Source organism: Rhinichthys klamathensis, unplaced genomic scaffold (genome assembly GCF_029890125.1).
Source record: "Rhinichthys klamathensis goyatoka isolate OS25496 unplaced genomic scaffold, OSU_Roscu_1.1 h1tg000370l_1, whole genome shotgun sequence".
Classification (NCBI taxonomy): domain Eukaryota; kingdom Metazoa; phylum Chordata; class Actinopteri; order Cypriniformes; family Leuciscidae; genus Rhinichthys; species Rhinichthys klamathensis.
In genome coordinates this window covers 682381-920528 of record NW_026606878.1, presented here as the reverse complement: position 1 = coordinate 920528, position 238148 = coordinate 682381, and the positions used below count along the sequence as shown (strand labels likewise).

Below are 238148 nucleotides of genomic sequence, written 5' to 3'. Positions count from 1 at the left end.
TTAGCCTGTGGCACTGCTGAGGTGTTATGGAGGCCCAGGACGCTTCGATAGCGGCCTTAAGCTCATCCAGAGTGTTGGGTCTTGCGTCTCTCAACTTTCTCTTCACATTATCCCACAGAATTTCTATGGGGTGGTTCAGGTCAGGAGAGCTGGCAGGGCAATTGAGCACAGTAATACCATGGTCAGTAAACCATTTACCAGTGGTTTTGGCACTGTGAGCAGGTGCCAGGTCGTGCTGAAAAATGAAATCTTCATCTCCATAAAGTTTTTCAGCAGATGGAAGCATGAAGTGCTCCAAAATCTCCTGATAGCTTGCTGCATTGACCCTGCCCTTGATAAAACACAGTGCACCAACACCAGCAGCTGACATGGCACCCCAGACCATCACTGACTGTGGGTACTTGACACTGGACTTCAGGCATTTTGGCATTTCCTTCTCCCCAGTCTTCCTCCAGACTCTGGCACCTTGATTTCCGAATGACATGCAAAACTGAGCAACAGTCCAGTGCTGCTTCTCTGTAGCCCAGGTCAGGCGCTTCTGCCGCTGTTTCTGGTTCAAAAGTGGCTTGACCTGGGGAATGCGGCACCTGTAGCCCATTTCCTGCACACGCCTGTGCACGGTGGCTCTGGATGTTTCTACTCCAGACTCAGTCCACTGCTTCCGCAGGTCCCCCAAGGTCTGGAATCGGTCCTTCTCCACAATCTTCCTCAGGGTCCGGTCACCTCTTCTCGTTGTGCAGCGTTTTTTGCCACACTTTTTTCTTCCCACAGACTTCCCACTGAGGTGCCTTGATACAGCACTCTGGGAACAGCCTATTTGTTCAGAAATTTCTTTCTGTGTCTTACCCTCTTGCTTGAGGGTGTCAATGATGGCCTTCTGGACAGCAGTCAGGTCGGCAGTCTTACCCATGATTGCGGTTTTGAGTAATGAAACAGGCTGGGTGTTTTTAAAAGGCTCAGGAATCTTTTGAAGGTGTTTAGAGTTAATTAGTTGATTCAGATGATTAGGTTAAAAGCTCGTTTAGAGACCCTTTTCATGATATGCTAATTTTTTGAGATAGGAATTTTGGGTTTTCATGAGCTGTATGCCAAAATCATCAGTATTAAAACAATAAAATACCTGAAATATTTCAGTTGGTCTGCAATGAATCTAAAATATATGAAAGTTTAATTTTTATCATTACATTATGGAAAATAATTAACTATCACAATATGCAAATTTTTTTTAGAAGGACCTGTATTTCCTCAAGTAACAGTAAGTTGGAATAGGACATATTAAAGCCTGGCAAACCCATGATTTGCTATTGCTAGTCACTGATAGGTATTAGGGGGCAATCTCATATTAGTGCACATTTTATTGGTCAAAACATTCTATACGCTCTTGCAAATAAGATAAATCATCAATATTTTTAGTCTAAATCATATTTTTAATTCATTCATTAATTAATTCAGGAGTACAGTAGCAGAGGGTTTGTTTTGGTCATAATTTTTGTCTTTTGACAGAAATATTCTTTGTTTAGTCAGTATTTTGTTATGCCATTTTTATTCTGTCAGATTTACTAAAATGGCCTTTTAATCCACTAAAACAAAGAACATTTATCAAAAAACAGTTAATGTTGTGAAAACCTATGCACCGGAAATAACATTGTAGTAAGTACATAATCGAAATTATATGATTTTTGCTTCATTTATTCATTGTCCGTGTTAAGTTGTTACGACAAGCGCGCATTCACAACGCGTTTTCCGCATTCCGACTAGCAGCAGGTACGTTTACTTTTGCGCGCTTGTCGGTTACAGTCTATGGTCGTACTAGGCCTACGTTTACGTGTGTGTTGTTGTGTAAACAGGCTATCGTGTAGGTAGAGTTTGGGTGAGTTTCTAACCTAGCAGACGCTTCAGCTCAAGCGAGGGAATCTTCTGCATTTCAATATCGTACGTTGTTTTTCCTCATCATATTCTCTTCAACACAGTATTAACCTTCGTTATTAATGACCATAGTTTCAGTCGTAATTTGGTTGAGGGGGTTCCAATCAGTGGTGTAGTCTAGTTTTTTGTAGTGAGTATACTGTGATATTACACAGTATAGTATAATGTTCTTAATTTTAATTTGTATTTATTTACATTTAGTCCGTTTTTATTTTAATCTATTGTAATCTAGGCTATTTAGATCACTGTTTTTTATTTTCACATTTTTAATGTTTTTATTGTCTTAATTAATTAATTATTTACTTATTTATTTTAATATCATATATATATATATATATAGCCAAAAAAGTTTTTATTTATTATTATTATTATTATTAATTTCTATTGGGTCTCAAGCCAAAATGCAATAACAGCCACTTGAGGGAGACATTACACTCTTTTTATGTTCAGCAGAGCTAAAGATCAAGTAGTCAAAAGTGTTATAGTTTAAGGTTATGTTGTCCAGATCACTCAGTCTTTCCTCCACCTCTCCTCTCTCACCCTCCCCTCATCTACGCTCTGTAATCTCTTTAAGAAGCCTCCGTCCCGGGGCAAATCAGATTAGATCTAGGGCTTCTTTCAATAACACTCCAACACTAACCACCAGCAGATCCACTGCAATAATGAATCTGTACAGTTAACATCGGCTGGCAGGAAGATGCGAATCATCTACAGTGTGTATGTGGCATAGAGATGTATACGTGTGTGTTTCCTGAAAGACAATGTTTGTGTTTGTTGCCTGTTTGAAAGCGTGTGTGTGTGTGGAGGCGGAGTCAGCATGTGCCTGGTAGCTCCTTCCTCTGACCTTGGCTACAGAGAGATGGTGGAGAGAGAAAGAGGGCAGAGTGTGTGTGTGTGTAAAGTGGTGGAGCTAATTCCTGCACTGCAGCTGTGTATATGACACCAGAGTTAACAGCTCTAGATCCACTTGGGAACTTGCCAGAGAGAAACACAGCGAGAGAAGAGGAAGGAAAGCATGTCAGCAGCATGTGCAGCACACAGAGAAACAGCACGGTAAGTATCACTTGCTAGTGTTGAATTGAATGTATTTGTGTGCGTGTCACTCTGATGCAGCAGTGTTGATGCGTTGTGTGACAGTCTGAAGCAGCCTACATTGATTCAGATGCTCAATTGTGATATGGAAAGGGCTGAAAAAGGCATATGACTGCAGCTGTTGGATGGTCATTCATGGTACATGTTTACATGGGAACACTTTGACTCTACTGTGTGTATGTACTCAATGATTAGCTGTATAGTTTCATTAATATGTGCATATGCCTTTATAGTTTCACGGTGTAATCAATGTCTGAATGGCTGACTAGAGGAAAAACTGATCGATCCTCTTTCTGCAGCACTTTCCTTGCTCTCTGTAATCCTCTGCTCTCAGTCGGCACAGCAGTCAATCACTGAGACATTTGAGAAGAGAGTTATAAGGATATTGATGCAGGTCATTCATTTTTATGATGATGCTCCAGGGTTTTGCCCTCCATTTATGGTGGACATGATCATGCGTAAATGACGTCCAATGCAGTGGAATGTCTGTTTTGAGAGTCACTTGCTGTTCTTCTTCTTCTTCCTATAGAGAGTTTACTTGAAAGTCTTGTGAGTATATTTATTGCTTAAAGGAATAGTTTACTTAAAAAATGAAAATTCTGTCATCATTTACTCACCCTCAAGTTGTTTCATACCTGTATGAGTTTTTATCTTCTGCTAAACACCAAAGAAGATATTTTGAAGAATGTCAGTAACAAACAGTTGATGGACCCCATTGACGTATCTTTATTCCTACTATGGAAGTCAATGGGGTCCATCAACTGTCTGGTTACCGACATTCTTCAAAATTTCTTTCGTTTGGGAAAAAGAAAAAAAACATGAGATGGGAGGAAAAAATAGATTTTAAAACTTTTGCATTAAAACTTCACCATTTAGTTTTCTAAATGATGACAGACTTTTCATTTTTGAGTCAGCACAGTCAGTAATGCTCATAGTAGAAAGATTAGATTGACAGTCACTTTCTCCCAGTGGGTGGCATTCCCCAGAGTTAATGCCAGGCTGACCCCATGCATCCTATTCTAGATGTATCATATTCTGTCTTAGAGACAAGACAGATTCATTCTGGCATAATTGAAAAAGAGTTCTAGAGAGAAAGAAAATCATCTATAAAAAGGATTCGGAAACCAAAGTCAGTGTCACACTTAAATAGTCTGCTTATCATTGCATATAATCACGAGGTATCAAATCAGGCGTCATCTGCAAACTCATTTATTGAGTCATTCTTATGTAGGCGCTTAGAGGTCAAACTATTCATCCAGGCTGGAGTGCACAGCTGAATGGTAGTGCTGAATGAATTGAGTCAATGCATTTGCTGTAATCTTTTGTAATGTGTGCAATGAAGTGGTTTACTGTCTGTCATATATTGATGACTCCACAGAGCACTGCAAACCTTTTACACAACAGCCAGTCAGAATTAGTGCTGGAGCCACTGCAAACACATTTAAGCTATTTTATACTGTTTATGATACTGTTTAACTGTTTATAAACAAAATATATTATAAATGTGTGTACAAATAATTTAATCTATTCCCTGATATAACATAAAATATATATTTAAGATATAATCCAATATATAACCATAGCAGATAAGACTTCCAAAAGGTGAACAACACATTTTTTTATTATTTAAATTATATCACTATAATCTATTTTATATTTACTCAAAATTCACTATTTGAGAACAGAGATTTTGCATTATTAATTGACAAAAAAAAAATTTTTTTTTTTTTTTAGAACTGTCAATAATGATGATCATAATATATGTCCAAGTATTAGCTAATTCATTTCTCTGAACAATATATTATGCTATATTATATCGCTAATTATTCATTGCACTTATATAATAATTTGTCAGATATTGATCAAGTATTGTGCATGTGTGCAGCACCGGAGTATGAGACATACAGTATTATATTTCAATTCAAGTAATTCAATTTCAATATAAATATTGTCCTTGAGCATTTTATTGACATTTGTATAAGCAATGACAAACTGATTTGAGGAGCTATAATGAGGGACGTGTGTCTGAGTAAAACATGATGTGCAGATAAATAGAGAGATAGAAGAATGTGGCAGAAGTTTTGCTGACACATCTGCTTCACAGCCTATCTATGCAAATTGCTTTCCTTTATTTTTATCTCCATCAGAGACCGATCTAGATACAATTCTCTATTCCATATTACACGTTCATCTCTTCCCTGTCTGTCTGTCCAAAATCAGCCCTGTAAACAATTTCTCTTTCTCAGATGCCCTGTGTCTGGTGCGTTCTGGAGGTGAGCTGACTCCTGTGTGGGTCTTGAGAAGCAGATATGTGGGACGGACGGTCTGAGACGTGTCATGCACATGCCCTGTTCGACGCCTTCGTGCAGGCTGGCACGTGTAGAGAGACCCTCAGGGCCTTCCAGGAGCTGTGTGAAGAGCTGAAGCTGCATCCCGTGGGTCAGCCGCAGTTCTACCACACCCTGAGGAGCAGACTGCACTACTGGAAGGCCAAAGCACTATGGGCCAAACTGGACAAAAGAGCCAGCCAGAAGGAGTACATGAGAGGCCACGCTTGCACCAGCACCACGGTACAAACACAGGGTCACCCCCAATGCATTACAAGAGAGAGTTCTCTGCACTAGCGCGCTGAACGCTGTTTTACATGTGAGTTTTGCTGTGTGTTCAGTGTCTGATCATAGGCGCCGGTCCGTGTGGACTGCGGACGGCTATAGAGCTGGGATTTCTGGGTGCCAGGGTGGTTCTTGTGGAAAAGCGCGATGCTTTCTCACGGAACAATGTTCTGCATCTCTGGCCCTTCACCATTCAGGACCTCCGTGGTTTGGGGGCCAAAAAGTTCTACGGAAAGTTCTGTGCTGGAGCCATAGACCATATCAGTGAGTAAACATGAGATCAAAATGGAATCAAAATTTGATTTACTTAAATTTAAAAATGACTTTCTTAATACACATTCATTCCCAGTGAATCAATAAATGTCCTGACTTTTTTCTCGTTTTTTTAAATGTTACATTAAATGTTTTGGATGGCATTTAATGATCATAGAGAAAATTGTATTTATATAGAATTTATATATACATTTTATAGATTTTTATGTTAATTTGATTTTAACAACATATGTTGAACTATTCCTTTAATGTATTGGTTGATATTTGATGTTTAAATTAGTATGAAATTTGTATTTCCTCTATTTTTATATTTTTCCATTTGTATTTACCATTTTAATTATTAAAAACATTAAATATTTAATAAGTAGATTTATTTATATTTATAATTTATATTTTATGTATTAAATAAATATGCTAATCTGTAGCAAATATCAAAATGAATATCCCTTTTTTGTACTGTACATTATAATGTTGTGTTACCTAAATTCACGTGTAGTATTTAAACTATTTATTTTTGTTTTTAGACTTGTATTTTTTATTTATTTAGACTAAATAGTACAGAAAAAAAAAATCCAAACAAAAATGTAAAAAATAAAATCAAGCATTTTAAAACTTAGCCATAACATAAAATTAATTATTGGCTAAAAAGTATCAGCCAGAATTTTAATATAGCTGTAATTTGACTTGGCAAATGTAATCTTTTATTCATATATTTCATAACTATTTTTTACAGTTGAAAGTTTTACATATGAAATAACATAAAATATGCTTTGAAAAATATGCAGTTTTGCTTCTCAATTTAATCCTTTTTTAAGAATGTTTATATATTTATATAAAAAAATAAGACAAAGACAGTGATTAACAATATAATATTTTGTAGTGTATTCTGAAAGCGTTTGTGATATTCTCATGAATTGATTTTGTGGATTATGTATTGTCAACATCTATTTCTGCTCAGGTATTCGTCAGCTGCAGCTGATGCTTTTGAAGGTGGCCTTGTTATTGGGTGTCGAGGTTCACGTGAATGTGGAGTTCAAACATCTACTGGAACCTCCAGAAGACCAGGAGAAGCGTAAGAGAAATGTAACAATTTCGCCCTAGTTTTATCTGCAAATTAATTGACATATATTTTCATGTTCATGTCCTGTTCAGGTGTTGGCTGGCGAGCAGAGGTCCACCCCAACTCTCATCCAGTCAGACAGCTGGAGTTTGATGTGGTTATTGGTGCAGACGGCAGAAGAAACACCTTACCAGGTATCTGCAAAAACACAGTCTCAGACCTATTGTACTCACAGAAATGTACCAAACAGATGCTTCAGTCGATGGTTCATATAAACCCTTATTGGTCATGATGGCAATGTCTTCCTAAGTTCACAGTTTATAAACTACCGGTATAGTTCCTCAGTTTTCTGCTATTTTTCACTTGTCTTCCTTTTTCTCATACATGCATCAAAACCCCAAAAATGTGTTGTGCAGACAATTTGTTCTCTAATTTGTACTTTACATTGAGTCAAAGGAAATGACGCCCCTCATACAGTCATCTATAACAGACAGTTCCCCTATTCTAATTTTACCCTGCTTTGGACATCTTCACATCACTAATTCGTTGTTTTCAAAAACTCCTGTGTAAGGGTTTGATTTGTCTGTGTCCGGTAGGGTTTCGCAGGAAGGAGTTTCGGGGGAAACTTGCCATTGCCGTCACAGCGAACTTCATTAATCGCAACACCACCGCTGAGGCTAAAGTGGAGGAGATCAGCGGTGTCGCCTTCATCTTCAACCAGAGGTTTTTCCAGGACCTCCGGCAAGCTACCGGTACTGAATTATTTCACTGTAACTCAAACATTATCAGAGTCCAAAGATACCAAGAGCATATGTATTGCACTCAGCTGCATTTTAAGCAACTAATATTCATTTTTACACAGTTAGGCACCTTTGTCTTCTCTATGAATGAGTTTATCATATGTTTAAAATGATGTACCGGTAAACACAATGAGTATCTGTCAATATCTTTTCTGTGCAGGAGTTGATCTAGAGAATATAGTATATTACAAAGATGACACTCACTACTTTGTAATGACCGCCAAAAAACAAAGTCTTCTGGACAAAGGAGTCATTCTGCACGTGAGTCGTCACATGATCGAATGTTGTGTGCAAATATCTGCTTATCGTACACATACCATTGTGAGTGATTCTTCTTTTATTTTTGTTTTGCAGGATTATGCTGACACCGAGACGCTGCTGTCCAGGAATAACGTGGACCAGAATGCACTGCTCTCGTACGCTCGTGAAGCAGCTGATTTCTCTACCAATCATCAGCTTCCTTCTCTGGACTTTGCCATCAATCACTACGGGCAGCCAGACGTGGCCATGTTTGACTTTACCTGCATGTACGCCTCTGAGAACGCAGCACTGGTGCGTCAGCGCAGGGAACACCCTCTGCTGGTCACTCTGGTGGGGGACAGTTTACTAGAGGTGAGAGCAAGAAGAATGAGCAATGCAAAAAAAAATATATTATTAATTATTATTCTTGTTTTGTAGTTAAAATAACCGAAACCTTAAAACAAGATGAATTAACCCGAGAAGAAAAATTATATTCGAAAAACTGCGTATAAAGTTTATCGGTATCATATATGTTATCAGCATATATTGTTTTTTAATTATTTATCAGTATAGTTTTTTTGTTGATATTGTATATTTAAATTTGTACTATATTTTGAAATGTACAGGATTTAGGAGTTTGATTCTAATGTTTAGTTAAAAGCATCAATAAATAAATAGCTCATGATATATATAAATCATTTATTGATTTTTATTCACACTATATTTATTTATTAACAATTTATTTATTAAAACTGTATCGTATAGAATTTTTATATTTGCCATCTATCAGCTAGAATATGAATATATTTATTGGCTAAGTGGTATCGGACAGAATTTTAATATCGGTAGATTTTAACTTGGCATATTTCATCACTTATTCATATATTTCAGTGCTAATTTTAGTGCATTTTAGGAAGTCTACAAATGTAAACTACAGTTTAAAAACTAGTTAATAATATCTTATGCAGATATTTATATTGAAAATATAAAAAAAACACCATGATTTTTTTGTAGTACATTCTGAAAGGTTTTGTAATATTTTCAGGCATTGTTGGCTCTTATTTTGTTGATTTAAAAAATGTTTTTCCTATAGCCATTCTGGCCAATGGGAACAGGAATAGCTCGGGGCTTCCTGGCAGCCATGGACACGGCCTGGATGGTTCGCAGCTGGGGTCAGGGCAACACCCCTTTAGAGGTTCTGGCTGAGAGGTCAGAGCTAAAAAGGGATCCAAATGATTTATGAACATTCAGTTTTGACAATGTAGGAATCATAATTCTGTTCTAATATTCCCCCTCTGTTTCTTCCTTCTCTCAGAGAGAGTCTGTATCGGTTGCTTCCTCAGACAACACCAGAAAATGTCAGTAAAAACTACAGCCAATACAGTGTGGATCCTGCTAGCCGCTATCCCAACATCAATATGCAACTCATCAGCGCTGCTCAGGTTAGAAACATACAGTCCTAATCGAGTCTGAACCAGTAATGATGCTCATGATAATGCTGAAAATATGTGTACAGGTGTGTCATCTCATAGACACAGGTGAGGGTCCAGTTTTGCGTCTTGATGCTGTTAGCTCCCCACATCCAAGACTTACGCGACAAGGTGTGTGTTACTTCATAGTATAACATCTCCCACATATACAGTCATACACAAGCTCACATGTTGTGTGTGTGTGTGTGTGTGTGTGTGTGTGTGTGTGTGTGTGTGTGTGTGTGTGTGTGTGTGTGTGTGTGTGTGTGTGTGTGTGTGTGTGTGTGTGTGTGTGTGTGTGTGTGTGTGTGTGTGTGTGTGTGTGTGTGTGTGTGTGTGTGTGTGTGTGTGTGTGTCTGTGTCTGTGTCTGTGTGTGTGTGTGTATAGAGTCAATGGCTCGTTACAGTAAGCTGCTGACCTGGTGTCAGGAGCAGACGCACGGTTACATGAATGTGTGTGTGACGGACTTTACAACTTCCTGGAGGAGCGGCCTGGCCCTGTGCGCTCTCATTCACAGATTCAGACCTGACCTCATGTGAGTCCACACTCTGTAATCTGGGTATGAATGAGGGTTGTGGCGTAGTGTTTACACATAAGGGCTGGTAACCAAGTGTATATTACAGGTTGGCAAAAGTATGAAATTTGTATTATGTGACTGCGACATCAATATTTTTTTTATCTATTTCCCAGAGGAGAAAGTTAGTTTTAAATATTTAAACATTTATATATTTGGGAGTTTATCACTATAAATTAAATACAAATGATGAAATGTGTCAATAAAAAAAAAAAGACATATAAATAAATTTTCCCCATTTCACAATAAAAAATTGTATTGCCGTTTTTATTTATTCGTTCATTTATTGACACATTTCATTATTTATCTATAAAGGGACAAATCTATTAAAATCTTATAACTAAAATATTTATATATTAATATATAATTAATATTGATGGGCTCAAACTAAAAGCTGGAAAACATTCATTGGAGTTTTAAAGTGGTTTCAATGCATCAAAAAGAGATTTAGGAACTAAACGTGGGCTGACTGTATTATTACATTGAGTTTTTCTGAATGTGTGATTCTGATACTAGCGCCTTTGTTTCTTGCAGTGATTTTGCGTCTCTGGAGGAGAGTGAGGCGGAGTTCAATGGTCAGTTGGGTTTGAACATGGCGGAGCAGGAATTTGGTATTTGTCCTATAATGACCGGCAAGGAGATGAGTGCACTGGAAGAGAGTGACTCTCTCTGCATGGTCATGTACCTCAGTCAACTACATGAGCTCCTCAAAGACATAGCGCCACCTAGTGGTCAGAATAAGGCATTATCTGTTATTTTCTTTTTTATTTGTGTCATATTTTTGACCCTTTATATTTTTTATGTAAACAAATGCTTTTTTCCTCCACACAGAAAACCAAAGTTCAGAAGAGAGATCTATTCTGTTCTCCAGCACCAGGTCACCCATCTCACTGCTCAGCAAACTGGGACAGAGTCTGTCCCGCAAACGCAATCCCAAGGTACACACACACTCACACTCACTTACTCAACTGCAGTCTGTAACCCATATGTTAAGCTGTTTTTCATCTCTATCAGGATAAGAAAGAGAAGGAAGCAGATAGTGTTGGAAAGCGGAGGAGAACAAGCCAGGCTGGCCAGTCAGAGGAGGTGAGTCGTTTTTGAGACAGTCACATTTACACATTGCGGTGTAAATGGCATGACTTGTTTTGTATAATGAACTGTAGCTACATTATAATGTGTTTTTGTTCATCTGTCATTTGTTAAACCTCGTTTTTCCCAATTTCTTTTATTATTTGTGATATTTTCCTGATTTAGGAGGACGTTCCCTATGATACCAAAGAAAATATGACTTCAGCAGTAACTCCCGGGTCAGAACCGAAGGTCTCTGAGGGTCACAGCAAGGTTCGGTCCATGGCAACACTATTGCTGGCTAAATTTGAGGAGAACTCACCATCGGCCTCAGCCACTGCACTGCGCAGACAGGTGTGTGAGTATTTGTGTGATGCATGTGTACTTTAACATGCGTATAAATTAAGTTACACCATGTCCTGACCTGGTGCAACACCATTTTTCTGTCTATCCTTAAAGCAAAATATACAATAATGTGGAGTAGGATTTTAGACCAATAAGATTTCGCTGTGGGCGGGGGCTAGGAAGCATGAAATGGATACCAAGCAAGAGATATCGCATCAAGGCTGGTTGGGACTTTTTGTCAGTCATTTAGCTTGATTAGTTACGTTCTGGTTCTGACAGTATTTTGTTTTGTTCTGATAAAATGTCACAGTGTCTCTGTTAGCCATTAGATGTTGTGATGTATTCCTAATATAGAGTGAATTAGCTCATCTTGCCTCCAGCAAAAGCTGCTGACCCAACCTGTGGCCCCTGCGCAAACACACTTTAGCGTAGCCGCTAACAAGCTGAACTAGAATTGGCAAAGCCTCTTTGACATACATTAGCCAGCTTTTGTCAGGTGTTTTATTCGATTAAAAGCCATTTAGGTGATTGACAGTAACAGCTGCCGCATTATAAGATGCTTCATTGGATGTTTAGTTTTACTGTACAGCCACAGCGCATAACATTTTCATGTCCACTCTCCCTACCGAAGAAAAAAAGCACACCACAACAGGGTTTACTCTACAGGGAAAAGATTCAATCTCTGCCAATTAGAAGCGAAAAGTAAAAAGACACCTGTACTTTGAGATCCAGTAGGGTAACTTTTTACGATAGAAATGGGTAATCTGGTTCTGTTTTAAGCTTCTTTGGTCTCTGGTGTAGTTCAGGGACTGTTGGCCCAGGACGAATGGGTTATGAAGGAGCTCTGTGTACGAAGTGGCCTGTGGCTTAACATCCTATCAGTGACTGTAGGTCGTGGGACATGTGATTTAAGGGTCTTAACTGAAGAATCTCAAACTCAGACAGAATGATTTATTAGCTCCATCTTATTTTCTTTGATACTGACTGACTGACTTTTCCTTTGACTGACAGTTTTTTTAATTGATTTTTTAATAGATACTACTGATGACGAGAACTATAAATTTTTTTTTAAAAATCTAATTCGATGGGAATAGGGAAATCCACACCACAGCTATAACAATAACGACAGGAACGATTCAGAATGATTTTTTCACCTAACTTTTAAGAACTTGACCATTTAAAGTTGCAGACATCATAACTGCAGCACACGCTTATAATAAACAGAACATTATCATCCGTTGGTGTGGACGCGACGCTTACATAATTATTGCTATAGTTATCTTTATAGTTATCGTTCTAGGTTCCTTTATTCTCTACTTTCCAAGACCAATCTGTCAAACCCATTTACTTTCATATTATTTATTGTCTTTGTGATGGTTTTCATCTCAGGAGCATTTTCCATTCCTGCTTGTTTTCCATGCTCATCTTTTAATTTGTAGAGCTGCATTCAGATGTATACGGGCGGAGTGAGCTCATTGGCTCAGCAGATAGCCAATCAGATTCAGAGTCAGCAGGATCAAGCTCCCAAGCTCCTTCACAGGAGGGAGTTGGTAAGAGTTCTCCTGTAGTGCTGGCAACAAATCTTCCCTAACATTGTGAATGTTCTTGTGTCCCTTTAAGTGCCTGTATTACTGTGTGTATGAGGCCTGTAACCCAGCATTGAATTTTGTTATATATTTAATAATTACTGTGAGTGTGTGATGAGTTCCTGCTGTAATCCAATTTCTCTAATTAGGCTCAACGCTTTACAGCTTTATTAGACTGATCACACTCAAAGTGTCGGTCCATGAAAGTGCTGCAATCAAAGGTCTTTTGTTTGAAGCATTTCATCATGTTAGCCAAACATAATGAAATTATATTAAAACAATTTTATATTTATTAAAATAAAATCTAATATATTGTAATGTAATGTTAAAATAATAATGATAATACATAATAACAAAATAATATATTTAATGCACCTTGTCACCCCGGGTATGTAACTACTACTGACCCGTGTGTGTGTTAGGCATCTTTATTCTGACTATTGACCTTTGACTTCTCACCTGTAGGGATCTCAAAAGGAGTTTCCTGTGAATATGGGCGGCAGTGATGTGTGTTATTTCTGCGGCCGTCGCGTTTATGTCATGGAGAGGCTAAGCGCGGAGGGAAAGTTCTTCCACAGGAGCTGCTTCCAGTGTGACCACTGCAGCTCCACATTACGCCTTTCCAACTACGCTTATGACCAACTACATGGTGTGTGTGTGTGTGTGTACAATTAACCATTTAATACTTCCACTAATAAAATTATCATTATCATTACTTGGTGATTCTAAGATTTTATGCTCCTAATACAGATAATAGGCGTTTAGCTTTTCATAGATGTTGTCACAAGATGGGACACAAAGAGTGTGAAAATTCCCTGTTGTTGCCGTGGGCTACTGTTTTCGGCCAAACAAATTGCTGTTTTGTTACCATTGCACAGTCATAAGGTCTGCAGTGTGTATGTGTGTGTGTGTTGGGACAGGGCTTTTATTGTTGTCCGACAGTAGGGCACACACATAAACTGAAGGCCCTCAGCAAATTGCCACTTAAACATTTTCGTTTAAAATAGGAGTCAAAACAACAAAACATTCTAACTGATAGGGTTATGTAGATCACATGACTCAAACACTTCAAGTTTTAAAAAGAGGCGGCATTTTGGCCGACTTCTGCTACAGTATAAATAAGACATTTACTTCCTGCATCAGCTACTTTTTTATTTTCTCGCTCTCTCACTTCTTTTCTTGAATTTCGGTGTGTACAGGGAAGTTTTACTGTAAGCACCACTACAGCTTCAGACTGGCTAGCGTGAGAAAGAGACCGGCCCCATCTGTGGCCCCTCGGCCTGCTCAGGTAACCTCATCTTTCATCAGATCACCAGTATTGTGTGTGTATATATATATATATATGTTTTATAGTACACTTGCAATATTAGTATAATGACTATTTATGTCATTATAAGTAAAATTAGGAAGCTCTTTTATATATAGTATAATCAACACCGTTTTTTTTGTAATAAATGTAATACATTTTATTTACACATATATACATATACAGTATACCTCTATAATTTATGTATATACTGCATTCAAATATATGAATGTATTTTACGCTAAATAATATTTTGTAACAATTTATGTGAAATATTATTTGCATTTTATAAATACAATATATTAGCATTATATAATTATTATATAATATACATAAAAACCTGTGCGATTACAAAAAGTAGAACATAATCATCTGTTGTTGTGGTAGCTAATGTAGTTATAGTTATCTTTATTGTTATCATTCTTGGTGTCTTTATTCTCTGTGTGTGTGTGTGTGTGTGCATGCGTGCATGCATGCATGTTTGTCTGTGTGTGTCTGTGTTTCTATCTCTTCAGGCTCCCCCTGCTCCATCCTCAACTTCTACGACTTTGTCCTCTCCCGGGTCAGTGGGCACAGCCACTCCGCCAGACTGCTGGTCCTCCAGCGCCCACGCAGACATGGCATCCAGCCTGGCCAAGAGACTGTGTGGTACACCAGAGCGCATTGAGCTGGAGAACTACAAACCCTGCCCACAGCAACAGGACAGCCCACTGCAGGAGGTTCCAGAGGAGACGCTCGCACAGCACAACCTCAGTGCTAGCCTGCAGGAGAAGAACACAGAGGAGCAGTCTAGGTATCCAAAACACGCTCTTGTTATGCTCCTAATATTTACTGCCATGCTCTGTCCTGGTAAATATGTTTCTTTTTTGGTCTTCAGTAGCTCTGAGTCAGACCTAGAGGAGGAGGAGCTTGCCTGGAAGAAGGGGGAGGGGTTGCACTCCAGGACCAATGGAGAGAGAGAATTAGACCTGGGGGAGGGGTTAAAGGGGGAAGAGGGAGGGGAAAACCAGGAAAAACAAGAGGAGGAGGAGGATGAGGAGGAGGAGGAAGCAGAAGTTTCAGAAGAAGAATATGAAGAGGGAGTGTCTAGTGATGGTGAGTGTATTTTCATATTCAATATCTTTAGAAATGACTAATAAAATGAGCAAAAAAAGTTAAATCTTATCTGAAATTTCTTTACTATATAGCTTGTTTATTTCAGAGAAATCATCTTAATATAAGGTATTGTTCAACTTGTAAATTTTTTGGTGTCATAATCTCACAATATTTTGGTCAGTGTATTTGTGTGTGAGGTAAATATTGTCATGCTTGTTTGTATGCGTTTATTGTTGTGTATTCACGACTGTATGTGTGTATTTTGGGCTGTTGACACAATGTGTATGTATGTGTATAGAGGGTGAGTACTGCCCTTGGGAGAAGGAACGGCTCTCGGGGGTGTGGCTTGAGGAAGAGGAGGCGGGGTTTGTTCAAGGTAGCACCACCCCCGATGACCATTTATAGCCTTCTTTAGCATTTGCTGCATTACTTTAACCCAAAAGATCTTGTTTGCAGGTTATTTCATTCGCAGGCTGTGCATGAATAATAGTGTGTTTTAATCTGTGTATATTTTGTAATTGCATTGGCTTTTATGTTTTTGGGTTTTGCTGAATTTTATTGAAATAATTTGCAGTTGTTTAAGTTTGGCTGTTTTAAATATTTGGCAAATTATTCATACATGTGTCCTAACCAGGCATGGCATAACAAGATTTCATGTAGTAATTTATCTGCCCACGCCGAAAGCAATAATGCTGCCGTATGTAAACAATCAGAACACATTTGCTGTCCACCTTATTTTAACATACGGGTGAGATCGGCTATTTGTAACATGAATGTGTGATGCTTCCGGTTTTACCCATTTCCAGTTATTTTTAGCTGAACAAAACAGTTTGTTATGCTGCTTGATATTGCAAACTGGTATTTCTTATCATATTATTTTAATGTATTTTCATATTTACAAAGACACTGGTATGTAGAGCAAATAGTTTTACCATTTACTGCACTTTTAACCACAGCACTGTTATTCTTAATAAATCAGAACATTCACAGAAAATAGCTAGCTTCCGCATTGCAAAATAAGGTGGATATATATATATATATATATATACTGTATATAAAAAAAGCAACTGGCCAAGTGGCCAATAAAATGTTTTGTTGCTTTAACGGACTATGCCTGGTTAGCACATACAGTAGTGTGGTGTTAATCACTTTTGCATTTTTTGAAGTATTAATGAAGAAATTTGCCTACTTTATAGATCCCAGACAGTAAAAATCGATGCACAAAAAAAACATACTCAAAAATACAATGTTTCACATGGTACATACATATATGGATAATATAGTTGGTATCTGTCAAAAGTGAAAAACCTCCAAAATTATAAAATGACCCATACCATCTTTATCATCTTATCTTTTTCAGGCTGCTTCATGTTACTGCTTGTTTAAGAACATCTGAAAGGATGCACCGCTTCCCCCGCAAAGCTATTTTGTTAAGGTTCTAGAACTCTAGAATTTTTCTAGATTCTAGAATTCTTTCACATTCTCATTAGATTTTTTTCTTTATCCTTTCATTCTTTTATTAACTAGAGTCCAGTGAAGGGTACAGTGACGACCCAGACATAGATGCCAGCTCAGTCAGAGAGTCCAAACCATGTGACCAACAGGAAGAGTCCATTCCATTCCACCAATCACCTACCTCTATAGAGTTCCTACCCTCCTTGAAACAACCACAATCAGGCCACACACCCACACCTGAGCTGTCGACAAACCCCGAGATCCCACCTGCCAAGAGGTCAGAGGTCGTGGAGGAGTTCTGGCTGAGGAGTGCTGAGATCAGGAAGAGTTTAGGCCTGATTCCGCTGCCTGGAGAATTCCTCCCCAAACATAAGGCAGCTCAAACATCAAATGCTAAAGAAAGCTTTTACACCTCAGTCACATGCAATAACGCTGCTTTGGATTCTGCCAACCAAATGGCAAGAAACTGTGACTCCAGCACACAAACTCCCTCTCTGACAGACTTTCAAAGTACATCCCCACCTGGACCATCTCCCACTATGGATGGCGATACAGGCGTCGCTTTAGAAGAGGCGATCGGCCGCTGTTCTGTAATCCACAGACTCAGCATCACTGTAGAGGGTTGTGTGATGGCGGACAAGCAGGGTTTGGATCTCAATTCCACATCATTTGCCAATGAAAGTGTTTTAAATTCAGACGCAGGTCTTCCGACACCTCCCTACAGCCCATCTCCCTCCCCTCTTGTCAGCAAGCAGTGTCGCGCCTTTCGCCACTCCGAACCCATACTGGACCGAGAGGTTATGGCATTCACATCTACCTACGCTGCTTGTGTCCCACAGCGGGACGGTTTTAAACCAGAACTCGATCAAGCTCTGAGTCTTCCCCCGGATGAAATTGAGATCCTGTGTGGGGATGAGGCGGAAGAGGCTTCTGGACTGCCAGAAAGTTCTGGCGTTGTGGAGACCGGCGACACGGTCAGCGCGACGGACAACCGTAGGCTAGAGCACAGGAGGACGCTCCCGGACCGGCTGGTCGCCCCACTGCTGGCAGGGGGACCCGAGGTCAGGCTTCGTAGGTCAGAGATAAAGCTGTGGGGGGCGGACAAGGGTGTGGAAGAGAAGGAAAAAAAGCGCAGCTTGTTGTTTTCGCCCCGTAAAAGCAAGAAGACCATGAATGCAGCAGCTGAAACCCAGCAGGAGCCAGGGAAGCACAAGTCCCTCTGGAAGACTGTTTTTTCAGTGTATAAAAAGGACAAAAAGAGGAAGGAGGCAGTGGTGGTGGCAGAAACTCTACCTGCCGCAGCTAACACTGAGAGTAAGCGGAAAGTGCCGGGTATCAACAGAACCGCAGGTGAGATTGATGGATCTATAAATAAAAGGTTTCACATGAACTAGTGGATGCAAGGTTTTATGTCTTTCCTCATCTCAGACCTGTGTTTCCGGAAGAATCCAAGTTTTTCTGAAGACACAGACTTGTCCTGCCATGCTCTTCTAGAAAGATGTCCTCTCAGAGTTCAGGTAGAGTAAAACACTCCCTCTTCTTGGATTCTCACTTTATTGCCTTTCCTTATTTTAATATTTTTTAAATATTTTTTTATATTTGTATTATATATATATAATATTGTATTATAATGTGTACATATTTCAAATTTCTTTTTTTCCCGTGGTTCACTTTAATGTTAGCCTATTTTTTGTGATATATTTGTATCTTATATTCTATATTATATAAATACTTTTCTTTGCACAATTTTTTTTTTTTACTTTTTCATGACCATTTCACCCTTTTCTCTGATCCTTGGACTTAAATGGACCATTTTTTCTGCTGTGCCTATAAAACTTGTACAGTACCTGTACTGTATGTAAACGTCCTTTTCACATGTGGAGCTTTGTGTCAGAAGTCTAAGAATTTCAGAATGAGTCTTTTTTGCAGCTTAGTTCCAATAAATTGTGTTTTTATATTCTGAAAGACAGTACATTTTATAGTACAATGGACTCTTTTTGTTGAAAAATCAAGCACATTATGATTTCTCACAATATAGTTATAATATATAGTTTTTTTATTTTTGCCTCTCAGTTTTCTTTTGTATTGATCAGTATTGATTTTTGTCTTTTACTGTACATATTATGGTTCTCTTCAATCTTCGAATAGTTCAATTATTCTCTTATGGCATCCGACAATAGGACTCTTTGTCTGGCATTCATCCGTGACTCCCCTAGAGTTGTATAGCTGGACTGATGGAAACATTTAGCGCTTTGTGAAACTTTAGAGGCAATCAAATGTCTTTATTTCTGGCTGCTGTGCTCTCAGATGAGGGAGGAATTGTCTGACATCAAGTCAGACCTTCTGAAAGAAACAGTATATGAAGAGGGACATGAAGGGGAAGAGGTATCATATTATTGCACTGAATTCTCTTCAGACTTTAGATTGTGATGCTGAAACTAGCTTGTAAAGCACAGTTTTCTGTGGTTGGTAGTTCATAGGTTTGTATTTTGTATTGGTTTTACCTGAAGTTTGTGCTGTGGGTAGAACTGTTTACCTGTTGTACTCGAAATACAGTTTAGATTAATACAATTTCTACGTTCTCTCTCCCGAGACGCTTTACGTGCCTCATGCGTTGGCGTTCAAGAGGGCGTACGCTGTTAAGGTAGCATCTTTTATTTAACATGTTTTGAGCCCCTTCAACCTTTAATCCCATTGGCTGAATCAGAAACACTCAGGATCTTGTTCCTCAATAGAAACAGAAAAGTGTTTTTCCTGAGCGGCCAACCAAGGAGGCCACCCAAGTGTCATCATGTCCGTCAGAGGTGGTAGGTGTTTGGGTGGTGTTCCCGGACCCCTCCAGCATAAGTATGTGTACCACGCTGTTTCAGAGAGCAGGAACGGAGGAGGAACTCAATGCAAAGCTGACACGGCGAGTTCAGAGAGCAGCGCGCAGACAGGCCAAGCAGGAGGAGCTGCGGAGGCTGCACAGGGCACAGGTGTGTGTGTGTGAGACATCTTTTGAAGCTTCATTGTTTGTTTGTCTCTTAAACGGCGTGTATTTATTTTTGTGTATGTCGTCTCAGATAATCCAGCGTCAGTTGGAGCAGGTGGAGGTAAAGCAGAGACAGCTGGAGGAGAAGGGGGTGGCTGTGGAGAAGGCCCTCAGAGGCGAAGCAGGTACCTGTCAATGACCTGTCACTTTCTCCTCAAACATCAGCCTTAGGAATAATATTTTATTGAAAATTGTTAATCAATTTGGTCATTTAAAGATACAGATAACTGATTGAGTTGCATTCAGATATTTAAATTATATTATTGTCAGTTATAACTTTAATAAGCACTTGTCTGTGTTGTTTCAAGAAGATTATGATGACATTTTATTATATGATATAAAATTATATTATATAATAAAATAACTAAAAATACCTCCATATCTAAATAACTTTCATACAGCAAGGATGCAGTAAATTGATGAGAGTAAAGACAAGGATTTTATTTCAAATAAATGCTGTTTTTTAACTTTCTATTTATCAAAGAGTAATATAATAAAATAAATAAAAGTATCTAAATTATCTAATAATAAAATCGTAAAGCGTTGCATGAGACATTAACCCTGCTGAACCCCCCCCTCCCCCCCAGCTTATACCCCCAAGTATATTTTTTCACTTAATTTAAGCTTAAATCATGTATAAATTATATGTATTTATTTAATATTTTAGGCATTTTATGATGTACTGTGAAATGTCACCATCTATCACTGTTCATACCCATTATATATCTGTTTACAAAGTCTTGTGTTCATCAAAAACACCATCTTCTATTGCTACATTAGCATATTTGCTGAAACACATTGTAGAGACAGAGCAGCACAGGGTATTATGTTTCCTGTGACTTTTAAGGGTCACGGTCCTCATGATGTGTCCTTCCTCATGATATAGACTTCTGGGAAGACTCTAGTACCTCTGACCTCTTGGACGTACATCTGGGTGGTATGTACAACACATTTGATTCGAATGAGCGCTGAAGACACTAACAAACAGCTTTACCGTCTTACAGGCTCATTAGTTATGTGTTAACATAAATTAAACATCCGTTTTAGTATCTTTATGTTAACATGGTGGTGTTTTTCCCCGTGCTGTGGACACTGTCCTGTCTGCTTGCTGTTAGCTTTGTGTCTGAATTGAATCTAGATGCTCGTGGTAGCATTATTTGGTTGGTATCGTCTGGTGGGTGTGACTGTGGGACATGAGGTTTGAATGGCAGGACTGTTAGTAATACAAATACTGACTTTTGTCAGGGTAGATGGTGTATTTCGGTGCTATTTTATTTTAGAAAGACATGGGGACGTTTAGGCAAATCTCTCTAGTGGCCTACTTTCTGAGACAGCAGGTTTTCAGTCAGATCACTGCCTGGACATGAACATCCAACTCGACCCATTTCAGCTTCGCACCTCCCATGCCTCCATTATTCCCTCTTTCGGTTTGTTTCCCTCCTGAATACCTCCTCTCCCTTTTTTTCTGCTCGTCTCTTCGGTCTTAGTCGAGCCTTTTCTGGGTTCTCCTCGTAGAAGGCCTGTCTATCTCTGTCCTTGCTGTTCCCCTGAAGGTAACGCCACCCCAGCTTCCCGATTTTACCCGATTGTAGATTTTTTTAGAGCTATAATTACTAAATCCTCCTTTTTTCTCCTCTCCTCTCTTCTCTTTCTTCCTTCATCCTGCTGTACACAGCCAAAGCTAAAGGGACAGAACACGATCATTCAATTTATGTGTGTACAGTCTTTTTTCTTTATGTAGTGCAAGAACCTCCACTACACCAGCTAAGTATGTTATTGCTCTCCTGCAATCTTAATTTACACTCTCTAACCTTTCGTGATGGAGTTGCATGGGCATGGCATGTCATTGGTCTGCATGGCTGTCAGTAGATCTAAAATGTCAGTAGATCAATCAAGTATTATTCGGGAATTGCTATATGAAAAGACACAGTATGTGTGTACAGTATGTGTGTGCTGATGTTTTTGTATTATTGTCTTGTCTGTAGCAGTGTCCTGTTTGGTTTTGTCTGCTTGCACATTGCTATTAATTTATGTAAATACTGTTCAGTGTTCAAGAGTTAGGGGTCAGTAAGATTTTATTTTATTTAAAAATTTTTGAAAGAAGGACGCAAGGACGCATTAAGGTTATCAAAAGTGACATTTGTAATGTTACAAAAGATTTCTATTTCAAATAAATGCATTTCTTTTGAACTTTCTATTTATCAAAGAATCCTGAAAACAAATTCCATGGTTTACACAAAAATATTAAGCAGCAGTTTTCATCATTGATAATATTAATAAGAAATATTTCTTGAGCACCAAATCAGCTGATGGAACATGTGACTCAACTTCAAGTTTAACCATGTTATATTGAGGGATAAAATCTAAAGCCAATTTTTACTTGTATTTCAGTGCTCGACAAGTGTTCATTTGACCCTTTTATAAGCATTATTCATGCATGTGAATGTTAGCGTGTCCATCACATACAGGGTCCCATCCTCATCCTCTCTCTCTCTCTCTTTCTCTCATAGGAATGGGAAAGAAAGATGATCCTAGTTTAATGCATCAGTGGTTTAAGCTTGTGCAGGAGAAGAATGCACTCGTGCGCTATGAATCTGAGCTCGTGATATTGTGAGTATTTTACGTTCAGCTTTCCGAAGTCTCTAAACTGTGGATTGATCTGGCGATGTGTAATGTGTGGTCAGGTGTAATGTGTAAGTGTGTTCTTCTCTATCTGGTCTAGTAATGTTTGATTGCTCTGTGCTCATCTGTGTGGTCTGTCCGCAGTGCTCGTGAACTGGAGCTGGAGGACAGGCAGAGCCGTCTGCAGCAAGAGCTCAGAGAGCGCATGGCCGTGGACGGTTAGTACACACAGAGGATATAAATCGTTCCTCCACTGTGGTTTTCTCACATAATGGTTCTTCAGTTAATAACAATTCCATTTCAGTCACACAGCTTCGTCTGTCTCTCTCTCTCTCTCTCAGACCATCTGAAGGGAGAGGACGAGCTGGCGGAGGAGAGGCGTATTTTGAGCGAGATGCTGGATGTGGTGGAGCAGAGGGATGCGCTGGTGGCCTTGCTGGAGGAGCAGCGAGTGAGGGAGAAAGAGGAGGATGGTGACCTGGAGTCAGTTATGCTGTCTAAGGGCTTCAGTTTGCACTGGGACTGACTCGCACATGCACGAATCTCATCATACCGCTTGAAGGGCTCCAAAAATATGCAGCTGCTGTTTTCATTGGTCCAAACAGGCCCGTCCACCTGCATTCTGGGCCGCGTGTGCAACTACATAGGTGTCTAAGTAATGAAAACCAGAACTCAGCAAAATATTGGCCCATAAGTGATACTCAGTTATCTGAGGTGCAAAATAAAGCCTCTGATTAGAACGAGTGGCGATGTCTTGCTGCCAAATAATGCTCCTCTAAGACTGCTATGCTACTATGCAAAAGAACGTCTTTTTGTCTGCTCTCCTGGTTGTCTTATTTCAAACAGCTGGGTAAAGTCAAGCTACAGCTGTAATTTTACCCAGATTCATCATGTTTTGACTTGACAGAAATGAATATGAAATGGCATATATAACCACATTGTCATTGTGCAGTACAGACTGACGCATGCAAACGTATATACACAAGATAAGGCCTGTCTTAATGTGTGATTGAGATGTTTTTCTTTTTTTTCTTTTCTTTTTTTTTTAACCTAATTTACAACTGTTCCTGTTGTTTAACCTACATAAGCTAACCTCACACTGTCAATTCTCAGTATAGAGACATTAATTTATTGGCTGAAATGTTTTTTTTTTTTTTATATTGATTTTTTCAGCATAACTGTACTTTACATTTTGTTGTTATATTCATTCTGTAACACTTCCTTGCATTAAACAACTTTTTATTTGAGAATAATTTGTGGACTATTACATTTTCATTTTTTTATTTTGTTTTTTGGCATGAAAACCATGAATATGGTACACTTTGATGTCCTATAACTTTTTTAATGCATTAGTAATAATACTCATACTGATAAGTACTAAAAATTATATTATATTTTTTGTAATAACCAAACTTATTTATTATTATTAATTTATTATTTATTTGTTATAAAAGGCCTAGTTTTTTAATCATTTGTCTGTTTAATTTTAATGTTGGCAACTGGTGCAAAAAATGTAAACACCCAAAAAATAAAAAAAATAAACAGCTCATATAAAATTTAGTTTGACCTCTTGAGGCTGTCAGTCAAAGATTTCCCTTAAAATTAAATAAAAAAAACAACTCTGCATTTCTCCTCTAGCGTACTTCCTAATCTAGTTTATTGACACGTTGCTTTTGCTCCTCTTTTGTAGGCTAAATCGCTTTGGATAAAAGCATCTGCTAAATACATAAATGTAAATGAAGTCTATGCATCGCTTTACATAGCCTAAACCCTTTGTCGAGAGAAAGGTTTCAGGGCCTAAATGTGCCTTGTGCACACTTATTTCTAAATTTAACATATTTTGGGGAATTATAAGTTTAGTTTTTTTAAAATATATTTTTAATAAGCCTCGTGACGTTTTGAACTGCGTGTGAACGGGCGCCCCCTGCTAAAAAAAGGCCAGTAGTGTTTTTTTCCCTGTGGATTTCCAGCAGTGACGGTAAACGGACGGAGTGAAGTCACGCCTCTCCATCTTTCCTGCTGTTACACTGTTTCCGTTCGTGGGAAAACTTACTGCCTTTCCGATTTTTTCGAGCTCTTGAACTTTTCCCGACCACCATGAAAGCAAAAATCTGCTTACCGATAGTTTATATGCGTTTAACTTATATTGGTCACAGTTAAAACACCACTAGACCTCTATATAAACAAAAAAGCAAACGAAAGTGAGGGAGAGTTTCACTCGGAAAGAAGAAAGCAAATCGGAAATCCTAAGTTGTGCTTCCAATAAGGTGAGTAAGGCTTAAAAAACGACGAAAACGTTATACTTTTGTATGAAAATGTTTATATTTGTAATATTTACAATTGTGCACTAAGACACTATTCTCTTAGCTTGTTGTTGCTACTATTGATGTTTATCAGTTGCTCGTGTAGGCTATGTTTATATCAGTTTAGGGAAATACTATCAGTTTTGTTTTGTTATGTGGCTGTAATGTGTTATTTAAACAAAACAAAAAAGTATATGGAAGTTTAATAAGTGTGTATGGGATAATTTCTGCTACTACGGAAACTAGTTTTCTGTTATGGAAACTGGAAAGATAGCTAATGCTTATTACGCAGATATAGACGTACAGTAGATTGAGTAGATTTGTCTGTATTCACGTAGAAGGAGTGCAGCTGTGTTCAAGACCTACAGTTGAATAGCATTCAGGAAACTTCTTCTCGGTTGTTCAGAGAGGTACGATGCGCCTCTCCACGCGTGCGCGAGCCCGCAGGCTGTGATTTGCGCTGCACTGGAATGTGCAGAATTGGCGCAACTAAAAAGCGCATAGTTGAAAGCAGCTGCTGCCTGTAGACTCATGGAAACATTGACAACATTTGCATGCACATCATTTCCCTATTAAGGTCTGTGTTTACTTTTAGCCTTTAATCTGGAAGCTCTGCAGCTTCTGAAACATTACTGTAAATCAATCTGCCCAATATGTAGCCTACTAAATCGGATGGATTAATAGCCTACAATTTAAATAATTCACTTTAAATATTAACTCAATATTCTTAACATAATTTGAGTAATTTGCAAAGATAATAAGTAGGCCTATGGTATAAATAATGTAAACACACACACACACACACACACACACACATATGATATATATATAACTTGATTCTTAATACATTGTGTCGTTACCTGGATGATCCACGGCTGTTTTTTTGTGTGTGTGTGTGTGTGTGTGTGTGTGTGTGTGTGTGTGTGTGTGTGTGTGTGTGTGTGTGTGGTTTTTTCGTGATGGTTGTTCATGAGTCCCTTTTGTCTTTAGCCGTTAAACTGCCCAATGTTCTTCAGAAAAATGCTCCAGGTCCCACAAATTCTTTGGTTTTCCAGCATATTTGAACCCTCTCCAGCAGTGACTGTACGATTTCGAGATCCATCTTTTCGCATTGAGGACAGTTGAGGGACTCATTCACAACTATTACAAAAGGTATAAACAAAATTTATGGAGATGCTGGAAAACCAAAGAATTTGGTTGACTTTATATAAATGACTGTATATACATGTTCAGAACATTGGTTAAGCCTGTGGTCTTTACAGATCAAATTTGACCTATTTATGACCTTCCATTCACCATTTGGCCTTTCGTCTTTTTATGCCATGTTGAAATACATTTTTTCTGGATCCCAGTATATCTCATCAATTACCGCTCATTATTCTGGCAATCGGTTGTTAAATGTTCACTCAAGCCTCTCTGCTTTACATACTTAAATTACCACTTAGTATTCATATCAGGCTGACCAAGCCACTAGCAGCCAGCCAAGATAGTAGAGATAGCACAGTATCCGATTCTAATACCACTAGAGGGCAGTGCATCACAAAATTGCTTGCACCTCTAAAGAGGTCACGTGATTAGAGCTAAATAGTGTAATTAAAACAGAGAAAAGAGATCAAGTGTGAACTGGAGCAGGTCAGAGCACAGCATCTTTTGAATAGAAAGCAGAATAAAGCACTAATAACATAATTAAGGACCGAGACAACACAGAGTACGTCCTGTGCTGAATGTTCGCATCAAGGGCATTTTTACAATAACTGATTTTTAATGCTTTATAACTTTATGCTGTTCTTGAACTAACCTTAAACTTCACACTCATTCAAAACAACTTATGCACATTGGCTTGCTTTTTTTGTTAGGTTTCAGATGCATGAAAGGGAATTCATTTACCTGTTAAAGGTAAAATCTAATTTATCAAAGTCCTTCTTTCCATTCTGACAATGAAAATGTAATTTTCTGCATGGAAGGCATCTTTAATATTCATACGTGTGCAGGGAAGCTAAACATTAGAAATGCCATTGCTTGAAACAGTTGGTCTAATGAAAACGCCATAAATATATTGGACAGGCTGTTCTGTTATTGCTGTTGTTTTAGTCATGCTGCATACAGTCATCATATAAGTCTTCAGTTCAATGTGACTCATATTACTCTCTAGCGTGGACATGATGTGCGTTGACAGACATTTCAACAATACAAAAGTATTGTTAATATTTGTATAGGTACAAACCCAAGAGAATGGCCACTGTCACCTGCCCATATACGGGCAACCTATATTTACTTCACTATATTACTATTAAATCCTAATCTAGTCATGACAAACTATATATCGTTGGAAAGGTCTAAGACTCCTTAATAGATATTTTAGTGCTGTTTTTTTCTTACAAATTATGCATGAACAGTAATATATGAATTTATGACAAGAGTGCGCCTCAAAAAATCGACGTCATTACAGGAGTTTCTGACCTTTGTCACAAAAAGTTGACGCACACACTTTTAATAATTGAAACTTTGGTTTTTAATGCTAAAAGTTCATAATAAAACATAATCTAGTATTTGTCAATAAAAAAAGATAAAATTATATTTTAAAAGTATAATATATATATTATATATATATATTATTATTATTTTTTATTACTATATCACATAATCACATATTTTAGTTGTTATCATAAATTAGGTATCATTTGAAAGCTTACGAACTCAGAATTCATCCTTTTTTTAATAGGCCCCTCCCCTTTTGGGCATCATCTTTCATAATTTATTATCAAAAATGTTCTAATCTTGACAAAACACATATTGTCAGAAAGGTCTGAGTCTCAAGGTTACATATTTAGTAACAGAAGTGATATTTGGATAGAAATTTATTAATTTGTTATGGCAGAATGCATACAATTAAATTCAATGGAATGCAATGGCACCCGGTGGCTATTTTTGGTATTACGCCTAAACAAAATCTCATGGGAACTTCAATGTTTGTGATATCAACTTCAAATTTGGAACACAACTTGGTTAGATATATGGCTTTGACTTTCTGTCATTTTAAGGCTGAAACCTATATTAATTTATGTATATTTTTAATAATATATCATTTTAATAATTCTATTAATTTATTCCACTTCAGCAATAATCTGCCAAGAGTCTTCTTTTAAAAGAGACCAACCATAAGTCTTTAGTACAAAGGCTTCATGAATTACAACCGATTAAGTTTGGGTATAGTGCATTTTCACGTCAACGCTCAAAAAGGGGGGTGACAGCTAAAGGGTCAAAAGGCTTTTATGTGTGAATGCAGATGTGTTGAAAAACATGAGTGTGTAGTATATTGCATCATTAAATTATACCACACCTCAGACATCTTTGTTGCAGACCTTGATATGTGGCCTTGTTAGGAGATGATCGACGATATTCACTTCTCCTCTGACTGTTCATAATGATTTGGCTCATCAGTGTACATTTGCATCCGAGAACCATTAGAAAACCTGTGCTTATGGGTTGTGGGCAATATTAGCCCTAAAAGCATGCATATTCAAATGCATACTTGAAAATGGTATGCATGTGGGTTACCTGTAAAAACATATTATGATTTGGGGCCGGCTAATACTAAACTGGCAGGCTGTACCCTGGTGAAAAAAAAAAAAGCTAAGTATACTTGCAGCCAGACTAATTATCAGTATACTTCAAGTGTGTTAATGATTAGTTAACTTGACGTGTGCTATTTTGAAACAACTCATTTTGTACTAAGTATATTTTAGTTTTAATTAAATTGTAGTAAAGCATATCTTTAAGTGTATTTAGTGTACTAAATTGGACCAACTTACTTATAGTATACGCCTCTGTAGGGACTAATTACATGCTTGATTAGTGATATTAAAGTGTACTTTATTTATGTTTCAAGAACGTTACAAATCCATTACGAGTGTCTTCGAAACAAGCAATATACCATAAGTGTGTTTTTTTGGGTGTTTTCGCCTTTTATTAGGATAGGACAGTAGCTAGACAGGAAGTGAGGTGGGAGAGAGAGGAGGGATGGGATCAGAAAAGGCCAGGACTCGAACTCGGGTCTCCCGAAGCACATGTCGATGGGCAAGTGCATCGACTAATAATGTACATTATTTGTCTAATAATGTACATTTGTTATTGAAGACAAAGTATATTATTAGACAAATAAAACTTAGCTATACTTTGTACAAAATACTATAATGATGTATTTTGAAAGTATACTTTCAATGCATTGTTACAATGATCATTTCCAGCACAGTTAAAATATACCTAAAATATATTTTTAATAAAGTGCAAATAAATACACACTTTTAAAAAATAAACAGAATTTTCACTTAAAGTATATTTTTCGAAAATACACTAAAGTACAATTATTTTAAAGTGTGTTAAAAGTTGTATTGTGAAAATAGGTAAAATAATGATGCTAATATTTAAAATATTTAAAGATAGTACAATTTTTGTTAGTATATTTGCAATGTACTATTTAAAAAGGGAATATATTTCAAATACAATAAAGTATACTTTTTTTCACTAGGGTAGTATGTACAATTGGACAGTTAGTATGCAAATAGTGATTCATGCCAGGTAGAATGGTTTTATTTTAGGCAACTACTTGTGTAGTTCATTAAGCCGTTGCTTATGACACACCATATGTGACTTCACCTGTTTTTTCGTGCTCTTTATTGACTGTAGCTGCTGTTTAATTCTTAGAAAGAAAAAGTATAGCAGGTTAAAATAGCTTTTTGCTTGCTGGAGGAGGAAAACAGCACTAATTCTCTTCCTTCTTTCCCAGTACGCAACTTCCATTTCCCATAGAAAGTGTTGGAAAGTGCTTTTTTGCCAGCAAGTCAACCAGCATTCCCTGGATGGAGAGTTAATGGTAGTTGATTTACATATAGGGCAGACTGTTCGGGAATAAATCCCTCTTGAGTGCCCAGAGAGTGCGCTTTACATGCAAGCTGGCGTGTTCATCTGAACAAAATGGCCTGTTTGTAACCACAGTCATGTACAGTGAGAAACGTTCCTATAAAGACTAGAAAAGTTTGTTGTCTCAGAGGGATCTAAGTGTGTGTGTGTGTGTGTGAGCAGTATACTGAGCAGATCGGCAGGCAGATGTTCATTATAGCGTTTTATTATTGTGCTTCCTCAGAGTCTGTTTAAATAATATTCCTTAAACACACATCTGGGCATCTCAGCAGTTACTACATACTGTGGGATCCAAAACCTAGATATAAACAGCAATTTAGATTTTTTAAAAACAAAGAAAAATTCTAATATAAATTTAATGAGAAATATTAAAGATTCTGTACTATTTTCCCCACATATAATAATATATAATATACATTATGATTATAAAGCTATAAACAAAATCTGAATAAAAAGCTAAATAAAAGCATTTTTACCACTCAAACTAGTACATATGTGATTGAGTTTAGAAAGAAATTGAATCTCCTGAAGCATATATAAAAAAAATATATAAAGTTCTCCAGACATAGTACTTTTCTGGCATGATTTACATACTGACAGAGTACCAACATGTGAACATGCACAAATGATGCAAGAAATGGTCATAAAAACAATAATAATATGCAATAAAATACACGTTCAGCAAGACTTTGGTAAATATTACGAAAATCAATTAACTTTAAGAATACTTCTGTTACACTCTCTCTCTCTCTCTCTCTCTCTCTCTCTCTCTCTCTCTCTCTCTCTCTCTCTCTCTCTCTCTCTCTCTCTCTCTCTCTCATCAGATGTCTTGCAATCCTCTCTGTCTTCTATTCTCTGTATGTATAATAAATGACTGGTTCCTGCCTGTGGATGCGTTAAGTACCTGTGAACAGATATTTTGCACTGCTTCTCCTGTTATGTTCTATTCAGGCACCCAGACAGCTGCCACGTGAGACGCACAAGCCATAAAATATTCCATAAGAGCACATAGTGTTATGTGCTACTTTTTGGGTATTTAGACATGTGGTACTACTACATGTGCTGTTCCTGTAAGAACAGATTAGAATCAGGAGTTTAATTTTAGCAAATAGTTCACCCAAACAAAGTATGTTGCAGTGTACTTGTTTCGCAATACCAAAATTATGATCTTATAAGTTATAATCACACTGAAAATTTTGGAATCACCATTACATTTTTATTGTTTTTGAAAGAAATGTATATTTACCCAGTCATGGCTGTCTGTCAGTCATGACAAATGTCAGTTCTGGTTGTATAAATTAACATAATTTAATCTTTAATGAACGAACATGATTTAACAATGGAAAAAAAAATATTTAGAAATTAATTTTAATTTAGATTATTAAATGGTTGTTAAAAAATGCTGCTCTAGATACCTAATGCATTAACTTATTATTGCAAAAAATAGTTATTAATCTTATTTCAAAATGTTGTTTTGACTATTTTTTTTTCCAAAAAGATAAATGCTCAAAATATTCAATTTATTTATAAAGCATAAATTAATTTTCTTAGTGATTCCAATGTAGTGTATTGTATAGTGAAACCTCACAGTTATAACTTTATTTTATATTGACTTGTAATGAAAATCCCCATAAAAAACTGTGCCAAAATAGGCTAATTAAAGGAACAATTTACATTTATGGGAACCCCTCAAAAGTATTGGTGTACAAATTTGCTGGCAGTGTGTGGAGCTGTGAGAAATTGTTATCCACCATAACAGCAAAATAAACACTTTTCAGTTAATAAAATCCTGTCTAATGAGTTTCCTGAGTACATCAGATCTCACAAAACATCCTCGGGGTGAAATACACAGTCAGCTCCATACAACACACACACACACACACACACACACACACACACACACACACACACACACACACACACACACACACACACACACACACACACACACACACACACACACACACACACACACACTGTTACACAATGTCACTATGCCATTTAATTAGAGTGGAAAGAGCACTGGAGAGAAAGAGCAATTATAGCTAACAAAATAGTAAAAGGAGGATCTCTACAGAAATATACACACACATGCATGTTTAGTTACGTAAATACATTTTTTGTACATATATTAACCAAATTATAATAATTCAGGCTAACCTTGCTTCAGGCTTCACTCTATCTCACATTAGAGGTCAGTAATCCTAGCCAGTGGTTAAATCAGGATCACTATCAACAGGAAAGACTCTCTTTGAATGTGACTTTGGTTTGATAGATTGAAATGGGAATGAGAGACTGCAGTCTGGACTGGCATCCGAACGTTTGTAACTTCAAACCTCTCAAAGTTAATCTAATTATTATCTATTAAGTTAATGCTGTTCAGGGTAGAGGGTGTTTTGTGGGGTTGTTGGTAGCTGGTTGGTTGGGTGTTTTAGATTCTAGGGGTTTGTATATTTTCTAACAATGCAGTCAGGTTTTTTTTCTTTCCATTAAGGGGCCAAACAGTAAAATTTGGCAAATGTCAATGTAAAGACAAAACTGTATTAAACATATTTAATTAATGTACGTTTGTACATTAACTTTGACAGAATTAAAAAAAACAAAATCACATTTTTACAGAGCACCAAATTCATAACCCAGTTTGAAAAGCCCTGTATTATTGGTTTCATATTTTCAGCAGGCAGACAGTAAAACAAAGCAAATGCATGTTGTCTTTAAAGTTTGTTTAATGTGTAAATGTGTGTTTAAAGTTCATGAAGAGCACCATCACATAGCACCCAAAAAAAAACAAAAAAAACATCAGATCCACTCTCTAAACTTGGTAGGCTATTACAACAGCGAAATGATTTGGAAACATTAGCACTGCACAATCTCTCTGCAGAATTGCTCTTAGGCGAGATGGCATGCGCACACATGCAAACTCGCAGGAGTTACACATACTACTGCACACACATGTGCTAGGATTTGTTTTATTCCCTCAATCAGCTTTCATTTTCTCGCTTGGCTTGTGATACTTTCAAAAGGTACGTGGGAAGGGAGATAACGCATCCATTGACCTGCAAACAGATTGCCCAAAGTGTAGGAGGAGGAGCCAAAGAGAGAGAGAGAGAGAGGGGGATGAGTGGATGAAGGTAGGTGGATGCAGAGAGAGTGACGGAGCGCTAGTTGGGATGGAAAAAGCCGGGAGAGCAAAATCTCTAATAATAGCACTGCAGGGAAGCGAGAGCGTGCAGAGAAAAAAGTGGTACATGCAGCAAAGCGAATCATGCTGAACCAGAGCAGTGAAAGAATGCGATGGAGCGAGAGCGGGGAAAGTTGAAAACGCATGCTCCACATTCCCACACGCAGGATAGAAAAGGCAGAAAGAAGAAAAAGATAAATACCAAGCACAGGGAGAAAGGCGTGCTCAGTGCAGAAGAATTACGGATCAAAGACCCGTTGGAGAAGAAGGCACTTAGACATCTGTAACCTCCAAAGTTCTGGTGTTTATGCGAGCGCGTCTGTTTCATTTAAATCTGTTTCCTTCAAATGGTAAATTTGAAGACATGTGCTAAGTTGCAGCTTGTGTGAGTCTGTGTGTGAAACATGCCCTCTGCTCTGCCTTCATCCGATGATGCAGAGGTGTGAGAGCCACGAATCCGAGGTCCAGCGTAGCCCCTCATTGGACAGCGCAGAGTCAGAATTCACCCGGGCGGCCCGTCGGGGTCACCGCCTGGCAGTGGGGGCTTTCTATGGCTCCCGGGGCTCAAATGTCAAAGATCAAACAGCACAGAACGAAGGAGCCGTAGTTGCGGTCCCGCCGGGAGGAAAGCCTCAGGATACACGCGTGTCTGCCCGTGGGAAGTATGTTGTGTTTTACCTGGACTTGTCGTTTGTGTTGCTCCTAGAGTTCGAGAAGTTGAAGATGGCTCGTGGATGCCTGTGCTGTGTCAAATACATGATGTTTCTCTTCAACCTGCTGTTCTGGGTGAGTATACAGCATGTATTATCCAAATGTACTTGTTTAAAAAAAAATGCTTTCTCTTATCCATCTTTGATGTGCAGAGACTGTTGTTGTAAGCTAGTGTGTGTATGAGGATTTCTCCCAAAGTTAACATGGTGTCTCTGTGGCACTTTCGAAACAATGCGCTGTTTGTTTGAATGGTTCAGCAATGTTAATTTCTGGCTCAGCCACTGATGTGAGTTTGGGAAAGAGTATTAGTGTTTGATAAGCATCACTGCCAAGCATCACTATTATTACCTCTTATACTTGGGATTGTCTATTATAGACAGCTATTTATATCTTTGTATTATAGCTATATAGCTATTTGCACTATTCTGCTGCTATTAGTTGTGCCCATGGTGGCAAAATTCTTATGAGAGGAGAGTATGTGGGTTTTCAAACAGTGGATGTTCATGTGAGATTATTGGCAAATGATAAGATGCGTGGTGTTTTTGTTTTAAATACTGTGTTTTTATTTTCTCTCACAATCGTGAAAATATTAGATAATATAAAAACAACATTTGATTTAGAAAAGTAATAGAAATTAATTCAATCTTTATGTAGGCTGAAATTGCCATCTAAAGTGCTTCAATAGCTAAAAACTGGTAGTTGTGAATGTGGTCTGTATAAAACAGTTTCTAAAGATCCCAATAATCACAAACAACCTGAAAATCATGCAAATGTCATGTAACCCTTAAAAGAAATTCCAATTTCCGTCAGAAATGAATTTTTAAGACACTAATTATTTGTATTTAATTATTTATACAATTATATTCAAAATGCACTTAGCTCACAAATCAGTTTGAATGGACATGACGCTCTTGGTAATAACTGTATATTGTATATTGGTGAAAATGGATACCATAGTCAATGTTTGTAAGGGTTTGTCATGTGAGCTGAGGAAAGGAGGTTACTCATGAGGTGTTAAATGCTCTTAGATCAAAGGCAGTAATACATATTCATCTGAACCAGAGTATTCAAATGAACCACCCTCTTTTCCTCTTGCTCTCTTTCATTCTAACATCCCTTATAGGCTCACCATTTAACTTTTCATTCATCTGTGTTGTTGTTGTAGTGGACATACAACAGGAAGTCTGTGTCAGATTATGGTTCTGTGAGTTGTGAGATTTCTCTCGTTTGATCTGCTGCGCCTGTGTGTTGTTGTTTGTTTGATTGTGAGCGGGTTTAATGACGGATGCACCAAATCACAAGCAGGAAACTTGAGAAAAAAACTCCCGACTGATCTGAAATCTCCCACTGCACACACACCCACATATACACCCATATAGCGATGGAAAGGGAACATAAAAGAATAGGGAAATTATGAAAAGATCGCAAAGGCCTGGAGATTTTACACTGGTAGACTTTAAACAGTGGGGCGGAGAGGGAATAAAAAAGACGGAGGAGGGAGAGATAAAGATAAAAGTGATTTGAAAATGAGACGCAGAAAGCTTTATATAGAATTACCTTGAGATGGAACGGTTTGTCTAAGCACTTTGGTTTTCTTTTGGTTTGCTGGAATTTAATTATGGAGTTCAATTTTTCTATTTGAATCGAAATGACTTTCCTGTTCTGAATTACAAGGTTTAGAGAGGCGTTCAATAAAGTCTTCACATAACATAATACAAAAAAAAAACTTGATCTTCCTGCTTATGTGAAAGACAGTTGACAAATCTTGTGCATTTTTATTATATTTTGCCTAGGATGTAAATGGGATGGTAATGATGTTTCTGAGTTGAGTTGAGGGGGTGTTTTAGGTTGCTGTTAATCTATATTTCATGTGTTTGACATTACTGAGCCTGATGGCTTTCAGCTCCATGTTTAATACATGAGTCAGAAAGTTAGGGCCTTCACTTTTCATAAGGTCACAAACACACAGTACACTCATTAGTGAGTGTGAGGTCAGTTTTGCATAATATGTGGTCTGTTAACACAACGGACTCAACTGACTCTCTCTTGTTGTGGCATCTTATTTCTAATACTTATTCATCAATGCTACCTACATTTTGTTCCTTTGCATTCTACCTTTTCCCCTGTCCTTTCTATTAATTTCCTTTCTTTTCTTTCCTTTTTAATTTCCTTTCCATTTTTCTTTGCCTGTCCTTTTCTATCTATTTCTTTCCTTTCTTTTTTAATTTCCTTTGCTGTTCATTTTCCTGTACTGTCTTTTTCCATTTCCTTTCCATGGCCTTCTTTTCTGATCTGGTCTTCTTTCTTTTCCTTTCTTTCTTTCCCTTTTCCTATTCTTTGACCTTTCATTTCCTTTTTAATGTTACTATTCCATTCATTTCATTCATTTCCTTTTCTATCCTTCTCCTGTCATTTGCCCTTTCCTATTTCCTTGTTTCCATCTTTTTCTATTCTTTTCCTGTCCCCTTTTTCAGCGGCGCTGGTTCCGGAAGTATTTTTTTCCATTCATTTCTACCATAGGGATTTAAAAAAGTCTTCTATAAAGCATTATAAGCCATGACCAACCAGCAGCTACAAGGTGAATCATTACATTGATTTACAAAGATGAAAGGTACAAAACTGTGTACGGCTATAGTGAGGGAAAGAACTACAATCCCATGAAGCATTGCGTACAGCACAATCAAACTAAAAGTGATGGAAATATATAAAACTATTCATTTAAAAATGTTGATTATATAAAAACAATGTTTTTGCAAAATATGCATATATATACGAATTATTTTGAGATCGTAGGGAGGCCGACTCGATTACCATTCGCAGTGCTGAGTGGGCGGAGCTAACAAACTCTTGGCGTGTTTGGCTTCTTTCGACTCAGAAGTTTCTGTGCAGCATCATGGGTATATGTAGTTTTTCACAACTGCTGTTAAACACAATTATTTTAAAACCTAGTTGAAATAATGCAGGCTGGCGGCTTAACAGAAGCAAATACCATTGATTAAAAACCTCGTAGCTCACAGTAGGTCTGTCTTTAACATTTTACATGTTATCATTAAAAATCCATTTCCCTATGGAGAAAATTAATGGCATTTTTACTTCTGACTGTTGCCCTCTATTCCTTTTCTTTTCCCTGTCCTTTTCTGTTCATTTCCTTTTTCCTTGTTCTTATCTTTTTCTTTTTTTTTTTCTTTTTTCTGTTCATGTCGTTTTCTATAATTTATTTTCGTCTCTTTTTATTCCTTTTTTCATAGTCCTCTCCTGGCCTTTGTCTTTGTCTTTTTCCTGTTATGATGACAGTTCATTTCTTGTCTCAGGCCATTTCCATTCATATGTCATGTCCTTTCCCTTTTTATTTCTTCCTTTTTCTTTTTCTCTTGTTCTTATCCTTTATTTTTTCCCCTTCTTTCTATTGTCTCCGCTGTCCTTTCTGCGGTCTTCTCTTCACACACCTTCAATTGTGTTCAATGCTGGCTACTTCAGGTCATTTATCTAGTGAATGTGTGCTTCAGTCTGCGTGTGTTACATCACAAACAAACCGTCTCCCAGTTTGAAATGCAGGATTAGATTAAGAACAAACCCATTATGAAGGATTTTCCAAAGGCAGAGAGAATAGGTTGAATTCAATTTGATTTGTTTGTGTGTCTTCATTCTGGTAGTGCATCGTGAATACTAAAATTTGGGTTAAAAGCTGTTTATTATCCAGCATGGTCTGTCTGCTCCTGTGGACAGAATAGTATTATTCTCTGCTCTTCCTGTTTATGTTTTATTTTGTTATTTTCTAGTTTGTGTGCTCTTTGGCTTATTTTTCTTGCTTGCATTTGCTCCCTAATTATTTCCTCTCAGACGTTTTGATTACTGTGCCACACTTTTCATTTTCATGGCTTTTAAAAGTTTTGATCATCTTTAACCTATTTTTCTGACTCGCTGCTCTCCCCTCTCTCTCTCTCTCTCTCTCTCTCTCTCTCTCTCTCGCTCACACACACCTGTTTTATCTCTTATTATTCATACTCATAATTTTCCGAGCGTAAGGATTCTGGCTCATTTTAGATTCTTCGTGGTTCTCAGAGTGCATGCTGGGTATTTTCTCGAGGGAACTGAATGACACATCTTTTCACCTTCAGTTAAACTCAAAAGAAGAGTGTGTGGGGAGCCAGACCGCTGCACTCTAGGGCATTTCGTGCAATGACACACATAATGTTAGAGAGGATTAACAGAGAACATCTTGCCCTGCACATTTTTCATTTTAAAGACTTTATATTATATTTTTAGATTTTTTATATTATATTTTAACTTATATATTATATATTTTATATATATTAAAATATATAATATATATAAAATATCTAAAATATATTTTAACATTTATTATAAGTTAATATTTAAAAACACAAATGATTTAGCATTGTTAAATGTAATCTTATAATCTTAAAATGAATGTCCATTTTTCATACTATAAATTATAATGTTGATGATGCCTAAAGTCTCTTGTAGCATTTAAAACATTGATTTGATTTTAGTTTTAATTGATTTAGTTTTATTTATACAAATTTTATATGTTAATATTTATTTTAATTAGTGCTGTCAAATCGATTAATCGCATCTAACATAAAGGTTTGTAAATATATATTTGTGTGTGTGTCAGTAATTTATCAGTCATCATCGGCCATGACATAAGAGTTTAATCGTCAAGATAAATATGTTTAACTTTATCTTGCTGAAAGATTATATACAAATGTGATCTTAAAATGTGAATGGCTTATTTCTATTTGACTCTGCTTGGTAAATTGGGATAAAGCAGAGCATTTTGACATTTTTGTTTAAAATTAAATTTTGCTGCAATTAAAAAAAAAGAACAGCAATTTTTATCTGACATGCACACACACGTACCATCTTGTTCTGCAAACACAGTATTCTGGGGTTTTTGGAGCTAGTGCAGGTTTGTTAGCTAACTTTCTCCTTTTGCCTGCCTTTAGCAGACTGGAATACTTTTACATTTCAGTTACCTGAGCATGAAATTACTACTTCACACCTTGTACGGTCTAGACACACACACAAAATTCACACTTCAATACTCAACAACCTTTATTGCGGTCCTATTAGCATTTATATTGCTCTCACAGCAGGGAGAGCTGACACAGATATCATTTTGTTGATTAGGCCTGCAACACTAACTATAACTTACCTTGAGTGATATTGAGTTCACAAAGTGGTGCAGGTGCTTCTGAGACCTACTGACTACAGAGATGGAAACTGAAGAGTTGCTCTAATACTTTATAAAACTTTTGCACAAGTAAAAGCCTGACGAAATACTACCGAACTGAACGGTTATGCGTGTTTGATCTAGTTTCTGTGTGTTTATTTATATGAAACACTCTCTTTGTCTCTCCTCAGTTGTCGGGCTGTGGGTTGTTAGGCGTCGGCATCTGGCTGTCTGTTTCTCAGGGCAGTTTTGCCACATTCTCCCCCTCTTTCCCCTCCCTCTCAGCCGCCAATCTGGTCATTACATTGGGTTCCGTCGTCATGGTAACGGGCTTCCTGGGTTGCCTCGGTGCCATCAAGGAGAACAAGTGCCTGTTGCTAAGTGTAAGTCGACACCTACATCTCCCACAATGCACACTGTATAATGAACTAATTTTTAACCCAGGATTGTTTTAACCATGGGTTAGTGTAATCCTGGGTTGTCAGGTTTTGAGATTTCACAATTGCAAAACCTGTCTTAATTATGCATGTTATGTCCTCTACAAAGCACATACAAATTTGATTCTGTAGTTTAGGGATTCACAAAAACTTTTTTTGTCAGCCAAGACCTAAAATATTTACTTGAGTACCATCTGAGATTAATATTTCAGTAATGTAACAAAAAATTTATATTGTTCATGGTTCTTTGCTGCCGGTTAATGGTCACATGACATGCATGTAAACAAATAAAATATATTTTTTTTTTAGTAAGCATTTTACTTTGAATGTTTTTATTTGAAAATTATTATTTAAATTATTTAAAATTTGACATTTTTATGATTTTAATTAATTATAAGCTTTTCATTAACTATAAGCATATAGGCCTTAAAGTTTCTCAAACATGCAAAACAGCTCAAACATGCATTTTAGTCTTAGACTAAGCGTAAGCTTTGTCTGTGAATCCGGGCAATAGTGTTAAACATTAAAACAAGATATTTACAGACCTTTGAGTATGTCTATATAGTAAAGCATTTTTACTTGTTGTCCAGAAAACTACTATGGACCAATGTGTACCTCATGTAAATGATTCACAATACGGCGTGCAGCATCAGGGGTCTTTGTAGCGCTGCGTTGATGGAGAGTGTGGGAGTGGAGAGAAAGCTGCGCTGATGAGATGCTGCGAGTGAGGAACAAAAGCATGCCTATCTCCATTCCCACGTTCAAACTGCTACCATTGTTATGAATGGTGCAAAAACATGTCAAATTCCACTCGCTTCTAGTTTCTGTCAGCCTTTGGGTGACACTTGTTGAGTATTATGGCTTGAAGCCTCCGCTAAGAAAAAAAAATATATATACATGGCCACGCTTTAGTTTAGGGTCAATTCTCACTATTAACTAACTATTAACTATGACTTTTGCCTCAATTAACTCCTAATTACTGTTTATTAATAGTTAGTAAGAGGTTGTTAAGTTTAGGTATTGGGTAGGATTAAGGGATGTAAAATATGATCATGCAGAATAAGGTTTTATAAGTACTAGCAAACAGCCAATATAATAGTCAAATGCATGCTAATAAGCAAGTAGTTAATTGACAACTCAATGGCACAATTGACCACTCGCAATCAAATATTCCACAGTATAAATATGTACTGTATGTCTTATGTAAAGCACTTTGTTGTGTATAGTTTACTTACTTTTACTCTCTTTTGACTTGTAGTTCTTCATTGTTCTGTTAATCATTCTTCTGGCAGAGCTGATTTTGCTCATCCTTTTCTTCGTGTACACAGAAAAGGTACAGTACGAACACCAAGCATTACACACCCTCTCAATCTGTCTATTTCACACACACAATCACAGAACTTACCACCCACCGTGCCCAGACTCTCATTACCCACACCAATCCTGACAACACCAACAGCCCACACACCTTATATTTACTCTCAGTAATCTTAAAGTTTTCTTCATTTCCAAACATCTGCTCTGTAACTCGTGAAGAAAATGTGATTTAAACTCTTCTGCAGGTGAGTGAGAATGCTAAACAGGACCTTAAAGACGGCCTGCGCCTCTACAACACGGACAATAACGTCGGCCTCCGCAACGCCTGGAACATTATCCAAGCTGAGGTGTGTGTGCATGAGTGCAGGTGTGATATACTGTCGTCAGTGACAGTAATGGTGGGTCACTGAGAGTTCAGGTAGTTGATTGGGCCGTCTATCCACAGCTGCTCTCCACAGAATTGTGGAAGATAACTCATGAAGTCTCTCTAGTATTGAACAATATGCAGACGTCTGCAAAAATTTTGTTTTTGAAGTGTGGGAATGATGCATCTGAATATGTACTCTTTCTCTCAGTGGGAGTGCTGTGGTGTAACTGGGCACACAGACTGGCATGATGCCCTGCAGGAGAAAACAGTGCCAGACAGATGCTGCCAGGAGCACTACAGAGAGTGCGGTCGCAACGCCACTAACATCTTCTGGTCACAGGTACGATTGTTTTATTTTATTTTATTCTTTAGTTTTATTTTACTTCGTTTTATTTTATTACTGGAACCTTATTTTAATGCCTTTTTTTTAAATTCATCCTTTATACTATGTTTTTATTTTATTCTATTTTATTACTGGAACCTTATTTTAATGCCTTTATATTAATTAATCATTTATTCTATTTATTTTATTTTATTACTAAAAACTTATTTTAATGCCCTTATATTAATTCATCCTTTTTATTTTTTATATTTTATTTTATCTCTTATTTAAACCTCAATAGCAAAAAGTAATTTCAACCAATCAAAATGATTGTTTCAGTGAATCGATTCAAAACATTCATTCATTTGTACTTTCATTACACTGTTTTAGTATCGATTTATGTCTGTAAATATTGCAGTTTATTGGGGCACATGCAGTTTATCGAGCATATTAAATGAGTAATAATCAATTTAACAATGATTCATTTAATTAGGAAATTTTGGGATTATTTTTAACTAGATTTTACTGTATTGTACAACAACAACAAAAAAGTAATTAATACAAAAATATTTTGTTAAACTAAAATGTTTTTTATTCAGTTGTAGAAATGAATCAAACGAATCTCCTTTTTTAGCTAGTGCTAGTAGTTTACAAGTTATTTAGATGAAATTTCCCTTGACTAGTCACTCTAAATGAGGTCATCATAAATTCTGTGATCGTCCAGATTAATAATGTAACTGAGTTATATATTTTATTCCCCCTTTGAACAGCTTTAATGTAGTTAGCTACTCTTTCTTACTAGCTTGTACCATAGCTGACTGCTTAAAAAGTAGTACTTTTAAATTATGAATATCATGCACATTGTAAAAAGTTTCAACATTTTCAAACAGTTTTAAAGCCGCCCCAACCTGACTCATAATCTTATTGCACTTTGCAACGCACCTCTTCTTTCTTACCTTTAGGGCTGCTACGAGAAGGTTGAGGAATGGCTGAACGACAACAAACATTTGCTTGGAACCATCGCGATGTGTGTGCTGGTCTTACAGGTACAAGCATTACGATTACACTCATCCTGGCATAGTTTTGCCTCTAATGTTGTCACATCCTTTTTGATGCACACCCATGCTGATGTCATTTCCTCTATTTTGCAGCTGCTCGGGATGGCCTTCTCCATGACCTTATACCAGCAGATTCACAGGGCGGGAAAGAAGTATGATGCCTAGAGAAAGCCCAGTGTTACACGACAAAAAACACTTTGAACACCTTATGTATTATTTCAAAGCCCCGTTTCATGCCATCACAAACTATTACCATTGAAAATGAAGCTTTTTTCGGACTCTATCAGATTTAATTATGTAAAACAGGCTGTAGATATTTTTGCTCAGCTGCTGAGTGGCTTTTTTTTTTTTTGGCCTGAGGTCTAACTGCAACTGTAAGATGAAAACTATACTAGTGAAGGGAATAGATTGTGAGAAGCAATTATGGATGTTTGCAACCGTTAAGCAGGTCTTGGAAATAGGCCATTATGAACTGTACAAAAATGCCCAAGTCATGTAAGATTGGACTTTGGAGATCGCAATGCACATAAAAGGATACGTTCACTATTTCTCTCTTGGACTGTTGCGTACACGTAGATGCAATTTCCTTTGTTGATGTAATATATCAATCGCATGCTGTATATATTTTACATTGACATAAGCGTACTGTACAATTGCACACAAACAATCCTTTATCTGATGACTTAAGTGTTAGGGAGAGTGGGGTAAGATGCGTCAATTCCTTAATCTACCAAAAACTGTGCACAATTTTTGTAATATTATTAGATAATCAGAAAGGCTCTAAATGTATGTTTTTAGCATGTTAAAGTAAAATGCGTGGCAAGTAAATTAATTTATGTAAAGTACATTTTATTCCGAATATTTCTCAATTTTGATATACAGTATATAGTTACATAAATTATTTGACTAAATTTGGGCTTTACATATTCTGGATATTTTCAAGATATTTCTATCATTTGAAAAGTGTCACAGCTTACCTAACTCTTTCCTACTTTCAGTTAATACGAAATATGAAATTGTTTATTTGTATGAGAGAGAGAGTCTAGGCTAGTCATCTGCTCGCTCTGGGGCTTTGTGTCCTGGTGACTCTCTTCTCGTCCTTGTCTACTCTCTTTGTTTTCTCGCTCACTGATCTTTTCAAAGTGCATCTGTACTGCCAGGAGGCAAACGAGCTATCCTACTCCGCCTACCGTCAGGGAAGAGAGGGAGATGAGATCAAAGGATGCAGGATATAGAGGTTAGGAAATAGAGAAAGACCTAATAACGGCCTCTCCTGAAAACAAACAGCATCATGCAATGACACCTGAAAGAGTGCAATGAGAGTTAACCTATAAGCCATAACCTCGGCGAGCTGTTTCTGTCATTTTCCTAAAATACGTTCCTACTCGTAATCAGTTTTTGAGGTCTAAAGGTATATTTTAATCCACAGATTAAATAGCTGCATCATTACAAAGTATTGAATTATCTGGATAATTTATTACCATGTGATATATCTGCATTACTGTTTAACCAACATATTATTTTAAATAAAAAGAAAAATGTTTTAAATAAACTGTTCTTGTCTGACATAAATATATTACAAAATATCTGCCTCCAAAAACTAGGAAAAATATTATTCATGTTTTATGAATTATTCATATTCCAGCATACATTACAGTTAAGCACTAGCAAAGCTGAATAATAATGATGTAATGTAAATACATTGTGCAAACATGTTAAATCAATGAATGTCAGTGGCCAGTTTGATGTTTTGTTTTTATGCCTTTATGCTAATTTTATAGAGTGCAAACTGTATTTGTCTATTGGTTGTCTAGTAACTCTCACACCATGGGATGTCCAGATAATTGATCTCTTTCTCAAACTTAAGGTTTTTCAATTAGGTAAACAAGGAATGAGCTACTGTAGGTGAGTCACATCCTGTTTTTCTATGATAAATATCCTTGCTGGTGCGTAGACCGTGGACCTTTATTTATTTATTTGAAGGATCTTCTGGTGAAATGGTTCAGGTAGCTTGTAGTCTGGAGTGCGTTTCTGTACACTTTAACACACTTGCTTCACGTTTAAAGCGCTCTTAAATTTTATTAAAGCATAAACGGAATTAGGGAGTAAAACAAAACATATATTATAACAACTTTATACAGCTCAAAATACACAACAATACAAAATACAAAGTAGAAAACTGTATTGTCTCTTGTTCTCCCCAGAAGAGAGATGTGGAGAGAGGATGGACCTCTCTGCAATACATGAAGGAAGGGCCTTTGTTGTCTCTTTTAGATCTGCTGTGTGATGTTTGGCATTGAGATGAAACTAAAGCTGCTGTTTGGTGATTAGTCTCTGTCTCCATCTGTTGGCCAAACACTGGATATAGTTGTGTGAATGTTAGTGTGTGAAATATATAACTTAAAAGATATTCTCTCAAACATACTCTTATTCGCATACATGCAAACATATGGTTTCATCATTGGTTTCAATTGTTCACACACACACACACACGATTCAAATGTGTCTCTGATGCCCCCGTGCTTGGATGGATGTGTGTGGTATATTGTTATGTGTTTCAGAGAACAATGCCTTGTGGTATCTTTGCTTTTGACATGTCCTAGCAGTATATATAAATATATATGTGACGCAGTTACTTTATAGGGTTAAGTTTAATTTTAGAGAGAGAGAGATTTCCTGCTTTTTGTCTCACAAAACATTGTATTGAGTCTCTACAGAGATAGTTCTAGGACTTTTGACGGGGGATGGCTGTAAATATTGAGAAACTGAAAAAGGAGTGTCAAAACACTGAAAACTCCATGAGTATTTGTCTCTTTTTCTCCATCAGCAGTGGTCCTCTTTTTCTCCAGTTATCCCCAAACCCATCTCTCTGACTGAGAAGACTTCAGCTGTACTGACTCGCTGTTGTCTCCATCTGCCTGCAGCCAAACAAAGGTAAATAAAACAATGAAATGACAACACAAACAACACAAAAGCTCTGTGTGGTATGCTGTCAATTACCACAGAAAGCTTGTACCATCTCTCAGTTTATTACAGAAGCTCCAAGATGCCATGAATTATTTTTGATGTCTTATTTTGTCAACTTAATTTTCTTATAATCTCAATTTCAACAAAAGTTGTTTTCTTGAGGTCTTGTTTCCTTTTCTGCTACATACCCAAAACAGCCCCCCAAAAAAGTCACTGTTTGGATTTAAATAGGCAAATGCTTAAGAGTTTATGACTGGACCATTATTACTGTGATGATTGTGTTTCTAGCATGTTATATGTGTATTATATTATTATACCCTAATTGATGGAGCATGTAGCTTTTCATTTCTTCAATAACTATGTAGGAAGACACATTATGGCCATATTCCAGAATCACAAAGTCAAGATTCATCTGGCTCAAATTTAAAGCTGCAGTCCGTAGCTTTTTTGGGTTAAAAATTATCCAAAATATTTTTTGGAGCAAAATACATAACCAGCCAGTGTTCAAAACTATCTGCTTGCCTTAGCTCGATTCAAAGCGGTAAGCTTGTAATAATGTTTTTAATTCCAGTGGTACTGGTGGATTTCCGTGGGAGATTCGAGCATGTCTTTGCGTCATTACGTCACATCTGTACACATAGGATGAGTCTCGGCTAGTATAAGCTATATTGCATGTGAGGATGCTGGAGGTGGAGATTTATAGACTTTTCTCACAGCACTTGATATAATTAAACTTATCAATTTGATGGTGGATCCAGAAAGGTTCAAACGACAATCACCAGTGACAACTGGAGATTCACCCGTTGTAAAATGCAAAAGACTTCGGAGTGGCTACAGAAAAAAAGACACTGCAACCGGCCCATGCGAAAACAAGGATAAATATCGGAAGGGCATTAAATGTAGTCACGCAATGCTGATGTTGAACACTAACAGTTTGAGAACAAAGTATAATTTGCACGGTTTTACGTGATATGATAAGCGATTGTTAGATTTAATCAGCGCGATTTACTGCAATGATTTTTTCCCCTTAGTTGGTTAGAACCAGTACAAAAGTGGATGTCACTTACATGTTCAGATGAAATTTTCCGGTGAAAATTATTATGTTGGTCATACTTCCAAAAAGAATAATCTGTGATTCTGAATGCCAGTATCCACACCGGCGCGGCGACTGACAGCCGCACACCGTCCTCAAACATTGGATTCATCCGCGCTGTGCCGTGTCGCGGCACAACTCACGTAAAGTACATAATTCTCAGAATAACTGCAATTGCAGATTTTGAACAGAGATGGCGATAAAGAGGAAAAACTGAAGACTGCAGCTTTAAATCCAAACAGTGACTTTTTTTTTTGGCCAGGCAGTGTATATACTGCTGCCTCATGAGTGAGCGAATTGGTGTGGTTTTTTTTATATTTCTAAAAAAATACTTCTTGTTTTTATTATATAATATGACTGTAGGTGGTAAAATTTTGTTGCGCTTCCAGTAATATGTTAATAATATCAGCTACCATATAATACCCATTCATTCAAGTACATTTGTTTACTTGTTTGTTTACAATTTCTATGCATTACTCTACAAAAGTTTAAGATCAGTAAAAAAAAGTTATACTTTTATTCAGCAAGGATGCATTAAACTGATCAAAAGTGTCAAATAAATATCATGGTTTCCACAAAAATATTGAGGAGCACAACTGTTTTCAACATTGATCATTTTAAGAAAAGTGTCTTATGCACCAAAACAGCATATTAAGCATTCATAACATATATTAAAATAGAAAACAGTTATTTTAAATTATATTTCACAATATTACTGACTTTACTGTATTTTTCATCAAACAAATGCAACCTGGCTGAGCAGAAGAGACTTCTTACCGACCCCAAACTTTTAAATGGTAGTGTAAAATATATATGTTTTTAAATCACAGAAATTAAATTTGACAAGTAACTGACCTTGCTCGCGATAGCTTTCAGTTTACCCAGTAACGAAGGAGTATTTGAGTAAACGACATCGTCATCATTCTCCTCCCCCTCCCCCTCTGCTAGTGCACAACTGTCCGCTGCTGGCAGCTCACAGTCCTTATTGGCTGACATCACTAGTCTGGAGTATTTATATTCAAGCCTATTCAAAAAAGAAAAAGATATACAAAATTAAAAAGCACTTTTTATATCTGAAGCTAAGTTTCCATTGACAGCTTGTTTACCTCTTGTTCTTTTTCCAGAAATAGCATGTGAGAGAAACCAAGAGTGCGGCCATGAAGGCTCCGCCCCCAATTCCGGCCTTCAGCCATTGGCCGACCACCTCACAGTGGGCAGAGGTCTTGTTCAGGAGCGGAACTCCTTTAGTGCAGAGTTTTGGCTCGTTCCACACATAGAGAGTGTCCTGTTATGAGATAGACGAATGAAAGATCATAAAAGACGTCAAATAAATTGTACTAGATACATTTGTGGTACAGTTAGAGATGTACCTGCACTCCTCCTTTGCACGCTCCTTCTATTGAGTGATAGTCAGCTTCAGTGCAGAGAGGACAAGCACTAGAGCTCTCCCAGAGGAAATGAAACTCACAGCCATTACATGTACCTGCTGGGCACTTGCTAAACACACACAAACACACAATCAAGAAATGTCACACAAGCAAGAGTGCTGTTGCTTCCGATCAAACTCTTTTTATATAATTAAACATTTAAACGAAAGAATATTTTAGACACAATATCGGGAGTTACTTTGTATATTTTTTGCTCTGCTAACAAAAATAGTTCCAAACTAAGCCAAAGTACTAGAATTGACGATTACGCGTCTCCAAAGACACACAAAGTAGTGGTGAGGCACTGCTGATTGAATCAGTGTTCTTGAATGAATCTATTAAGTGAATGATTTCACTCATAAAAATAGTCACTTGTAACCACTTATATATAAACTTGCAATTTATATACGAGTTATAAAGTCTGAGGGAAAAATTGTGAGGTTTCATTTCAGTTCTCGCAATTGCAAGTTTATATCTCTTATATCTTAAATTCTGACTTTATAACTCGCAATTCTGACTTTATAACTCGCAATTGCGAGTTATAAAGTCAAAAGTCACAATTATCTTTTAAATAGTTGTATTCCGTGGCAGAAACAAGCTTCCATTAAAAACTTTGTGATTAATGTGTCTTTTCTTTAAGCAAAGAAAATGTTTGTAAATGTAATTAATCGGTCTGGCAATTTTATATTCATTGCATATTTGCAACTGGCTTGCAAGCCTTCACTGGTATTCGTATTAGCGTAGATATTAATAACTGAATTTCACTCATGGGTGATATTTCATTTGTTGAGCTTTGATGATAATTCACCCTACAAATAATGTAACTGACTTTTGTTACACGTCCTGTTTGGGTTTTATTTAAAAATAGATTATCCATTTAAAAAAAAAAACGTTTTTCTCAATTTACTGAGCTACTCTGCTATGCACATTTTAATGGAACATTAAATGGAAAAGAGTTATGTCAAACTGAATAAATGCACCTTGGCACAGTGAGCTCCCCGCGTGTGCTCTTTTCAGGACTGCAACGCAGAGTCACGACTGTGCTACGGCCGTTCAGACAGGATGCTGTGGGCTGTGGAGAGCTGAGAAAAAAACATTCATGTTATTAATGTAATATCATTGCACACATCAACTAAGAATTTTTAACAATCTAATATAATCTTTCTTCATTTACCGATAGAAGAAGTTGATATCTGGAACTTTCCGTGAAGACTCAGAGAAGAGGTCTGTGCTGGCAGTGACCCCATCCAGACTGTTATCAACAGAAGCTCCTGAGAAATGGAAGCATGAAGAAAATGAGACACATGTAAGCAATTCAAACACCTCTATTCTGAAGGGAACTAAACACAAAAGTGCAGTGAAAAACACCCTTTATTGTAGATCAGGGGTTCTCGACTCTGGCCCTCAAGGTCTGCCGAGATTTGCTCTAACCCAACTCAACAAGCTAATCAAGGTATTATTTTTTTACTTGGGCTGTGTCTAAAATTGCCCCCTATACCCTCATTTACCATTCCCTACATTAGTCCACTAATATAGTTCACTTGAGGGAGTGAATGACAACGAGTGAGCGAATTCAGACACTAAGTGTGCCAGAAAGGCTGCCGCTTTTGCGTAGTTTGTAGATTGGTTGTACACTCGTTGTTGCAGTGCATTATGGGATTAAATGAGTGCGCTCGATAAGGTCCACTATTGTTTCGAGCACCATTATAAAAGTCTGTCCCCTCACATAGTGCCCTATTTAGGGGGTGATTTCGGACACAGCCTAGGAAGTTATAGGCAGGAGAGTTTGATCAAGATTGGAGCTAAATTCTGGAAAGTGGATCTTGAGGACCCCTGAGAACCCCTGTTGTAGATTATTGCAGGTTAAGGGTTTCGCTGTGACAAAGGCATTGACACAGGCTTGACACTGATCCCTGAGCAGACTTGCTTAGTGAAGGAGATAACAGACTGACATCAAATTACATTCAAGTAATTTAACGTACACTCCCATTTAAAAGTTTGGAGTCAGCAAGGATGCATTAAATTGATCAAAAGTGACAGTAAAGTCATTTATAATGCTACTAAAGATTTCAAATAAATTCTGTTCTTTTGAACTCTCTATTCATCAAAGAATCTTTTTTTTTAATCATGGTTTCTACAGAGCAGTGGGAGTAGTTCAGAGTAGCAGAGCAGAGTTTCTTGATTGAATGATTTCTGGAGGATCATGTGACACTGAAGACTGGAGTAATCATGCTGAAAATTCAGCTTTGCAATTACAGGAATAAATTATATTTTAAAATATATTAAAATAGAAAACAGAGATTCCATATTTTAATAATATTTAAAAATCTTAATCAAATAAATGTAGCTTTGGTGAGCATTAGAGACTTGTTTCAAAAACATCTCACCGTCCCCAAGCTTCTGAATGGTACTGTTTGTTAAATAACATTAAATAAGGTTACAGACCACATAATCTCACCAAGGAAAGTGTCAGCCAGGCTGATGGACTGAGACGACAGGGCTGTTCTGAAGCCCCGCCCATCTGCAGGAATGATGGTAGATTGGCACACAAAAGTCTCAACGAAATTGTTGAGGTCAGCGGATTCATTTTGCACGTCCTTACTAGACAGATCTGTGACATTGTCAGTGCATACCGCCACCTTCTTCCCCTGCGACAGAGAGTAAAAAGTGCAAGCTGACTATAGATCCTCTTAAGAAGTAAAAAAAAAAGCAATTGTTCCTGTTTCTATTTTCTATTAAAGCAATCTATTATTAGCTAGACTGAAGTCAGTTAAAAATAGAGATGTTTGTATGTGAGAGTACCTCAGCCCCACATAGACTGATGTTAAACTGGTGGTAGTATTTGGTTCCCTTGGAGGTGAAACTAGGCCCGTTCATGATTGACCCCACTGAATTTAAGGCACTCAAGTCGTAGGTCAAGGTTCGGTTCTGATCCATGTGCGAGAAGGTGCAGTCGTTGAAACACACAGAGTGTTCCTGGACACAAACACACACACAAAAAAACACATTTTGGATGTTATATATAGTTATATAGTCATGCATTTCTTCTGATTTTACTCTTACCTTGTTGCTCTTGCTACCAGGACCGCAGGGCTGACAAGCCTCGAGCCCATAGATGTGATGCCCGGAGAGGAAGGTGTTGGACGGGCACTCCTGGCACTGGTTAGTGTCTTTGTTGATGAAGTGTCCGGCAGGACAGGGGACACAAGAAGAGCCGTCCTGCTGACTCATCATTGCACAGGCGTGGCAACCCGACGCTGAGCCATCCATCGCATTTGTCACCGTGATTGAGTAGATCTTTGCGATGTCATTTACATAGTGACGCATCTGGGAGAGACAGACAGCGAATGAGAACGTTTTCCATGCAACAAAAAGGTACTTTAGACTCATTTCCGGTGAACACTTACATCAATGGCTTTGTTGGTACGTTGGAAAGCCCATGTGTAAGACACAGAAGCATTTTTGGTCATAATGTGGGTGTATGCTTGTCTGAGTTTACTCCCTACCCATGATTCCACAACATTTGTGCTCTTCCTGTTTACATCCTACAGAGAAGACATTGATTCATTAAAGAACTTCATGTATCATAATGATTGGGCCACCTGCTGAATTAAATATGGAACATTGTGAGGTAGCATACTACATTTTTTATTTATCTATGCATACTGCATAATGTTTTTCACATGCTATTTATGTTATTGTTTTGTCTTACTATCATGAAATAGAGTTCACAGTCTGCGCTGCAGTTGGTCTCAAAGATAAATGTGATTCGGCCAAACTCAGTAGCTGAAGCATCGTCCACAGAAGTAGGAAGTCTGAGAGAGATAAAAGGTGAACATCTGTAAATGTTAGGTGCACCGCCAGAATTTTTACACTAGAATTGTAGATTTGACTCACTTGAATCCAGGCACTCGTAAATTTAAGATGAGGTAATCGTTATCTGAGCCACCCACTCCACTACGAATATGGTCGCCAGCCACCTCCCAACCTACAGAAGCAAATATGATATACATAATATGCTCTCTCTGTCTCTCTCTCTCTCTCTCTCTCTCTCTCTCTCTCTCTCTCTCTCTCTCTCTCTCTCTATATATATATATATATATATATATATATATATATATATATATATATATACAAATTTGTATTACACTTACCATTCATTTCATCACATTTAGAGTTGCCCACATTAAAACAAGATGTTTTCATATTCCTCGGAAGGATGTTCCACCACTTGTATTCATATCCTAAAGAAGGTTCAGTTCCTCCCGGGCATCTTTGACATTCTGTGCCAAATTAAATCTCCGTTACAGTACCAGTATACCAAAAGTGTAACTTAATAATACACACAAGTATGTATCTATGTTTATGTGTGTGTCTATATACCTGCGGTACCATCCGAATAAGTCCCTTTTGGGCAAGGTAAACAGGTAGAAGAGTTGTGCATGTAGAAGCCTGGATTACAGGGTGGACAGTCCTCTTTCTCTGCAGAAGGTGGCAGTGTCACCGCACCGGTCACATTCTCCACACACACCTGAGGCTCCACCCACCTGTACAGTATCTGGGTCTAAAATGATACCGTAATATTAACAATTAACAAATGATCCACACAACATTTACAACAAAACACATTCTGCATTAAATCCTACCTTGCCTTCACCATCACAGGCCGTGTGGATCTGAAAATAATCTTTCTCTGAACAAGGAGGCCTCTCTTTACACCGCGACCATCCCTCCTCTAGAACATGCACACATGTAGAAAAACATCACACACAAACGTGCGCTGAGAAAGGTGTGTTTAAGTTACTGGATTGTATTTGATTCATGCTAAAATGAACTGTTAACAGTAAGCCATATGTACAGTAGTTCGTTTGGCACAACAAAGAATGTAAGAAATCATCTGCATTCGTACGGGAATACTGTGTCTCGGAGCAATGTGTACACGAACTGGCTCCCTTTCCAGAGTAAGTATTCCTGAGACAAAGGTCACATGAGGAAGAGCCTGGAGTTTTACTGAAGGTGCCCGGCCTGCACGGAAAACACTCTGACGTGTACGCCACACCTGCTCACAAAACATGTAAAAGTATAATTGATTTGCCATTAAGAAGGGTATGAGTCACACAATTTGACATTATATTGGTAGAATCTCACACCTTCGATCTGGATGCTCTTTAAAAGGACCGGCTTCACTGGTTTGCCACCCAAGAGCATTCCCGTGGTTCTCCAATACAGAATATTCGTTCCCGTCTTCAGATTTACCTGTGACATACAAAAGCTACATTAGATGTCAATTTACTTCCAAATTATTCAATATTAATATAATATGCAAGATTCCTAACCGTATGTGTTCCCCATTCTCCGCTGGTGGTGAGTTTGATCCATTTCTCACTCCCTGTCTGGTCCATCTCCTGACATTGGTCATTCTGAATCTGTACCAAAGGTTTTTTTTTTTTGGAGTTATATTTTCGCTTATAACGCATTTGTAGAATAAACTGCAAGATGTATAAAGTAAAACACACAAAGAACTCGAAGAAGACGTTGCTGTCGACATATTGATAGTCAAAGGAGACGGATCCCTGCTTCATGAGATGCACCGCGTACACCAGCGACACTGTGCAGTCGTCACGATTGGATTCCAAGTGAGTTCCCTGAGCTGTCCATGAAGAACTGCAATTGAATAACACAGTGTAAACAGGTAGATCCAAGCCTAGAAAAGAATATACTGATATATAAACAGAATATATATTTCAGATTGGCCTGCAACTTGGCACTGACTTGTTGCAGGTCATTGAGTCGTCTCCTGAACCTCCTGAGTCCATGTATGTGGCCAGACTGCTGAATCCTGCAGGGATGGAATCCCACTGGTCGAAACGCACACCACTGCCCAGCGAATAAGAGCCAGCCGCACATGATGTGCACTGCTGGGAGGACATCTCCAAAAACTCCCCAGCTTCACAAGAAAAAGCTGTGCAAACAAATAAGAACAGACTGTGTTTGCATACTGACGCAATACACTCTTCAAAATAAAGGTTCTTTATTGGCATCGATGGTTCCATGTTCAACTTTTAACATTCATGGAACCTTTCCATAATTGTACGAATGATGATTAAAATGCCCTTCACACTAAGAAAACGGTTCAATTAAAGGTTCTTTGAGGAACCAAAAATGGTTCTTCAATGGCAATGCTGTGAAATCCTCCTTTTAAAACCTTTATTTTTAATAGTGTACACATGCCATGAATGTTATTGTTATTGGGGGCAGTCGTGGCCTAATGGATTAGAGAGTCAGACTGGTAAGCCGAGGTTGCGGGTTCGATTCTCAATGCCGGCAGGAAACGACTGAGGTGCCCCACTGCTCTGTGTGTGTGTGTGTGTGTTCACTAATCACTGCTCCTAATGTGTGTGCACTAACTTGGATGGGTTAAACGCAGAGGACATATTCCGAGTGTGTGTTGCCATACTTGGCCTGGCCGTCACTTCACTTGACAAGTACTTTTGATAACTAACTAAATATAAAACCAAGGAAATGCTCCCAGAGCTTTTCTCAAAACTAACTTCAGCGTTTTTTTATGATCTAGTTTTGCAATTACTTTTAAAAACCTGGGATTTTATGTATGCATGAAGTAAAAAATATTAAAGTATAAAATAATAATTATGAACATGAAATACTTCAAATACTTAAATTACTATAATTGATCCAAATACTTTTTTATCTTAATTTTGAGCATGCATAGTGTGGTTTGACTTTAAATTAAAAGCCACTTGGTTTGATATGTCAAGTAATGTAGTGCATTTTCATTAAGCGTGTCTATATTTGGTTGTTTTCTTACTGCAGTCTGTGCCTCTGACTGGCTCTGGCAGGCCCGTGCAGCTCCCCTGTCTGTGAGGAATGGCAACTCTCCATCTGGAGCCTGTGCTGTCACACTCTGTGTACTCAAAGTAGTAATCTGTCTGAAACACACACAGATATCGACATATTCAGACATACTACATCAAACACACGTTACGGTCATTAAACGGGACTAATTCTGGGGGGGTTTTTGGGGCAAAGAAAAGATTAATATTTATATAAAGATTAATTAAGGGGTTTTTTTTTGTAATGTTTGTTACGACTACTCAACATATGTCTGAAACATATACACATTGACCTATTCAGACATTTACAGCAGTGAATTGTTTTTGCACATTTTGTAATAGTGTTTGATTTAGTGGCAAAGCACAATGATTATTTTATTTGAGCCAATGGCACAATTTATCCCTTTACTGCACAACTATCATTCTGTATAAAACAAAACAAAATAAAACATTTAATTAAAACAAAATAAAGTAATTAAAATAAAATATATATATAAGGGTAATCTTTAGCAAAATAATTGGCATGGTTGTACATTCAGCAGCAAGAAATATATATAATCCTGGATACATGTACCTTTCATATAAAAAATGCTCATCTTTTTTCTCATGTGCTCTAATCAAAAACACAGGCAGCTTTACAGAATGTGGCCTTTCTAAACATATGGTCACGTGACAAAATTTCTGACATTTTTCAGATTAAGCAGGTGACACATCTTACCCCACTCAGCCCTATCTGATCTTTTCCTGTTTCCAAAACACTCAAACTCCCAGGCACATATAACAGATAGCCAGATATTGTGTGTGTGTGTGTGTGTGTGTGTGTGTGTACGATGGGAGGGGGGATTGGTACAATCTGTCTGTCTGCCTTCTGTCCCCGGACAGTCACCAGGGCAACAGCCAGGAGCCCTGCAATTGTTGTCATGACGATCACTCATTGCTATTGGTTGTGGATGGTAATGTATTAGAGTCTGATTTACACTGATAACAACCTGAAATAATGAGGCCACTAAATACCTCCTGTGTGTGCTGCGTCTTTGTTGACAGATGTGTTATGCAAATCAGTTTGTGTTCAATGCCCTGAAACACACACTGATTGTTCTCCTGTCCTTTAGGGGCCTACTACACACACAAAGCCACTGGATACACACACACAAAGGAAGAGCATATGCCATGCATTAAATTACATAACTTAGTATAGCACCAAATGCTGTATAATAGAGTGTAATGAAGTTGTTGGCTACACTGCCTTCAGTAAGGTGATAAATGCATCCCCATGGAGGTGCTTGTCATCTGGTAATGCTTGGTTACAGCACACACATTATCACTAATGATGCACCTGCACCTGCCACTATTGCCCCAACCAGCCTCCCTCACATATGCTCTTAAAGGAACAGTTCACCCCAAAATTAAGATTCTGTCATCATTACTCACCCCATGTTGTTCCGAACCCGTATTTTAGATATAAAGAACGTTTTCTATACATTAAAAGCAAATGGTAACTGAGGCTGTCATTCTGCCCAGAATTCATCCTTTTTTTCTTTGTGGGCAAACATGGATGAGGCAAATCAGTGTACTTGTACAAGAACAACAGCAGTCTTTTCAAATCAAATAGAGGGTGGAGATCCAGAGAGCTCATTCGCGTTGTATAAAAATGTTATAAGTTCGTATGAATCCATTTTACAAGCTCTAAAACAACTGCAGCGCATAACGCACAGTAATCGAGCTGTCATCTGATTGGTCAGCTGAGACCGCGTCATCATATTATAGGATCCTCGTCAGTCTCGGATCTAACCATTTTAATGTCAATAACAAGATGTTCTTTTTTCTTTTTCATCGCGTATAATGTTCAAAAATAACCGTTATGTTTGTGTATTAAAAATGAATGATACATAATAACAATAAGCATTTTAGAAGCTCACAGCAATATCATCCGTATAACATTTTAGAATGCATTTTAAATAGTTATATCATAAGCAGGAACAAGATTTGTATAGGTTGTGACTGGTTTAAAATGGTCGTGATATTTAAAATATTTTACAGAAAGGTGGCATGTTGTCGTTTACCTCTTTACACTGTGGCAGATTCACTGACGCTCGTGCGCAGAGGAAGAGGGTTACAAAGCGCACAAAATAACAGGGTGTCCAAAGCGCCCTCTTCTCCATCTCATAAAGGCAGGAATTACAGAAATACAAGGAATGCCAAGGATCTAAGTAAAGATAACGAGGTTTCGCGATGTCTATGCATAAACTACAGACTGAGATGCGAACACGCTGCTCTCTGTTCAACGATAAGCTCCTACTGTAGTTGCGCTTACGGGGCTTTGATTGACAGGGAGCGTCTGACGTCACGCTAGTCTAGTCTCCCTGTGTCAATTCACATCTTTTATTTAGGCCAAGTTAATCTTTTTGTAATACCTCAAGCATTAAGGATTCACAAATGACAATGTACCACTAAAAAAACCTAACTGTGTATTTATAATATAAATACAATAGCTTATAAAATGCCTGGCATATAGCATTGTTCAATGGTCTATGATGCTTTGTTAATGCATAAAAAGTTGAACACTCACACGATGCTCTTTTATTATTTACAGTGACCCTCAGTAAGACAGTCATGTTGGAAGGGCACCAGAGAGACAATGCATAATAAATAATTCAGTAATATTACACCATTACACAATCTCATTTATTTACTGACTGTCATGATCTAAACAAAACAAGTCAACCTCTCTCTCTCTCTCTCTCTCTCTCTCTCTCTCTCTCTCTCTCTCTCTCTCTCTCTCTCTCTCTCTCTCTCTATATATATATATATATATATATATATACACTACCGTTCAAAAGTTTGGGGTCGGTACGATTTTAAATACTTTTAAAAGAATTCTCTTCTGCTAACCATGGCTTGAAACAGTTGTTGAAACAGTTGTTGGTCTGTCAGTTGTACAGTTTTTTTTTTTTTTTTTGGATTCTTCGATGAATAGGAAGTTCAAAAGACTTTTGTAACATTATAAATGTTCAATCAAATCTCACTTTCGATCAAATTAATTATTCCTTGATAAATAAAAGTATTGATTTCTTTCCTCCAAAAAATAAAAATAAAATTCTCACTGACCCCAAACTTTTGAACAGTAGTGTATATATATATATATATATATATATATATATATATATATATATATATATATATACCGGTATATATATATATATATATATATATATATATATATATATATATATATATATATATATATTCTGTATGACTGTAAAACAGACCCTTCGTTCTTTATTTTATTTTTTTTGCAAGAATCTTGTAAGACTATCACCGGTGATCATAATAACTTTCACACTATAACAAAAGGAAAAGGAAAAGGAAAATCACACATTTTCATTTCAAAATTGTTGCAGCAAAAATATTTCGTTGTTGATTTGAAATCAAGTAAAGTATTGTATATCAAATTTCAGCTCATAAATGTTCTGACAGTGTTTTTCTAGATAAATAAACAAATGAATAAATCAATATTTGATTTGAACAAGCCCCATAATAAACAGCAGATGGCGCTGCTGATACAGCCACCAATCTGATATCGTTTCAATGCATCTGCTGTAATTCGAATACGTCTGTTTAACCTACATAGTAAAAACTTTAATTCTACAGACGAGTATTATGTAGATATAAGGTGACAAGTCACATAAACGTGCACTTTAGACAGACTCACACTCGAGCAAAAAGAATAAATAAATAAATAAACGGAAGTCACCACCGGGCTTCTGTAGATACTTCCGCTCTGAATGAGGAGAGGAAGAAAAAAAAGCGTATTTTCCTCCATCCTGGTATTTGCCTTCATCCTGGTCACTGCGAAGTCCCCGTACCCAAAACAGGAAGTAAGTACCAAAATCATAGCTAAATTTCACTTTCGCTCGCCCCTGTGCGCTGGACCTGTATTGTTTTATTCTTTACGTTAAAAAACAATGCTCCCACATCGATTAAATGTCGTCGCTGCTTCAAGGCGTCATGATACACATAAAAATGGCGTCTCATTATTCCTCATCTGCTTATTAAATGAGATGATAGGAAATTAACAACAAGGCAATACTCAGAATGGTGTATAATATTATTTAATGCTGATATTATTCACTTTGTCCACAAAAATGTCCTTAACATGGTCTCGAGTCGTGCATTTGTGTGTTTCATTCAAGTTTGCAGTGCACTGGCTTAAATGTCTTGTGGATCTATGGTGAAAATATATACAGTAGCAAACTGTCTGAATTAAAATGGCAACATTTTACATTAGTTTAATGAATATACAATTCAAATAAAGTGATTATGCTTACCTTTAGCATATTATAAGTGAGTCTGTGTGTGTGTGTGTGTGTGTGTGTGTGTGTGTGTGTGTGTGTGTGTGTGTGTGTGTGTGTTTGTTTGTTTGTGTCAATTAATTAACCTGTAGGCTGAGCATGAACACAGGGGATGTCCCGGCAACTGTGACCATTGAATCCATCAATTCTGTCACATTTACTCAGGACACTGATGGAAACATAATTCTGCACTGCCCTCAAAATGGTAAAACTAACCTGTGACCTCATTCTATTGTGCTTTACAAGACATTTTGTCTTGTATTGAAAGTATTTGTTTCTATAATATTCTTGCGTGTTTTGGACATGTAGATGTGGAAGACCTGGGTTCAGACGGGACCACTGAACCTGTTCACAAACGACTGCGGCTTTCCCATGAAGACGGAGAAGACCCTCAGGACTCTACCTCAACCGAGTACTCTGTTGTCACTCTGCCAAGTGAGTAGAAACACACATGGACATGTGTGTGTACACAGTTTATGCCAAATGATAATGCAAATATTGACTGGTTTTAAATCATTTTCCTGAAAATGTTCCTGTCAGCAATTACAAATTTTAATGTAATATTTATAAATGCATGTCTATGTGGTGATGCAGCCTGAATCATAATCACACCGTGTTCGTTCGTATAAAGCGTTCATTCTGTATTGTATAAAGCGCTATATAAATAAAGGTGACTTGATTTGACTATATCATGTCTAAATAACAAATAATGACATTTATTTACTGATAATATTTTAATATTTAACTTAAAAATTACACACACAAAATCATTTGGAGAAATTGCACCCATCACTTGCACTAAACTGTAAAGATGGATATTTTATGAACTGGTTTGTGCTGATTTCAGTTACAGAAGGTGATGAAAGCTTCGAGGTGACAATGACTGCTACAGAGATGAGAGATGGGGAGCTGGAATCAGATGATCCTTCTGAAACACCGGTAGGAACCCAAAATCATATGTTTATGAGTATCACCTTTCAGTGCTAGCTTTGCATGATTTAATATATATTATTTATTTATTTTAAATAATCAAGACAGATGTAAAACTTTGTCTGTCAACAGGATAATGATTCTCCTGGGCAAAAGAAAGGTGAAGATGTATCCGCTGTCAGTCAAGCCTGGTTCACCACGAAAGAGGATAAAGACACACTGGTTAACAAGGGTACGTTTGGCATATTCTGCATATATACAGATCTGTATTATCATACAAACTCAGCATTAGAAATATCGGACCTGATATCAATATGCGCAGTCATAGTATTTGTCATATACCCTCAGGTCACAAATGGAAGCAGGGTATGTGGTCAAAAGAGGAGATTGATCTCCTGATGAGCAATATAGAGCATTATCTAAAGGTGAGTATGGTTTATGAATGCATCACATTTGCTGGTGGTGCCATCTTTGATTTGCACCCTCACTCTTCATCCGTCTGTGCTTCCAAACTCAGAACCGAGGGATCCAGGACCCTGCGGAGATCATCTTTGAGATGTCAAAAGAGGAGCGGAAGGATTTTTACCGCAGTATAGCGTGCGGTTTGAACAGACCACTGTTTGCTGTATACAGACGCGTACTACGAATGTACGATAACCGAAACCACGTAGGCAAGTAAGGACATAGTAGATTTTATTTCTCTGTTAAAACAGATTTACAAACCATATATACACCAAAAATGTCTGTTGTAATATTTCATATGTGCTTTTCTTGTCATTTAGATACACTGATGAGGAGATCAATAAATTGAAAGAGTAAGTTGAACTATCAATCTTGAACGCCATTAGTGTAATCTGAATTTGTGAGTCTACATTGTCAGATTTCGGTGTGTGTGTGTGTTATTAGGCTAAGGGAGAAACATGGAAATGACTGGGCTACCATTGGGGCGGCACTTGGCCGGAGTGCATCGTCTGTGAAGGACCGCTGCCGACTCATGAAGGACACATGCAACACCGGTCAGTTCCCCCAAATGTTCATTTTAGTGTTTTCTATTATATTAGTTTCATTTATATTAGTTTCTATTATACTAGGAGAAACATATCCATTTGAAAGTATATTAAAGATACATTTCTATGTTTTATTTAAATGTATATATAATATATAGAACATAAAAATGTATAGTATTATTTTTTTATAAAATATATATATAATGGATTAAAGAATTTTAAACATGTTTGTGTTACACATAAATTTTAATTTATTAATTAATTATTACAAATAAGTATCATTATATAGTATAGTTCTAGTAATTATTAATGAATAAATAAATAATAGTGTTTTATTTAATCGTTATATATATATAATGTATGTTTATTAAAACTAATTTTGTAATAGTTTTGTATTAATTAAAAAATATAAAAAATCATTAGTATAATATTATTCTAAATTATAACATTTATTATACATTTTATATATAAAACCTATTATTCGTTAACATATATTATATATATATATATATATATTAGGGCTGTCAGTTAAATGCGTTATTAACGGCGTTAACGCAAACCCATTTTAACGGCATACATTTTTTTATCGCGCGATTAACGGCCTTTTTGGCCTAGCAAACTTTGTAGTTTTTTTCACATGCTTTTCCAACAGGATGCGGCATGCGCGACGCTGCGCTATGAAACCCATTCATTTCAATGGCTGCGCGAGGACGTTTTGTTGCTTCGTCGACCAAAGCGCAAGCAGAGCTAGACCGTAAACAAAATAACAGGCACGCCGCACACACTTGTTTGGGCTTGCGAGCCGTGGATGACGAGCGCGAGACGCCGAAATGGATGCCAATAAGATTCTGAATGGAAAGTTTAATTTTAAAAAGTTGCCAAATGGTTCCATTGGCGAGACCAAAGTGATCTGTGTGTTTTGTCGTTGTGAACTGAGCTATCATCATCGCAGCACGTCCAGTCTGAAATACCACTTGATGGCCAAGCACACACACAGCTGATGCTAATTCTCCGCCCTCTCGTCAATCGTCAGTATTTCTTTCAACCTTTTATTGATGGACAGTGTTACATTGTGTGAGAGATTATTTGCTCCAAGTGAGAATGTTAGTGTGAAATTGAACACAGTATATGCCAATGTTGTTTTCAATAAAAAAAACATTTGCACAAAGCAAGCCGATCCACCTTTCCATGTTGATAAGAGCATTAAAATGAGAAAAAAACAATGGGACAAAAAGAAATCAAGAGACATTTAGAATAGATAAAAATGTGCGATTAATTGCGATTAATCGCGAGTTAACTATGACATTAATGCGATTAATCGCGATTAAATATTTTAATCGTTTGACACCACTAATATATATACACAACTATAAAAAAATGTTGCTTTTGAAAAAGGTGTGGGTGACACTAATATCTTCTTAAACTCCCACGCGTTAGGAAAATGGACAGAGGAGGAAGAGAGAAGGCTGGCAGAGGTGGTCCACGAGTTGACTGGCACAGAGGCGGGTGATGTTGTAACTCAGGGAGTCTCTTGGGCGTCCGTGGCTGAACTTGTCGGCACTCGTTCAGAGAAGCAGTGCCGCTCCAAATGGCTCAACTACCTTAACTGGAAACAGAGCGGTGGGACAGAGTGGACCAAAGATGACGATATCAACCTTGTACGCAGGTCGGTCACAGCAAAAGGGCCAGCATGGATGGCACTGTAAATCTGTTCACAAACTAAATGTGAATCATTAATCGTAACTCTGTATGAGCAGGATAGCCGAGCTGGATGTGGACGATGAAAATGACATTAACTGGGACATTCTGTCTGGTGGGTGGAGCAGCGTTCGCTCGCCTCAGTGGCTCCGTAGCAAATGGTGGACCATCAAAAGACAAGTGGCCAATCACAAGGAACTTCCCTTTCCCAGTGAGTCTTCAAAGTTCAGCATGTGTGCTATAATGTGAGTTCAGACTCTGAAGCAATGTTCTCCGTGTGTGTAGTCTTGTTGAAAGGGCTGCAGGATGTGGTGGAGGCACCGCCGTCTACGATGAACAAAGTCGTGGTGGTTGGTTCCCGATCGGCTAATGCGTCGCCCAGCCCCGTCACTGCACTGCAGATCCCGGTCCAGATTCCAGTGCAGATCACACATGTCTGTGAGTAAAAGCATCATGTGACTGTGCTTTCAGTGAACCGCTTGTGATGTTTCTTGCAGGTTGCCGGTTGAGGGGACATCTAGAGGAATTATTGCGGTTATGTGAGTTTAATAGATGCGAACTGTTACAATGCTCATTTCCTCTTTACACAGCTTCTTCAGACGGTGCAAACGGTACTTCAGACAGTGAAACCATCACATTGAACTCCGGAGCCTTACAGACCTTTGAATTACTGCCTGTGAGTGTCTCAGATTTAATTTAATTAACAGAAAAAAAACTATGATTATTATTAAATAATTTCAAGCTGCATTTATTAATAATTCGTGTCATTTCCTCCCTAGTCATTTCACCTGCAGCCCACTGGCACCCCTGGAACTTATTTCCTCCAAACAGGAACCAATCAGAGCCTCCCACTCACACTCTCAGCCAATCCCACGGTCACACTCACAGCTGCAGCTTCACCGTCTTCACCAGACCAGATTATTTTACACAGCCTCACGGTAAAACTTTTGTGTGCATAAGGGCTATTATAGTGAACTAAAACTATTAAAAACACATTTGTTCATTGAAATAAAACAACATTATTTTCTCTTTCCTCATCAGACTGACACTGAGAATGTGACCGTTCAGATGTCCCACCCTGGCATTATCATCCAGACGGTGACCTCAGAGGACCTCTCGGACCCTCTCGGCCAATCAGAGCTGGAGGGAGAGCAGGAGCTTGTGAAGGAAGAGCCTTCGGAAAACCAAAACAACTCTGGGGAAGAGGAACAGAGTGATGAGAGATCAAATGATATACAAGGAGAAAAGGTATCATCTTTTTCTAAACTCCTTCCAAAAATTCTCATGCCTCCTTCCTGTTAATATAATTCTTCTTCGTTGGTTTAGACTCTAGACTCTTCTAAAGTGGAGGAAACGGTAGAGAGTTCTGGGATGGGTGAAGGAGCCGTCCTCATGGTTCCGTCTACAAGCAGCTTTAATCAAGACCTCAGCACCAATTCTGTCCTGCCCCTTGGAACGCTGACAGGTACTGACTATGTTTGATAAGTAATTTAGAAGGCTAACAGGGAGTGAAAGTACTCTGACCATTTGTTTTTTTCCATGCAGATCCCATTCTGGAGAACCAGGAAGAGGGATCAAACTGAAGCATCACTACTGGAACAACAGAACTGTTGCCATGGTAACCAGAATGGGAATTCCAGCACAACAAAAAGACACAAAACACTGACTTTAGTGGATATGTTCCTTTATATAGGGACAAATGCCGCATGCAGGATCGTCCAAACTTCATCGAATAGACTTGCGTGCATCAAAACACCTTTTCAGTATTTATCCATCATGCAAGTTCCTGAGCCTCATCTGTGTCTCGGTGCAGTTAAGAACATGAAATAATCTGATTAAGCAACTCTTGTTTTTTATGATGTATTTAAAATTATGTAATGCGTTCATTATTTTAAGTGTGTTTTTCTTTTTTTGTCTATGTATATCTAGATTGACTAGTTTTTGTAGCCTACTTTCCTGCTTAACAGTAATACTTGATGAAGCTACGTGAAGCTGCACTGTTGATATTAGAGAGGTTGTACATGAATGTTTGTCATTCCAAATGTCCACTAAACTAGATGGCCATAATTTATCATCAAATGGTTTGAATATTTACCTTACCTGTAAATTAGTGCCTGTGTGTTTATTTATTGAATAAACAAAATGTCACCACTTGCATGTCATTCATTGCTGTTTACCCATTCAGATGATCTGTTCTTATTAATAAAATGAATTGGACTATAAGAGCTCAGAGATTAAGTAACAGGGCAGTGGATGTGAATGTTATTGGTTAAATCTCCATTTGTCCCCAAAATTTACCTAAATTACTAAACCAAGAAAAGCTGAAGTGTTTTTTGTTTTGTTTGAGGTCTTAAAGGATATGTGTAATACTGCACCATAAATTCCAAAAATTGTGATTATGGGGGCCGGCTTGTGAACATACATGATAAATATAATTTTAAATGAATAAAAATCCAAACTCGGATGTCTCACCTCCGAGTCCTCAGTTTTGTGGTTTAATTTGATGCAGATACACTTATTGGCCACGAGATGAACACCTATTTTTCACCTAGTCTTAGTGTACAAAATATACAGAGACTTTTGCTTTGAGTTTGCAAATATTAAAGCAGGCGAGATGTTTTGGAATTAAGTTAAAACGTCAACTCCACCAACTTTCAATCTCTCGGCACTAACACGAATCCGTTTGACAGAAACTGGAGTGCAGTTTTCCATCCTCTCCACTAGGCGGCGTAAGTAGAAGCACGCTCGGTCTGACTGACACCTTCGGATGCTTGACAACAACATGACGCCGCTTGATGACAGTCACCACAACACGTGCAGTTTTAAGTACAGATTTGGCAGATAACAGCTCAGTGAGAGACACTTAATGTCTTTAAACAGCACATATTCCAGCTCCACAAACAGAGAGACCCGCTGCGATAAAAAGCGGGAAACGAGTGTCACTAGTAAGTATCCTTCAGCACTAAGTGACATTTTCTTATCAAATGACTTGCACACGCTATAAAAGTCCTTACGTTTTGTAAAAGTCATTGATACATAGTTCTGCTGAAATGTCATAGGGGCTCGTCTGTCAGTTCGTTTAGATACATGTTATTATTATGGATTGTGTTGAACACTACAAAATGAACGCACATGGACTAAAAGCAACTAAATTAATATTGATGAAGGTGTCCTTAAATCTGGTTGTTTCCCAAGGTACTTGTTATTCGACAGCTTATTATGTATGAAGGCAGTCGCATCTCATTGAAGGTTTATCACAGACAGACAGTGTTTACATGCTGAACTCACTGACAGCTTTAGAAAAACAAATGTTGTTACGTTAACTTACATGGATAAGCTGTTAATGGATCGCCATCAGATATTTATAATATAAAGTAATAATTAGTGGGGGGGGGGGTTTGTCATTGCTGTTGTTGTAGTCTTACTGAAGGCAATAATCTACTGGAATTATGTTTGTTAATAGAGTCAGTTGGAGTGTTCACTTAGGTAAAGTTGCAGTGATGTGTAATCTGAATTTGGAAACAAACTTCACTGTAATTCTCTGTATTGTTGCCAAATTCAATTCACACATCACTGCTGTCCTGCTGGTTATATAACAACACTTTGTTTAGATAAATGCATTCTAATTGTATCATTTTTCATAATTACAAATCATAAAAATAATATATAATATAGCCTAACCATCAGGAGGACAGCAGTGATGTGTGATCTGAATTTGGTGACACTATAGTGTGTGTTTTTGACTGTTACTGACAGGACCCTTCGGATCTGTCTCTCAGCCGCCTGCGCATAGAGATCAATGTATTTTGTCCACTGTGAAGGAAAGCTCGTTTTGAGGAAAATTAGTAAACATTATTAAAACAATATTATTTGTGTAGTAACAATATTCAGGTCACGAGATATTGAACACGGAAGTCCGCAAATGTGCGAATATAAAACCAACTTTACCTAAGTCTGATGTTCCTGCTACTTCATGCTTTAGTAGAGCTGCAGTGCTTAATATTTTGTATATGTCTATTAGGCAGCATAAAGTTATGTCATCTTATATTTATGAACTATTATTTAGACTGACTTTTAAAATCTGATGTGCAATGGAGTAATGTCTGTGTGTATGTTTCCTCTACAGAATACTAGATGTGTTTGGAGTGTCCAGTCATCAGAAGCAGAGCTGTGGGACGTGTGGACAGACATTGACTGTAATGATGGACTTCTGCTGATGGACGGGTAAGACTTGTAACGTGTGAATGTTGTTGTTTGGCACTAAACATGTAGGTTGCCATCATTTTCTTTATGGAGGGTCACCCCTTTAAAAAGCAAATGATGAGAACTGAAATAGGTGGGGAAGGGACGGCGGGCCCAAATTTTGAGTCTGCTAAATTTTTCTTTTTGATTGGATCAAGAAGCATAACCCCTGCTGGACATTGTGGCGGGGTTCAGGGGGGGACCCGACGCGTCCCCATCCCCTTCACACATACAGCATTCACTCGTATCGCAGAGATCTGGCTGGGATCAAACCAGCATCCTCTGAAACCATGAGGCAGCGCTCTTATCTGTGAGCCACAGATCTCTTGCTGAGACATGTGCTGGAACTTATATTTCACTATTCACCTGGACAAGCCCTGTGATTTAAAAGCTGAACTGGGGTTTGAATCCTCACCTCATCACCAGAGAACGTGTGTTTAGCCACTGCACCACTGTGGCTTTCACACTCAAGGCTGGCGTTTCGGGCACTTTGTTGGTTATAATGACTTTAATTTAATGTAAACAATAGTGGGGTTTGAACCCATGCCTCTATCTCAGGCTTCATCACCAGAGAACGTGTGTTTAACCACTGCACCACTGTGGCTTTCACACTGAAAACTGGCGTTTGGGCCACTTTGACAATGACAGCAATTGAATGTAAGAAATAGTGGGATTTGAACTCAGGACAGGACTCCAAGACGAAAGTGCTACGCTTCATTTCCTGAACCACAGAGTCTGTGGAGTGAGTTCTGTGGAGTGAGTTCTGTGGAGTGAGTTCTGTGGAGTGAGTTCTGTGGAGTGAGTTCTGTGGAGTGAGTTCTGTGGAGTGAGTTCTGTGGAGTGAGTTCTGTGGAGTGAGTTCTGTGGAGTGAGTTCTGTGGAGTGAGTTCTGTGGAGTTCTGGAAGGGGTTTTATTAAAAGTTTGATCAAAACTTGATCTCTGGAAAACTTGAAAAATTTGACCTCGGGATTTCACATAGAATAAGCAGCTGATCGCCCACTGATCTTTCTTCTTATGTTTAGTTTGAGCACCTGTAATCTGTATTAGAGTGGATTTGTGTTCTTGACTTTGTCAGATTTTACTGGCTTAAGAACATGAATCACCTAACAATTTCTTGCACATTAACTGTGTTCATTTGTATGACAAGAATTCTGTGTCATTTTTAGATGATTTGAAAAAAATCTTTATGACACCGACTGAGTCACATGTACATCAAACGATTAAAAATTAGTCAGATTACTGAAATGAGGAATGAGTGACTGAAATATTACCAAATACTAAATGTACACACAGTCATAAGTGCTGTTATTAAGAACTTTATTCATTAATTACATGTCAAACTTAAACTTATAACACATGCATCACTTGTAAATAGCATATCTTGTTTATTCAAGTAGATCGTTTTATTTGAATAAGAAACACCTACCTGGAAGTTTCTAGTAATCCTCAAGACTTTGATTAGCTTCAGGTGTTTTTAATGAGGTTGGAGCTAAACTCAGGAATGTACTAGTGATGGACGTTTAGAAACACTGCTTAGTGAATCGAGAACTTTGCGAATCATTTGTTTTGAACCAGTGATTCAGAGCGAGTATCAAACTGCCAAAGTCACGTGACGTGAGTGATCTCTGCGAATCCATGTCTATATGGTTTTTACCTGATCTCGGTTCAGTTTTATAAATATGTAGATATTTAATGACACGTTTGCATTTGCACCAGCATACATGAGCCGTAACATTTTAGACACAATAAACAGTGATGGTGGTGACTCTCAATAGTACTAAAGCAGCTAAGTAAGAAATGCTCTCTAACATGTCATCACATGAAAGACAATTCAAAGAAACAACAGACAAAACATTTTTAAAGTACATCATGAACTGATCAGTAAAGGTGAACAGTAAGGCCATCTGTGATTTATTTATGCTCTAGTATTTAAAAATTTCCAAATGAAAACAGTGAATTACTTTTTTGGCTCTTTTAAGTGTTCTGTGTGTGCCTTTATTCACAGTGCTGGAAAATCAAATCGCAACAGTGACTCTTTCGTGGCTAGATGGTAACCCTCATTCTGTGAAACTGGTGTGACTGCAGCAGCAAATGTGTCTCACAAACAAGTGGATTGCTGAAGGGGTTTGTATTAAAGTCCCCATGTTCAACACATAATGGCGCTGTTTCCCGTGACCCAAGCTCCCTTTTTTTTTACTTTATTACATCTTTTCAAATAATAAACAGGCATTATCATATTATCATTGTTAAAAAACATCAACAATAAGATCAAGCAGCATATCGTAAAAAAGAGCGTAATGCAAATGTAAACTAATTATAACACAAATTAAAATACATTTCAGGGGGGTAAATCCGTGTATGTTGCCAGTAATTTGGAGTTTTAAGGCCCTCCTCGTTTTAAGTTTTTTTCAAATGCCTCAAAACATGTATGGTGCTTCTAAACAAACTTGAGATAAGTGAGAATTCAAAATATAATTCAATAAATACAATATATTTAGATTTGTTTTACATGTACACCCGCTTCAACGCAAAAATAATTAGAGGAATGCCTTAAATTAATTTATATTGAAAAAATATTTTTCCGTCAACAGTGGATTAATCAGTTTTGATGTAGATGCGTGTCGAATGTGCGAACGGTGAATGACTCTTAAAGGCTCGTGCACGTGTCTGTGTGACACGTCATTTAGTAGCTCGAGCACGGAAGTGTTTCCACGGATTTTCCGTCAGAAAGACAGCGTTGATATAGTTTTTCATCTAAAATGGGTAGGTCTACGTGATTTAAAACATATTCTGTTGGACATTATAGACAGCTAATGCATCTATCTTAAAGTGTAATTTACCGGCACACCTTTTTACGTGCTTACAAAGGGACATTTGTTCATCACGTTGGTGATGCTAGTTTGTTTGTTAGCATTGCGGATAACTAAACTCATGTTATTGGAAAAACTCATTATAAAACAGTTTTGTTTTCATAATTATGTGTTTTATTCGACTGTGTTTGGTATAAATCCTATATGCGTTTAGTATTATGGTCGTGTTGATTTAAAATGGTGTTGAATGTTGGAAATCTTTTTTTTTTTTTTTTTAAATCTCTAACTTATTTTCACAAAATTATTCAATTTTTTACAGGGGGGTTCTTTTCCAGCCTCTTCTCTGGTCTGTTTGGCACCAGAGAAATGAGAATCCTCATTTTGGGTCTGGATGGAGCTGGAAAAACCACCATATTGTACAGACTTCAAGTGGGAGAAGTGGTCACAACAATTCCTAGTATGTGTTTATGACAGATTTATATACACAACTTTTGACATGTCATGATGTACTGAGGACTAATGTGCAATTTTTTCAACTCAGCAATTGGATTTAACGTGGAGACTGTTACATACAAGAACTTGAAGTTTCAAGTATGGGACCTCGGTGGACAGACGAGTATCAGGCAAGAAGTTATTTCTTTCGCTATGTATTCTATTAAGATAGAGAAACCAAGCTGAAGATGTGATCACTGACGTTCTTCCTCCCTAGGCCGTACTGGCGGTGTTACTACTCCAACACAGATGCAGTGATTTACGTGGTGGACAGCAGTGACCGCGACCGGATGGGAATCTCCAAATCTGAGCTGGTGGCCATGTTGGAGGTTGGTCAGATGTGGTTTCCATTACATCACGTTCTATTGTTATCAGTGCATTTGAACATGATATTTCTTGTCTTTCAGGAGGAGGAGCTAAAGAAAGCCATCCTGGTGGTGTTTGCAAACAAGCAGGACATGGAACAGGCCATGACCCCTACTGAAGTGGCCAACTCTCTCGGTTTACCTGCGCTCAAAGACCGGAAGTGGCAGATCTTCAAGACATCTGCTACTAAAGGCACAGGCCTGGATGAGGCAATGGAATGGTAGGTTTGATTTCCTTTTTAAACATTTAAATACAAATATTTTGCATCGTGTTCACCAAATACCACCTTGTTCTTTCATATTTCAGGCTAGTGGAGTCACTGAAGAGCCGGCAGTAAATGCACTAAATATCTTGTATATAGGACCTTCAGAGACTTCTTATTGGGTGTCCTTTGGACCAGTGACTGCTTCTTCCTATTGTGTGAAGACCATCCTCTCTCCTGTCTAGTACAGAGAGACTGAAGTGAGGCGAGTGGTGTTGAATGGACTATGGACGAACTCTTCAAATGTTTTCCCCCCTTTTGCTTATCGTTTTTGGTGAACTGTATCCACTACATTTGAAATCTCAAAGGTGTTTGTTTTTTAAATTGAGCCTTTTCCCCCCTGATTTGGAATAATCGTTGCAGCTGGTATATGAGTTCAGTTTTAATATTACATGGGTAGATATTTAATTATGACTAACTGTCATTTGTACGCTTTGGATTTGTAATGGCATATTTATATTTGCACGTGTACAGGGGCTGTGAAATAAATAAGCAGTCAACACATTACATCAAGCATAACATCAAACAATGGCTGGGGTGTTTTTGCAAGTTTTTTTATTTAAAAACATTGCACAAATTCATATTGATATCGACTCTCAGTCCCCTTACCACTGAAAACAGGGTTCAGGTAACGTTCCCAGGGTCCCTTGCGGTCTCCCTCTCTGCTCTACTGTGTACATTTGAAGTATTAGTTTGCTAAAAAAAAAAACATTAACCAGCAGCAAAATGGATCAACTGAGCATGGCCAAGTTCCTCAATGAGCTGCTCTTGTGTTTCTTTGCTTTATGTCCTGTACGCACAAACTCCATTTTCCTCTTTTTGGCCTCGTTTTTCTTTAACTGCTTCTTAACCCTCTTTCTTGCAGCAATGTCAGGATTTACAACAGCCTGTTGGGGGGAAAAGATATGGGGAGAATACATAGTTTAAGAAATTGAATATGGTCACTACTTAACTTTTACTTCTGTTATAAAGCCAACCAAATTAACCAACAAATGTTTAAGGCCCTTTCACATCAAGAGTTATAACTATAATAATGTCCAACAGACAATACCGTTCTGTTTATTGTAAGCGCAAGCTCCAGTTTTGTTGTCTACCACTTTAAATGTGCAAGAACTTTAAAGCTTTCATCAGCTGATCATTCTGAAAGTGATTCCAACGATATTGTTATAGTTGTAATGTGGACTGCTATTGTTTTACATTTAGAGTGATTTTAAAACCAAATCACTATTTCTTGTCCTTGGTGTGAATGGGCCTTACAGGTGTCTGTAAATAGTAGAGGAGGAAATATTTAAATGAAGACGAACAGGGCAGACTTGAATGTTCAGGGAAGACTTGGGCAGTATTTAGAAGTTCTCTGGCTCTTACCTGCACAGCCTTGACTTTCTTGCGTGAAGCTCGTCTCTGGGCGGCTTCTTTCTGCACCGCTACAAAAGCCAGAGAGAACTGCTGCAGACCGACCATCTTCTTCAACAGCTCGATCAACTCCTGAGCCAGGTTCTTCAGCGTGGGGTCTGACAGAAGACAAAGACCCAAACTATTCATGAAAGGGCAGTTCCAGCCATATAGTCACTGGTAGAGGGAATGAAATTCTAATTTAGATTAATATCTATTTTACTTCCAATAATATCAGCAGTTTTGATGGGATTTAAAATGTTGAAAAAGCTTAAATTTGTTTTACAAAAATGAAAATATAATTTTTATTTAGTTTCAGGTTGTTTTTTAAAAAAGTTATTCCATTTATTCCCAATTATTATTTTATTTCAGCTAATGTTTCCTTTTAGTTTTTCATTAACACTACAACGGAAGCATGACTTTCATCGCCGTTTATTTATCTTAGTCAATGGTAATTTCAATATTTACTAATTTAAAAAAATTCTACGTTTTGGCACTGTGAACTAACTACCAAACAAGCAATTTGATTTTTTACAAACTAATATTAACATAGATAAATAAGTACTTAAAAAAACCTAGCCCATTGTTAGTGAATCCATTAAGTAATGTTAACAAGTGATCCTTATTATAAAATGCTATTATAATAATACATTTTATTTGTAATGTGCTTTTCTAATACTTGTTGCACTACACAACACTGACCTTGGTCTGCATATGTGCTGTCCAGCTCTCTGTAGAGAGGAGCGATGATAGTGGTCAGATACGGTCCAAGCCGATCTTTTCCGAGATCCACAGCTATGGCTCCCAAGAACTTAAAAACACAAGTTCTCTAAAAAACAGAAAAGTGACAGAGAATCACTGAGCTGGACATCCTGAAACCAGCAATCCATCAGTTTCATTCGGAGACATCAAGTCTAAACACAAAGACAGATTTAACACCCACCTTCAAAGGCTCTTTAGGCGTGTCTGCTGCTTCTCTTTTGGCCAGTAATGAAAGCTTATTCATCACCCAGAGGAGAGACGGTGGCTTGTCCTTCTGCTCCTTATCTTCCTCTTCTCCTTCATTCCCCTCCGTTTTCTCTGTCGTTTCATCCTCTTCTCCTTCCCCTTCATTCCCCTCCGTTTTCACTGTAATTTTTTCCTCCGCATCCTCTACCTCCTCCTGATCTTCAGTTGGATTCACGGTATCTGACTCTGGTGAGATGAGGTAGATCACCTTGGCCACATAAAGCAAGTTCTTCACCACCTGATCAAGGAACACACAACAACAGATCAGATCACCATTACAGATGCTTTGAAGTTACAAAAACTGCTGAAACCATTCAATCACACGCCCTCCCTTCGAAGACAAGCCAGACAATCCCAACACTGCGATTCAAGTGTTTTTTTTCTAACATAAATATTAATTCAGCATGAAAATAATGTCTGTATGGATTTTGGCCTGTGGTTGAATCTAACAATTAAAATCATATTAAAGAGTTACATTTACATTTTATATGGTTGCATTTTATAAATGTCTACATTTAATCATAAAAAAAAAAAAAAAACTAATCCAAAGGTTTAGATATTTCGTAACAAAAAATTTAAAACACCATAGAAAGTCAAGAAATAAACTATTTCTTGGTTCACTATCATGATCAACATTTTCTGTTGTTAAAAAATAAATAAATAAAAAATACTCAAGTGTTAAAGTTTTATTAATATATTAAATTGAAATTTGATTGAAAAAATAGATATTTTTCATGTTAATTTTAGTTAAATTCTTAGTAATGTCATTATTTGCTTTTGTTATTTTATTTAGGTTTTTTAACTAATATTTTTATTCTATTTTATTTCAATTAAGAGAAAGGTTTTTTATTAGTTTTATTTTTTAACGATAATAACCCTGATACTAATTATAACATCAACAAAAATAATATTTAAAATTAAATTATTATATAATATTAAATAGAAATATAATTAAAACACAATAAACAAACATATTTCATTATTTTCTACCTGCTCCCCAGCAGAAATATCCAAGAACTTGGACTGCAGTTGGTAACAGAAGGACAGAACCAGCTCTCTCATCTAATGGTTTAGAAATGGAAAAAAGAGGAATTCATTTATTAAAGTCTGTTTTTGTGAAACGAGGGGTTTAAATGCATGTTCTCAGACACTTGCCTTGTGATAAAGGTTGTCGGTGATAAAAACAGTGGCTACAGGGTGTATGGTTTTATTCTCCTGAGAACTCCATAAGGCCAACAGATCCTCGGGTTTATGAGCCGCAAACAGCAAACCAAAGATCTGAGAGGCGGTCAGCCAAACCCAGGCATGAGGGTAACGCAGATGGGAATCAATATGACCTGGATGGAGAGAGAGAGAGAGAGATCATGATGCATGCCTGACAATATCTCTGTTTCATAAGTGCATGTTTATTTAACTCTTTCCCCGCGTTGATGAGATTTCCTGTCAACCTCTATTGAGGAGTTTTTCCCGGCAATCCATGGTAGGGGGCGCTGTTACACTGTTCAGAAATAGTACAAGCATCTCCGTATCCAAACACGAGCAAAGAAAAAGATCTGCGTAAACCTGGGGCCTGTACCATGATGGTAGTTGAACAAACTCAGGGTTACAGGATTAGTTTAGAAAAATATAAAGAATTTAAACAAATTTGCACAGCAAGAAGAAAACAGCTGTCTATGAAAGAGGACAACTAAAAGAAAAAGTCGTGAAGTTAGTTTATACATTTGATAAAGGTAGAGAAAATGTAACGTAGTAATTTTATAGCTTTATATATTGATTCTAAAGCGTATTTATATTACCTTTATTTATTTATTCAATTAAACTGAGCGTAATAATAATTGATAAACTAAAATTGTACGCGTGATCGATTATGGAATTCCATAAATAACACAAAATTATTATTCTAAATAAGCATTAATAAAAGCCAGACGATTTTGTCTTTCAAAATCATTTTCTGTGTACTGTGTAGTGATATTTAATTTGGAGTGGAAACAGGTGGAGTGACTTTATCGAATCAGACATGTGTCACTTTGCTCACAGCTGATTGGTCCAAGTTCGGTTTGAGATCTCTTACCTGAAACATAACCTCCCCCGGACCAGGTTAGCCGTGGAGTGCAAGTTACTATGGCGATGAACACTTCTAAAAGCCAAACCACTTTCATGGTGCCTAAAACCCAGGGTTGGCGCAAACTAAACTGAAACATATCAGGCTAGCCACCCAAACCGGCTTCATGGTATAGGCCCCAGGAGTGGATAGTTGTTGTTTACAGTTACACACATGCAAGCTAACATGATCTTCATACATTTTAAATGTGTTCATACCCCAGATGCTGTTGAGCAGGTCTGCAGGTTTGTAGAGCTCCAGAAAGCTGCAGTCTTTGATGAGTTTGACGATGAGCGTGAGGTAACTGAACAGCAGTCTGTCCGCAGCCTTCTCCTCCTCCTCTTCCTCAATCTGATCAAGCATATCATTGGCACTGTCAGACTCAAAATCATGCAAAAGAACTCCATAGGATAAAACTCTGCACTCACGTCCTCGAAGTTGGAAGTGCGGATCTCTTTCTCGATGAGAGGAATCAGGACATGCATTCTCCGGCTGAACTTTGCTCCTTCAACTTCCACAAACAGCCCGCAGACCTGAGCTCCCAGTCTCCGCAGAGCCGTCTGCAAAAGCACAAACTGTTAAAACCCAAACACGTTTCAGCGGAACTTTTTTTTTTCAACATTGTTTTCCTACTCACCTTCTCGTCTGTAATCCAGCTGTCAGCCAGGTTAAACATGGAGTTTTGACGCTGCAAATCCAACCGACTCAGCAGAGACTTGATGGCCAGAGCCGCCATTTTCTTACAGGATGCAGAATCATCGTTCAACATGGCCAATGACAAAGGCACAAAGAACAAACCGCAGTGCTCTTGCAAGAGATCCTGTGAACAAAGAACAGATTACTCCTCCAATATCATGAACATCAAGAAAAGAATAATCTTTTTGCCAGTTTACTTGCATAATGCCAGGTCAAACAGGTCGAATTTAAAGGTAGAATGGGACCTTAAATAATCCAGCAGGATTTCACTGGATCATGCTTTTTTTTTTTCCATAAAGATAACTTTTTCCTATAAAATAGCTTGCTCTGCACAATGAACAATAAGATCAGGAATGTGCATTAATGTTTATAATGTAATGTTCAGGGTTATTATAGCTCACAAAAAAAAAAAAAATCTATAAAAATAAAAATTGTTTCTTGAAATAAAATATAAAAAACTGATTATATCATGTAGTTACAAAGGCAAATTTTCTTTTCATTTTCATTTAGTTTAACTTCTCCTAAAAAACAAACTAAAAATGATGTAAAAATTAATAAATTATATAGACATGTTTAAAGAAAATATGGCACAAAAACTAAATTACTTAAAATATAAAACTAAAATGAAAAAGAAAAGTAGAAAGGGTTTGATTAAGGGTTTGATTAAGGGTTAGTTGCATGTAATTATGCATAATTTACTGTTATTTCTATGGTAAGTACATGTAACAAGGACACTGTAAAATAAAGTATTACCAAATAGAGAGTAACCCTTTCAACAAAAACTTTAATAATAGCATTGCATGACCATTTCCCACCCTCTTTCTGACCTTTCAACTGGTTTTGATACAGTACCTGAGGAAATTTCAGGAAAATGTAAGCCATCAATTCAAGGGCAGACTGTCTCCCAGTGTCATATTCATAACTGAGAATAAGAAGAAAGAAAAAAAAGATTTTAATTTGCCTCACATGAAGGAAACAATTCACATCCGTCTGGTATTAATCAGATGCTAAAAACATACGTAAGCTGAGCAACTATGAAGTCAAAATGTTTCCTCAGTTTCTTTCCCAGTGGATAGTCCATCAGGTACTTCAGGTAGATCTGCAGTCACAGGACAGATATCAGTCTGATGATAGTTACGACAAGCAGGACCAGAATAAACCTGGATGAGGATGATGATGATGAAGATTGCAATATGCTGACTGACCTGTCTGCAGCGCATGCGGACCTGTTCGTTTGACCCGTCAATGGCAAACTTGGCCAATTTTTTCATAACATCCTCCATCTCGGGCACCACCAGTTTCCTGGACAGAATCGCCTGCAAGACAAACAAACCCAAAGAAGGATTTAAAAACCTTTTTGATTAAGTCAGTTTGACTCACTAGCCCCTTTCACACACTGCAATCCTGGTAAATTACCATAAAATTACCAGAAGTGGTCATTTTACTAATTGCTAATTCCAGGTATTCCATGACCATAGGAAACCCACCAGGAGTAGATGAGTAGGTTTAACTTACCCTCAGGAGGCCGAACGCGGTGGCTTGCCGACTGCTATCATAGATGTCCTCCTCAGCATATCCCAGAAGCACTTGCAGCTGTGTTTCTGTTATATGTTTTGTCACACTCTTTACCAAAACAGTTATGGCCTATAAAACAGAACATTTCACGTTTAAAATGAGGATGTAATAAATGTGAAAGTGGTGAGGGTCTCACGCACCTTAAAGCAGTTCTGAACCAGGGGGAAGTTCTCGCCACGGCCGGCTCCAGCTTTGGCGTAGTCCTTCAGCAGGACAAAGAGCTGCTTGGTCAGCTGGTCGTAATTCTGTTCCACTGCCGGGAGAGGAAACTTCAAGATCCAGATGAAGGCCTGCAGAGCCTCGGTAATCACCTGATGTGCACAAGACACAGAATTTTCTGCTGTATTCATGCAACCATGGGTGTAAAAAGGAACAGCGGCGCAGGAAAAACTGATTGTGCACAATAAAACACATGAATCAACAATAAATTAAGTAGTACAGACCTTTACATGCATGGAGTTAAGACAGTCCAGGAGGAGAGATACAAACGGATCTAACATCTCCTTTACGGACGGGCCAGATGAGTTGATCTTTGAACTCTTCAGACTACAGTGAAGCAACTGCGTAAGAGACATTTTGGGGTTTAAAGCAATATTGCAACAAAATATAAGTGAATGTTTGTGAAATTCAGTGTTTCTTGAGCACCAAATCAGCATATTAGAAGGATTTCTGAAGGATCATGTGACACTGAATATTCCTGTGATGTTACTCCAGTCTTCAGTTTTAAAGATATTAAAATAAAGAACAGTTTCGTTCTAGAATTAGTAATAATTTTTCAAACTATTACTGTTTTTACGGTGTATTTGATACAGATACAGGCCCCAAACTTCGGTAGCACAGTCAAAATAAATTTAACTAGTCTAAATTGGTTGCTTGCCATTTAGCAAACATGATTTCATTCAATTTGGCCATGTCCCAAATGGCACTCTAAACACTCGCGGTCTTCCTGCGAGTCAAGTGTGCATCGAGGGCACATATCGACCGCAAAGGGGGCACTCGCGAGTACACTTCTGAAACCTAAATTGACCAGTGACACAGCCTACGGTCTTGTGGACTTAGCGGTCACGCGCTTGCACTCGGTGGCCATTGTAAGTCCACAAGACCGTAAGAGCATATGAAGCGTTTCATTTAAAACAGGGCAACTGATGTACAATTAACTAAACACACATGGGAAACCTCCCATACAGTCTCCCAGCAGTCAAACAAAAACCAAGGCATATCTTCTTACACTGAGTCCCGTTTCCACCAGGATGTGCATGTTTGTTCTGCTACTAATGGCGGCTTTCACCCCTACTCTCTTAGGAGTGGCCGGCAGCAGTAAACAGCTTGGCGGAGGCAGGCGAGGGTCTGGAGGTGCACAATGCTTCTCTCTAGGTAAATATAGGATGTGTAATTGTTTAACTTGGAGATTTTTTAGCACTGGTTCAAACAGATCTGTGTGTGTGTGTGTGTGACGTACTTGTTCTTGCTGGTAATGAGCGGGAGACTCTGACTGATGAGTCCATGGCAGAGCAGTAGGATGGACTGAGGGCTCATGCTCTTGTTGAGCAAAAGTCCCGCCACAATCCTCCTAAACACAGCATGCACTCGCCTGGACACCTTCAAACTGGCCGTGTTCTCAAGCACCTGAGAGGAAGATGAAGACCAGATAAGTCTCTTGAGAACTCATGAAGCTGTTGTTGAGAAGCAGCTCACTGGTCATTTACCTCTTTGAGTGGCAGAATGAGGTGGACGACGCGCTCCTGGCTGCAGAACTGTCCGAGCAGCTCGTACGAGTCGGAGCTTTTGCTGTGGCGGGCCTCCATCACCTTTGAAACGATTCCTCTGATGTCCTTCTCCTCGGCTACGGCTCCAAACAGCTCGTTGTTGAAGATCTGAGAACAGAGTTAGCCAATAAAAATGTACAATCGTTTCAAAATTATGATTGACAACGTAATATTGATGGTGCCGTTTACCGTGATGAGCATGTCCATGCATGGGTCAAGATCCCCTGCGTTCAAAGATGGTTTCAGGACAGAAAGCAAATAGTACACTGTGAAGGTCAAAACATGGACCTGTAGGGAGAAATTATACACGGGTCAATGACATGACGCTCGTTCTTTTTTGTCCAGGTCTATTCAATTATTTTAAAAAACATCACAATTACAATTCATATAGTCAATGACTTACAAATCTTCTATGATCTAAATTCATATTCATTTGATATGTTTTGAAGGTCAAAATTCTTTGCCATAAGTATGGTAAATACCGGTATGTGATAATAATGTTTTTGTGTGTGTGAGTGTCTCTCAGCTGCCAGCAAATTCGCTCATTGCCTCTTGTTTTGTATAAAGCTTTTGTTTTACTTTAAAACTTATCAGTCTTTCAATGTGCGTGTTCCCTGACAACTGCAAACAGACTACTAAAAAAAATCTACAGAACCAATAGATAAGATAAGAAGCTTCCTCAACGAGACCAGTTAGTTTCAAAATCCAAAACACAAATGTTTTTTACTTTAAATCTTTCTTAATGTTTAAAAAACACTTTTTTTTTACTCAAAACATCTAGACAATGACAATCAGACTTTGCAGGAAGATAACAGCCTCACCTCTGTTGTGTAATAATTTTTCTAATTTCAGCCCTTCCCCTTTGAATATGATGTGCTGTGTTCCGCTTCTTGCCACACTGCGCTGGTATATTAAAAAGAGAGGCTGTTTTATACCTCCTCTCCTAGCAGTTGTTTGTGGCAGGTTATGATCTTCAATACATGAACATGGCATTTAAGAATCAGAGGATTTTGAAAATAATCTCCATTCTTTCTGTAAGTACAACCGTGTTCGTCCTCTTGATGAACCATCCAGAACAAAGGACAAATTGTTCGCATAAAGAGGAGCCGGTCTTGAATCACTTATTAAAGCAGGATGTTGGAGACCTACAGGCTTGTTCTGCTATTATCCAAGGAGACATGGACGGAGTGAACAAGGACATTTTCAGGACTCTCCTGGCTTCGAAAAAAAGAAAATCCCTGCTATCAGAGTCATTCTATCTCAACGCAACCAAGGATTGTCCATCCTACATCCGAGATAGAGGGTTTCTGACGCTTTCTCTCAGTAAAGAGGAGAAAGATTTCCCCATTGCTTACTCCATGGTGATCCATGAGAAGATTGAGATGTTTGAAAGGCTCTTAAGAGCCATTTACACTCCTGACAATGTGTACTGTGTTCATGTGGACCAGAGGTCTCCTGAGATCTTTAAAGAAGCAGTTAGGGCCATTGCGTCCTGTCTGACCAACGTGTTTGTGGCCAGCAAAGTGGAGAGTGTGATCTACGCCTCCTGGTCTCGAGTTCAAGCGGACATCAACTGCATGCAGGATCTGCTCAAGTCACCCGTCCAGTGGAGGTATCTGCTCAACACCTGTGGCACTGATTTCCCCATTAAAACCAATGCTGAAATGGTTCAGATTCTAAAACAACTGAACGGAAAGAACAGTTTGGAGTCCGAGGTCGAAGAGTCCAAAAAGGCGCGCTGGCAGTATCATCACAATGTTACGAACGTTGTGATTCGGACCGATGTTAGAAAGTCACCCCCGCCAATTCAGAGCTCTATGTTCTCAGGAAATGCTTACTTTGTGGTTTCAAGAGAGTTTGTGGATTACATTCTTAAAAGCAAAGACACTCAAGATTTCATGGAATGGGAGAAAGACACATACAGTCCAGATGAGCACATGTGGGCTACGTTACAGCGAATGCCTTCAGTACCAGGATCAAACCCTCCAAACAGAAAGTACGAGCAATCGGACATGAACGCAATTGCTCGTCTAGTGAAGTGGAGTTACCATGAAGGAGATCTAAAGAGTGGGGCTCCCTACCCACCATGCACTGGGGCGCACAGACGGGCAGTGTGTGTCTATGGAGCTGGGGACTTGAAATGGATTTTGAGGCAACACCATCTTTTGGCAAACAAGTTTGATCCAGAAATAGATGATGTAGCGATCAAATGTATGGAGGCTTTTTTAAGGTACAAAGTTATTTATGGTCGATCATTACTAACAGTTAAAAAATCTGGCATTATTTTGAAAACATCATAAAAATTGCTTTTAAAATGTTTGTAAATATTGAAGAAATGGATGTTGATATATAAATGTATAAATGTTTAATACTACACTTTCTATGCTGGTCATATTATTACGATGCAAACTGTCAAATAATCTGTTAATTTGATGAAAGTGTAATGTGATAAACTTACTACCCCAGATGTGGCCGTTCTAATAACACTGAACAGACAAAACACGTATGTGAAAAAACCTTGTAACTCCAATTGAACTTGAATTTGGTCAAATGTTAATAATACAGTCACAGATGTAAGTGTCTGACCATACATAAAGCCACAATATCAACTTTAACCACAGTTTAATAAAAAAAAATAAAAAAAATGTTTTCGGCCAACAGCAACAATATATTTTATCGTAAAATATGTCCGAAAACCTTTTAGAAAAGTATTAAAATGTGTACACTCAAGTGTATTCAAAGTGGTACACATAAATATATGTCCAAATTGTGTGACACCAACATATACAAAGATTACATTTCTAAGAACTTGTAAATCTTAGAATTTGTATGATTTCTCCTACTCCATCAAATTCATCAGTGACACACTCATAATTGATGAAAGTCTTACATTACACACTCATGTGCTAATAAAGTCAATATTTTACCTGATACCCCTTCACTAAGACCGCCTGCATCTCGTTGAGCAGATAATGAAGGTATTGATGCCCAAGCGTCTCTATAATCTTCAACAAAGTGTTTCGAGCAACATCACGGATCTCCTGGAAACGGCTCCTCAGGTGGACGCACACTTTCAGAAGGATGCTGCATAAATAAACACCAAACTCCATCATTTAACACATTTTTTGCACTGATGATCACTCAGAATTACAGAAAAGTATTTGTAGTATATAATCTAATCCATCACTCCCACACTCAGACAGACACTTCCATTAAAAAGGCCATATTACCTTGATTTTGTTTTTGGGGTCTACTAGAATAGGTTTTAATGCTTGAATGTTCAAAAAACATTATTTATAACACATTTTACATTATTGCAGTTCCTCTCTTTCCAGTCTGTCAATAAAGCTCTGTTTAGTTCCTGTTTGTTTCTATGAAGCCCCTCCTTCCGAAAAAGTGCAATTGCAGACATTTTTCATGCTCAAAAAGCAGTGTAACACACTAAAGAAATTTGAAAATGTACAAAAGCATATTAGTTCCTCTTTAAGAGAATGGGTAATGATAGAAGAAATATACCCTGGCAAGTTTTCTTCCATGACATCCTTTGGCAGAGACTTCATGAGTTGAATCATGGCAAATGCAATAGGCACTCTGGCCACTTCTTCATCTTTCACCTCCTTAGACTTCACCATCTTGTGCTCGTCATCTCGCTTAACCTGCAGAAATAAACATTGGTGTAGAATAAGTTCACGCTGAACACTTTGCTCCAGTTGCGAGCACTTCTGTGGTTATAAACAGAATGTTTATCTGTGCCATTTATTTTGGGGGCTTGAGACATTAGAGAAAACACTAACACCAAACTAACGGAATCAACTGTTAGTCATTTTTTAGTTACAATAGTGGCCAAAAGTGGTGTCCGGTTTAGGAAAATTTACATCTTCACTCTTTTTTTCCAGATATTATCAAAAATTTGTTCGATTTTGTAAGCATATTGCATAGTTGTGTTAGAGTCAATTGTTTTATTTGTGATAACGCAATGAAACAAATTATGCAGACATAATGTTTGGCCAGGCTGTCACACAAAGAAAATATGAACATGCAAAAACAAGAGAACCAAAGAAACATTAATAACTGATTATGTTAGTGAATGTATGATTTTCCTACGAGATTTTGTTTTTCTATGAATTGTTTTGCATTGTAAAATCGAACCTGTAGCTGTGGTTTGCCTTTTTTCCCAAACAATTTTGTCAGACCTTTACCAAGTTTTGTATTTTATTCATCCCTCATATTTAAAAACTATAAAATATTTTCCTCATATTTTTATGGTTTAATTGAACTTGTAGGGTCATTAAAAACAAATATAGCCTCCGGACATCACTTTTGGCCACTACTGTACATCCTTTGTAGAATTTAGTCCATTAAGAGTCTTCAGTCCTGCTCAACTAAACTAAATTCATTAAGTATGATAAATGAGTTCACACCTTCGCAGTGAGGCACTTGTGAAGTTTAGGCAGGACGGTCCGAGTGACTGTGTGATGAATAGAGGAAATTAGCGCCTCTAGATCGTGTTTACTTTGAGGAAGCCCACTGCTGACTACAGGAAACACTTTCTTCGTTTGGCTCTCTGTGCCTTTATTTGGTTTGGCAGGGCCTTCAGTCTCAGCATCCAATGCTGTGGAAACGGCTACACCGGCCTCCTCAGTTTCCATTTCACCTTCAGCATCACTTTCATCCGTGTCCATAGTTTCCACTGCCTCATCCTCAGCCTCTTCCACCACAACACTGGGCTCTGTTGATAGATCACGTTAGTCAAGTAAAGCTGTATAAAGTTTAAAAGGAAGTATAATGTGGCTGTTGTGACAATCTCACCTTCTGGCTTCCTGTTTTTGGCCAGCTCAATTTCTTTACTGAGAGTCTCGTGGTCAAAGTGGAACGCATCAAGAACAATCAGCAACAAACTAAGCCAATGAAAAGAGTCAAGAAAGTCTTTCAGTGTCATAAACAGAACAAGAACATCACAGAAAAGGCACCGCAAGATAAGATATTTGTCAATCACGCTCAGGGATCCGTTGTGTAACACCGACTACTGCAGCAAGCTTACCTGACGGCTAGTTTCTGCTCAGCTATTCCAGTCTGTAAAATATGGACGAAGTGTTTTATGTAGAACAAGTACTTGGACCAGGTCAAGCGTCTGCACACGGCACCAATAACTTCTATAGCGGCTGTTTTCATGGGTTCATACTGGGAACACAAATAATTTATCCATTAAAAACACATAAAACAACCAGCATAGTGACAGAACAATTGAAAAAGTTAAAAATATCATCAAATGTAAGTAACAACCTTCAACAGTTTTTCATCAACTATAGCGATCATGGCGTAGGGCATGATGTAATTCTGCATGGAGCGTGATGACATCACAATCTTGCCCTCGGTCAGCTGCCTGGCAAACTTCCTGAGCGCTCGACCCCTTCTGTAAACCTGTAAAACAAACAGGCTGTGTTTTATCCTCAGCCAATTTCAAATAAGAGTGAAAAAAGTGGCAATGGTTTTATATATTTTTATATAATTACTATTATATAAAGTTATTAATTTAATAATAATTAACTAGCTAATAGTAATTTATATAAATTACTATTAGCTAGTTAATTATTATTAAATTAATAACTTTATATAATAGTAATTAGACTTTTTATTTAGTACATTAGTTTATATTTATTTTATATATAGCGTTTCATTTATTACATTTACATTTACATTTTTACATTTATTCATTTAGCTGACGCTTTTATCCAAAGCGACTTACAATTGCTATATATGTCAGAGGTCGCACGCCTCTGGAGCAACTAGGGGTTAAGTGTCTTGCTCAGGGACACATTGGTGTCTCACAGTGGATTCGAACCCAGGTCTCTCACACCAAAGGCATGTGTCTTATCCATTGCGCCATCACCACCCCCTTATTAATATATTTTTTTTACGCCACCACCACCCCATTATTAATATATTTAATTATTTTGCTATATATTCATACACATTTTTCTATAGAAAAGGATTGCTATGATGACAATTGAAACTGTTTTGAGCTGCATTATGCAGCGAGTAAAAAAAAGTAAGCTTGTTTCATTGAGGAAAGGAGTGCACTTGCATTCTATTAAACTACATAATATTCAAAATGCGAGACCCCTTTTCTCCAAGCTCCACCCAATTGAAGATTTATGATGTTTCTAGTTTTGAGATGAGTTTAAATAAAGTGTCCTGCCGTTACCTGTATGTGCTTCATATGCTCAAAGAAATCTGACTCGGGATCATTATGATCTGTCAGCTGAGCCAGATCGCGAAACTCTGGTCGGTTTGGAAAGGTCTTCACCAGGCAGGCCAGAATCGTGGTGTATTCATTTCGTACACTCTGCAAAAAAAGACAGCGAGATATAAATGTGTGAACTGCATGTGAAATGTTCGTAGATTAAGTCTTGTAAAGTTCTGTAAAGAATGTAAGCTGACATATCACTAGTTTTCACCTCAGTCTTGCTCTTCAAACCCTTTCGCAGGGCATCCAGTATCATGTACTGCACAATCTCCTTGTACTCGGCCTCTGGGCATCCGACTTCTGAGAGCTGCATTATTATGGCTGACAAACACATGGTGGCGCTGTCTGCCAAAGACATGTCGCCGATCTGTCTCAGAAACACACAAAGCATTCAAAACTCGAAGCAGGTCAAGACACAAAAAGATATACATAAAAATAAACTTTAGAGATCTTTGAAGCTAATAGTAATGTCACAAGAATCTAAAATCTTTGACGGTCACCTGTAATGAATGGAAGCAGTTGTGCATGACAGCAGTCAGGTATCTCATATCCAGCGTACTCATCTCTTTAATGTGCTTGGTGGCCTTCTGGAACGCCACCAGACGCACGTCAAAGTGAACCTCGTCCAGATGCCGGCTGTCAAATGCGTTGAGCTGGAGAAGAGAGAGCCGGTTAAATACAAACATGACAGGAAGAAACAAAACTAAAGCCATTTCTGATTGCCTCAATGGACATTCACCTGAATGACAACATCTGTGATGTACTTCAGTTCACTGTCCATGTCTGACAGAGTCTGTGGGGAGAGATACGGTCAGTCGGGAAAAGTTTGAAGTAGACTAAAGTGATGTTAAAGTGGCTGGAGATGCGGAAAATGACCTGGAACGCTTCACACAGAGCCTGGCGTGAAAGTCTGTTTTGGATGATGGAGAAAAGTTTGCTGAGAGGTTTGAGGAACACGTTGGGCTCTAGACACTGTCTCAGCAGGTTCTGCACAGTACCCAGGATGTCCAACTCTGTTTCCTGAAAGAAAACAACAAGGAAACAATGAGAATGATTTGAGATCTAAAGCATTGAAATATTAATATTCATTATGTACTGACATGAAGTGTGTACCTGTGCAGTTTTGGGTTTGTGGAGGTAAGGTAGAAGCAAACCGATTAGTGTTGAACTCTGTCCCTTTTCAGTCACAAATCTACTGATCCTGGAACACAACAAAGGTTATTCATTTTTTAACATTTCACTTCATTGTACATGATCGCATTCCTTATTATTATCAATGCTGAAAATGGCTGTGCTGCTTAATATTTTTCTGGAAACCTTATCTCTTTTTTTTCTTGATTCTTTGATAAATAGAAAGTTCAAAAGAACAGCATTTACTTAAAACATAAATCTTTTGCAGCATTATAAATGTCTTTACTGCCACTTTTGATCAATTTAATACATATTAATTTCTTTTTTTAAACAAAAACAAAATATTAATTATCCAAGACATTTGAATAGTAAATATAGGCAACACAACTGTTTTCAACATTGATAATAAGAAATGTTTCTTAAGCAGCAAATTAGAATGATTTCTGAGATCATGTCATTTTTATTGTTCGCCAGCTAGAAAAAAATTGTTCTGAAAACGATTCCACTGATCTCATTCCGACTTTTAAAACTTTATTGTTAATAGTTATCGTCCTTGCTGTGAATGTACATATAAACGGATTTATGAACATACTTTGAGAGGATGTTGAGCTCTTTGCTGACTTGAGCTCTGAATTTCTTCTTTTTGAGGCGTTCAGAGTTACGCACGACTCCGCTGAGGTACTGTAGTAGTGCTGGGATGTGAGGAAGGAGCAGACGGCAGCCGATAGTCAGAGGATCTACCCAAAAGAAAAAGAAAAAGACATGTCAAATAAGCAAAGAATAGTGGGTCTTCTAGTATAATCAACACCACTCACTCTCAGTACCTGATACATCGCAACTTTCAGGGATCACACAGTCATTCACAATCAACTCTGTCTCATTCTCCTTGGGTTCAAAGTCTGGAGTGCTCAGCAAGCTCTCGGCTATGTCAATCACCATGGCCACTGTGAGAGAAGTCACGTTTTTGGAGGATAACAGACCAAATACATTGAGCAGGACATCACACTCAGGGTGGCCTGGTCTCTGCTTAGCAAGCAAAGGGAAAAATCTGACAGAGTGAAAAGACAACATTTATATTATAAGATTGCGTTGCAATAAAAACTGTGCACATACATGTTTAAGAGTAAAAATAAAAAGAAGCTTGGCTATTTTAACAAAGGTGGTTCTTGCATTCATACGTTGCTTCATTTTTCTATGAGGTCCATCTTCTCCGCATGGTTAATAATAAACTTACCGAGCGTTTTGGGTCCACACACGGATGACTTTCACGAGGGGCGTTGGTGCATACGTGCTTTCAGTGGGCAGACGACACACCTAATAAACAAAACACAACCAGGTCATCATCTGGGTTACTTACTGAATCTATACAGATTCCAACCGCATTTAAATATATCAAGACTGCATCAGCACACGAATCAGATCTGTAAATTAAAATGAGTTCTTTATTTTTAGACCGCTTAATCATTTCATTATAGTTGTTGTATGTATATAGTGCTGGAATTTATTTTCAAGGGAGTACCATGTCTATTAATAGGTATAACTACAGTAAAGTCTTCAGCTAGTCAGCTTGAGATCCTGTCCATTTAAACTGGTTATATCTCTTAATCCTAGTAGTGAATGTTTTATGAGCAGTAGGACAACCATATTCATCCGCACAGTTACATAGAGCCGAAGCAAAACAATGTTCTTACGCAAAATGCAGTTTTGTTTAACCGCTAGAGGCCCAAAAGTTACATAGTTTACCATAAAATTTACTAAAGCTATCCCATCAGATTTCTCTTTTATGCACACACCTGAGGCCACACCACAGCTTGGAAAACAGCGTCCAGCTCATCTGCAGTGAAGTTGTAACACTCAAAGCCATCAAAGAAGTCTTGTATGCGCAGAATCCCCAGACGACGCAAGTTCTTCAGAGGATTGATGCAACCAGGCTTGAGCTACACAAACATAAAGAACAGTGAGCTCTTGAGATCAACAACCCAAAAATAGATTCACACAACACTCAAAAACATTATATGAGAAAACACTAATTTCCTACAAAGAAAACCCTCAAATTTTTAACTTTGAAGAGTTATATTTCATAATTTAGATTCAATTTGTAAAAGTATTAATGAGGAGGTTTTCTGCATTCAGCTCACCTGCTCTCTGTGATCCAGTATAAATGACACGGAGGCTGTGATGCACAGCAAGATCTGCAAAACTTTGGGCAGGTAGATTTGGATGAGATGGCCTAGTTTATTGATGAGCAAATCTATGGTGTTGAGCAGGCTGTGCTGGCGACCCACAGGGAGAACAGCAGACAGGTTTGTTTCACCAATGGCTCGATTTACCGCAGCTAAACACGCCCCTGCAAGCAACAAATAATTCATTTTCTGAAATCAATGCTTGCTTCTGATCCATCTTTACAAAAAGAAAAGGAGTAAAACAAAATATTTTGGTAGCTTGTCTCAATAAAGAAAAGTGTCCATTTATTAAAGTTCAAGTATGTTGCATAACTAGCATATATGGACATGAATGCACTATTGTTAGCTAGCTATTTAAGTTTTCTAATACTGAAATAAACCTAAATATTTTTTACAACCTTAAAGTGTAATGCACAAATGTAAAACCAATTATGGTCCTCTATCAAATTCATAAATGGTCCAAATAATAACCCAGGGTGTTTTCAGACTTGGCAAGTTTGGTTCGATTAAAATGAACTCGGTGCAATTGTTCTGTTAGTGCGGTTCATTTGAAATAAGTTTGAGCGCTGCCATCTGGACCTTGGTGCGCACAAAACAAGCGGACCGAGACCCCTGAAAAGGTGGTTCGACTGAAATCTGAAGCAGATCTTTGTTTTTGTGTGTGACGGAGGAATTTGGATTTTAAAAATACAATTATATTTACACACATACAACAAGCTCATTCAGCCCATCCTACAGCATTGTATTGGATTTGCGATAAGTTCCATCGCAAAACATAAATCATTTTCTTTTTTGGTCTGGACCAAAACAACCAAGAGAACCAAATTACAATTATGAACACACCCTTAATATAATGAACTGCCAATAGGTGATTATAAGGTGTATATTTGAAGGTTTTGTTAGGATTTAATAATTTGAATAAGCTTTAAGTAGTTACCTTCAGCATAATGACGAACAGGCTCCAGCAGAAGATCTATAAACATGCCCATCTCCTCTGGTTGACAGCCCGCCAGGAAGCGCAGCACTATGGAGGAGCGTGAAGCCGTGCCCGACTTACCCTGAAACTTACTCCCAGCCTTAGTGCACATCTTCCCGTACAGTATCCTGCAAGAATAAATAAAAACTACTGAATGCACATAACATTCATGTTCAGTGAAGAAACAACACTGAAGCACTGATATCATTAATATGCACTGTGCGTGTAAACACACCTCATAAGCATGGGAATGAGTTGGGGTCTATGTGACGAAAGTACCACAGTTCCTTCTTCTGAGATGTTGAAATGGACAATCTCATCTTTAAAATGCTTGTCATCCAGAAGTCTCTGCAGATTCTCTCTGTAAACAACCACAAATCAACAATCATTATGGACCTAAAACAAAGCCCTGGGGAACATCGCTGCTGCAGCAATGTTAAAAAAAGCATTCACAGTGCTGCTTAAAGCCATCATATTAATACCCCCATATAACCCCAAAAAATAAATAAATAAAAAATGTCTGCACAAATAGAACATTTTTAAAGCATCCAACCGGCATGTTTGAGGTTGGAGAAAAGCTATCTCTGATAACAGGCTTAAAATTAGGTCAGTGAGGATTGCCTCTAGGATTTTTTTTTTCCTTGCACCAAATGACAAAAGTGGCTCCAAGTAACTCGGAGATGTGAAATGAATCCAGAGATGTAAAATCATAATAGACTAAAAGACTTCCTGAGGCAATTGGTACATTCCGGTATGCCAGTAGTGAGAGTTAGTAAGGTAACCAAAGAAGTCTTTTGGAAGATACCATCAGTCTCAGCTCTGAATATAAAGCATTCTATTCATAAACTGACCTAGTTACTGTATAAAAGTTTTTACTGAGAAAAAAAAAGGAAAGCAAGAAGAGAAGGGAAAAGATATTTGGGTCCTTTGTGTTACAGGTCTTACTTGTAAGGGAGAATATTTGGGTCTTTGTATGTCATCAAACAGTCAAGTGCTATTTTCTGGATTTCTTGATCTTTATGGCACAGGAGCTGTGGGTTTAGAGAAAGAATTAGTCTCAGCTGGACGTTCACCAAGTATTAATAAGGAGAATTCCCTTTAAAACAAAGCTTTGAAACCATACCTGGGTGTACAGCTCACTAAGATTTGCCTCCATGTATAAAGATTTCGGGTTAGTGAATTTGGAGAAGACCTTTAAGTGAGCAATGAGCTGCCTGAAACAAAAACAGATCCACACGTTTGTGTAAGTTCTTCAAGTAGGTACCTAGAGAACAAAGACAAATGTTAGGAGATAAAATCATCTCTTACTTGGCTGCTGCTCTTCTTGGCATCTTCTTCTTGAATATTTTGGAATCTTCCTTATTTTCTTCATCGTCTTCCATGTCAGCATCTACATCTTCACCCATTTCCTGCTCTGATGAAGAGCTGCTTTTCTTCATGAGGTCCTGAGTGGGAGCCACCATCAGGTCAGATGGGTAGAACTCATTACTGTGAACAAAGACAACAGAGAAAATTCTGTTATGGAGAACTTTCTAGAGAGACAAATAGGTTGATGCCATAAAGCTCACACACACCTGATGAAGCGCAGCAGTAATGGGGTGAGCTCTCGGCTACGTGGCTCCACTCTTTCGGGAAACTGGGACATGGCTCGCCAAAGCAAGCCACGGAAGTTTGTGAAGTCTGTTCGCTCAATGGGATTCAACACCTGGTCCAGTTCTTCCAGAAACAGAACTCCCACATCCCCGCTCTCGATCACGCTGGTCCCAGGACCTCTGAGCTGCTTTGCGGCTTGATGTTGTCCACCACCTCCCTCATCATCGTCGTCTGCCTGGAGCTCTTCCTCTGAGAATAAAGTTTCAAAACAGTTTCATACATTTATGACTAATGGGAACATATAACAGGTCAACCTTTTAATAAAAGACAAATAATATTATCGCACTGACATTTAACTGCATTGACACTATCAAATGACAACAAAATTTGAACTGGATAATGACTAGGGGTGTAACGATACCCTCATGTCACGATTCGATACATATCACGATACTGAACTGACGATACGATATTATTGCGATACTCCAAGACATATGATAAAAGGCTAACAAAAAATGTAATGTGATTAAAATTCTAACTTTGATATTACATTGTGTGTGTAAATGAATAGGCTTGGACTCTGTGTTTTTAACCCAAGGACAATGGTGACACCAGAATAAAAATATTCATGATTCTGAAGCTGAAAATACAGAACTATTTTAGACGAATATTCTTGCACTTTTTCACTAACTAGATATATTAAAAATAATGTTGGACACTTTTTCCTGGTCAGGTAACATTTGATATTATCAGGACCCACAAATATTCCCCCATTGCATTATTATACATTATAATCAACATTATATATAGTAGTTTAATGTAGTACTGACACTAAAACTATGAAAACTTTTTCTCACATAGTCATTTTTTGGGGGGGGGGGGGGCTATCCACGATACGTATTGTCACTATCCACGATACTTATTGTTGCATTTTTGTATTGTGATATATTGTGCCACGATATATTGTTACACCCCTAATAATGACACTATTGCCTTCTGTAGAGATGCTTTCATAATTGATGAAAATTGTAAAATTGACAGAGTTATTGAGCTGAATGACACTGATTGTCTGATATATTAACACTATTATTTTCCTGTTTATTATTGTGTAGTTCTGTATTGTAAACAATCTGTATTGTATAAAGTGCTAACAAATAAATTTGACTGGTCTCGAATGCCTCATCATTGAGAACTCACCAGCTAGACCAGCAACCATCTCCAGATGTTCATGATAAACCTTCCAGAAAGATTTGTTGTCCATTTCTTTAGCGTGCGACCTGGGCGGACGAAAGCATATCAAACCAAAACTCAAAGACAGAAATAATACAAAGAAATAGAGAATAATGCTGAAGACATAACGTTAGGGTTCATGAGGGTTTAAAGGCAAAAGATCAGAAATGAAACAGACTGTGCACTCAAGCAATGCTCCACACTTACACCAACAGATCAATAACAGCATCCCAGAGAGGTCGGAAATTGACAAACAGCATTGCAATAAGATAACGAAGAGGAATCTGTAAAACACAAACATATTTATAGCACAAATAAAGCTTTCAAAAATGATTTCATATTTGATATTGAGTAAAAGGCATTAGCTACCTCATGGAAAGGTCCCTTAGGCAGACAGCGCTGCACCAGGTCATGACGGAGTTTCCGAAGATGTAGTAGTTTCTCCCTGTAGTCCTGTACTGTGGCCGGGACCTGCTCTGCCTGCAGACACACAGCGAACACCGTCTGCGCATTTGAGCTCTCCTCTCCCTGAAGAAGAAATGAGTTATTTATTAATAGATAAATACATGCATGCTTTGTTTTAGATTTTTGTTCACAAATGATACCTCTGCAGGTTTAGGAAGGTCAGCCTCAAAATTTGACAATATTCTGAGGGTCAACAAACGAATCTGTAGAGGACAAGGAAAAATGTATCCTTTAGAATCTGTATATTCATAACAGCATGGTCCACACAGACGAGTAATTAATTTATTACATTCAATATAGAACCATTTTTGGTAACAATTTACAATAAGGTTTTATTTGTTAATATCAACTACATTAGTTAACATGAACTAACAATGAAAAATACTTATAAAGCATTTATTAATCTTAGATAAAGATAATCTCGACATTTTTGCACCTTTTGAGACCTTATTGTAAAGTTTTACCCACTTTTACAAAATAATCACAAAACTAGAATAAAAGTTATGGACTATAGAAATTTCAGTAACGTTAATGTAATATATTATAAAATCATTTTTAATGCATTAAATATGCCATGTAATGCAACTTATAATGCATTGTATGGTCTCATGAATAATTGTAACCATAATTATAATACTTATTTATTCATTTAACACACCTTTAAAAAGTACAATGCATTAAAACACATAGCAAACAACAGATTAAAGATGTAACAAGAAATCTGCAAATATTATAATGCATTTTAACTGGTTACAATTATTTATGAAAATATATAATGTATTATAACTACAATTATGAATACCTTTATAATGCATTATACATAAAGGCTTTAAGTAAATAGTCACCAAAATGTCCATGACCTTACGATTTAATGAAATTATATTTAATTAAATTACAACAGCAACCCTCACTAGGCTAAACCTGACCTTGGAAATGTTGGAAGAAAAATTGGAATGCAGTTTATGGTACAATTCCAGCAGAGAATCATGGGCCAGCTGAGCTGAGGAGCCGTTGAGTGCCAGTCTGGTGTAGTACAGATCTCCTAACAGCAGTGCTGAAAGATCAGTGGGGACTTTCCTGTAACACAAACAAAAATGCAAGTTTCTTAATTTAACAGACAAGACCCTTTTTTACTGGGATGTTCAGAGCAAATAAACATGTAAATACTGAAGCACATACTCAATGATGTTTCTGACCAGTTCTACGGGCAGGAGTGACTGTACCGCTGTCGTCTCCTTGAAACTGAGCAGGGTGCTAAGAGCCTGTCGGGCTACAAACAGCCCTCCTGAGAGGACAGAAGGACGGTATTAGGAACATCCTTTAAAGGGGTCATATAATGGTGCATGCACTTTTACAAGTTGATTGTACTGAAATGTGTGTTGGCAGTGTCTGTACACAACCATCATATAATGATAAAAATCCATCCAGTGGTTATGTTTTAATCTCCTTATATGTTTTCCCCTGCCTCAAATCGAGCCGTTCGACCGTGTGACGTCACACGCTCGGAAGCCCCTCCCACGATTGTTGATTGACAGGAGCGTCTCAACACAGACCCGCTCCATTGAGAGAGCTGTCAATCATAGTCTGCGCGGACCGGCGCGGTCATTGTTGATATGCTGGCTGGAGCACTGTCTATGAGCAGAATGGCGTCTAAGCGATTGTGGTGTTCTGTTCTTGGGTGTAATAACGAACACAGCAGTCATTTTAATGTTCCTAAATCCGAACCGCTTAAGACGCAGTGGCTGTGTTTGTTTTCGAAGGGAATATTCCCCACGAGCAACGTCAATGCGTTCATGTTTGCGCGAATCATTTCTCACCAGACTGCTTTATAGACGAGGAACAGTATAAAGCTGGATTTGCTAAGCTGCTGCTCATGAAAAATGGATCGGTAGCTGCTACCAGATATTCGTGTTCCTGCTGAATCTCCAGAAGAACGGAAGTGAGTGTAACGTTTTATTAAACTTTATATTAATATATTATCTTTGCAAATCGCTAGCTGCACGCTTCACAATGAATGCGTCTAAGGTTTACACTCAGGGTACATTACGGCATGTTTTCTATGTATGACGTTCTCAATATAATTCATAATCCCACGTTTATACTGAACAACGCGTTATGGTTATTGAGTTACAAACGGTGTACGCCAGAGCTCTGGTGTACGCATAGAACAGAGGGGCGGAGTCAGCAAAGCTCATGATCATTTAAAGTCATATGCACTGAAACGGCGTGCTGAAAACAGAGCTGTTTTTGACCAGGTAAAATAAGTGTTTTCTTACAATACTAATGAGAATTTTTAATTAAAGTATATTACAAACTTTTAATTTAGACCCTAAAGAATCATATTAGCTTGTACAAAAATGGCATTATATGACCCCTTTAACATAAAAGTAAAGTAGCTTGAGACAATCATTCACACACGACTGACCTCTCCCCAGAGTTTCACTGCACACCTCCTGTAGTAACCTGTTCAGTAGTACAGTGACGGCCTGTATAACGCATGATGCTTCTAATGGCCTGTAAAACATTTTAATTGTTGTATATTTACACAAATACCAAATTATACAGCAAAAGACCATTAACCTTTAACTGTCACCCCACTTTTTGATCATAGATCTGAACTTAAAATGTTGTAATTCATGAATTCTTTGGAATAAAGGCCTAAATTTGGTCCCTTTTTTAAAGAAGTCACAAAACAGCAGATTATTGGAGATGTATTGCAAAAGTACTGAACTAAGCATTTATTTTATACAATATGATTTAAAAGAATATTATAGTAATGCATGCTATTTGACACTCTAGGATTGTGGGTAATTGAGTTTTTACCTGACGTGTGGGAGGAGCACTAGTGCAGCCCAGGGATGAGAAAGGTCAGAGAGCGGCTGATCGATGGGGATGTCAATGAGAGAAAGAATCCGTTGGGGAACAGAGAACGACTGGTCTCTTTCAGGTCCAGTTGACCTAAAAGAGAATTTGGAATTTGTGAAGTACTTAAATTCAAGACAATATATTATTATGCCCTTTTACAAAGTCTCGATTTTGTTTTTGGGGTCTACTAGAATACATTTTCATGCATGAAATATTCAAAAATACAAAATTTATCCCATATTTTCCACTGTTGCAGCACCTCCCTTCCCAGTCTGTCAGTAACGCTCTGTTTAGTTCCTGTCTCTATCAAGCCCCTCCTTCTGAAAAGCATAATGTGCTCTTATCTGTCGGCTGGCACAGTTAGTTGGTCAGATTGGTCAACCCAAGTGTGCCACACACATCCTGAAAAGTGAAGCCAAAGCATTTTGATCGCCCCCTGGTGGCTGGATGCAGAATATGTCGTAAACCCTGCCCTCTCCATGTAATCGAATGGGACATTTGTTGTATGAATATCTGAACATGCAATATATCAGAAGAAAGAACAGAGCCAAAAACTTTTATTCTAGTTTTACAAATTATTTTTTTATCACCACTTGAATATGGGTAAGTTTCATTTTTTTTAAAGTAACATTTCCGATCCAGATGTAGTCTTTGACTAAAATTTTCTCCGCTTTTTGCTCAAAAGGTTGCTTTAAAAAAAATGAAACTTACCAGAATAATGATCAAAAAACAGATGGAGTAGATCGAGTCCATCAACACCCCCAAAGCATGCAAAGTCCTATAGCTTGTCCTGGGTCGCCATTTCATCCGGTAATGTTAGGCAGTTTTGATTTATATGCTTTTTAATGTTGATGATCGTGTTATTTAACATATGCATATGATTACATATACCATCGCTTGTTTCTGCATCATCTTCACCTGTGTTTTGATCAGGAGATTCAGTACTCTTTCAAAAGATGCATAACAATACCCCAACCATATAACAGAAAAACACGAAAAGCGTCTTTGGCGGCGAAGCGTTTTCTCATAAAAGACGAGCTAAATTGTCAATAGAATTGTTAATATAATAGAGTTAATGAGGAAACAAATTTTAAAGTGCATAGAAATTCAAGATGATTAAAAAAACAGCCCAGCTTACCTGACACTCTGTCCAGTGAAGACTAATGGGTACTTCTCAAAAGCCATGGATCCGTCAGTGGGGGGCGGAGCTTTGGACAGAATCAGACCAACCAGCAGTTCTAGAACCAGCTGTCGGTTTACAGCGTCCTCAGTGCAGAAGAGCTGCTCCAGGTACTGCAGCAAACTGGGCAAGAACACCTAGAGAAACACACATCAACATTACAGACGCAAGTTGATCTTAAAGATTGTTTCACACCACAGTCCGGCTTTCACTGACCTGCTCAAACTGTTTCATGTCAAACATCTCTTTTGTAAATGACAATATGACGTCTCGGTCCATCCCGCTATGGAAGACCTGTGTGAGGGACCAGAGAGGAAATGAGGTCGACAGGAAATCAGACGGATAAAGATGGACAAACGTTTGTGCAAGTGCACACAAAACAAACCTTTTTCACTAGTTCGTGGATGCTCTGGGCAGGCAATGACAGATTCTCCCCCATCAACAGAGACGAAACCACTTGTAAAAGCATCCTGGAGCAGGAGTAGGACAGTCCTGGTGCTTGAACTAGCTTCAGAAGTGTCTAAATACAACAAAAATGGAGAAAAACATATCAGAGATGCACCAGCACTCAAGGAGAACAGTCTTTAGCCCTATTCGGACAGGACTAGTTTCCCAGAAGGACGTTAGAGAAGTCAGAGATTTTAATCCCATCCGAATCTGCCATGCCTGTGCTTTTCTCACACAACCTCATTAAAAAATCTAGAGCAAATCACCTACTGTTTTTCGGCAAACTCAACAGTCCTCTGAGAAATCTAATCCCGTCCGAATGCGAATGTCTGTGCTTCCTGATGTTGTATTATCCTAATGCTTCTGCTCATGTGTTTTTGACCTAGCTGTGCTATCGTTTATTTCAAAATGAATGGTATCCAACAAAGAAAAAAACTATATAAAACTAATAAATAGAGCCAAAACATGGAAACTGCCCATTTTAATATTAGTGTCAGGATAGTAAGAAACTTGTCTAGATTTCTCTGCTCACTTGAAAGTTTATTATAAAAATAGCCGCTTCTATAAACTTCATTTAAAGTTAAAGCACAGCACATGAACTTCTGTAACATCCACGTCTAGAAAACACACACTACCACCTATGTGATAAACACCGAGATGTTAGTCCGTCTGAATTGGTACATGAAAATAACAGATGTCGAGTGGTAAGAACTGTAACTCAAACATTGTTTAGAAAAATAGGCCCATCCAAATAGGGCTTTTGAGTGATAGAGAAACACACACATACAAACCTCACAGACAGACTGTGGTTTTGTAATTTTTGCTCCTTTGCGATGCTCCACAAGTGTGTGGTAGATGTACAGGATCCTCTCCAAGTGTTCATTAGCTTGGTCGGCATCGCTTGTCTCTAACTTTCCAAGAACTTCTTTCAGAGACCCCTGCAACACACACATTTATACATAAAGACCATTAAAAGACAAAAATTATATATAAATAATACTGGATCTTAATATTTTTGTCAGCAATGGGATTGTATAAAAATACTGATTAGTTGAGGTAGCAAAAGAATATTATAGTAATTTATGCAGAATGAAACGTATATATATGCATTTTTATATATACACACACACACAAATGGTATGATTTTTTAACGGACAATATAACGTTCATGCATACATGATGCATGTATACTATACAGAAGTGTTTTCTCTCCCTTAAAACAGTTTTAAACGGGTGAATTATTACTAAAAGTAAAAAAAAAAAGTGTTTAATTCCAGTTATTTGTGTGCACATCATCATTTGCAGTCATTAATTTAAAACAAATCATTAATATCAGCTGATTAATTGGCTTGGCTGATGTATAGGTCTATTACAAGCTGTTACTATAGCATCGCATTAACACAACTGAAACGATGACCAATCAGCATCTAGAATGGGAAGAATCACTTTTTATAAAGTGCATAAAACATTAAAGTCCATACTATATGCTTTGACAGACAAACTTCATTTAGAGGAAGAAAAAAATGTTTTTCTCACATTTAAGGAGTCCCACAGGACCATCAGGTGTTCTTTGTCAACATAGTTGGCTGAAGACTCAGCCATGTGGTCCAGAGCTTCTTTGATCGAGTCCCAAGGTAAATCAACATCCTGTCCGACTGCTGGGCCAAGCTTCTGCAACACCAGCGGAAGAGCCTGACAACAACAGTACTGTTATTAACTGACAAGCCAAATGTTAATTGTGTGATGCGTTTGGCTTTCCGTGACATGATCTCACCGTAGAGGCACAGGAGTGGAACATGTCACGGACTCCTCGACACATCTCAAAGATCAGCTGACCGGCTCCTCTGGCCTTCTGAGGATGCTCTGACAGGTTGGAGAACACGAGTGTGAAGAGCGCGTCATAATCTGTAACCTTTTGGATATGAGACAGATGCATTAGCTTAAAACAGGACATGATCATACAGAGGACATGATGAAAACAATCCGAAAAGTTAAAGACTCACCTTTCTCATCAAAAAAGAGAAGCTCTCGGCAGCAAAGTTGCGGATGTGTTCCTTCTTGTGCGCCAGAAGTTCACTGTAAAGACTGATTTAGAGAAAGTAACACTTTACAATAATTTGTTAACAACATTAGCATTTATTAATCTTAATTTCAAAATTTTCTAATACATTATTAAAATCAAAAGATGTATCTGTTAATATTTAGTGGACGTCAGCTGACATGAACTAACAATAAACTTGTATTTTTATTAACTACTGATAACAAAGGTGAATGAATACTGTAATAATGTCTTGCTTATTGTTAGTTAAAGCATTAACTTAACTCTCACCCCCCTTTTTTGAGCATAGATCTTAAATAGTTGTAATTCATAAATCCTTTGGAATACAGACCTAAAGTTGGTCTCTTTTTAAAGAACTGCAAATTATTGCTGAAGTGAAAGAACTTGAATGAATGTGTAAAAAAATGTGTTTACTGCAAAGCAAATGTTGTGTTTTGACATGTTGTGATTTGTATAGTCACAGAGTGTACAAAAAACAAAGTCACATGAGACACAGACATATTTTAACCGTATAAATACTGGGAACTATATTCTCTGAAGGCGAAGCACTGCTACTTGGGCGGAGTAATAACCGCAGCACCTGAGACGCGCCGTGGTGAGGAGGAGCAGAGAGTTCGTTCAGAGTTTGGGTACGGTACGTCTCAGGTGCTGCGGTTATCACTCCACCCAAGTAGCAGTGCTTCGCCTTCAGAGAATATAGTTCCCAGTATTTATACGGTTAAAATATGTCTGTGTCTCATGTGACGTAGTTTTTTGTACACTCTGTGACTATACAAATCACAACATGTAAATAGGAAAATGTTTGCCTTATTTTGTCACTTATTTGGATTAGTATGCTAGCTGCAACCATTTACATCCAGTCTTTGTGCTAAGCTAGGCTAGCGGCGGGTGCGTCAAACAGACTTATAGCACGCACGGAGATGAAAAAGGTATGTATGGACTTATCTAACTCTGGGGGATAAGGTGAATAGGCTAAAGTCCCAAAAAGTCGGAGTGTTCCTTTAACAGAAATATTTCACAAAATAATTTGGACTCTTAAATTGCTAGAAAATCAAAGCCATATGTCTAACTAAATTGTGTTCCAAATTTGGAGTTGATTTCACAAATATTGAAGTTCCAGTGAGATTTTGTTTAAGCGCTATACCAAAAATAGCCACCGGGTGACACCTACACTCCATTGAATTTTAATGCATTCTGACATTTCTGTCACAATATACAAAAATCAGTGGAACCCTGAGTCTCAGACCTTTCCTCCACTTTCCTCCAACCTTGATCAAACTCACTTGCCTGTAGGTTTCTAGTAATCCTGAAGACCTTGATTAGCATGTTCAAGTGTGTTTGCTCTAGGTTGGAGCTAAACACTGCAGGACAGGGGACCTCGAGGGCCAGGGTTAAGAACCCCTGGGTTAACTAATTTTAACAAATGACACCTTATTGTAAAGTGTTACTAATTACACATTATAAATCTATACACTATGACTGAGAATCCAAACATCCAACTGAGATCAAAAAGTCTGACACAGAATAATCTACTACTCACCTGTATATCTTGTCCATATCCTTCACCATCAACCTCCACAGGTATTTGAACAGGTACGACAGACACGTGAAGGCCCATTCCAACACTTCAGGGTCTTGTGTGTCCAGTATAGACGTGATGATGATGAAGAAATCAGAGAAGTGGGGGTAAAAGTCCATCTGGAGGTCCCGAGCCAGTTGAATTACAAGACTGAAAGCAAGTGTGGGGTTAACATGGCTTTGTTGGTCTGTTTATTTTAAAGAAAGACTGAGAGAAACTTACTCCAGAAGAGGCTGGTAAGCCATGTTGTTCTTCACTGACAGGTGGGTCTTCAGACTCTCCACAATGACATTTTGGTGAAACACCAGCATATTGAAAGACTGACTCTTGCTTGACACCTCTCGAAAAAACATGACTGTAGAACAGACGATTAGTTTAATACTCAAAGCAAAATACTTCAATGTCACTACACCATATACATGACAGTACAGGATGTACAGATCATCCATTAAATTAACAGTATGTACAATATCATCATAATATACAGTGTATTTTGTCATATTATAAGGTCACAGGACGTGGTTACTTACTGAAGTGTTCTGTCAAATTCAAGTCTTTCCATTTTATTAGGGCTTCATAAAAATAAGTTTCTACCTCCTGAGAAAATAAGCAGCAGAATTAATCAAAAACACTTTAAATACTATAATGTTGCTAACCATAAGTTATGTTATCTGATATAAACAAGACTCATACCTCATCATAACTTCCAGTCCTGTCAATGCGATGAATGACATCAATGTTTACTTTTGCGAGCCTTTCAGAAAACGTGGCAAACTGGAAAAGAAAAGATATGGAGATATCTTAACTGAATGAAAACTTCCTCGCATTACACTCGAGCTATATTGGACTTTATAGATGACAAGGTAATGATTAAAAGCAAAGACTTATATCGACCCAATTCAATATGTAAAATTCGTTTCGATATGTTTATGAAATAAAACATTTTCATGTTTGCCAGACGCATGAGCAGGAGTCTCCAGCATGCGTTGTTCAATAAACTTACGCGAAAAGTGTTTTCTGATTTATGAGATGTGGGCTTTGCTTTGAGCTTCATTTTGCTGTATTGTCTCTCGACCAAATACAAAAATTAAGAGTATTCCGTGGTTTAAAAAACAAGATGCGTTATCAATTGCTGTGAAATTGTTGATACACATGCCGTATCAGGGAATCGCCATCTTGAATGATGCATTATGGGTAAAAACTGGACTTTTACTGTATTTCAAAAGAAAAGTCTTACTACGTTTAGAAGTACATTAGGAAAGATCATGCCTTGTTTAGGTTTTCTATTTATTTATTATTTCCAAAAAAAAAAAATTTTTTTCTTATATTATACCAGGGCAATTATGTTATTATTACAACTGAAACTAAAACCATAAAAAATAAATAAAAAATTCGTTGCTTGAAATAATATAAACGAACTAAAATAAAATAAAATATTTAAAAAACTTATTTTATTTCATCTACTTGCCAAGGCAACATTTCCTGTTTTATTTAGTTTACCTTGATGTACAAAAAAAATACAAATAAAACTAAACCTGAAATACAAATTAATAAAAACTATTAAAAATTGACAAAAACACAACAACATTTTTTAAACTTAAACTGAAATTAAAATGAAAATGGAAAATATAAACATAAAATCGAATTCAAAATATCAATAAAAACGATATTATCTCACTAATAGGCCTACTAAAATAACACTGGTCTACCAAGGGTTTTCAGTAGAATGATGTATAATAATACAGAAATATATTATGAGATATGAAATTATGAGATAAAAATATAAAAAATACCAAAATACCAAAAATAACATTAGGCTGGCTTTGTAATAAATAGGGAGTGAATTCTCTTTCTGTGTCTCACACACATGAATAAACACATTATCTAATTACTGAGAAAAAAAAATCATTCCAGCCCAAATGCTGTAAGGAGGAATGAATATGATACGGGTGGGATGATGACAAGCATGCAGCTCCAGGAACAATCACACTCTCTCTGACTGACCGCACTGCAAAGAGGCTCCTCAGACTCTCAAAACTCAAGAGATCAAGAGATCCTGTTAAAGAAACTCAGACGTCCACCAAGATGTCCAGTGGACCCTCCTTTAGTGTGTGGGACTATGTGGTCTTCACCTTAATGCTGGTCGTCTCAGCAGGCATCGGGGTGTATTACGCCTTCGTCGGAGGAGGTCAGAGCAGTTCCGCAGACTTTCTGGTGGGCGGACGGAGTATGACGGCGGTACCAGTGGCCCTGTCCCTGACGGCCAGCTTCATGTCAGCCATCACCGTTCTGGGGACCCCAGTAGAGGTGTATCAGTACGGAGCCATCTTCATCCTCATCTGCTTTTCTTATGTTCTGATGGTGGCTGTTAGTTCTGAGATCTTCCTGCCAATCTTCTACAGACTGGGTATAACCAGCACCTATGAGGTGAGATGAGAGAAAACTGAACTGGAAGGAAAATTTGGCATAAACACCTTTTATTGCTGAATTCAGGGTTATTTTCGTTAACTAAAACTTTTCGGTAAAAAAAAAACCCTAAAAAAAACTAAACTAAATGAAAATTAGAAATGTGAGAAAATTTTTTTTAAATAACAAAAGCACAATTGCTAAAAATTAAACTAAAATTAACACAAAAACAAAAAATATAGCAATAAATGCTAATTAAATTAATAAAACTACAATGAAAATTATAATAACAATATTGCTGTTTGAAAATGGTAACTTTATTGAATATATTAAAGATAAAACATTAATGATCAGGGTTATTATCATTAACTAACAAAAACATTTCTGTTAATTGAAATAAAGCTGAAATATAATAAAAATTAAATGTTGCACTGAAAAAAGGTTAAGGTTAAGCACTAAAATTATGAACTGGAAATAAATCATAACCATAACTAAAACAAAAATCAATTTGAACCTAATTAAACCTAATAACAAAATGGAATGACTAAAAATTCCACTAAAATTAACATGAAAACTAAAAATCAAGTTTCAAGTTTCAAGTTTGTATTTATTTATATAGCACATTTAAAAACAGCAAACAGGGCTGACCAATGTGCTGAACAATACACAAGATAAAGAACAAGGACAATGTACAAATAAAATATACAAATAAAAGCTAATTCAAAATAATATTAAAGCTGAAACAAAAACTAAACTAATACAGTTGCTGATCTAAAATAGTAACTTTATTTAATATAGAAAGATCAAACAAATTAATGATGTTAAAATGTGTCAATAATCCATTCATTCAGATGAAAAAGCAACCGCAATGTAACTTAATTTCCCCCTCTGTTTGCAGTATCTGGAGATGCGTTACAATAAAGTAATTCGACTTTTTGGGACAGTCCTGTTTATCATTCAGACAGTGAGTGTTTTTCTTGCTATTATCAGTCTCACTAAATCATACAGTAAACAATGTAGTTAGAGTATTTTCCATCTCTTCTCAGGTACTTTACACTGGTCTGGTTATTTATGCTCCAGCATTGGCTTTAAACCAAGGTAGGATTTTTTGCACTTCAACAATTACCAAGAGATGCCACAGAAGAACCATTTTGGGTTCTTTTAAAAACATAATTTCTTAATATAAACAACATTTTGATAATCTAAAGAACCTTTTTCACTATAAACCTTTTGTGCAATGGAAATTATTCATGGAATTGTAGATGCCAATAAAGAACCTTTATCTTTTAACAGTGTAAAGTCGAACTGCATTATTTGTGGAGTGCATGGTGTAACAAGTATGCTTGATAATGTGCAGGAGCACTCTATGGTCAAGTGAACTCTCTCCTCTCTCTCTTGTCTCAGTCACTGGTGTGGATCTCTGGGGTGCCGTCATGTCGACTGGGGTCGTCTGCACTCTCTACTGTACATTAGTAAGTTAGTGAAAGAGAACTGTACGATTCTAAATCAACTGAGAATCACAATTTTTGGTTTTGTTTAAAATTATTAATAGTATTTTTTAAACGGTTTAAATTAATGATTCAATGACTCACTCATAAAGATTTCCATTGTTTCATTCCTGGATTAATCAGCATTTTTGAACGAATCTCTTGCATTAATGATTCAATTTTAACAGTCACCTACTGGTGCAACGATGTTTGATACAATCTTTATTTGAAGCATCAAGTTACTTTCAAAAGGTATTTTACTCTATTTTCATTGATAATATAGACAATTTTTTTTAATATCCATAATCCTTAACAAAAACAACTGGAAAAGTCACAGAGCCTTCAAATATTGTTGTGGACAACTGGGGGCCTTGGAGTGAAAAAGGCTGAATTGCACTGATACTGTCTCTTTACCTTGGCAGGGCGGTCTGAAGGCGGTGGTGTGGACGGACGTGTTCCAGGTTGGCATCCTATTGGCTGGTCTTTTGGCTGTCATCGTCCAATCAGTGCTTCTGCAGGGCGGGATCTCCACTATCATCAGTGACTCCGCTCAGGGCGGCCGGCTTAACCTATGGGAGTAAGTTGTGACATGACTTACAGGTACAGGAATGCATAATTAAACACTTTCTCATGTCGTGACTCGTGTCCAACCCCTTTCAGCTTCGATCCAAACCCTCTGAGGAGACACACATTCTGGAGCATCACAATAGGAGGGACGTTCCTCTGGACCAGCGTCTATGGCATCAATCAAGCTCAAGTACAGAGATACATATCATGCAAGTCCCTGTTCCATGCCAAAATGTGAGCATTGCACGAAAAATAATTCTTGAATTCAAACTGAAAGAGATCCAATGTGTAACTGAACCTTTTTGTGTGTTTGTGTATGTGTTTTTTTGTCGTTATCCAGGGCCTTATACATTAATTTAGTGGCTCTCTGGGCTATTTCATTATGCTCAGTATTTTGTGGCTTGTGTTTATACTCCGTTTATAAGAACTGTGATCCATGGACAGCAAATAAGGTGTCTGCACAAGACCAGGTACACCACAAACCACATGCATCTCAAATAACAACATTATAACCTGTGCATGTATTGATGCTATTACCAATCAATATGCAACATCAATGTATCTCTCTTAAATATACAATAAGCTTATGCCATACCTGGTGTTGGACATCCTGAGTGAATACCCTGGTCTGCCAGGACTGTTCGTGGCAGCAGTATATAGTGGCACTTTAAGGTTTGTTCTCTACAGATCACCTAAAAAAAGTACTTTCATCATTAATTACTTACCCCCATGTCGTTCGTTCGAGACCCACATCCTTCTGTAGAAAACAAAAGAAGACATTTAGCAGAATGTTCAAGCAGCTCTTTGCGATATAATGAAACTATCACTCATGATATTCTTCTAAAATGTTACAATAGTTTTGTTGTGAAGGAACATAATGAAAATTAAATATAAAATCATAATGAAAACACTCATCATTTGAGTAAAATAGTTAACATGAACCTGCAACGAATATTTCTATAGCATTTATAAATATTGGTTAAGGTTAATTTTAACATTTACTAATGTTTTTTTTTAAAGTTATATCTGTTAACATTAATTAATACACTGTGACCTTACATGAAAAAGCAATAAAACTTTTTTTTTTTTAAAACATGCCCATTGTTAGTTTATGTTAGCTAATGCACACAGTCTTTGTTTTACAGTGCATTGACTAATGTTAACAAATGAGACCTCACTGTAAAGTGTTACCTAAAGAAGTCCTCTCTATATCAGAGCGTAAACTTGTACCATGCGACATTATGAGCTCCCTCACAACCAATATGATACAAGTTTAAATGCAAGAATGAAAGGCATGTGGGTGAGTTAAGTGATAATTGCTTTCAACGCCCATACCAAATGCTTCACATTAGCATTTCTTGAGCATGTATTATATTTATTCTCTACAGTACAGTCTCCTCCAGTGTAAATGCTTTGGCTGCGGTAACTATTACAGATCTGATGCGTCCGTACCTCAGTCTGTCAGAGAGACAGCTATACTGGGCTTCAAAGGGCATGAGTGAGCAAATGTCTTCATTTAGAATTCAATAACAAATAATCAGTTATTCCAACTACTAAACTAGAAGATGTTTCCTAATCACAGGTGTGTTTTATGGTGCCGTGTGCATTGGAATGGCTGGTCTTGCATCTTTGATGGGAGGGATGCTACAGGTGGGTTACTGAAGAATTATATGTGAAAATGACAGGGCAAATGATGGCATAACCCTAATTTTCCTGTCTGTTTGTCCCTCAACAGGCCGCTATTAGTATTGTAGGTGTGATTGGCGGACCTCTACTGGGCCTCTTCTCTCTCGGCGTCCTGTTTTCATGCGCCAACACAAAGGTTATGGCGGCTAGATTTTAACCCGATAAACGTCACCCTTCTTTTTTGAACGTAGATCTGAACTTGGCTTGGTTGTAATTTATGAGGTTTTGAAATACAGACCTAGGTTGTTCTCTTTTCAAAGAAGACCCTCAGCAGATTTTTTCAATGTGAAAAAAAAAAAGTTATAGAAGTTTCGTTTACTGTAGCAAATGTACTGAAACATTTTTATTTTAAAATGTAAATGTTTTACTAAATTATTTGACTCTAAAATTGCTAGAAAATCCAAGCTATACGTCTAACCAAGTTGCGTTTCAAATTTGAAGTTGATATCACAAATGTTGAGCACGCTAAGAAGTTTAAAGCTATAATTTCCATGGTAAAGCAATGTCCGAATGTTTAAGCATTTGAATGATACTAATTAATGGCGATTATTAAAATATGTGATAGGGAAAAAACAGGGTTTCTGCAGGTTTTATGAAGGTAAATTTGAGACTTTTTGAGACTTCTTTAAGACCAAGTAAAGAACATTTCCCTGGTTTAATAGACAAAGCTTAAAGCTAGTCCCAGACTAAAATGCATGTTTGAGCTGTTTTAACCGAAAGCAATTTGCACTTGTTTTGTCACAAGATGCACACCAGTAATGTTTTTTTCAAGGCAATAATTATAAAAAGCCACTTAAATGTCCTGAACTAAGGCCTAAAACCTTTTTTTTTTTTAAAGATTTTTTAAGACCTTAATTTGTGTAAGGATGAATTTAGTTTTTATTAAAAGATTTTTTAAGACCTTAATTTGTGTAAGGATTAATTTAGACTAAATACCTTTGAAAGACCTAAAGAAACCCTGAAAAAGGGCATTTTTCTTTATAAAATGCAAAAATACAGTGGTCATTACAATGGAAAGTGTGTCTGTTTTAGGGAGGTTTGGCAGGGCTGTTGTCTGGTTTGGCGCTGTCACTGTGGGTGTGCATTGGAGCACAGATATACCCACCGCAACCAGAGAACAGCAGACCGTTGCCTCTGATGACACACGGCTGTAACTTCTCAATGGCACCAGAGGGCACTAACTGGACTGCAAACATGGACGACTTCATACTGAAAGAGAAGAATCTACAAAGGTGGGTTGTGCAAATCATTCGAGTCAAAATCTATTGGCTGATATGTAACGAGATCCATTTCTTAACAGGCCTTTCCTGGGTGATAATTGGTACTCGCTCTCATACCTGTACTTCGGCCCATTGGGGACTGTGACGGTCATCGCTGTAGGGCTTATAATCAGCATACTTTCGGGTATGAGACATTCCGACATGTGAAGCACTCTGCAAAATGCTGTCATTGTTCAGGGTAACTGATGTTTTCTAAATGTGTGTCTCCAAGGGGGCAGACAGACGAAACTGCAGCCTGGACTCATGCTATCAAAAGAGGACCTCACCTGCTACAAAGCCTACAATGTATTTAAAGAAAAAGTGAGTATACATTTTATTGGGTGTGTCTATATATACATAAATTGACATATATACTCACATTATTACCATAACTTTTTCCATTTTTAATTATTTGCACTAAAAGGTTTCCGGCAGTTCGGGTAAGCTTGACCTGGTGCGGGAGCTGGAGAAATCTTTTGGAAAAACCAACCTCGCTTTCTGCGATGTAGAGTTATCTACTCAAACACGTCCTTAAAACACCATTAAACTGAAAGGTCTTTAAATAAACATACATATATACCCATTGATTTTTAAATAAACATACATACATACCCAGAAACATGTCACTTTCATTACAATTAACAGCTAAATGTAATAAAGATGTAGTAATTGTAAAAAAGAAACGTTTATGTCCAAATCTGTTATAGTGCAACACATCATACAGATTTTCAAAAACTTTTGAGACACATATAGTCTGGCACTTGTGACAGAAAACATCGACTAATGCTCTGGTTCGTAATAGCGTTTCTTCATAGCTCTGTATTTCCTGAGGAAGTAAAGTGCCTCGAGTTCTTTGATCACAAATTCTCCACGGTCAATCAGCTTTTGGATTTTCTCAGGATCGGTGACGTCTTTGTTCTTCATGAAAGCGGCTTTCAGACGCTCCCTGAAGTATGTGGTGCCTTTTGGATATTCCCGTCCAAGATACAAAAGCTGCAGAAAATAAATTAATAACCAAAGCAATATGGGTGATCATTATTACAATTTTACACATCTTCTGTGTTTATTTTGTGACTCTGCTGCCATGCAATGTTGTGTCTAATAAAGATGACATTAAGTACCATTAAACAATATTTCATATTAAAAGATCAGATGTAACAAGAAAGCAGAAGGAAACTGTCAGAAGATGATACTTACATTTTTGTACAATCTGACCACCTCTCCTCTCAGTGGATTAGTCATTTTAACTTCTTTCTCTTGATCCTGAGAATACCAGACAAAGAACAAACAATAATACACCACAATATATTATATCCAATAGCATGCAACAACACACAAGAATGTGGACTGAAAATCCCCTTGCAGTCTGCATTTATATATTTTACGGTTATACGTTAATAATATGGTACTAAATGCCGACGTACTGAGGGGAAAACATAATGTTCAGTTGGGTAAGTTTTTCTGTAAGAAATAGGCTGCTTTATTACAGTGTTTGCTCACCTACAAGATCATGGCAGAGGTGTTTGTCAGGACGTGCGGGGGAAATGCCATGACATGGATACTTTTCAAAATAGAGGGTATGCGCATGACGTCACCGTCGGCCGGAGTGAATGCGGTCACGCCCACAAGTGGCAAAAAGACTGAGCGGCAGCATTTGTTTTCAGCGTGAACGCCGTGAAAATCACACAAAACACATCTAAAACGGGAAAGAGCTTTGCGATTGACTGTACAACTAGATTTGACCAGAAATCTGAGGTACTGTATATTTTTACAGACTGCAAAAAGCTACAGAACAGACTATATTCTGCATAATTGGATGTTTTTAAATAAACACTGACAAAAAACTATACAAGTTTTAGGGCTGGACGATATGATGATATACAGTATAACATTAATGTAAGTGATCACTCGGATTTAGACCTATCTATATTGTATTTATATAAAACGTTTACAGGCAAATTGTCTTCATTTATTTCCCCGGCGTCGAAATCAGACACATATAAATGTCAGGAAACACGATTCCTGGCTGCATGTCAATATCCATGGATCACTGGATCTTTGATAAGTTGTAAGGAACACTATATCGAGTCCAACTTTTAGTTTAAACTGATAATAGTTTGTTTTACTCGCGTTAACGCAGTTTCCCCTATTAACTCCAGTCACGCAGCAGCTCTTCTGCCACTCAGTCCCGCTGAGGGGGGCGTGTTCCGGCGGGGAAGTGACGTTAATGCATTCCCTCTATAAGTCTGGACCATGTCTGGACTCTGGAAGCGCGATGGCTGCTTCTCAAAATAAAAGCCAGGTCCCATTTTTCAAAATAAAAGTCATTTACCCCAGAAATGTGTTTTTTTACCCGAATTTTTTCATTTTTCATTCCATATTTTTACATCTTCAGCAATAATTAGAGATCACAGGCAACATTATTTTTAAACATTTTTATTGAACAACATCCATAAACACCACAATATAATCACTTCCAAAATATATTAATCCAATCCAAAATACTGCCCTACATAAACCCCAATCAACATGAAAATATACTGATTTACATTCTCACACACCTCTCTTCATACTTATAGACAAAATATAAATAGACTTTGGTCCTATTCTTGGAATATTCCTCTGCATTAAACCATATAGTGTCCAGTTATTGACTGCAGTTCCCAACAGTTATCCAGATGAATTGCAGCTCTTCTTCCTGTACAGAAGCAAGTAGGCCGTGTTGCCTCTAGAATGGTATACAAAATTATAATCAAAAACTGGAAGATGTTGCAAAATGAATAAAGTAATAATTATTTAGCGGATCTGTGTTTGTGTTGTTCTCTTTTAAAGTATCTGTGACAAGATGACCAGTAGGCTATAGGTCAAGAATTACCCTTCATATGTGTCCCGCACGTCTGCCCATTTGGCCTGAGACAAATGAATGAAAATAATTACTACACCGAAATAAATATCAATACAATCTAGTTCATATCCTTCTGTTTCTAGTCGGTCTCTATCTCTTACTGGTCGCACGCAACTGTCATCAGCATAGTACCACGTCTGGTCCTCCTGAGCTGGCCTGATGTAAGCAGTGTAGTGACCAAACATAGCAGATCCTATATGAACTATTACTGCATAGAGACTGTAATGCTCATCAGCCCTGTGAGAATCATTCGCAACCTAAAACAAAGATACAACAATTTAAGCATATATAAATTATTATTATGACTATTATTCTTTACAAAATATATACTACACATGCATTTTCTGATTGTCCTACAGCAAAAATGCCTGTGTTAAGATTATCAGGGAAAATGACTTTGCTGTAGAGTTTCCTGGTGAAGCCACAATCGTTTCTGAATCTTTTCAAGTGGACACACAGGATCAGAGGCAATGAGACGAGTTTCAGTCCCTACATGACAAAAAAACAAAACAGAAAATCAAACAATTAACTCCAGAGTCATGCATTGTTTCGTGTGCTGACATTAAGTTAAAATCTGGTAGCACTTTATCGTTCATATGTACTTATTATAGTAATTGCAATAACTAGGTACTAACCCTGAACCAAACATAACCTTAACCCATGTAATACCCAGTACTTTCTTAGGTAAACACTGTAAGTACATGTAAGTGCACGCACTGTAAAATAAAAGTGAAACCTAAAATCTTTCCCATCTTACAGCATAAAATAAGCAGGAAATGTACATTTCTTATGTTATTATGGAATATTGCACAATTTATTGTAAATGATTAATGATCTGTGCACATCATTATTTTTTTTAATTCATGTGCATTCATAATCTTTAATCAGAATAACTTCATCTCCCTCTTGCATCTCTACTCTTCTCTGATGATGTGTTTAATGGCGTGACAACCTGTCAATCACATGAGATTGACCAATAGCAAACCGCAACCATCCAAACAATTAGTGGACAAAATTACCTTTCACTTAAATATACTGTGTGTCAGAATAGAGAAGAAAAGACTATTGCAACTTCGGTTACCTGCTGACATAAAAAAGTTCTAAACTGTAAAAAACGTAGGCCTACATTACGAAATATTATATAGTTTGATAATGACAAGAAAAAACCTAAAAGCACACACATAAGTGGACGGCTGCTTCTGTTCACACCGGTTACAGTGATGCTCCTCACCATTCACCAGTTTTTGAGGCTGGAAAAAAGAGTTTATGCAGCTCTCCTGAAGAACACAAGAACAATACAATTTTATTACTGATGTACTGTCAAAACATAATTGATGAATGTTTAACTTGTTTACCAGGGTGTTCCCCCTTTCACTGATTGCCAAAGGAAGGCTGAAAAGAGAGTTGGGCTCTCGTTGAATGAATGAGCATTGTGAACATTGCACCTGTGTCTCCACCTTTATCTCATAGAGACTGCGGATTTCCTGAGCCTGAAAGGATGAAGACATTAACATATTGAATATTCTCATTTACACAGTTCACACTAAACAAAATTTGTACACATCTATTTTTAATGCAAACCCACCAAGTCAAGATCGGAGATCTGTTTCTGGATGAGATTGAGGATAATGTGGAATATTTCATCCGCATCCTGTTGAGTGCCTCCTACAGCACAAAACAGAATACACTCAGAATGGCACTATTTTCATAAGTACAATTTTAGGGTGATATGATGCATACGGCGGATGGCGTGACAGTAGAGGCTGTCCAGGAAGTCTCTGTGCGGAGCAGGATGTGATTTATCCCTCATGGCTAGCAAGGCATTCTTTAACCGCTGTGGGATGTTAGTCTGTTCAATCTCCTCAGATGGACACCATCTTTAAATGACAGGCATTTTTAAAAATGATTTAGCATGTCTTAGTATGGCTAGTTTTCAAGTGTGCAAGCATATTCAATAGATAATGGAGCTTTACTTGTTCAGTATGTCCAGTAGTTCAGTGGTGGCAGAGAAGGACTGAAGCAGAGAATTAACACAACAGGACAGACTGTAGTTGAAAAGGCCTCTCACTTCTGAAACATCAAATCATATTTAAGATCATTTTGTTAGTTCCAGCATTAGTTTCTGCAGTGTACTTAAAAAAAATGGTTCATGAGACTGAATTACAGTAGTTCTCAGAACACTTAAAGGGTTAGTTCACAAATGAAAACTCATCATTTATTCACCCTCAAGATTTTCCAAACCTGTATGAATTTCTTTCTTCTGCTGAACACAAAAGAAGAGATTTTGAAGAATGGGCCTTGACTTTTAGTAAGGAAAAAAATACAATGGATGTCAATGAGGCCCAACTGTTTGATTACTGCAGTGTTCAGCAGAAGAAAGAAATTCATACAGGTTTGGAACATCTGGGTAAATCAATTATGACAGATTTTAATGTTTGTGTGAACTATCCCTTTAAAACAAAATCCTATATGGGTTTTTAACAGCAAAACGCGTTCTGTGTGAACCCTTAGTTTGCCATATGTAATGAAAAAGCTAATTAAATTCCAAATCTCTTTTGAGTGTGGTTTAGTGCGAGTTTGCTATTAGCTCTGCTGACTTACCATAATCCCTGGGATAGCTGTATAATATGAAGCGGCTGAATCGTGGACGAGACATTTTACTCCAGAACTCTCCCATTCACAGACCTATAGGCTACAGTATGACAGCTTCTCAGAGGTGGACACAGTTAGCGTTAAACTGCACATTGGTTTATAGAAAACTGAACTAAGCTTAGGCAATATTTACCTTCCTCAAGACACTTCAGCTCCCGGTTTACTCGAAGCATAACAGTCAGTTGAGTTTCAGACATAAACGGCTGATTTTACTTTCACTTTCAATTCACGCGTCAGTTTCTGTCAGTCACGGTACGAAACTAACACGCAGTTTAGAATACATTAGGCAACATTTTAAAACAACTTTTGTTAACACAGTTTACAATAAGGTCTTATTAATGTTAGTTAACTAAAATAAATAACGAACTAGGCTACATACGTGACAGTATTTAATCATTTAGTTCACGCTAGTTCATATAAATACAATTGTTATTTCATGTCAGCTCATTGAATAATTTTTAAACAATCTTGACACGCAAATTTTGATTTTAATATATTAGAAATGTTTACATTTCTATTTAACCAAGACAAATAAATGCTTTAGAATTATTTTCATTGCTAGATCATGTCAATAGTTAACTAACTCTCACAGGTTCGGTTCGCGTTTTTAAAGTTTGGGTAGAGAGAACTTAAGAGTTTTCTGTTAAAACGGGAAGTGAATCAATCAAAACTAACTTTAGCTGGAAAATAACTTTATTCTAGAGCTGCCATAAAGCCAAAACAATCTCTGTTAGGCTACTTTAATTTCCTGTTATCACTGTAAAGCCGCTTTGGAACTATCTAGATTGTAAAAAGTGCAATAAATGAAGAAGCTTGACTAAAGTTAACAAAAGGAACCTCATGGTAAAGTGTTACCCAACTTTTATTTTTATTATTATTAACAAACATTAATCACCATTAGGCCTACATTTTTTAAATCAATAGAAATATCAGGAAATTCTAATACACATTTTTAGATATAGGCTATATTTTAAATGTACATAAACCTCTAATTCTTAATTTAATAAAAAAAACATTGAAAATACATAATAATAAACTTTTAATTAACAGTTTCTTAATCCTTAACCGTGACTATATATATATATATATATTCACTAAAGTTGCACGAACAAGTACAGATGCACAGGAACTCATATATTCACATATACATTTTATTATACAATTAAATTACATGTGATCTGCATTAAATATTTCTCTAAAGGCTATCAGCACTATCTTTAAATATAATTCATTGATTTATTTATAAAATAACTATATTCACCAACAAATTGAGCAAACACAGGATCTACAATTTTGGATGGCAACATTTTCTCACAGTTCAACTCCAGTAACTCTAACTTCTGTTGTTGGCTCTGTAATAAGGTCCAAACATGGTGTTCCACGTCTGCTGAAGGAGTCTATGGAGCCGGAGCAACCATGGGAAAGCTGAGGGAAGAGCTGAGAGCAGAGCATTATTTCAGGACAGGCTATAGTCGGTCATTATCAGAGTAATTATTAAGAATGCACTGCATAAAGAGAGGCCTCTTACCAGGGTCTATACGGACGAGAAGAAGATACAGCAACATTAAAGCCAGAAAAACTCTGTGCAGAGAGATGGATCTAATTCTCACACTGGCTACTGAGAGCCCTCTGTATAACAGCCTCATTATAGATTTCAGACGCTGGTTTGATCTCTCTGTCAATAACACATCGTTGAATCCATTATTTGCAAAAATATTCTACAATAAAAAATCCATTTTATACTTTGAATCTAAATATACTGCACAGAATTTGTTAGATATATAGCATTTTGACTATAAATAAATAAATAAATAAATAAATAAAAGAAAGTCACCTTGTTCTGAAGCACTAGTCGTTGCCACCACTGCTACAGATTCAGGATTTGAATTGGACGATGCTGCATTTTTCTCATTCTGAATGTCTACTAAACTACAGACTGCTTGTATCTGTTCATCACTGAATGCCACCCGACCCACATTGCTCTCCAGCATTTCCAGAGCTTCAGTTGTGTGACCCATCGGAACCAGTATGTGGAGAAAATACAGCTCAGCCACAGTGCTGAAGCCTGATTGGGTCATGTTACCAGAGCAGTGGAGCCAATCACAGACCGCATCCTTCATTACAGCCTGTTCACCCACTTTCACATAGAGTAGAATGCTGTGAAACACAGTTAATCTACATTAGGTGTTATCTAGTGGTACTTCACCCACATTCAAACTGCTATTTAATGTTATTTGTGAGATTAAATGGCAGAATCTTCTTACCACATTTGAATAATCTTGGCAGGAATTTTCTCTGTTTCTCCATACTGCTGCAAAACCCATGACAGAACTCCACGCCAGTGATTGAGCTCAGCCAGTGCTTGAATCCCCACTATTGTCAAAGCTGCTTTCAGTTCTGCATACTTGAAGCTGTGGGGACAAACATTTAGTATGAGATTAAAGATGGTAAATTAATGAATCATCATAGTGTTAAAAGCTGTTAACAGTCAGTTTAACTCACCAGCAGTGCTGGGTATGTAATCAGATTCCAAAAATTAAGTACTTGTAATTAGATATTACGCTTTAAAACATTAGTATCTAATCAACTCCTGACAAACACATTATTATTATTTGAATAATCACTCAGTGAGTAATTTAACCATGTATTACTGTCTTTTGTCTTTCAAACACATAATAAAACCCCACAAATTCACATTTCATACATGAAATGCAGGGATTCCCGAACTTTTTTGTCAGCTGAATCTCTTATTAAGCTAACCTAATATATTTACTTACTCCCTGATATTTTAAATTAATAAGTTAGGTCAATAATAAAATCAAATTCACGGTTCTCTGATATCGGTTAATGGTCTCATGACAAACAGGTAAACCAAAAAAGCAAGTGTTTGAAGGTGTTTTATTTTGCCCCCTCCAGTTCCATCATGAACCCAGTCTGGGGAACCTTGAAAGAATGTAATATTTAATGCACTTCATTTTGTTGATAAAGAAAGAATGGAATATATTTTCTTTCTCTTTGTATTTTTAAAACAATATGGTAGGCTACAAGCTTCTATTCAAAATGAATCTAAAAGTGGTTGTAAAATAATGCATTATTACGTTACAAACTACAATTTTTGATATGTAACGTTCATTTTGGAATCAGTAACCATCTATAATTTGTAAGGACCGTCATCTACCCAGCACTGCTCACCAGTTTTCCTCCTGTTCTGCAGAAGAGCCCAAACTCTCAAGCCCTTTCTCGCATGTGTCCAGAGCAGCCTGAAAGTCTTTCTTTACCATTAAATATTCAACGGCAGCGTCCACCGGAAAGGCAAACGGACACGCGGGTGGGCTGACCAGCCGAACCGAGGCCGAACCACGACTGCCCGCCAGAGACACGGACGAACTGCTCCTCATAACGGACTGCTATTGAGTTTTTAGTGCAGACTTAATATCGAAGTAAGAAATAATTTCGAATAATCCAATCTAAACTCTCAACGTCATTAATTCATTTAAACACTACACGTGGATCATATCCAGTCTGTAAACAAAAACAGTTACAGCGCCACTTCCGCAATGGAGGACTGGGAAAATGCCCGTCAAATTAAAAGTCAATTACTAAAAAGTTAAATGTCGACAAAAAACAAAATAAAACAAAATAATAATAATAATAAAGAATAAAAAAATTATAATAACAAACGATTTTTACATTTTTTTTTTCAAATTCTTCATTACACTGTGCCTTGTTTACAAAACAAAATGCTCCGGGCAATCCAGGAAGCCATTAAAATAAACCATCCACTTGTTTTTGACACTGGGATTGTGTCTGCACTGACGCAAACAAGCTGTTTAAACTGGACACACAAAAACAAATATTCCTTCATTCATCCATTTGTCCTGTCGACAGACTCAAGTGTGTGAAGCATGTCAGAAACTGAACGTGCATCTGTCTACTGTATCCAGTGTAGACAGCATCAGTGATTGTAATAGGTTCTTTTTGATTTTAATGTGACAACGCTCATATCCAGTGTAGATAAGTGTCATGTCGTTAAGCGACTGAATGCCAGTGGGTGATGATATACGTATAACTATTTATCAATGTCCTGCTCTGGAGGCAGTCATGTGCAAATGTATTTGATGTCATAGATCCCTCAATATCAAAACAAGACGGGTTTTTTTTAGCTTAAAGGGGTCATGACATGGTTTTTTTTATTTTATTATTATGTTCCCTTAGGTGCAATTATAGTATTACTATAGTTTTATTTACAAAAAACTTTTAAAATGTAGTGATTTATGACTTTTTCCCACCCTGTTTCTCATCCTCTGATTCAAACAGTCTGTTTGGGGGGTGTTTCCCCTTTAAGAGTTCAGTGTTAACGCCCACTGTTATGTTCATCTAACTTCAGTGCCTAATCTGCCTATGCATCAATTATTGACGCACCCAGCCAGGACATTTGCGGATTCAGCGTAACTGCTTAGTAGTATGTTTCAGGCACGGCGTTATGGGTGGGCCTGACGGGCCTAGGCCCACCCACTTTTCAACAGGCCCACCCAAAACTTTTCTTCAAAAATGTTTTGTCAATAATTATAAAAAAAATCGCCAATAAGCACATAATTTGTGCTAAAATAGTCTAAATGTTTAGTTTTAAAAACAATTTTAAAAAGCTGGTTATGTCTATTTTGATGTTTCTGCGCAAGTTCAGCAGACAGTGTTCGGGTTTGTTCCGATCAGAGCATGTGAGCAGAGAGCGCATTTCTGAATATTCCGCTCTGCTCACTCATTCCTCAGGGTCGCGCGCTCAACCCAGAATGGCTTCCTGGCTCGAACTTCCAAGATATGTGGAATAAGGCCTCCGACTATTTTTTCCCCCAAGTTGTTCATTTAAGCCATTAGTGGGCAAATCGCCCCTTTATATTAATTTAATTAGGCTACTTAAATAGGACAGGCTATAGGCTATAGTATACTATGGAAGCTTGTTTCCGCCAGAATAAAACATTTTAAAAGATAATTGCGACTTTTTATCTCACAATTGCGAGTTTACATCTCACACTTTATTACTCAGAATTGCGTGAAATAAAGCCGCGATTGCGTGTTATAAAGTCAGAATTGCGTGAAATAAAGTCGCAATTGCTTTTTTTATTTTTACCCCAGAATAGTTTATATCTCACAATTCAATTCTGACTTTGTAACACGCAATTGGGACTTTATATCATGCAATTCTGCCTTTATATCTCTCAATTGCGTATTATAAAGTCAGAATGGCGAGATATAAACATGTAATTCTGTGAAAAAAAAGTCAGAATTTCAAGCTATATTTCTCGCACTTTATATCACGCAATTTTGACTTAATAACATACAGTTGCGACTTTAGGCCTATATCACGCAATTCTGACTTTATAGCTAACCTGCAATTGCCACTTTATCATGTAATTCTGAGATAAAACGTCAGAATTGTGAGATTAAAAAATCGCAATTACATTTTGTATTTTTTACTCTGTGGCGGAAACATGCTCCAGTTGTCGTGCAATAAGTGATCGTGCCGGCGCCTTATTACATTGTCTGCTATATAGTGCTTCTTATTTATTAAATACGGGCAATTGCTTGATAAAACTTTGATCAAAATTAAGATACAATTTATACGAAACGAAAATCTTTAAAAAAAAAAGTCTTTCTACAAAACAAAACTCAAGTGGTCAAAAAATGTTTTACCCACTCCATGTCTCCAGAAATATTGCAGCGTCAGCGCTTATCATTACCTTGTGAAAGTGTGAAAATAATTTCCAGTAAAGGACAATGTTGCAACAGTCGTTGTTTAGGTACCTTAAACGCGCACATACAGTCTCTGAGTCATCGCTGCAACCAGGAGATGAAGGAAAGCTGAGATCCACATCACCTAGCACATCTTCGTCTCTGCCACCCGCTACGACTATCGCTGCTAGCGCGCCCAGCGCCGTTGCTAGGAGGGCGCCCGCGCCTCTGCCTATACCATGAGTCCTAATAAATGCAATTCCAACTTTTTCTGAAGTGCTTCTTTTATAAAGAACACCGCTTTTTCTTTTATCGGGAAACGCAGCCCAGGTATGATGCGTAATGGAGATTCCAAAGCGCTCTTCTTTGGTCAGGACCAAGGAGAGCGATCGCGGATAGGTCCGTCCTGACTCCATATGCACCGAAACTTTGTAACAATGCAACAAAATATTTAAAGAGCATCAAGCTATTAAAATCTAGCCTACGTACAGATATATTAGTCAGTAATTTTTATTAGGTTAAACAGTGATTGGATAACGTTTTTAATTTAAGGCCCGCCGCCCACCCACAATTGGTCTGGCCCATCCAAACCTGGAATCCTGGCGCCGTGCCTGGTGTTTGAGCCGGAATCAGAGGAAAATGAATCATCAACACAACAACGAAGACTGGATCAGCCCGTGTCCACATGTAAAGTGTACTATTTTGAATTAATAAAAAAAATTTTTAACCCGATACACTTGAAAACGGATTATTGTTGAATAATTTGCTAACAGTTTAACATTTAACTAATTTCAATGAAATGATAGGGTGTACCACGGACAAAAATGCATGCACAGGCCATATTTGAAGATGCAGCATTGATAAGGCAACATTTTTAATTTTCTATCACATGTAGGCCTACTAGAAAGGCTCCATATTTTCAAGATTATCTTATACAAATGTGTTTATATTAGCCAGTGATAAAAAGTAATATTGTAAATACCCTTAAAATGACAATTCTACATAAAAAGGTGTCATATCAAACACATTTTTGATTGCTTTAAACATTCACAGGTGCAATTGTGGTGCAATGCCCACTGAGCAAGAACATAAATGCTGCATGGAGACCCCTGAAGTATGTGCACATAATGAAAGACAAATAATAATAATAATGTTAATCTGCATGTTTGAGTATTACATGTTGGACTACAATTGTAAACTCAATAGCCTTCTCAATAGGTTGTCAGAAGAATTAACCAGGCACCAGTACCACCTACCTGTATGAATTATCACCCGGGACTTAAACCTGTTTGCCTAAATTTGTATTCGTTACAGAATGCACATAACATTTACAGGGCAGACTATGGTCCTTTGAGACTTCAAGGGTTACACCAGTAAGAAATCTGACATACACAATTGTTTTATGTTAATATGGATTATAAATATTTAATGTAACAAAATTTATATTCAAATAACAATAGTTTTGACATATATACACACACACAACACTTTCCAAAACACCTTTAAGGCCTGTTCACACCGTGACGAATTTCGCGCGCGATATTCGCCGACGTTTAACGCCTCGTGACTAAACAAAGGGCGTCAATGCGAGTGTGCACACCGACACGAAAAACGCCACGCATAAAAGCGTAATTTTTAAAAAAACGCCTCGGGTTCGTTTTTTTAGTTTGACGCGCCGCGTCAAAAACTATCCTACCAATGAGATTGGCGCTTTTGCTCACGTGTCTGGAGCTTCTGAAGTTACAGTAAAACACAACTTGGGGGCGCTCAAACACAAAACTGTCTTGCCGAGCACACATACATAACGGCGAAGAAGATATACGCCAAGTAGCGTCTACACTGCCGGGAAGAAATGAGACGAGGAAGATGCAAGGCAAGATGAATGTAGAGCTGCTGGTCTCGTTGGTGTCGGAACATAAAGAACTATATGACAAACGCGACAGCTACTACAAAAATCTTGATAAAAGAGAATGTTATGGAGTGGTATTGCAGAGCAAATGGGCACCATCTAATGTCAGGGAATGAATTTGCATGTTCACTCGGCTCATCGTCAGCGAAAATCGCTTGGGTGTGAACACAAAAAACGCGTTGAAAAACGCTGCCGAATAACGCGCGCCGATATTCGTCCCGGTGTGTACGAGGCTTTAAGGCCTGTTCACACCGGGACGAATTTCACGCGCGATATTCGCCGACGTTTAACGCCTCGTGACTAAACAAAGGGCGTCAATGTGAGTGTGCACACCGACGCGAAAAACGGCACGCGTAAAAGCGTCATTTTTTAAAAAAAACGCCTCGGGTTCGTTTTTTTGGTTTGACGCGCCGCGTCAAAAACTATCCGACCAATGAGATTGGCGCTTTTGCTCACGTGTCTGGAGCTTCTGAAGTTACAGTAAAACACAACTTGGGGGCGCTCAAACACAAAACGGTCTTGCAGAGCACACATACGTAACGGCGAAGAAGATATACGCCAAGTAGCGTCTACACTGCCGAAATACACTGCTTACACTGGAAGAAATAAGACAAGGAAGATGCAAGGCAAGATGAATGTAGAGCTGCTGGTCTCGTTGGTGTCGGAACATAAAGAACTATATGACAAACGCGACAGCGACTACATCTAAATCTTAATAAAAGAGAATGTTATGGAGTGGTATGGCTGAGCAAATGGGCACCATCTAATGTCAGGGAATGAATTTGCATGTCCACTCGGCTCATCGTCAGCGAAAATCGCTTGGGTGTGAACACAAAAAACGCGTTGAAAAACGCTGGCGAATAACGCGCGCCGATACTCGTCCCGGTGTGTACGAGGCTTTAGAATGTATAATTTTGAATGTCTTTTCTCTGTTTCCATCAGGCGCTACAGGCATTTGGCTTACAGAAGCTTTGTCAGTTGGTGCAGGGGCTATCTAGGCAGAAAGATCAGGGTTGTAATACCATCATGTGTTGTCCTGTGTATACGGCAAAAATTCCCAGATGCGGAAGGCAGCTATGTCGGATTCAAACTGCCCCTTGACTAAACCTTGACACATGCTCAGCAATGGCCTCCTCCAATGAAGGCCTGTCATACTGTGTGCATAGACTGTCAGGCACTGTAATTTTATGCAGCTCCTCCATGTAGGGAAAAGGATCTGACAGAACCTTTTCAAACAGCAGTGTCATCAGATTGTAGACGTAGCCTGGAAGTTTTTTTTTTTTACACTGTAAATTAAGTTCTATGCACTTTGTGTGTATTGTATTTATTTTTTATTTTTTTGTAAATTACTAATTAAAACATCTATTCAAACTTACAGTACGTTGGGTTGGATGTCACTGGTTTTGTGGTGTACAATCCTTTTTTAGCCTTGGGGAACAAAAGTCTGTACATTGGCTTTCCAGATGATGTAGTTGCCTTTGGACGGTTAGAATTTTCATTGAAATGCATGCCAGCCAAATACAACCTAAAACAACAGAAAAAAACATGTAGTTACTAAAAAGTAGGAGTGACACAGTGTTATTTTTACAAGATAAATTTAAAATAATAAGAAATGACAAAGCATTCGAAAAGTTATAACTGCTTTTCAAATTACGTTATAGCGTATGCTAGGCTCCCTGTATTAAATACAAATATGAAATGATATGACTTTATGGTTCATTAAATGTCAATAAGATGCTTCTATACAATTTACATTGCATACCTGCACAGCATTCCAATAAAAGGAAATACCACACTTTTGGGGGCAAAGCGTAAAATAACACTATGAAAGGCCTCCAAGGATGAGGTCTGGAAGTGAGGGCTGAGCTTTGCTACATCTTTGAGGACTCTGTTGTTAGTCAGCACCTTTTCGACTCTGTAAAGTGGTTTTGAACCTGGAATAGTAGTATGTATGAATTTGTGTGAAGGACAATGGAAACAGTATTAACACTGTGGGACACAGATGAATAACAGTCAGCCACTTTGAATGGTAATGGTAATAATATGAAATATTATGCACTCACCAGGTTTGAAGTGTTTACTGCTGCCCTTAGACTCTCGATGTGAATGTTCACATTGTGGGTATAATGGATCATCATGGATGTGAACATCCTGAATGTGATTGATGAGGGACTTCCACTTGGCTACCTTCTCTGGTCCAGAAGTAGAGAATGCTGCAGTCCAGTAGAGATGGTTTCTTATGCTGTGCTGCCACTTTTTCACTATTGAACAGTCCTTGTCTCTGGCAATTTGCTCTAACTTCTTTGACAACCCTAGAAGAAATATTGTTTATGTAATGTAAAAAAAACCTGTCCATTTATTAACATGAAATGTTTTTTTCTGAATCTTTACTAAGTACAGTTATAACCACCAGACAGACAAGAAAGCTCGAAAAGTACCTTTCTCCAAATTCCAGACATCATAGTACTGTGTGATGTTTCGTTCTCTCAGAAACTTTTGAATCTGGGGATGTCGGTCTGTCACAATGCAGTCTAGCCTTACACCACGTTCCTCCAGCATTTCCAGGCTTCGTTTTAACCCTTCTTTCTCCATGTGGTAGCTACCACCGACCTCATTACTCTGTGAAAAAATAGTTATCAGGGCAGTGAAAGTCAGTTATTTCATTCCTTTAAAACAGTAATCATATCCGACTACATCTTTGAAGTATAAAATGGTTTATTATAAATAGCAATTGTAATTTATAATACAATTATAATTTAGAATAGTTTAATTTGAAACAGGCAAGTCATACTCTGTTGCCACTTTTTTTCTGGTAATTTTGTGTGCATTGACATGATGTGATCAATGCATTTTCTCACTTGCACTAGCTGGATGTCTATTATGAGGTTCTTTTGAAGATCCATTGTGGTGTAGCTCCCATACTTTGCTGAATGGCCTGAAATGTCACAATACAAATAATATTTTAGAAAATAGTTTACACAGGAACAAATTATTAAGACTGCAGAAGAACTTGCATCACCAAGCATGACTCTTTACCTGGCGAATCAGCTCTCATATCGCCACCAATTATCACCTTGTCCGCCTCACAGAGATCCTTCACTAAATCCACCTGTTCCTTCTTCCACTTATATATTATTAGTGGTTCCAGGTACATGCTGGCATGCCTTCTGAAGGTTCTGTATTTGAACATCTTCAAATGCATTGACTCAAATACCTTCAAAAGAAAAACAATAATTATGCATTATACATTTAAACTATTTTAAACAAAAAAAAAAAAAAAAAAAACCACAAACCTTTTTCATCTGGAAGAATGAAGCTCCAGAGAAGTACAGGGAAGCAGACAGCTGGAGGTTACCAACAGGGGTACTGCCAACACAGGGTTGACTCTTCCACTGTCTGAAGTACTCACAATGTGGGCAAAGTTGATGAATGGCCAAAAAAGTCCCATTGCTACGAGGCTGAATATTGCAGGCTCTTGAACATACTGGACAGGTCTCAAACAGTTCAAGAAGACAGTTTTCAAACACAATATATTTGGTGTCTTCATGAGAGGCTTTGGATGTGTACATGCTATGACAAGAGAAAATGAATAACAAAAAATTAAGGTAGTGTATTTTTTTTCAACATAATCAGTTTTACGAGTCAGTAAAACATACAGTTCACATAAATGTATGCTAAACTTAAAATGATAAAGACAAAAAACTTACGAATGCTTTGATGGTTCAGTCACACTGGTGACAGACTGAGCAGGGTCATATGTTACATCCTTAGTGTCACAGACTTCTTCAAAAGACACACTTTCTTCACCCTCCAATTCACAGCGACGGCTTTTGGCAGGCCGTTCATCTTTTAAAGGTGTTGAGGTAAAAGGCGGTGAAGTACTCCAGGGTATGGCGACATCACCACTTGAAAGATTTGAGGACTGCTCTGTTTGTGTTTCTATAACGTTAGAAAATACAATGTAAAGTTTTATTCTATCAATTGTAATTGCAGTATTCTAAAAAATATGGACTATAAATACTTCCTTTAAGGCAATAAACGTTTAAGCTTCTTATAAATAGAATTATGATGACACAAGTTATAAATAATAAATAATATAATATTATAAATAATAATTATATAAATAATACCTTTGCTATGATACTTGGGTCTCATGGTTTGAAACGACAGCTGTGTGCCCACAGATGTTTGAGTGGGTTGGTCAGTTTGACATCCAACATCTTTTGATAGGGGGCCTGAACATGGCGATCTCTGAAAACAATATGCAAGTAAACTAAGTAAAAACACTGTGATTATTCATAATGAATGACATTGCACTTTAAAAGTAGTTTAAAGTTTAAAATACATTACTTACAGTTTGCGTCGTCGTTGTTCCCAGAATAGTCGGCACGAAATTATCTTTGAGCAACAGTTTTCTGGCAAAGCCAGGATCATATTGAGATTTGTTCTCAAAACAGTCATCCTTAAAATGTACAGAACAAGGGGGGGTGAAACACTCAGTTTCAGTCAATCTCATGTTAATCTTGAGTACCTATAGAGTAATATTGCATCCATCATATCTCCAAAAAGTCTTTAGTTTTATTATATTTATAAAAGAAAGATAGGCTGTACCGAGTCTTTCCGGAAAAAGCCGAGCGGGTGGAGGCGTGCCGTGTGGGCGGAGCTAAATAATCACGAGCGCGCGAAGTTTTAGAACATTTGTGTGTCTACTCGTGGATTATGAAGACATGATTTGGTTTTACAATAAACAAACAGACACCTACAGTAGCCACCTAAACAAATGTATTTAAACAAACACACAACATACATCGCATGCTCCATAGATACATTAACTATTCGTGATCATGTTGTTTAGCCTACTTGCTGTGCTACACGTCTAAGTTACACGCCGATAGACACACAGATATTTGAAGCAGTTCTACTCACCGCCTGCGGTTCCAATGCAAGACCGTTAACCTTTAGTGTTGGGACTGCTCCATCCTTGAGAACTAAACGATTAGCAAATCCGGCTTCGAACTGGGCCTTGTTTATAAAAAAATCATCCTCGAAATGCATGGAACAAACAAGAACACTTGCACAACTGTGTTGATGTTCTGGAAAAACAAACTCCATCCACTGGTCCCTTAACGCTTGATTCTTTGGGAATCTGTGCAGTGTTGTCTTGCCTTGGCAACCGAAAACACACTTCTTTGGTGACATATTTGCAGCGCAGCCGATGCACAGCGCTATGATGGGCATAGGTTACGGCTATCGTTCTACAGCTGCGCGCGCGCCCTTCCGAGAGAAGTGCCCTTAGGACCGTATAAGGAAATTCCGGCGCATCTGACGTCATACGCGCCCATACCTTTTTTACAGTCTATAGCCCATACTCGAAAAAAACTTTCCGAAACTTGTGACAACCAAGAAGGAGTATTTTGAGAACAGAAATACTCAATCAAACGTACAACTTAATTTTTGAAACTTTGTCCATGTTTAGCATGGGAATCCAACTCTTTAACAGTGTAAAAAAAACTCACTATGCATGAAATAGCATTTCACACCCCCTTTAATTTACCAGCGACCGTACTTCGTTCGGAAGCACTGAAAATGAATGGGGTTCAATGCTGGAACTATCAGTGTTTGGAACTATCGGCTGCTCCCTTCTTATACTGTCTGGCTGCTCCACGACACGCGTTACTTCCGCATTCCAAAGTTCCTATGGCGGTCTATGGGAGTGTCGCAACTCTTTCTCTCTATGGCTCTGCATGGACCCAGAACGAGCTGTATTTAGAGCTTGATTAAATAAATGATTCGTTTATAATGGGGAGGACGTCTTAAGCTATGAAACTTGCAGGACGTTGTAATGGTACAAAGACCTCTTATATACCAAAAGATGAAGGCAAATTTGGTTTCTCATGTCATAACCCCTTTAATTAAATAAATGCTTTGTTTATAATGAGGACATTATATGCTATTAAACTTGCAGGATGTTTTAATGGTATGAAGTTCAAAAGTTCAAGGTAAATTTGATTTCTTATGTCATGACCCCTTTAAATGTCAAGACTGTGAAATATCACAAATGGATGCATGGTAATTACCTAGACCAAATATATATATTTTTTTTTATCTTATATTTTACTAATTAGTTATTTATTTTATAAATAAATTTTAGACTTTCTCCTTTAACAAAAATATTGATAATATAAAAATATTAAAGATTATTCTTGCACACACAAATGTATACAAATACCATTTGGAAAATAAATTTAAGTAAATAATACACTGATGTCCAAAAGAATAAAAAGGTGCTTCCATTAAATAAGGCTGGGGATGTCAAAATTACATCTTTAATTCTTCACTTCTAAAGTGTCCATATATTAAATCATCACATTTGTAAGTCACGATTTCCCAAATCTTATCAACTCAGTATTGACAACAAAACAAAAAAAGTTTTTTTTGTTGACAATAAAAAATGTACTGTTTCGGTTAACTCGTGGTCTATGTTCACTCATTGGTAACTTCTGTATCTGTCAGAAGAAGCTGACCCTTGTCAATCAATAATTTCATCAGTCCTTTCCTTCGTCTCCATGTTACCCTCAGCCCATAGTCTTTCTCAGGCGTGTCCTTCACCAGGATGCTTGTGTTCTCGGTTCGTGGAGGAGTTTTTGCCTGATTTGAGGAGAAAAGGAGATGTTGAACATTGGTTGGAGAAGTGCTGGAAAAGTGTGGCATTTCTGGCGTCTCTACATTTGGTGGATCTGGAACTGTGCTTGTGTTGGGTGTGTGAATGGAAGCTTTATTCATTCCATTTCCATTTTTACGGAATGAAACGCATGTACGCCTGGAGGTAGCAGATGTAATACGTCCAGCCATCTTCCTCTCCACCCCTTTTCGAGGAAACTGAGTTCTTCTTGAGGTTTCTTGAAGTTCCTTGCGATGGCTGTCTGAAGAAACGAGCCAATCATTCTTCGTCCATGAACTACGAAGGTTTTCACGTCCTGTGGTTGCATTAAAGGACAAGGGAGTATATTTGCAGCCCCTTGTTTTTCTAGCCGGAGGTAAACCCAAAACTGACACCTTGTTTGTGATTTTCGTACCTGCCTTGTTAGCTCTCTTCCCTCGACTAACCGTCGTGGTCTCAAGTGAATTAAACTGTGGAGACACCTATAAACAAAGAATATGCATCAGTTTATTTAAAAAAAAGTATTCACTCACAACATAAAAGTAAGGGTTGCAAAGCATGCACATACCCAAGAGGTACATGGTGCACCACTTTGCTGTTGTTTTTCAGATATAAATGACCTGGGATGAATGGCGCTCCGTAGTTGTGGTCCATATTCATGCTTTGGTCCATTGATGGGCGCCTCTACAAACAACAGCTGAGACTTGTGCGGGTTCAACAGTCTCTTCTTATGTGAAGTGCGTGGCATTAGAAGACATGATATGCTGCATTCAAATGAAAACAAGATCAAATGAGGTAGAGAAAACTACTAACGTTACTACTATTACTGTTCTTCTGGCAGTGCAATGTAGTGCAGTCCAGTCACGCAGGAAGACACCTTGTAAGACAGATACTGACTAATAAAACATTTAGGGGCCTTAAAAGCCTTAATACTCATGCAAAACGTCTTATTTAATATAATTAGCATGTTATCATATGTTTCATGCATTGTTCCTCGACATACAGGTTGCAATACTTTGAACTATAGAGAAAGTTCGCACGTGGATAAAATACATGGCATGGAATGAAACCTTAGATGATACTCACGCTTCGCTTTGTATTTCTTCTTCTCATTCGCATTGTATTTTTTCTTTGGACCATGTAAATTTGACAAAGAGTTTGATAAACCGTCTGAGTGTTTGTGGGAACGTCCATCCCCCATTCACACAGTCCTGTCCCTCCAACAGAAGAACTAGAAGTGGCTTCATGAATGTTAGCTAGCCTAATAATGGAGTACCACAAGAGGCGGGACTTAGTGGCCCGGACGTTGTTTTGATTGGTCAAGTAGGATGATTCCAAATAGTATTTAGTATTATAATTCTTCATTGTGGGCTTTTTTTAAATTTCCATTATTATTTTTAATCAGTGTGTAAAATATTGACCAGACCGACGAAACATTAATCAGATATCATCAAAAATAGATCAGACTACATAAACTGTGTTACTTTTCTCAGCGGATCAATCGCATTCGTTTGTGATTATTGAATTAGGTTTTTTTAAATTGCGGTAGTAGGTTTACATCCAAGAAATGTGGTAGAAATTCATAGAATTGGTGAATGTTTCAATAGAATACAATTTTAGACTTTGTCAATCCGGGCCGCCGATCGCCCCCTAAAGGATTATAACTTACTGCACAGTAGAAAACAGCGACACTCGACACTCGATGTCTCCGCCCATGTGTAGTCTCCATTGGGCACTGCGTGATCACGTGACAAAGCTGTACCGCTCTGCGCCAAAATTCAAAATCTCACCAAATGCGCACAAGAGTCTCCGGACTCCGGAGTCTTTCATTTACCCCATCAAAATACATTTGACCTCTCAGCACTGCCAGATTAACTCGAATAAACCATCGTCTGCACGGCTGACATGATATGAAGGTTTGATCCGCTTCGCATTATTTGATATGTGTCTTATTTTTAATGAATTAAACAGTAGGTGTACAGTAGGTTAGTTAACGTTAGACGAATCACTAGGCCGCATGTCAGATAATAAAGGAAGATCGTTTACAATTTAATAATTAAGTGTATTAATTATTTCTATTCATTTTAAGAAAATAATAATCTTTAATGTGTTTTAAAACATCGATCTAAGCGAATAACGTTATAGATAAATAAAAAAATAAAAGCAAATTATTTTTACAGACCTTGCATTGCACAAAAACTTTTGTTTCGGAATGATCTGTCGTCATTATAATAACAATTACAACAATACAGTACATCAGATTGAAAGTAATCAGTTTGTAACGGTATTTTATATTCTAGAACTAGATTCGTCATTGAAGAGTCGTTGGACAAAAAGACGTTTTATCAACAGACTTTCTTATCGGTACATTTGGACATGATCTGCAAATATATGATATTTCTATATATTTGATTTATATTTTCACAAATGTGTCACATTTGTTTTGACACTTAATCTGCTTTTGATTCAAGATGTATTGTTATTTTGTTGTTTGTATGATTCATCTTCGCGCAACTGTAGCGAAGCTTCCAGTTTTTGTAGTCGAGTAACTTAGTTCCTATACACTGTATTTATAATTAAAAACGTATAACATTTTATGGTTTATGTTGTTAGACAGGCATCAGACAGATCCATTTGCTGTGAGCAAACAATGAGAGAGAGCCCGAGGAGACCCATCATCCTGAAGAGGAGGAAGCTGCCATTTCAGAAGAGTGAATCTGATGGAGGCTGCGATGAGGCAGATGGGCCGCGCTCCAAGACCACCCAGACCAGGACCCCATCCACCGCCCGCTGCTTCCCCGATGGCATCCGCATCATGGACCACCCCACAATGCTGGACACACAGGTGGTGGTGATACCGAAAGCAGCCGATCTGCAGAGTGTCATCAGCGCCCTGACAGCCAAAGGGAAGGAGTGCGGGCCTCAGGGCCGAAACAAGTTCATCCTGCTCAGTGGCAGCACCAGTTCAGAGGAAAGCAAAACCCTTGGGTGTTTTTCTACAGAACCCGGGGCTGATCTTGGGAAAGGTGAGGGATATGACTAAGAGCATGTTTGCAAGTTATTGATGTTGTGAAGAATGTAAGATGACTTTTTTTGAATTGTTGTTTACCCCATGATAATAGTGAAAAAGGAGACTGAGTGCTACCCGCTTGATGATAGTCTGACGAACATCCAGTGGCTGGGAAAAATGAGCTCTGATGGACTCGGACCGGAATCGAACCAAAAATGCCCTAGCAAGGACAATCCAAGTGATTGTAATCAGGTAGGCTACACAACATTAAAGACGGCATGAAATGAAAATCTATTGTCTATTGCAAATGTTCTATTTTTTAAAAATGTATCACGTTTTATAAACAAGTATTATGAAAATGTTTTGAATAAACTATTTTAAAGGGTTAGTTTACCCCAAAATAAAAATTCTGTCATCATTTAGTCACCTCATGTCCTTCCAAACCCGTGAGACTCTTTTTTTTATCTTCTACGGAACACTAATGAAGATCTTTTGGATGAACAGATTTAATTTAGGCTTTTATTCACATGCGGAAGTTCAGCGTAACACACAAGAATGAACCTCATTGGTCCTTGCACGTTCTCGCATGCTTGAGCTTCTGTTTACCACAACTGATGTGTGAGTTGATGGATGTTTATATATGCATAAACGCCTAAATTCAGTCTGTTCATCATCAAAGCGGTAGTTCAATGAAGGGCAGAAAGCTCTCAGATTTCCTCAAAAAGATCTTCAGAGTCTTACTGGTTTAGAATGAAATACGGGTGAGTAATTAATGACAGAATTAAACTTTTTGGGTGAACTATCCCTTTAAATGTTTACAATATGTGTTAGAAGTAGTAGTTTTAAAAAAAGCACTATTTTTTAACTCTATGTTTGAAGTATCATGACATTAGTGTCGTCGTGTATCGAACGAATCGTTATACCCCTAATGGTTTGCTTTTTTAGAATGACATTTTATAAAATTGTTTGTTTCTTTCCTCTTCATTCAGCTGCCCAAATGTCCAGAAAAGGAGAAGAACCCTCTGTCCGAGAGACCCCCGTATTCCTACATGGCAATGATCCAGTTTGCTATCAACAGCAAGAATAACAGACACATGACCCTGAAGGAAATTTACAATTGGATCGAAGACCATTTTCCGTATTTCAGAAATGTCGCAAAACCCGGATGGAAGGTAACGTGTAAAGTTAATTCATTTTCAGTTTACAAAAATTTCTAATAAATGATGTCTGAGAGTGATTTGTTTTTGTTTTTTTATTATTATTATTATTAGAATTCCATACGTCATAATCTCTCACTGCATGACATGTTTGTCCGTGAAACGTCTCCTGATGGCAAGATCTCCTATTGGACGATTCGACCGGAAGCAAACCGCTGTCTCACTTTGGACCAGGTTTACAAGGTGTGTATTAATACAAATCACACTCTCGCTTTATTATATCTCAGTCATTTACAGTGCTGCTTTTGTCCATATGCGATTTTATCCTTTCAAATGTGGTCATCTCTCATTTCCTGGCTCATCCCACAGCCTTTGGTTGACCCAGTGACCCCCACTTGCCCTCAGACCACACAAGTTGGTTACCATCAAGTAAGATCCCCTTTCGTACTCTAAGTCATCCTCTCACGGGCAGATCGACAGGGACCAGCCTTTCAACTTCTACAGGAATCAGTTATTTTATTTCAGGGAGATTCAGACAGACAGAAGGAAGCATGTTCAGCTCGAGATCATCGCTTGTTTTGTTCCTTTTATCATCTAAGATTCCTTAGAAAGACAGACAGCCTTGACGCCGTAGCTATTTTGAACGTCACACTTTGAACAAATGTAAACAAATCCTCTTTGTTCCCGTAGCAACAGAAGAGAGGTCCTCCGGAGGTGAAGAAAGCGATACCCATCGCCGGTAGCACAGGTGAGTGTTGGGCTGGATGAGAGAGATGAATGACTCAGAGCACTGGAGTCTGTTTCCTGACGGTCCTTTATTTCCGCTCGCCCTCAGAGAGAAAGATGAAGCCTCTTCTGCCTCGGACTGACTCGTACCTGGTTCCCATCCAGCTTCCTTTGGGTCAGTCACTCTTCCTGCCCACCTCCAGTCCCGTGTCTCTCGCCACTCCTCCACACACTCAAATCGCTTCCATTCCCAGCTCCAGCAAGAGGGTCCGGATTGCTCCTAAGGTAAAAACCTATATGTGTGTGTGTGTGTGTGAGAAAGAGAGAGAGAGAGAGATTTGAGGTAGGATTTACTTTGAAACAATTTTCATTCAGAAATTTCTAGTAAATTACACAAAGAGATGGCAAGGAACACATTGAATTAAATTTGAATGATATTTTTTGAGTATTATGGTAATTAATTAATGGTCAATTAATTGGAAATCAATACATCCAACCCTATCCACCTGAAAATCCACCTAAAACCAAATGGTAGATGGTTTACATGCTATCGGGCTGGTCATGTATGGTCATCAACTGATAGAAGCTAGTCTAAAGCCCAAAGTATACTTTAGCAGTCCACGTGATGTGATTTTCGTCATCGGGAGGGTCCACGGACGTCCACTCACACCATTCGTGTGCAGCCCGATTTTGTCCGAGCAGTCAGTATCGCCACTCCCTGTACACACGAGTATGCGTGATCGCAAACGTTAAAAGTGAGCGCACATTCAAAACCGATTTCAATACCTCACATATTAATAGCGGCTACCTGATCCCCCCCAAATTATAGGCCTATACACATAGTACGCGTGTTAATTGAAATGAAGTATACCTGGGCCTTAAATGGTTGATGGTAGTTCAGAATTCAACTTTATGGTCTTTTACAACAGAGAATTCATTTCTTGAGGAAAGCATTTCGTGTTTAACGAATGTGTGTCATGTAAGGTCTCGCAGAGTGACGTGAGCTCGGTGATGCTGTGTAATCCCGCCTCTCAGGAGGTAAAGGAGGAGCCTGTGTGTGTGTCTCTGACTCCTGTGGCGTCCGAAGCTCCGCTCCCCAAAACCAGACAGCGAGAAAACAGCAGCTCCCGCCGCAAACAACGCCTGGTCCGGCCAGCCACTGAGGAACCCGTCCTGCTCTACCCCGACAGCACTCTCTTCGACTCAGGCGTTGTCTCTGACGTCTCCACCTTCCAAGACACTCAGGAGGCGGAGCCTGATCCGGAGCCCCTGCCCACCTGTAAACCCGACTTTGACAGCCCAAACAGAGAATACACTTTTAAAACGCCCATCAAGGGCAGCCACCCTTCCTCATCTACTCCCAGCAAGCCACCCACAGTGCTGGAGCCCTGGAGGATCACTCCTGTCGGGAAGGGAGGTGTGCTGGACTTTAGCCCCATTCGAACGCCCAGTGGGCCACAGCTCACCCCACAGCGGCACGAACACACACCTTTCAGTTTTAACAGCACACCGTTTAAGGAGCTGCCGCTTTTCAACTCCCCTCGAGAGCTGCTCACCTGTGCCCGACCCTCCCCGAGACGCTCCACCCCGGCCTGCTCCAGAGAGCTGCTGCAGGTGGGCATCGCCAACCGCTCTCTCACCGAAGGGCTCGTCCTGGACACCATGAACGACAGCTTGAGTAAAATTCTAGTGGATATCAGCTTCTCCGGCCTGGAGGACGATGATCTCGGCATGGCAAACATCAGCTGGTCCCAGTTTATCCCTGAGCTGAAGTGACTCCTGACTTCCTTTATCTGAGCTGCTTAACTTCCTTCACTGCCTTTGACTCTTATTTACTTGCTTTTGATCTCTTCTATTTTTATAAGTATTTTCTTAATTTCTCTGCTAACAAATGTTGCTATTTCACTGCCTATTACTGTACGTGTTTGTGTTTTGGATATGTAGGCCTTTATTTGCGAGCAAAACTGTTAGTGACGAATGTACTTAGAGATAATTATTTTGCACAAGTTGTAATATATAAATGTGAGTGTGTGAGAGAGCGAGAGAGAGAGAGAGAGAGACAGACAGAGTGTGTATTATAAGCAAGTGGACAAACAGATTTAACAGATTAATTCATTTACACTACCCAACTTTACATTATTTCTTTGTTTTGGAATAATTTTGAATACCTTGGTTTAGCCAGATGGATTGACGGTGAAAATGACACACAAAAAGAGATTTTTAAGAGAATTTGGCATATAAAATAAAACCGTATGCAAAACCTTATATAAGTTCTCTTAGAATGAAGGGTTTGTTAGTTAATTGCAGATGGTCATGTAAGTGTTGCACTTTTTTACTGTTGTAGAATTTACCAGTCGTTTAGATGGAGTATCGAGCTGTTTATAACATCCTATAATGTGTTTTCATGGTTACAAGCATGTCGTAATAGTGACTCATCTCTGCTGCTTTTCTGCATTCATGTATTTTTGCTATTAAGAACAATTTAAGACACTTGTGTTCTGGATGTTGGATATGACCAAGATGAGCGTTCTAAGAGATTTTTGGTGCATTCCAAAGCTTTTAATGTTCATTTCTATGTATAGAGTGATTAGTAAGCATGCAGAGTTCAAATGCTTAGAAGACTACCATCAAATGTAGCTGTTAATTCATGTCATGTCACAATATAATTCATTATATTGTATTCTTCCAATGTAAAAACAGCAAAAAAAAATGCAAGATGTCATAAATATACAAAACTACACAGTTGACAGATTGACGGTGTTAAAATGTCAGAACACATGAGCATTAGAAGTTAAATACAAAATCCTAAAAATATAAAAGTACATTCAAGCACAGACATTTGAAAATCTGTCACTGTCATTACCAAGCATTACCAAGATACTTGGCTTTTGTAAGATTTCGAAGCTATTTATTAATCAACTTTGACATTTCTCAACAGTCAACCTTTTGGTAACATAAAAAGATGTCCCGTTCAGACCCAGCCATTGAAAAAAACCAAAAACAATAATAGGATGTGTTTTGTGATTCTTGTGAAGATCGTTTTGAAATATTAAAGTTATCTACCTGGCATTTCACTGAGCTATGAAAACCTGCTTTGACCAGAAACTACAATCGTCATTTCCAACAAAGCATACAATTTGGTTTCTCTTCCTATTGTACCTATTTCTCTTTAGAATGAAGGGATACTTTAAAAATGCATTTAAATGGGAATTAGAAAAATCCAGGGCACTTTTAATTCCTGTCTTTGACTCTTTGATTTAAATAAAAACTAGAATTTTATTAAAGAAAATGTGAGTGTTGATTGACGGAATTGATAGGGTGCCAGGATGTTGCTGTGCAGTCGCTATACTTTAAAAAATAAAAGGATCGGTTCTTTATTGGCATCAACGGTTTCATCGCACAAACGGTTATAGTAGTAAAAAGGTTCTCCTGATTATTAAAATATTCAACTTTAAAATAATGGTTCTTTTAAAAGAACCCACATTTTTTTAATTCTGTCATTTACTCGCCCTCAAGTTCTTTGGACACAACTACCACTTTGACGCTTCAAAAAATTCATAAAGATAAAAACGAATAATTCGTCAAACGAATCCATATGAATTGAGCGGTTTAGTCCAAATTTTCTGAAGAGACTCAATCGCTTTAAATGATAAACAGATTGAATTTAGGCTTTTATTCACATATAAACATTCATCAACGCACACATCAGATATGGTAAACGGAAGTTCAAGGACGTTTGCTTGATGTGCAAGAACCAATGAGGTCCATTCTTGTGTTACCCAGCACGATTGAGCTTCTGCAGGAACCAATGACATTTGTTCTTATGCATCAAGCAAGTACAGTTGAGCTTCTGTTTATGTTCACTGATCAAGATTTATATGTGATTTAAAACCTAACAAAGCGATCAAATCCTCAGAAAATTTGGACTAAACTGATCGATTCATATGGATTAGTTTTACGATTTTTATATGAACTTTTTGAAGTGTCATTGCGTGGACTGTCAATGGAGGGACAGAAATCTCTCAGAATTAATTTAAAATATATTAATTTGTGTTTCGAAGATTAACAAAAGTCTAACAGGTTTGGAATGACTTGAGGGTGAGTAATTGACCATTTTTTCATTTTTGGGTGAACTAATCACTGTAAGGTTCGTTGGGGAACCAAAAATGGTTCTTCTATGGCATCACTGTAAAAACCCCCTATTGAAACCTATGTTTTTAAGTGTGTAGGGTGGTTAGGGGTTTGTTAAAATGAGCAATAGTTATAGCAAGCACCACTAAAATGTAAAACTTTGACGCCAATCGCAACACTCAGCGCATGAATTTCGCTGGTTTGGTGATGCTCCATCAGTAGGTCTGAACTTCCTGCTGAGCCACTTCCAGAAGAATCTGCATCTGTTGACTGATATAATCTGCACACAATGAAGTTTAGGTCAGCGATTGGAGCCTTGACTGATCCCAGGAATAATTCTACTGAAGAATCATATTAAAATGAATGTTAAGCTTATGGATTCAATACATAAAGGTGCTTTGCAGTACTTACTGAAGGATTTTTTCCAGCGTTCAGGTATATATGACTTCTTGACTGTCAGGTAATACACAGGTATTCCTGAGATGGTGAGGGCACAGCTGCCCCCTGTGTTCCAAGGGTCCGAATACAAGGACAGGCCCACGATGAAGAAACACACTATGGTAAAGACCATGGCAAATGCTAGAGGGACCTGAAGAAAGTCACACCAATGTTTAATAAATTCAGTGACAAATTCCTATTAATATATCAATTAATAAGCCATTTAAATGGACCTTGAACGGTCTGGGATGTTCTGGAAATCTGTAGCGGTGGATGATCATTCCCAAGGTCGCCATGGCAATGAAGAGCCAACGGGAGAATGACGCAAAGTTGATCAGTTGAAAGATCTCTCCTCTTGCCAACATGATGATGACCAGAGGATACTGCAAACATCAGGAGGGACATGACGATCATGGAAGAACCAGATATGGCTAGAGGGATGATGTAATCTGGATTACATAATCAGATTAAAATGTTTTTTACGCAATAAAATATTTGGGGAAACAAAATGGGTTCTTCTATGGCATAACTGTGAAAACCTTTTGGAACCTTTATTTTTGAAAGTGTACTCAGCACTGGATGTGACTGTACCAGAAAAAGCACGGCTGGCAGCGGTGTTTGTCTGCGAATATGGATCATGGAGAAGATCACTGGAAAGTGACCCTCTCTGGCTCCCACGAACAACATCCTGCAGAAACAGAGTTTCAAAATCTTTTAACCGTTCAAAGCCAAAGCTATTAAACATAAATTTAGATGCACAACTTCTTTTGCCTTTACGTTTCTGAGATCCTTACCTGGGTGAACCAAAAAAGCCTCCATTAAGAGCTCCAAGGCAGGAAAGAGCGACTAATATGGGTATTGCTGGAGCTATACCCTGCAGAGCCCGACCTGCAAACGTCTGCAATGCATTTAGGACAGCACAGTCAAGACATTTACTCTCTAAACTAGATCCTGTAATACTCATCTCTAAAATTGTCTGTGGTCCACTACTACTAACCACTGCCACGGCATCTGATATCAGTAACTCATCTGCGGTCATCATTGTATAGTAAGCCACATTGACCAGAACGTAACACACGGTAACTGTAACCATGGAGAAAATGATGGCCAATGGAATGGTTCTAACAAGAATATATGAGAAAGGAATCTTAGGTGTCTTTATATATTCATAAAAACATTCTGTCAAGGTTTCAATTTGGCAATGCAAGAAGGTCTGTATACCTGTTGGGGTTAATTACCTCTTCGGTTATGAAATTTAAATAAAACCTGTAAGAAAAAACAAACTTTACATTATTTTTTTTAATCCTTTCCTTTAAGATATTTGGCACTCATGATACCCACCATCCGCCGTATGCATAAAGACCTGAATAAAAGGCCAAAGGAAGTTTGGTCAGAGATAAAGAATCAGAGTCAAAGGCATTCTGGAAATTTTCAGTTTTCCCTGAAACAGAAAAAATGAAAATAGGAAGTCAGTTTCCTTACTCTCTTCTCATAATGAAATTAATTATCAAAATGGGGTTATTAACTGAAGCTAAAACCATTTAAAAAAAAAAAGTTTTTGTTACTTGAAATAAAATAAACGTCACCTGAAATAACATGAAAAAGTCAAATTTATATTTAAGAGTGTTGCCAGTTTAATTTTATACACTAAAACTGAAATAAAAAATATTTTTAATTGTAAAAAATATATATTTTTAAGAAATTTTTTTTCAAAGTGTTTTGACCCGAATGAGGATTTACACCAGATGTTATGCAGACTTTTTTTTTTATCTAAAAAAAAAATATATATATATATATATTTGAACATATACTTTCCCATCTCACACACTTGGGACTGAATTTTAATAAACACGAATATGCATGCCTATTGAAAATTTTAAAACATTTTTTTAACAAGCTTTATGCAGGTAAAATGAATAGATTTTGTTTGAAAACATTCCAAAGTAATCCTAAATGAATAATGTATTGCAGTAGATACAGCATGCAATTCTTACCATTGGCCAGAGCCATGATGCCCGGGATGATGATCAGAATCAGAGCAAACATCTTGATGAAGGTCAGCGAGATCTGCGTACGAGCTGCCAAAGACACACTCCAGCAGTTCACTGCCACCACAAACGCTATAGATAGAATAGTTGACCGTTTTACATGACAGATTTAGTTCGCTGTACAAACTAAACGTTAGTAATCCACTGCTGATCGTAAAAAAACAGCACTCACTGACTCCAAGCACGCTGACGAGTTTAACCAGAGCTGTCGGAGCGGCACACGGCAAGAAAAACGGCTCCACTACATAACGGCCAAAAGCCAGAGACACATAGGAAGCCACTGCAGGTCTGAAATTATATTTGGACATTTAACAATTCGCTGAACACAATAAAACCCAAACACTGTTCGCACACACACACACACCTGATGAATATGAACTCAGTCCACAGTCGCAGGAATGCAGGCAGGGGCCCCAGAGTCTCCAAAAGGTAGGTGTAATGGCCCCCTGATTTAGTAAAGGTTGTGCCCAGCTCAGCATAGCACAGAGCACCTGAAGAGAACATGCAATATTTAAAAACTGGTTTGACATTGAATAGGCTAAAAGTGAAAATAGTAGCTACACACAACCAGTCAAAAGCTTTGAATAATAAAGATTTTTTAAATGTTTTTGAAAGAAGCTGCATTTATTTGATGAAAAATAGTAAAAAAGGAATATGGTGAAATATTTTTACAATTTAAAATAACTGTTAAAAAAAACCCGATGTGACACTGAAGACTGGAATAATGGATGATGTGTTTTAAATTGTAATTTTTCACAATATTACTCTTTTTACTGTATTCTTACTGATCAAATAAATGTAGCCTTGATGAGCAGAAGAGCGTTGTTGGTTGAATAGGCCAAAATGTTGTGGACAGGTTTAAAGTTTTTTGGGACTATTATCTCTGCATTGTTGAAATGGGATGATAACCTAAAAGGCATTATTTAAAAAGCCCATCCTAGGCTCTTCTTCTAAAGTCAGTCTAAGTATCTAAAGTTGTCTATTTATAGAGCAGAGATAGAAAGCGTGTCAACTTTCTCAATCACATAGTGTGGTTTGTCAACTCCACAGCTCAGCAGACGAGTCAGATTAGAGGCAAAGTACCTTTGTGTTTGTGCTCTGGAGAACGTCAAATGTTTCTATTTACAATGTGTTTCTGCAGCGGTGAGCAATGTAGCCAATCACAGACATGTTTGTTGATCTCTTGAATGCAATGGCCAATCAGAGGTGTTTAGTCAGAATCCACCCACCACTCAAAACACCGGAGTTTTTGGTCAGTGCTGAGCTCTGCAAACTCACGAATCCTCTGTTAGACACGCTGTTAGTGAGATTCATTGTGCAGTGAACATGCTGTTTTTATTGTTAATCCAACGAAATGTAAAAACACAAAACTTTTGATCTGTTCAGTGTATAAGCACCAAAGATGTTCCTCACCAAAAGTGGAGAGGACGCCACACAGAGCCCAGACCAGCAGGGACAATCCCACACTGCCCGAATTCATCAATACGCCTTTGGGGGCGATGAAGATGCCGCTGCCCACCACAGTGCCAATGATGAAGGAAATGGATGGCAGCAGCCCTATCCTCCTCCTGAGATGAACTGCATCATCTTTCATGGTTTTTTTGCTACCTTCATCGGACACATTATCAGTGGCGGGCGCTCTTTTAGAGACCCCCATCTCTCAGATCTTCACAAAGAGTACACAAATAATTTGCACAAATATCAAAAGTGACACTTTAAATCACAGTAAACAAACAACAAGGGTTACACTTTATTTCATTGGTCCACTTTAGACATTCTACTTACTACTATAAGCAACTTCACAACTATTTGTCAACTAATAGAATAGTAAACTGTTGGGGTTAGAATAAGTTGGTGGACTTGCAAAGTTACTTATAGTCAGTTGGTGTGGCGACCATCAAAATAAAGTGTTAGCAGAATTAAGCAGGCAGTCTAATAATACTCTGATGATGACTGATAGTTGACATGTAGTTGCAAATTTACCAATATAGTAGAATGTCTATTATTTTCAAAGTGATACAAATCTGCTAAAGACATTGGTCAAATATTCAAATGCAAATCTTCATTTAAGTAAAATGTGAGATCTATCAATATTTTTTTGTACTCACCAGTCAGCTAGTAAGACCAGTATACTTTTCTCATTTGCTCTATGCCACTTGTTTTTGCACCTCCTTTCATGCAGAGTAACCCTGGAAACTGACCATCCAGTTCAGAGCTCAGGCAAGAAACAAAGCCAGCAGTCTTCCCCAGATTCATCAACACGAGTAATTAAAGCCTTTTAGACGGGAAAGCCATGTGCCATTGTGCTCTGTATGTAGTGTGTGAGTGCACACAGCGGGACGCAGGAATCTGCCATGAGGACCTCCTCTTCTTGTTGAAGCAGCTGCAAAAACTTCTTGTCAACATCAACATAAAAAAACAAACAAAAAATGATTACAGAGAATGCACATATTATCCAAGAGCTGATTTTGTTAAGTCTACCAAGCAGATTACTGAAAGTCCTTTCAGAGCATGCTAAGGAGTGTTAGTTTGTGTGTGTGAGGGTGAGGGGTCCTCACTGAGGGGGAGCTTAACAGTAAACTGTTATTTGGCCAGGGGCCGCAAACTTTCTCTCTCCTGGTTCTGTCTGGCTGCATGGCTTCATTCTGTCAGACATCAGACATGTGTGTTAAAGTCTCTTTCAAACCATGAAGGGCCCCTCTTATGTTTTTGTTTTTTTGTATGTTTATTTTTTACTGTTCCTTTGTACGTGGGGGAACGGGCATCATCTTATAAAATGAGACAGACATAAACAGTGCAAAGGCATTTGAGAAGCTGTTCCCCAATGCTGAAATGGAAACACATCTGTAAAAAAATAAAAATAAAAGTTTTACAACATCTGCATAAACATGTTTTCTGAACATTGTTTACACAGCTGATAATGAACTAAAAAAAACAAACATCTGGGGCTACACCATACAAGCCATAGAAAATGTTATTAAAGTTAAGTTATTTTAAGATATAATGTATATATATATATATATATATAATAATAAAACATGATTATATTTACATAATAAATATTTTGTAATATAATAATAAGATTTATTTCATATTTATTATATCTGTGATTGGAACTCTTATTTAGAATACTATTATTATAGTAAAACTCAGTATTTCAGGAATAACAATGAACATTCTCAGTTAGCACAGGTTGCTAGCCTTTGAAATAATTAAACTTTGATCTGTGGGTTAAACCCTTTCTTTTACTGTCTATGGTTAAAATATGCAAAACGTTCCTGTGTACGTCAGTAGAGGGGGCGTGGTGACTAACGTCACTGTAGCCACGTAATCAGGGAAGCAGGAAGCGCTGCTCAGAGCTCACGCCCTTCAGCCGCAGAAACAGCAGAGTGAGTGTAAACTTCATCAACTGTCATCATAGTAAACTCATTTAATGGTAAATACTCTAACTAATTATAAGAGTTCAGTTGTCTTGTTTTTGTTTGCATACACGGATAATGTGTTGCAAAAGTGTGATTAGAAGATTCATTCATTCATTTTTAATATTTTAACAACTGTAATGTCATTATGATTATGTTTACATCTATTTATATCTGTAAGTGTGCATGTTTTATTGTTCGGTTGTTCATTTATCATTCTGGGATATATTACTTGGAACAGACAAATTACTCCTTGCTATTTATCGCGGGATTGATTGATTGGAAGATTATTGTTTTGATTATTGCAGTTTTTTAATGGAGGTGTGTGCACTTTAAATCGCAAACTGCTTTGGGTTTTTAACGTTTTTCATGTTTATAGTCCAATCTCAGCAATGCATATAACTAACTACATGAAGCACATGTTATGGGGTAACCCATTAAAAGTTACTTTTTCATTAATAGTAAAGTAATGCATTTCTTTAAATTAACAATAAAATATCTCAGTTAGCCTACTCTTTCAAATAAGTAACACAAAATACTTTGTTTTCCAATACATGAATTGACAGCTCTCCTGTCCTCATGTGAGAGAAATCTGGAGTAAATGCAGAGCAGAGGTGTTGTGTGAACATGCATTTACTCGTTTTACACAAAAACAGATTCAGTATTCCTCAAAAATGAATAAAAACAGTGAAATATTACATAAACCTGCAATAATTAAATATGTTAAATTACACATATTTATGTATTTATTCTTACTTTATGAACCAATGTCTTTGCTGCTGACCTTCGATGATCCAGTTCAACCACACGAATAAGCAAAAATGACTTTAGATAAACATCACATTTGTGTTTCATTTTGTTTATTGCTGAAGTAAGAGTGTTGAACTTTCTTCTCCTGCTTCTTATTGTTACATTGAGTTGTTTTTGTCTTTGTTTTCAGAGATGGCTCAGTTTGAGGAGGTATCTCAAAAGTCCAAGCTGCATCCGAAGCCAGAGGGGCTTAAGTTGCAATATGGCACAGCTGGATTCCGCACTCACGCCAAACATCTGGACCACATCATGTTCCGCATGGGGCTATTGGCAACTCTGAGGTCTAAAAAGACAAAATCCACCATAGGAGTCATGGTGACTGCCTCCCATAACCCAGAGGTAAGAGATGCACACATGTGTGTCCACATTTACTGTCATATCAATAGAACAGTGGTGCATTTTCACTTTCCGAGGATGTTGCTGCAATGTTATCATCTTTTTCAGGAAGACAATGGGGTGAAGCTAATTGACCCCATGGGGGAGATGGTGACAGCAGTGTGGGAGGAATACGCCACACAGCTAGCTAACGCCGAGCAGGACTCTCTCCTCAAAGCACTGAGAGATGTTATTGAGAAAGAGGACATCAGCATGAGTGAACCAGCGAGTGTCTACATCGGCAAAGACACCAGGTAAGCCTGGCTTCTGTTTACAAAGCAGGCAGGTTAACAACTGTCACAGTTGAAAGCTACCAAACCTGTAGACTTCATAGTGGCCAAGCCAGTAGATCAAGTCAAAAACACTGCCAGTGCCAACAGATGTTTTACAGTCTGAAAATGTGATTCAATATTGTAGCTGAAAGTAATCATGCTTATTGTAATCATCATTATCAGGATTTTTTTTGGTCCTCATACACATTTAGCTATACATTATCAACTGAAAAAGGTATAAGCTGAAGCCGTAGCTTATTATATTATGTTGGCAGACCATCAAAATAAAGTGTTAGCAGATATTTAGCAGACAGTCTACTAATACTCTAATGACTGCTAGTTGACATGTAGTTACTTATAATTATTTTATTAGTTTGTTATTACTTATACAAAGTTACTTATAATTAGTAGAATGTCTAAAGTGGACTATCGAAGTTATCTTTTATTTCTCTTTGTTTGTTTTATTTAGACCAAGCAGTGTCAGTCTCTCTCAGGCTGTATTGGATGGCGTTTCCAGTTTGGGAGGCAAAACTCATGGTGTGTTCACAAAGTTCCTAACATTACAAAAATTAAAGTAGTCTTGCCGTTGCATTATTTTTTAGAGTGTAGGTGCAGTTGGGAGATATGACAGTACAAAGGTTGATGTATTGCTCTGTTGGTTATTCTGTGTTGATCATGGGTGTGTGTTTCTTTTAAAAGACTATGGTCTGGTCACCACTCCCCAGCTGCATTATATGGTGTGCTGTTGCAACACAAATGGCTGCTATGGCAGTCCCACTGTTGAGGGCTACTACCAGAAACTCTCACAGGCTTTCCTTCAGCTCACCCAGAACGTAAGGGCGACATACAAGCTTCTGCATGATCTCCAAACACTATAGTGCCCTTATTACGCTAAAGGTTCCTCATTTTGTTTTGTAGGTCTCCTACAATAATTTTGCATGCATCCAAGGTCACTTTCATTTTCTCATAATATACATTGCAGCATCACCACTTTTCTCACAGTGTGTCTCTAGACCCCTCCTTTCTAAATCCCACCCTGTTGTGATTGGTCTACCGCTTTATCAGAAACGAAACGCCTATTACCATATCTGAATTTCAGCTTGATACACAGTGATAGGAATAGTAACGATGGCTCCGGCTTTACTGCATCATTTTGGGCTAGAGTCTTCATCCATTGGAAGTGCAGGCAAAATCGGCAAAACAAACCAAACTGCAACTGCAGTGTTTTAGGGCTGGTCAAAGTAGTTTTTTGTTTGCCAGCGGCCAGTGAAGACCATAGATTGGCATTAAGCAAATTTGTTACAAACCTAAATAGGTTTTTGCAGGAAGTAAGGCTGGATTTACTGACGACTCGTTTCAGGCAGTTCAGAATCTGTTCTTTCTTTTGGGAGACAATAACTTAATTTATCGTATACTTTGATCTGTGAAACTTTGCAAACCTTTTTACATTCACAAACGACTATATTTCACACTACATGAAAGGTAATGTCCAAAAAAAGCATAATAGGGGCACTTTAATGATCCTGTTTATTTCTAGCATTGAGTGTTTTTCTACTTGTATTCCAAAGGCCCCAAATCGCACTGATGATCAGAAGAAGCTTCTGGTGGATGGAGCCAACGGCATTGGTGCATTGAAGATGAGAGAAATGGAGATGTTTCTACGCTCCGAACTGCAGGTCATGCTTTCAAATGATGGCAGCAGTGGGAAACTCAACCACTTGTGTGGAGCAGATTACGTCAAAGTCCAGCAGAAAGCTCCTCAAGGTCTGTCAGAACTCTTTGAAGGATGAAAATAAAAATTCATTGAACGTCCAATGAGGAAAAAACCCTTTCATATGAGATGAAAAGATGATTAAATATTTGTGTTTGTTTAAACCGAACCAGAGAGAGTTTAATTTACAATATAATGAAAGAAGCCTTGAAAACACTTAAATCTGTTCATACCGAATAATCAGAGAAATCTCACTTTTCTCTCTCCAGGTGTGAGTATGACAGCAGGTGAACGCGGCTGCTCGTTCGATGGTGATGCCGATCGCATTGTTTACTATTATACTGACTCTAAGGGCCGCTTCCATCTCCTGGACGGAGACAAGATCGCTACTCTAATCAGCACATATCTCAAAGAGCTGCTCACACAGGTTCTACTACACACATGAATAAGGTCTAGAATGGAACTAGCCACTTCTAAATTTAAATTCGGACATTAATTTTGTCTATGTGTGTGTGTTCAGGCTGGGTTGAATTTACAGATTGCTGTTGTTCAGACAGCATATGCTAATGGGAGCTCAACTCGCTACTTGGAGGACGTCATGAAGGTGATGTTCTTAGAAATATGTCCTGTTACTATAGTACTCTCCAATTTCTTGCTACTCAGTGTTTATGAGATGTTAAGGTGACCTTTGACCTTTCAACAGGTCACAGTCTGCTGTACGAAAACAGGAGTGAAGCACCTACATCATGCGGCGCAGGAATATGATATTGGAGTGTATTTTGAGGCTAATGGACATGGAACTGTGAGTTCATTGCAAAATAATGCAATTTTCACTATTTAAATTAGCAGGTCAGAGTTCAGCAAACTTACTTTTGAACCAGCTTTTCAGTTTAGAGTCTTTAAAGAGGACCTATTATGCTTTTTTACATTTTCAACTTTCTTTAGTGTGTAATGTTGCTTCCAAAGTGAGCTATTCTCTATATCAGTGCGCACTGTTTCTGAACTCCTTGAAATGCCTTAAGTTTTTTACCGCGAACGCACACCTCACAATGTTCTTCATTTAAATGATTCCTGCCAAAGGCATATGCAAAATAAAGGGGCGGGGCCTGGATGCGTTTGGTTAGTAGTGTGTTGAAACTTGTGGTTTTACTAGTGTTTTTTGCTGATATGTTTCAGGTTTTGTTCAGCAAAGCAGCACAGAAACAGATTTTGGAGCTGGTGAAAGACCCGAACACCAACGATGAGAAAAAACGTGCGCTAAAAATCCTGGAGAACACAGTTAATCTGATTAACCAGGTATAAAAACATACGCCATCAAGCTGCATCTTCAGATGCCCTATAGATATAAATCTAGGCGTAATTTTCCATACTTAACTCCCTTGCTCTCTTCCTCAGACGGTTGGAGACGCTATCTCAGATATGCTAGTGATTGAAGCTGTGTTGGCTATCAGAGGGATGTCTGTGCAAGACTGGGATGCAGTTTACACAGACCTGCCCAACCGTCAACTTAAAGTCACGGTGTGTACTTATGTGTGTTTTGTGAGGTTTGAGTGTAAGTGTGTGTGTTTTAACTGCTGGACTCTGCAGGTGTCAGACCGGCGTGTCATAGATACGACAGACGCAGAGAGGAGGGCCGTGACTCCAGAGGGTCTGCAGGAGGCCATCGACTCGCTTGTCAAGAAGTACAAAAACGCTCGGTCCTTTGTTAGACCATCTGGAACTGAAGATGTGGTCAGGGTCTATGCTGAGGCTGACACACAGGTACACACACTGCTAGTGTCATTATAAGCACTTTCTCTTGCTTATCACTAGGGGGCTGCCTAATAGTCGACCCAACATTAATTGATGAGGAGAGGCTTTTTTAATTAGTCGGTTGATCGTCACACAGTCTGTGACTGACAGATCGTTAACACTGCTGGTCCATGATAGCCTGGTTAAAACCAGACCATTCTCAATTGTAACTGAGTTATGGTCTGGCAAAGCGTCATAGACAAATCATTTCCAGAGGAGCGTCACCAACGGACGTGGCGGATAGACCTAAAACCAATCAGAGCGATGAAGGAGATGACGTATGCAGAGCGGCGGAGAAACATCTTCGAGTGTTGTTCTTTGCTCGGTTTTTAACAAAAAGGAAACGTTCAAATCGCTTAAAACAGACGCGATAGCTGATTCGAACGAGTGATGTTCGACGGATGCGGCATCCATCTTTGTAATGTAGGCTACAAAATCTGCTTCAAAATCCCAGCGCTGTCGTCATCGTGTAAAGCCCGCCCCAACGTTTCTGATTGGTGCCTCGATTTCGGCGGATTGGAAATGGGCCTGAATGAGCTCTTTGCCAGACTAACTTTCAGAGCAAATCTAAATTTGCCGGAAGTTGTCTGGGTTTTCCCAGGCTAGGTCCATGAGGTTATTATGTCTGACAGGAAATCCAAACATTCGCCTTTCAACGTTGTTTACCTAGATAAATGTGCGCTGTTATTAGGCACATTTCCAAGTGTTCGTGTGGGGTGTGGAAGGTAAATTAGTACCGCATTTACTGTACGACATGTTTAATTTAATGTGCATTTTGCGGCGTTCACGCCATCCTGTAATTACCTTAGTCTCAAGATGACAACATGTGACGTTACATTCAAGCTGTTCGCGTCCTCGGACTGCATGGCATTTCTGTGGCAGCACTATTAACGCCTAAATGAATCTGCAGCGGTCATGTGGTACAAGTTGGAGTTCTCAGAAAATTCCAATCTTCCAAGCTGTAATTACCAGCTCTACAAGGACTAGAAAAATATTTGGTCTGGGGAAGCCCTAAATATCACAATATATTTAATTGTAATTGCAATTGCAATGTAATTTTATTTTAATTTTATTTGCAGGAAAGTGCTGATGATCTGGCTCATGAGGTCAGCTTGGCTGTGTATCGTCTCGCTGGAGGAGTCGGAGACGAGCCTAAACCTTTACAATAATCTCACTCACACACACACACGCACACATTCATGCCATCAGTCAATGAGATTCAATCCAATCAAATCATGTCAATATTAAAAATACTGTAAACTATATATTTTTTGTTGCACTAACAAATGTTTTGGAAGATGACCAATGTTAATAGTTTACTCTTGTACTGTATGAATGACCAACAATCTTTATTAATGGAAGTGTATGATTATGTGGGAATGTTAAACCATGATCCATGTGAATATTTCCTCAGACTCACTTCATCAGACCAGACTGTATAAAATGCATTTGTCAATTTTGCCAATAATTTTCACATTTACCTGCCATCTTGATAATAGAGTGAAAAAATGAAAATAGCACTACGGAACAAAAGTTTGGTGTCGGTAAGATTTTTAAATGTTTTTGAAAGTCTCACCAAGGCTGAATTTATTGGATAAAAACTACATAATACTGCCAAATATTATTACAAATTATAATAACTGTTTTCTATTTGAATATATATATATAAAAAAAAAAAAAATCTTCTTGTGATGTAAAGCTGAATTTTCGGCATCATTACTCCAGTCATCAGTGTCACATGATCCTTCGGAAATCATTCTAATGATTTGCTGCTCAAGAAATGTTTCATTATCAATGTTGAAAACCGCTGTGCTGCTTCATATTTTTGTGGAAACTGATACATTTTGTTGAGGAATCTTTGGTGAATGGAAAGTTCGAAAGAACAGTGTTTGTTTGAAATAGAAATCTTTTGATCAATTTAATGTATCCTAGCTGAATATAAATTTCTCAAAAAAAAAACACAAAAAAACTTTTGAATGGTAGTGTATGTGCAATCAACATGAGGCTGTTCTCCAATTAAAGCCTTAAATGATCTGAAATCTAAGGCATACTGGACTGTATATTGCATCATGCTATTTTAAACTGATGTTTTTTAGCTATAATTCTTTAATTAAATAAAATATTTTAGCACCATCATTTTGGTGTTTTGCTGTAAAATGTCTCTACTTTTGTTTCCATATAAAAACATTGATTCTCTTTATTTGCCATATAAGCACTTCGGACGCAGAACAACTGTACTGAAACATTTGGAAAAAAACAAATGCTGTGCAAACAAGCTTTATTTGTATTGATGACCCACAGTTAAACGCTTAATACATGCTGTTTTAGCAGATTAGTCAAAGCACAAAGGAGGTAGTAAAGGATGAGAGATTCTTTGTGATGTTTATTTCTCTGGTCTGATAGTTTTTCTAAGTAATGAACTTTGAAGGTTTAGGTCGAGGTCTCATGACTAATACAAGGGTCTAATTCAATCGTTCTCATCTGCGGCGCCAGAGATGGTGATCGTGCGCTCTTGTGTGTCCCTTTGAATCATGTCCTCATCTGTCTTAACTGTTCTGCAACCAAAGAGAGATGGGCATTAGCTTCTGGAAAAATTAATTCACATGTATTCGAATTGCCTTTTAATATAACTTGCAACCAGGATTTTCTGTAATATTATAGTAGAGCGGTTTACTTGTACCTAATGAGGACCGTTTTCCTCTCCGTCATCTCCACAGCCTGTTCATGGCTGAACTCCTCCACGGACTCGTGATGGTTGTGGTTGACTATTGAGCTGCTGGAGAGCATCTTCTCTGAGGCGGATGAGCTCACCGCTCCACTGACCCCTTGACTGCTTGCCCCGGAAACGCTGCTGACCATTGCTGCGCTCGCGCTCATGAGAGACAGACTGCTCACCATGCTGGATAAGCGACTGTCTTCTCCCTCTATCAGCTTCCTGCAGAGACACAGCAAAATGAGTTACACTCTCAGAACTTCTATACAGAAAAGTGGTTCTCAAATAGGAGTCCTGGCCCCACTTGGGGGCCTTAGCAAACTTCGAAGCAGGCCTCAAGAGTACTTAAAATGATTTTAAATAAGACAAAACAAGCATTAACAAGCGTTTTTTTGTTGAGGGAACCAGGGTGATGCGAACTTCCGGATTGGCCTTCAAAAATACATTATCACTGCAGCACTGAATTGTTGGTTCAAGGTGGAATGGCAGAAATGCAGTACCTGTATGTGGTGATTTCAATCTCCAGCGACATCTTAACATTGAGCAGATCCTGATATTCTCTCAGCAGAAGCGCAATCTTCCCCTTAATAGACTTCAGTTCCTCCTTCAAAGTCTTTATACGGATCTATGACACATGAATTAGTGAGATATTAAAATAAACTTCGTTTTGTGAGTGTAGCTTGCTCGTGCAAAACTCTTAAGATGTTCTGAGGGATTGAAGCATGTTGCTGTGTGGTTGTTAAAGCATTTTGGGTGGGTGCTAGAGTTTTCTGGATGGTTGCTTGATGGCCCAAAAAAAAAAAAAACTGGCCACTGCAGGTCTCAGTGGTAATTGAAAACCTATATAGTTTATAAGTTTGACTGGCTGCATCTAAAATTGCATAGTTTCCTATAACATGCACTCTCTTTTTTGCAGCGATGCCGAACCATTTTTGGTTCCTCAAAGAACCTTTCAAGATCTTAAAAGAACCATTGTTTCTTAGTGTGAAGAACATTTTATTGATCTAAAGAACCTTTTTACACTAAAATAACCTTTTGTGCAATGGAAAGGTTCCATGGATGTTGAAAGTTCTTCATGGAGCCATATGCCAATTAAGAAACTTAATTTTTAAGTAGGCGAAAAACAGTATGCGAAAATAGTAGTATGTCCGAATTTATTGTACGCAAAAAGTACCCGGATGACTTACTACTTCTGAAAAGTGCAGCTGAAGGACACTTTGGAGTTGTGAATGCCGGTAAAGCGACGCAACTCATACTGGTAGGTCACATGACAATTACAACGTGACAAATGTATGTCTGGTCTCTACAAAAATCCACATTAAATAGAACATACTTTTTAAACGATTGCGAAGTAATTACTTATTCAAAAGATGTACCAATTTGGGTTTTACATTGAAGGGGGCGTGTCTTTACCTGTAGCTCCTCCTCCTCTCTCTTGTATTTCTCCTGGGCTTCTTTGATCTGGAGCAGCAGTGCTTCATTCCTGTTTTTAAGAACCTCCAGTTCTCTCAGTTTATTTTGAATCTGCAAACACACACAAGTTAAATTATAAGGCCGTACAGTTTGGTGTTTTTGTTAAATGAGGCACAGGAGAGGAAAACACTATTTTCCACACCTCTTTCTTATAAGCTGTGATTTCTTCTCTGACGCTCCTTGCTGTTTCCATGTGCCGTGATGTTGCATTGTTTAGATCTTGGAACTTCGCTTTGTACCAGGCGTCCATCTCCTAGTGAACACCAGTTGGGAAAAACATGTGAGCACCGAAGGTCAGTATTAGGCATGGTGAGGTTTATTTGCGGCCTGTACCGATTACCTGCAGGTTTTGTGCGGCGATGCTGTCATATTGAGCCTGGATCTGTTTGAGAGCGGTGGCCAGATCGGGCAAAGAGAAGGCCACATCTACCTTAGCCACCGATCCATAAATCTGAGCCATCAACTCCTCGATTTCCTGACATACAGAAAATGTTGATTAAGAAGGCAATCTAACAATATCCTTTATTGTTTCAATTACTAACACATTACAATTAAACTTAGCAATCTGTACTGTGATAGGGATTTCATAATGATATGTAAATGGTCTGAACCTTTTTGTGAATCCTCTGTAGGAACTCGAGCTCCACTTCTAGGTTTTCCAGTCGTTTTTCCAAGGCAATTCGGGCAGACGTGGCTGCATCCACATCCTAGTATACAGAGGGAGTTTGAACCCCATCATTACATAAATCCAAGTGATGTTACACTTTCTGTATTAAGTTGGATCTCTTACCGGTCTGAAGGCCTCGATCTCAAGCTCCGCCTTCTTTCTGGCCTCAAGAGCCTCCTCGTATTTGACCTTCAGCATTTCCAGCTGACCTGCCATGGCATCCTTTGCTGCTACCGCCAGGTCCTACAAGGGCACAGAGGCAGTTATCATGGCGATCCTGGCTAGAGATGAGTGAGAGTCATGGTGTACATGTGTAAGTGAGTAAGGCATAATCGCCCTGTGGTCCTCCATCTCTCACCCGCTGGACTTTCATCTGGTCTGCAATCCTCCTCAGCTCCCTCAGCTGCTCCTCATAGAGCAGTCTCAGGCCGGACGGCTTCACATAGTGACCCTTGATGGCATCAATTTCTGCCTCCAGCAGCTTGTTGCTCTGCTCCAGAGAACGAACCTGCAACGACCACACCAAAACTTACAGGGCTGTCTTTAAAATGGGCACCATAAAGAAACCAAAAGAGGTAAAGTGTCTTACCTTTTCGATGTATACAGCCAAGCGGTCGTTCAGGGCAACCATCTCCTTTCTCTCACCTGTGCGTGTGCTGAGGAAAGCCTGGTTCTCAGCAGCGGCAGCGTCCAGATCCACAGCACCTCCTGCAACCCCCCAACCCATGCCCAGACACAGCGTTCCCATACTAACACTGCTGTAGAGGAAACAAAACATACATTTACAGCATTTATTATTTTGAAATAGATTTTTTTTTTAATTGGTAACACTTTAGGGTCCAATTCTCACTATTAACTTGCTTATTAGCCTGCATATGGATATTGGCTGTTTATTAGTACTTATAAAGCACATATTAATCAAATGCCATATTTTGCATGAACATATTCTACATCCCTTAATCCCACCCAATACCTAAACTTAACAACTACCTTACTAACTATTAATAAGCAGTAATTAGGAGTTTATTGAGGCAAATGTTGTAGTTAATAGTTAATATAGAGAACTAAACCCTATTAATAATCATATTATTATTATATATTATAATCAGAGTAATACGTCTATAAATAATATACTTATTATTATAGTATATTATATTATAGCCTATTACTTATTATATTTTTATATAATTTAAGGTTTTTAATATTTCATTTAAATTCTGTAAATATTTAGTAGCCTAATCCATTTTTTTGTGGATTTAATTTTAGTCAGCAATTATATTATATATAATTGGGGGGTTAATGACCAAGCTCAATTAAGCCATCAAAATGTGAGTAAACTATATGTTTTAATATTTTAAATTTGAGCGAAGAACAATATACTAAACTTAGTTAAGGTAGCCTATTTATCTGACAAAATTATTTGGCAAAAACGCAAACTAAAGCAACAGGTTTTATTAAAAATTCATAGAAAAACAAAAAGCTCACAAGAAAAAGCATACATGACTAACAATCAGTTCAAACTATTTTTTTTTGTTTTTGTATGACAGCCTGTCCAATTGCGTTATCACAAATAAAACTTTTGACTGCAAGCACAACTACACAATATGCTTAAACGAATGTAAATTATATTTGAATAAAGGGTGAAGATGTCTGTTTTCCTAGGCATCACTTGGCCACTACTGTGGCTTACCTGGTCATGCGTGATCTGCGGGATCCGGAGAGCGTCCTGCGCCCCAAAGTGCCGCTCCGGTTGTAACTGGCGGAGCGGTGGCGCGCGGGCCCACGGGTGGGCGAAGGGCTGGACACCCGGACCTGGAGCGTGGAAGACGAGGTCAGGCCACCCTCAAAGTGACGGCGGTAAGATGACATCCTTTCTGGGCTGTAACTCATGGTGAAGGTGATGGTCCTTGCGCGTCTCCAAAGATGCGACAGAAGCTTTCAGTCCGCACTCATTCACGAGGGAGCTTTATACCTGCTGTCTGGACGAGGAATGTCGAACCTTGGTCTGACACAGAGTCGAACTATCTCTGAACTATCTGACGGGCCACCGCGAAGAGTTTTACCGCGGTAAAAATAGAGGAGTGAGCTTTCCCTAATGAAGCTGGCAAGCATGAGTCCCTTATTAATAATGACATTCTATGCACTAAAACTGTCTAAAAACTTGGAGATTGTGACTTCATCAAGGAGTCACCAGTGACTTCATCAAGGAGATGCATGCTGATATAATTGGACTATCATATATTGCCGCTATGTCACTAGCCTAAGCCTATAGACTATGTTCTGGAAACAAACAAACAAATAAACAAACACAGTAATTACATGATCTATCTGTCTATCTATCTATCTATCTATCAAGTGAAGAAATTATTTTTTACATTTAAATAGTTATCAATAATACAGTAAATATTATTTATATGATATTATTTATATAATTTATTATAAATGCATATTATTTAAAGCTGATGTCAGATTTTCAGATGCACTTAGATTGTTATTAACTTATTATATTATATTGTATTAACCAGAGCCTCAGTCAGTGGGGATTGTGTTCTTCCGAGATTAAAAAAATCATTTGGTCAGTCAGTTTCTCTTTTAATGGTACGAGACTATGGAACTCTCTGCCCACTGAATTAAAACTGCAGACAGACATGATCAGCTTATTATATTATATTATATTATATTATATTATATTATATTATATTATATTATATTATATTATATTATATTATATTATATTGTATTATTATAATTATTATATTATTATTATTTAAAGGCGTTTACTGTATTTACTAATAAACTCGCGCAGGAATCTGTCCGGAACTGATGCGTAAGTTTGCCTCCTCCCGGACAGTTTTATTTTGCACATTGAAATCCTACGGAGTGTTTTTTGTGTCGCGCTCCTCGTCTGATCCTAATCAGAGCTTCGTTTCATTTAAACACAATTTAACATCACATTAAGGGTTATTTTCTACCTCAACCACCTCAAGATGGCAGGGAACTTCTGGCAGAGTTCACATTAGTAAGTAGAGACGTGTTCTGTGACATAAATCGAGAGCATTAAAGGTATTTCTAGAGGTGTTGCTGTTGCTGCGAAGCTGCAAGATAAATAAAAATTCATGGATTTGGCTAATTAAAGAGAACTATTTACCAAATCTCGGTAATTGGAATGATAAAGATTAAACACTAGATTCAATTACTTTTATTGTTTGAACAGTATACATCTCTGGATTATTAGCTTTAGCCGACTGGCTAGTGGTTCTGGACTGAAGAAACCACAGAGGAATTCAATTTATGAATAATCTGGATAAATGTGTGTTATTCAAGGCATGAGTTTCTTTTCATCCCTTTATTTGATATAAAAAATAATTATTGTAGTGTCGTGATGTTTAGATGCTTATATGAAGTTTGTATATGATTGATGTATGTGTTCTTTGACATTAAGAGTGTATTAAATCTAAACTGCAGTGTTGATTTGTTTGCTAGTATTCATTAAGGATGTCTAAATTGGAAGTAATTGATGTGCTTGTTCTCGCCAGTCTGCAGTGGGTTCTGGACAAACAGGATCTGATGAAGGAGAGACAGAAAGATCTCAAGTTCCTCACAGAGGAGGAGTACTGGAAGCTACAGATATTTTTTGCCAATGGTTTGGAGATAAATTATATATCATCTTCCTGTCTAACTGAAATGTAGAGTGAATATGGGCCTGTTCTGAATGTGACTGCATTTACAGACAGTATATTCTATATGATATTCATGAATATGTGTACAGAAATGTATGATTTGCTCAGGCTACAGCAGAGCATTAATGTACATGTTCAGGTGTTATTCAGTTGCTTTTATTATATATATATATATATATATATACATATATGTGTGTGTGTGTGTGTGTGTGTGTGTGTGTATATATATATATATATAAATATATATATATACACATTCAAAGTCTATTGGGATAAACCTTGCCTTTTAAAGAATTTACATAGTTTAATTTGTCATCTCATGGCAGTGATTCAAGCCTTGGGAGAACACTTGAAACTCAGACAGCAGGTCATCGCCACAGCAACTGTCTACTTTAAGCGCTTCTATGCCAGGTGAGTGGGTCGTTGCCATGGTTACAGCCATCATTTCCTCCATATACCGATTGATACTCATGATCTAGAATGATGGCTGTTCTGTTTTTGATAGATTGAAGAAAACTCTTGTCTTCTTTTCAGGTACTCTCTGAAGAGCATAGACCCTGTGCTTATGGCCCCTACATGTGTATTCCTGGCCTCTAAAGTCGAGGTAAATACTCTCTCAGTGTAGGAATTTCTATTAAAAGATGCATCAGATTTTAATTTTGTTCAATGGAAATCCTTTCCTTGGCAGGAATTTGGTGTTGTTTCGAACACACGGCTTATTTCAGCAGCAACGTCTGTGTGTAAGTGATTTATATTTTACGAATTCATCAAACTGCAGCAGAAATGTATAAGTATTCTGAAGTAACTAGCAAAAATATAAAGTAACTACTACAGAAATGTATAAGTGATAGAAGTGTTTTTTTTTTAGTTCTCTAAAGCTGAATTGTACAAACATATTTGCTTATTATGTTGAGAAATTAATATACAGTGCAAATCAGCATTTAATGAAACTTTTTTTAGCCATAATTTTCAAATTCATTCAGTTTTGGCTTGCAAACTTGCCACCAATGACGATAACTATAACGCCAACTATAAAGATATAGTTCTAAAAATCTATCTAAATATAAAAGAAAATCAGAATCCACACCACATCTATAACCATAATGGCACTGAGAAATAATGTCATTGGAATCACTTTCAGAATGATTTTTTCTAGCTGATGAATGATAAAAACACTGACAGCCAATCAGAATCCATCCTGCTTTAAACAGGCAGACGACAAAACTGCCGCGCGCGCTTATAATAAACAGAACAATATCGTGCGCTGGACGCTAATATAATTATTGTTCTTGCTGTGAATGGGTCTTTTACTCATGTAATCATTTCATACTAATGTAATAGAATATGTTTTTGGTGATTTATTTTCTCATTCTCTTTTTGTAACAGTGAAAACAAGGTTCTCTTATGCTTTTCCAAAGGAGTTTCCCTTCAGAATGAACCACGTGAGTCAAACTTCTGTGCTTTCTACACCACAAAACTCACGAGACACTGATCTGGCATGTAAGCGAGTGCGAGTTGTACCAGATGGCCTTGATATTGCAGTCCAAGTTATTTGTCTCTTACTGAGAATAGTTTGTGCTGAAAGACTTACGAATACACTTAATTTGAAGGTGTCCTTGTTACAGTGCAATTATACATTCAAGTACTGAGTAATATTAATTAACTTCATGTACTTACTATGGGGTAAGAATTAGGGTTTGGTTTAGGCCAGGGTTAGTTTCATGCAATTCTGCATAATTTACATGTAACATAAAGTGTTGCCAGAGTTAATTTGCTCCAGATCAAGATTTTGGATATCTGACAGCACCACTAGATAACTAGATAATAACTTCTTGTAACTGTCGGATTTATATGATAGAAACGCTAGACAAGAGTCTGAGATTGTGTGTGTGGTGATGATTCGGCCTTCAGTATCACCAAGTATCTGACACCCAATCAGGAGTGACATTCCTCACACTCCCGACACCTTCGTAGGAAAGTCTCATTATCGTGATAAATGGTTTTGGCAGCTCATATCTCGGGCTGGTGATAAGTGTTATTTGTTCAGCGTGCCACCGGTCAGGTGTTGTAAGGGAAACATCTCGGCCTTATGGAGTGCTGGAGGAACATTTATGGATCATCGTAATGGGAAAGATGATAATTAGTCCACGTAACGTGTTAGTGAGACAATTTCACAGTGAACTTATGCCTCTCTCCGTTTCTCTAGATCCTGGAATGTGAATTCTATTTACTGGAGCTCATGGTTGGTGTTGATTCTTCTTCAGTAGAATGTTTAGGTGTTTGTTCTCAGCGTGTGTTCATGGATGTTTGGCTTTGTTTTATTTTAGGACTGCTGTCTGATCGTGTACCACCCGTACAGGCCATTACTGCAGTATGTGCAGGACATGGGTCAGGAGGACATGCTGCTGCCGCTGGCTTGGTGAGGAGTGTGTGTGTGGCTTCAGACGGCACGGCAAAACAAACAACCACAGTTTACTTCTCTTTATATGTCGATATAGAGATGCAACAGAAAAGTTGCATTGTGGACCAGACTATATACCAGGTGTAGGGAGCTATTTTTTTGGAGTGCAATTTTTAGGTTTCCTAGTTATTCGCTGTGCCATACCATCAAACATTACTTGATCGATCTCAAACTTGCTTATGTGATTGGTTACAAAACTAGTGCAGAACCTTAAATATTTCTGAAGCAATTTTCCATACTTTTTAAAAATGTTTCCAAAAAGTTTGTTTTTCAAGTTTCAATTAGACTTTTAATAAATTAGTTTGCACATCACTGTCATTGTGTTAAATAGGACTCTATATACTGGAATAGTTGAAAATCGATTTATAATATAAGTAAATTTATAGCATTAACTTATTTCTCAAAGCTAACTGCAGCAAATACAGCAGAACAAACTGTTCTTGTTTTCTGTCTTGTTTTCAACGGCTCGTGATGCGCAATGGTCGCGCTAATGGTTTGTGAGATCATTGATGCTTTCATTGACTTCTCTCGCTTTTGCTCATGTGCCAGCGATTACCCTGCGTGCCAAACATTGCCAACCCCTGCTTTATACTGATAAGATTGGCTATACGAGATTCTTGCTTCTGTACATCTCCAAAAAGCTCTTTGGTTTCTGACCACCTTATTTTTTTTTTAAGTCATGAAATGAAAGTTGCGATAGTCTTTTCTTCCTTATTGTGATGTATATCCGAGTGAAACTGCTTCTCGTTCAAGAAAAAAAATGTAGGGCGGGACTTGATTTTGTCCATGGGGATTAATTGGATGGTTGTGGTTAACTATTGGTGGATCTCATGTAAGTTACAGGTTGCCCCTCCCTATTGATTATGAGGGCAAATGAATTTTAAAAAATAGTTATGTGCACAGATAAATAATTTATAATAAATAGGCCTACTGCAATATTCCATTAAAAAATCATGGTGACTAACGCAGAGAGAGTGCATCCATTTGTAGAATGTGTCATTTGCTTTGTTATTTAAGCTGTACAAAAACAGTCTGTTATGCTTCTTAACATTGCAAACTGCATTTTTTTTTTATCTTATTATATTAATGATTTTAATGTGTTGTAATCATAAACACACCTGTTTGTAGTACAAATAGTTTTACAGTTTGTTGATCTTCTAGTTATTTACTCATATCAACTAAAGAATCGGAAGTCTTGCACATTCACAGAAAAGTTTACTTCTTCTGTGTTGAAAAATATGCTGAATAAGTGAACATGTATGTCTGATGTGAAAGTTCTGTCTCTGTGTGTGTAGGAGGATAGTGAATGACACCTACAGGACGGACCTGTGTCTACTTTATCCTCCATTTATGATTGCACTTGGTAAGAAGAAACTTTCTACACCCAATCCGACCGGTCTTATGCTTGCAAGCCAGCAGAAAACTTGAAGTTTTAGATTTAAATTGCTGACTTACAGATACTGTGTCCTTCCTTCTCCAGCCTGCCTGCATGTGGCATGTGTGGTACAGCAGAAAGATGCCAGGCAGTGGTTTGCTGAGCTGTCTGTTGACATGGAGAAGGTAAGACGCATTCAGCTGTCTTGCTGTGGATGTTATCCCCCTGTGAGTGTACATTAACATTGGAGCTTTTCTGCAACAGATCCTGGAGATCATCAGGGTGATACTGAAACTCTATGACCAGTGGAAGAACTTTGATGATAGAAAGGAAATGGCCGCTGTGCTCAACAAGGTGCCCAAACCCAAACCCCCTCCTAACAGGTACGACAGACTGCTGTTCTTTAACCTCAGTTATTCAAATCACACACATGTATTTTTATTTATATGGAAATAGCATGGAGTGTGTTTATTTATTTTACCACTGCAAAGAGAAACAGTGAAAAGAGGCTGATTTCATTACTCTTTATTTGAAATTAGCTCACTTGCTAGATCTCCATAATGTCTTTGCAACTCTTAAAGGTGCAGTACGTGATTTCTGAGAAATACTGTTTAAAGTGGATCGGACCGAGCACCACAATGCACTTGTAGTCAATCAGCAGTAGGGAGTGTATACATTCATGATGGGGGAGAGAGAGAGAGAGAGAGAGAGAGCAAGAGGGGATTTGAAAAAAGACTGTAGAAAAAGAGAGATGGCTGAGAGACATTATAAAAGAGAAAGGTCAGAGGAATACCACTGGAAAAATAAGGGTTATGATCAGGGAAGAGCAATAGGACTCGCGTTAATATAAGAAACGCTTTCCAGTACTGGAGAGACCGAAGCGGGAAGGTCTGAAAAGGTCAGAGGTTGCGTTGTTTCTGCTCCATTCGTGAGTAACATTGGTTTTACTATGTTTCACAGAACCTAGATATGCTGTTGTTTTAATATTACCTATAGTAACAGAACAGCTTTGAGTGTCATTGTTTGTCTGGAGCTGCTGTGCTACTGGCGACTAACAACCAGTCGTTTATCATTTTCATTTTTTGCAAAGCATAATTTTGCTTCGCTCTGATAAAGACAAGAGACATTCACTGTGTATTGCGTGTTTGTGTATTTTGGGGGTGGAGCAATAAAGGGACGGGTGTGTTTGTTTGGGTTGATTTCAAATATCAACAGTGTTTCTCAGAAATCTCTTACTGCACCTTTACATTCTTAAAAAATATGTCCTAGATAATTATAATACAATTATATACTTTTTATAACACTTAAAGGTTAAATTCACAATTTTTTGAGTTACAAACAATTTTCGCATTTAACCCATGGTTATAAAAACTGGTGTTAGTTTAGTATTCTTTTTTTACTTTTATATTATTTATTAATATTTAATATTTTTTTAATTTTAGATTGTTTTTGTAATGTGCTTTTATTATTATTATTATTATATTTCTATATAGCTTTCATTTTTGTTAAATTTTTAGTTTTAGTACTTTATGAATAACTTACTTTATTGCAGTTAGTTGCCCATGCAACATTTTGTATACGTTGCATACGTTTTTAAAATTGTATAAAATTTTGTTTTATTTATAGTTATTAATTATTATTATTATTAAGCTCATTATTAATATTATTTTATTACAGCTTTATTTCAATTACTGAAAATGATTTAAAAAAAAATATTTTTTTAGTTTTAGAAAAGTGGAAAAGCCCTTTTTTAAGCATGTTTTATTTCATCTCACTCTTGCACTTGTATTTTCTTCTTGTTCTTAATACAGTGAGACTGACCAGAGCTCAAACGGGAGTCAGAACAGCTCCTACAGTCAGTCCTAGAGCACCACCTGGTGAAGGACCTGAGGCAGAGTGATTTGGAGAGGCAAACACAGCACATTTCGGCACATTTCAATGCTGCTTTTCACAAGCACATCGTTTTATGACCATGGGGAAACAGATTCCTGGCACACACGTCCTCTATTTCCTCTTCTCTGGGTTCTTCCACCAATCAGAGCAGATAGAATGATGCCACCTACTTCCTTTATCCAATCAGAGCAGCCCGTGTCATTCTAGGAGCAGGAGGGAAGCAGGCTGCTCACCTATAGTAAATCTGCTTTGATTTAGAGTTTGTTGCCAAGCTTAAGGCTGTAGTGTTGAATGTTATGGACACAAACACACACACACACAAACGCACCACAACCTTTGATTAAGAGAGGTGCTGTTTTCCCAAATCTTGTAAGTCGAAGGTCCTGGCTTCCTTGAAAAGTCCCATGAAGCTTTCTTTCAATGGATGCTCTTTGGGAACAAAGAAAACTTGATCATTTTCTGTGTCTGAGAGCGACGAAGAGAGAGAGAGAGAGAGAGAGAGAGAGAGTGTGTGTGTGTGTCTGTCTGTGTGTTAATTGCAAATGTATTTGTATGCGTGCCTCTCGTTGACCATCTCACAGTTTGTATTCCTCAGGGAAACGGATCAGTCCTCTCTACAAAGTGGCTGTCTATAAACTGATTGGCCACAGGGCTATGTGACGGCGATCTTTTTGAACCCTTGTACTGTGTAATCAAATCCTGGTTTGGATACGTTTTCTTTGACATGCGTGTGGTGGATGAGAGTTAGAATGCACAAGTGACACAGTTGAGTTGGTCGCAGTATGCACCGAAACTGCATTTGTAAATGTGCTTTCCACATATAGCCCTTGACTTTTTAAAATTATTTTTGTCTTATTATAAATTTACTGTATGATTAAGCTACGTGTACTTGCCATTACCCAAATGCTTGTTTTGAATTGATGTCTCTAGGTGCAGTATTCATCAAGTTTAATGGAGGACAAGCCAATATCTTGAGGGTTTTGGATAGAAATATGTTGATTAATGGAGGCAGTGAAGATCTCCTTCTTGGGTGTGGTTCCAATCATCAGCATCACGTCATTTGTTTGGGACACTTAACTATTTGCGGAAAGACCTTCAAAAGATTACAATAAGTTGATGTTTTGCTATGTTCTGAATGGCATTTGTTTTTTGCTTCGTCTCTCACTGTGTGGTCCCATGTTTAACAGTGCTTCAGGAGTGTTGCCACATCTTTGAGCATAAATGAGGCACTGTGTATGTATTATTTGCCTGTAAATATATTTGATGATGTGAGAACTGTGGGGGTGAGAGGGCTTGGAGTGTTATCTCGTTTTTTTTTTTCCTTGTTTGTCTATAACAAAGCTCAGAAGCCTTATTAAATAAAGCTGCTGTTAAAAATAGTCTGATCTTTTTTTTAGGTTCAGAGAAAAAAAATTCTTTATTTGTTTAGTTTTGTCCTACCAAATACTCTTTTAATTTTAAATAATTGCATTGTTTTATCACTTAAAATAAATACACACACATATACAGTATGCATACATAAATGGGTGTGTACACTCAAAAAACTTATATTATATGCGTTATATATGTGTTTGTGGCTAAAAGATGGAACATCTCAGTTTTAAATGTATAGAATTTTATATAAATACCTAGTTCTGGCATAACGCGCTAGATGGTGCAGGCTGAGAGGTCTTTAACTCAATTTGGTAGCATCACATCATTATCTACATAGCACAGCTGATTGGTTGTTGTTGCATCAGCGGCCAATGAGCTGCGGCTCAACATTCAAACAAATACTAGTAGTGTTGCTGTCACCTGTATAGATCTGCTACAGGGATGAATTCATGTATGTTACATGTGCAAAAGTGTGTCTTACATGCTTACATCAATGTCTGATGATGTTTTGGCAGTAGCAAATCTCAATACTTGGACTGTAGCAGAGGCAGTGTGGCAGATCTAATACTGCCAAGACCAAATACATTAACATTGCCATATCCATTACCATGCTAATCTCTATTACCATATCTCTATTAGACTAAAACTGAGGTTAGTGTCATTTTTCTTTTAATTAAATGCCGTTGGTTTGATATTTTGTTATATAGTGCAATTACATCATTAAGGTATTTTGAGCCACTGCATGCATTCACTTTTCATTAGACATTTATGTTTATATGTGTTTCTAGTCATAATGTATGTGTAAATAAAACATAATGATCGCTTCTAATCTGTGGAGTTAGTTGCAAAGCTACTTTATCCACTATTTCTTGTAGGCAAGGAATTTAAGCATCTGTACATTTATGACATTTGATTTCATGTTATAAGCTATTACGAAATTTTTGTTATCAAACTCTCTCATTACAGCAGTAGAGCTGACCAATGAGAGTGGAGAATTCGAGAATCCGCGCGCCCCCTCGCAGCATCAGCAGCCCCGCCCCTGGTGACGCAACGCGCTCAGCTGTGCGGTAAACAGCGGCGGCGAGCGGCTGCGGATGTCGACCCCATCGCGGGGACTGACGGACAGCTTCAGGAGGAGACATGCCCGCTGCTGCTCCTCACCCGCTCTCTGACACCCTCACCTTCTCCACCTCCACCCTGCGGCACCGATGAAGCCTCCCCTGTCGAACCCACAGCGGGCCGAAGGGCGGATAGAGGAGAGAGAGGATGTACTGGCGCGTCGGGTTCGCCTGGAGCCGCTCCTGCGCGCTTGAACTGGGCCGGAACAAGAGCTTCTCGCTCGGGTTGTGCGGCTCCGAGGAGCCTTTTTCGTTGTATGGGTACATCATCGCCTACCCGCTGCAGGAGTACGGAGGGATCATGTCTGCGTTAGGATCCGACTCCTGGTGGAGGAAAACGCTCTACATCACCGGGGGCGCGCTGCTCGCCGCCGCTGCATATTTGCTACACGAGCTGCTTGTCATTAGGTATTATGGAATATTTGCAGATTCTATCTATCTATCTATCTATCTATCTATCTATCTATCTATCTATCTATCTATCTATCTATCTATCTATCTATCTATCTATCTATCTATCTATCGTTATTATTATTAAATATGTCGTTTATAAAGCACATGTAAAGAGTATGTTAGTTTATTTAGTTCACCTGCAAACCTCTACATTTGCAGATAATTGAGGGAATTGTGACATATGTTATGAGGTATTGTTATGGCCCTTGGATGGAGTGAGTGGGGCATGAACGGCTTTAAGAAAAAAATAGTAACTAAATTAATATCCTGGACAAGTCAACACAGTGCAGTGCAGTCCATTCATTCCTCCACTGAGGAAGGATGAATGAATAAATACCTGGCAACTCAAGGAATTTTGAGCAGGATGCAAGAATAGGATGCTATGTATTTCCTCGTCTAAAGCATGAATGTTGTTGACATGTTGATGTGTGCTATTTCAAGGGCACGGTTGCAGGCCTAGAGGATAATGTCTACTTGTGTTATTGTGAAGTGACAGAATGATCTTGACTGACCCCTTGTGAGACTGTGTAAATAGTGACCCGTCATTATAGTGATCAGACATAGTGAATTGGGTTTAATTCTGTGCTTTTGCTTCCTCTCTGACCTTTGCAGAGATGGCAGTGCTGTTAGTCCTCAGCAAAACGTCTCAGGTTACATGTTATTCGATTTACATAAGCTATTGATTCAGACATGCATTAAACAAATATAACAACAAATGATTAATTGTTTTAAGTTTCAATAAATAAGAACAAACCTTAAGAGAGGAAGCTAATGACTAGTATGATGCTTCAATGAATTTCAGCACTAGCAAAGTGGACAGCGACTGAATCTTGCTGATAGAGAATGAACTCTGAACTTGATGTTTCTAGTGCGTTTTGAAACAAAATTGATAATTTAGGAATTTGATGAACTTGTTTTAAAAATATAAATAGTTTTAGTACACGTGTGAACTTTGATCTCCATTCATTTCTGATGCTCTTCTATATTTACTTATGCATTTAGCAGATGCTTTTTTTTTTTTTATCCAAAGCGACTTGCAAAACAAGAACAAAGCATTCATCAAGGGCCAACAATCGTTGTAGTACACAATGCCAGGTTTATTAGACAACTAGATTAGGAAGCCAGCTGGGGAAGAGAAGAAACACAGATTTTGTGTGTGTGTGTGTGTGTAAGTGCATTAAGTATATATTTGATGCCCTGTAGGAAGGACCAGGAGTTGGACTCTGAAGACGCCATCATTCTGCATCAGTTTGCCCGACCCAAAACTGGAGTCCCTAGCCTGTCCCCCTTCTGCCTGAAGATAGAAACCTACCTGCGCATGGCGGACCTTCCCTACCAGGTTACAAAATATGATGTCTGAGATTATGTTCTAATAAGAGATGGACGTTTTGGTGATTTACAAACTGTTTTCTCCTCAGAACTATTTCGATGGGAAGTTGTCTCCTCAAGGGAAGATGCCTTGGATCGCGTATAATAAGGAGCAGGTGTGCGGGACGGAGTTCATCATCGACTTCCTGGAGGAGAAGCTTGGCGTGAACCTCAACTCCAGCCTGAGTCCTCAGGAGAAAGCCATCTCGCGTGCCATCACCAAAATGGTGGAGGAACACTTCTACTGGTGAGACTGAGCTGGTTTTCCTCCACATCATGGTCTAGTATTTGAACAACCTTCAATTCTTCATTATATTCTGGACAGAGGTCAGGTACCTTTCATAATATAGGTGGATTCCAACATGAACATGGCTATTTAACCCTCATAAAGTATGATATAGTGAGAATATGGAGCTCATATTTGAGGAGGAAAAACACCTCAGCCAAAACTGAGCAAAAATATGCTGATGTTATTTATATTGCAAAAGCTTGTAGATGGAAATCTAAATATGTGAGATCTTTATAACAGTTTAGCAGACTACTTATAAAATAAGCAAATAAATATCAGTTATCACTCTATATATGTCTTAGTAAGATGATATGTTATGCTTAGTTTTATGATCAAATCTCTGTTATTTTCATTGTGCGGTCAAAACATATAATACAGCGCAATGCAATGATGTTTGAGAGATATACAAATAAACATTCCTCAAAGGCCTGATGTAAAATATCTGATGTAAGATATTTGATTCTCACATTTTAACATGATTTTTCTAAACAAATATGGATGCATAAAGTTAACCTAATTTGCTTCAATCCAGATAGTGTTCGTCTTGGAATATTAAAAACAATATTGAAGTTATTCTTAATTTTACTTTATAAAATCAGTACGGAGTTCACTGCAAAAAGACACATGTACCATTACACTACAAGGCATTTTACTTGCTTAAAAAAGGAGAAACTATCAATCAGACAAGGCAGGTTGTTATGATGATAGCAGAAGAACCCAAGCGCAGACGGTATACAAACACACAACGTTTATTATAACAGAAAACAGAGAAAACAAAACCCACGAGGGGGCAAAACAGTACAAGATAAAGTAAACGACTAACCACACTAGACTAAGACTTTGGCATTAAACTAAACAGGAACAAGACAGGCTTTTACAAGATCGCAACTTTTAGACAAAACACTCGACAAGGTACTCACTGGGTATAGACATGGCACGTAAGGCAATGAACCGGCACAGGACAGCAAACACAAGGAGATTAAAAAGGGAACACTAATGACAAAGACAGGTGAAGCTGACTAGACAAGGACAGGTGAAACTGACTAGACAATAATGACGAGACGAGGATAACAAGGGGGCGGGGTAACGTAACGAGACAACACAAGCACATGGCTCAAAACACAAGACCATATGCTTGCACACAAAACATGATTCTGTCATGATCCTGCCTCAAGACTAGAGAAAATCAAGGACACGAGGGCAGAATCATGACACAGGTATTTCAGCATTGTTTTGATCATGTTGATAATTTAGGGGCCTTAGAAATATGTGTATCAAATATGATACAGTAAGCTCCATAGGGTTAATTAAGATTTTGGTTACTGTGTTGATAATCAAGATGAGATATGTTGTGTGTTTTGCTTTAGGACGATAGCATACTGTCAGTGGGTGGACAATGTGGAGGAGACGCAGAAGATGTTAGCCACAAACGGGCCGCTGAGTGACATGCTCAGGTGGATCTTGAGTCAGGTGAACGGTGGCATCGTGAAGAGAGAGATGTACGGACACGGGATCGGACGCTTCTCCAAAGAGGAAGTTTACACTCTGATGGAGACAGACATGCGCACCCTTGCCACACTCCTTGGTATGTTTTCAATGTCTGAGGCACGGTTAGTGAGCTTTATTGAAAGGATTTAGGGTATTTTACTGATTTAGTCTAGATCATTTTAGATCAGGGATAGGCAAACTCAGTCCTGGGGAAGAGAACAAACACTGTCCTGCAGAGTTTAGCTCAAACCCTGATAAAAACTCACATGCCTTTTAGTAATCCTATAGACATTTATTAGCTTGTTCTGGTGTGTTTGATGATTAGGGTTGGAGCAAAACTCTGCGGGACAGTGGCTCTTCAGGATCGAGTTTGCCCATCCTTGTTCTAGATCAATCTGGAGATTTCAGAGCTTGTGTAACAGGTTACAAAATAATGCAGCAATGGATCTGTGCTGCCCTCTAGTGCTCAGTAAGCTGAAGTTTTCTTTTCTTATTTAGTATTTTTGTCTTGTTCTCCAGTACAAACATCTAAACACTCCTAAATCAAGATACATTAACTTGATAATGATTTAAGATGTTAAGGGGGTAATTCAAAGTGAAAGTAAGATTAATTTTCTTACCCCATTGACATTTTGTCTTGCTTCAAGCAGAAACTCACATCATTTTGATAATTTGTATAATAATAATTTAATTATGTAAGAATTTTTTTGCTATTTTGAATGTAAAACAAGACAAAAACACTAAGTAGGAAAATAGTTTTTTTTTTTTTTTTATTGCATAACCCATAAACCAGATCATACTTTGGGTACACTTTATTTTAAGGTGACGTAGTTACATTGTACTTTCTCAAATAAGTACTGAGTAATATTAATCAACTACATGTACTTACTATAGAGTTGCGGTTAGGGTTTGGTTTAGGGTCAGTTACTTGTATTTATGCATAATTTACAGTTTTTGTAGTTTACACGGAGACGATAACGGACTTTGAAAGTCTGTTTCACAAAGTTTGTGTTTTCAAGCCCACAAAACATTGTTTTCGTTTAAATGAATGGCCAAAACACATAAAAAGTGTTGTCATGTAAACGTCGCTGAAAACATAAAAATCTGTTTTTTTCCATTGCCTTATATAATCCAGTTTAATAATAATTTCTTGCACAGGCAATAAAAAGTATCTAATGGGCCCGAAGCTTTCCACAGTAGATGCTGCTGTATTTGGTCATCTTGCTCAGGCCATGTGGACTCTCCCTGGAACGCGTCCGGAACAGTTAATCAAAGGTGAGGTCAATAGGTCATGCTTTTTTTTAAATGGGAATACCATCATATAAACATTATTCATGTGTTTTGAGCGTATGAACTGCTCCCTCGGCACAGGTGAGTTCATCAATCTGGCCATGTACTGTGAGCGAATCCGGCGGAAATTCTGGCCGGAGTGGTTTGTGGATGTTGATGACCTTTACTACGACGGACTGAGCGAGGAGCCGGATTCTCCTTCCCAGCTTCCGGATTTGGGTCTCTACTCGCGGGGCGACAGCTTCCAGGAGCAGGACAGCACTCTGTCACACCACAACACACCGTCGCCGGACAGCGACATCACCGGACACTCTCTGTTCGATTCTGACATGGACACAGAATGCTCGGAAACGGAGCAGTTAAAGTGATAACCACACCCCCTCTGTGATGTATCTGCACGGGCCCCGCCCCCTTTGTTCTCCCGCTAGCCCTTTATCAGGGGAAGGGCTGATCAAATGAAGATGTTATATCATGGTGACGTGGCAACTCTGAGCGAGGGATTGCAATAAAGCAGATGGGAAAAGCATTCGGACAATTTTTATTTGACGAAAGAGGATTTTATTAAACGAGGAAAGGGCAGGCCAGGCCAGAGAGAATCCAGATCAACAGGAAGAAAAAACATCAAACAAAATAATAAAAGTGGATAGAGTGAAAATTTAAAGGAGTGAATGATGCTTCAGCTGAATCACTCCTCCCGCCGTGTGACATCATCACAGTGCTCGGAATCATCAGAATGACATCATCACATGTGACCACTTCCCATTTGCAATGTGTGTTTGTAGCTAATCAGCATTTCTTACATCCTGGGATTTATTATTAGTCAGAGAGAAATAAGGATTTTAGGTGATGATTGAAATGTGTAGATAATTATTACGTGAAACAATATTTCATTGTCCATCTAAAATTAATTTCCAGTTTTATTCAGTCAAATATTCAAAGCTTGTTAGGAAAAATCAGAAAATGCAGAGGGAGTAAACTTATGGATGATTATTGTGATGTTGGACCAGAAATCAGCTGATGTTTTGTATGTTCCCAAACCGTTGCAGCAATCTTGCAAAGTATTAGTGAATAATTAACCCCAAAAAAGGAAAATTATGAAATTTACTGTTTAACATAGACATTTGAAACATGTTTATAATTGAAGCATATAGTGACCAGGGTCAGTAAAAAAAACAACAAAAAAAACAACAACAACACAGGTATAGTGTAGCTTTATGTGAGGGTCAGATTAAATCTTCCCCACCGCTGCTGCTCTCATCATTTGTGCATATTTAAAGTCACCATGAAATCAAAATTGACAATTCTCTTTTATTTTATTTCTGGAATATTTCAGTATATTGGTGAATAATTCACATCATTACTTTTTTTCAATTCATGTGCCCTTGTAATCTTTAATCAAAATCACTTTCCCTCCCTCTTTTTTAAATATATATATATTTTAAATTCTCCCTAGGGTGGGACAACCTGTCACTCAAATGAGATCGACCAATAGCAAACCACAACCATTCAATCAATTCCCTATGGACAAATGCAGGTCCCGCCCTACTTTTTCTTTCTTTCTATATATTCTTCAGATATAGCCTACTTCACAATAGGGAAAACAGACGATCGCAAATTCTCTATTATTTCCACTTTAAGGTGCAAATGACACGATGTTAAACATCAGTGACGTCAAATGCCATTGGCTGAAATTGGTAGCTACAGATTATTTGTTTTTTTGGGTGAATTATTCATAGCCCATAGGAAGCCTATGGTAAATATAAATATAAAATTGATCAAATTTATAAAATTGGGGTTCGCAGTCTGTTTCCATTTACAAAAAAAAAGTCCATTTAATGCAGATTTTGAATCTTATTTTTTCAGTTTATCATATGAACAAACAGGAAAACAGGTCTCATCGCATCTTGTCGGAGAAAGTGTTAACAGCACGAACTGGCGGATATGATATCAATGTATGTTATGAGGATTTTATTTTTATTGACTTTATTCGATTTTTTAATATCCGAATGTTAGTAAGAAAAAAAAACAAAAAAAAAACCTTGTAGGTAATAATCTGCATATGGAGTGGACGCTCATTCGAAGGCATACAGGCCTACAAAAGACCTAAACCGGAAGCGATGCAACCTGTTTTACAGAATACGGAAGTTTGTTGCGCAGCATAACCGTGTTGAAATTTGTATCAAGATGGAACCGTCATGTATGTATGTGCAGCTGTGCTAAATGTAGGCAAAAACATAATTTGTGTTTGTCGAACAGCAAACACTTCGGATGGGTATCTGTGATTGTGCAATAGCGCCTCCTGTGGACTGAGTTATAGCTTACATTGACATGACAGAAAACACTGGAGAAGAACAGAGCAGAATACCCCGGTAATGCAGCGATTACAGAAGGGAGGAACATAACACAATACAGATGGAGACAGACAGCTGATGCCTGTGTGTGTGTGTGTGTGTGTGTGTGTGTGTGTGTGTGTGTGTGTGTGTGTGTGTGTGTGTGTGTGTGTGTCCATCTGCTGCACAACTGAGTCATCGTCACACATGAATACACTCGCAGGAATGATCTCCCAGGGGCTGGTGCACCAAATGACACATGCAAGACGGGAGACTTATGTTTTTTTTCTGTTCCGTAGAGAGATATAATCTGTATCTTGCTGTGCCATACACACAACTTTCCTGTTACCACAAATGCCCTTTTAATATCTTGAACGTAATCCTGCATTACGCTGTCTATATCGAGCTCTTGTAAGAAAGAAAGTGTCTCGCCATGTTTACGCCCTTTAAATGCACATGTAGGCTATACTTATCTGATGTTTATTCAAACAAAACAAATTCGCCAAAATTATTCGGAAATGTGTATGAAAAACCATTTTTATACAAACATCAGGACAGGTTCATAAACTGGTGCTTTATTAGAAAAATGCTACTGTTTGAAAAGGTACAATGCTAGTTTTTTTTTAAGTGCATAAAATTGGCAGGCAGTCTGATTAAAACAATCATATTCTTTCTTATGGTATTTGTTTGTTTGCTTATTTGTATTTTTTTATTGATTCTTGACTGTGCCTGTTTCTACAAACAAACAATTATTATATTTTTAAATATTTTTTCCTGAACCACTTTTTTATTTATCACTTATGATTGAGTTTATATTTTGAACTTATTCTTGACTTTTAATAAGTTTCATATTTTTATAATTTCATATAGTTGTTTTAGTTGCAAAGATTTGCTCTGAGAGCTATATGTTTTATGTTTGATTATATTGAATGAATTTCAAATTCAATTTCAAATGCAAGTGCTTCCTTGTTGAGCTTTATTTTCTAGCCAGTTTTATCATCCATACATGACAATCTTGTTATTTTAAGACTACCCAACACCCCACTCATATGCTAAATGTGATGGAAATATGGCAACACACAGATGGAATAATGTTAGAAAGGCAAAGGTAAAAATTCAAATCTCTCATATGTTTTCTTACAGTTGTGTGTGCTGATTTTAGAGCCATACTGAGTCTGTGTTGTGTTTATCATGACCCTGGTGGATTTATGGTTTTATTATGGGCTAGACATAATATTGGGGAGGGAGGGGTTGTGTACATGAATGATCACTGTAACATAAGGAACCAAAATTGTCTGGCGAATATGTTAAAGATACTCAAAATATTTCATGAAATATAGCTGTGTTAAAGGAAACGATCCTGGTTGTATGTTTGGTTTCTGATTACAGTCCATTCTTTAAATCTTCTTTACTGATATTATTTACAAGGTTTTAAAACTCTAATGTCTTTCCTTAAGCACAAAACACTATTTAAATCACATTAATTAATATAGTGTGGCACAAATGGGAGGATGCTTATTAGTGAAATTAAAGCTAAATTATAAATTATACACTTCATTATGCTTGTTCTAGGTTTAGTGGTTTTATTTGATTATTTATTTAGTTCAGTTTATTCAACTATTGATATTTTAGATTGATTTGCTGATCTCTATAGCTGTTAGACCCATCAAGTGACTTTCATTTTTGCTTTGGTTTGTTCAAAGGCAGAAATAGAATCCAACTTAAGAGTTTAGAATAACACAAAAGTTTTAAAATAAATTAAGTTTTAATGTTGATCTTCAGCCTTAAGCAATCCAGAGTGATTGATCCAAAGGTTTTTAAGTGCCACCAAGAACTTTCCAACACTAAGAACTTTTTCTCAAACACAACATTGTCATGAAAAACCTATGGTCACTTTCAAATGTATCCGCAACCAATACATTTACTTAAAGGGATAGTTCACACAAAAAAGAAAATTTCTAATTTTTTGACCCTCAAGTTGTTCTAAACCTGTATGTGTTTCTTTGTTCTGTTGAACAGAAAAGCAGACATTTTGAAGAATGTTGGTAACCAAACAGTTGTTGGTCCCCATTGACTTCCATGAAAAATACTAAGTCAATGGGGACCAGAAACTGTTTGGTTACAAACATTCTGTGTCCAACAGAAGACAAAAACTCATGCAGGTTTAGAACAACTTGAGGTTGAGTAAATGATGATAGAATTTTTATTTTTGGATGAACTATCCCTTTAAGACTTGCTGGGTTTTAGAACGTTATAACCAAACAAATCTTAATAGACCTACAATCTGCACTGACAACACACAGGCAAGATGAGTGACTATTTACACCGCCAAGTTCATATTCGACGACTTTATACCTTTATCTTTGACTAAACAGACCAAGAAAACAGATCAACTGTAATGTCTCTATTTCACTAAGAGTTTCTCCAACACATTTTGTCAGTAGATGGCGCTCACAGCACATACTCGCAATAGAGAGGACACACGAACACACAAACACACGCTTACTTATCTAAATGGGCATTTTGGGCACATTGCAGGTTTATTGTTTTTAAATGCAGCTAGTTATATATATTATATATAACCATAACCAACACACTAACCCTAACCCTACAATTTTCTGCATTTTTGCAATAACAAAAACTATTTAATTGATTTTATGCTGTTTATATGAATGAGGACGTCCCCAAAATTAGGTATTGGGAGTTTTTTTTTGTGTCCGATTTAGCTCATTTAGTGTACATATTTGTGCCCAGACTATTGTTAAGTATAGGTACACACACACACACACACACACACACACACACAAATGCGGGGTTTTCAAGGCAGTCGAAATTTCCAAGGCCTTGTGATTGTTTTTGGTCGTTTTCCTAAAATTGTTCATTGATGAAGCAGTAAATTGCATTTTATAGAATGGCCGATTATATTTGGAAAGACTGTCTGAGATACTAAAACAATAGCCTACATTTGTTATCGTTTAAAAGCTATATCAGATCACTAATGTCAGCAGTAGCCTATGATATTTTGTTTACATTTTAAAGCCATTTTTGGGTGATTTGGAATATTAAAAAGGAGTCCTATTTAGATCCAGAACAGCATCATAAAATATTCACACACGTTTCCGTTCTCTCGTTTTAACCCGTCTAATCCGTCTTCATTACGAGTGGATGGCAAACATTTGGCTCCATGGTCACGTAGAAATCGAAGCGAATGAATTGCAACGGGCTGCAATGGATCTACAGCATCATTTCATCCCGAGGCGACGTTATATTCAACAGCCTTGATGCTCACATAATGTGTGAAATTGCGAATCCGTTTATCTTGAGGATCTTCATTCACGGGGCATAGATTCACGAGAGGCACTTCTTTATATAAAAATGTATTCATTTAATGACAAAAGCCTTTTAAAAACTGTGCAATTTTTCTGTCAAAACCAAAGACGTTACTGGCCTCAATAGGGCGCACTGACAGCTTGTGCTTTGGCAGTGCCAGGTTAAGTGCACAAATATACAAGTATTCACAGAGCCATAGAAAATTAAAAATCCACGCACAATGTCCTTTTTTTTCGATGCAGGCCATCAAATAATTGTAACACAGCTGGTGTAGTATTTCTCGTAAAAAAAGAGAGATAAATTTGGGATAAACAAGAAACACAAAATATCAAACAGATACAAACATGTTGAGGCTTATACATTTAGCTGACGCACAAAACCACACAATGTTACTATAGTAAAAATTGGGCAAGAAACACTGGCCTCGCATTATTATTATTATTAATATTATTATCATCATCACTCTTATTATATTGTCCTTGTTGTTGTTTTTAAATAGCCTATTGACATTTATACGCCATAAGCGTTTCCAGACAAATTAATTAAATTAAATTAAAGCTGGTTTGTTTTTATTTGTAATATGAAATATCACAATAATACGATTCTATTTGGCTTTCTTTTAGATTTCCTAAATCAGAAAAAAAAGAGTTTTAAAATAAGGGAAGAAAATATCAAACCAATGTCTCAAATCATGGACGCTTTTGGTGGATGCTTATAGAAATTCAATCAAAATGTTAAGAAAAACCCAATTGAGTGGTTAATTACAAAGAGCTTGTATCATTTGATTTGATTTGTAAACAGACAATTCGAAGTGATCCACAGCACTGTGTGATTGTGAGGAAAGGTTTGAATGTTTCCTCAGGCCTGTGTTTTGCAGCAGCAGTGTGAATCCGTGATCTGCATGAAATCAGCCTGCTCTGCCAGTGAACAACATACAGCAGCACTTGGCAGCCTTTGTTGTGACCGAAATTAGATTTTTTGAGAATTGATCACATTTACAGTGATACTTTTACATATGTTAATATGTACATAATATGTACATACTGTAAATAATAATAATAAAAAATATTATTATCATTATTGTTGTTTTAAATTTTGTGTATTAGTAGGCTATATTTGGATCCTTTTATTTATGGTAAATAATTTAGAGCTATTTAGATAGGCCTATTATTATTATTATTATTGCCATTTATATCAGAAGTTAAATGAAATGCAGACACATTTCAATCAGTAGGCTATTAAACATTTTGTGATCATGACGGGAGATATTATAATAGATATAATAATAATAATAATAATAAAGCATTTGCCATTAATATTTGTATGAGAATGAATAGCAGACATTGAACCGGATTCATTTCAATCAGGAATAAACCTTTTGTGGTCAAGATGGCGTGCCCCTGACGCCTTTTTCACAGCTTTCGGTTGGAAGTGATATGATGCTTTCACAGATCCCCGGACTTGAAAAGAAATCTCTTAAATAAAAGTATGTTTACGTTCCCTCTTTAGGTTCGTCGCGGCGCGTAACGCCTCGGTTTTTGCCAGAGCGTGTTTTCTCGCGCCCGTGCCCGTAGATTGTTCGCGCAACCACGCGCGCTCCGCGCCCTCGGAGGTGCCACACACAGAGACGCTTCATCACCGTCGGTCCGCCCCGAACGGGCTTGTGGCCGGGACAAAGAGACAGTCGATTATGTTCAAGCCGCCCCTTTCTCACGGAACAGGTGTCTGCGCCCCGTGGTGAGGCGAGGCGTCCCCGTACACATCCTCGTTCCCGGCCATCGGTCCGTTTTGGGGCGTCATTCGCTTCTCCTTCTGCCGCCGGTTGCAGAACCAGACCCGCACCACTTCCTTCTCTAGCTGCAGGCTGTCCGCCAGCGAGGTGATCTCCACCGCCCCGGGTTTCGGGCACTTGAGGAAATGGCTCTCCAGGGCCCCTTTGACACTCACCTCGATGGAGGTCCGCTTTTTCCTCTTCCTCCCCTGCGCGGCGATCTTATCCAGGCTGGTCGGGCTTCCCGAGGTGGAGTCCGCCTCCTCCAGCCATTTGTTGAGCAGGGGCTTGAGTTTGCACATGTTCTTGAAGCTCAGTTGGAGCGCCTCGAACCTGCATATGGTGGTCTGGGAGAAGACGTTGCCGTAGAGGGTGCCCAGCGCGAGCCCCACGTCCGCCTGCGTGAAGCCCAGCTTGATCCGGCGCTGCTTGAACTGCTTGGCGAACTGCTCCAGGTCGTCCGAGGTCGGCGTGTCCTCGTCCGAGTGCAGGCTCTGCGGGTGGCCGTGCTCGCTCAGATGCGGGCTGTGGTGGTCCTCGTGGTGCATCCCCGGCTCGCCGTAGCCGGGCTGAGAGTAGATCAGGCTTTGCCCGTTGGAGGTGCTCATGCTCGGCATATGCGCGGTGGTGGTCGCGCGCCAAGCGCCCGCCTCGTGATGCTGGCTCTGCTGCACCAGATGCGCTTGTCTCGGCGAATGCTGCAGCTCCTCCACCGGCTTAATGTCCTGCTCACCCAGCGGGCTGGCGGGCCACGGCGACCCCTCTCCCCCGTGAGACAGCGCCGCCGTCAGCCACTGGTGCGCGTGGCCGAGCGTGCTCCCGCTGCTCTGCAGAGTGGTGTACTCGCTCTGCAGAAGGCTGTGCGCGTCCCTGTAGGCCGGCGGCGGCGTCTGCTGCATGCTGCCGGGCTCCGAGCTGGACAGGATGCTGTAGTGGTTGGACGCCGCGGTCGCCATAGTTTCTACAGCTACTCTGTGCCACAGGCGGCTCCCCAGCGCGCCAGAGCCGCGAAGACGCAGAGGCGCGCACCTGAGATCCGCCTCGCGCTGCTGTCTATTGGTCAGGACGGCTTGACAGATGTGGCAGCGGCGCGTTCATTGGTCGCAGTAGATTCGACACATTGCGCTCTCCTGAAAACAAGCACAGAGGGATCAGCAGTGACAGGGGCGCAATGGGCTCCAAAGGTATCCAGCCTGGCTTTCATTAAGTTTTTCATTAAGTTTAAATGTTTCAGTTCAAAATTATGATGATGCTGTAAGGTAATTATTGTGCTGACATTTATAGGATAGTCATGCCAATAGAACAAAATAATTAATTCTGTTAGCATTCGTTATTATTGGCTGTTGTGTGAGTGTTTTGTAAAAAAAAGGACTAAAATGTTTTTCTTTTTTTTAAATGAACCGTGAAAACTAGCATATGAAAACAATTTAATATTTTATTACTGTCGATATGTATTGAGTGTATATAGCCTGTCAAACAAAGAAAAAAGACAATACAACGGTGCGTGTTTTATATATTTATATTTAGTTAAAATAAGTGGATAAAAAAAATGCTTTTCAAAAATGAATAAACATACATGCGAGTGCGTAAGATATTTCATATCGAAAAAGAAAAAAGACTTAGACACAATAATGCACAGAATTCATAAATGTTACATGCCCTGCACTTTAAAATATCGCCATCATCCCATCCTTTTAACTTCTATCTAATTAATGTAATTTGTGTTTGTGAGTTTTAATTTAGCTAATTTTCTTCATCAGTAATGAATTCAAAATGGTTGACAAGTGCAGTGAGCTTTAACTTAAAAAAAACTTAAACTTAAAAAATTAAGGCAATAATTAACTGAAGGTATTAAGGTAAAGTTCGTATAGTTTTGTGAGCACAACCAAATCATCGTAATAATAGAGTTCAATGAAGTTACAGAATTAAATGCTTACAGTAGCCTACATATGGAGATTAGGCGTCTGAGAATTAATAATTATTCAGGAACGTATAGACAAATTATATAATAATAATTACATTTGTTTTATATTTGAGTTGTTTGTATTTTATTTTCATGGTTGAAATAACTGCACTATGTTCTGATGGGATTTCAGAGTCTCTCACATGGCTCAAGGAGGGGACATATTTTTCGGGCCCCTGTCCGTTGCCATGGCGAGAGGTGAATGAAACAACGCCGCCCACGTCACAGCTGCTCGAGCCTTTTCTCTCTCTCTCCTCGCGCACATAAAGCCCATTTCAAAGCCTGAAAAGCGCATGCAGGGCATCGCAGGGCCGCAGGGCCAGTGAGAGGTGAATGGCAGACTCTACCTCCACCCCAGCCACAGCCTTTTGTAAACAAAACAGCCTTTTGCACCCAACCACACTTCTCTGGACACCGTTTTTGCACCCTCTTGTAATGCACCATAAGACACTGCAGTGTAAAATATTCCACACAAAAAAACATGATCGTCCCTTGGTACTTTTTTGTGAGTGTAGAGATTGCCAAATGCTCAGGAGTTTGGGTGAAATGCAAAAAGCGGTTGTGTTAATTGAGTTGTAATGGTAAGATTCAGAAGCTTTAACACAGTCGTGCACGGCCAAGCAGAAAATACATTAGCTTAATAAATTAATATGCAAACTATGGGCTGTTCAATTACACATCCTAATAACACATAAACGATGCTAGAACCGTTAAAGGGACGAAAAGGCCCAGCGTTTACTAGTATTAAACAGTTATCTCTGTGCTATAGGTTCTCCACTCGGTGTTTGAGAGAACAAGAATTAATGGTGAATAATCTGAGCAATAAATTAGCAGTAGTAATTATATCGACCCTGTGCTGGAGTTATTTAATTTCTCATGGCTTAATTAGGACTGTTGAGTAACTAAATGTTCCAATTCAAAACATGATCATCATGGGGATTTTTCTTTTTATACTTTTTCATTTTCATAGCACGAACAGAACACTCTGGTAATGTCCTTAACAGACATTATATAATTATTTACAGTTTGCTACATTATGAATAGCTTATGAATATATATATATATATATATATATATATACACATATTTTAAATATACTATTGAGCATAATATAATTAATATAATTACATAATAAAGTGTTTATATGTTTAAGGTTTAAGGTCCTTATATTTTCCACATAGATATTGCATACATACAAATTATTCTCCCTTGTGCAACAACAATAATAAAAATAGACTATCAAGAATATGACATGAATAAAAAGAAAAGAAAGAAATAACACAATTTAAGTAGAATAGTAAAAAAAAGAAAAAAGTATAAATAAATAATACAATTTTCCAAATATACAAAAATGTATACATACACATGCATTTCTAAAACATTTCTAGAAAGTGTTGTTATAAAGTTTTGTGATTGAAAGTGCATTATGGTAATACAGGAACAAATTTCTTATTTTGTTATTGCTCACATTTATAATAAAGTGCACTGAAAAACAAATCAATTACAATTTATTTCATCATATATCTCAATTACGCTGTGTTGTGTTTTCTGTGACATGAGTTTGAATGTGTGTGTGTGTGTGTGTGTGGGGGGGGGGGGGGGGGGGGGGTTGTTTGGGGTTCACCTGTGGTAGATACAAGGGGTGGATGAGCTCCTACAGACCCTCATTCACATGTAATTAGTCTGCACAAAGGGCTCGTTAAATCTGTAATCCCACATGCCTCCTCTCCCTTTGATAGCGTTGGTCAGCTGTGAGCGAATGGCTATTATGCTCCTTATAAAAGAGGGGCAGTTCAGCTCTCTGTATTAAGACCCCCACTGTGCACAGCAAAACTGGGGTCAACAGCACCCCAAACACACATGCATGCAGCAGAAACACTGTCTCATCACATGTGTCATTAGATCAAACCCTGCAGTACCACCTGTTTCTAAAATATTATGGTGAGAAAGTGAATCTTAAGAGTTCAAAAAATAGTAAAATACTGATTAAAGCTCTTGGCAAGCATAATGGCAAACATCAAATTTTACAGAAGAAATATTTTAAAATCGAAAACATTTGAAATATAAATAAATGAGTTTTGTGTAAAAACTTTATTTGACCAAATAGCACAACTAAACCATCCGTATACAGTATCAATACATATGTAATGAAATTCAATATATTATTAATAATATTAATAAAAATACTTCTCTTCCTCTTTCTCTCTCACCGCCAGACCCAATATCTCCCTCATTTTTATTGTTTAAATATGTATAATTTTGAAGCCCAGCAGGCATGTCCATTATTACAACAAAAATGCAGAATTACATATATTTTTCACAAGGGTGTGGGATTTTAATGGGGTTATATATTGAGCTCCTGCGTGCTTCTATCCCTGCTTATGGTCTGAGCATTCAGATTTCAGCTCCATGTCTGATATTCTTCTAGCATTTGTGAGGATTATGTATTTTCCATCTAATTGTGACAAACATTTGGCGCTGGTTCGGGTGAGTGGGGAAATGACATTGCATCATCAGATTAAGTAGGTAATCCAGAGGTGTCTGTGTCTCTGGCTTTGTGTGGGAGGATATAATGAACACACTAATTAGGGGGTATTATTTAGATAATGGGTGTAAATCTTTGTCTGAGTAGCTTAGGCGGTTATGATAAAACTGTAATGTGCAAATCCAAAGTCATTAAGATATTTAGTTGATTGTCCAAGATCTTTGGAAGGCGGCTAACTGATACCGCTGATTGATTCCCTTGTTCCCTGAACTTTTATGACTTGATGGGGAAAAAAACCTAGAGTCTCTTTCTCCTGTGCAGGAGTTTGGTAGTTTAATGGCTGCTTGGATTTTACCGCCTTTGCAACAGACCATTAAAAATTCACATGGATGTTTTTTCTCCTCTTGTATCCTGATCTGTTCTCTGAAGATGTGAGAGTATAAATATAAGAAGTCATGTTGTCAGGGTCACTGTGGCTTTACATTTTCTTCCAAATAGAGGCACATGACCTTTCTTTATGTATGCTTGAACCTCAGCATCACAGCATCCCCATCATTCTAGCACATTTAACACCAAACTAGGGGAAACTTGATTCTGATCGGTCAATATCGCCATCTGATATTTCTTAATGTTTGTCATCGTCCATGGCAATGCTCTATCAGAAATCGACGTAACTGAAACAGATAATACAAACGTAAATAGCGCTATAGTGTATCTCAGTTAGAGATTGTCATGCAAATGACTTTAGTATTTAGTCTTTTCTTTTTTCAGAATTATTAAGATAATATACAAGTGAAAATATTAAATAAAATGATCAATTATAGTAGAATTATCAAATATATTAAAACTCAATATTAACTCAACATTTCATGTTCAAGGAAACAGATGACTGTTCATCATCTTTTATATTCATATATATGAATTTCAGCACAATAATACTCCAAGGATACCAGAACTTTAAAATAATCATGTTAGAATCAATACATTCCCTAGAACATTTGAACTCTCCAAATATATGAACATTCAATTCTAGAACATAAAAGCAAGAATTACAGCATCATTTCAGTTAATGTTCTATGTCGACATAAGTTTTTACATTCTAGAATATCAGTACACAATATCAGTACACAAATTCCTTACTTGAGTGAAAGTTCAGATACTAACTGGTCAAATATTACTCCGTTACAAGTAAAAGTTGCAAAGGAAAAGTACAGAAGTACTCCTTTTTAAAAGTACTTAAGTATCAAAAGTAAAAAGTAAATGTCAATGCATTGTTTTATTATTGCATTTTTGTGTAATACTCACAGTACCTTATGCCTCTGAATCTATGCCTGCCTACATCAATATTAAATTTATTTCTAGAACACAGTTCCAGTAGTGGGATTGAATGTGAGATTGCACTCAATAACGTCCACAATGGTTTCGGACACCCAAATGGCTTTTCCCCTTAAATAGTGCCCTATTTAAAGTTTTTTGTCTTTTAGTATGAATATGTTAGCCACACTGTTATCTATAAGCTAGTGTGCTCCAAAACAATGACAAAATTCCCATTTAGAAGACCAAACGCAGCGTTGAAAATGAAAATCAGGTTGATGTCAGAATCCAACGTCAGATTGACGTTAATCTCCAACGTTGGACAGACGTTGTATTGTGGTTGAAAATGAAAATCGCCCTGACGTCAGAATAAACCAACATCACCCGACTTTTATTTCCAACCAAAATCCAACGTCTGTCCGACGTAGGATGTTGACGTCAATCTGACGTTGGATTCTGACATCAATCCGACGTCGGGTTCTGATAACAAACTGACATCAGGTTATTCAATCCGACGTCGGGTTCTGATAACAAACTGACATCAGGTTATTCAATCCGACGTCGGGTTCTGACTTCAAACCGTTTCCAGAAAAAATAATGTCCTGATAAAGTACAGATTCTCAAAAAGTGTAGGCCTACTTAAGTACAGTACTCAAGTAAATACTTTGTTACTGTCCACCTCTGGATCTACAACAGTAAAATTCTATTCATGTGTGAATACCAGCATCAAACACATGATGTTCTAGATATCTATAATAAAATTTCAACATTTTAGAACATTAGAACTCTCCTAATAATGTCGTGCGCATCAGAACATTTCAGTGATCTAGAACAGTAAAATTATATTCATGTGTGATTATCAGGAACAAAATATATCCAATGTTTTAACACTGCAAGGATTCTAGAACATGTATGTTTTCTTCATGTACACTCTTAAAAACAAAAGTTCTAAAACAAGTTTCCGCAGGGATGTCATAGAACTACTTTGTTTTCTCCGAAGAACCTTTCAGTGAACAGTTCTTAAAAGTATCATTTTTCTTAGTGTGAAGATCATATGATTAATCTAAAGAACCTTTTACACTATAAATAACCTTTTATGCAATGAAATGGATCAATGGATGTTCTTCATGAAGCCACAGATGCTGATAAATAACCTTTAATTTGAAGAGTGTATAAACAACTCTCTTCATGTGTGACCTCAGCGTCAGCAGATTCTATACATTAGAACTCCCCTCATGAACCTCAGAACACTCTCATAATTCTAGAAGAGTAGAATCCTGAAAGCCCAGATGGATCGATAAAGTTGGGCTAACCTCAGATTAAACCCAGATTTCAACCCCGGTTTGTTTCTCTGGGGATTTATACCGAAGTATATCAGTCCAGATCAATAGCTGTCTGAACTAGAGGTTAAAATGGCTGTTAATCTATCTAGTTGAACACTGATGGCCACGCTAACAGCTGAAGCAGGGCTGAATCCGTGCATATGAAACCCAGGTCAGGACAGACAGCAGAGATGGACTGTGTGTGTGTTTAGCTGTTAGTGAGCACTAAATAGTTTCAATTGCACATTAAAAGAATAATACTTCTTTGTTGAGAACTTTTCCCCACTAACAGGGAATGTTCTGGCAAAAAGTTATGAACAAACGTTCTTCCAGTAACATTTATATAATGTTAGTTCAAAGTAATCTGGTCTTTAATAATGTTCTCAAAACGTTATATAGCACAAAACATTATTACATTTTTAGTATACGTTTGTATTTTTTTTTTTTTTAAATGTTACTACTTTTTTCAGAATGTTTAGAGAACATTCAAAAGTAACATTCCCATAATGTTTGAAGAATTATCAAATGTTTCCTTAATGTTCGCATGACCGAGTAAAAATGTTATGTAAAAAGTTATGAAAAAAATTCATAACTTAATGGGAACATTAGCAAAACATTCTTCGGACATGTTTTTGTTAGCTGGGTTGTGTGGGTGTTCAAATATGATTGTGTATTGTGTACATATGTACATTATGCATGAATATGCATGCAATTAAATATGCTTACAAAGTGTGAGGCAACACTTTGCAACACTTTCTGGGGGTTTTTAATACACATTTTCTCTTTTTCTCCACTCAAGTCTCACTAAAGCGTTCACCACGTTTAGGTCACTTTCCCAAGAGCCTGTCTCCCCCTTCCCAAACAGATAAAACATAGAGAAAGTAGGAAAAAAAGAATTGAGTAGTTTAAGGCAGGACACCATCTGTCCTCCGCCATAAAGGACCAAGGACATCTTGCGGTGTTTGTGTGTGTGTGAGTGGGAGGGTGAGATTGTGAAGTGGTTTGCTGGCCCAACAGAGGGGCTAGAGGTGAGAGATTTGGAGAATGAAGGGGTGAAACAGAGAAAGGCTGAGTGGCTGCTCACTGAATTCCTGCTAAGAGTGAAGCAGTCTGCGCTGTCGCTGGTGCTCCATTTAAAGCTGCCTCTGTGAGTGTGTGTGTGTGTGTGTGCGTGTGTGTGTGTGTGTGATTAGTGGACCCCCAATTGTTAGCGATCTCCTAAAGCTGCCTCTTGCAGCTGTGACCCCCGCGACCCTGTGGCACCATGGCAACCGTGAGACCTCCATCCTCTCCCAAAATTCCCATTAGTTTCCAGTGTCATCTTGTCTATCTAAAAGACCAAAATAATTCAAAATATAGGCAACTGCAAAACTGGCCTCATTTTACATCCAAAAGGGGGATTTCACAGCAATGCAATAAAAGAACCATTTTTGGCTCCCCAAAGAACCTTTCAGTGAGCAGTTCTTAAAAGAACCAATGTTTTCTTAGTGTAATGAACACTTTAAAAGTGTCTGTTTCTAGATTTGTGCACAAATACATATGTATCCCTTTAAAGAACTATTCCACATTGTAAGATGTACTAGTCATTTTCTGCCAGGACATTATTTGTTAGGTTTACGGCCATTACTTGAACCATAATGCAACACAATGCAATGAGTAATTCAAGATGAAGATTCCTTCATATTACCTCAGTATATTGTGCCGTATTATGGAATTTCTTATAGTGCAGGTTTACATAAAAATAATTTTGAGTTCTCCCTTCATTTATTAAAATCACATTTTGATTATTTCTACCATATAAAACAATTATCGTTGTAAAAAAAAAATGCAATTTCAGATTGGTTGATTAAAAACTCAACTTTTCTTTACCATTAACCCATGTATCTACCAAATATCAAGTTACAACACTTATATTAACTGTTGCAAAACCATAATAGATTAATATGAGAAACCCTTAAAATATTTTTTTGGTCATAAATGTCTTGTTTTGATGATAATGATGGCTGATTTTACAGTATTTTGGCAGAAGCTAAAGTTTCTATGGTAATTTTTTTAGGGGAGGACAGCAGAAGTGAAAAATGCCTCTGGGATGATACAGTTTGTCTTCATCAAACGGAAAGAAATAAAGATAAATTGATGAAATAGCCGTAACAGAAGGGGAACAGAGTACCATGACACATGCTAGTGCCGTTCGACTACATTTCCATGCACAAAGCAATTCATGTACACACACACATTACACACACAACCTCCCAGCAGTGGCTAATGAGATGGTTCTTCTGCTCAAAACAGTCAGAGTGTGTTTAATGAAAAGTGGTGTGTGTGTGTGTGTGTGTGTTAAATGAAAGTGTAATTACTTTGTGTATATTAACAGATGTGCTCTGTTTGCCATGGTCCAGTGCAAACGGACCGAGGGCTGTTTCATGAGATTGTGTGTGTGTGTGTGTGTGCTAATGTGTGTGTCTATGATGGGTGTGAGAATACTTCATAAATTCACTTGCGTGTCTGTGGAGGTCAGCGTGTCTCATAACGACCCTCAGTGTTAGCAATAAATGCTAACTCTTTTTATTGGTAAAATGCATCCTATAAAACGCCACCGCAGCACAGCACCAAGTGTGTCTTAATGTAAACATTATAAACGCTCTCTTTGGGATAAATCACTCTTAAAAATAAAGGTTCCAAAAAGGAGTTTTTGCAGTGATGCCATATAGCAGAACCATTCTTGGTTCCCCAAAGAACCGTTCAGTGAACAGTTCTTAGAAGAACCATTTTTTCCCTATAGCGTCGAGAACATTTTAAAAACAAAGGTTCGTGATTCCAGGAAGAACCCATATGGAACCTTTACATTGTACAAGAGGTTTTTTATAGTGGAAAATGGTTCTTTAGATTTTTTAAATGTTCTTTACACTAGAAATGTTTTTTTTTTTTTAACTGTTCACTGAGATGTTCTCAGGGAAACCAAAAATGGTTCTTCTGTGGCATAACCACCTTTAAAACCTATATTTTTAAGAGTGTAAAGACTATTTTGTTCAATGTAAAGGTTCCACGGATGTTAAAGGGTCTTCATGGAACCACTGATGCCAATAAACAACCTTTATTTTTTAAGAGTGTAGAAACCAAGGAGGTCTGTGTCCTTCTTGAATACAAATGAATGCAAACAGAAATTTGACGCTTGAGGCTTCACTCAAGATGCTTGTGTTTGTGTGCACATGAGCCAATGCGAAATCTCCTGTCACCGTCAACCGGCACACATCACATACTGTTTTTCTGGAACGTTCTGCTCTTGTTTCTGACTGTTTGTTTGTGTGCTTGAATGTTAATGAAGTGGGAGCCCAGCCGCTGTTTACAGGCTGGAACAGTCGTTCCAGGAGTCTGACCTCCTTAGAGGGACACGCAACACTTTGTATGTGAATGAGTAATGTGTGTGTGTGTGTGTGTGTGTTGTTGTGTGTAATTATGTGTATGTGTTTCAGAATGTGTAGCTGTGTGTGTTGGTCTGCGGAAGGGAAAAAAGAGGCACTCACTGCTCCTATTGAACTTGACCTGCAGGCCTGATCAATGTAGCACAGCGTGTGACGGAATGAGAGAGCCGACTTATTACCCTGGAGAAAGAGCGAGGAGAGAGAGAGAGATGATGGAAGGCAAGACACTTTAGTTAAAGGCAGAATCTTGAAGGGGTAAAGAGAGCCGACGGGGAAAAAAAACCTAGTGCAGCATTTGTATTTTTCCTTTGCTGAGTCTGTGTATTTCCATAACTCAGAAGAGGACGCTCTGTGAGGTTCATTTGCACACAAGAAAAGCTCTTTGATCTGTGTTATAGGGTGTTCAAAACTGCTGAGTTTGCCCCAGATTAGCTCTCTTGTTTTATTATCTTAGCAGAGATGAATTTAGGGATGAATGATCGTTGCAAAGGTTGTCCACCATCCTCTTTCCTTTTGCTTTTCTATATGCATCCTGCTCAATTTAATAGTCAATATGAGCATGTTTAAGACCATATTAGGTTATGTTGCTTTTTAAAGTCGGATGGATTCTGATTGGCTGTCAATATTTTTTTATTGTTCATCAGCTTGAAAAAAATAGTTTTGAAAGTGATTTCAATAATATTGTTCCTCTGTGTTGTTATCATTATGAGGTGTGGATGTCTCTATCATAGAATTAGTATTATTATAGTATTAGTTATTGTTATAGTTATCATCCTTGGTGTGAACAGGCCTTGATTCTAATTTTGTTCCTGATTCAAATCTTGATCCTTTGATTAAGGGTGTGTTCACATTTGGCAGGTTTGGGTCGAATACATTTTCATGGGAACACATTTTCAGGGGGATACACAGACCGAAGATGCAGCAGCAGATTTTTGTTTGTGTGTGATGGAGGGTTATCCTTTACATATTTCTCAGTTTTTAGCTAGTAAAAATACCATGTATGCACATACAACCAGCACATTTAGCCCAGAACACAGAATTGTTTTTGAAATTCGGTAAGTTCGGCCACAAAATTGGTCTTAAAAGCTGGGGGTTTTTTTGTATCTTTAGAAAAATTCTAAGCGAACCAGGACTAAATGTATCATTTTCTTTTGTGGCCCGGACCAAAATAACCAAGAGAACCGAACAACAAGTGTGGACACTGATTTTGATTCAGATTTTAGATGCTGTTCCTGACTCTGATTTGTTTCGTAGTGGCCAAATGTAAGTCTTTGAGTAGTTCTGATTGACTGCATCCAAAACTTAGAAAAGCTGCCTTCAGAGGACGGATTCCAAGGTAGGAAGGCATCAAGGCCCGTCCCAATCCAATGTTAGCTTCACTTCCTGTCTCCTGAAATACCTTAATCTGATTGATTTTTGAAGGCAGCATAGATGTATCCTTCACTGCCTTTGATATCCCACAATTCTGTGCTTTCCAAAAAAATAAAGATGGCATCTGAAAGTTGCCGTTGGTGGTCAGTTTGTGTGCAAATGTACGGGTTTTTTTTTTACCAACGTTTTCCACTTCTGATGTAATTTCTGGTGATACATTTCTATTGTAGTAATTAAATATTAGTTTATTTCTCACCAAAGCTCGCTCTATTTTGCTGTAGATCATTAAACCGTTATGCTCCCTCAGAAGTCTGTCTGAAATCAGTTTCATGTGGTACCTTTGTGCGCAAACACTGCCTGCAAAGTCATTGCCGAGATAAGGCAGTTAGGTAACAAGTCACATGCCTGTTTTTGGACACAGCCATTGACTGTTAATGCAGCAAAGCATCATGGGAATGTGCTGTTTTTGGTCTCTCTCTCTTGTAGTGTATTTAATTGGGTTTAATTGGGTATATATTTATATATTTAGGTTTTTAGTACCATGGGCTGCTTTGTCAAGTAGTACTTGTGTAGTCAAGGCTGTGAGAGAGATGGTTGATCTGGGTAGAACTATTTACCCATAACTCTGCATCCAGTGCACATCAGGTGTGTGTGTGTGTGTGTGTGTGTGTGTGTGTGTGTGTGTGTGTGTGTGTGTGTGCATAAGGCACTGATGCACAATCCAGCATCTCTCTGATTATCCTCCCACGGCAACAGTGGCCTGATTGTCATGGTTACGGTCATGGTTAAGGTCACCGATACGCCTGTCTGGGGCGTGATGTAAATTAGAGGTTGTGCTTTTTATCAAGGGTCACCGTCCTGGGTCCCGACCCTCTGGTGGCCTTTGGCCTTTTCTCACCTGTTTGTGATCGATGGATCCGGAAGGTTTGATTGATTGCCCCTCAAAAATGCCACAGGAGCAAACTAAGATACTGCTTATCTGCACACGCTCATTTGACTTCTTGTGAGGTCACATATGTCGGTGCATGTGCAATCAAATGTGTCTTCAAATAATATATGTTGCCCGTTTACATGCGGTGTGATTTCGAATTCAATTGCACGGCAGCCAATAGTAATTGATGTGGCTTTGAGTAGCAGAAGGCCGTCCCACCCACAAGATCCCTCAAATTGAATTTGGAATCAGAGGGCAGAGAAGAGGTGAGCGACTCAATATCTCATTCATTTCAACAACACACAAACACGCACACATCACAAATACCCCAGAAATAGACCCCCACCACTGCTACCCCACTTTAAACCTCAGATCTCAAGAGCAGGACTTATTGAAGACCACTTGCTCCAAAGTAAATCCCCCCATGCCCTACTCTCCACGCATGCCGGGTAATGACTTGGCTTGAGTTTTAATGTCTACCACTGCCCCTGGGAAGACAGCGTGCATCTTTTTTTTATTATTGTTAAGCTCACAAAACAGCCCTGGCATTCATCAGGAACGCTAAATGTTAAATACTCACTGAAAATGTTCATCAACCTCCTGCTCCCTTCACTTCTCCTGCCTGTTAGTGAGGGAGGAGGAGAAGGAGAGAGTGTGATGGAGGAAACGCTCCAGTGCTCGGAGTCGCAGTGCCCCCGAACTCTAACCCGTGATAGATTGGGTGCTCCTGCAGCGTGACAGACGAGCGATTGATGGAAGGAATGGCGGATAGATGAAGGGAGAAGCGTAGAGAGATAGTGTGAGGGGAAAACAAGGGAAAGAAGCTTGAAGCGGGTGCTTTCTTTAATTGTATATGTACAATTTTATTTGACCTTTATTGGAACAATAATGATGTTATTATTATTATATAAATTATATAATTCTAATAAAAAATTATATAATTATTGTTATTATAGAAATTATTTACATTTAAAAATGATGATCACTGTCAGATATTAAACGAATATCCCAAGTTCAAGACAAGCTGTGTTGACAGCATCTGTGAATGAAGTTGAGTTACCACAGAAAACGATTTTGACTCATTTCTCAGTTTATAAAAACAAAGTTTTTACACCAATGCACTTTCTGTTATTTCAGTGTTCTTTATTGGCATCAGTGGTTCCATGAAGAACCGTTAACATCCATAGAGCATTTCCATTGCACAAAAGGTTCTTTACATTGGAAAAAGGTTATATAGATATTCTTTGAAGAACTGTTTACTGAAAGATTTTTTGTGAAACTAAAAATGTTTTTTGGCATCATTGCGAAAACCCCCATTTGGAACCTTTATATTTAGGAGTGGTGTTCCTGTGGCTCAAACAGTCAGGGTTTGATCCGAAATGCATGAACTGATCAAATATATAACTTAAATGTAGTTCATATAAAATATAAATATATAACTCACGGGCACTTTATTAGGCAACTGCTTGTTAATGCAAATAGCAATCACGTGGCTGCAACTCAATACATTCTTTTGGCATGGACAAGACGATGCTGAAGTTCAAACTGAGCATCAGAATAAGGAAGAAAGGTGATTTAAGTGACTTCGTTAAATCATGCCACAAAGAATGAAGGCAGTTCTGAAGGCAAAAGGGAGTCCAACCCGGTAGCAAGTGGCTGGTGAGTGTAAATGTAAAAAAAGTTATTCAACAGACATTTAATTCTAGGCAGAGGAACTTCTATTTATGTGTTGCTGACATAATTCCTGTGGGTATTTTGCATTACTTTACTTGCCTTTCATGGTTATAAGATAAGCTGAGAGATTTGCAGGGACGTGATAAGTGATTTTATCACACTAATATAGTTTTACACTTCATTTATTGATTTTTGTTCAATTTACCAATTGAGGGACAAATGACAATCATTTTCTGTGGTAATCGACAGCATCTAAAGTTTGTTTTGAACCCAGACTACTGTACTGAAATAATATTGAATATTCATGATCAAACCCTTATTATTCATAGACTACCACAACATATTCATGATATCAGTGCCTTTGGCTATCATGTGTTTTCAGAGCACAGAAATGATTCTACACTAATTTCATCCGAGATCTAATCTTATCAAAATTCTGGCAGTGCGGAAGGCCCGACTCCAGGTTTGTGTGTCTCTGTAATGGAATTTGTTTCACTGCACAGAGTTTAAGCACAGCTAGTGATTCAGTGCAGCAGGGCATCTGGGTCTCTCTCTCTCTCTCTTCCGGCCTCCACGGCACAAGCGTCATTTGTTGACTGGCAGGCAGCGTGCCAGGAGCAGCATCAGTAAAATGCTGCTGAATTATACAGCTTTTACAACTCACGCTATAAAGCAGCCGTTTAAGGGGAACATTGCCATTTAAAGCAAAGACATAGTGTTGCTGTTTAAAGCTTTTATTGTCCATAAAACAGACTCACATTGATTGTCAGGGAAGGACCCTTCACTAGGTTGAGCATAAGAACTTAAAATGAATGTGATACAGGTGTGTGTATGTTTCAGGCATATGCATGCTAAACATGATAATTCCTCTGTATATTCCTAAAAAATATTTCTTTAATTATATGTTGTTTGTGTGTGTGTGTGTGTGTATATAATACATAAATTAGTTAAATGAACATACACATATCTACACACATCTCTCTCTCTCTCTCTCTCTCTCTCTCTGTATATATAGTTGCTTATATGCATAATAATTTCACACCAAAATTAAAATAATTAAGTCATTTTATTTTGTTACAGAAAATTATGATTATGATTTTTTTCAATGTGACATTTTCATTAAATTTAGAAAATTAATGAATTATTGTAATGCAAAAAAAGTATTAAATATTATTAAAGTAAATTATTAATATCTCATGGTAGTAGGCCTATTAGTTGTACTGCCATTCATAATTAAAAAGACCATTTTACTTATTTTTATTTCATTTTTTACTATATCACTACTGTATAGAAATAATGATAATCTATTGAGAATCATGCAATATATGGCAATTATAAAAAAACTCATTACGGTAATGAGAATTTAAAAGGATAATGTGCTTAATTGTTATTAATATAATGTCACAATGCAAAGAAAAAAAATCATATCAACCTAATCATATCGACTGAATTATTAATTTTCCCAAAATATAATTTCTTATTTTTTTGTCCTAAGGTTTTAGTTTCATTCACCCATGTGTGTGTGTGTGTGTGTGTGTGTGTGTGTAGGTATTTGATGAATTGGTGGCTGCTGTTTCTTACTCTCTGTAAAGCTGTTTAAGAATCCAGTCACATTCTAGACCGGCAGTAAAAGAGCCCTCTCCCCCTCCTCTCTCTCTCTCCTCCCTTCATCGTTTTCTCCTTCCCTGTAGCTCTTTCACACTCCTTTCTCTGTGTGCCCCCCTTTACCTCCCCCACCTCGCTCTCTCTCTTTCTCTCCGTGCAGCTGATAAACCCTCTCACTGCGTTTCCAGGTCTGCCACCCTCACATCAGCTAGACACTGATCTCTGCCAAGCTGTCAATCAAACACGGTACAGACGACTGATACGCAGGTGAGAGACAGACAGCGAGAGAGAGAGGAGAGGGAGAAGGAGGAGGGAAGGGCTGCTAAGGTCTCTCTTGATTCCTCACCGTCTCTATGATACACTTTCTCTCCGTTTTATGACTCTCGCCCCTTCATCTTTCTCCTCGTTTCTTGTTTGCGTCTTTTGGTTTTTGTTTAGTTTCGTCAGCCAGTATAAAAACACCTGCCTCGTCCTCGCAGGTTTGACACGCCGGTGATTGACAGCCGCACTGAGGGGCGTTCAGTCAGCGCGAGGGTCTGAGAAAGAGAACGAGAGAGCGCACTGACAAACAGTATGGCGTTTTAAATGTCATTCTTCATATCTGTCCACTTCAGAGTGTGTGTTCAACCCGTATCACACTGCTGCAGCCTCAACGCACACACATACGGCGGCCGGAGACCAAAGCAAATCTACTTATTGTGAGCTCCTTTGTATTATTTCTTTTCGTGCTTGACACACAGAAAGTGAATAATCTGGTGCAAGCGATGCGATAGCGACCGAACAAAAGAGAGATTCATTCAGCAAAATGCCAGTCATCATTTTCAGCAGAATATGTCACGGTGATATAACATGCTGGGCATACCACATAAAACCATACTATTTGTCATTTATTAATTTTGGGACATATAGCATACACGTTAAAAAACGTCAATGTGCCTCTTTCTTTATAGGTTCTCAACCTTTTTTTTTTTTTGTGGTCATCTGAACCTTAAAGGGCAAAATTAGTTAACATAATACACCATAAGATTTTAAGTAATGGGCCAAATAAATTAAAGTCAGCATGAAATGGAAAGTTTGATTTTATTTTCTCCCCTATTGTGACGTAGCCTATATCCGAGTCAAACAGGTTATTAAACTATTATCAAAATGTTTGGTTGGATGTTGGATAGTTGTCGTTTGCTAATAGAGTTCTGTGATGACTTATTTTTGTAGGCTAACCCAGAAGTTAGCATCACCCAATATGATTTTTCCATTTGCTTTTGGATTATAGCAGAAAATAAGGTCTGTGACCACACTTCATCATGATAATCTTCACAAATGAACACAACTTTAATGAATTTTGAAACCTAAATACAATCGCCTTCTATAAACAAACAAACTACGGTCGCCTGACTTCAACGTCACCATAGCTTCTGACAACTCTTTCAGTCTTTGTTTGAAAACATTTTCCCTGAATGTTCGAGTTATAGATGCTTACTTCCATACTATAGTATGTGAAAACCATATTTGAGCCGAGTAGTATGTCCAAATTAGGCTATGTGAAAAGTACCTGGATGACCTACTACCTCCGGCGAGATTCTGAAGTGTGCATTTGATACACACTTTACTGTCCCATAAGTGTCCAAGTGACACAACTGACGACGTAGGTCACACGATAATGACAACATGGCAGATGTAGTACGTCCAAATTTCATTCATACTTCACATTCATATATAGAACATGCTTTTTAACAGTCGCAAAGTAAGTTTCAAATCAAATGTAGTACCAATTAGGCTATATATATGCGATTTCGGACACAGCAATTGACTTCGGGACGATGGAACCAGAAATATAGATTCTGGGTTTTGGCCTACAAAATTACATCATCCCTGCAGCACATTACTGTGATTTCATGTAAGCGGGAAGTTGCTTGATGCGATAGATCTTTGCCAGGGAAACTGTTTGAAAACAGTAATTCTGTGTGCCAATTCACATAATATCCACCCTAGTATTGTAGATTAGTGATCTTGAACAACCTAGATGAATAGTATATGTATTGGCATGCAAGGATTAGTTTTGCGATTCTGTTTGTTGTGTTTGGTACAGAAAATACTTGTCACCTTTAGTTTAGATGTTACTTCTCACCTGAGATAACATTTTCTACAGTGAATTTTGTTCCCAAAATACCCCAAATGTTCCCAGCATGACAAAAGAAAGTGTCGGAAGCAATTACAATTAGCATTATTGTAACATAAAAAATATGATGATAGTGAAAAAGGGTGTGACTGTTGATGTACTGGTGGCTGAATAACTGATCAGTTGGAGACATAAGAGCCACCATCATCTACATATGAACAGGGTGAACGTTCACGGGGTCACGTTCAGTACAGCAATAGCATGACATTCAAATTGCACATAAAGCATAATTGTAACCCAAACCGGTGAGGTGTCTCACCATGGCAGGGGCCAAAGAACTTCACCACACTAAATTCAGCTTTATTCACCCATCCATTATGTAATTACACTCACGCATACACACAGACACAAAGACTTGAGCAAATGATCATCTAATTGCTGCGGAGCGGTTAACTGTATGTGTTGCTGTCCTTGTTGATTAGATTCTGTTTCAGTCTTTGCATCTGAATGTGATGTGTGAGGTGTTTGTGTGTTAGCGCATTAGCGAGGTGTCGGAACGAGGGGCCCATCAGCTCGTTAATGAGCAGAAACGCTAATCGTGTTTCACACTGACACAAACGCAATTAAAACATCTGTACCGCGGCGACCTGATCTTGCACGTCTTTCTCTCCTATCCCTTAATGCTAATGTTTTGCAAACAGAGAGTGAGAAATTGCCAAGTGCAGTTGACTGTTATTATGACACCTGTCAATCATATTGGCTTTAAAGTCTTAATTCAGAGCAGTGATATCTCACTTTTCATGACAAGTAGATAATAGCCAGTATGAAAGCTGCTGCCATGATGCTAAAGTGTTTAGAGTGATTGTTAGCACTTTGCTAAGTAGTAACATTCTGGTTGTTTGCTAGGTGGTCCCTTGTGAAAAATAAGTAATCATAGCATACTTTTAAAAAAGTCACATACACAATATATATAGCTACATACACACAGATACACACACAGTGTATGTACAAACTTTTATGTTAGATGCGATTAATCGATTTGACAGCACTATTTAAAATGCACTTCAAAGTAAAACTTAATATTTGACATTATTACAAATTGCCTGTCTTAAAAGTGCACTTAAGTGTGTTAAGAAACATTGTCATGAAAGTGTTCTCTCTTTAATATTAATTTCATTAATATTATACGATGTGTGCAGTACCGTACAAGTGCACATAATACAATTAAGTGCACTACTTTTTCCACAATGGGTCTCTATGACATTCTATTATGACATAAATCTCTACGGTATCTATTTTTCCTATGTGTCAAAGTCGGATTGTCTAGAAAAGTAACACGTCTTTCTTCAAAAAGCCACTTTTTGGGATAGTGGTTTGTTTAAATCCCTAACTCTTAAGCAATAGTAGTGATGATTGCGTTGCATGAAAATAAGCATAATCAATACATTAGGATGCAAGCTATTGATATGCATTTGTGGTCAAACACACTCGGCATGCAGAAAAGGCCTTTAACAACCCAAAGAAAGGCACATGTCTCTGCAGGGGAGTGGGGTTTCTCATTTATTATGACAAATTAAAACCAGCGTTTAGATTATGATATTCTAAAGCTCAGAGATCTGTTAGAAAAACCCACCCGCGCTGCCTCGCTCTCTCCGTCCCACCCACAGCCCCCCCTCCCTCATCCTCTCTAAAATGATGCATGGATGGTCGGCCCGGTGTTGTCCTTGTGATGGATTAGAGCACTTTGGGGAAAATTTCAGTTCACGACCACCCTTGAAGAGAAGCTTAAGTAAAACTCTCTTTAATATTGTAATGGAGAACAGAGAGAGAGAGCGAGAAGCACCCAAAATGAAACCCCTTTAGATGATCTAATGTAGGCTATATGATATGAATCCCATGTAACTTTGAGAGGAGGATACGGGATGATTGACGCTCATGTTTACTGTTTTCCAGGTAGATTCACTGTATCCAGGAAAGAGATGCAGATTAGGACAGTCATAGTGTGGATTTCAGGTGATTTCTGTGGACAACGAGAAGTAATTATCATACTGAAGAGATATCAGACCACCTGCTGGTGTTTAATACACTTGGATGGCCTAACACCAACACATAGACCCTGATATTATAAAACCAGCGGCAATAAACAGGCCAGATGTCCATTTATACATCAGTGGTCTTTAAAATATAGACAAAATAGCCTAATGTCCAGTTAAAGCACACATTGTAGAAATTTGAATAGTGTAGAATGAAATGACAAACAGAACGATTTTAAACCCACTACCATTGGCTCCAATATGATAATGAGATTGTAATGATATGATAATTGTATGGTAATCTGGCAAGGTTATTCAGAAGGGAAGGGGATGTTTCTGACGGAGCAACTGTCAAAATGCCACACGTTATAAACATTAAAAACACTAACTGAAATACACATATTGAAGGATAACACTGGATGAGACGGCTTCTATAACTCATAATTAGAAAATCAAATAATGCAAGCTAATAAACGGTTACATTGTGATGATAGGCTACAGTTGATAGAATTATACAGTGATAGCCTACTACAGACAGGATCAAAATAAGAAGCATTAAATAGCAAACATGCCAAGACTGGCATAAACTGGCAAATATACAGGACATAATAAGACTTTACTGTCGAGGAATAATAAATATCGAGTTCTTCAGTTTTGGGGGACGAGGGCTGGAAAATGTATGTGCAGTGCTGCTCTCTAGTGGTGAGTATTAGTAATAGCGTCGACATCTACTTCCACTAAAGTTTTTTTCCCCACAAGAAGTTTATTATTATTATTTTTTACACCAATTAGGCCTACGACCGTCTCTCAACATTGATACCACACGAGTAGCGTTTTTCCGTTACTTTGCAGCTTTAAAAAAAAAGTTTTTTTAAGTATAGGTACTTTCCAAGGAAATGTGTCAGCTTGAGATGAAATATAAGAGATCTGATGTTCAGGGTAAATGTCCCTTATTTTTACTGTATTTTTTTTTCAATTATACAAAAAGATTGAACATATCATTAAGCTGTGATAAATAAAGAGATAACCCATTATAACTGATCTTCCTCCTTCTTTTGAATCCTTACTGACCTGTTCTTATATAAATTTAAATAGGCTATGCATTCTAAAAAAAAAGGATTGTTCAAATTAAGTGGTAAAATTAAATGCAAATAGCAGGTTTCAAACAGAAGCTATATGCTGGTTTATGTTGGCCTGTTTTGTCTTTATGTCTGATATTGTGACATCGTGTCTTTGGTCGGAGTGACTCAGCAGCTCTACAGTGACGGTCAGTTGATGCGATTACAGACTTGAGGTCATTGTTTGTGCATGTGTTTGTTTATTATATCAAATCAATTACTGTTCTTCAGAGTAAGAAATATTTCTACAGCAACCTGAACCTTCAAACTAACATTTAGCACTAGCATTTAGCAATTTTGGTCTGCAATCAATCAATCAATCCATCCATCCATCCATCCATCAGCTGCATTCTGAGCCCTTCTTGTTATTTCTGACAGTTTTACAGTAGGTTGATTCAATCCCTGATGATTGAAGCGGTGGAGGCCATCAACAACTCCTCCATGTTGAAAAATCTTACATTTGGCTAGAAGATCTAGACACCTGCTCTGATGTGACCACTGCACTGCACTGCAACTCTGATGTCTTCAAGGACAAAAGTTCTGGTGGCAATTCTACACTGTAAAAAAAATCTGTAGAAATTACAGTATTACTGGCAGCTGCTTGCCAGTAACTTACTGTAGTTTTAAATTGATGTTATTTACTGGCAACAGTTTGTTCAAAGTTAAATGAACATTAAACATTAACAAGTCTTTATCTTTACAGAATAAAACTAAAATAACAGCCTCATGCAAAGCATTCTGGGAACCAAAATCTGAAGAAGGAAAAAAAAACAGAAAAAGGTTGATGAAGATTTCTGGTTCCCAGAATGCTTTGCAGTAGATTGTTATTTTATAATTTTATTCTGTAAAGACAAAGACTTGTTAATGTTTAATGTTCATTTAACTTTAAACAAACTGTTGCCAGTAAATATACATCAATTTAAATCTACAGTAAGTTACTGGCAAACAGCTGCATAACTACAGCAATTTTTTTACAGTGTATGTTTCAGGCTGTAATAGGAAATTCAGAGGTTTCCATCACAGTGGCGCGGTTTGTCACTATAGGGTTTATGCCACAGGTATGTTTTGTTTAAATGTTTCAGAATGTCATATTTTAAAACTTTTTTCAACAATGTTCTTATTATGATCACAGATCAGTTATGGTTCAACAGGTGGTGTTTTGAGCAATAAAACCCGTTTTACAATATTCAAGAGGACTGTGCTGGAAGATGACCACCAGGCTCAAGTAATCGCCTAAATTCTGCGCTATACCACAACTGGACCTATAGATTGGCATAATAACCAGACAGAGATTTTGGATGCTACGCCACGGACCGTCTTGAGGCGCACGCCAAAATCCAGAAAATGATTGTGTCGTACCGTGTCGTGCTACCTGATTTTCTTGACGATGAAAACTTAGATTCAATCAAAACTCAATGAAACTTTCAAACAAATCGAGAGCACCCCAAGAGTTAATGTCATTGTGCCCTTTGCCAAACCTCACCACATGTTTTCTTTGTTTGAGAAACTCACTCCCAACGCATCTGGACGTTTCTGGATCGCTGGTGATAGTTGGGCTAAGTCAGTCGAAGTGCTAAACAACCGTCCCCTGAATGAGGTTGGATTCTTGGAATAACCCAGCTTTTTTCAGGATACTCTCATTTCATACCTGAATAATCTACAGTAGATCTAAACCCTGATTCACATCCAAACCACACTATGTAAGAGGAGAGTTAAATAAAAGCCCTGAAGAAATAAGGGTAACCCTGATGAAAGCTATTATAGCTTAGCTATATACCTTTGTTCAATGTTTAGTATGAGCTGGCTGTGAAGTCTGTCGCTAACGTTGTTCCTGAAAAACCTGCAGTGTGGAGGCTTTGATATCCAACGCTCTGAAGTAGCCTAAGTAATCACCTCTGTTATTCTCTGTAAAATCAAATGACAAAACATTCAAAAGCAAATATATTGTCATATTTTCCAGCTAAATGATGCCTTGGCAAAAACTGGTTTAATGAGATGCATCAATTCAGCAAATCTGGAGTATTGGATACCGGCTATGAGGTCAACATTTGGGAAGAGGCAAATTGGGATACCTCAGAAAGATGTGGTGACACTATGACTGAAGACTGTGAAGCGCTACATGATCAACAATAACAGCATGTGTTTCCTGAATGACGGATACAGAAATTGGGTGAAAAAACATCACAGTAACTTAGTGTCTGATACCAGATTTGATCTTGATCGAGAACTTCATTTTGTGTATTCCTATCATATGGTAACTCTCTACCTGCTTCTGGCAGAACATTAAATACGATAAAATGCAACCACTTTTGTTTGCAACTGTGCTTTATTGCTCTTTTTGAAATCTTTTTAGGCAAAAACAGGGTTGACAAGTCTGTGGTTTTCCTGTGGAATTGGGAAACTTTTTAACTGTTGCCGCAGGTTGATCCCCCCACATATTGATATTTGACTGAAATGCTTGTATTGAAATATTTTATATTCTAAATGATAAAACTGCAGCTTGATGTCAAGTTTCGTGATCACTATAGTGGTTTTCATTTTGCATAACAGTGACTGGATATGTAATTTAGGTATGGGGAAAGGCATATTTTTGTGTTTGTGGTCATTGCGCTCGCTACTTATGGGCTATTTTTCATTGGCCATAGTTTTTAAATCTGGCAACCCTAGGCAAAAAGCACACTGTTAAAGCAAAAGCAGAGACACCATTATTCCACATCCACAAACACCATTCATTCAGGGTAAACATCTATTGAAGAGAAATCAATGGGTGCAGTAAAAGCTATTTACACTACATGACAGAACAAAATATGATTCAATATTCCTTTTAGGGCTCATTTCCATTCACTGGTAGGCCTAAAACTGGTCTACCTCTGTTGCAATTTGACCATTGTTTAAATAAAAAAAGGTACTCTAGTATAATCTCCAGTCTGAGTTGTAAGTGAAATGTAGGCCTACAGCAAAGAAAGAAGTAGATTAATGTGTTTACAGTAGTCTAACCAAGCGAAACATCTAAATGAGAGTGTGTGTGTGTGTGTGTGTGTGTGTGTGTGTGTAGACTTGACTGTTCATTTGCCACTCATGCCAGTTTCTTGACTACGCTGATTAGAAGCAGTATTCCTCAGCTGTCAGGCTGACTGAAAACAATCAAAGGCTCCATACCCCCAATCACCACAGCTCTCTCCCCGAGCGCCGCCGCCGCAATCAGCCGCTGATTAGGGAACCTGTCGCCCTTCTCCAGCCTGCAGCGGGGGTTAATTCCTGCGTCAGATGGTGTCGCAGAGGGCCACGCAGAGGGGAATGAGAACGTGAGCTGGATGATATTGGACGGATAAAGCCGCCCTGTCAATCACTTGGGATTCACTGTAAAGGCTCAAAGACTCTCTTCATCTCTCTCTTTCCCCCTCTCCAGGGCTGGGATAATCTATTTAAGTCAAATGTGTGGATGCACCAATTAAATCAGACACTGCTTGGAAATTTTTGCCTATTTTCAACACCTGAAAGCAATCTGATAACATGGTTGGATAAATAATGCATTTCCCCTGCATTGCACAAAGCATATTGTATATTTTATTTCTCTACTGATACTTTTTTTCATTGCTACTTTTTCATATTTATCTTTATGGACATATATTGTTTCTCCCATCTATCCAATATTTAAAAAAAAAAAAAAAGATTTCTGTTATTTTACTCTATTTTATTTTGTCTCTGGAGCTGAAAGAAACAACACTTCATTGCCAGCAATTGCTGTTGAATGCGGTTTTGTTTAGAAAAATAAACCGACTGATTTCACTAAATGATCAATTTGATCAATTTACTTTATTATCATCATATTAGAGATTAGAGAATGCTTAGGCATAGTTATTGTGAATAGATAAAACACTATTGTTTTATTTATGATTTATTTGGCTTATTTTTCTTAATTTCTTAATATTGTTTCTTAATTTATTTACCATATTTCTTAATGCCATCTTTCTCTGCACTGCGGGACTTTTATGATCTGCTTTTTCTTAATATCTCATTAAATAATTTATTAATTTCTCCAGGTTGATTGTGAATTGTATCAAATACAATGACAATTAATTAATTAAAAAAAAAAAATGTTTGCTTTTGTACCAGTGTTGTAATGGGACACTGGGCGGAGATTAGTGTATCTGCGCATGTGCGGATATGAGTCATTGTAAAGTTTCGTTTAGTTTAATCTCAGCTCAGTTGACAACCCGACCGTTTTTGGACAACCCAGAAGCGGAAAACCGAGGTATGTTTTTGTTTCATAACATATTTTATTTGCCAAAGTGGAGAAAGAGACACTAAATCTTTCGGTTAATGAAGGTAAGTTTGTCCAGCCGTTATACAGATGCGTCTTGACGTCACTCACAGCATGTCGATGTATGAGTTTAGTGGCACGTTTTTGTTTGTTTTGGTGTTCGTTTAAAATAACAAGGTGTGTTTACATGCTAACATGAGTCTAACTACCTTTAGTTTAGTTGCTAGTTAGTAAATCCGTTTTTGGCTTTATACTCAACCAGCGTAGTTATGACAGTTCTGACATCAGCTGTCAGTTTGGCAACAGTAAGTTTCCACATCATAAAGAAGTTGTTTCAGTCATGCAAAGTGTTGCTAAACTATGTCATAACACGAATAGGCCTACACTATTCCCCCGGTTTCACAGACAGCCTAGTCCCAGACTAAAATGCATGTGTGAGCTGTTTTAACTAAACTGACATCTTAAAATATGTCCGTGCCATTCTGTCTCAAGATGCACATTGTCTTTTTCTAAGGCATGTTTAAAAAAACTATTGAAATGTACTTGTTGAACTAGGCTTAATCTAAGCCATGTCTGTGAAACCAGGCCTATGAGAAGTTAATGTAACTGATCTTTAGAGAAGTAGAAAGTAGAAGTAGAATCATGCATCCTTACATTAGGTGAAATTATGTTTCTAAAATTAAATCTCTGCTGAAATATGTTTTGCTTTCACATCTGTGGGATTTCAAAGTTCATTCAGACACATTGCAAACCAAAGAATTTCTCACTTCTGTCTTTGTTATTTGACACATACTGTAGGATTGTGACTTGTTACTGTAAAGTGTTCTGGAGGTAGCTACACTGCTACACTATATTTTTTTATTCAGTAATTTTGTCTTGTTTTCCATTACCAATATCTAAGCAACAAGGGGTCATCGGATGCCCATTTTCCACAAGTTGGTATGATTCTTTAGGGTCTTCTTCATCAGTTTGTATTAACATACTTTGGTTAAAATTACTTTGGTTGTGTAAAACAACACCTTTTTTACCTCCTCAAAAACAGCTCTGTTCACAGCGACCCGTTTCGGTGTCTCTTTAAATGATAATGAGCAACTACCCACCCCACCCCTCTCTCCCGTGGGACGTGTTGTTGACACAAGACATGTAAAGTGCTGCCTTGGTGGACAGTATACAAATAGCTGACAGTGGGACAGTCCGTCAGTGGTCGTGGGTGGAGCATGAGCAATATGACATCCGAACGGCTTATTTATTGAGAGTGTTTAGGCTTTTTGAGGATAAAAAAAAAAAGGTGGGATGTTTTTTTTTCCCATTGTATGGTGGTTGTGTCCACAGACTGTAAAGACACAATTACATGAAAACACCATATAAAAGTGAATTTTGCATCCGATGACCCCTTTAAATCAAGATACACTTATTTTGATTAAAACAAAACACAAATTTTATTCAAAGGGAAAAACAAGATTTTTCATACCTCACTGACAGATATTTTTCCTTTTTTTTAAGCATAAACTCACTTAATTTTGACTTAATATCTCTATTTCACTGTCTTGATTTTATATTTTTTTATGTTTTATGTAACAGTCTGTTTTTTTTATCTATTTTTTTTTCAGAGCCACTTCAGAGTGAGTAAAACTCTTATGCATGACCACCGGACAGTGAAAACGCAGAGCAGTATGTAATGAGATATGATTATATTCCTTGATTTATACATGTCACCTGACCAAGTGAAAAAAATCATCTAAAAGCAGAAGAGGAACTGTAGGAGGCCCACAGACACAGGGTGGAGTGAAAAAGGGGTTAGATTATGACTTAGGCTATTTGTGCAGCCAGTGGTTATATTATGATCCTGTCTTAAATAACACATTCTTGTAGCATATAATGGCAGTACATTGAATCATTGTGATATATCACATGACAACATAAGGTTCAAACGTTTATCATGAATACAGTCACCAGTAATCCACAATTTACAGCACTTTACAGCGTTATCATGTTCACAAAGCCATCCAAACCTTTTTTGTGTAAATGGAACATAGTCATATGATCTAGACCAAGGGGTTTTCAAATCTCAGGACAGGTTTGAAAACCCCTGATTCCAGGCCATTGTGTAATTCTGTTTTGTTTGCAATAAAGTTATAAAGGATTCCCTCTAGAGTTTGAACTGAAATGCATGTGACATTTCACGTCCTTGCATTGATTTGCCATTCACAACACTGAATGGAATCTCATGTGGCGGTACCAGTGATGGTATGACTGAGAATGAGATGGAATGCTGTGATCTATTCATAGAGTAATAGTAAAGTTGGTATACTGTATATTAATTTTTAGAAATTTGTTCGGACTTACACCAGCTTACCTTCAAAATAGTGTTCGAAACCAACCTTTGACGAACCACACTAGATAAAGTAATCTTCTCAATGTTCCTACAAGAAAAAGCTCCTATTGTTCTGCGTTTTAATTTTGCTGCCCTACTGACTGGAATAGTTTACATAAATGACAGAAAATGTATGCAAAAATGCATATATTTGTTTAATCTTTTAAAAAATTGTTCATTAGTGCTTTGAACAACTGCTGCAATTGTTTTAGATAGCTGTGCTATCTAAAACCATTTTTTTACTAAAACATTTTTTTTGTGTTTTTGTATATGTCTCTGAATGTAATGTATGTACAGCAGTGGCCAAAAGTCATGTCCGAACTTGTAAAATTGACATCTTCAACCTTTATTTAAATATTAATAAAAATGAGTTAAAAGATTTACAATGCTATTACGTAGTTGTGTTTGGAGTCAATTGTTTTATTTGTAATAACGCAATGAAACTGCTGACATTATTTTTGGCCAGGCTGTCATACTAAGAAATTATGAACGCATGCAAAAACAAGAAAGAACCAATGAAATATTAATAACTGATTATGTTGTAGTCAATATATGCTTTTTCCTGTGAGCTTTTTGTTTTTCTGTGCATTTTTTGGCACAGTAAAATCAAACCTGTTGCTGTAGTTTGCCTTTTTTGCCAAATAATTTTGTCAGAGAAGTACCTTAACCAAGTTTAGTTTTTTGTTTGTCATATTTAATGATGGTTTAATGAAACTTGTAGGGTCATAAAAACAATTATACCCTCCGGACATCATTGCAGGATGATGTTTCTTTTCCTGCCATGGGTCATTGTAAATAAGAAACTGACTTGTCTGTATAAATGAAGGCGAACAAACAAACAATAGTCACCTGGGATGTTGATGGCATATGTGCCACTGAAGCAGATCTTTTCAGAGGCAGCAAAAAAGCTGTTTGTGTGCCCTGAAAAGAAATCCTTGTATAATTTGTATCTGTTTCTCCTCCAGATGGCCTCCACGTGGTGGGGGCAGCTCTCCGTGCCGGTGGATAATGGCACTGTCCATGTGGACAACAGTAGCTGTTTCAGTGCCACGCAGAGCACTGTGCTGAAGGGGGTGAATTTCGGAGGTGTGCCCATCGTTCTGCTGCTCGATTTTATAGTCTTCCTGGTAAGTTATGGAGTTAGTTGGGATTCAATTGACTTGCGCTGTTGGCGCCATCCAATTACATCTGCACCAACCAATCAAACCACATAACGCTGTGTATCATCCTGCAGGTGCTGCTATTGGTCTTCACTGTGATCAGAAGGAGACTGTGGGATTATGGGAGACTCGCTCTTGTTGCAGAGACTGAAGGGTATGTGACATGAAGGCAGTACTAGTTGCAACGGAAACATACAGTGCCATACTGTTACTATAGGGAACATAGTGTCTAAAATGTATTGTAAAATGAAGCTTTAAACTAGCCAATATTAGTATTTAAAAAGATTATTATAAAACCATTGTTGCCGTTTCAGAGACTTCAGTAAACGACATTACCGTAGAATGACATCATCCATATCCATTGAGGAGCCTGACTACGAGAAGGTGAGTTTAGAACACATCATCCTCATTATGACATCATTCATGATATCATCAACATCTTCCTCGTCTCCTGTAGGGTTGCTGCTCTTGGGTCACCTTTATCGTCAATATGGAGTAAGTGTTATGTTTATACCCGGAAAGCTTTTGCCTGTTGATATTGTCACTTATTCCTAATTTAAATGGGGAAGTGCACATGGGTCTTAATAAAATAAATGGAGAAGTGAAACTGAAATCTGTGTGTGTGTGTGCAGTGAGTCTACAGTCCAGGAGAGATGTGGGGTGGATGCAGTACATTATCTGTCATTTCAGAAGCACTTGGTCACCCTGCTCTTGCTCATCTGTGTGCTGTCTGTGTCCGTCATCCTACCAGTCAACCTGTCCGGGGACCTGCTGGGTAGCTCGCTCATGCAATTACAAAAAAATTCAATATGGTCTCAAGAATGCTTCATACAGTAGCTTGGCTATAAACCCTAGTTTTCTTAGTCGTGTGTTTCAGTCTCTGCTGAAGGCAAAAAGACTGACTTATAACTGTGTTCCAGGCAATGATCCATACAGTTTCGGGAGAACCACCATAGGGAATCTTAAGCAGGGGTATGTACCGTATGTGTCTATGCACATATGACTGCAGGTATCTGTGTGTGTGTGTCTATTTGAACTGTATTTTATATGATGTCTTCACAGTGATAAGCTGCTTTGGCTGCACACTGTATTTGCAGTTCTATATCTCATGATCACGGTGGCCCTGCTGAGACGCCACACCTCTAAAATGAAGGGAACCAAGAGAGAGATAGTAAGCCATCCTGACATTTCTCTCTCTCTCTCACGCACATATACATGCTGGTTAGTGTCTGTCTAACCCTGGTTTATTTTTCCATAGGCCAGAAACACCCTGTTTGTGAGGTCTGTACCCACTGCAGCCAGTGATGAGAGTATAAAAACTCACTTTGTGTAAGTGGGTTGACTTTTCCAATCTCTTTATTTTTAGACATTAATCCAGACATCTTTTACATCCCATCTCCATGCTACTTGTTCCATTTAGTGTGTAAGGCATGATGATCTCAGCTCCATAATGTGGGTGGGTTGGATCTCAAAGGCAGCTACTGACCAAAAGACTTATTGGTCAATCACAGTAATTGATTAACATTACAGTTATGGATTATACTTAAATAATAATAACAGTATAATTTTGGCAGCAAATGGAATGTTAATTTGAGTGACCGATTGGTTCAAACAATGGCTTGAGTTGGGCCAGTAGTACCTGTTTGGTTGAGCAAAGGTAGTCGGGGGATGTGTTTGAGAAAATTATCATTATTTTTGCAATTCTGCTTGGTGCCACTGATGCGGAAATCACTCAGTTAACTTTTAAGGTATTAACATGTCTTGATGTATATTTGTTTTCAGGGAGGCATACCCTACCTGTCAAGTGACTGAAGTTAACTTGTGTTATGATGTTGCCAAACTGATTGACCTGGACAGAAACAGGTGAGAGTGACGATTTGACCCAATATTATGTAGTTGTCCAAATATCTTATAGGACATACTCTCACAGACAATGGTGTTATTTTAGTATCATTGAGATACCATTATAGTTTTTATTTTTATATTTTCCATTTTAAATTGTTAAATTTTTAGTAATTTGTTGTGTATTTTTGTCATTTTTAAAAATAAAATAAAATATGTTTTCATTTAAATATGTAATCATTTTAGTTTTAGTTCTATCATGGCAATTCTCGGAAGAGTTTGACATGGTAATGGATATGGAAATGTTAATGTATTTGTTCTTGGCAGAATAGATATGCTATGCTGCTGATATTACGGCCAGGGCTCCAAACCGATTCAAGGAACGAAAACAAAAAACGGAAACAAACTAAATTTTAACAGTCCAGTTTAATCGTTATGAAAAGAAACACTAATTTGAAATTACCATTAACTGGCTAATAACATTATTTTATCGTTCTGTTTAATATTTTAGTTTGGCAGTCACCCAATCATGAATTCAAATGATGCATTTTGCTCATGCATAATGTTTTCAACATCTTACAGGTGGTTACAAAGTTGATTGTGTGTGGGTGCTCAGTTTTTCATGTTGTTTAATACATTTGGCAAAAATCTTGTTTATATAAAATATGAAGTCATAGCCATGATTAGATGGCAAATACCAGACTGACTCTCTTCTCAGTTCCTCAAATACATAAAACATTAGTCATTGCAAACATTGCGAAGAACCAGTTCTTTATTTACCCTTGCACTGCAAACAAGCAGTCTCGAAATTGTGCAGCACTTCATTCACGATTGTGGCGGAAGGAGTTCTGAAAGCATGCTGCAAACTGCTACAGCAAACACTGACCAACTATTTAAATGTTGAGCAGCAAGCTCATTGGCTGCAGATGAAACGGGAACCAATCAGCTTGTGCCATGGCATGTAGTAAATTATGTAATTGTTAGAAGATCGTAAGGATCCATCAGCCTGCTCCATCTAGAGTTACATGACAGAACTTGGTATTTATATTAGTACATCAAGTTAAACTAAATGAAAATTGGCAATGCTTCTTTTGCTACTAGCTTTTATTTAATTTAAAACATTTTAATTTTTTTAAATGGTTTTAATTTTAGTCAAATGTAATAACCCTGGTATGATCATTAATATTTTAGTATTATATGAGTTCAAGCATTAACTGTTTTGTTTGTGTATTTTATTTTTGTAACAGAAAACGGGCAGAAAACAACCTGCAGCATTACCGTAAGATACTCGATCGCCAGGGACAACGTGGGGTCATCAACCCGCGCCCATGCAGCCACCTGTGCTGCTGCTGCCACTGTGAGGGGTGTGAAAAGGTGAGTACGACCATCATTAGCAGTGGCCTTGTTTTGACTTTTCAAGATTTGGGCATCTAAATAATGTGTGTGTTTGTGTGTAGGTTGATGCTATAGAGTTCTACAGTTCACAAGAAGCTGCTCTGCTTGAGGAGGAAGATAAACTAAAGCAGAGTAGGCTGTACCCTCTGGGCATGGCATTTGTCACCCTCCAAAATGAGTACATGGCCGCTTAGTAAGTGATTCACACTCAGACTCAACTGTCCATTTAAGGAAACTATGCATAATAATTATCCTAGCTTATAAGATTGTTTCACATTGGTTTTACCAGAATATAAGGCAGAATGAAATGCGATTATCTCCGTGAAAATAATCCCTAAGATCGTGGATCGAGTCAAAGAAATCTTGTTTATGAATATAATTGTAGACGGAAGTATTTTCTAATGTATTTTCCAGTATAATTTCAGCTCACTTGGGTTTTAAACGTATGTCCTTTGTCTTTCCTCACAGTATTCTGAAAGATTTCAATGCTCTAGAGTGTGGAGGCGGGACAAGGGGTGTGGTTGGAGAAGAAATGGGTGGGGGAATCACGTGTGGGTGTGGCCGAGAGCCTCAGCCGTCCTCTAAGAGTGCAGAGCTGAGGGTGCACAAATGGAAAGTGTATTACGCTCCTCACCCTCATAATATTTACTGGTATGTCCTATTTTTTGGAGCAAAATCTTTAATATTACAACCTGCTTGTTATAGACAATATAATACCAATTCACAATTCTGCTTATAATAATCTCACATTCTGTCTTTTTCAGGGAGAATTTGTCATTACGTGGGTGGCGTTGGTGGCTACGTTGTGTGCTTCTGAATGTTGCACTCTTCTTCCTCCTCTTCTTCCTCACAACACCCTCCATCATCATCACCACCATGGACAAGTTTAATGTCACCAAGCCCATTCACTATCTGAACGTATGTGACTGAACACTGCACTTATAATGATGTGTGCACGTAGATGGAGTTCAGTGTGTGTTTGAAAAAGACTGTTTGTTGTTTTTGTAGAGTGCCGTTATCAGCCAGTTCTTCCCCACTCTTTTACTGTGGACCTTCTCTGCCCTGTTGCCCACTATAGTGTATTACTCTACACTGGGAGAATCTCACTGGACCAGGTAGACATCAACACAGGAACACGCACTCAAACTCAAACACGTTCACTCAATAATGCGTGTCTGTCTGTGTGTGTAGGTCTAGTGAGAATATGAGCATGATGTACAAGCTCTACATATTTCTGATCTTCATGGTGTTGATTTTGCCATCACTGGGCCTCACCAGGTAAGAGCTCTTTAAATCTTTCTCCACATTTCTATACACACACTTTTACTGTAAACTAACTAAGTTAAGGGTTAGGGATGCACGATTAATTAATTTTGAAATGTCTCACTGTGGTTATCAATTATTTAATGCGATTTAATTAAAGGGGCTATATGTAAGAATTTTCATGTAACAAAAATGAAAAAAAAAAAACGAGACTTCCTAGGTTGTTTAATGAAAGCCTGTAGAGTAGACTGATTTTTATGTGAAGGACTTACCGGGAACATTTATGTGACATTTGCTTGCGCTCCCGGGAACCTCTCTTCCGTTCAATGACACATGGAATGAATGCTTATACAATGTTTAGGATAATGAGCTGTACTATACGTTCTAAGGAAGAATGCAAAGAATTTAGTTAGTTCTAAGCAAAGAATGAAAAATAATTTCACCGTGAGTATTTCTGGGCATTGAATCATGTTCAGTCACTTGTATGTCATGAGTGCGAGCATGAGCAATACGTTGTTGGCTGCAGTTCACTTAATGGCCACCTGTGTCGCTAATGACAAGGGTTTCTGAATTCTGGATATAGCCCCTTTAAATAACCATATGAGCTGCCTTTTACAGAGTGAAGTGCAGCACTGTTCATTTACACGTGAGCGGCTCATAATTCAGTGTTTTCAAATTACTATTATTATATATTATTGTTATTTTTATTAATATTATTATTAGTAGTAGTAGTAATATAAGGATATTAGTTTTCATAAATACTATTTTTTTTTTATTTCACAGTGAAATATTACAATAGTAATATTACCAAATTTGTTAAATTTTTTTATTTATCATTATTATTAGCATATATTTAGCAAATTTGCTGCCCTACAAGCACAGCAAACCTGGAGCTTTAATAAACAGCATTTTTTGCTCTGTTGTGGATTACAATCTAACTTAACGGTTTCATTGTTAAAGGGTTAGTTCGCCCATTTAAGACATGAAGTTGTATGCAATCCTTACCAGCACTATAGTGCATACACACTGACCCACTCTGTTGTCACCTCCCTGGTCAGACTTCTGGCCGCCGGAAGTTTTTCAATGAAGTACTCCCGGTTATTTTCCGGTGCCACAAAACTGTGCGTTTTTACGTGAAAAAATGATTTGCGTTTCAAAGCTTGATTAATTTACCACACAAAAAACACGCCGGTCAAAATTCATACCTCAGTTTTAATCGGCACTATTTTCTATCCATTTCTATCAATCCGCGCTGCTGTCAACGTCAACAGTGCGCACGTTCCGATCAGCTGTTGATAGCGCGACTCGCTGACAACATGTCTGACTGCGAAACTTCTGATGATGAAACCAATTTTAGCACAATGTCAGACAGATCAGATGATGAAAGTAATTTTAGCACAACGAAAATGTTATTGATTGCAACACAAAACCTCAATTGTGTGTGTGTTCAATCAAATAGTTTTCTCAGCAAATTGTACCAATATCCCTATAGGCTATACTGTTTTTATATTAGACATCTTTTCACGTGTTTTATAATGGAGTCTAAACATCAGCTTGTTTACCGTACAGTTTAGACATAGGATCATAAAGTTAGTAGAGCTTACCCGTGGTACTGGTACAGCAAAACTCTTTAATTTTCCTTTTCCTCCTTGGTTGTAATCGTCTTCGCTGAAGTGAGCACTACACTCATGAAAATCCTTTATTCTGGATATTTTAGCTCCCGCAGAGTAGCCGATGGCAACCAGCCAAAGCTGTCTCATAGTTATATTCGAAACAGGAAAACGATGGAATCTGAACTTTGATCCCGGCACATCGTTGTGGTCACAGCCTGGGAATTTACAAGTTCGCACCATTGTTAATTTAATACTTTTTACGTCGTTGTCAATCGATTGTGTAAACACTATGGAACAGCTGATCGGAACGTGCGCACTGTTGACGTTGACAGCAGCGCGGATTGATAGAAATGGATAGAAAATAGTGCCGATTAAAACTGAGGTATGAATTTTGACCGGCGTGTTTTTTGTGTGGTAATATAATCAAGCTTTGAAACGCAAATCATTTTTTCACGTAAAAACGCACAGTTTTGTGACCCCGGGAAATAACCGGGAGTACTTCATTGAAAAACTTCCAGCGGCCAGAACTCTGACCAGGGAGGTGACAACAGAGTGAGTCAGTGTGTATGCACTATAGTGCTGGTAAGGATTGCATACAACTTCATGTCTTAAATGGGCGAACTAACCCTTTAACCTTGTCCTAAAAAAACACAATGAAATGACCATAAATGAATTCTTGATTAGTGTGTATAGTGGGTCTAAATTGTTCCCAAAGTCAGCATGTATACAGATGTGCTCTCTTTCCACTCAGTCTGGACGTGTTTTTCCGCTGGTTGTTTGATAAGTCGTCTGTGGGAAAGCTGAGGTTTGAGTGAGTATACTTGTGATTTTATTCGCTCAAATCTGAATGATTTATTCGTTTTGTGACATGCACCTAAAAAAACTATGGCTTGGCTTCCCGGCTCCTCTCTTTGTCTATCTCAGGTGTGTGTTTTTACCTGATCAGGGGGCGTTCTTTGTAAATTACGTGATCACAGCGGCTCTGGTGGGCACAGGCATGGAGCTGCTGCGGTTGCCAGGGTTACTGCTCTACATCGTGCGTCTGGCACTCGCACATTCGGCTGCTGAGAGGAAATACGTTAAACAGGTCATTTTTTTCCATCCATCCATCCCTTGAAACTGATTTAAATAGAATTAACAGGAATGTGTTTCTGATCCACTTGTAATCTTGTCTCTCTGTAGAATCAGGCATACGAGTTTCAGTACGGCGCGATGTACGGATGGACTCTGTGTGTGTTCACGGTCATCATGGCGTACAGCATCACCTGTCCTGTCATCGTCCCTTTCGGTCTGATTTCTTTCCTCAAGGCCTTGTACACATTATTAGTGTGTGTAACATTACATTAACATACAGTTCATGTTTGCAGGTCTGCTGTACTTGTTGCTGAAACACCTGGTGGACAAACACAACCTGTACTTCGCTTACCTGCCCGCCCGCCTTGACCGGCAAGTTCACCTGGGAGCTGTCAATCAAGCGTTGGCTGCACCAATCATATGCCTGATGTGGCTTTATTTTTTCTCTGTGCTCAGGACAGGTAACGTCCACTAATTGGCTGATTAAATCAATGTTTCTCAGGCATTTTGTTTATTGTATTATTTTGTTTGATTCATAGTGTGTGTTGTATATGTTGACTGTTCTCACAGGCTTCATGGCAGTCACGTCACTGTTCACACTAGTGGTTCTGTGCGTCACCATCTTTATCTGTATAAGCTACACTTGCTTTGGACACTTCAAATACCTCAGTCCCCACAACTACAACGTAAGCTGCTTTGTTCTGTATCAGAGTTTTGTCCGACTTTACAATGCCACTATTGTTATAATTGTTATAGTTTTACCATCATTTAATAGTTCTGATTCAACCACCCCCATTTTATCATTTAAACCACTTACATACACAAACACAAAAATCTTTTTTTTTTATCTCTACATTTCTCATCTTTGTTTCCAAATCCAGATTTCTTATAAACCTGGGCATTGTATGCTATAAATATTGTTGGCTCTGTGATGTATTGCCTATGATCCTCTACTGTAAGTCGCTTTGGATAAAAACATCTGCAAAATGCATATATGTAATTATGTATTTCTGTGATTCAGATTAAGGAGGAAGATGAAGACGCAGCATCAACATGCTCATCTGCATCGGCAAGTTTCACATTTTTACATTACATTATCACACATTTTGTTTTCAATTGATAGATTTCGTAATGACCAAAATCTTTCTTACTCTACGTAGGTGTATCTTCCTAAAGTTCTGAACCCAGACGCGTCGTCCGAGTCTTCTGATGAGTGCAGCACTCGGCAATCCTACGGCACGACAGACACAAGCCCGCCCTTCCTCAGCACTGAGGAAGACTGTCCAGACTCTGATATCTAACAACAATTATCAGTCTACATGTAGACTGATCCAACTGCCCTTTGGAGGAAATGGTTCTTGCCGTATTGGCGGTTGGAGGTCAGTGGAGATGGAGGGGATATACTTTTGAAAAAAATCACTCAAGCTTTTGTCATTTTTTTTTTTCTTTCTCATACACACTGAGAACAATGAGGAACATTTAATCATAAACTGCCATATAACAAATGCAAAAGAGCTTTTTGGGAATACTTTCTTCTCACCAAAGAAAAAACTCTTTTCTAAATTGCCAATCAAACACGCTGTCCATACATTTCTACATTACAAAAGCAACTTCGCCAATGAGCACTTGCCAAGGAGTACAAATATAACTTGAGCATATCAAAGCGCACATGAACACTTGAATCATGGCACTTGTGCCTTGTTGGAAACAACTTAACATACTTTATAACTGTAATTTGTGTGAGTGTGTGTGTGTGTGTGTGCATGCGAGAGAGAGAGCGAGTGAGAGAAGAGCGTACATATTGATTACATATAGAGCTTACATATTGATTGTCATTTTTAACGTTTTCTGTTTAAAGCAAAGTTTTATATACATATGTTAATATATTGATATTGATATATATTGAGCTCATGGCTCAGTGGCCTTTCATTAGTCATTCTATAATTTAGGGTACATTTCACATCAGCAAACAAGTGTAAAAACAATATGCTTTCTCAATAAAACAGCTATTGGTTTCAGTTTATATATTTTTATTAGTGTAACGTATCTGCTAGTTGCAAAGCTTAATCGTTAAACACCATTTTGATATGACAAAAAACAATGTTTTCCCTGGAGAGTTTGTCAACAATGAAACGAACAAACTATATGCCACTACTTACACTGATTAAGTGCTACACTTTAAATGACTTAAATATTAAATGTTTTTGTCTATTCTGCCGTATGTACAGAGCTTATTTTAACATACTTTTCAACAAAGAATTTCTCTAAGAAAAACTCCAGTCCATGTGGATGTAAACTATACCCTGAAATAATTTCAAAAGCAGCAGTCTGAATATTTAAAATGTAAAAAATATGTCAAAACATAGTTGACAATGACATTATGCCTTGACAAATGACATGACCATTATGCCTCATAGTTTCAATGGCAGGCCTTGTATGGCCAACCAAATGTTTTACTTGATCGGGTTAACCTAACATTTGAATTTTTATTTGAAATAAAATCATAAAAATATAGAAAATTATAACAGGGTACTCAACATATTTGATGGGCAATTAATAAACTCATTGACAATAGGTAATTGGAGATTATATATAAAAAAAATTAAGAGGATATTTACCATAATGTGTTCAAAATAGCTACAGCAGAAGAAAATGACATCACATGATGCTGGTTACATGGTTTTGGGATAAACAATTTTTTTTGTTTTCAGGGTCTGTTTAGGTAGTAACATAGTTGACAGAATTTTTGCGGACATGAATAAAATTAATATATTTTCTTATTTGAAAGAAAATTAAATTAAACTCAAATCTATTTTTCTAAGGTATTTAGATTGTAGAAATACATTTAAACTCAATCTATTTTTCTAAGGTATTTAGATTGTAGAAATAAATTTAATATGGATGATCTTGACTTTAACATTTTTTTATTCATTATTTTGAACTTGAGACCCACTCCAAAATATGGACATTGCAAAAACTGTAATTTAAGGGATACAAAGGCAATTTCAAGCAAACTAAAAAACTGGATGCATAAACTATTGGTGTGAGATTATAGTGTGCATTCTCTTAATGGACAAAATATGAAATGTCAAGAACATTTTTAGGAAAAAATATAATTCTCATCAGAGGACATGAAATGTACCCTAAATTGTAGAATGACCCATTTTTGTGTGTTCTTGTGTATATATGGTTTATGAGGACACAAATGTGTATTTCATGGGTATTTCAACGTAAACATGGTTTATGGTTTACTTCCTGGGACCCCATAAATTGTGTGTGTCTGAAAGAATGAATAGAATGTATTTGGCTGATAAGTGGCTTTCTGAAGGCTTCATCACTAGGTGGCAATGTTGCTTTCTGATTGTTCTTGGACTCCTCAGAGCAATGGCATAATGTCAATTACTAGAGAAAAACAATTGTGCAAAGATTGAATTTACAGTAAGGCACTTAGAATAAAGCAAACAGGGCAATGCATAAACCTTAAAATACACACTGCTTCGAAAGTATAACCTCAATACTTAAGCATTCATGAGACTAGCGTGATAATATCGCTTGCTATGTAAAGTTCAACTTAAGTGTCCTGACCACATAATGCCTGTAAACCCGGTAACTTTTGCATGATATCCGCAAGTATACCAGAAATGGACTGTTTACATGGAGCAAATTCTAGTTGCAGGAATTGCAGTTAACTAGAAATTCATCTACCTAGAAAAGTGTTCCTGCGTCAAAGGACTATTTAGAAAACATTGATCAAATAAGAAACGGGGCTTTGCTAAAAAAAGTTACATTTCTCCTTTTAACTGTAATGCAATGGGAAGATGTTGTGTATATGAAGAGAAACTGTTGGTTCCTGTGCATGTGTTTTAGTTCTGTATTAATTATATGATTGGAACAGAAAGTGAATTGCAGTGTCTGACTCTGATCATTTAAACTGCTCAACCTCTGTACACGGAGTCTCATAGTCTTAAGCCTCAGATTTTCCTGGAAATGGATGAATGAACGTTCTCCACTCACACACTTGACACATTTCTCCTGACTGCGGTTTTCAGCTCATTAGTAAGGATAGAGCAAAATCGTCTTACTGTAACACCATAAACAGCCCACAAACTCTGTGGCCAGAGTGACCTGCTACAAACGCCAGGATCAGCGTTCGAAACTCCATAAGAACAGAAACTGATCTAATGACTGTGTGTGTCTGTCATTTACAAACTTTTTTCTTTTCTTTTTTTTTTCGTTTGAGGCAATAACAGCCAATGGTGAAGATCTCTTCCAGTGTTTTGCCTGTTGCCATTCAGGAAGGTCAGCTTATAAAGCAGGGTACCATCATGTTGACAGCTGGTTCATTGGGTTCACTTTTAGGTTGCCAAATATTTTTTGGCGTTTGTAAGCAAGTTAAGCTTAAGCTTTAGCTTTGTTAGTCAGCATTAAATGTAAGTTGCGATAGTCTTTTCTTCCCTATTGAGATGTATGTATGTATGAGTGAAACGGCTTTTCGAATAAGAAAAATGTAGGGCGGGACTTGATTCTGTCCATGTGGAATTGATTGGATGGTTGTGGTTTGCTATTGGTCAATCTCATGTGAGTGACAGGCTGACCCGCCCTCACGCCAGTAAACACGTCATCAGAGAAGAGATGGGCACATGAATTTAAAAAAAAAGTGTATGGACAAATCATTTATAATCAACATTGCAATGTTCCATAATACAGTAAGAATTGTCAATTTTGATATCATAGTGACTTTTTTTATAAGATTTTTTTCCTGTATGTGTTTATTTGGGCGTGTAATAGGACAGATCTTTATACACAACACTTTTTAAATCAAACATCACAGATCTTACACTACAGGTCAGATTTTGTGCACAATCATATACATGTAGTTTTACAACTTCAATTCATTCTGTGAGAGCTAGAAATAACAGCATTTACAGTCTTTGACACCGTGATAAACCCTAATAGACGCAAATGCCCATATGCAACTTCAGACAAAAGATGCATTTGAGTCAAATAAAGCATTTCAGTAATCGTTTATATGGACTGAATGCATGCGGAGAGCAGGTCAAGTTTCACTGAATGGTGTTTGCTGGGGGCCTCAAGGTGGCAAAACTCCCAGACCAATGCATTCTGGTTATAAAGTAAGTCAAGTGTGTTGGCAGTTGAAGCCAATCTAGAAAACCCTTATTGCACATCTACAATAATGAAAACATCTGCTGGAGGCCTGGATGGAAATCAATGATTAAGAAAGTAAATAAACACTTTTTTTTTTATTATTAGTTTTGCTTGCTAAGACAAGCATCACTGTTACTATTCCTCATGATTATGGATTTAAACAAACCCTTAATACTACATATAAACTTCACAATGTAACTCAACCATTGCTGTTTTTGCCACAGACATGAACGATAAATCACACCTTTTTTTTCACATGACAAAAGAGGTAGGAAAAAGTTTCATAGAGGGGAGATGCAAGTTGTATAGACCGTATGTAGCCACGCCCCTTTCCCGCGCTGAGCTCATTGTCTTTTGACTTCCGGACTGTATTTTCACAGCGATCTTGCGTAGTTATGAATGAACGTCTCGTAAAAAAAATTCCAAAGGTCCATTTGTTAAGAAATATGCTTATCATAAACATTACAATGCTCATGATAACTTTCGTTAACTCTACAATAAGTAAATCAACTTCACCAGCTAATTACTCCTGGACAGCGATGCCATAGAAATATACAGAGCGACCGCGAAAACGGAAGTTCAAAGACAATATTCTAAAGATGGCGGCGCCCTCGTTTCTCTGGTGCATAAGGTCTATAGAGACCAGAATATAATTGAGAAACCACATAGCAACACATTAGAAACAGTTTACAAATGCCCTGGCATCATCATCTTAGTGACTTTTGTACAGAGAAAAAACAAGAAAAACAGAATCTCTTTTTTTTTTTAAAGAAAGTACTATTTCTTAATCTTGTAAACTGGGCTCTGGACAAGTGGACATGATATGGATTCTGTCATGTAACTCTTCTGTCATAGTTGAACATGCGCACACACACAAAAACACTGAACGGCTCATCTACAGCTGCGTTTGGTCTTTCAAACTACAGGAACTAATTATTGTTGCATTTGTATGTGGTGTCTTGAAATAGCCCAAAGATGATTCACCCCTCCATTAACACAGACGAAGATGTTTCCTCCTCTCCTCCCTTCTTCTCTCCTCTTTTCAGATGGTGCGCGCTCTTTTCGGAAGCCATGATTGATGCCTCCTCTGACCCCGTGACCCGGAGTACGTATGACTGATCTCTATGCCAGCCAACCACAAAGCCCGACGGCATTGATTTCCCCTTCTTATCCCTCCCTTTTGTCTGCTGGGATTATTCCCATGGCAACGCTGGTGGTCCGTAAGGTAACGTTCTCAGAGCCGAGAGTAATAGACCCTCGCCAAGCCCTGGGGGTAAACTTATTCCACTTCACCCAAACAGAACTTTTAAGGGAAAACTAATAGCAAAGTTTTGTTTCCTTGCCAGACGTCTCTTAAGGTTTGCAGAGTTTACTCAGCGAAGAAACAGAGCCAGAAAGAAGAAAAAAAAACGAGAAAAGAAACTGAAGAATTAGAGGGAGAATTCCCAGATTGGGACATTTGCTCCATTATCTGATCATCAGCAGAATAAGGGATTGTTCACCAAAACTATTTCTGACTTGTTCTCTGTCATCGTTTACTCGACTTCATGTCGTTGAATATGATTTTCTTTCTTGTGGGGAAGAAACAGAATGAGGATAAGTACTGAGATGTCTCACTTTTTGTGAGGAACATATTGAAAAGTTTTTATTTGCTCTCAAATCCTATCTATTTTTCCGTATGTGGAAATATGTCGATGCTATCAAATGTTATCTTACAACATGGTGCACATGAAAGTCATGTGGAGTACTTTTAAGGGCCATTCATAGACATGGAACACATTTTTGTGGCAAGGTCTAGAGATGCGTTTTTTAAAAGTAGAAATTATTTTAGCTTTGTGTTATGAGAACGCCTCTTTAGACAATGCGACCACACTGTTTAAACGCATTCTTCTAGCGCGTTTACATTGAAAAAGAATGAAAAACTAGGGCAGTGGAATGGAAAAATGTGTTGTGTGTGAACGGCCCCTTGTGGTGCATTTTGTTCTTTTGGAGCTTGACAACCTCATTTACTTTTACTCCACAGAAAAAGGTGATCTGAATATTCTGCAAAACATCTTCTTTTGTGCTCCACAGAAGGGAAGAACGTCATATGGGAACAATATGAGGGTGAGTCAAGAAAATCTGAATTTTCATTTTTGGAAGAACTAACCCTTTAAAGTAACTCTGGTTCCACTGTAAAAAGAAAAAAAGTTTTACTCTTATAGTAAACTGTAATAAAAAATCCAAATAAAAATGTAAAAGGTACTAGTAATTTTCTGTAACCCTAAAACACAATACAATGCATAATTTAAACCACAGGGAAAACACCTGTGAATAAGCAATATGGAATATTCCATCATATTATTGGCACAGTACATTTTGACCCTATTTTACAGATAGTGTAAATAAACTAAAAGTTACATAAGCTCCTATACATAATTACTATAATAGCATATAAATAATGCTAAAAGGCTTTTGTATCCATGCCAGAGGCGTCTATTTACGTCAAGTTGGGTCAGGCAGCAAAACCTAAACAGAAGTTAGTGCACCTATAAGGCCTTCTTAATCGGTCATGTTGATTACTACCGACTGAGACTAGCATGAGACAAATCTTGTCCAAAGAACTGGAATCCAGACATCTTTACTTCCTTTCCACCCTCATTTCTCTCTTCCTCTCCTCCTCATCCTCCCCTTCCTGTCTCAAATCTTCCCCCTTTGCTCGTGGACTTTCCGAAGGGCCTGCGCTTTGTGAGTTATAGCCCGAGGCGGGTGTGATGTTGTCGCCACTAATCTCCTGTGAATGAGGCTGTCCGTCTGTGTGCGTGTTGAACTTGTGTGCCACTAACTCAACGGGCCTTTGTGGCTAACCGTTCCTTGACAGCGCTGAAGTACCGTTCCTAATCACAGTAATGCAGACATACGAGTCTGCTAGTGCGCACACACACGGATCCGCTTTAAGAGCATAGAGAGTGCTAAGCACTTGACACCTGTAACGGATGTTGCTTGTCAAGGTTTTACCGTGCAGGAAAGCTTATGCTATAGAGCAGACATACAGTTTCCACCTTATTTTGCAAAGCTATTTTCTGTTAATGTGCGAGACTTACGGTTCATCGGCTCCTGTAGGTAAATAACCTGTAGAAGAATAACAAAGTGCAGTAAACGGTCAAACTATTTGCACTATACAAACCAGTGTGTTTATTATTATGATAATGAAATTAAAATATGATGACAAAAAAAAGTTTGCAATATAAACAGCTTAACTGGAAACAAATTGAAAAAGAAACAAATTTACTAAGTGTATGAAGTTAGAACTGCCACGATACTAACAATTTAATCCCTAAATTAAAGTAAGAAAATAAGAAATTATATTTTGCATAGAAAAAAAAATTAAACTTACTTTTCAACCTTTAATATTTATTGCATTGTATGCATTTATTTTCATGACAATTATGCAATTTCTATTTAGTGTGATGATTATTCTCATTACTGCAATACATTAATGCAAATCATCCTGGCCAGACACAATTATTAGATTTTTTTTATTTTTCTTTTAATAGTTTTTAGTTTAATGCAGCATAAATCGAAAGCAGCACAACCAACAAATGCTGTCATGGTGTATAAATACTTCACAAATTTATCTTTATGTAAATTTGGGGATGAAATGTTCTTAATTGTCATTAAAATAGTCACAATACAAATACATAAAAATAAAATTATTATTATTATTATAAATATAAAAAACTATAATTTCCTCAATGTTTTGTTTCAATTTTGGGGTGAAATATGAATTCAGTGTAAATTAAGGACAGTAAAACTAACTAACTTGAAATATATATTTTTTAAATGATCATAATTTATTTAATCATAAATATACAAAACTTATGTCAATCTGATTAATCGTGATTAATTGCATCTAACTTTAAACGTTTTTGTTTACTGAATATATGTATATGTATTGTATACATATATACTTATATATATATACGCACACACATGCACAGACATACAGTAGGCCTATATATAATATATATGTAGAAATATAATATATACACACCTTATACAAAAACAAACTTTAATGTTAGATGCAATTAATCGACTTGACAGCACTAATAAAACTATCATTTCTTTTTTTTTCACGATTTTGGGGTGAAATATGACTTTGATAAGCTTTCTATAATGCATGTGCAAAAGCGAAATCAAACTTATCTCTCTAGGCTGCTTCTGTTTGCTATCATCATGTGTTCACAACAGCCAGCTGACTTCTCCCGTCACCCAGGGCTGCTGTTAACAGCACGAGTTCACACGTTCAGTGTGTGAAGCTGTTGGTATCACGCAGAGGGCATTAGGTTGGACAGAACACACATCCTGCCAGCTGTGTCAGATGCTTCCTGTTTGTCTCTCTCAGCAGATGAAGAGCGACCAATCTGTTCATCACATATGCTAAGAAAAAATGATCAAAATATATATTTGCATGATATTTTTTAAAATAATATTATAAATAAAATGTATTAATTTTCGCCGCCATTAATTTTCTAAATAAGATATTTCAGTTTGTAACGTTACCTCTAGTGAGCTGAGTGTCTACAAAGAGTCAACAATACGTTCTTTGGTGTCTATGAGTAGCTATAGCAACAGGCTACTAGGGCTTTTGTTTACCTTAGCAACCACAGAGTCACTGGAGAGTGAGGGTGATTAGCTTGCTAGCTGCAGCTTTCTAACAAGCAAAATAAATACAAATATTACTCGAGTATTAATTTCAATTCTTTTGTAAATATACATTTGTCAGTGAATAGAGATGGACTCGGATTCTTTGCATTACTCTTTGGATTTAGCTGCTGGTAATGGTTTGACTCTGAGCAGCGAGCAGAGAGCTGCTCTTCAAACCTCTCTGGTCATACTGAAGAGAAGTTACAAATTCAGCCGGGTTTTATTTTGGGGAAAGATTTTGGGGATAAAATGTGACTATTTGATTGCTCAAGGTGTTGAAGAGGATGAAATGAAGAAAAAAAAGTCTTTGTACAGGTAAGAAATCATGCTTATTCTTTATATAACTGCTTGTTATTAACTCATTGTGATTGTGTATATTGGCTTAATGCAGGGCTGTAACCACCTTAGACATTTAGGGGAATAAGTCCCCCCCCCAATAATAAGAAATGGCCAAGTTGCAATTTGCATTTTCAACATTTTAGACATACGAATAAGAGTGAATGTGTACATTCTTCTTCTTCTTATTTGTTTTATTTATTCTATGAATTCCCCTTTAATACTTTAATTACTTATGTTCAAGACATGATTATGGCCTTGCCTTAATGCGTAAGTTTGACACATAAAACTTGATATTACAATTTCAATTCAGTTCAATAGGTTTTATAACTCAATTAATTTTGTAGATGTGATCTTTATATAGTGCCCATTTAAATGAAAGTTCCAAAAACGTGTAATTAAATATTTTATATTATTTTAGTTTTATAGTTTTTTTTTGGTCAGTTATATTTAATACCATTATTTCTTTAATCTTGTTAGTGAGTTCTTTCTAAAATAATTTTTGATTCTGTCTGTCTGTCAATCTATCTTTTTTAATCATTAAACAGTTTAAACTGCTTAGATTGGCACCTGCTGCCACAAGCCACTGAGTCCATGACTGCAGACGTGGCATTAGCAGCACAGGGGCGATTCACGGGCGACCCGTCCCATCAGTACGAGCACACAGAGACACGCACTGAGGGAGAGGGGGACGAAGCCACGGAGGTAGAGGTCAAGGTGAGAGGACTCAGGGACCATTGGGATACACGACACAGATGGGGCTATAATAAGCATGAGGAAACAGGAAAATAGATTCAGCAAAATGAATAAAAGCTCATCTTGGTTTATTTGGTGTATCTGCACTTCATGATTGTGGCATGTTTGTGTCTTTTATAAAATACAGATCTTGCTTCGCTAACCAAACTTGAATTTTTAGAAATCAAAGTGTCTAAACATTTCGAGGAAAAGTGGAAGCTTCAACTAAACACACGCACGCACACACAAAGCATGATGAACGTTGTGTTTATGTGGACGTGGTAATGTTTGGATGTAAAACAACTGTTATTATTTATCCGGTTTTCTGTTTATTCGTGGTTTATAATGTAGTAAACATGGTAGATGGCAGGCGGCTTGTTGAATGTTTATGGAGCGATTAACATGGCTCCCTTTCTGCAGGTGAAAGTGAATGAGGCGAGTCGATTGGCCACGACCGTGTCAAACATCGATAAAGATGTGTCTGTAGTGCCACGTGGTGCATTTACAAAGAGTCCCAGTGGCAAAGTGCAGATAAACCGAAGCTTTGGAGGTATGCTTACAGTTACAGCCAAACCATTAGAAGTGTTTGTATATGCTTTCTACCGGAAATCAGATGCAGCTGTGTGAATATAAAACTAAAGTGAAATGAAATGTCAGTTCACTTCAGTTCTCTGAAGTCACTTTCTTGCATCAGTCTTCAGTTCATCTCTTTACGTTGTCATTTATTTGAATGGTCCGACCCCAGATCAGTTTTAAGTTTGGCCCATGATCGCAGGTCTGCATCCCACTGAAGCTGCGAAACTTCGCAACTACCTGCACTTTCGTGAGCCGGTTAACCTGAAAAAGAAGTCCATCTTGGAAATGTCTTATCTGAACCCTGCTCTCGACTTCCTAGATCCTTTGAGTGAGGACATTCCCAAAGGTAATTAAAAGGAATGATCTTTCATTACCTTTATGTGTGATGATTTATTCTCGATGCTGTTTTATTTCCAGGCACAATATTTTTTTCTGTATGTACTTGTGGAAGTCTCCAGCTCCCACCCTATAATGAAACGTTGGCACTGAAGTCAGACCCGTCTTTTGCTTTAGACTTTATAATCCAAAGGTGAACAACACCTGTTAACACCACTATACTTTCCCAAAAATGATGCTGACATGCAAATTGCATTTAGGAAGTCTTAATAGTGGTGGGAAATATGAGGATGGTGTAAAAATCCTTCTGCAAAGCATCCCATGATCCCTGTTGCTGGATTTCCCTGTGTTAATGACAGATATGATTTGGCAGCTGCCTAAGGCCGAGCGAAAGCCAAGGAGACATCTGGGGTGTTGTTCGGCAAACTATGATCCCATTGTTCTCTTTTCTTTCTGGGAAGAAGCGTTTGAGGGATTGCCATTTTCTACATCAATGATAAATTTCCCGTCTCATATATCTTGGTGTGTCTTCCTGCAATGTTTGTCATTTGGGAGTGAACTAACAAAACAATTATTCAGAAAACTATTCGCCTGGCTATGTTGTTCTCCGCAAATTCAAGTCAGACGTAAGCTTGCTGAAAGGTATTCATCCAGCTTGCTTCATGAAGCTTAGCCCCTTGCTTGCACAGACCACTACTGATTGTTTAACATCGAGTTCCTCAAGGAATATCTGGTTCTGCTGATCCTGAATCTTAACCAGATGGATTCTGATTTGTTTAACATACCGAGCAAAGCACTAGAACATCATTGAGCTTTACTGAAAAACATGACTCTGGCATTTATGCCTCATAGAGCCCTCATTGCAAGATTAAGAGTGACCTCCTGCTAAATGTGACCTTAAAGTGTAAGGATAGTTGAGGTAGGAGAAGTCCGTGATCACCCATCAAGGACTACGTCAGTTATAGGATAAAGAAGCATTTCCTCACAGGGAATATTGTTATCGGACTCCGATTTAGAAGGCAAATGCTGCTTTGTTGTTTCTCAGTCGAGTTTGAAGCCACAGTCACCCTACTGGAGACATGCCCAGACTTAAAGTGTGTTAGAAACATCTCAGCTGTTTCATTAAAGGAGGCGATCTGTCCTTTATTTCTCTCTCTAAGGGATAGCCCCTCACCTCAGGCAGCACCCAACTAGGCTAAGTTGATTTGTTTCGTCTTTAAAAACTGAAAACGTAGAGCAGGTCTCAGACCGGGGGTATTTATCCACCCTGCCTAACAGTTTTACTTTTTCCCCTTGACCAATCAGGTGGAAAAAAAACTCAATCCCCTCTCAAGAAGTGCCAGAGGTGAACAGGTTCATCTGGACGTCTTAAATAGTGGGTAAAGGAGACTGGGAATGGCAGTGGTATTTACCGCTGCCCTCCTTCGGCTTCACTCAGGTTTCCTTGAATGTGGTCTGGACAAGGAAAAAGTTGGGAGACTTCCCAAGAACTTGGAAAGGCAGAAAATGTTGTATAACCGCATGGTTTTTAAACAAATATCGCTATAACAAATTAAGGGAAATGGTTTTGTTCTTTGTTGATGGAAGTATATTGTCTGATCTTGCCAGTCTTATCTAATATCTAATTTCTCGGACTTGAAAATCTAATTACTACATATTTTCCTCAAAAGCTTTTCTTATTAGCATAATGTCATGGTCGTGTATTTTGATGAGCTCTCTATAGAACTGCAGTCTGTTAAATATTTGGACTCATAACAAGGCAAAGAGTCACAATGGACATTTTTGTCGATTTTTGAGTGTTTTAGGTTAAACATTGTTAGCAGTTAATGTTCAGAGCTGCAGTTCAAACACAGACTTCATTGGCATGGAGCTTTGCGGTACTGGGCACGAGCCAATGTCGGCAGCTGGATGCAGGGGCCACCCAGACAGAAAGACCCCAGAACGCCTCTTCTTTATACACTGCTGTGATAATAGTAAATCCATAACTGAGCCAACTCTCTGTCACACGACTTTCTTCTCCAGATTTTACTCTGCTGCTGTCACACTATCAGAGTCTGGACTCTGTCAATGGTTATGTTTAATGGTTTAAAATTCAGGTTCAGTTTATGCAAAATGCTTTTTGCTCTTTTCTTCTTTGATCTTGCACAGTAGGATAATTCTAGTCTTTTTTTTCTTACTGTGTTTGTTCTTCATGCAGGGTCATGGAGCCTGCAGCTTGAGCGGGGCGGCACTGTGTGTGTATTACGCAGTTTGCTCTGGCTGGGTCTCACCTCCTTCCATGTTCCCCAGACCCCTCAGCATGGATACATCTACATGGGAGATGGACTTATAAACCTGGACCTGCCCTTCATGTTATAGCAGCCAAACTGACTTCAGAAGCACAATCTCCTTGTTTTTGGTGCCACGTTTTAAAGACAGCACAAGTTATTGTGTAATCAACTCTGTGGCCTCACATTCACTGTATTTTTCTTTCTGTCAAGAAAACATAAACACGTCAACATGTTTGGAAAGTTGAAATTGCGTTGGTGTTTCAACCCTTAAAGCAGACACGAAAGTGTACCTTGCTTTCTCTCTGGCACAAACACATGCACACTCAGAAACAGCTGCTATTGAGGTAAACAACCATTTTATTTGCACATTTGCACATCTGCCTTTCCAAATCAGACAGTGGGAAAGGTAACCAAAATCAGAGGGATGAACAAAGATGTTTCAGTGCACTCTGGTTCATCAATTAACAGTCTTTTTGTGGCTGAGGCAATGAACAACACGAAAAGGTGCAAATCCTTTGCCATAGATCCTCTCTGTCCCATATAGGAAGTCACTGTTTCGATTGGGTAAACAGCTCTGTTTATCAGTGCTTTATGTACAGTGGTTTGGGGCTGTATCTGACATTGTTTTTCAGGGCGGGATGTCCGACATTCATTCTCTTCTTACACCACTTCAGCCCTGTCTTTAAGATGGGCTTCACAGACTTCACAGAGTAACGTGTCAGATACCTGCAAAAGACCGTAAAGAGACACTTAGATTTGTGGGATGCACCCAATATAAAAAAATGGCACAAGCAAATATGGCTCATCAAATGTGTGACATTATAAAGGGCTATTTGGTGCTGTTGTGGCATCTGAGGTGATCGTACCGGTTGAGAGGTGGGTTGGGTTTAGGTTTTGGAACATGGCCTTCAGGTAAGCGGGGTCTATGATCTGGTAGGAGACCTAGAAAAAAAAATTTAGATGGAAGTAGTTGACTTATTGTAACTATTAATATGTACATCAAAACAGATAAGGGTAGTGATGCTTAAATCAAGATATTTTTAAATTTGGGCTAAATGTTTATGTTTAAGGGAAAGTGTATATCTGATGTCCTTTAACTGGCCACCATTTTTTTTACAGTTTTAGATGCTGTATTACATCCGTTTTATTGAAATTGACACTGACAACTGACACTGTTTTCATACAACATAAATAGGGTAACATCAGATTGAGTCCATTCTCTCAAATGAAAGTTCCAACTCACCTGCCCGATGGGCCATCTGTACACAAATTGAAATCTTGTTATGTTCCTGAGCACAGAGGCCTGTAATGCGCCGGGGAAGCATCCCGCCATCTGAGCGAATGAACTGACTGAGTAACAGCACGTCCTGCATCACGTATGAGAATGAGAGAGACAAGTCTTAAAGATAACGAGATACAGATAATGGTTTACAGAACTGTCACATGTTCAAGCACTTACGGTGTAGTTGTACTTGTTCTGCAGGTTCCATCTGTAGATAGGACAGGCAGCTTTGGGATTGGGGGGTTGTGGTAGTTCCGATGTAGGCTCTATAACACCCTCAATCTGAGAAAAGAGTGACAAAATAAGCATTATATTTTAGGCCTGGTTTCACAGAGAGGGTTTAGACTAAGCCAGGATGGGCTCTATGCACGGCGGTATTTCCGGTGAAGGTCAAGGATGCTCGATAACTTCCGCCGATCATAGAGTCCAATGCAATACCGAGAATTTATATTGAATTGTATACTCCATGGTTATACTAAAGAAGCGTTAGTCACAAAAACTGACAAAATAGACACACCTCGTTGTGTTTATGCTTCTTTTTAAAATTATATTAAATAAACATAACTATATATAAAATTACATCTAAACGTATGAAAGTTTCGTTTCAAAGACGGGAGGACAGTAAATTTTGAAGACTCTGCCATAATCCCGTTTTCCTCGGTTTTCCTCTGCTTTAATCTCCCCAACCGGAAACTGACGAGCATCCTTGCGTCAAATGCGGAACTTATGCGTGCATATAGCCTATTAGGCCATAGTTCAATTAGGACATTTGAGTTTTGAGTAGCTTTTATAAACGTGTCTTAGAGAAAACAAAACATTACTGATGTGCATCTTGAGCCAAAACAATGGCACTGACATATTTTAAGAAATGTCAGTGCTATGTTAAAATGCATGTTAACAGCTCAAACATGCATTTTAGTCTGGGACTAGGTTTAAGCCCTGTGTGTGAAAACGGGGGATAGTATTGAAAATAGTTCCAAGCTAAATTGGGACTAACATAATTGCTGGTTCAATCCAAAGAAGAGATGAGACAGACAGTTCTATTCTGGAAGCTTGAAGGACCATCCTTGCAACTGGAATATTGTTTTGTTTATTGCATGATAAATTGCTTTCTAAAATGTACACTTGGGCTGCTACTTACAACTGTTGTTTTGGCCTCCTTGTTCTCCACCACTGTGAAACACAAAATGCACACGAATTTATAACATCCCATGATGCAGACATTCAAAATGACACAGAAGTAAACTTCTTGCTTTAATAGCATTGGAGTGCTATTCAAAATGTAGAACCTGCTTTTATTTTGCATTCTTCTAATTTATAGGTTTTTTTTTGCCATACAAATTATGTTAATCGGAAAAATTGAGTAAAACGTTGGGTTGAAAAATCAACTTCTCAATTTCTTTGTATTTTTGTTCGTCAACGTTTTATACAAATAACAACATGCATAGCACTGACTAAACTGGCTAATTTGATTAGTTGCTTAAAATTGTATAAGAATGTTAAATATGTCTTGTGTCCTTGACGTAATAACATGTCTTTGAAAATGTTCTATTGCATTTCAATTTCATAGACTTAATTGTTCTATTAAATCCCAGATTTTCAACGTGCGCTCATGCTTTAAAACAGCACTAGATATAAATATAATACAAAATAATACATAAAAGCTATGACATAAAGAGGACGATGCTATTGCAGACGTCCCGAAATCATACTCCAGTAAACTCACCATGTCTAAGTCCGCGACACGGCACACTCCCCAAAAAAGAGAACTGTGGTATCCTCTGAAATAAGCCCTTGTTGATGAAATCGCTTTGGACGGACCTCAGCACTGTCCTTACGGACTGCACAACACAGCGCGCCGCCATTCTCAGACAGTCACTTGACTCACTTCCTGGTTAATTACGCATTTCCGCCGCCTTGTGAAACGTGAGTGGAGCGCCAGTGTTGTTTGGCGGTTAATGCAAATTCGTCATCCTAGGAAATAATTCATTAAGTAACGTCAAAGTCCTTTGTCTCTGACTGAACGGTTCGTGAGGTGTGAATAACATTAATAAAACCCTGCTCCATTTCACTAGCTTTCGTTTTTAACTTACGGTTTATTTCATTTTACAGGTTTTTCGTCAAGTGAAAGTTACAGTCAACGGCTGGGCCTGATGAGGTAAGTTAAGTTAATAAGCACCAAATTGTAAATAATTACTAAACTACATTTATTAAGATTTATTACGATCTTTGTGTGCACATAAGGCATTCATTGCAGTTTGTCAAACTGACTGACGATGTATTTTCTGGAAGAACCATCTAGACGAGCTGATGTCAGTGAAAGTCACAAAAAAGGTGAGTTGGTGACATGTAAAAACAGACTGTATTTTGTAAGTGTGACATTAATTGACATATTTGCAATTCAAATATATTGTATATTGGCTTAATGAGAAATGAGAAAACTGAAAGAAAAAAGAAAAACAGATTAGCAAAGGTAGATTTAGTAGAGGTAACTTACATTGCTTACATTTTTTACATTCACTGTGTTCTTCTGAGCAAGAGGTGTGAAGATAATGAATAAGTTGAACACAATTACTGATAGCATTAGTAAGATTACTTTTTTCCCTTAAGATGACAAATTTGATCTAACCACAGTAAGCTATAACCATTGTGTAGCCTAGTTTTTGCTTTTGCAACAGTTAAGGACTTCATGCTTATCATGAATGTAGTGGAGGCAAAATCTTCTGTAAGAGCTGATTAAGCTATACACAGTAACATACGCTTACCTTAGTTAAATATCTTATCTACTGTCTACTAGCACCACATGAAGCAAGACAATTCAAAGAAATTAACCAAAGGTGAAGAATTCACTCGTTTTATCTGACTATACGAGATATCTTTCAGGAGCATCTAAACATTGTGCTGTGATTTGTATTCACAATAGAGTATAAAGGCAGTTTGTGGTGATGCAGTGATTTATTCACATACTATCTGTCACTAATCATGGACTTTTTTTTAGGTTACTGTTACCAAACTGCACCTGCATAACTAGACTTTAGCATACGTCAGTGTCTAAATGAAAGTTCTGAAAGTCATTCATGAATTAAAATCAAGTTGTATGTAGTTTGATCTAGACAGTTTGAAGTTGATTTACAGTATAGCTTTCACTGAAACATCTCCCATAAACTTACCAGAGATTTACAGTTGTAAAATTGTCACTGTTTCTAGTCTAGAACAAGCATGGATACTAATACTGGAAACAATTGTGTCACTGAATGTTTTTTGAATTGCTTTTTAATATGAATACTTTTCATAAATCATATTAATTTGAATCAGACAGAGCAAAAAGGTAGGACTCAAATTACAGTTTAGGTATGAGCCAAGACTTCACTCTGAATTTATGAGGACTTGTGGTCTGGAAATGCTTTTCTTCCAGATGTTTTCAGATTTTCACAGTGTGTAAAATTCATTGATTTGTATACTTAGAGAGGGAAATAACCTCAAATATATCTACAGTGTCTTGATGGGAAATTATATAATAAATAAACATATAATATGTGTTGATATGAGATGTTTTTTAGACATGAAGCCTGAAGTGGAGTTTTGTTTCAAATACTCTGAAGCAGTTAAACAATGATGTAGACAAGCTGTAAAAATCCCTAGCTACCTTCAGAAGTTTAGGAAAAAAGACAGAGCTTAACGACACAGGAACATGTCCTGACATTCTCTTACATTGTTTGAGATGCAGGTGTTTTGCCTTGGGTTTTCGTTTTTTGATTGCGATTGTAGAGTCTTTGCTGTCCCCCTATGTCCCTCATGTAAACAGACTTTCACAAAACATGCAGATTAGGAGACAAAGAGACAGTCATTATGTGATTATGCATGTGGATGTTACATATATTGACATCAAGGAGTTTTCATTTTGTTCAGCTTTCTTTTTATTATAAGCTGAATTGTGTTGGTTGAAAAGAAAAAACTTGACAGAAAAGCCAGTCTTACTGATGGTAGGTGATAAAATGGCTCATAGATTTGGTCATCTTGGTGTACTCTCACAAAGAAAGGCCTTTTTGTGAGTTTGTAAAATTACGTAAAAAGCCTTCCCATTTATCTCTCCTCATTTTTAAGGGAACCGCGAATGCCTGACCACCTTATTCACAGTCCTTGGCAAATATCTCAATAGTACTGATGGAAATGGATGTTAACAAGGTCGTCTCTTTAGTGAACAAGCACATAAATTCACACGGATAGTTATTGGCCTTTACACTGGCGCCCCTTGGATCTGGTGGGCCTTTTGAATTTCTGGCAGCTTCACTAAAGTTATTGGTGTGTTGAATAATAGGCTCCTCTTGTACTTTCACACAAAACAGTCGATTAGAGAGCTCTTATGGGGTGGTTGAAGCCCTCTGATTGTTATTATGTCTGTCCTTCTTGATTTACAGATGTAGGTGATGTAGTGTGTATCACTGAAAGAGGGCAAGATGTCTTAAAAATAAAGGAAACTTTGAAGAGATCTCATGCAAAGACTTTCAGCTTCATGACATCATATCTTGGGAGCAGAATTTGAGGAAAATGGTGGGAAACCTTTTCCATAACCCTCAAATGCTGTTTAATGAGAGGAATCTTTTGAAAACCATTTGTTGCTTATACGATAAAAGACTGGAAATTGTGTTTGTTGTTTAATAATACTTAGTATATTAGTATCTGTAATATACTGGCACTCATGATCCTGTGCTGAGTCCCGATGATATATAAGAGTGTCTGTAACAGTAATGTAATCAGTATTGGGACATCTGTTAATCTTGGATTTGACCCATAATTTAAGAGCAGTAGTCAAAAGTTTGCCTATTTTGGGATCCAGAAAGTGATGGGGCTTTCTGATCAGGTTTTCTGTGTGTTTTGTGTGTGTGTTGGTTGTGTTGCACAACGCAGGCTTTGTTTCTCCAAACTCATTCCTTTGGTCATTAACACTTCAGTGGTCACATTCCTTGACAAAAGAGCTGTACAAAAATGGCATGTAAAGTGTCTGGCCACCTTCTCATGGGCTTTGATATTCAAATGAAATGTGTAACTCCCTAAATAGCAGCTGAGCTGAGTGTGGACTGATGGGGAGTAAATCAGATCACTTTCAGAAGATGAAAAGAGTGCTTCTGACGTCCCTACAGACAGAGATGGAGGACAATGGCTCCATGTTGATTCAGTGTCACAGTGAGAAGTTATGGGTGTGCGCAGGAGGTTAGCACCACAGAAACATGTAGGGGGTGACGAGCTTGACTGCAGGAAGAGCCATGTAGAGGTCACAGACGATATGAAAGTGCTGATGCAGACAGTAACATTGCCTGAGGAATAAGAGCACTGGTCAGAAGGAAGTCATCCTTATCCTGTATTGTGTTCATAGATAAGAATACTTGTTCATCCACAATATGAATACTTGGCATTTGGATTCAACATGTTATTGTCTCGCTGTTTATGGATTGTGCCGTTTGACTGTTTGAATGCAGTCTAGTAAAAATGGCAGTGCAGAATCAGATTACATAATTGTTCTCATGCAGGCTCACTGTCTGACTTTGGTATTTCCCAAATTACCCAATTTGAAAAGCCCCTGTAATTCAATTAACGCAGAGAGGTTTTGCTGCCTGAATAACCTCACTGCAAAGCTGCTGTAGCATGAGTCAGTTAAGACATTTGAAAACAGACCATCATTAGTTCCATGTTCCTTGAATTAGTTGGAAACTGGACCTAAGTGCTCTGCAAACACACACTTTCACTACACTAGGGTGCACCATAAACGCACATGAACATGTAAACAAACCCTTCTTACATTCAGCATTAATACACAAACTCAAATAGTGTCTCATCACAGACCTCATTCATCAGAAAAAGCCTTTTCAGACACTTCCCTGCTTGTCTGAGTCCAGATGGAGTGATACATGAATGATGGCATTCACAATATCCACAGTGTGTATTCACGGCCCCCTGTCCGAACAGAAATCTGGGATATATCGCACTGCCAGCAACGTGAAATTTCACCCATCCGCACAGCAACAAATGTGTCTCTTTCATCCTTTCTCTGCGTCCCTTCCTCACACCCTCCCTCCCTGCCCTTGCTCTCCTTCTCTCTCTCTCTCTCTCTCTCTTTTTCCCATTCCCTTTCTTCTCCGCTCCCACACTGAAGCCAGGCGGCTAGAGAGGCTCTGGGTGTACGTGCAGAGTGGCAGAGGCTCTACTCAAAGAATCAATGCGCTTTTGGAAAAGCCTCAGGAGATTCAGGCCTCTCCATGTCCCCGTTCTTTCTCTTTCTGCCCAGACTCTTCACATCCGCCAGCTTCTATCCTCATGTGCCCTTTTCATTCTCTCACTTCCTCTCTCTTTCTCCTTTCTGTCTATCTCTCTCTCTCCACCTTTCTCTAGTTCAGGCAAATATATGCGTACGCTTCGGCCCCATTAGCGTTAATGTCATGCAAGGTGCATCCAAGTCAACACAATGACTGATAGACTCCTGAGAGCTTGTGGTGCAGGAAAGGAAACATTCAGCTTTTTCTTTGTCTTTTACACTTTGTTTGATTAAGTTTCAGTGTAGAGTAAATGTAAAGTTACTTGGTAAGTTGTTTCTGCGACAGCTCTCTGACGCACGGTGTAACACATGTCCTAATTCCTCGCTTAATTTTGTTCACTCCTTTGCTGATATAGTGCACTCAACTGCCAAGCATTATATGGGGATTAGAGAATCAGTGAACAATATCTCTGACACAAGAGTTGATTCCTGTGATAGTCGACCCTGACTAGGGCGATTTAGACTCGAGGAATTGACTCTTTTGGAGGCGACTCCCCATCACTAAGTATAAGCAAGACATGACTCAGCCCCGCTTTTAAATGTGGTTGTCACTCCTGAAACTTTACAGTGTGTACGGGGCCTTAGAGAGTCAAATGTGAAATGTGTAAGTCATATTTCATTTATTATAATTAAAACCTAAATACTGAAAAAAGTTGTAGAATATCTTTTCCCTGTTACTTTTTCTTTTACACCATGAATCTACTTTAACTTTGACTTTGTTTAGACTTTGAAATATATTTACAGTAGGTGTTTGAGTTGCGATTCTCGTGACACCCCCTATGTCAAATGTGCCTTTCAGAGGGAATGAGCACCTGCCATGAAGATGACATCACTGTCCTCCTCTCACTGTCACTATCAGTCTTGTTCCCCTGTTATTATTTGCATGACCATTTGCTTATCATAATCCACCTACTGGCGGCTGGGTAGCTTTCAGTAATAAATGTGTCGCTGAAAAGTGTTTATACATTTGAGTAGCACTAGATATATTGGAATAGATAAAAAAAATATTAATGTAACATCTGCAAACAAATAATGTCAGATATTCTCCCAGATCTAGACTTTTCATTCTTTTATTTTTAAGTCTTAAGTGTCCAAATACATTTCAGGATTATAGCCTGCATTACTTAACTGACCTGCTGTGGAAACTTCAGGTATGTTTACCTTTTACTGTTGTGCTTAAACTGTCCAATAGGGGGTAGTATAATTGTTAGAGAAAGCTTGCGCTAAACATTGCATTGTGATCATATTTTACTGTCTGCAGATCCATGTGGACTGGGAGATGTGCCAGATAGGAGACATTTGGGGAAAAAACTGAATATAAATGTGTAATATTGCAATCATCCCTTCTATAATGTTTTTGAATGAACATAAGATACATTTTATTCTAAACATACTCTGAGAGAAGAGCTAGTCTAGTCTAAACTATAAGTATCTTCAGCACTATAAAGGGAGTTTGTGATGCTAGCCTGGAAAGTATGTGCTTCGATAAGAAATGTTCCTGTTGACAGGCTCATAAGTTAAAAGATGAAATGTAAGATTTTATTAATGCATCATTGTTCTTGTTATCAAAATGACCTTCATTAGCCCCCAATTTATCATTCTTAAGTCAACACAATGAAAAAAAAATCCTAGAAACAGTCTACAGTTTGTAAGTCTGAAGGACACTCCATTCACATAGTTACAGCGCTTTGTGTGTGTCTAAGGTGGAATTCTGTGAAAAACCCCTATGCCCCGTTCTCCGCTCAGTTGGGGGTCATTCACTGTCAAAGACTTGAGACTGTCTCCTTCAGCTTCTCTGTCAGTGTAGAGAGGAAAAGCAGGTAGTCAAGAGCTTCTTTAGTCTGAAGTATAGGCCTAATTAGAAGACACACTCTTAAGAAAATTGAGGAAAAACAAGGAATTAAGCTACAAAGGTCAGAAACCTAGATAGATCCCATCATCTTAATGTACCTTTATGTGCACAGCAAAATTGTTGGACATTCTTCAGTATAGAAAGAATAACTTTTAAAAACATTTCAGTTTTATGTTTTCGTGAATCAATGTCATGAGATGACATAAATAAATATGTTGTACTGGGAAGTATAACTGCAAATGCCACTATGTAAATCATCAGAGCTTGATATTAATGCACAAATGGTTTACCTCACCTTTGAACACATTTTAACCGCTGAGCTAGAATAATGTAAATGCAACTGGACTAACTGCACTGATATTGATCCTGATATTGTGTTACATACAGCAAGATGTAGTTATTGTTGAGACTAACTTCCGCACACCAAGGAGTTGTCCAACAAGAGCTTCTTTGTTTACTGGTCTGTTTATTGGTAGAACAGTAGATTGAAGAGTAGTTTTTGAGATTCCCTGGGCTTGAGATTTACTATGCCACCTGTTCAATGTTTTCCTTTCAGTCATTGTGCAAATCTTTTTTTTTTTAAACTGCTCCTTTGGCTCAGAATATGATTTTTTTGTTCCTGCATCTTATGTACCATTAAACCTTTACCAGGCTTCTGTGGATTCTGTGGGTACC

The 238148-nt window shown here is 37.9% G+C and overlaps 22 protein-coding genes and 3 long non-coding RNA genes across 35 annotated transcripts; 12 read left to right on the top strand and 13 right to left on the bottom strand.

Moving 5' to 3' along the window:
* The first annotated feature begins 2704 nt into the window (after nt 1-2704).
* On the top strand, nt 2705-23748 carry mical3b (microtubule associated monooxygenase, calponin and LIM domain containing 3b). 3 transcript variants are annotated; one of them, XM_056233426.1, is made up of 31 exons: nt 2705-2979; nt 5265-5588; nt 5687-5894; nt 6862-6975; nt 7056-7157; nt 7560-7715; nt 7924-8024; nt 8118-8375; nt 9097-9212; nt 9319-9445; nt 9520-9604; nt 9861-10008; nt 10582-10778; nt 10879-10985; nt 11062-11133; nt 11302-11469; nt 12900-13010; nt 13512-13695; nt 14246-14334; nt 14868-15145; nt 15230-15447; nt 15746-15823; nt 16975-18252; nt 18331-18419; nt 19773-19880; nt 19968-20061; nt 21424-21489; nt 21612-21704; nt 22447-22546; nt 22703-22776; nt 22900-23748. In XM_056233426.1, exons 2-31 carry the CDS (start codon nt 5328-5330, stop codon nt 23082-23084), a joined length of 5265 nt encoding a protein of 1754 aa, XP_056089401.1. In that variant the 5' UTR covers nt 2705-2979; nt 5265-5327; the 3' UTR covers nt 23085-23748. The 3 variants fall into 3 exon arrangements, with proteins under 3 accessions (XP_056089401.1, XP_056089403.1, XP_056089402.1); XM_056233428.1 differs by lacking the exons at nt 12900-13010; nt 21424-21489; nt 21612-21704 and adding an exon at nt 20823-20873 and having other exon boundaries at nt 2706-2979; nt 22900-23746; XM_056233427.1 differs by lacking the exons at nt 15746-15823; nt 21424-21489; nt 21612-21704 and adding an exon at nt 20823-20873 and having other exon boundaries at nt 2706-2979; nt 22900-23746.
* An 813-nt stretch (nt 23749-24561) lies between these two features.
* tspan9b (tetraspanin 9b) lies at nt 24562-43186 on the top strand. 2 transcript variants are annotated; one of them, XM_056233425.1, is made up of 8 exons: nt 24562-24825; nt 33669-33748; nt 39062-39253; nt 40566-40640; nt 40870-40971; nt 41200-41331; nt 42276-42359; nt 42465-43186. In XM_056233425.1, exons 2-8 carry the CDS (start codon nt 33686-33688, stop codon nt 42534-42536), a joined length of 720 nt encoding a protein of 239 aa, XP_056089400.1. In that variant the 5' UTR covers nt 24562-24825; nt 33669-33685; the 3' UTR covers nt 42537-43186. The 2 variants fall into 2 exon arrangements, with proteins under 2 accessions (XP_056089400.1, XP_056089399.1); XM_056233424.1 differs by lacking the exon at nt 24562-24825 and having other exon boundaries at nt 33325-33748.
* Nucleotides 43187-45160: 1974 nt separating this feature from the next.
* Nucleotides 45161-57039, bottom strand: elapor2b (endosome-lysosome associated apoptosis and autophagy regulator family member 2b). The gene is made up of 22 exons (XM_056233423.1): nt 56773-57039; nt 54685-54805; nt 53631-53820; nt 53375-53522; nt 53195-53284; nt 53009-53114; nt 52768-52917; nt 52505-52593; nt 52242-52422; nt 52013-52141; nt 51756-51846; nt 51571-51673; nt 51266-51403; nt 50922-51185; nt 50661-50834; nt 50317-50506; nt 49033-49129; nt 48839-48940; nt 47802-47928; nt 47538-47716; nt 47287-47455; nt 45161-45289 (listed from the first exon to the last, which is right to left on the bottom strand). The coding sequence occupies exons 1-22, from the start codon at nt 56869-56871 to the stop codon at nt 45221-45223; spliced, it is 3006 nt and encodes a 1001-aa protein (XP_056089398.1). The 5' UTR covers nt 56872-57039; the 3' UTR covers nt 45161-45220.
* A 1432-nt stretch (nt 57040-58471) lies between these two features.
* dmtf1 (cyclin D binding myb-like transcription factor 1) lies at nt 58472-64845 on the top strand. The gene is made up of 17 exons (XM_056233441.1): nt 58472-58587; nt 59154-59266; nt 59371-59496; nt 59909-60000; nt 60124-60223; nt 60340-60416; nt 60509-60666; nt 60774-60806; nt 60898-61007; nt 62436-62664; nt 62756-62907; nt 62982-63134; nt 63287-63372; nt 63476-63634; nt 63738-63944; nt 64023-64161; nt 64242-64845. The coding sequence occupies exons 2-17, from the start codon at nt 59161-59163 to the stop codon at nt 64277-64279; spliced, it is 1965 nt and encodes a 654-aa protein (XP_056089416.1). The 5' UTR covers nt 58472-58587; nt 59154-59160; the 3' UTR covers nt 64280-64845.
* A 4751-nt stretch (nt 64846-69596) lies between these two features.
* arl1 (ADP-ribosylation factor-like 1) lies at nt 69597-71277 on the top strand. The gene is made up of 6 exons (XM_056233505.1): nt 69597-69702; nt 70069-70206; nt 70291-70372; nt 70459-70570; nt 70649-70827; nt 70914-71277. The coding sequence occupies exons 1-6, from the start codon at nt 69699-69701 to the stop codon at nt 70942-70944; spliced, it is 546 nt and encodes a 181-aa protein (XP_056089480.1). The 5' UTR covers nt 69597-69698; the 3' UTR covers nt 70945-71277.
* Nucleotides 71278-71402: 125 nt separating this feature from the next.
* Nucleotides 71403-103619, bottom strand: utp20 (UTP20 small subunit processome component). 3 transcript variants are annotated; one of them, XM_056233502.1, is made up of 62 exons: nt 103495-103619; nt 102056-102136; nt 101893-101959; nt 101585-101717; nt 101324-101512; nt 99728-99809; nt 99499-99636; nt 99261-99416; nt 98516-98662; nt 97663-97797; nt 97494-97571; nt 97236-97414; nt 96056-96190; nt 95658-95746; nt 94412-94517; nt 94159-94309; nt 93364-93435; nt 93137-93295; nt 92975-93051; nt 92735-92814; nt 91519-91786; nt 91253-91432; nt 91068-91158; nt 90890-90975; nt 90180-90305; nt 89906-90072; nt 88924-89132; nt 88579-88722; nt 88020-88099; nt 87610-87833; nt 87378-87522; nt 86768-86855; nt 86531-86674; nt 86394-86447; nt 86155-86307; nt 85866-86021; nt 85613-85753; nt 84691-84828; nt 84449-84588; nt 84217-84305; nt 83829-84136; nt 82924-83063; nt 82335-82491; nt 79597-79695; nt 79348-79515; nt 79101-79267; nt 78870-79011; nt 78085-78201; nt 77782-77952; nt 77582-77710; nt 77272-77382; nt 77086-77165; nt 76919-76988; nt 76008-76190; nt 75799-75930; nt 75589-75721; nt 74425-74606; nt 74260-74331; nt 73205-73507; nt 72964-73090; nt 72235-72380; nt 71403-71756 (listed from the first exon to the last, which is right to left on the bottom strand). In XM_056233502.1, exons 1-62 carry the CDS (start codon nt 103519-103521, stop codon nt 71601-71603), a joined length of 8397 nt encoding a protein of 2798 aa, XP_056089477.1. In that variant the 5' UTR covers nt 103522-103619; the 3' UTR covers nt 71403-71600. The 3 variants fall into 3 exon arrangements, with proteins under 3 accessions (XP_056089477.1, XP_056089475.1, XP_056089476.1); XM_056233500.1 differs by lacking the exon at nt 103495-103619 and adding an exon at nt 102366-102542; XM_056233501.1 differs by lacking the exon at nt 103495-103619 and adding an exon at nt 102366-102542 and having other exon boundaries at nt 93373-93435.
* LOC130069568 (beta-1,3-galactosyl-O-glycosyl-glycoprotein beta-1,6-N-acetylglucosaminyltransferase 3-like) lies at nt 80349-81817 on the top strand. The gene has a single exon (XM_056233504.1). It carries the CDS (start codon nt 80388-80390, stop codon nt 81705-81707), a length of 1320 nt encoding a protein of 439 aa, XP_056089479.1. The 5' UTR covers nt 80349-80387; the 3' UTR covers nt 81708-81817.
* slc5a8 (solute carrier family 5 member 8) lies at nt 103304-109149 on the top strand. The gene is made up of 14 exons (XM_056233503.1): nt 103304-103789; nt 104667-104732; nt 104815-104866; nt 105173-105240; nt 105678-105832; nt 105916-106056; nt 106163-106292; nt 106406-106494; nt 107211-107320; nt 107405-107472; nt 107558-107644; nt 108541-108740; nt 108809-108912; nt 109000-109149. The coding sequence occupies exons 1-14, from the start codon at nt 103448-103450 to the stop codon at nt 109131-109133; spliced, it is 1746 nt and encodes a 581-aa protein (XP_056089478.1). The 5' UTR covers nt 103304-103447; the 3' UTR covers nt 109134-109149.
* On the bottom strand, nt 105073-106539 carry LOC130069571 (uncharacterized). The gene is made up of 3 exons (XR_008803779.1): nt 106418-106539; nt 105670-105824; nt 105073-105230 (listed from the first exon to the last, which is right to left on the bottom strand). It is a non-coding gene; the product is annotated as an uncharacterized LOC130069571 (long non-coding RNA).
* Nucleotides 108579-109274, bottom strand: LOC130069570 (uncharacterized). Its single transcript, XR_008803778.1, has 3 exons — nt 109147-109274; nt 108846-109066; nt 108579-108717 (listed from the first exon to the last, which is right to left on the bottom strand). It is a non-coding gene; the product is annotated as an uncharacterized LOC130069570 (long non-coding RNA).
* A 156-nt stretch (nt 109275-109430) lies between these two features.
* On the bottom strand, nt 109431-110041 carry lyrm5a (LYR motif containing 5a). Its single transcript, XM_056233499.1, has 2 exons — nt 109965-110041; nt 109431-109760 (listed from the first exon to the last, which is right to left on the bottom strand). The coding sequence occupies exons 1-2, from the start codon at nt 110007-110009 to the stop codon at nt 109548-109550; spliced, it is 258 nt and encodes an 85-aa protein (XP_056089474.1). The 5' UTR covers nt 110010-110041; the 3' UTR covers nt 109431-109547.
* A 1164-nt stretch (nt 110042-111205) lies between these two features.
* Nucleotides 111206-113755, bottom strand: usp18 (ubiquitin specific peptidase 18; the record flags this gene model as incomplete). The annotated part of the gene is made up of 9 exons (XM_056233460.1): nt 111206-111495; nt 111643-111677; nt 111774-111929; nt 112012-112161; nt 112854-112949; nt 113028-113162; nt 113258-113337; nt 113413-113549; nt 113646-113755. Coding segments are annotated over 9 exons (957 nt in total), but the record flags the coding sequence as incomplete, so codon positions are not given.
* A 1659-nt stretch (nt 113756-115414) lies between these two features.
* pex26 (peroxisomal biogenesis factor 26) lies at nt 115415-117837 on the bottom strand. The gene is made up of 5 exons (XM_056233429.1): nt 117517-117837; nt 116589-116735; nt 116159-116481; nt 115853-115999; nt 115415-115761 (listed from the first exon to the last, which is right to left on the bottom strand). Exons 1-5 carry the CDS (start codon nt 117720-117722, stop codon nt 115658-115660), a joined length of 927 nt encoding a protein of 308 aa, XP_056089404.1. The 5' UTR covers nt 117723-117837; the 3' UTR covers nt 115415-115657.
* A 5029-nt stretch (nt 117838-122866) lies between these two features.
* LOC130069563 (uncharacterized) lies at nt 122867-124901 on the bottom strand. The gene is made up of 5 exons (XR_008803776.1): nt 124822-124901; nt 124402-124582; nt 123726-124275; nt 123340-123488; nt 122867-123227 (listed from the first exon to the last, which is right to left on the bottom strand). It is a non-coding gene; the product is annotated as an uncharacterized LOC130069563 (long non-coding RNA).
* A 3511-nt stretch (nt 124902-128412) lies between these two features.
* Nucleotides 128413-129860, bottom strand: rhno1 (RAD9-HUS1-RAD1 interacting nuclear orphan 1). 2 transcript variants are annotated; one of them, XM_056233432.1, is made up of 4 exons: nt 129711-129860; nt 129193-129388; nt 129040-129106; nt 128413-128940 (listed from the first exon to the last, which is right to left on the bottom strand). In XM_056233432.1, the coding sequence occupies exons 2-4, from the start codon at nt 129370-129372 to the stop codon at nt 128447-128449; spliced, it is 741 nt and encodes a 246-aa protein (XP_056089407.1). In that variant the 5' UTR covers nt 129373-129388; nt 129711-129860; the 3' UTR covers nt 128413-128446. The 2 variants fall into 2 exon arrangements, with proteins under 2 accessions (XP_056089407.1, XP_056089406.1); XM_056233431.1 differs by having other exon boundaries at nt 128413-129106.
* Nucleotides 129861-130392: 532 nt separating this feature from the next.
* foxm1 (forkhead box M1) lies at nt 130393-135781 on the top strand. The gene is made up of 9 exons (XM_056233464.1): nt 130393-130540; nt 131238-131650; nt 131747-131886; nt 132624-132806; nt 132906-133034; nt 133161-133220; nt 133482-133539; nt 133627-133802; nt 134502-135781. The coding sequence occupies exons 2-9, from the start codon at nt 131275-131277 to the stop codon at nt 135291-135293; spliced, it is 1914 nt and encodes a 637-aa protein (XP_056089439.1). The 5' UTR covers nt 130393-130540; nt 131238-131274; the 3' UTR covers nt 135294-135781.
* Nucleotides 135782-137658: 1877 nt separating this feature from the next.
* On the bottom strand, nt 137659-142677 carry si:ch73-352p4.8 (cystine/glutamate transporter). The gene is made up of 13 exons (XM_056233449.1): nt 142243-142677; nt 141548-141800; nt 140499-140625; nt 140307-140422; nt 140081-140206; nt 139428-139527; nt 139308-139352; nt 139084-139207; nt 138881-138984; nt 138678-138774; nt 138320-138469; nt 138060-138237; nt 137659-137928 (listed from the first exon to the last, which is right to left on the bottom strand). The coding sequence occupies exons 2-13, from the start codon at nt 141789-141791 to the stop codon at nt 137864-137866; spliced, it is 1476 nt and encodes a 491-aa protein (XP_056089424.1). The 5' UTR covers nt 141792-141800; nt 142243-142677; the 3' UTR covers nt 137659-137863.
* A 734-nt stretch (nt 142678-143411) lies between these two features.
* On the top strand, nt 143412-150087 carry pgm3 (phosphoglucomutase 3). The gene is made up of 13 exons (XM_056233445.1): nt 143412-143523; nt 144494-144702; nt 144808-144992; nt 145480-145547; nt 145710-145843; nt 146579-146774; nt 146991-147148; nt 147242-147325; nt 147425-147523; nt 147898-148017; nt 148117-148239; nt 148309-148482; nt 149592-150087. Exons 2-13 carry the CDS (start codon nt 144496-144498, stop codon nt 149679-149681), a joined length of 1638 nt encoding a protein of 545 aa, XP_056089420.1. The 5' UTR covers nt 143412-143523; nt 144494-144495; the 3' UTR covers nt 149682-150087.
* Nucleotides 150088-150941: 854 nt separating this feature from the next.
* ngs (notochord granular surface) lies at nt 150942-155319 on the bottom strand. 3 transcript variants are annotated; one of them, XM_056233446.1, is made up of 11 exons: nt 155056-155319; nt 153955-154123; nt 153724-153873; nt 153489-153608; nt 153310-153405; nt 153039-153173; nt 152841-152951; nt 152639-152749; nt 151726-151850; nt 151193-151447; nt 150942-151067 (listed from the first exon to the last, which is right to left on the bottom strand). In XM_056233446.1, exons 1-11 carry the CDS (start codon nt 155253-155255, stop codon nt 150980-150982), a joined length of 1560 nt encoding a protein of 519 aa, XP_056089421.1. In that variant the 5' UTR covers nt 155256-155319; the 3' UTR covers nt 150942-150979. The 3 variants fall into 3 exon arrangements, with proteins under 3 accessions (XP_056089421.1, XP_056089423.1, XP_056089422.1); XM_056233448.1 differs by having other exon boundaries at nt 150955-151062; nt 155056-155318; XM_056233447.1 differs by having other exon boundaries at nt 151021-151097; nt 155056-155318.
* Nucleotides 155320-156224: 905 nt separating this feature from the next.
* On the top strand, nt 156225-164153 carry ccnc (cyclin C). The gene is made up of 12 exons (XM_056233453.1): nt 156225-156384; nt 156902-157008; nt 157372-157456; nt 157580-157649; nt 157734-157785; nt 158432-158487; nt 159252-159287; nt 159373-159464; nt 160802-160869; nt 160987-161066; nt 161146-161264; nt 162693-164153. The coding sequence occupies exons 1-12, from the start codon at nt 156353-156355 to the stop codon at nt 162745-162747; spliced, it is 852 nt and encodes a 283-aa protein (XP_056089428.1). The 5' UTR covers nt 156225-156352; the 3' UTR covers nt 162748-164153.
* Nucleotides 164154-165178: 1025 nt separating this feature from the next.
* Nucleotides 165179-170991, top strand: faxca (failed axon connections homolog, metaxin like GST domain containing a). The gene is made up of 6 exons (XM_056233450.1): nt 165179-165674; nt 166923-167058; nt 167138-167334; nt 168744-168961; nt 170023-170144; nt 170241-170991. Exons 1-6 carry the CDS (start codon nt 165415-165417, stop codon nt 170520-170522), a joined length of 1215 nt encoding a protein of 404 aa, XP_056089425.1. The 5' UTR covers nt 165179-165414; the 3' UTR covers nt 170523-170991.
* Nucleotides 170992-177069: 6078 nt separating this feature from the next.
* pou3f2a (POU class 3 homeobox 2a) lies at nt 177070-178663 on the bottom strand. The gene has a single exon (XM_056233452.1). It carries the CDS (start codon nt 178539-178541, stop codon nt 177525-177527), a length of 1017 nt encoding a protein of 338 aa, XP_056089427.1. The 5' UTR covers nt 178542-178663; the 3' UTR covers nt 177070-177524.
* A 24421-nt stretch (nt 178664-203084) lies between these two features.
* tmem63a (transmembrane protein 63A) lies at nt 203085-220700 on the top strand. 3 transcript variants are annotated; one of them, XR_008803775.1, is made up of 24 exons: nt 203085-203194; nt 206543-206704; nt 206812-206891; nt 207052-207121; nt 207195-207232; nt 207370-207512; nt 207658-207709; nt 207800-207908; nt 207996-208066; nt 208520-208600; nt 209827-209953; nt 210037-210167; nt 210443-210625; nt 210739-210892; nt 210983-211089; nt 211166-211252; nt 213602-213661; nt 213775-213937; nt 214033-214138; nt 214218-214385; nt 214495-214610; nt 214946-214993; nt 215085-215303; nt 220137-220700. XR_008803775.1 is itself a non-coding variant. In XM_056233444.1 (24 exons), exons 3-24 carry the CDS (start codon nt 206543-206545, stop codon nt 215223-215225), a joined length of 2397 nt encoding a protein of 798 aa, XP_056089419.1. In that variant the 5' UTR covers nt 203139-203194; nt 204814-204874; the 3' UTR covers nt 215226-215697. The 3 variants fall into 3 exon arrangements, 2 of the variants coding, with proteins under 2 accessions (XP_056089417.1, XP_056089419.1); XM_056233444.1 differs by lacking the exon at nt 220137-220700 and adding an exon at nt 204814-204874 and having other exon boundaries at nt 203139-203194; nt 215085-215697; XM_056233442.1 differs by lacking the exon at nt 220137-220700 and having other exon boundaries at nt 215085-215697.
* Nucleotides 220701-223684: 2984 nt separating this feature from the next.
* rsph9 (radial spoke head component 9) lies at nt 223685-228276 on the top strand. Its single transcript, XM_056233454.1, has 5 exons — nt 223685-224091; nt 224661-224829; nt 225268-225397; nt 225623-225769; nt 227957-228276. Exons 1-5 carry the CDS (start codon nt 223865-223867, stop codon nt 228115-228117), a joined length of 834 nt encoding a protein of 277 aa, XP_056089429.1. The 5' UTR covers nt 223685-223864; the 3' UTR covers nt 228118-228276.
* Nucleotides 228277-228368: 92 nt separating this feature from the next.
* Nucleotides 228369-231186, bottom strand: mrps18a (mitochondrial ribosomal protein S18A). The gene is made up of 6 exons (XM_056233455.1): nt 231038-231186; nt 230453-230484; nt 229489-229593; nt 229273-229396; nt 228896-228971; nt 228369-228755 (listed from the first exon to the last, which is right to left on the bottom strand). The coding sequence occupies exons 1-6, from the start codon at nt 231174-231176 to the stop codon at nt 228611-228613; spliced, it is 621 nt and encodes a 206-aa protein (XP_056089430.1). The 5' UTR covers nt 231177-231186; the 3' UTR covers nt 228369-228610.
* Between the last annotated feature and the right edge of the window lie 6962 nt (nt 231187-238148).

What these genes read in the sequence shown, in the direction of transcription:
- tmem63a (XM_056233442.1), top strand. Translation starts at nt 206,543, where the DNA reads ATGGCCTCCACGTGGTGGGGGCAGCTCTCCGTGCCGGTGGATAATGGC. An exon ending in AGCCCATTCACTATCTGAAC is followed by an intron (nt 210,893 to 210,982) that starts GTATGTGACTGA and finishes TTGTTTTTGTAG; the next exon opens with AGTGCCGTTATCAGCCAGTT. An exon ending in GTGGGAAAGCTGAGGTTTGA is followed by an intron (nt 213,662 to 213,774) that starts GTGAGTATACTT and finishes TGTCTATCTCAG; the next exon opens with GTGTGTGTTTTTACCTGATC.
- pex26 (XM_056233429.1), bottom strand. Translation starts at nt 117,722, where the DNA reads ATGAGGAGCAGTTCGTCCGTGTCTCTGGCGGGCAGTCGTGGTTCGGCC. An exon ending in GCCAAGATTATTCAAATGTG is followed by an intron (nt 116,482 to 116,588) that starts GTAAGAAGATTC and finishes TGTGTTTCACAG; the next exon opens with CATTCTACTCTATGTGAAAG. An exon ending in GACTAGTGCTTCAGAACAAG is followed by an intron (nt 116,000 to 116,158) that starts GTGACTTTCTTT and finishes TGTTATTGACAG; the next exon opens with AGAGATCAAACCAGCGTCTG.
- dmtf1 (XM_056233441.1), top strand. Translation starts at nt 59,161, where the DNA reads ATGAACACAGGGGATGTCCCGGCAACTGTGACCATTGAATCCATCAAT. An exon ending in CTCTGTTGTCACTCTGCCAA is followed by an intron (nt 59,497 to 59,908) that starts GTGAGTAGAAAC and finishes TGCTGATTTCAG; the next exon opens with TTACAGAAGGTGATGAAAGC. An exon ending in GATATCAACCTTGTACGCAG is followed by an intron (nt 62,665 to 62,755) that starts GTCGGTCACAGC and finishes CTGTATGAGCAG; the next exon opens with GATAGCCGAGCTGGATGTGG.
- elapor2b (XM_056233423.1), bottom strand. Translation starts at nt 56,871, where the DNA reads ATGGAGAAGAGGGCGCTTTGGACACCCTGTTATTTTGTGCGCTTTGTA. An exon ending in AAAGAGCATCCAGATCGAAG is followed by an intron (nt 52,918 to 53,008) that starts GTGTGAGATTCT and finishes TTTTGTGAGCAG; the next exon opens with GTGTGGCGTACACGTCAGAG. An exon ending in GTACCAACAAAGCCATTGAT is followed by an intron (nt 51,186 to 51,265) that starts GTAAGTGTTCAC and finishes TGTCTCTCCCAG; the next exon opens with ATGCGTCACTATGTAAATGA.
- lyrm5a (XM_056233499.1), bottom strand. Translation starts at nt 110,009, where the DNA reads ATGACTAATCCACTGAGAGGAGAGGTGGTCAGATTGTACAAAAAT. An exon ending in TGGTCAGATTGTACAAAAAT is followed by an intron (nt 109,761 to 109,964) that starts GTAAGTATCATC and finishes TATTTTCTGCAG; the next exon opens with CTTTTGTATCTTGGACGGGA.
- rhno1 (XM_056233431.1), bottom strand. Translation starts at nt 129,372, where the DNA reads ATGCCACGCACTTCACATAAGAAGAGACTGTTGAACCCGCACAAGTCT. An exon ending in GTGCACCATGTACCTCTTGG is followed by an intron (nt 129,107 to 129,192) that starts GTATGTGCATGC and finishes CTTTGTTTATAG; the next exon opens with GTGTCTCCACAGTTTAATTC.
- ngs (XM_056233446.1), bottom strand. Translation starts at nt 155,255, where the DNA reads ATGAGTTACAGCCCAGAAAGGATGTCATCTTACCGCCGTCACTTTGAG. An exon ending in CGCAGATCACGCATGACCAG is followed by an intron (nt 154,124 to 155,055) that starts GTAAGCCACAGT and finishes TTTCCTCTACAG; the next exon opens with CAGTGTTAGTATGGGAACGC. An exon ending in AGATCGAGGCCTTCAGACCG is followed by an intron (nt 153,406 to 153,488) that starts GTAAGAGATCCA and finishes TCTGTATACTAG; the next exon opens with GATGTGGATGCAGCCACGTC.
- si:ch73-352p4.8 (XM_056233449.1), bottom strand. Translation starts at nt 141,791, where the DNA reads ATGGGGGTCTCTAAAAGAGCGCCCGCCACTGATAATGTGTCCGATGAA. An exon ending in CTTTATGCATACGGCGGATG is followed by an intron (nt 139,353 to 139,427) that starts GTGGGTATCATG and finishes TTTTTCTTACAG; the next exon opens with GTTTTATTTAAATTTCATAA. An exon ending in GAGGTAATTAACCCCAACAG is followed by an intron (nt 139,208 to 139,307) that starts GTATACAGACCT and finishes TATTCTTGTTAG; the next exon opens with AACCATTCCATTGGCCATCA.
- foxm1 (XM_056233464.1), top strand. Translation starts at nt 131,275, where the DNA reads ATGAGAGAGAGCCCGAGGAGACCCATCATCCTGAAGAGGAGGAAGCTG. An exon ending in ATCCAAGTGATTGTAATCAG is followed by an intron (nt 131,887 to 132,623) that starts GTAGGCTACACA and finishes CTCTTCATTCAG; the next exon opens with CTGCCCAAATGTCCAGAAAA. An exon ending in CTTTGGACCAGGTTTACAAG is followed by an intron (nt 133,035 to 133,160) that starts GTGTGTATTAAT and finishes CTCATCCCACAG; the next exon opens with CCTTTGGTTGACCCAGTGAC.
- mical3b (XM_056233426.1), top strand. Translation starts at nt 5,328, where the DNA reads ATGTGGGACGGACGGTCTGAGACGTGTCATGCACATGCCCTGTTCGAC. An exon ending in TTAGAGGTTCTGGCTGAGAG is followed by an intron (nt 9,213 to 9,318) that starts GTCAGAGCTAAA and finishes TCCTTCTCTCAG; the next exon opens with AGAGAGTCTGTATCGGTTGC. An exon ending in CCACTGCACTGCGCAGACAG is followed by an intron (nt 11,470 to 12,899) that starts GTGTGTGAGTAT and finishes TTTAATTTGTAG; the next exon opens with AGCTGCATTCAGATGTATAC.
- rsph9 (XM_056233454.1), top strand. Translation starts at nt 223,865, where the DNA reads ATGGACTCGGATTCTTTGCATTACTCTTTGGATTTAGCTGCTGGTAAT. An exon ending in CCACGGAGGTAGAGGTCAAG is followed by an intron (nt 224,830 to 225,267) that starts GTGAGAGGACTC and finishes CCCTTTCTGCAG; the next exon opens with GTGAAAGTGAATGAGGCGAG. An exon ending in GATAAACCGAAGCTTTGGAG is followed by an intron (nt 225,398 to 225,622) that starts GTATGCTTACAG and finishes CCATGATCGCAG; the next exon opens with GTCTGCATCCCACTGAAGCT.
- LOC130069568 (XM_056233504.1), top strand. Translation starts at nt 80,388, where the DNA reads ATGAACATGGCATTTAAGAATCAGAGGATTTTGAAAATAATCTCCATT.
- mrps18a (XM_056233455.1), bottom strand. Translation starts at nt 231,176, where the DNA reads ATGGCGGCGCGCTGTGTTGTGCAGTCCGTAAGGACAGTGCTGAGGTCC. An exon ending in ACAGATGGCCCATCGGGCAG is followed by an intron (nt 228,972 to 229,272) that starts GTGAGTTGGAAC and finishes TTTTTTTTCTAG; the next exon opens with GTCTCCTACCAGATCATAGA. An exon ending in CCCAACCCACCTCTCAACCG is followed by an intron (nt 228,756 to 228,895) that starts GTACGATCACCT and finishes GGTCTTTTGCAG; the next exon opens with GTATCTGACACGTTACTCTG.
- ccnc (XM_056233453.1), top strand. Translation starts at nt 156,353, where the DNA reads ATGGCAGGGAACTTCTGGCAGAGTTCACATTA. An exon ending in TTCCCTTCAGAATGAACCAC is followed by an intron (nt 158,488 to 159,251) that starts GTGAGTCAAACT and finishes CCGTTTCTCTAG; the next exon opens with ATCCTGGAATGTGAATTCTA. An exon ending in TCCATTTATGATTGCACTTG is followed by an intron (nt 160,870 to 160,986) that starts GTAAGAAGAAAC and finishes TTCCTTCTCCAG; the next exon opens with CCTGCCTGCATGTGGCATGT.
- arl1 (XM_056233505.1), top strand. An exon ending in AGTGGTCACAACAATTCCTA is followed by an intron (nt 70,207 to 70,290) that starts GTATGTGTTTAT and finishes TTTTCAACTCAG; the next exon opens with CAATTGGATTTAACGTGGAG. An exon ending in GGTGGACAGACGAGTATCAG is followed by an intron (nt 70,373 to 70,458) that starts GCAAGAAGTTAT and finishes CTTCCTCCCTAG; the next exon opens with GCCGTACTGGCGGTGTTACT.
- slc5a8 (XM_056233503.1), top strand. Translation starts at nt 103,448, where the DNA reads ATGTCCAGTGGACCCTCCTTTAGTGTGTGGGACTATGTGGTCTTCACC. An exon ending in AGCATTGGCTTTAAACCAAG is followed by an intron (nt 104,867 to 105,172) that starts GTAGGATTTTTT and finishes CTCTTGTCTCAG; the next exon opens with TCACTGGTGTGGATCTCTGG. An exon ending in TATAATCAGCATACTTTCGG is followed by an intron (nt 108,913 to 108,999) that starts GTATGAGACATT and finishes TGTGTCTCCAAG; the next exon opens with GGGGCAGACAGACGAAACTG.
- tspan9b (XM_056233424.1), top strand. Translation starts at nt 33,392, where the DNA reads ATGATGCAGAGGTGTGAGAGCCACGAATCCGAGGTCCAGCGTAGCCCC. An exon ending in ACAAGTGCCTGTTGCTAAGT is followed by an intron (nt 39,254 to 40,565) that starts GTAAGTCGACAC and finishes TTTGACTTGTAG; the next exon opens with TTCTTCATTGTTCTGTTAAT. An exon ending in CTAACATCTTCTGGTCACAG is followed by an intron (nt 41,332 to 42,275) that starts GTACGATTGTTT and finishes TCTTACCTTTAG; the next exon opens with GGCTGCTACGAGAAGGTTGA.
- pgm3 (XM_056233445.1), top strand. Translation starts at nt 144,496, where the DNA reads ATGGCTCAGTTTGAGGAGGTATCTCAAAAGTCCAAGCTGCATCCGAAG. An exon ending in TCAAAGAGCTGCTCACACAG is followed by an intron (nt 147,149 to 147,241) that starts GTTCTACTACAC and finishes GTGTGTGTTCAG; the next exon opens with GCTGGGTTGAATTTACAGAT. An exon ending in ACCGTCAACTTAAAGTCACG is followed by an intron (nt 148,240 to 148,308) that starts GTGTGTACTTAT and finishes TGGACTCTGCAG; the next exon opens with GTGTCAGACCGGCGTGTCAT.
- faxca (XM_056233450.1), top strand. Translation starts at nt 165,415, where the DNA reads ATGTACTGGCGCGTCGGGTTCGCCTGGAGCCGCTCCTGCGCGCTTGAA. An exon ending in CACCCTTGCCACACTCCTTG is followed by an intron (nt 168,962 to 170,022) that starts GTATGTTTTCAA and finishes TTTCTTGCACAG; the next exon opens with GCAATAAAAAGTATCTAATG. An exon ending in AACAGTTAATCAAAGGTGAG is followed by an intron (nt 170,145 to 170,240) that starts GTCAATAGGTCA and finishes GGCACAGGTGAG; the next exon opens with TTCATCAATCTGGCCATGTA.
- pou3f2a (XM_056233452.1), bottom strand. Translation starts at nt 178,541, where the DNA reads ATGGCGACCGCGGCGTCCAACCACTACAGCATCCTGTCCAGCTCGGAG.
- utp20 (XM_056233500.1), bottom strand. Translation starts at nt 102,416, where the DNA reads ATGAAGCTCAAAGCAAAGCCCACATCTCATAAATCAGAAAACACTTTT. An exon ending in TTTCTTCCAACATTTCCAAG is followed by an intron (nt 93,436 to 94,158) that starts GTCAGGTTTAGC and finishes TGTCCTCTACAG; the next exon opens with ATTCGTTTGTTGACCCTCAG. An exon ending in CCAAGAAGAGCAGCAGCCAA is followed by an intron (nt 91,159 to 91,252) that starts GTAAGAGATGAT and finishes TTTTTGTTTCAG; the next exon opens with GCAGCTCATTGCTCACTTAA.